Here is a 288,358-nt window from a genome sequence, read left to right on the forward strand (position 1 = left end):
TGCCCCACCACGACCATTATACTATTACCACTTAATAATACTGCCCCACCACGACCATTATACTATTACCATCCAGTAATACTGCCCCACTACGACCATTATACTATTACCATCCAGTAATACTGCCCCACCACGACCATTATACTATTACCACCTAATAATACTGCCCCACCACGACCATTATACTATTACCACCCAATAATACTGCCCCACCACGACCATTATACTATTACCACCTAATAATACTGCCCCACCACGACCATTATACTATTACCATTCAGTAATACTGCCCCACCACGACCATTATACTATTACCACTTAATAATACTGCCCCACCACGACCATTATACTATTACCATCCAGTAATACTGCCCCACTACGACCATTATACTATTACCATCCAGTAATACTGCCCCACCACGACCATTATACTATTACCACCTAATAATACTGCCCCACCACGACCATTATACTATTACCACCCAATAATACTGCCCCACCACGACCATTATACTATTACCACCTAATAATACTGCCCCACCACGACCATTATACTATTACCATCCAGTAATACTGCCCCACCACGACCATTATACCATTACCACCCAATAATACTGCCCCACCACGACCATTATACTATTACCATCCAGTAATACTGCCCTACCACGACCATTATACTATTACCACCCAATAATACTGCCCCACCACAACCACTATGCTATTACCATCCAGTAATACTGCCCCACCACGACCATTATACTATTACCACCTAATAATACTGCCCCACCACGACCATTATACTATTACCAATCAGTAATACTGCCCCACCACGACCATTATACTATTACCACCTAATAATACTGCCCCACCACGACCATTATACTATTACCATCCAGTAATACTGCCCCACCACGACCATTATACTATTACCATCCAGTAATACTGCCCCACCACAACCATTATACTATTACCACCTAATAATACTGCCCCTCCACGACCATTATACTATTACCATCCAGTAATACTGCCCCACCACGACCATTATACTATTACCACCTAATAATACTGCCCCACCACGACCATTATACTATTACCACCCAATAATACTGCCCCACCAAGACCATTATACTATTACCACCCAATAATACTGCCCCACCACGACCATTATACTATTACCACCCAGTAATACTGCCCCACCAAGACCATTATACTATTACCACCCAATAATACTGCCCCACCACGACCATTATACTATTACCACCCAGTAATACTGCCCCACCACGACCATTATACTATTACTACCTAATAATACTGCCCCACCACGACCATTATACTATTACCACCCAATAATACTGCCCCACCACGACCATTATACTATTACCACCCAATAATACTGCCCACCACGACCATTATACTATTACCACCTAATAATACTGCCCCACCACGACCATTATACTATTACCACCCAATAGTACTGCCCCACCACGACCATTATACTATTACCACCTAATAATACTGCCCCACCACGACCATTATACTATTACCATCCAGTAATAATGCCCCACCACGACCATTATACTATTACCACCCAGTAATACTGCCCCACCACGACCATTATACTATTACCACCCAATAGTACTGCCCCACCACGACCATTATACTATTACCACCTAATAATACTGCCCCACCACGACCATTATACTATTACCATCCAGTAATACTGCCCCACCACGACCATTATACTATTACCACCCAGTAATACTGCCCCACCACGACCATTATACTATTACCACCTAATAATACTGCCCCACCACGACCATTATACTATTACCATCCAGTAATACTGCCCCACCACGACCATTATACTATTACCACCTAATAATACTGCCCCACCACGACCATTATACTATTACCATCCAGTAATACTGCCCCACCACGACCATTATACTATTACCACCCAATAATACTGCCCCACCACGACCATTATACTATTACCACCTAATAATACTGCCCCACCACGACCATTATACTATTACCACCCAATAGTACTGCCCCACCACGACCATTATACTATTACCACCTAATAATACTGCCCCACCACGACCATTATACTATTACCATCCAGTAATACTGCCCCACCACGACCATCATACGATTACCACCCAATAATACTGCCCCACCACGACCATCATACGATTACCACCCAATAATACTGCCCCACCACGACCATTATACCATTACCACCCAATAATACTGCCCCACCACGACCATTATACTATTACCACCCAATAATACTGCCCCACCACGACCATTATACTATTACCACCTAATAATACTGCCCCACCACGACCATTATACTATTACCACCCAATAATACTGCCCCACCACGACCATTATACTATTACCACCCAATAATACTGCCCCACCACGACCATTATACTATTACCACCCAATAATACTGCCCCACCATGACCATTATACTATTACCACCTAATAATACTGCCCCACCATGACCATTATACTATTACCACCCAATAAAACTGCCCCACCACGACCATTATACTATTACCACCCAATAATACTGCCCCACCATTATACTATTACCACCCAATAATACTGCCCCACCACGACCATTATACTATTACCACCCAATAATGCTGCCCCACCATTATACTATTACCACCCAATAATACTGCCCCACCACGACCATTATACTATTACCATCCAGTAATACTGCCCCACCACGACCATTATACTATTACCACCTAATAATACTGCCCCACCACGACCATTATACTATTACCACACAATAATACTGCCCCACCACGACCATTATACTATTACCACACAATAATACTGCCCAACCACGACCATTATACTATTACCACCTAATAATACTGCCCCACCACGACCATTATACTATTACCACACAATAATACTGCCCCACCACGACCATTATACTATTACCACACAATAATACTGCCCAACCACGACCATTATACTATTACCACCTAATAATACTGCCCCACCATGACCATTATACTATTACCATCCAGTAATACTGCCCCACCACGACCATTATACTATTACCACACAATAATACTGCCCCACCACGACCATTATACTATTACCACACAATAATACTGCCCCACCACGACCATTATACTATTACCACCTAATAATACTGCCCCACCACGACCATTATACTATTACCACCCAATAATACCACCCCACCATGACCCTATTCTATTACAACCTAATAATACCGCCCTACCATGACCATTATACTATTACCACCTAATAATACTGCCCCACCACGACCATTATACTATTACCACCCAATAATACTGTCCAACCACGACCATTATACTATTACCACCCAATAATACTGCCCCACCACGACCATTATACTATTACCACCTAATAATACTGCTCCACCACGACCATTATACTATTACCACCCAATAATACTGTCCAACCACGACCATTATACTATTACCACCCAATAATACTGCCCCACCATGACCATTATACTATTACCACCCAATAATACTGTCCAACCACGACCATTATACTATTACCAAACAATAATACTGCCCCACCACGACCATTATACTATTACCACCTAATAATACTGCCCCACCACGACCATTATACTATTACCACCTAATAATACTGCCCCACCACGACCATTATACTATTACCACCTAATAATACTGCCCCACCACGACCATTATACTATTACCACCTAATAATACTGCCCCACCACAACCATTATGCTATTACCACCTAATAATACCGCCCTACCATGACCATTATACTATTACCACCTAATAATACTGCCCCACCACGACCATTATACTATTACCACCCAATAATACTGCCTCACCATGACCATTATACTATTACCACCCAATAATACTGCCCCACCACGACCATTATACTATTACCACCCAATAATACTGCCCCACCACGACCATTATACTATTACCACCCAATAATACTGCCCCACCACGACCATTATACTATTACCACCTAATAATACTGCCCCACCACGACCATTATACTATTACCACCTAATAATACTGCTCCACCACGACCATTATACTATTACCACCTAATAATACTGCCCCACCACGACCATTATACTATTACCATCCAGTAATACTGCCCCACCACGACCATTATACTATTACCACCTAATAATACTGCCCCACCACGACCATTATACTATTACCACCTAATAATACTGCTCCACCACGACCATTATACTATTACCACCTAATAATACCGCCCTACCATGACCATTATACTATTACCATCCAATAGTACTGCCCCACCACGACCATTATACTATTACCATCCAGTAATACTGCCCCACCACGACCATTATACTATTACCACCTAATAATACTGCCCCACCACGACCATTATACTATTACCACCTAATAATACTGCTTCACCATGACCATTATACTATTACCATCCAGTAATACTGCCCCACCACGACCATTATACTATTACCACCCAATAATACTGCTCCACCACGACCATTATACTATTACCATCCAGTAATACTGCCCCACCACGACCATTATACTATTACCATCCAGTAATACTGCCCCACCACGACCATTATACTATTACCACCTAATAATACTGCCCCACCACGACCATTATACTATTACCATCCAGTAATACTGCCCCACCACGACCATTATACTATTACCACCCAATAATACCACCCCACCATGACCCTATTCTATTACCACCTAATAATACCGCCCTACCATGACCATTATACTATTACCACCTAATAATACCGCCCTACCATGACCATTATACTATTACCACCTAATAATACCGCCCTACCATGACCACTGTAGTGTTATTGGATCGCAGCGTAACCACCTCTTTATTCGATCAGCTGACACAGGACCCCTGTTCTGGCGCTTATCAGATCCCCCAGACCCTGGCACCTAATGAGGAGGGGGCACATGACACCGATTTTCAACTCCCATTTGAGGCAGCAGAAGACACAACAGCCCCTCCGAGCCTGAACGACTACAAAGGTCCGGGGCTCCCCCCGTTGTCCCAGAGGGAGGGATCCCTCCGCCATTACTATCACTCAATCATTGTGCCAATACAGCGGAGGAAAGAAGTATTTGATGCTCTGCCGATTTTACAAGTTTTCCCCCCTACACGGAGGAGGTCTGTAATTTTTTCACCTGTGAGAGACAGGATCTAAAAATAAAATCCAGAAAATCACATTGTAGGATTGTTACATAATTAATTTGCATTTTATTGCATGAAATAAGTATTTGATCACCGACCAACCAGCAAGAATTCTGCCTTTCACAGACCTGTTAGTTTTTCTGTAACAAGCCTCCTACTCTGCACTCATTACCTGTATTAATTGCATCTCTCTGACCTTGTTACCTGTATAACAGACACTTGTCCACACAATCACACCCCATCCTCTCCACCATGGCCAAGACCAAAGAGCTGTCTAAGGTCACAGGGACAGAATTGTAGACATGCACAAGGATGGGATGGACCTCAGGACAATACACAAGCAGCTTAGTGAGAAGGCAACAACTGTTGGCACAATTATTACAAAATGGATGAAACACAAGCTGACTGTCAATCTTCCTCGGTCTGGGGCTCCATGCAAGATCTCACCTCGTGTGGTAAGGATGATTATGAGAAAGGTCAGGAATCAGCCCAGAACTACACGGGAGGACCTGGTCAATGACCTGGAGAGCGCTGGGACCACAGTCTCAAACATTACCTTTAGTAACACACCACACAGTCATCAATTAAAATCCTGCTGGGCACACAAGGTTCCCCTGCTCACACCAGCACTTGTCCAGGACCCGTCTGAAGTTCCCTAATGAGCATTTGAATGATCCAGAGGATTCATGGGAGAAGGTCATGTGGTCAGATGAGACCAAAATAGAACTTTTTGGTATCAATTCCACTCGTCATGTTTGGAGGAAGAAGAAGGATTTTTAAAACCCCAAGAACAACATCCCAACCATGAAGCATGGTGGGGGAACATCATACTTTTCAGGGTGGTTTTCTGCAAAGGGGACTTGACGACTGCACCATATTGAAGGGAGGATGGATGGTGTCATGTATCGGGAGATTTTGGCCAAAAACCTCCTTCCCTCAGTAAGAGCATTGAAGATGGGTCGTGTCTGGGTCTTCCAGCATGACAATGACCCGAAACACATAGCCAGGGCAACTAAGTATTTTCTCTGTAAGAAGCATTTCAAGGTCCTGAAGTGGCCTAGCCAGTCTCCAGACCTGAACTCAATAGAAAATCTTTGGAGGAGCTGAAAGTTCATGTTGTCCAGTGACAGCCCTGAAACATGAAAGATCTGGAGAAGATCTGTATGGAGGAGGGGGCCAAAATCCCTGCTGCAGAGTGTGCGAACCTGGTCAAGAACTACAGGAAACGTCTGACCTCTGTAACTGCAATCAAAGGTTTCTGCACCAAATATTAAGTTCTGTTTTTCTATTGTATCAAATACTTATTTCCTGCAATAAAATGTAAATTAATTATGTAACAATCCTACAATCTGATTTTCTAGATTTTATTTTTAGATCCTGTCTCTCACAGGTGAAGTGTACCCATGAGAAAAATTACAGACCTCTCCATTCTGTGTAGGGGGGAAAACAGAGCATCAAATACTTATTTTCCCCACTGTACACTGCACATAAATTACTAATAAGTAACAAAAAAAGTGATCTCCTAGCCAGCAAACTAGTGAAAACTTCCAGCTCAGTTGGGGTCCTCTGTCCCTCGTCTGAGAAAGTGCAGACGCTCGACCGCTGCGCCGTTCATTCTCTATGTACTTCTCTATCTTTGGCCGTCCCCCATAGTGAATGAATGGCGCCGTGGTCGAGCGCCTGCGCGGTCGCGCCATTCAAGAACGGAGAGAAGACGTCACTGCTATGGAAGCTTTCGATAATCCTGTGTATAGGGGCTACCTTTTTCTTTCAGGAATGCCCTCTTGAAGTTTAGGAACAATCTACTGTATGGCCACGATGGAGGTCACCCAGCCAAAGATGGCTACAAGTGGCTGCATGATGCAGGTGCCGCATTGTAACCAGCAAAAGTCCTGCAACAAGCAAGTCACAAAAAAAAAATGACTCCAACTTTTCGCACTTTGCTTGTCGTGGTCGAGGCACATCAGGGGCTGCACCGTCATCGCTATGCTGCGATGTAGCGATATGCGTTGCAGTCTTAGGCTAGTTTCCCATTTGCGTCTATGTGCGCAGCGCATCGTGCGCAGGTAGAAACGCATGCAAAAAAAACCCTGCATCGTGCATTTTTGCATGCGTTTGCGGTTTTTATGCGCATTCGTTCTCTAGGTAAAACGCATGCGTACGCAAACGCAGGCATACGCATGTCCATGCGCACACCTGTGTTCCCATAGACTTAATGCGTTGTTTTGGCGCAAGCGGACGCATGCGTTTATTTACGCCTTTGGTTGGACCCAAAAATGCAACAGGTTGCGTCTGGCGCGTCTAGACGCACACCTTGAAAAAACGCATGCGCACGAAAACGCATACGAACGCATGCAAAAGCAAAACCATGCGTACGCCATGTTAAACGTAGGTACGCATGACGCATGCGCACGGATGCGCTGCGCAAAAAAACGCTAATAGGAAACCAGCCTTAGATCCTGGCTTCTCGGGTAATGATGACGGGGTTCTTTAAAACTGTAAGATTGGCGCAAAAAGGCAAAGAGCCAGCACCTGAGAGCGCGGGGTACGGACACACGTAGATGGCTCCGCCGCCGTCTGCCCCTCTTCTAGACAGATGGAGACCCCCTGACAGCAGCTGGGAGTCCCTGGACCTCATTACAAGGTAATCAGGCTGAATGGGTCTCCAGGGGGCGCAGAATTCAGACGAGGGGACGTACAAAGCCGAAGACGAAAAATCAGATCTGTCGTATTTCTGAGCAGCTGCGAAGATTTTAATCCCAAAATGACTGGGAAGAGCGTCATTCCTTCCTGCGTGACATTTACAGACCGTCCCCAGACAATGAGGGAACACACAGAGGAGCGGCCGCTGAAACGGTGCACAGCAGACACGGGTTTGTCATCTAACGTTTTATGTGGCTGTCTGGGGCATGCTGGGAGCTGTAGTTCCATAAGTTGCAGACCACTGTATCATAGACTACACATGATAATGATGGATCCCTAGTGATCAAAAATTGTACATTGCGAAGTAGGAGATTAAACCTCCTAACACACGTGGCACGCGTGGCAGCCCCCCAGAGCCGGCATGTAAGCAAGCAAGATGTGGAGACAGCAGAACTGACCGCACGGCATCATCAGTTATGTGCAGGTTTTCATTCGCTCCCCAATGTACAAAATCTGACTGCCTCATGACATTACTGAGAAGTGGAAGGAACCGCAGCAACTCGGCCACGAAGTGGAGACCCCGTCACGTTACACAGCAGGGGGCCGAGTGCTGAGGAGGAGAGAGCAGAAAAGTCACCGCCGCTCTGCTGACCCCATAACTGCAGAGTCCAGACCTCCTCTGGTATCAGCACGAACACTGCACCCCCGCCGGGAGCTTCATGGCCGAGCAGCTGCACACAGCCGTACATCACCAAGCACAATGCCGAGCGTCGGATGGAGTGGTGTAAAGCCGCCACCACTGGACTCTGGGGGAGACGTGTTCTGTGCAGTGACGGATCGCACTTCTCTATCTGCGTCTGATGGAGGAGTCTGGGTTTGGTGATTCCAGGAGGACGTTACCCCCTGACTGCATTGTGCCCCCTGTACAGATGGTGGAGGAGGATAATGCTATGTGCTGTTATCAGGGGGCGGCCTCGGACCCTCAGCTCCAGTGATGGGAAATCTTCATCTTTATAAGAAGACATTGTGGACAATTGTAGCTTCAGCTTTATGGGAACAGTTTGGGGAAGACCCTTATCTGCCCCCCATGACTGTGCCCAGTGCACATGGGCCATCCAGACTGGAGGGGGCATGAGCGGCCGCACAGACCCCAGCCCTATCCAAGACTGCAGATTGTGAGCCCGGCCTCCCCCCAATATTAGGGTCTGACCCCACAACTGCTCTTCTGGATTAAAGAGCAAAAATTCCCACAGATCCTACAACATCTTGTAGAAATCCTCCCAGAAGCGCGGAGCCGTTATATCTGCAGAAGAGCGACTCCATATTAATGTCTATGGATGTAGATGAGGACAGAGAAGCCCCCGGAGGTGGATGTGGGGGGCACATACTTTCTCCATATTAATGTCTATGGATGTAGATGAGGACAGTGAAGCCCCCGGAGGAGGATGTGGGGGGCACATACTTTCTCCATATTAATGTCTATGGATGTAGATGAGGACAGAGAAGCCCCCGGAGGTGGATGTGGGGGGCACATACTTTCTCCATATTAATGTCTATAGATGTAGATGAGGACAGTGAAGCCCCCGGAGGTGGATGTGGGGGGCACATACTTTCTCCATATTAATGTCTATGGATGTAGATGAGGACAGAGAAGCCCCCGGAGGTGGATGTGGGGGGCACATACTTTCTCTATAGTAATGTCTATGGATGTAGATGAGGACAGTGAAGCCCCCGGAGGAGGATGTGGGGGGCACATACTTTCTCCATATTAATGTCTATGGATGTAGATGAGGACAGTGAAGCCCCCGGAGGTGGATGTGGGGGGCACATTCTTTCTCCATATTACTGTATATGGATGTAGATGAGGACAGTGAAGCCCCCGGAGGAGGATGTGGGGGGCACATACTTTCTCCATATTACTGTATATGGATGTAGATGAGGACAGTGAAGCCCCCGGAGGAGGATGTGGGGGGCACATACTTTCTCCATATTAATGTCTATGGATGTAGATGAGGACAGTGAAGCCCCCGGAGGTGGATGTGGGGGCACATACTTTCTCCATATTAATGTCTATGGATGTAGATGAGGAAAGTGAAGCCCCCGGAGGTGGATGTGGGGTGCACATACTTTCTCCATATTAATGTCTATGGATGTAGATGAGGGCAGTGAAGCCCCTGGAGGTGGATGTGGGGGGCACATTCTTTCTCCATATTACTGTATATGGATGTAGATGAGGACAGTGAAGCCCCCGGAGGAGGATGTGGGGGGCACATACTTTCTCCATATTACTGTATATGGATGTAGATGAGGACAGTGAAGCCCCCGGAGGAGGATGTGGGGGGCACATACTTTCTCCATATTAATGTCTATGGATGTAGATGAGGACAGTGAAGCCCCCGGAGGTGGATGTGGGGGGCACATACTTTCTCCATATTAATGTCTATGGATGTAGATGAGGAAAGTGAAGCCCCCGGAGGTGGATGTGGGGTGCACATACTTTCTCCATATTAATGTCTATGGATGTAGTTGAGGGCAGTGAAGCCCCTGGAGGTGGATGTGGGGGGCACATACTTTCTCCATATTATTGTCTATGGATGTAGATGAGGACAGTGAAGCCCCCGGAGGTGGATGTTGGGGGCACATACTTTCTCCATATTATTGTCTATGGATGTAGATGAGGACAGTGAAGCCCCCGGAGGTAGATGTGGGGGGCACATACTTTCTCCATATTAATGTCTATGGATGTAGATGAGGACAGTGAAGCCCCCGGAGGTGGATGTTGGGGGCACATACTTTCTCCATATTAATGTCTATGGATGTAGATGAGGACAGTGAAGCCCCCGGAGGTGGATGTGGGGGGCACATACTTTCTCCATATTAATGTCTATGGATGTAGATGAGGACAGTGAAGCCCCCGGAGGTGGATGTGGGGGGCACATACTTTCTCCATATTAATGTCTATGGATGTAGATGAGGACAGTGAAGCCCCCGGAGGTGGATGTTGGGGGCACATACTTTCTCCATATTAATGTCTATGGATGTAGATGAGGACAGTGAAGCCCCCGGAGGTGGATGTGGGGGGCACATACTTTCTCCATATTAATGTCTATGGATGTAGATGAGGACAGAGAAGCCCCCGGAGGTGGATGTGGGGGGCACATACTTTCTCTATAGTAATGTCTATGGATGTAGATGAGAACAGTGAAGCCCCCGGAGGAGGATGTGGGGGGCACATACTTTCCTCCATATTAATGTCTATGGATGTAGATGAGGACAGAGAAGCCCCCGGAGGTGGATGTGGGGGGCACATACTTTCCTCCATATTAATGTCTATGGATGTAGATGAGGACAGAGAAGCCCCCGGAGGTGGATGTGGGGGGGCACATACTTTCTCCATATTAATGTCTATGGATGTAGATGAGGACAGTGAAGCCCCCGGAGGTGGATGTGGGGGGCACATACTTTCTCCATATTAATGTCTATGGATGTAGATGAGGACAGAGAAGCCCCCGGAGGTGGATGTGGGGGGCACATACTTTCTCGATATTAATGTCTATGGATGTAGATGAGGACAGAGAAGCCCCCGGACGTGGATGTGGGGGGCACATACTTTCTCCATATTAATGTCTATGGATGTAGATGAGGACAGAGAAGCCCCCGGAGGTGGATGTGGGGGGCACATACTTTCTCCATATTAATGTCTATGGATGTAGATGAGGACAGAGAAGCCCCCGGAGGTGGATGTGGGGTGCACATACTTTCTCCATATTAATGTCTATGGATGTAGATGAGGACAGTGAAGCCCCCGGAGGTGGATGTGGGGGGCACATACTTTCTCCATATTAATGTCTATGGATGTAGATGAGAACAGTGAAGCCCCCGGAGGTGGATGTGGGGGGCACATACTTTCTCCATATTAATGTCTATGGATGTAGATGAGGACAGTGAAGCCCCCGGAGGTGGATGTGGGGGGCACATACTTTCTCCATATTAATGTCTATGGATGTAGATGAGAACAGTGAAGCCCCCGGACGTGGATGTGGGGGGCACATACTTTCTCTATATTAATGTCTATGGATGTAGATGAGAACAGTGAAGCCCCCGGAGGTGGATGTGGGGGGCACATACTTTCTCCATATTAATGTCTATGGATGTAGATGAGGACAGAGAAGCCCCCGGAGGTGGATGTGGGGGGCACATACTTTCTCTATATTAATGTCTATGGATGTAGATGAGAACAGTGAAGCCCCCGGACGTGGATGTGGGGGGCACATACTTTCTCCATATTAATGTCTATGGATGTAGATGAGAACAGTGAAGCCCCCGGAGGTGGATGTGGGGGGCACATACTTTCTCTATATTAATGTCTATGGATGTAGATGAGAACAGTGAAGCCCCCGGACGTGGATGTGGGGGGCACATACTTTCTCTATATTAATGTCTATGGATGTAGATGAGGACAGTGAAGCCCCCGGAGGTGGATGTGGGGGGCACATACTTTCTCTATATTAATGTCTATGGATGTAGATGAGGACAGAGAAGCCCCTGGAGGAGGATGTGGGGGGGCACATACTTTCTCTATATTAATGTCTATAGATGTAGATGAGGACAGTGAAGCCCCCGGAGGTGGATGTGGGGGGCACATACTTTCTCTATATTAATGTCTATGGATGTAGATGAGGACAGAGAAGCCCCTGGAGGAGGATGTGGGGGGGCACATACTTTTTCTATATTAATGTCTATGGATGTAGATGAGGACAGAGAAGCCCCGGAGGTGGATGTGGGGGGGCACATACTTTCTCCATATTAATGTCTATGGATGTAGATGAGGACAGTGAAGCCCCCGGAGGTGGATGTGGGGGGCACATACTTTCTCCATATTAATGTCTATGGATGTAGATGAGGACAGTGAAGCCCCCGGAGGTGGATGTGGGGGGCACATACTTTCTCCATATTAATGTCTATGGATGTAGATGAGGACAGTGAAGCCCCCGGAGGTGGATGTGGGGGGGCACATACTTTCTCCATATTAATGTCTATGGATGTAGATGAGGACAGAGAAGCCCCCGGAGGTGGATGTGGGGGGGCACATACTTTCTCCATATTAATGTCTATGGATGTAAATGAGGACAGAGAAGCCCCCGGAGGAGGATGTGGGGGGCACATACTTTCTCTATATTAATGTCTATGGATGTAGATGAGGACAGTGAAGCCCCCGGAGGTGGATGTGGGGGGCACATACTTTCTCCATATTAATGTCTATGGATGTAAATGAGGACAGAGAAGCCCCCGGAGGTGGATGTGGGGGGGCACATACTTTCTCCATATTAATGTCTATGGATGTAAATGAGGACAGAGAAGCCCCCGGAGGAGGATGTGGGGGGCACATACTTTCTCTATATTAATGTCTATGGATGTAGATGAGGACAGTGAAGCCCCCGGAGGTGGATGTGGGGGGGCACATACTTTCTCCATATTAATGTCTATGGATGTAAATGAGGACAGAGAAGCCCCCGGAGGTGGATGTGGGGGGGCACATACTTTCTCCATATTAATGTCTATGGATGTAAATGAGGACAGAGAAGCCCCCGGAGGAGGATGTGGGGGGGCACATACTTTCTCTATATTAATGTCTATGGATGTAGATGAGGACAGAGAAGCCCCCGGAGGTGGATGTGGGGGGCACATACTTTCTCTATATTAATGTCTATGGATGTAGATGAGGACAGTGAAGCCCCCGGAGGTGGATGTGGGGGGGCACATACTTTCTCGATATTAATGTCTATGGATGTAGATGAGGACAGTGAAGCCCCCGGAGGTGGATGTGGGGGGCACATACTTTCTCCATATTAATGTCTATGGATGTAGATGAGGACAGAGAAGCCCCCGGAGGTGGATGTGGGGGGCACATACTTTCTCCATATTAATGTCTATGGATGTAGATGAGGACAGTGAAGCCCCCGGAGGTGGATGTGGGGGGCACATACTTTCTCGATATTAATGTCTATGGATGTAGATGAGGACAGAGAAGCCCCCGGAGGTGGATGTTGGGGGCACATACTTTCTCTATATTAATGTCTATGGATGTAGATGAGGACAGAGAAGCCCCCGGAGGTGGATGTGGGGGGCACATACTTTCTCGATATTAATGTCTATGGATGTAGATGAGGACAGAGAAGCCCCCGGAGGTGGATGTTGGGGGCACATACTTTCTCTATATTAATGTCTATGGATGTAGATGAGGACAGAGAAGCCCCCGGAGGTGGATGTGGGGGGCACATACTTTCTCTATATTAATGTCTATGGATGTAAATGAGGACAGAGAAGCCCCCGGAGGTGGATGTGGGGGGCACATACTTTCTCCATATTAATGTCTATGGATGTAGATGAGGACAGAGAAGCCCCCGGAGGTGGATGTGGGGGGCACATACTTTCTCGATATTAATGTCTATGGATGTAGATGAGGACAGAGAAGCCCCCGGAGGTGGATGTTGGGGGCACATACTTTCTCTATATTAATGTCTATGGATGTAGATGAGGACAGAGAAGCCCCCGGAGGTGGATGTGGGGGGCACATACTTTCTCAATATTAATGTCTATGGATGTAGATGAGGACAGTGAAGCCCCCGGAGGTGGATGTGGGGGGCACATACTTTCTCTATATTAATGTCTATGGATGTAGATGAGGACAGTGAAGCCCCCGGAGGTGGATGTGGGGGGCACATACTTTCTCTATATTACTGTATATGGATGTAGATGAGGACAGTGAAGCCCCCGGAGGTGGATGTGGGGGGCACATACTTTCTCAATATTAATGTCTATGGATGTAGATGAGGACAGTGAAGCCCCCGGAGGTGGATGTGGGGGGCACATACTTTCTCTATATTAATGTCTATGGATGTAGATGAGGACAGAGAAGCCCCCGGAGGTGGATGTGGGGGGCACATACTTTCTCGATATTAATGTCTATGGATGTAGATGAGGACAGAGAAGCCCCCGGAGGTGGATGTGGGGGGCACATACTTTCTCTATATTAATGTCTATGGATGTAGATGAGGACAGAGAAGCCCCCGGAGGTGGATGTGGGGGGCACATACTTTCTCTATATTAATGTCTATGGATGTAGATGAGAACAGTGAAGCCCCCGGAGGAGGATGTGGGGGGGCACATACTTTCTCTATATTAATGTCTATGGATGTAGATGAGGACAGAGAAGCCCCCCGGAGGTGGATGTGGGGGGCACATACTTTCTCTATATTAATGTCTATGGATGTAGGTGAGGACAGAGAAGCCCCCGGAGGTGGATGTGGGGGGCACATACTTTCTCTATATTAATGTCTATGGATGTAGATGAGAACAGTGAAGCCCCCGGAGGAGGATGTGGGGGGGCACATACTTTCTCTATATTAATGTCTATGGATGTAGATGAGGACAGAGAAGCCCCCCGGAGGTGGATGTGGGGGGCACATACTTTCTCTATATTAATGTCTATGGATGTAGGTGAGGACAGAGAAGCCCCCCGGAGGTGGATGTGGGGGGGCACATACTTTCTCTATATTAATGTCTATGGATGTAGGTGAGGACAGAGAAGCCCCCGGAGGTGGATGTGGGGGGCACATACTTTCTCTATATTAATGTCTATGGATGTAGATGAGAACAGTGAAGCCCCCGGAGGTGGATGTGGGGGGGCACATACTTTCTCTATATTAATGTCTATGGATGTAGATGAGGACAGAGAAGCCCCCGGAGGTGGATGTGGGGGGCACATACTTTCTCTATATTAATGTCTATGGATGTAGATGAGAACAGTGAAGCCCCCGGAGGAGGATGTGGGGGGGCACATACTTTCTCTATATTAATGTCTATGGATGTAGATGAGGACAGAGAAGCCCCCGGAGGTGGATGTGGGGGGCACATACTTTCTCTATATTAATGTCTATGGATGTAGATGAGAACAGTGAAGCCCCCGGAGGAGGATGTGGGGGGGCACATACTTTCTCCATATTAATGTCTATGGATGTAGATGAGGACAGAGAAGCCCCCCGGAGGTGGATGTGGGGGGCACATACTTTCTCTATATTAATGTCTATGGATGTAGGTGAGGACAGAGAAGCCCCCCGGAGGTGGATGTGGGGGGGCACATACTTTCTCTATATTAATGTCTATGGATGTAGGTGAGGACAGAGAAGCCCCCGGAGGTGGATGTGGGGGGCACATACTTTCTCTATATTAATGTCTATGGATGTAGATGAGAACAGTGAAGCCCCCGGAGGTGGATGTGGGGGGGCACATACTTTCTCTATATTAATGTCTATGGATGTAGATGAGGACAGAGAAGCCCCCGGAGGTGGATGTGGGGGGCACATACTTTCTCTATATTAATGTCTATGGATGTAGATGAGAACAGTGAAGCCCCCGGAGGAGGATGTGGGGGGGCACATACTTTCTCTATATTAATGTCTATGGATGTAGATGAGGACAGAGAAGCCCCCGGAGGTGGATGTGGGGGGCACATACTTTCTCTATATTAATGTCTATGGATGTAGATGAGAACAGTGAAGCCCCCGGAGGTGGATGTGGGGGGGCACATACTTTCTCTATATTAATGTCTATGGATGTAGATGAGGACAGAGAAGCCCCCGGAGGTGGATGTGGGGGGCACATACTTTCTCTATATTAATGTCTATGGATGTAGATGAGAACAGTGAAGCCCCCGGAGGAGGATGTGGGGGGGCACATACTTTCTCTATATTAATGTCTATGGATGTAGATGAGGACAGAGAAGCCCCCGGAGGTGGATGTGGGGGGGCACATACTTTCTCCATATTAATGTCTATGGATGTAGATGAGGACAGAGACGCCCCCCGGAGGTGGATGTGGGGGGGCACATACTTTCTCCATATTAATGTCTATGGATGTAGATGAGGACAGAGAAGCCCCTGGAGGTGGATGTGGGGGGCACATACTTTCTCTATATTAATGTCTATAGATGTAGATGAGGACAGTGAAGCCCCCGGAGGTGGATGTGGGGGGGCACATACTTTCTCCATATTAATGTCTATGGATGTAGATGAGGACAGAGACGCCCCCCGGAGGTGGATGTGGGGGGGCACATACTTTCTCCATATTAATGTCTATGGATGTAGATGAGGACAGAGAAGCCCCTGGAGGTGGATGTGGGGGGCACATACTTTCTCCATATTAATGTCTATGGATGTAGATGAGGACAGAGAAGCCCCCGGAGGTGGATGTTCGGGGGGCACATACTTTCTCCATATTAATGTCTATGGATGTAGATGAGGAAAGAGAAGCCCCCGGAGGAGGATGTGGGGGGCACAGACTTTCTCTATATTAATGTCTATGGATGTAGATGAGGACAGAGAAGCCCCCGGAGGTGGATGTGGGGGGCACATACTTTATCCATATTAATGTCTATGGATGTAGATGAGGACAGTGAAGCCCCCGGAGGTGGATGTGGGGGGTACATACTTTCTCTATATTAATGTCTATGGATGTAGATGAGGACAGTGAAGCCCCCGGAGGTGGATGTGGGGGGCACATACTTTCTCTATATTACTGTCTATGGATGTAGATGAGGACAGAGAAGCCCCCGGACGTGGATGTGGGGGGGCACATACTTTCTCCATATTAATGTCTATGGATGTAGATGAGGAAAGAGAAGCCCCCGGAGGTGGATGTGGGGGGCACATACTTTCTCTATATTAATGTCTATGGATGTAGATGAGGACAGTGAAGCCCCCGGAGGTGGATGTGGGGGGCACATACTTTCTCGATATTAATGTCTATGGATGTAGATGAGGACAGAGAAGCCCCCGGAGGTGGATGTGGGGGGCACATACTTTCTCCATATTAATGTCTATGGATGTAGATGAGGAAAGAGAAGCCCCCGGAGGAGGATGTGGGGGGGCACATACTTTCTCTATATTAATGTCTATGGATGTAGATGAGGACAGAGAAGCCCCCGGAGGTGGATGTGGGGGGCACATACTTTCTCCATATTAATGTCTATGGATGTAGATGAGGAAAGAGAAGCCCCCGGAGGAGGATGTGGGGGGGCACATACTTTCTCTATATTAATGTCTATGGATGTAGATGAGGACAGTGAAGCCCCCGGAGGTGGATGTGGGGGGCACATACTTTCTCGATATTAATGTCTATGGATGTAGATGAGGACAGAGAAGCCCCCGGAGGTGGATGTGGGGGGCACATACTTTCTCCATATTAATGTCTATGGATGTAGATGAGGACAGAGAAGCCCCCGGAGGTGGATGTGGGGGGCACATACTTTCTCCATATTAATGTCTATGGATGTAGATGAGGAAAGAGAAGCCCCCGGAGGAGGATGTGGGGGGGCACATACTTTCTCCATATTAATGTCTATGGATGTAGATGAGGACAGTGAAGCCCCCGGAGGAGGATGTGGGGGGCACATACTTTCTCGATATTAATGTCTATGGATGTAGATGAGGACAGAGAAGCCCCCGGAGGTGGATGTTGGGGGCACATACTTTCTCTATATTAATGTCTATGGATGTAGATGAGGACAGTGAAGCCCCCGGAGGTGGATGTGGGGGGCACATACTTTCTCTATATTAATGTCTATGGATGTAGATGAGGACAGTGAAGCCCCCGGAGGTGGATGTGGGGGGGGCACATACTTTCTCTATATTAATGTATATGGATGTAGATGAGGACAGAGAAGCCCCCGGAGGTGGATGTGGGGGGCACATACTTTCTCTATATTAATGTCTATGGATGTAGATGAGGACAGTGAAGCCCCCGGAGGTGGATGTGGGGGGCACATACTTTCTCTATATTAATGTCTATGGATGTAGATGAGGAAAGAGAAGCCCCCGGAGGTGGATGTGGGGGGCACATACTTTCTCTATATTAATGTCTATGGATGTAGATGAGGAAAGAGAAGCCCCCGGAGGTGGATGTGGGGGGCACATACTTTCTCTATATTAATGTCTATGGATGTAGATGAGGACAGTGAAGCCCCCGGAGGTGGATGTGGGGGGGCACATACTTTCTCTATATTAATGTCTATGGATGTAGATGAGAACAGTGAAGCCCCCGGAGGTGGATGTGGGGGGGCACATACTTTCTCTATATTAATGTCTATGGATGTAGATGAGGACAGTGAAGCCCCCGGAGGTGGATGTGGGGGGGCACATACTTTCTCTATATTAATGTCTATGGATGTAGATGAGGAAAGAGAAGCCCCCGGAGGTGGATGTGGGGGGCACATACTTTCTCTATATTAATGTCTATGGATGTAGATGAGGACAGAGAAGCCCCCGGAGGTGGATGTGGGGGGGCACATACTTTCTCTATATTAATGTCTATGGATGTAGATGAGGACAGTGAAGCCCCCGGAGGTGGATGTGGGGGGCACATACTTTCTCTATATTAATGTCTATGGATGTAGATGAGAACAGTGAAGCCCCCGGAGGAGGATGTGGGGGGGCACATACTTTCTCTATATTAATGTCTATGGATGTAGATGAGGACAGAGAAGCCCCCGGAGGTGGATGTGGGGGGGCACATACTTTCTCCATATTAATGTCTATGGATGTAGATGAGGACAGAGACGCCCCCCGGAGGTGGATGTGGGGGGGCACATACTTTCTCCATATTAATGTCTATGGATGTAGATGAGGACAGAGAAGCCCCTGGAGGAGGATGTGGGGGGCACATACTTTCTCTATAATAATGTCTATAGATGTAGATGAGGACAGTGAAGCCCCCGGAGGTGGATGTGGGGGGCACATACTTTCTCCATATTAATGTCTATGGATGTAGATGAGGACAGAGAAGCCCCTGGAGGTGGATGTGGGGGGCACATACTTTCTCCATATTAATGTCTATGGATGTAGATGAGAACAGTGAAGCCCCTGGAGGTGGATGTGGGGGGCACATACTTTCTCCATATTAATGTCTATGGATGTAGATGAGGACAGAGAAGCCCCTGGAGGTGGATGTGGGGGGCACATACTTTCTCCATATTAATGTCTATGGATGTAGATGAGGACAGTGAAGCCCCCGGAGGTGGATGTGGGGGGGCACATACTTTCTCCATATTAATGTCTATGGATGTAGATGAGGACAGAGACGCCCCCCGGAGGTGGATGTGGGGGGGCACATACTTTCTCCATGTTAATGTCTATGGATGTAGATGAGGACAGAGAAGCCCCTGGAGGAGGATGTGGGGGGCACATACTTTCTCTATATTAATGTCTATAGATGTAGATGAGGACAGTGAAGCCCCCGGAGGTGGATGTGGGGGGGCACATACTTTCTCCATATTAATGTCTATGGATGTAGATGAGGACAGAGACGCCCCCCGGAGGTGGATGTGGGGGGGCACATACTTTCTCCATATTAATGTCTATGGATGTAGATGAGGACAGAGAAGCCCCTGGAGGAGGATGTGGGGGGCACATACTTTCTCTATATTAATGTCTATGGATGTAGATGAGGACAGTGAAGCCCCCGGAGGTGGATGTGGGGGGGCACATACTTTCTCCATATTAATGTCTATGGATGTAGATGAGGACAGAGACGCCCCCCGGAGGTGGATGTGGGGGGGCACATACTTTCTCCATATTAATGTCTATGGATGTAGATGAGGACAGAGAAGCCCCTGGAGGAGGATGTGGGGGGCACATACTTTCTCTATATTAATGTCTATGGATGTAGATGAGGACAGAGAAGCCCCCGGAGGTGGATGTGGGGGGCACATACTTTCTCCATATTAATGTCTATGGATGTAGATGAGGACAGAGAAGCCCCTGGAGGAGGATGTGGGGGGCACATACTTTCTCTATATTAATGTCTATAGATGTAGATGAGGACAGTGAAGCCCCCGGAGGTGGATGTGGGGGGGCACATACTTTCTCCATATTAATGTCTATGGATGTAGATGAGGACAGAGAAGCCCCTGGAGGAGGATGTGGGGGGCACATACTTTCTCTATATTAATGTCTATGGATGTAGATGAGGACAGAGAAGCCCCCGGAGGTGGATGTGGGGGGCACATACTTTCTCCATATTAATGTCTATAGATGTAAATGAGGACAGAGAAGCCCCCGGAGGTGGATGTGGGGGGGCACATACTTTCTCCATATTAATGTCTATGGATGTAGATGAGAACAGTGAAACCCCCGGAGGTGGATGTGGGGGGGCACATACTTTCTCCATATTAATTTCTATGGATGTAGATGAGGAAAGAGAAGCCCCCGGAGGTGGATGTGGGGGGCACATACTTTCTCCATATTAATGTCTATGGATGTAAATGAGGACAGAGAAGCCCCCGGAGGTGGATGTGGGGGGGCACATACTTTCTCCATATTAATGTCTATGGATGTAGATGAGAACAGTGAAGCCCCCGGAGGTGGATGTGGGGGGGCACATACTTTCTCCATATTAATTTCTATGGATGTAGATGAGGACAGAGAAGCCCCCGAAGGTGGATGTGGGGGGCACATACTTTCTCCATATTAATGTCTATGGATGTAGATGAGAACAGTGAAGCCCCCGGAGGTGGATGTGGGGGGGCACATACTTTCTCCATATTAATGTCTATGGATGTAAATGAGGACAGAGAAGCCCCCGGAGGTGGATGTGGGGGGGCACATACTTTCTCCATATTAATGTCTATGGATGTAGATGAGAACAGTGAAGCCCCCGGAGGTGGATGTGGGGGGGCACATACTTTCTCCATATTAATTTCTATGGATGTAGATGAGGAAAGAGAAGCCCCCGGAGGTGGATGTGGGGGGCACATACTTTCTCCATATTAATGTCTATGGATGTAAATGAGGACAGAGAAGCCCCCGGAGGTGGATGTGGGGGGGCACATACTTTCTCCATATTAATGTCTATGGATGTAGATGAGAACAGTGAAGCCCCCGGAGGTGGATGTGGGGGGGCACATACTTTCTCCATATTAATTTCTATGGATGTAGATGAGGACAGTGAAGCCCCTGGAGGTGGATGTGGGGGGCACATACTTTCTCCATATTAATGTCTATGGATGTAGATGAGGACAGAGAAGCCCCCGGACGTGGATGTGGGGGGGCACATACTTTCTCTATATTAATGTCTATGGATGTAGATGAGGACAGTGAAGCCCCCGGAGGTGGATGTGGGGGGGCACATACTTTCTCTATATTAATGTCTATGGATGTAGATGAGAACAGTGAAGCCCCCGGACGTGGATGTGGGGGGGCACATACTTTCTCTATATTAATGTCTATGGATGTAGATGAGGACAGTGAAGCCCCCGGAGGTGGATGTGGGGGGGCACATACTTTCTCCATATTAATGTCTATGGATGTAGATGAGGACAGAGAAGCCCCCGGACGTGGATGTGGGGGGGCACATACTTTCTCTATATTAATGTCTATGGATGTAGATGAGGACAGTGAAGCCCCCGGAGGTGGATATGGGGGGCACATACTTTCCTCCATATTAATGTCTATGGATGTAGATGAGGACAGTGAAGCCCCCGGACGTGGATGTGGGGGGGCACATACTTTCTCTATATTAATGTCTATGGATGTAGATGAGGACAGTGAAGCCCCCGGAGGTGGATGTGGGGGGGCACATACTTTCTCCATATTAATTTCTATGGATGTAGATGAGGACAGAGAAGCCCCCGAAGGTGGATGTGGGGGGCACATACTTTCTCCATATTAATGTCTATGGATGTAGATGAGGACAGAGAAGCCCCCGGACGTGGATGTGGGGGGGCACATACTTTCTCTATATTAATGTCTATAGATGTAGATGAGGAAAGAGAAGCCCCCGGACGTGGATGTGGGGGTGCACATACTTTCTCCATATTAATGTTTATGGATGTAGATGAGGACAGTGAAGCCCCCGGAGGTGGATGTGGGGGGCACATACTTTCTCCATATTAATGTTTATGGATGTAGATGAGGACAGTGAAGCCCCCGGAGGTGGATGTGGGGGGCACATACTTTCTCCATATTAATGTCTATGGATGTAGATGAGGAAAGAGAAGCCCCCGGACGTGGATGTGGGGGTGCACATACTTTCTCCATATTAATGTCTATGGATGTAGATGAGGACAGTGAAGCCCCCGGAGGTGGATGTGGGGGGCACATACTTTCTCCATATTAATGTCTATGGATGTAGATGAGGAAAGAGAAGCCCCCGGACGTGGATGTGGGGGTGCACATACTTTCTCCATATTAATGTTTATGGATGTAGATGAGGACAGTGAAGCCCCCGGAAGTGGATGTGGGGGGCACATACTTTCTCTATATTAATGTCTATGGATGTAGATGAGGACAGAGAAGCCCCCGGAGGTGGATGTTGGGGGCACATACTTTCTCCATATTAATGTCTATGGATGTAGATGAGGACAGAGAAGCCCCCGGAGGTGGATGTGGGGGGCACATACTTTCTCCATATTAATGTCTATGGATGTAGATGAGGACAGAGAAGCCCCCGGAGGTGGATGTGGGGGGCACATACTTTCTCCATATTAATGTCTATGGATGTAGATGAGGACAGTGAAGCCCCCGGAGGTGGATGTGGGGGGCACATACTTTCTCCATATTAATGTTTATGGATGTAGATGAGGACAGTGAAGCCCCCGGAGGTGGATGTGGGGGGCACATACTTTCTCCATATTAATGTCTATGGATGTAGATGAGGACAGAGAAGCCCCCGGAGGTGGATGTGGGGGGCACATACTTTCTCCATATTAATGTTTATGGATGTAGATGAGGACAGTGAAGCCCCCGGAGGTGGATGTGGGGGGCACATACTTTCTCCATATTAATGTCTATGGATGTAGATGAGGACAGAGAAGCCCCCGGAGGTGGATGTTGGGGGCACATACTTTCTCCATATTAATGTTTATGGATGTAGATGAGGACAGTGAAGCCCCCGGAGGTGGATGTGGGGGGCACATACTTTCTCTATATTAATGTCTATGGATGTAGATGAGGACAGAGAAGCCCCCGGAGGTGGATGTGGGGGGCACATACTTTCTCCATATTAATGTCTATGGATGTAGATGAGGACAGAGAAGCCCCCGGAGGTGGATGTGGGGGGCACATACTTTCTCCATATTAATGTCTATGGATGTAGATGAGGACAGTGAAGCCCCCGGAGGTGGATGTGGGGGGCACATACTTTCTCCATATTAATGTCTATGGATGTAGATGAGGACAGAGAAGCCCCCGGACGTGGATGTGGGGGTGCACATACTTTCTCCATATTAATGTTTATGGATGTAGATGAGGACAGTGAAGCCCCCGGAGGTGGATGTGGGGGGCACATACTTTCTCCATATTAATGTCTATGGATGTAGATGAGGACAGAGAAGCCCCCGGAGGTGGATGTGGGGGGCACATACTTTCTCCATATTAATGTCTATGGATGTAGATGAGGACAGTGAAGCCCCCGGAGGTGGATGTGGGGGGCACATACTTTCTCCATATTAATGTCTATGGATGTAGATGAGGACAGAGAAGCCCCCGGACGTGGATGTGGGGGTGCACATACTTTCTCCATATTAATGTCTATGGATGTAGATGAGGACAGAGAAGCCCCCGGAGGTGGATGTGGGGGGCACATACTTTCTCCATATTAATGTCTATGGATGTAGATGAGGACAGAGAAGCCCCCGGACGTGGATGTGGGGGTGCACATACTTTCTCCATATTAATGTTTATGGATGTAGATGAGGACAGTGAAGCCCCTGGAGGTGGTTGTGGGGGGGCACATACTTTCTCCATATTAATGTCTATGGATGTAGATGAGGACAGAGAAGCCCCCGGAGGTGGATGTGGGGGGCACATACTTTCTCCATATTAATGTCTATGGATGTAGATGAGGACAGAGAAGCCCCCGGAGGTGGATGTGGGGGGCACATACTTTCTCCATATTAATGTCTATGGATGTAGATGAGGACAGAGAAGCCCCCGGACGTGGATGTGGGGGGGCACATACTTTCTCCATATTAATGTCTATGGATGTAGATGAGGACAGAGAAGCCCCCGGACGTGGATGTGGGGGGGCACATACTTTCTCCATATTAATGTCTATGGATGTAGATGAGGACAGAGAAGCCCCCGGAGGTGGATGTGGGGGGCACATACTTTCTCCATATTAATGTCTATGGATGTAGATGAGGACAGAGAAGCCCCCGGACATGGATGTGGGGGGGCACATACTTTCTCCATATTAATGTCTATGGATGTAGATGAGGACAGAGAAGCCCCCGGACGTGGATGTGGGGGGGCGAATACTTTCTCCATATTAATGTCTATGGATGTAGATGAGGACAGAGAAGCCCCAGGAGGTGGATGTGGGGGGGCACATACTTTCTCCATATTAATGTCTATGGATGTAGATGAGGACAGAGAAGCCCCCGGACGTGGATGTGGGGGGGCACATACTTTCTCCATATTAATGTCTATGGATGTAGATGAGGACAGAGAAGCCCCCGGAGGTGGATGTGGGGGGGCACATACTTTCTCCATATTAATGTCTATGGATGTAGATGAGGACAGAGAAGCCCCAGGAGGTGGATGTGGGGGGCACATACTTTCTCGATATTAATGTCTATGGATGTAGATGAGGACAGAGAAGCCCCCGGAGGTGGATGTTGGGGGCACATACTTTCTCTATATTAATGTCTATGGATGTAGATGAGGACAGAGAAGCCCCCGGAGGTGGATGTGGGGGGCACATACTTTCTCTATATTAATGTCTATGGATGTAGATGAGGACAGTGAAGCCCCCGGAGGTGGATGTGGGGGGCACATACTTTCTCTATATTAATGTCTATGGATGTAGATGAGGACAGAGAAGCCCCCGGAGGTGGATGTGGGGGGCACATACTTTCTCGATATTAATGTCTATGGATGTTGATGAGGACAGAGAAGCCCCCGGAGGTGGATGTGGGGGGCACATACTTTCTCTATATTAATGTCTATGGATGTAGATGAGGAAAGAGAAGCCCCCGGAGGTGGATGTGGGGGGCACATACTTTCTCTATATTAATGTCTATGGATGTAGATGAGAACAGTGAAGCCCCCGGAGGTGGATGTGGGGGGGCACATACTTTCTCTATATTAATGTCTATGGATGTAGATGAGAACAGTGAAGCCCCCGGAGGAGGATGTGGGGGGGCACATACTTTCTCTATATTAATGTCTATGGATGTAGATGAGGACAGTGAAGCCCCCGGAGATGGATGTGGGGGGCACATACTTTCTCTATATTAATGTCTATGGATGTAGATGAGGACAGTGAAGCCCCCGGAGGTGGATGTGGGGGGGCACATACTTTCTCTATATTAATGTCTATGGATGTAGATGAGGACAGAGAAGCCCCCGGAGGTGGATGTGGGGGGGCACATACTTTCTCCATATTAATGTCTATGGATGTAGATGAGGACAGAGACGCCCCCCGGAGGTGGATGTGGGGGGGCACATACTTTCTCCATATTAATGTCTATGGATGTAGATGAGGACAGAGAAGCCCCCGGAGGTGGATGTGGGGGGCACATACTTTCTCTATATTAATGTCTATAGATGTAGATGAGGACAGTGAAGCCCCCGGAGGTGGATGTGGGGGGGCACATACTTTCTCCATATTAATGTCTATGGATGTAGATGAGGACAGAGAAGCCCCTGGAGGTGGATGTGGGGGGCACATACTTTCTCCATATTAATGTCTATGGATGTAGATGAGGAAAGAGAAGCCCCCGGAGGAGGATGTGGGGGGCACAGACTTTCTCTATATTAATGTCTATGGATGTAGATGAGGACAGAGAAGCCCCCGGAGGTGGATGTGGGGGGCACATACTTTATCCATATTAATGTCTATGGATGTAGATGAGGACAGTGAAGCCCCCGGAGGTGGATGTGGGGGGCACATACTTTCTCTATATTAATGTCTATGGATGTAGATGAGGACAGTGAAGCCCCCGGAGGTGGATGTGGGGGGCACATACTTTCTCGATATTAATGTCTATGGATGTAGATGAGGACAGTGAAGCCCCCGGAGGTGGATGTGGGGGGCACATACTTTCTCTATATTAATGTCTATGGATGTAGATGAGGACAGAGAAGCCCCCGGACGTGGATGTGGGGGGGCACATACTTTCTCCATATTAATGTCTATGGATGTAGATGAGGAAAGAGAAGCCCCCGGAGGTGGATGTGGGGGGCACATACTTTCTCTATATTAATGTCTATGGATGTAGATGAGGACAGTGAAGCCCCCGGAGGTGGATGTGGGGGGCACATACTTTCTCGATATTAATGTCTATGGATGTAGATGAGGACAGAGAAGCCCCCGGAGGTGGATGTGGGGGGCACATACTTTCTCCATATTAATGTCTATGGATGTAGATGAGGAAAGAGAAGCCCCCGGAGGAGGATGTGGGGGGGCACATACTTTCTCTATATTAATGTCTATCGATGTAGATGAGGACAGAGAAGCCCCCGGAGGTGGATGTGGGGGGCACAAACTTTCTCCATATTAATGTCTATGGATGTAGATGAGGAAAGAGAAGCCCCCGGAGGAGGATGTGGGGGGGCACATACTTTCTCTATATTAATGTCTATGGATGTAGATGAGGACAGTGAAGCCCCCGGAGGTGGATGTGGGGGGCACATACTTTCTCCATATTAATGTCTATGGATGTAGATGAGGAAAGAGAAGCCCCCGGAGGAGGATGTGGGGGGGCACATACTTTCTCTATATTAATGTCTATGGATGTAGATGAGGACAGTGAAGCCCCCGGAGGTGGATGTGGGGGGCACATACTTTCTCGATATTAATGTCTATGGATGTAGATGAGGACAGTGAAGCCCCCGGAGGTGGATGTGGGGGGGCACATACTTTCTCTATATTAATGTCTATGGATGTAGATGAGGACAGTGAAGCCCCCGGAGGTGGATGTGGGGGGCACATACTTTCTCGATATTAATGTCTATGGATGTAGATGAGGACAGAGAAGCCCCCGGAGGTGGATGTGGGGGGCACAAACTTCCTCCATATTAATGTCTATGGATGTAGATGAGGAAAGAGAAGCCCCCGGAGGAGGATGTGGGGGGCACATACTTTCTCGATATTAATGTCTATGGATGTAGATGAGGACAGTGAAGCCCCCGGAGGTGGATGTGGGGGGCACATACTTTCTCGATATTAATGTCTATGGATGTAGATGAGGACAGAGAAGCCCCCGGAGGTGGATGTTGGGGGCACATACTTCCTCCATATTAATGTCTATGGATGTAGATGAGGAAAGAGAAGCCCCCGGAGGAGGATGTGGGGGGCACATACTTTCTCGATATTAATGTCTATGGATGTAGATGAGGACAGTGAAGCCCCCGGAGGTGGATGTGGGGGGCACATACTTTCTCGATATTAATGTCTATGGATGTAGATGAGGACAGTGAAGCCCCCGGAGGTGGATGTGGGGGGGCACATACTTTCTCTATATTAATGTCTATGGATGTAGATGAGGACAGTGAAGCCCCCGGAGGTGGATGTGGGGGGCACATACTTTCTCTATATTAATGTCTATGGATGTAGATGAGGACAGAGAAGCCCCCGGAGGTGGATGTGGGGGGCACATACTTTCTCCATATTAATGTCTATGGATGTAGATGAGGAAAGAGAAGCCCCCGGAGGAGGATGTGGGGGGCACATACTTTCTCCATATTAATGTCTATGGATGTAGATGAGGACAGAGAAGCCCCCGGAGGTGGATGTGGGGGGCACATACTTTCTCTATATTAATGTCTATGGATGTAGATGAGGAAAGAGAAGCCCCCGGAGGAGGATGTGGGGGGCACATACTTTCTCCATATTAATGTCTATGGATGTAGATGAGGACAGAGAAGCCCCCGGAGGTGGATGTGGGGGGCACATACTTTCTCCATATTAATGTCTATGGATGTAGATGAGGAAAGAGAAGCCCCCGGAGGAGGATGTGGGGGGGCACATACTTTCTCCATATTAATGTCTATGGATGTAGATGAGGACAGTGAAGCCCCCGGAGGAGGATGTGGGGGGCACATACTTTCTCGATATTAATGTCTATGGATGTAGATGAGGACAGAGAAGCCCCCGGAGGTGGATGTTGGGGGCACATACTTTCTCTATATTAATGTCTATGGATGTAGATGAGGACAGAGAAGCCCCCGGAGGTGGATGTGGGGGGCACATACTTTCTCTATATTAATGTCTATGGATGTAGATGAGGACAGTGAAGCCCCCGGAGGTGGATGTGGGGGGCACATACTTTCTCTATATTAATGTCTATGGATGTAGATGAGGAAAGAGAAGCCCCCGGAGGTGGATGTGGGGGGCACATACTTTCTCTATATTAATGTCTATGGATGTAGATGAGGACAGAGAAGCCCCCGGAGGTGGATGTGGGGGGCACATACTTTCTCTATATTAATGTCTATGGATGTAGATGAGGACAGTGAAGCCCCCGGAGGTGGATGTGGGGGGCACATACTTTCTCCATATTAATGTCTATGGATGTAGATGAGGAAAGAGAAGCCCCCGGAGGTGGATGTGGGGGGCACATACTTTCTCTATATTAATGTCTATGGATGTAGATGAGGAAAGAGAAGCCCCCGGAGGTGGATGTGGGGGGCACATACTTTCTCTATATTAATGTCTATGGATGTAGATGAGGAAAGAGAAGCCCCCGGAGGTGGATGTGGGGGGGCACATACTTTCTCTATATTAATGTCTATGGATGTAGATGAGGACAGTGAAGCCCCCGGAGGTGGATGTGGGGGGGCACATACTTTCTCTATATTAATGTCTATGGATGTAGATGAGGACAGTGAAGCCCCCGGAGGTGGATGTGGGGGGGCACATACTTTCTCTATATTAATGTCTGTGGATGTAGATGAGGACAGTGAAGCCCCCGGAGGTGGATGTGGGGGGCACATACTTTCTCGATATTAATGTCTATGGATGTAGATGAGGACAGAGAAGCCCCCGGAGGTGGATGTGGGGGGCACATACTTTCTCCATATTAATGTCTATGGATGTAGATGAGGAAAGAGAAGCCCCCGGAGGAGGATGTGGGGGGCACATACTTTCTCCATATTAATGTCTATGGATGTAGATGAGGACAGAGAAGCCCCCGGAGGTGGATGTGGGGGGCACATACTTTCTCCATATTAATGTCTATGGATGTAGATGAGGAAAGAGAAGCCCCCGGAGGAGGATGTGGGGGGGCACATACTTTCTCCATATTAATGTCTATGGATGTAGATGAGGACAGTGAAGCCCCCGGAGGAGGATGTGGGGGGCACATACTTTCTCGATATTAATGTCTATGGATGTAGATGAGGACAGAGAAGCCCCCGGAGGTGGATGTTGGGGGCACATACTTTCTCTATATTAATGTCTATGGATGTAGATGAGGACAGAGAAGCCCGCGGAGGTGGATGTGGGGGGCACATACTTTCTCTATATTAATGTCTATGGATGTAGATGAGGACAGTGAATCCCCCGGAGGTGGATGTGGGGGGGCACATACTTTCTCTATATTAATGTCTATGGATGTAGATGAGGAAAGAGAAGCCCCCGGAGGTGGATGTGGGGGGCACATACTTTCTCTATATTAATGTCTATGGATGTAGATGAGGAAAGAGAAGCCCCCGGAGGTGGATGTGGGGGGCACATACTTTCTCTATATTAATGTCTATGGATGTAGATGAGGAAAGAGAAGCCCCCGGAGGTGGATGTGGGGGGGCACATACTTTCTCTATATTAATGTCTATGGATGTAGATGAGAACAGTGAAGCCCCTGGAGGAGGATGTGGGGGGCACATACTTTCTCTATATTAATGTCTATGGATGTAGATGAGGACAGTGAAGCCCCCGGAGGTGGATGTGGGGGGGCACATACTTTCTCCATATTAATGTCTATGGATGTAGATGAGGACAGAGACGCCCCCCGGAGGTGGATGTGGGGGGGCACATACTTTCTCCATATTAATGTCTATGGATGTAGATGAGGACAGAGAAGCCCCTGGAGGAGGATGTGGGGGGCACATACTTTCTCTATATTAATGTCTATGGATGTAGATGAGGACAGAGAAGCCCCCGGAGGTGGATGTGGGGGGCACATACTTTCTCCATATTAATGTCTATGGATGTAGATGAGAACAGTGAAGCCCCTGGAGGAGGATGTGGGGGGCACATACTTTCTCTATATTAATGTCTATAGATGTAGATGAGGACAGTGAAGCCCCCGGAGGTGGATGTGGGGGGGCACATACTTTCTCCATATTAATGTCTATGGATGTAGATGAGGACAGTGAAGCCCCCGGAGGTGGATGTGGGGGGGCACATACTTTCTCCATATTAATGTCTATGGATGTAGATGAGGACAGAGAAGCCCCTGGAGGTGGATGTTGGGGGCACATACTTTCTCCATATTAATTTCTATGGATGTAGATGAGGAAAGAGAAGCCCCCGGAGGTGGATGTGGGGGGCACATACTTTCTCCATATTAATGTCTATAGATGTAAATGAGGACAGAGAAGCCCCCGGAGGTGGATGTGGGGGGGCACATACTTTCTCCATATTAATTTCTATGGATGTAGATGAGGAAAGAGAAGCCCCCGGAGGTGGATGTGGGGGGCACATACTTTCTCCATATTAATGTCTATGGATGTAAATGAGGACAGAGAAGCCCCCGGAGGTGGATGTGGGGGGGCACATACTTTCTCCATATTAATGTCTATGGATGTAGATGAGAACAGTGAAGCCCCCGGAGGTGGATGTGGGGGTGCACATACTTTCTCCATATTAATTTCTATGGATGTAGATGAGGACAGAGAAGCCCCCGAAGGTGGATGTGGGGGGCACATACTTTCTCCATATTAATTTCTATGGATGTAGATGAGGAAAGAGAAGCCCCCGGAGGTGGATGTGGGGGGCACATACTTTCTCCATATTAATGTCTATGGATGTAGATGAGGACAGAGAAGCCCCCGGACGTGGATGTGGGGGGGCACATACTTTCTCTATATTAATGTCTATGGATGTAGATGAGGACAGTGAAGCCCCCGGAGGTGGATGTGGGGGGGCACATACTTTCTCTATATTAATGTCTATGGATGTAGATGAGAACAGTGAAGCCCCCGGACGTGGATGTGGGGGGGCACATACTTTCTCTATATTAATGTCTATGGATGTAGATGAGGACAGTGAAGCCCCCGGAGGTGGATGTGGGGGGGCACATACTTTCTCCATATTAATGTCTATGGATGTAGATGAGGACAGAGAAGCCCCCGGACGTGGATGTGGGGGGGCACATACTTTCTCTATATTAATGTCTATGGATGTAGATGAGGACAGTGAAGCCCCCGGAGGTGGATGTTGGGGGCACATACTTTCTCCATATTAATGTCTATGGATGTAGATGAGGACAGAGAAGCCCCCGGACGTGGATGTGGGGGGGCACATACTTTCTCTATATTAATGTCTATGGATGTAGATGAGGACAGTGAAGCCCCCGGACGTGGATGTGGGGGGGCACATACTTTCTCTATATTAATGTCTATGGATGTAGATGAGGACAGTGAAGCCCCCGGAGGTGGATGTGGGGGGGCACATACTTTCTCCATATTAATTTCTATGGATGTAGATGAGGACAGAGAAGCCCCCGAAGGTGGATGTGGAGGGCACATACTTTCTCCATATTAATGTCTATGGATGTAGATGAGGACAGAGAAGCCCCCGGACGTGGATGTGGGGGGGCACATACTTTCTCTATATTAATGTCTATGGATGTAGATGAGGAAAGAGAAGCCCCCGGACGTGGATGTGGGGGTGCACATACTTTCTCCATATTAATGTTTATGGATGTAGATGAGGACAGTGAAGCCCCCGGAGGTGGATGTGGGGGGCACATACTTTCTCCATATTAATGTTTATGGATGTAGATGAGGACAGTGAAGCCCCCGGAGGTGGATGTGGGGGGCACATACTTTCTCCATATTAATGTCTATGGATGTAGATGAGGAAAGAGAAGCCCCCAGAGGTGGATGTGGGGGTGCACATACTTTCTCCATATTAATGTCTATGGATGTAGATGAGGACAGTGAAGCCCCCGGAGGTGGATGTGGGGGGCACATACTTTCTCCATATTAATGTCTATGGATGTAGATGAGGAAAGAGAAGCCCCCGGACGTGGATGTGGGGGTGCACATACTTTCTCCATATTAATGTCTATGGATGTAGATGAGGACAGTGAAGCCCCCGGACGTGGATGTGGGGGGGCACATACTTTCTCTATATTAATGTCTATGGATGTAGATGAGGACAGTGAAGCCCCCGGAGGTGGATGTGGGGGGGCACATACTTTCTCCATATTAATGTCTATGGATGTAGATGAGGACAGAGAAGCCCCCGGACGTGGATGTGGGGGGGCACATACTTTCTCTATATTAATGTCTATGGATGTAGATGAGGAAAGAGAAGCCCCCGGACGTGGATGTGGGGGTGCACATACTTTCTCCATATTAATGTTTATGGATGTAGATGAGGACAGTGAAGCCCCCGGAGGTGGATGTGGGGGGCACATACTTTCTCCATATTAATGTTTATGGATGTAGATGAGGACAGTGAAGCCCCCGGAGGTGGATGTGGGGGGCACATACTTTCTCCATATTAATGTCTATGGATGTAGATGAGGAAAGAGAAGCCCCCGGAGGTGGATGTGGGGGTGCACATACTTTCTCCATATTAATGTCTATGGATGTAGATGAGGACAGTGAAGCCCCCGGAGGTGGATGTGGGGGGCACATACTTTCTCCATATTAATGTCTATGGATGTAGATGAGGAAAGAGAAGCCCCCGGACGTGGATGTGGGGGTGCACATACTTTCTCCATATTAATGTTTATGGATGTAGATGAGGACAGTGAAGCCCCCGGAGGTGGATGTGGGGGGCACATACTTTCTCTATATTAATGTCTATGGATGTAGATGAGGACAGAGAAGCCCCCGGAGGTGGATGTGGGGGGCACATACTTTCTCCATATTAATGTCTATGGATGTAGATGAGGACAGTGAAGCCCCCGGAGGTGGATGTGGGGGGCACATACTTTCTCCATATTAATGTCTATGGATGTAGATGAGGACAGAGAAGCCCCCGGAGGTGGATGTGGGGGGCACATACTTTCTCCATATTAATGTCTATGGATGTAGATGAGGACAGAGAAGCCCCCGGAGGTGGATGTGGGGGGCACATACTTTCTCCATATTAATGTCTATGGATGTAGATGAGGACAGTGAAGCCCCCGGAGGTGGATGTGGGGGGCACATACTTTCTCCATATTAATGTTTATGGATGTAGATGAGGACAGTGAAGCCCCCGGAGGTGGATGTGGGGGGCACATACTTTCTCCATATTAATGTCTATGGATGTAGATGAGGACAGAGAAGCCCCCGGAGGTGGATGTTGGGGGCACATACTTTCTCCATATTAATGTTTATGGATGTAGATGAGGACAGTGAAGCCCCCGGAGGTGGATGTGGGGGGCACATACTTTCTCTATATTAATGTCTATGGATGTAGATGAGGACAGAGAAGCCCCCGGAGGTGGATGTGGGGGGCACATACTTTCTCCATATTAATGTTTATGGATGTAGATGAGGACAGTGAAGCCCCCGGAGGTGGATGTGGGGGGCACATACTTTCTCTATATTAATGTCTATGGATGTAGATGAGGACAGTGAAGCCCCCGGAGGTGGATGTGGGGGGCACATACTTTCTCCATATTAATGTTTATGGATGTAGATGAGGACAGTGAAGCCCCCGGAGGTGGATGTGGGGGGCACATACTTTCTCTATAGTAATGTCTATGGATGTAGATGAGGACAGTGAAGCCCCCGGAGGTGGATGTGGGGGGCACATACTTTCTCCATATTAATGTTTATGGATGTAGATGAGGACAGTGAAGCCCCCGGAGGTGGATGTGGGGGGCACATACTTTCTCCATATTAATGTCTATGGATGTAGATGAGGACAGAGAAGCCCCCGGAGGTGGATGTGGGGGGCACATACTTTCTCCATATTAATGTTTATGGATGTAGATGAGGACAGTGAAGCCCCCGGAGGTGGATGTGGGGGGCACATACTTTCTCCATATTAATGTCTATGGATGTAGATGAGGACAGAGAAGCCCCCGGAGGTGGATGTTGGGGGCACATACTTTCTCCATATTAATGTTTATGGATGTAGATGAGGACAGTGAAGCCCCCGGAGGTGGATGTGGGGGGCACATACTTTCTCTATATTAATGTCTATGGATGTAGATGAGGACAGAGAAGCCCCCGGAGGTGGATGTGGGGGGCACATACTTTCTCCATATTAATGTCTATGGATGTAGATGAGGACAGAGAAGCCCCCGGAGGTGGATGTGGGGGGCACATACTTTCTCCATATTAATGTCTATGGATGTAGATGAGGACAGAGAAGCCCCCGGAGGTGGATGTGGGGGGCACATACTTTCTCCATATTAATGTCTATGGATGTAGATGAGGACAGAGAAGCCCCCGGACGTGGATGTGGGGGTGCACATACTTTCTCCATATTAATGTTTATGGATGTAGATGAGGACAGTGAAGCCCCCGGAGGTGGTTGTGGGGGGGCACATACTTTCTCCATATTAATGTCTATGGATGTAGATGAGGACAGAGAAGCCCCCGGAGGTGGATGTGGGGGGCACATACTTTCTCCATATTAATGTCTATGGATGTAGATGAGGACAGAGAAGCCCCCGGATGTGGATGTGGGGGGCACATACTTTCTCCATATTAATGTCTATGGATGTAGATGAGGACAGAGAAGCCCCCGGACGTGGATGTGGGGGGGCACATACTTTCTCCATATTAATGTCTATGGATGTAGATGAGGACAGTGAAGCCCCCTGGAGGTGCATGTGGGGGGCACATACTTTCTCCATATTAATGTCTATGGATGTAGATGAGGACAGAGAAGCCCCCGGACGTGGATGTGGGGGGCACATACTTTCTCCATATTAATGTCTATGGATGTAGATGAGGACAGTGAAGCCCCCTGGAGGTGCATGTGGGGGGCACATACTTTCTCCATATTAATGTCTATGGATGTAGATGAGGACAGAGAAGCCCCCGGACGTGGATGTGGGGGGCACATACTTTCTCCATATTAATGTCTATGGATGTAGATGAGGACAGAGAAGCCCCCGGAGGTGGATGTGGGGGGCACATACTTTCTCCATATTAATGTCTATGGATGTAGATGAGGACAGTGAAGCCCCCGGAGGTGGATGTGGGGGGCACATACTTTCTCCATATTAATGTCTATGGATGTAGATGAGGACAGAGAAGCCCCCGGACGTGGATGTGGGGGGGCACATACTTTCTCCATATTAATGTCTATGGATGTAGATGAGGACAGAGAAGCCCCCGGAGGTGGATGTGGGGGGGCACATACTTTCTCCATATTAATGTCTATGGATGTAGATGAGGACAGAGAAGCCCCCGGAGGTGGATGTGGGGGGCACATACTTTCTCCATATTAATGTCTATGGATGTAGATGAGGACAGAGAAGCCCCCGGAGGTGGATGTGGGGGGCACATACTTTCTCCATATTAATGTCTATGGATGTAGATGAGGACAGAGAAGCCCCCGGACGTGGATGTGGGGGGGCACATACTTTCTCCATATTAATGTCTATGGATGTAGATGAGGACAGAGAAGCCCCCGGACGTGGATGTGGGGGGGCACATACTTTCTCCATATTAATGTCTATGGATGTAGATGAGGACAGAGAAGCCCCCAGAGGTGGATGTGGGGGGCATATACTTTCTCCATATTAATGTCTATGGATGTAGATGAGGACAGAGAAGCCCCCGGACGTGGATGTGGGGGGGCACATACTTTCTCCATATTAATGTCTATGGATGTAGATGAGGACAGAGAAGCCCCCGGAGGTGGATGTGGGGGGCACATACTTTCTCCATATTAATGTCTATGGATGTAGATGAGGACAGTGAAGCCCCCTGGAGGTGCATGTGGGGGGCACATACTTTCTCCATATTAATGTCTATGGATGTAGATGAGGACAGTGAAGCCCCCGGAGGTGGATGTGGGGGGCACATACTTTCTCCATATTAATGTCTATGGATGTAGATGAGGACAGTGAAGCCCCCGGAGGTGGATGTGGGGGGCACATACTTTCTCCATATTAATGTCTATGGATGTAGATGAGGACAGAGAAGCCCCCGGAGGTGGATGTGGGGGGCACATACTTTCTCCATATTAATGTCTATGGATGTAGATGAGGACAGTGAAGCCCCTGGAGGTGGATGTGGGGGGCACATACTTTCTCCATATTAATGTCTATGGATGTAGATGAGGACAGAGAAGCCCCCGGAGGTGGATGTGGGGGGCACATATTTTCTCCATATTAATGTCTATGGATGTAGATGAGGACAGTGAAGCCCCCTGGAGGTGGATGTGGTGGGCACATACTTTCTCCATATTAATGTCTATGGATGTAGATGAGGACAGAGAAGCCCCCGGAGGTGGATGTGGGGGGCACATACTTTCTCCATATTAATGTCTATAGATGTAGATGAGGACAGAGAAGCCCCCGGAGGTGGATGTGGGGGGCACATACTTTCTCCATATTAATGTCTATGGATGTAGATGAGGACAGAGAAGCCCCCGGAGGTGGATGTGGGGGGCACATACTTTCTCCTTATTAATGTCTATTGATGTAGATGAGGACAGAGAAGCCCCCGGAGGTGGATGTGGGGGGCACATACTTTCTCCATATTAATGTCTATGGATGTAGATGAGGACAGAGAAGCCCCCGGAGGTGGATGTGGGGGGCACATACTTTCTCCATATTAATGTCTATGGATGTAGATGAGGACAGAGAAGCCCCCGGAGGTGGATGTGGGGGGCACATACTTTCTCCTTATTAATGTCTATTGATGTAGATGAGGACAGAGAAGCCCCCGGAGGTGGATGTGGGGGGCACATACTTTCTCCATATTAATGTCTATGGATGTAGATGAGGACAGAGAAGCCCCCGGAGGTGGATGTGGGGGGCACATACTTTCTCCATATTAATGTCTATGGATGTAGATGAGGACAGTGAAGCCCCCTGGAGGTGGATGTGGGGGGCACATACTTTCTCCATATTAATGTCTATGGATGTAGATGAGGACAGAGAAGCCCCCGGAGGTGGATGTGGGGGGCACATACTTTCTCCATATTAATGTCTATAGATGTAGATGAGGACAGAGAAGCCCCCGGAGGTGGATGTGGGGGGCACATACTTTCTCCATATTAATGTCTATGGATGTAGATGAGGACAGAGAAGCCCCCGGAGGTGGATGTGGGGGGCACATACTTTCTCCATATTAATGTCTATAGATGTAGATGAGGACAGAGAAGCCCCCGGAGGTGGATGTGGGGGGCACATACTTTCTCCATATTAATGTCTATGGATGTAGATGAGGACAGAGAAGCCCCCGGAGGTGGATGTGGGGGGCACATACTTTCTCCTTATTAATGTCTATTGATGTAGATGAGGACAGAGAAGCCCCCGGAGGTGGATGTGGGGGGCACATACTTTCTCCATATTAATGTCTATGGATGTAGATGAGGACAGAGAAGCCCCCGGAGGTGGATGTGGGGGGCACATACTTTCTCCATATTAATGTCTATAGATGTAGATGAGGACAGAGAAGCCCCCGGAGGTGGATGTGGGGGGCACATACTTTCTCCATATTAATGTCTATGGATGTAGATGAGGACAGAGAAGCCCCCGGAGGTGGATGTGGGGGGCACATACTTTCTCCTTATTAATGTCTATTGATGTAGATGAGGACAGAGAAGCCCCCGGAGGTGGATGTGGGGGGCACATACTTTCTCCATATTAATGTCTATGGATGTAGATGAGGACAGAGAAGCCCCCGGAGGTGGATGTGGGGGGCACATACTTTCTCCATATTAATGTCTATGGATGTAGATGAGGACAGAGAAGCCCCCGGAGGTGGATGTGGGGGGCACATACTTTCTCCATATTAATGTCTATGGATGTAGATGAGGACAGAGAAGCCCCCGGAGGTGGATGTGGGGGGCACATACTTTCTCCTTATTAATGTCTATTGATGTAGATGAGGACAGAGAAGCCCCCGGAGGTGGATGTGGGGGGCACATACTTTCTCCATATTAATGTCTATGGATGTAGATGAGGACAGAGAAGCCCCCGGAGGTGGATGTGGGGGGCACATACTTTCTCCTTATTAATGTCTATTGATGTAGATGAGGACAGAGAAGCCCCCGGAGGTGGATGTGGGGGGCACATACTTTCTCCATATTAATGTCTATGGATGTAGATGAGGACAGAGAAGCCCCCGGAGGTGGATGTGGGGGGCACATACTTTCTCCATATTAATGTCTATGGATGTAGATGAGGACAGAGAAGCCCCCGGAGGTGGATGTGGGGGGCACATACTTTCTCCATATTAATGTCTATGGATGTAGATGAGGACAGAGAAGCCCCCGGAGGTGGATGTGGGGGGCACATACTTTCTCCTTATTAATGTCTATTGATGTAGATGAGGACAGAGAAGCCCCCGGAGGTGGATGTGGGGGGCACATACTTTCTCCATATTAATGTCTATGGATGTAGATGAGGACAGAGAAGCCCCCGGAGGTGGATGTGGGGGGCACATACTTTCTCCATATTAATGTCTATGGATGTAGATGAGGACAGTGAAGCCCCCGGAGGTGGATGTGGGGGGCACATACTTTCTCCATATTAATGTCTATGGATGTAGATGAGGACAGAGAAGCCCCCGGAGGTGGATGTGGGGGGCACATACTTTCTCCTTATTAATGTCTATTGATGTAGATGAGGACAGAGAAGCCCCCGGAGGTGGATGTGGGGGGCACATACTTTCTCCATATTAATGTCTATGGATGTAGATGAGGACAGAGAAGCCCCCGGAGGTGGATGTGGGGGGCACATACTTTCTCCATATTAATGTCTATGGATGTAGATGAGGACAGAGAAGCCCCCGGAGGTGGATGTGGGGGGCACATACTTTCTCCATATTAATGTCTATAGATGTAGATGAGGACAGAGAAGCCCCCGGAGGTGGATGTGGGGGGCACATACTTTCTCCATATTAATGTCTATGGATGTAGATGAGGACAGAGAAGCCCCCGGAGGTGGATGTGGGGGGCACATACTTTCTCCTTATTAATGTCTATTGATGTAGATGAGGACAGAGAAGCCCCCGGAGGTGGATGTGGGGGGCACATACTTTCTCCATATTAATGTCTATGGATGTAGATGAGGACAGAGAAGCCCCCGGAGGTGGATGTGGGGGGCACATACTTTCTCCATATTAATGTCTATGGATGTAGATGAGGACAGAGAAGCCCCCGGAGGTGGATGTGGGGGGCACATACTTTCTCCATATTAATGTCTATGGATGTAGATGAGGACAGAGAAGCCCCCGGAGGTGGATGTGGGGGGCACATACTTTCTCCTTATTAATGTCTATTGATGTAGATGAGGACAGAGAAGCCCCCGGAGGTGGATGTGGGGGGCACATACTTTCTCCATATTAATGTCTATGGATGTAGATGAGGACAGAGAAGCCCCCGGAGGTGGATGTGGGGGGCACATACTTTCTCCATATTAATGTCTATGGATGTAGATGAGGACAGAGAAGCCCCCTGGAGGTGGATGTGGGGGGCACATACTTTCTCCATATTAATGTCTATGGATGTAGATGAGGACAGAGAAGCCCCCGGAGGTGGATGTGGGGGGCACATACTTTCTCCTTATTAATGTCTATTGATGTAGATGAGGACAGAGAAGCCCCCGGAGGTGGATGTGGGGGGCACATACTTTCTCCATATTAATGTCTATGGATGTAGATGAGGACAGAGAAGCCCCCGGAGGTGGATGTGGGGGGCACATACTTTCTCCATATTAATGTCTATGGATGTAGATGAGGACAGAGAAGCCCCCGGAGGTGGATGTGGGGGGCACATACTTTCTCCATATTAATGTCTATGGATGTAGATGAGGACAGAGAAGCCCCCTGGAGGTGGATGTGGGGGGCACATACTTTCTCCATATTAATGTCTATGGATGTAGATGAGGACAGAGAAGCCCCCGGAGGTGGATGTGGGGGGCACATACTTTCTCCTTATTAATGTCTATTGATGTAGATGAGGACAGAGAAGCCCCCGGAGGTGGATGTGGGGGGCACATACTTTCTCCATATTAATGTCTATGGATGTAGATGAGGACAGAGAAGCCCCCGGAGGTGGATGTGGGGGGCACATACTTTCTCCATATTAATGTCTATGGATGTAGATGAGGACAGAGAAGCCCCCGGAGGTGGATGTGGGGGGCACATACTTTCTCCATATTAATGTCTATGGATGTAGATGAGGACAGAGAAGCCCCCTGGAGGTGGATGTGGGGGGCACATACTTTCTCCATATTAATGTCTATGGATGTAGATGAGGACAGAGAAGCCCCCGGAGGTGGATGTGGGGGGCACATACTTTCTCCTTATTAATGTCTATTGATGTAGATGAGGACAGAGAAGCCCCCGGAGGTGGATGTGGGGGGCACATACTTTCTCCATATTAATGTCTATGGATGTAGATGAGGACAGAGAAGCCCCCGGAGGTGGATGTGGGGGGCACATACTTTCTCCATATTAATGTCTATGAATGTAGATGAGGACAGAGAAGCCCCCGGAGGTGGATATGGGGGGCACATACTTTCTCCATATTAATGTCTATGGATGTAGATGAGGACAGAGAAGCCCCCTGGAGGTGGATGTGGGGGGGCACATACTTTCTCCATATTAATGTCTATGGATGTAGATGAGGACAGTGAAGCCCCCAGAGGTGGATGTGGGGGGCACATACTTTCTCCATATTAATGTCTATGGATGTAGATGAGGACAGAGAAGCCCCCGGAGGTGGATGTGGGGGGCACATACTTTCTCCATATTAATGTCTATGGATGTAGATGAGGACAGTGAAGCCCCCTGGAGGTGGATGTGGGGGGCACATACTTTCTCCATATTAATGTCTATGGATGTAGATGAGGACAGAGAAGCCCCCGGAGGTGGATGTGGGGGGCACATACTTTCTCCATATTAATGTCTATGGATGTAGATGAGGACAGAGAAGCCCCCGGAGGTGGATGTGGGGGGCACATACTTTCTCCATATTAATGTCTATGGATGTAGATGAGGACAGAGAAGCCCCCTGGAGGTGGATGTGGGGGGCACATACTTTCTCCATATTAATGTCTATGGATGTAGATGAGGACAGAGAAGCCCCCGGAGGTGGATGTGGGGGGCACATACTTTCTCCATATTAATGTCTATGGATGTAGATGAGGACAGAGAAGCCCCCTGGAGGTGGATGTGGGGGGCACATACTTTCTCCATATTAATGTCTATGGATGTAGATGAGGACAGAGAAGCCCCCGGAGGTGGATGTGGGGGGCACATACTTTCTCCATATTAATGTCTATAGATGTAGATGAGGACAGAGAAGCCCCCGGAGGTGGATGTGGGGGGCACATACTTTCTCCCTATTAATGTCTATTGATGTAGATGAGGACAGAGAAGCCCCCGGAGGTGGATGTGGGGGGCACATACTTTCTCCATATTAATGTCTATGGATGTAGATGAGGACAGAGAAGCCCCCGGAGGTGGATGTGGGGGGCACATACTTTCTCCATATTAATGTCTATGGATGTAGATGAGGACAGAGAAGCCCCCGGAGGTGGATGTGGGGGGCACATACTTTCTCCATATTAATGTCTATGGATGTAGATGAGGACAGTGAAGCCCCGGGAGGTGGATGTGGGGGGCACATACTTTCTTCATATTAATGTCTATGGATGTAGATGAGGACAGAGAAGCCCCCAGAGGAGGATGTGGGGGGCACATACTTTCTCCATATTAATGTCTATGGATGTAGATGAGTACAGTGAAGCCCCCGGAGGTGGATGTGGGGGGCACATACTTTCTTCATATTAATGTCTATGGATGTAGATGAGGACAGAGAAGCCCCCGGAGGTGGATGTGGGGGGCACATACTTTCTCCATATTAATGTCTATGGATGTAGATGAGGACAGAGAAGCCCCCGGAGGTGGATGTGGGGGGCACATAATTTCTCCATATTAATGTCTATGGATGTAGATGAGGACAGAGAAGCCCCCGGAGGTGGATGTGGGGGGCACATACTTTCTCCATATTAATGTCTATGGATGTAGATGAGGACAGAGAAGCCCCCGGAGGTGGATGTGGGGGGCACATAATTTCTCCATATTAATGTCTATGGATGTAGATGAGGACAGTGAAGCCCCCGGAGGTGGATGTGGGGGGCACATACTTTCTCCATATTAATGTCTATGGATGTAGATGAGGACAGTGAAGCCCCCGGAGGTGGATGTTGGGGGCACATACTTTCTTCATATTAATGTCTATGGATGTAGATGAGGACAGAGAAGCCCCCGGAGGTGGATGTGGGGGGCACATAATTTCTCCATATTAATGTCTATGGATGTAGATGAGGACAGAGAAGCCCCCGGAGGTGGATGTGGGGGGCACATAATTTCTCCATATTAATGTCTATGGATGTAGATGAGGACAGTGAAGCCCCCGGAGGTGGATGTGGGGGGCACATAATTTCTCCATATTAATGTCTATGGATGTAGATGAGGACAGTGAAGCCCCCGGAGGTGGATGTGGGGGGCACATACTTTCTTCATATTAATGTCTATGGATGTAGATGAGGACAGAGAAGCCCCCAGAGGAGGATGTGGGGGGCACATACTTTCTCCATATTAATGTCTATGGATGTAGATGAGGACAGTGAAGCCCCCGGAGGTGGATGTGGGGGGCACATACTCTCTCCATATTAATGTCTATGGATGTAGATGAGGACAGAGAAGCCCCCAGAGGAGGATGTGGGGGGCACATACTTTCTCCATATTAATGTCTATGGATGTAGATGAGGACAGTGAAGCCCCCGGAGGTGGATGTTGGGGGCACATACTCTCTCCATATTAATGTCTATGGATGTAGATGAGGACAGAGAAGCCCCCAGAGGAGGATGTGGGGGGCACATACTTTCTCCATATTAATGTCTATGGATGTAGATGAGGACAGTGAAGCCCCCGGAGGTGGATGTGGGGGGCACATACTTTCTCCATATTAATGTCTATGGATGTAGATGAGGACAGTGAAGCCCCCGGAGGTGGATGTGGGGGGCACATACTTTCTCCATATTAATGTCTATGGATGTAGATGAGGACAGAGAAGCCCCCAGAGGAGGATGTGGGGGGCACATACTTTCTCCATATTAATGACTATGGATGTAGATGAGGACAGAGAAGCCCCCGGAGGTGAATGTGGGGGCACATACTTTCTCCATATTAATGTCTATGGATGTAGATGAGGACAGTGAAGCCCCCGGAGGTGGATGTGGGGGGCACATACTTTCTCCATATTAATGTCTATGGATGTAGATGAGGACAGTGAAGCCCCCGGAGGTGGATGTGGGGGGCACATACTTTCTCCATATTAATGTCTATGGATGTAGATGAGGACAGAGAAGCCCCCAGAGGAGGATGTGGGGGGCACATACTTTCTCCATATTAATGTCTATGGATGTAGATGAGGACAGAGAAGCCCCCAGAGGAGGATGTGGGGGGCACATACTTTCTCCATATTAATGTCTATGGATGTAGATAAGGACAGAGAAGCCCCCAGAGGAGGATGTGGGGGGCACATACTTTCTCCATATTAATGTCTATGGATGTAGATGAGGACAGAGAAGCCCCCAGAGGAGGATGTGGGGGGCACATACTTTCCTCCATATTAATGTCTATGGATATAGATGAGGACAGTGAAGCCCCTGGAGGTGGATATGGGGGGGCACATACTTTCTCCATATTAATGTCTATGGATGTAGATGTGGACAGAGAAGCCCCCAGAGGAGGATGTGGGGGGCACATACTTTCCTCCATATTAATGTCTATGGATATAGATGAGGACAGTGAAGCCCCTGGAGGTGGATATGGGGGGGCACATACTTTCTCCATATTAATGTCTATGGATATAGATGAGGACAGTGAAGCCCCTGGAGGTGGATATGGGGGGCACATACTTTCTCCATATTAATGTCTATGGATGTAGATGACGACAGTGAAGCCCCTGGAGGTGGATATGGGGGGGCACATACTTTCTCCATATTAATGTCTATGGATGTAGATGTGGACAGAGAAGCCCCCAGAGGAGGATGTGGGGGGCACATACTTTCCTCCATATTAATGTCTATGGATATAGATGAGGACAGTGAAGCCCCTGGAGGTGGATATGGGGGGGCACATACTTTCTCCATATTAATGTCTATGGATATAGATGAGGACAGTGAAGCCCCTGGAGGTGGATATGGGGGGCACATACTTTCTCCATATTAATGTCTATGGATGTAGATGACGACAGTGAAGCCCCTGGAGGTGGATATGGGGGGGCACATACTTTCTCCATATTAATGTCTATGGATGTAGATGAGGACAGAGAAGCCCCCAGAGGAGGATGTGGGGGGCACATACTTTCCTCCATATTAATGTCTATGGATATAGATGAGGACAGTGAAGCCCCTGGAGGTGGATATGGGGGGGCACATACTTTCTCCATATTAATGTCTATGGATATAGATGAGGACAGTGAAGCCCCTGGAGGTGGATATGGGGGGCACATACTTTCTCCATATTAATGTCTATGGATGTAGATGACGACAGTGAAGCCCCTGGAGGTGGATATGGGGGGGCACATACTTTCTCCATATTAATGTCTATGGATGTAGATGTGGACAGAGAAGCCCCCGGAGGTGGATGTGGGGGGCATATACTTTCTCCATATTGTCTATGGATGTAGATGAGGACAGAGAAGCCCCCGGAGGTGGATGTTGGGGGCACATACTTTCTCCATATTAATGACTATGGATGTAGATGAGGACAGAGAAGCCCCCGGAGGTGGATGTGGGGGGGCACATACTTTCTCCATATTAATGACTATGGATGTAGATGAGGACAGAGAAGCCCCCGGAGGTGGATGTGGGGGCACATACTTTCTCCATATTAATGTCTATGGATGTAGATGAGGACAGAGAAGCCCCCGGAGGTGGATGTGGGGGGCACATACTTTCTCCATATTAATGTCTATGGATGTAGATGAGGACAGAGAAGCCCTCGGAGGTGGATGTGGGGGGCACATACTTTCTCCATATTAATGTCTATGGATGTAGATGAGGACAGTGAAGCCTCCGGAGGTGGATGTGGGGTGCACATACTTTCTCCATATTAATGTCTATGGATGTAGATGAGGACAGTGAAGCCCCCGGAGGTGGATGTGGGGGGCACATACTTTCTCCATATTAATGTCTATGGATGTAGATGAGGACAGAGAAGCCCCCGGAGGTGGATGTGGGGGGCACATATTTTCTCCATATTAATGTCTATGGATGTAGATGAGGACAGTGAAGCCCCCGGAGGTGGATGTGGGGGGCACATACTTTCTCCATATTAATGTCTATGAATGTAGATGAGGACAGAGAAGCCCCCGGAGGTGGATGTGGGGGGCACATTCTTTCTCCATATTAATGTCTATGGATGTAGATGAGGACAGAGAAGCCCTCGGAGGTGGATGTGGGGGGCACATACTTTCTCCATATTAATGTCTATGGATGTAGATGAGGACAGTGAAGCCCCCGGAGGTGGATGTGGGGGGCACATACTTTCTCCATATTAATGTCTATGGATGTAGATGAGGACAGTGAAGCCCCTGGAGGTGGATGTGGGGGGCACATACTTTCTCCATATTAATGTCTATGAATGTAGATGAGGACAGAGAAGCCCCCGGAGGTGGATGTGGGGGGCACATACTTTCTCCATATTAATGTCTATGAATGTAGATGAGGACAGAGAAGCCCCCGGAGGTGGATGTGGGGGGCACATACTTTCCTCCATATTAATGTCTATGGATGTAGATGAGGACAGAGAAGCCCCCGGAGGAGGATGTGGGGGACACATACTTTCTCCATATTAATGTCTATGGATGTAGATGAGGACAGAGAAGCCCTCGGAGGTGGATGTGGGGGGGCACATACTTTCTCCATATTAATGTCTATGGATGTAGATGAGGACAGTGAAGCCCCCGGAGGTGGATGTGGGGGGCACATACTTTCTCCATATTAATGTCTATGAATGTAGATGAGGACAGAGAAGCCCCCGGAGGTGGATGTGGGGGGCACATACTTTCCTCCATATTAATGTCTATGGATGTAGATGAGGACAGAGAAGCCCCCGGAGGAGGATGTGGGGGACACATACTTTCTCCATATTAATGTCTATGGATGTAGATGAGGACAGAGAAGCCCTCGGAGGTGGATGTGGGGGGCACATACTTTCTCCATATTAATGTCTATGGATGTATATGAGGACAGAGAAGCCCCCGGAGGTGGATGTGGGGGGCACATACTTTCCTCCATTTTAATGTCTATGGATGTAGATGAGGACAGAGAAGCCCCCGGAGGAGGATGTGGGGGGCACATACTTTCTCCATATTAATGTCTATGGATGTAGATGAGGACAGTGAAGCCCCCCGGAGGTGGATGTGGGGGGCACATACTTTCTCCATATTAATGTCTATGGATGTAGATGAGGACAGTGAAGCTCCCGGAGGTGGATATGGGGGGCACATACTTTCTCCATATTAATGTCTATGGATGTAGATGAGGACAGAGAAGCCCCCGGAGGTGGATGTGGGGGGCACATACTTTCTCCATATTAATGTCTATGGATGTAGATGAGGACAGTGAAGCTCCCGGAGGTGGATGTGGGGGGCACATACTTTCTCCATATTAATGTCTATGGATGTAGATGAGGACAGAGAAGCCCTCGGAGGTGGATGTGGGGGGCACATACTTTCTCCATATTAATGTCTATGGATGTAGATGAGGACAGAGAAGCCCCCAGAGGTGGATGTGGGGGGCACATACTTTCTCCATATTAATGTCTATGGATGTAGATGAGGACAGAGAAGCCCCCAGAGGTGGATGTTGGGGGCACATACTTTCTCCATATTAATGTCTATGGATATAGATGAGGACAGAGAAGCCCCCGGAGGTGGATGTGGGGGGCACATACTTTCCTCCATATTAATGTCTATGGATGTAGATGAGGACAGTGAAGCCCCCCGGAGGAGGATGTGGGGGGCACATACTTCCTCCATATTAATGTCTATGGATGTAGATGAGGACAGAGAAGCCCCCGGAGGAGGATGTGGGGGGCACATACTTTCTCCATATTAATGTCTATGGATGTAGATGAGGACAGTGAAGCCCCCCGGAGGAGGATGTGGGGGGCACATACTTCCTCCATATTAATGTCTATGGATGTAGATGAGGACAGTGAAGCCCCCCGGAGGAGGATGTGGGGGGCACATACTTTCTCCATATTAATGTCTATGGATGTAGATGAGGACAGTGAAGCCCCCCGGAGGAGGATGTGGGGGCACATACTTTCTCCATATTAATGTCTATGGATGTAGATGAGGACAGTGAAGCCCCCCGGAGGTGGATGTGGGGGGCACATACTTCCTCCATATTAATGTCTATCGATGTAGATGAGGACAGAGAAGCCCCCGGAGGTGGATGTGGGGGGCATATACTTTCTCCATATTAATGTCTATGGATGTAGATGAGGACAGAGAAGCCCCCGGAGGTGGATGTGGGGGGCATATACTTTCTCCATATTAATGTCTATGGATGTAGATGAGGACAGTGAAGCCCCCGGAGGTGGATGTGGGGGGCACATACTTCCTCCATATTAATGTCTATGGATATAGATGAGGACAGAGAAGCCCCCGGAGGAGGATGTGGGGGGCACATACTTTCTCCATATTAATGTCTATGGATGTAGATGAGGACAGTGAAGCCCCCGGAGGTGGATGTGGGGGGCACATACTTTCTCCATATTAATGTCTATGGATGTAGATGAGGACAGAGAAGCCCCCGGAGGTGGATGTGGGGAGCACATACTTTCTCCATATTACTGTATATGGATGTAGATGAGGACAGTGAAGCCCCCGGAGGTGGATGTGGGGGGCACATACTTTCTCCATATTAATGTCTATGGATGTAGATGAGGACAGAGAAGCCCCCGGAGGTGGATGTGGGGGGCACATACTTTCTCCATATTACTGTATATGGATGTAGATGAGGACAGTGAAGCCCCCGGAGGTGGATGTGGGGGGCACATACTTTCTCCATATTAATGTCTATGGATGTAGATGAGGACAGTGAAGCCCCCGGAGGAGGATGTGGGGGGCACATACTTTCTCCATATTAATGTCTATGGATGTAGATGAGGACAGAGAAGCCCCCAGAGGTGGATGTGGGGGGGCACAAACTTTCTCCATATTAATGTCTATGGATGTAGATGAGGACAGTGAAGCCCCCGGAGAAGGATGTGGGGGGCACATACTTTCTCCATATTAATGTCTATGGATGTAGATGAGGACAGAGAAGCCCCCGGAGGTGGATGTGGGGGGGCACATACTTTCTCCATATTAATGTCTATGGATGTAGATGAGGACAGTGAAGCCCCCGGAGGAGGATGTGGGGGGCACATACTTTCTCCATATTAATGTCTATGGATGTAGATGAGGACAGAGAAGCCCCCGGAGGTGGATGTGGGGGGGCACATACTTTCTCCATATTAATGTCTATGGATGTAGATGAGGACAGTGAAGCCCCCGGAGGTGGATGTGGGGAGCACATACTTTCTCCATATTAATGTCTATGGATGTAGATGAGGACAGTGAAGCCCCCGGAGGTGGATGTGGGGGGCACATACTTTCTCCATATTAATGTCTATGGATGTAGATGAGGACAGAGAAGCCCCCGGAGGTGGATGTGGGGGGCACATACTTTCTCCATATTAATGTCTATGGATGTAGATGAGGACAGTGAAGCCCCCGGAGGTGGATGTGGGGGGCACATACTTCCTCCATATTAATGTCTATGGATGTAGATGAGGACAGAGAAGCCCCCGGAGGTGGATGTGGGGGGCACATACTTTCTCCATATTAATGTCTATGGATGTAGATGAGGACAGTGAAGCCCCTGGAGGTGGATGTGGGGGGCACATACTTTCTCCATATTAATGTCTATGGATGTAGATGAGGACAGTGAAGCCCCTGGAGGTGGATGTGGGGGGCACATACTTTCTCCATATTAATGTCTATGGATGTAGATGAGGACAGAGAAGCCCTCGGAGGTGGATGTGGGGGGCACATACTTTCTCCATATTAATGTCTATGGATGTAGATGAGGATAGTGAAGCCCCCGGAGGTGGATGTGGGGGGCACATACTTTCTCTATAGTAATGTCTATGGATGTAGATGAGGATAGAGAAGCCCTCGGAGGTGGATGTGGGGGGCACATACTTTCTCCATATTAATGTCTATGGATGTAGATGAGGATAGAGAAGCCCCCGGAGGTGGATGTGGGGGGGGGCACATACTTTCTCCATATTAATGTCTATGGATGTAGATGAGGATAGAGAAGCCCCCGGAGGTGGATGTGGGGGGGCACATACTTTCTCTATAGTAATGTCTATGGATGTAGATGAGGATAGAGAAGCCCCCGGAGGTGGATGTGGGGGGGCACATACTTTCTCTATAGTAATGTCTATGGATGTAGATGAGGACAGTGAAGCCCTCGGAGGTGGATGTGGGGGGCACATACTTTCTCCATATTAATGTCTATGGATGTAGATGAGGACAGAGAAGCCCTCGGAGGTGGATGTGGGGGGCACATACTTTCTCCATATTAATGTCTATGGATGTAGATGAGGATAGAGAAGCCCCCGGAGGTGGATGTGGGGGGGCACATACTTTCTCTATAGTAATGTCTATGGATGTAGATGAGGATAGAGAAGCCCTCGGAGGTGGATGTGGGGGGCACATACTTTCTCCATATTAATGTCTATGGATGTAGATGAGGACAGAGAAGCCCCCGGAGGTGGATGTGGGGGGCACATACTTTCTCCATATTAATGTCTATGGATGTAGATGAGGACAGAGAAGCCCCCGGAGGTGGATGTGGGGGGCACATACTTTCTCCATATTAATGTCTATGGATGTAGATGAGGACAGAGAAGCCCTCGGAGGTGGATGTGGGGGGCACATACTTTCTCCATATTAATGTCTATGGATGTAGATGAGGATAGAGAAGCCCCCGGAGGTGGATGTGGGGGGGCACATACTTTCTCTATAGTAATGTCTATGGATGTAGATGAGGATAGAGAAGCCCTCGGAGGTGGATGTGGGGGGCACATACTTTCTCCATATTAATGTCTATGGATGTAGATGAGGACAGAGAAGCCCCCGGAGGTGGATGTGGGGGGCACATACTTTCTCCATATTAATGTCTATGGATGTAGATGAGGACAGTGAAGCCCACGGAGGTGGATGTGGGGGGCACATACTTTCTCCATATTAATGTCTATGGATGTAGATGCGGACAGTGAAGCCCACGGAGGTGGATGTGGGGGGGGGCACATACTTTCTCCATATTAATGTCTATGGATGTAGATGAGGATAGAGAAGCCCCCGGAGGTGGATGTGGGGGGCACATACTTTCTCTATAGTAATGTCTATGGATGTAGATGAGGACAGAGAAGCCCCCGGAGGTGGATGTGGGGGGCACATACTTTCTCCATATTAATGTCTATGGATGTAGATGAGGACAGAGAAGCCCCCGGAGGTGGATGTGGGGGGCACATACTTTCTCCATATTAATGTCTATGGATGTAGATGAGGACAGAGAAGCCCCCAGAGGTGGATGTGGGGGGCACATACTTTCTCCATATTAATGTCTATGGATGTAGATGAGGACAGAGAAGCCCCCGGAGGTGGATGTGGGGGGCACATACTTTCTCCATATTAATGTCTATGGATGTAGATGAGGACAGTGAAGCCCACGGAGGTGGATGTGGGGGGCACATACTTTCTCCATATTAATGTCTATGGATGTAAATGAGGACAGAGAAGCCCCCGGAGGTGGATGTGGGGGGCACATACTTTCTCCATATTAATGTCTATGGATGTAGTGGGGGGCACATACTTTCTCCATATTAATGTCTATGGATGTAGATGAGGATAGAGAAGCCCCCGGAGGAGGTTGTGGGGGGCACATACTTTCTCCATATTAATGTCTATGGATGTAGATGAGGACAGTGAAGCCCCCGGAGGAGGATGTGGGGGGCACATACTTTCTCCATATTAATGTCTATGGATGTAGATGAGGATAGTGAAGCCCCCGGAGGAGGATGTGGGGGGGCACATACTTTCTCGATATTAATGTCTATGGATGTAGATGAGGACAGAGAAGCCCTCGGAGGTGGATGTGGGGGGCACATACTTTCTCCATATTAATGTCTATGGATGTAGATGAGGACAGTGAAGCCCACGGAGGTGGATGTGGGGGGCATATACTTTCTCCATATTAATGTCTATGGATGTAGATGAGGACAGAGGAGCCCTCGGAGGTGGATGTGGGGGGCACATACTTTCTCCATATTAATGTCTATGGATGTAGATGAGGATAGTGAAGCCCCCGGAGGAGGATGTGGGGGGCACATACTTTCTCCATATTAATGTCTATGGATGTAGATGAGGACAGTGAAGCCCCCGGAGGAGGATGTGGGGGGAACATACTTTCTCTATAGTAATGTCTATGGATGTAGATGAGGACAGAGAAGCCCTCGGAGGTGGATGTGGGGGGCACATACTTTCTCTATATTAATGTCTATGGATGTAGATGAGGACAGTGAAGCCCCCGAAGGAGGATGTGGGGGGGCACATACTTTCTCTATAGTAATGTCTATGGATGTAGATGAGGACAGAGAAGCCCCCCGGAGGAGGATGTGGGGGGGCACATACTTTCTCTATAGTAATGTCTGTGGATGTAGATGAGGACAGAGAAGCCCCCGGAGGTGGATGTGGGGGGCACATACTTTCTCCATATTAATGTCTATGGATGTAGATGAGGACAGTGAAGCCCCCGGAGGAGGATGTGGGGGGCACATACTTTCTATATAGTAATGTCTATGGATGTAGATGAGGACAGAGAAGCCCCCGGAGGAGGATGTGGGGGGCACATACTTTCTCCATATTAATGTCTATGGATGTAGATGAGGACAGTGAAGCCCCCGGAGGAGGATGTGGGGGGCACATACTTTCTCTATAGTAATGTCTATGGATGTAGATGAGGACAGAGAAGCCCTCGGAGGTGGATGTGGGGGGCACATACTTTCTCTATAGTAATGTCTATGGATGTAGATGAGGACAGAGAAGCCCCCGGAGGAGGATGTGGGGGGCACATACTTTCTCCATATTAATGTCTATGGATGTAGATGAGGACAGTGAAGCCCCCGGAGGAGGATGTGGGGGGCACATACTTTCTCCATATTAATGTCTATGGATGTAGATGAGGACAGAGAAGCCCCCGGAGGAGGATGTGGGGGGCACATACTTTCTCCATATTAATGTCTATGGATGTAGATGAGGACAGTGAAGCCCCCGGAGGAGGATGTGGGGGGGCACATACTTTCTCCATATTAATGTCTATGGATGTAGATGAGGACAGTGAAGCCCCCGGAGGAGGATGTGGGGGGGCACATACTTTCTCTATAGTAATGTCTATGGATGTAGATGAGGACAGAGAAGCCCCCGGAGGTGGATGTGGGGGGCACATACTTTCTCCATATTAATGTCTATGGATGTAGATGAGGACAGAGAAGCCCCCGGAGGAGGATGTGGGGGGCACATACTTTCTCCATATTAATGTCTATGGATGTAGATGAGGACAGTGAAGCCCCCGGAGGAGGATGTGGGGGGCACATACTTTCTCTATAGTAATGTCTATGGATGTAGATGAGGACAGTGAAGCCCCCGGAGGAGGATGTGGGGGGCACATACTTTCTCCATATTAATGTCTATGGATGTAGATGAGGACAGTGAAGCCCCCGGAGGAGGATGTGGGGGGCACATACTTTCTCCATATTAATGTCTATGGATGTAGATGAGGACAGTGAAGCCCCCGGAGGTGGATGTGGGGGGCACATACTTTCTCCATATTAATGTCTATGGATGTAGATGAGGACAGAGAAGCCCCCGGAGGTGGATGTGGGGGGCACATACTTTCTCCATATTAATGTCTATGGATGTAGATGAGGACAGTGAAGCCCCCGGAGGAGGATGTGGGGGGCACATACTTTCTCTATAGTAATGTCTATGGATGTAGATGAGGACAGAGAAGCCCTCGGAGGTGGATGTGGGGGGCACATACTTTCTCCATATTAATGTCTATGGATGTAGATGAGGACAGTGAAGCCCCCGGAGGAGGATGTGGGGGGCACATACTTTCTCCATATTAATGTCTATGGATGTAGATGAGGATAGTGAAGCCCCCGGAGGAGGATGTGGGGGGCACATACTTTCTCTATAGTAATGTCTATGGATGTAGATGAGGACAGAGAAGCCCCCCGGAGGTGGATATGGGGGGCACATACTTTCTCCATATTAATGTCTATGGATGTAGATGAGGATAGTGAAGCCCCCGGAGGAGGATGTGGGGGGCACATACTTTCTCTATAGTAATGTCTATGGATGTAGATGAGGACAGAGAAGCCCCCGGAGGTGGATGTGGGGGGCACATACTTTCTCCATATTAATGTCTATGGATGTAGATGAGGACAGTGAAGCCCCCAGAGGTGGATGTGGGGGGCACATACTTTCTCCATATTAATGTCTATGGATGTAGATGAGGATAGTGAAGCCCCCGGAGGAGGATGTGGGGGGCACATACTTTCTCTATAGTAATGTCTATGGATGTAGATGAGGACAGAGAAGCCCCCCGGAGGTGGATGTGGGGGGCACATACTTTCTCCATGTTAATGTCTATGGATGTAGATGAGGACAGAGAAGCCCCCGGAGGAGGATGTGGGGGGCACATACTTTCTCCATATTAATGTCTATGGATGTAGATGAGGATAGTGAAGCCCCCGGAGGAGGATGTGGGGGGCACATACTTTCTCTATAGTAATGTCTATGGATGTAGATGAGGACAGAGAAGCCCCCCGGAGGTGGATGTGGGGGGCACATACTTTCTCCATGTTAATGTCTATGGATGTAGATGAGGACAGAGAAGCCCCCGGAGGAGGATGTGGGGGGAACATACTTTCTCCATATTAATGTCTATGGATGTAGATGAGGACAGAGAAGCCCCCGGAGGAGGATGTGGGGGGCACATACTTTCTCCATATTAATGTCTATGGATGTAGATGAGGACAGAGAAGCCCCCGGAGGAGGATGTGGGGGGCACATACTTTCTCCATGTTAATGTCTATGGATGTAGATGAGGACAGAGAAGCCCCCGGAGGAGGATGTGGGGGGCACATACTTTCTCCATGTTAATGTCTATGGATGTAGATGAGGACAGAGAAGCCCCCGGAGGAGGATGTGGGGGGCACATACTTTCTCCATGTTAATGTCTATGGATGTAGATGAGGACAGAGAAGCCCCCGGAGGAGGATGTGGGGGGCACATACTTTCTCCATATTAATGTCTATGGATGTAGATGAGGACAGAGAAGCCCCCGGAGGAGGATGTGGGGGGCACATACTTTCTCCATATTAATGTCTATGGATGTAGAGGAGGACAGTGAAGCCCCCGGAGGTGGATGTGGGGGGCACATACTTTCTCCATATTAATGTCTATGGATGTAGATGAGGACAGTGAAGCCCCCGGAGGTGGATGTGGGGGGGCACATACTTTCTCCATATTAATGTCTATGGATGTAGATGAGGACAGTGAAGCCCCCGGAGGTGGATGTGGGGGGGCACATACTTTCTCCATATTAATGTCTATGGATGTAGATGAGGACAGAGAAGCCCCCGGAGGAGGATGTGGGGGGCACATACTTTCTCCATATTAATGTCTATGGATGTAGATGAGGACAGTGAAGCCCCAGGAGGTGGATGTGGGGGGCACATACTTTCTCCATATTAATGTCTATGGATGTAGATGAGGACAGTGAAGCCCCCGGAGGTGGATGTGGGGGGCACATACTTTCTCCATATTAATGTCTATGGATGTAGATGAGGACAGTGAAGCCCCCGGAGGTGGATGTGGGGGGGCACATACTTTCTCCATATTAATGTCTATGGATGTAGATGATGACAGTGAAGCCCCCGGAGGAGGATGTGGGGGGCACATACTTTCTCTATAGTAATGTCTATGGATGTAGATGAGGACAGTGAAGCCCACGGAGGTGGATGTGGGGGGGCACATACTTTCTCCATATTAATGTCTATGGATGTAGATGAGGACAGAGAAGCCCCCGGAGGTGGATGTGGGGGGCACATACTTTCTCCATATTAATGTCTATGGATGTAGATGAGGACAGAGAAGCCCCCGGAGGTGGATGTGGGGGGGCACATACTTTCTCCATATTAATGTCTATGGATGTAGATGAGGACAGAGAAGCCCCCGGAGGAGGATGTGGGGGGCACATACTTTCTCCATATTAATGTCTATAGATGTACATGAGGACAGAGAAGCCCCCGGAGGTGGATGTGGGGGGGCACATACTTTCTCCATATTAATGTCTATGGATGTAGATGAGGACAGTGAATCCCCCGGAGGTGGATGTGGGGGGAACATACTTTCTCCATATTAATGTCTATAGATGTACATGAGGACAGAGAAGCCCCCGGAGGTGGATGTGGGGGGGCACATACTTTCTCCATATTAATGTCTATGGATGTAGATGAGGACAGAGAAGCCCCCGGAGGTGGGTGTGGGGGGGCACATACTTTCTCCATATTAATGTCTATAGATGTACATGAGGACAGTGAATCCCCCGGAGGTGGATGTGGGGGGCACATACTTTCTCCATATTAATGTCTATGGATGTACATGAGGACAGTGAATCCCCCGGAGGTGGATGTGGGGGGCACATACTTTCTCCATATTAATGTCTATGGATGTACATGAGGACAGTGAATCCCCCGGAGGTGGATGTGGGGGGCACATACTTTCTCCATATTAATGTCTATGGATGTAGATGAGGACAGAGAAGCCCTCGGAGGTGGATGTGGGGGGGCACATACTTTCTCCATATTAATGTCTATGGATGTAGATAAGGACAGTGAAGCCCCCGGAGGTGGATGTGGGGGGCACATACTTTCTCCATATTAATGTCTATAGATGTACATGAGGACAGTGAATCCCCCGGAGGTGGATGTGGGGGGCACATACTTTCTCCATATTAATGTCTATGGATGTAGATGAGGACAGAGAAGCCCTCGGAGGTGGATGTGGGGGGGCACATACTTTCTCCATATTAATGTCTATGGATGTAGATAAGGACAGTGAAGCCCCCGGAGGTGGATGTGGGGGGCACATACTTTCTCCATATTAATGTCTATGGATGTAGATGAGGACAGAGAAGCCCTCGGAGGAGGATGTGGGGGGGCACATACTTTCTCCATATTAATGTCTATGGATGTAGATGAGGACAGAGAAGCCCTCGGAGGTGGATGTGGGGGGCACATACTTTCTCCATATTAATGTCTATGGATGTAGATGAGGACAGAGAAGCCCTCGGAGGTGGATGTGGGGGGCACATACTTTCTCCATATTAATGTCTATGGATGTAGATAAGGACAGAGAAGCCCCCGGAGGTGGATGTGGGGCGCACATACTTTCTCCATATTAATGTCTATGGATGTAGATGAGGACAGTGAAGCCCCCGGAGGTGGATGTGGGGCGCACATACTTTCTCCATATTAATGTCTATGGATGTAGATAAGGACAGAGAAGCCCTCGGAGGTGGATGTGGGGGGCACATACTTCCTCCATATTAATGTCTATGGATGTAGATGAGGACAGTGAAGCCCCCGGATGTGGATGTGGGGGGCACATACTTTCTCCATATTAATGTCTATGGATGTAGATGAGGACAGTGAAGCCCTCGGAGGTGGATGTGGGGGGCACATACTTTCTCCATATTAATGTCTATGGATGTAGATGAGGACAGTGAAGCCCTCGGAGGTGGATGTGGGGGGGCACATACTTTCTCCATATTAATGTCTATGGATGTAGATGCGGACAGTGAAGCCCACGGAGGTGGATGTGGGGGGCACATACTTTCTCCATATTAATGTCTATGGATGTAGATGAGGACAGTGAAGCCCACGGAGGTGGATGTGGGGGGGCACATACTTTCTCCATATTAATGTCTATGGATGTAGATGCGGACAGTGAAGCCCACGGAGGTGGATGTGGGGGGGCACATACTTTCTCCATATTAATGTCTATGGATGTAGATGAGGACAGAGAAGCCCTCGGAGGTGGATGTGGGGGGCACATACTTTCTCCATATTAATGTCTATGGATGTAGATGAGGACAGAGAAGCCCTCGGAGGTGGATGTGGGGGGGCACATACTTTCTCCATATTAATGTCTATGGATGTAGATGAGGACAGTGAAGCCCCCGGAGGTGGATGTGGGGGGGCACATACTTTCTCCATATTAATGTCTATGGATGTAGATGAGGACAGAGAAGCCCTCGGAGGTGGATGTGGGGGGCACATACTTTCTCCATATTAATGTCTATGGATGTAGATAAGGACAGTGAAGCCCCCGGAGGTGGATGTGGGGGGCACATACTTTCTCCATATTAATGTCTATGGATGTAGATGAGGACAGAGAAGTCCCCGGAGGTGGATGTGGGGGGGCACATACTTTCTCCATATTAATGTCTATGGATGTAGATGAGGACAGAGAAGTCCCCGGAGGTGGATGTGGGGGGCACATACTTTCTCCATATTAATGTCTATGGATGTAGATAAGGACAGTGAAGCCCCCGGAGGTGGATGTGGGGGGGCACATACTTTCTCCATATTAATGTCTATGGATGTAGATGAGGACAATGAAGCCCCCGGAGGTGGATGTGGGGGGGCACATACTTTCTCCATATTAATGTCTATGGATGTAGATGAGGACAGAGAAGCCCTCGGAGGTGGATGTGGGGGGCACATACTTTCTCCATATTAATGTCTATGGATGTAGATAAGGACAGAGAAGCCCCCCGGAGGTGGATGTGGGGGGCACATACTTTCTCCATATTAATGTCTATGGATGTAGATGAGGACAGAGAAGCCCTCGGAGGTGGATGTGGGGGGGCACATACTTTCTCCATATTAATGACTATGGATGTAGATGAGGACAGAGAAGCCCTCGGAGGTGGATGTGGGGGGCACATACTTTCTCCATATTAATGTCTATGGATGTAGATAAGGACAGAGAAGCCCCCCGGAGGTGGATGTGGGGGGCACATACTTTCTCCATATTAATGTCTATGGATGTAGATGAGGACAGAGAAGCCCTCGGAGGTGGATGTGGGGGGGCACATACTTTCTCCATATTAATGTCTATGGATGTAGATGAGGACAGAGAAGCCCTCGGAGGTGGATGTGGGGGGCACATACTTTCTCCATATTAATGTCTATGGATGTAGATAAGGACAGAGAAGCCCCCCGGAGGTGGATGTGGGGGGCACATACTTTCTCCATATTAATGTCTATGGATGTAGATGAGGACAGAGAAGCCCTCGGAGGTGGATGTGGGGGGGCACATACTTTCTCCATATTAATGACTATGGATGTAGATAAGGACAGAGAAGCCCCCCGGAGGTGGATGTGGGGGGCACATACTTTCTCCATATTAATGTCTATGGATGTAGATGAGGACAGAGAAGCCCTCGGAGGTGGATGTGGGGGGGCACATACTTTCTCCATATTAATGACTATGGATGTAGATGAGGACAGAGAAACCCCCGGAGGTGGATGTGGGGGGGCACATACTTTCTCCATATTAATGTCTATGGATGTAGATAAGGATAGTGAAGCCCCCGGAGGTGGATGTGGGGGGGGCACATACTTTCTCCATATTAATGTCTATGGATGTAGATGAGGACAGTGAAGCCCCCGGAGGTGGATGTGGGGGGGCACATACTTTCTCCATATTAATGTCTATGGATGTAGATGAGGACAGTGAAGCCCCCGGAGGTGGATGTGGGGGGGCACATACTTTCTCCATATTAATGTCTATGGATGTAGATAAGGACAGTGAAGCCCCCGGAGGTGGATGTGGGGGGGCACATACTTTCTCCATATTAATGTCTATGGATGTAGATGAGGACAGAGAAGCCCCCGGAGGTGGATGTGGGGGGCACATACTTTCTCCATATTAATGTCTATGGATGTAGATGAGGACAGAGAAGCCCTCGGAGGTGGATGTGGGGGGGCACATACTTTCTCCATATTAATGTCTATGGATGTAGATGAGGACAGAGAAGCCCTCGGAGGTGGATGTGGGGGGGCACATACTTTCTCCATATTAATGTCTATGGATGTAGATAAGGATAGTGAAGCCCCCGGAGGTGGATGTGGGGGGGCACATACTTTCTCCATATTAATGTCTATGGATGTAGATGAGGACAGAGAAGCCCCCGGAGGTGGATGTGGGGGGCACATACTTCCTCCATATTAATGTCTATGGATGTAGATGAGGACAGTGAAGCCCCCGGAGGTGGATGTGGGGGGCACATACTTTCTCCATATTAATGTCTATGGATGTAGATGCGGACAGTGAAGCCCACGGAGGTGGATGTGGGGGGGCACATACTTTCTCCATATTAATGTCTATGGATGTAGATAAGGACAGTGAAGCCCCCGGAGGTGGATGTGGGGGGGCACATGCTTTCTCCATATTAATGTCTATGGATGTAGATGAGGACAGAGAAGCCCTCGGAGGTGGATGTGGGGGGCACATACTTTCTCCATATTAATGTCTATGGATGTAGATAAGGACAGTGAAGCCCCCGGAGGTGGATGTGGGGGGGGCACATACTTTCTCCATATTAATGTCTATGGATGTAGATGAGGACAGTGAAGCCCCCGGAGGTGGATGTGGGGGGGGCACATACTTTCTCCATATTAATGTCTATGGATGTAGATGAGGACAGAGAAGCCCCCGGAGGTGGATGTGGGGGGGCACATACTTTCTCCATATTAATGTCTATGGATGTAGATGAGGACAGAGAAGCCCTCGGAGGTGGATGTGGGGGGGCACATACTTTCTCCATATTAATGTCTATGGATGTAGATGAGGACAGTGAAGCCCCCGGAGGTGGATGTGGGGGGGCACATACTTTCTCCATATTAATGTCTATGGATGTAGATGAGGACAGTGAAGCCCCCGGAGGTGGATGTGGGGGGGCACATACTTTCTCCATATTAATGTCTATGGATGTAGATAAGGACAGTGAAGCCCCCGGAGGTGGATGTGGGGGGAACATACTTTCTCCATATTAATGTCTATGGATGTAGATGAGGACAGAGAAGCCCTCGGAGGTGGATGTGGGGGGGCACATACTTTCTCCATATTAATGTCTATGGATGTAGATGAGGACAGAGAAGCCCTCGGAGGTGGATGTGGGGGGGCACATACTTTCTCCATATTAATGTCTATGGATGTAGATGAGGACAGTGAAGCCCCCGGAGGTGGATGTGGGGGGGCACATACTTTCTCCATATTAATGTCTATGGATGTAGATGAGGACAGAGAAGCCCTCGGAGGTGGATGTGGGGGGGCACATACTTTCTCCATATTAATGTCTATGGATGTAGATGAGGACAGAGAAGCCCCCGGAGGTGGATGTGGGGGGGCACATACTTTCTCCATATTAATGTCTATGGATGTAGATGAGGACAGAGAAGCCCCCGGAGGTGGATGTGGGGGGGCACATACTTTCTCCATATTAATGTCTATGGATGTAGATGAGGACAGAGAAGCCCCCGGAGGTGGATGTGGGGGGGCACATACTTTCTCCATATTAATGTCTATGGATGTAGATGAGGACAGTGAAGCCCCCGGAGGTGGATGTGGGGGGGCACATACTTTCTCCATATTAATGTCTATGGATGTAGATGAGGACAGAGAAGCCCTCGGAGGTGGATGTGGGGGGGCACATACTTTCTCCATATTAATGTCTATGGATGTAGATGAGGACAGAGAAGCCCCCGGAGGTGGATGTGGGGGGGCACATACTTTCTCCTTATTAATGTCTATGGATGTAGATGAGGACAGAGAAGCCCCCGGAGGTGGATGTGGGGGGGCACATACTTTCTCCATATTAATGTCTATGGATGTAGATGAGGACAGAGAAGCCCCCGGAGGTGGATGTGGGGGGGCACATACTTTCTCCATATTAATGTCTATGGATGTAGATGAGGACAGAGAAGCCCCCGGAGGTGGATGTGGGGGGGCACATACTTTCTCCATATTAATGTCTATGGATGTAGATGAGGACAGAGAAGCCCTCGGAGGTGGATGTGGGGGGGCACATACTTTCTCCATATTAATGTCTATGGATGTAGATGAGGACAGAGAAGCCCCCGGAGGTGGATGTGGGGGGGCACATACTTTCTCCATATTAATGTCTATGGATGTAGATGAGGACAGTGAAGCCCCCGGAGGTGGATGTGGGGGGGCACATACTTTCTCCATATTAATGTCTATGGATGTAGATGAGGACAGAGAAGCCCTCGGAGGTGGATGTTGGGGGGCACATACTTTCTCCATATTAATGTCTATGGATGTAGATAAGGACAGAGAAGCCCCCCGGAGGTGGATGTGGGGGGGCACATACTTTCTCCATATTAATGTCTATGGATGTAGATGAGGACAGAGAAGCCCTCGGAGGTGGATGTGGGGGGCACATACTTTCTCCATATTAATGTCTATGGATGTAGATGAGGACAGAGAAGCCCCCGGAGGTGGATGTGGGGGGGCACATACTTTCTCCATATTAATGTCTATGGATGTAGATGAGGACAGAGAAGCCCCCGGAGGTGGATGTGGGGGGGCACATACTTTCTCCATATTAATGTCTATGGATGTAGATGAGGACAGTGAAGCCCCCGGAGGTGGATGTGGGGGGGCACATACTTTCTCCATATTAATGTCTATGGATGTAGATGAGGACAGAGAAGCCCCCGGAGGTGGATGTGGGGGGCACATACTTTCTCCATATTAATGTCTATGGCTGTAGATGAGGACAGAGAAGCCCCCGGAGGTGGATGTGGGGCGCACATACTTTCTCCATATTAATGTCTATGGATGTAGATGAGGACAGAGAAGCCCTCGGAGGTGTATGTGGGGGGGCACATTCTTTCTCCATATTAATGTCTATGGATGTAGATGAGGACAGAGAAGCCCTCGGAGGTGGATGTGGGGGGGCACATACTTTCTCCATATTAATGTCTATGGATGTAGATGAGGACAGTGAAGCCCCCGGAGGTGGATGTGGGGGGGCACATACTTTCTCCATATTAATGTCTATGGATGTAGATGAGGACAGAGAAGCCCTCGGAGGTGGATGTTGGGGGGCACATACTTTCTCCATATTAATGTCTATGGATGTAGATGAGGACAGAGAAGCCCCCGGAGGTGGATGTGGGGCGCACATACTTTCTCCATATTAATGTCTATGGATGTAGATGAGGACAGAGAAGCCCTCGGAGGTGGATGTGGGGGGGCACATACTTTCTCCATATTAATGTCTATGGATGTAGATGAGGACAGTGAAGCCCCCGGAGGTGGATGTGGGGGGGCACATACTTTCTCCATATTAATGTCTATGGATGTAGATGAGGACAGAGAAGCCCCCGGAGGTGGATGTGGGGGGCACATACTTTCTCCATATTAATGTCTATGGATGTAGATGAGGACAGTGAAGCCCCCGGAGGTGGATGTGGGGGGGCACATACTTTCTCCATATTAATGTCTATGGATGTAGATGAGGACAGAGAAGCCCCCGGAGGTGGATGTGGGGGGGCACATACTTTCTCCATATTAATGTCTATGGATGTAGATGAGGACAGAGAAGCCCCCGGAGGTGGATGTGGGGGGCACATACTTTCTCCATATTAATGTCTATGGATGTAGATGAGGACAGTGAAGCCCCCGGAGGTGGATGTGGGGGGGCACATACTTTCTCCATATTAATGTCTATGGATGTAGATGAGGACAGTGAAGCCCCCGGAGGTGGATGTGGGGGGCACATACTTTCTCCATATTAATGTCTATGGATGTAGATGAGGACAGTGAAGCCCCCGGAGGTGGATGTGGGGGGGCACATACTTTCTCCATATTAATGTCTATGGATGTAGATGAGGACAGAGAAGCCCCCGGAGGTGGATGTGGGGGGCACATACTTTCTCCATATTAATGTCTATGGATGTAGATGAGGACAGTGAAGCCCCCGGAGGTGGATGTGGGGGGGCACATACTTTCTCCATATTAATGTCTATGGATGTAGATGAGGACAGAGAAGCCCCCGGAGGTGGATGTGGGGGGGCACATACTTTCTCCATATTAATGTCTATGGATGTAGATGAGGACAGTGAAGCCCCCGGAGGTGGATGTGGGGGGGCACATACTTTCTCCATATTAATGTCTATGGATGTAGATGAGGACAGAGAAGCCCCCGGAGGTGGATGTGGGGCGCACATACTTTCTCCATATTAATGTCTATGGATGTAGATGAGGACAGAGAAGCCCTCGGAGGTGGATGTGGGGGGGCACATACTTTCTCCATATTAATGTCTATGGATGTAGATGAGGACAGTGAAGCCCCCGGAGGTGGATGTGGGGGGGCACATACTTTCTCCATATTAATGTCTATGGATGTAGATGAGGACAGTGAAGCCCCCGGAGGTGGATGTGGGGGGCACATACTTTCTCCATATTAATGTCTATGGATGTAGATGAGGACAGAGAAGCCCTCGGAGGTGGATGTGGGGGGGCACATACTTTCTCCATATTAATGTCTATGGATGTAGATGAGGACAGTGAAGCCCCCGGAGGTGGATGTGGGGGGGCACATACTTTCTCCATATTAATGTCTATGGATGTAGATGAGGACAGAGAAGCCCTCGGAGGTGGATGTTGGGGGGCACATACTTTCTCCATATTAATGTCTATGGATGTAGATGAGGACAGAGAAGCCCTCGGAGGTGGATGTGGGGGGCACATACTTTCTCCATATTAATGTCTATGGATGTAGATGAGGACAGAGAAGCCCTCGGAGGTGGATGTGGGGGGCACATACTTTCTCCATATTAATGTCTATGGATGTAGATGAGGACAGAGAAGCCCCCGGAGGTGGATGTGGGGGGCACATACTTTCTCCATATTAATGTCTATGGATGTAGATGAGGACAGAGAACCCCTCGGAGGTGGATGTGGGGGGCACATACTTTCTCCATATTAATGTCTATGGATGTAGATGAGGACAGAGAAGCCCCCGGAGGTGGATGTGGGGGGGGCACATACTTCCTCCATATTAATGTCTATGGATGTAGATGAGGACAGTGAAGCCCCCGGAGGTGGATGTGGTGGGCACATACTTCCTCCATATTAATGTCTATGGATGTAGATGAGGACAGAGAAGCCCCCGGAGGTGGATGTGGGGGGCACATACTTTCTCTATATTAATGTCTATGGATGTAGATGAGGACAGAGAAGCCCCCGGAGGTGGATGTGGGGGAGGCACATACTTCCTCCATATTAATGTCTATGGATGTAGATGAGGACAGAGAAGCCCCCGGAGGTGGATGTGGGGGGCACATACTTTCTCTATATTAATGTCTATGGATGTAGATGAGGACAGAGAAGCCCCCGGAGGTGGATGTGGGGGGGGCACATACTTCCTCCATATTAATGTCTATGGATGTAGATGAGGACAGAGAAGCCCCCGGAGGTGGATGTGGGGGGCACATACTTTCTCGATATTAATGTCTATGGATGTAGATGAGGACAGAGAAGCCCCCGGAGGAGGATGTGGGGGGCACATACTTTCTCTATATTAATGTCTATGGATGTAGATGAGGACAGAGAAGCCCCCGGAGGTGGATGTGGGGGGGGCACATACTTCCTCCATATTAATGTCTATGGATGTAGATGAGGACAGAGAAGCCCCCGGAGGTGGATGTGGGGGGCACATACTTTCTCGATATTAATGTCTATGGATGTAGATGAGGACAGAGAAGCCCCCGGAGGTGGATGTGGGGGGCACATACTTCCTCCATATTAATGTCTATGGATGTAGATGAGGACAGTGAAGCCCCCGGAGGTGGATGTGGGGGGCACATACTTTCCTCCATATTAATGTCTATGGATGTAGATGAGGACAGAGAAGCCCTCGGAGGAGGATGTGGGGGGCACATACTTTCTGATGCGCTCGGAAAGGCTCTTACGCCGTGGAGATTTTCCGCCTTTTCTGCAGCGGCTGCTGATCTTCTTGCATTATGCTCAGGTTTTGCATTGTTTACACTAATTTGCATAGTTTTGGGGAACCTCTCATTGAACACATCACTTGTAGTAAATTCTTGGCCATGAAGTATTTCCGGCGCTGTCCCTCTGTTATTCCTCCTGGGAATGCCTAATTAAATTGATAATTGTGGTCAGCTCTTCCCCCTATGAGGGTGGTGGGATCACTGTCCTACGGTGTCCAATCATTGCGGATAACGGCAAATAATGGAGGTCTGCAACCTACCGACAAAGAGAGTAATTTACTTCTACATTTCCTGGAGGAATAACAGAATAATGGCATAATGCAAAAATTCTAAAACTCTACACTCTGGAATTATGGATTTCTTTGATTGAAGCGAGATGTCATTGGAAACTCCTCGTCCTCATATAAATCCTATTTATAAAAAGAGGAATTAAATTTTTGTCCTATCTTTTATTTTTCCGGATTCATATATTTTATTTCCTTTTTTGCATTTTTTTTTATTTAGAGTTTAGAAGTGCAACAAAAACTAATACTAGAAATAATAAACCTGTAGATGAAATAATATATCTATGATTAGAGTAATACTCACCTCGGCCTGCAGGTGTCACCGCTGCACTTGCTCCTTTTCGCCCCTCCGATTGCCGCCGGTGAACCTCGTCAGCCCCTTTAAGTTTTCGGGTTTTTTTGCTTTGAAATATATGATGGGTCTGATCTGTGGATTTTATGAAATCTTGGAGTAAAGGCATTAAAAGTGGATTATTTGTCATCAGGGACAGTGGGGATGAACACTATTACTGACGGACGGGGGGGGGCACATACATATGGATTTACACTGGAGGTAGAGAGTAAAGCTACAAATTATATATTAGTTATGCCCAGAGCCACTGTATGAGCCGGAATCATGGAGATAATAGATGCCTGCCTGCAGGAGGACGGCTCCAGCATAAATCTAGTGGAAAGAGACTTTTTTTTATTCAGTACCCGGGCTGGAGGAAAAGCGTAAAGTAATGAGCCAAAACTTCTCAGAGTAATATTATTGCACTATATGTCCATTGGCGGGGGCATGTAATGCCGCCATCAGACATATCCTCCCATGCGGGCATCACGGCCCCTGTTCTGCCCTTCACATCTAATCTCTGCCGAGTGTGTATTGGATGGGCTGATAGGAGTTTTCTGCAGCACAAAATATAATGTCCCTACAACACCCCTCCACACTACTCAACAGTGCCCCCCAACACACTATGGTGCCACTCTGAGCAGTATGATGCCCCCACACACGATGCCACAATAGTGCCCCACAGATCTAACCCACAGGATAATGCCCCAATTTACTACACCCACCAGTATGATGCCCCCACAATATGATGACCTCACAGGGCTAACCCTCACCACTACGATGCCACAACAGTATGGTGCCCCTTTAAAGAGAAGGAAAAATGAGAAGACACACACAGGTAATGTCTAACAGAGTGCCTACAAGCGAACAACAACATCTGCTGGTCAAAGAAAATAGAAAAAGAGAAAGTAGAGAGACTTGCATTAGCAGGAACTGGAGAGTGAAGTGCATGTTCCCTGGGAGAAGAGAATGGAGGAGACACCGGGTCAGGTAAAAGCTGTGTTGTAGTTAGGAATCATAAAAGGCCCAAGAGGGCAGAGAAGGGAAGGAGTTGGTGCCTTAACCTGTAGCAGGACAGACGTGTGGTGGTGCAGCAAGACAGGCTTATCGCCATCATTATGAATGACCGGAGAAGGACCTGAGCCGAAACAAGAACCGAGTGACCAGACTGGAACCTGAGCAGAGAGAAGAATCGAGTGACTGGACAGGAACTTGAGTTGAGAGAACCACCTGACTGACTAGACAGGGACCAAAACCGAGAGAAGAATCAAGTGACCAAACCGGGGACCAGAACCAACAGAAGAACCAAGTGACCAGACCGGGACCAAAACTGAGAAAAGAACCAAGTGAGCAAACCGGGGACCAGAACCAACAGAAGAACCGAGTGTCCAGACCGGGACCAAAACCGAGAGAAGAATCAAGTGACCAAACCGGGGACCAGAACCAACAGAAGAACCGAGTGACCAGACCGGGACCAAAACCGAGAGAAGAATCAAGTGACCAAACCGGGGACCAGAACCAACAGAAGAACCGAGTGACCAGACCGGGACCAAAACTGAGAAAAGAACCAAGTGACCAAACCGGGGACCAGAACCAACAGAAGAACCGAGTGTCCAGACCGGGACCAAAACCGAGAGAAGAATCAAGTGACCAAACCGGGGACCAGAACCAACAGAAGAACCGAGTGTCCAGACCGGGACCAAAACCGAGAGAAGAATCAAGTGACCAAACCGGGGACCAGAACCAACAGAAGAACCGAGTGACCAGACCGGGACCAAAACCGAGAGAAGAATCAAGTGACCAAACCGGGGACCAGAACCAACAGAAGAACCGAGTGACTAGACCGGGACCAAAACTGAGAAAAGAACCAAGTGAGCAAACCGGGGACCAGAACCAACAAAAGAACAGAATGACCAGAATGGGACCAAAGCTGAGAGAAGAACCAAGTGACCAGACCGGAAAAAAAAGCTGAGAGAAGAACCAAGTGACCAGAGCAGGGAGAAAAACAGAGTGACTAGACAGGCACCAGAGCTAAGAGAAAAACCGTACCAGGACTCTAACCCAGCACCTCTTTTGCACCAAGTGGCAGTTCCTTGCTAAACCAGATACTAGTACCTGTGCTTTTCCTGATTGTTTTCACCCTAAGTTCCTGATTTGCTCCACCCTGAATGAACATCCTACTTAAACCGAGTATTGCACTTACTTCCTTGTGAGATTATTGAGCGCCCAGCCTTTAGTCTAGCTTCCTTTTCATCTGCTACTTTTATTACAAGATTGTACTGCTGCTCTGTGGATCAATCCCTGGTTATTGCCTGACTGCGCAACTTGCTGATCCTTCAACTACATTGTTTCTCCGTGTACCGACACCTGGCTATTTCCTGACTACGCTACCTACTGCTGCTGCCCCTAATGGTTGCAATATCACTACTCCAACCCAGGCTAGTCCATAACAAACCGAGTGACCAGACCAGAGCCAGAACAGAGAGAAGAACCAAGTGACCAGAGTAGAGCCAGAACCGAGTGACCATAATGGAACTAGAGCCGAGAAAAGAACTGAGTGACCAGACTGGGATCAGAGCCGAGAGAAGAACCGGGTGGCAAGACTGAAACCGGAGCCAAGAGAAGAATCAAGTGACCAGACTAGAATCAGAACCGAACAAAGACCCGAGTGACCAGATCGGAATCCAAACCAAGTGAATAACCAAGTGACCAGATGGATCGTCAATGGCACATGATAGGCTACGTTTTCAATATTGGGGCTCAGCAGGAGGTTTAATCTATGCCCCAGTCACATATTTCATCCTCCCCGGTCTGTGTGACCACCTCCTATAGACGGTCACTGGTGCGATAGTGAGCGTGTGCGACCACCTCCTATAGACAGTGACTGGAGCGGTAGTGAGGGTGTGTGACCACCTCCTATAGACGGTGAATGGAGCGGTAGTGAGCGTGTGCGACCACCTCACAACCTCCTACATACAATGAACGGAGCAGGGGTCGCACCTGCCCACTAGTGATCCATTCACAATAGAGCCTTTGGGATCGGTGGGGGTCTTAGAAGCTGGATTCCTGACGATCATACATTTATTAATTATCCTGTGTTGGTTATGGAACAAGACTTTTAAGTATTCAGCCTGCAAAAAGCAAACATGGGCATTACAGCTATAGTTTCTAATATGGGATCTTTGACTTTTAAAGGGGCTATTCCAGCGATAAATGATATATTTGTTGGACTGCCAGGACCCCCGGGACACCATTGATTTCTAGTACTGGGGACACCACAAGACTGCTTCTTTGGCTTTGGTGAAAACAGCAGAGTGCATCAAAGCTTCGGCCTCTAACAACGAGCTGTAGGTGGAATCCTGGCAGCAAGAGTCCGTTTCCTCTACAGCGCCCCCGGAGGAGAGCTAAAGTATTACACCGGTCTCATTAAAATCAGATTATAATCTTGTAATGCACAGACATGCCGGCACCCTACTCTACATTGGCATTGTATGCAGCCGGCTGCCCCTCATCCCGGACTCGATGATGGCTGGTGCAATTCACAGAGCTGCTCCTCGTCCCTAAGTGACCCGCGTCTACGCAGTGATTTATCCCTTTAATACAGAAGATGTCAGAGCCTGTAGACAAGTCTGAAACAGAAGTTTATTATTAAGTGTTGTCAGCTTTTGTCCAGGCAGGATCCAGCACTGACATCGCTTATTATGGCTGATTTATCCGCACGCTCTAAATAATGCAAAAGCATCTCCATCTACAGCGGGAAAGTCGGACAGAAACCTGGCGGACGTCTATCACAGAGCCGGAGCCAGGAATCACGACGTACAATGAAGACTTTCTGCCAAGATGTCGGCTCGATCCCACATCTAATCCGAAATTAGTGTAAAATCCTACACGCCATAGTTATCGATAGCTGGCGCTATTCGGGGGGCACCACGGCAGTGTCAGAAAGGCCTCATCCTCACAACCCACTGGATGTAAAACATCGGGGTCCATCACCCATGGTGGATAACCTACAGCCTCATTGCCCCCAGTATATAACCTCCAGCCCCTCAACCCCATTGCCCGGGTATATAACCTCCGGCCCCCCCGACATGCCGTCTGCAGTTACTACCATGTAGCAGAGCTCACTGATCCCAGCGCAGTCCTGTAATAGGAGCCACCGGGGTAACAAGTCCGTCCATGACATTTCTTCCTCCTGAATCTTCCCCCATCACCTGTGAGTGATATTACTGAGAAATGGAAGGAACCGCAGCCACAAAGCAGAGACCCCATAACATTACACAGCCAGGGGCCGACTGCTGAGGAGCAGAGGGCAGAAAGTCACCGCCGCTCTGCTGACCCCATAACTGCGGAGTCCAGACCTCCTCTGGTATCAGCACAAACACTGCGCCCCCGCCGGGAGCTTCATGGCCGAGCAGCTGCACACAGCCATACATCACCAAGCACAATGCCGAGCGTCGGATAGAGTGATGTAAAGCCGCCACCACTGGACTCTGGAGGAGACGTGTTCTGTGCAGTGACGGATCGCACTTCTCTATCTGCATCTGATGGAGGAGTCTGGGTTTGGTGATTTCGGGAGGACGTTACCCCCTGACTGCATTGTGCCCCCTCTACAGATGGTGGAGGGGGATAATACTATGGGCTGTTATCAGGGGGCGGCCTCGGACCCTCAGCTCCAGGGATGGGAAATCTTCATCTTTATAAAAAGACACTGTGGACAGTTGTAGCTTTATGGGAACTGTTTGGGGAAGACCCTTATCTGTCCCACATGACTGTGCTCAGTGAACAAGGGCCATGCAGACTGGAGGGGGCATGAGCGGCCGCACAGAGCCCAGCTCTATCCAAGACTGTAGATTGTGAGCCTGGCCTCCCCCCAATATCAGGGTCTGACCCCACAAATGGGGGGCATATACTTTCTCCATATTAATGTCTATGGATGTAGATGAGGACAGAGAAGTCCCCGGAGGTAGATGTGGGGGGCACATACTTTCTCCATATTAATGTCTAAGGATGTAGATGAGGACAGAGAAGTCCCCGGAGGTAGATGTGGGGGGCACATACTTTCTCCATATTAATGTCTAAGGATGTAGATGAGGACAGAGAAGTCCCCGGAGGTAGATGTGGGGGGCACATACTTTCTCCATAATAATGTCTATGGATGTAGATGAGGACAGAGAAGTGTTATGAGTTCATTTTCCCCTTCACCATTGAGGTCTGATGAACTCCCTCTTCTGGTGAAGGAAGGTAGTGAGGCTGATTACCAAACACCTGAGCTGGGAGAGGATGACTGGGCGACGGGGATCTCTGACTGGATATAAGGCAGCCGACGCCCTTCCTCCTCACTGGTGATTTCTCTGTGGAATTCTAGGAGACCAGTCTGATTCCTGCTCCTCAAAAGCTAAGTTTTCTGCTTTGCTTTTTTGCATTTGTGTTTTGGTTTTAGTTTGCCTTGCTTTTCTGGATTCTGCCATTCCCTGCTGGGGTGAGCTGAATTCCTTTTTTGCCGGTTGCTCTGTCTTCAGAAAATACCTGAGTACTGACATAGTCTTTTTGAAGCCTAGCGTCTTCAGGGCCTTTTTCCCTGTCAGTCTGTTGGATCTTGTTTTGATAGGGTTTTTCGCGGATTGCAGACAGCAGCTTTCCTATCCTGTCCTATCTAGTTAGCTTGGGCCCCATCATTTGCTCAGCCTATCTTTCTATCTGTGTGAGTGTTTTTTCTTCTTGCTTCACCGTCATTATATGTTGGGGGCTGCCTATTGCTTTGGGGTCTGCTCTGGGGCAGTTTAGATTTCCCTTTCTGACTTTAAGCTATGTAGTTCTCCGGCTGTGATCGAGGGGTCTAGGGCACCGTAGGAACCCCCCACGGCTACTGCTAGTTGTTGTTGATAGGTTCAGGGGTCTGCAATCCGATAGCTGCCAACTTCTCTGGTTTTCTGGACTTAGCTAGCATTTTTGTTTTTGCCTCCAACGGTGACTCATTCATAACAGAATCACCAGCCATACCGCAGATCCTAGGGTACTCAATAGCAGGAAAGAATTTTAAAAAAAAAACAAAAAAAAGTGTGTATATTTTTTTCCTCAATATCTCAGAGGCCGTAGGGGGAATTTTTTTTTTCTCTCAATGGAGATAAAGCAATTGTCTGATCATGTGGAGCAGCTCGCTGCGGAAGTGCGGGGAATTTCCGCCTACCTTGCTCATTCACATGCTGCTGAATCAAAGATCCCTACTAATGATGTGTTTTTTGGGGATCGTTCTAAATTTTTGAATTTCAAAAATAATTGTAGATTATTTTTTGCCTTGAGGCCTAACTCGTCAGGGAGCTCCGCGCAGCAGGTTCAAATTGTCATCTCTTTGCTGCGTGGCGATCCCCAGGATTGAGCGTTTTCTTTGAAACCTGATGATCCTAGTCTGACTAATGTGAACGCATTTTTTCAAGCCTTGGGGTTGTTGTATGATGAACCTAATGCTATTGATCAGGCTGAAAAGACCCTGTTGGCATTGAGCCAGGGTCGAGATTCTGCAGAATTGTACTGTCAAAAATGCCGAAAGTGGGCGGTCCTTACTGCCTGGAATGATAATGCCTTGACAGCTCTCTTTCGGAAGGGTTTGTCAGAAGCCGTAAAAGATACTATGGTGGGATTTCCTGTTCCCTCTGGTCTGGACGATTCTATGTCATTAGCCATTCAGGTTGATCGGCGTTTGCGTGAACGCAGGACTGCACGAGAGGTGTTGCCACCTGTTGAACAAGTGTCTGAACCTATGCAATGTGATAGAGTTTTGTCCAGGGAGCAACGTCAGGAGTTCAGAAAGCGTAATAAGCTGTGTTTTTTTGTGTGGAGATGCCTCGCATATTATTTCTGTCTGTCCTAAACGAGAGAAACGTTTTGCACACACGTTTTCTGTGGGTGGTGTTCAACCTAAGTTTCTTCTGGCAATTACTCTGATCTGCTCCCTGTCCACATTTTCCGCCAAGGCTTTTGTGGATTCGGGAGCAGCCCTGAACCTAATGGACTTGGATTTTGCTAAACGTTGTGGATTTCCTATGACACCTCTGCGGACACCTATCCCTTTGAGGGGTATTGATGCTACTCCTTTGGTGAAAAATAAACCTCAGTTTTGGATCCAGGTGGTAATGCGGGTCGCCCCAAACCATCAAGAAAATTGCAGATTTTTGGTGTTGCATAATTTGCATGATACCATTGTTCTGGGGTTTCCCTGGTTGCAAATTCATAATCCAGTTTTGGATTGGAAATCTGTGTCTGTGGTGAGTTGGGGTTGTCGGTGTGCCTTTAGTGAGGCTCCGGTGTTTTCCACCTCTCCTCAGTCGCATGATGTTCCTGATTATTTGGCGGACTTTTATGATGTATTTAGTGAGAATGAGTCTGCGTCTTTGCCTCCTCATAGGAGTTATGACTGTGCAATTGATCTGAGCCCGGGGTGTAAATTTCCCAAGGGTTGGCTCTTCAATTTATCTGTACCCGAGCACGAGGCTATGCGATCCTATATTAAGGAGGCGTTGGAGAAGGGTCATATTAGACCATCCTCTACACCATTAAGTGCTGGGGTTTTTTTTCGTGGCCAAAAAGGATGGTTCATTAAGGCCTTGTATTGATTATTGTGCCCTCAACAAAATTACTATTAAATATCAGTATCCGTTACCCCTGATTTCGGATCTATTCTCCAGAGTTAAAGGTGCTTGCTGGTTTACCAAGCTTGACCTCAGGGGGCGTATAATCTTATCCGCATTAAGCATGGGGATGAATGGAAGACGGCGTTTAATACTCCAGAGGGACATTTTGAGTACCTGGTGATGCCTTTTGGGCTCACTAATGCCCCTTCTGTCTTCCAGTGCTTCATGAACGACATTTTCCGAGACTTTGTGGATAAATTTTTGATTATCTATCTGGATATTTTGATCTTCTCCAAGGATTGGGACTCTCATGTGGAACATATTCGGACTGTGTTCCGGATCTTGAGGGAGAATTCCCTGTATGTCAAAGGATCGAAATGCCTTTTTGGGGTACAGAGGATTTCATTTTTGGGATTTATTTTGTCTCCGTCAACTATTGAAATGGATCCGGCCAAGGTACAGGCCATTTATGATTGGGTTCAGCCCAATTCTTTGAAGGCCCTTCAGAAGTTTTTGGGTTTTGCTAATTTTTATCGGAAATTTATAGCAAAATTTTCTAGTATTGCCAAGCCATTGACTGATCTGACGAAGAAGGGTGCTGATGTGTTGAATTGGTCTCCGGAGGCTGTTTCTTACTTTCAGGAGCTGAAGCGAAGATTCACTTCTGCCCTGGTTTTGCGGCAACCTGATGTCTCACTCCCGTTTCAGGTAGAGGTGGACGCTTCTGAGATTGGTGCAGGAGCTGTTTTGTCCCAAAAGGATCCTGTAACATCTAAAATGAATCCCTGTGCTTTCTTTTCCCGAAAGTTCTCCCCATCTGAACGTAACTATGATGTGGGGAATCGGGAACTGTTGGCCATGAAATGGGCATTTGAGGAGTGGAGACATTGGTTGGAGGGAGCTAAACAACAAGTTGTGGTCCTCACTGACCACAAGAATTTGATTTACCTGGAGTCGGCCAAACGCTTGAATCCTAGACAGGCTAGGTGGGCCTTGTTTTTTACACGTTTTGATTTTGTGGTCTCTTTTCTTCCTGGCACTAAGAATGTCAAGGCTGACGCTCTTTCTAGGAGCTTCTTTGCTGATTCTCCTGTGGTGACCAAGCCTGCTACCATCTTAGGCGAAGGGGTAGTTCTTTCTGCCATCTCGCCCGATTTGAGACGTGCTCTGGAAGAGTTCCAGGAGGACAAACCTGAGCGTTGTCCCAGTGGAAAGTTGTATGTTCCTGACCAGTGGAAGAAGAGAGTGATGTCTGAAGTTCATTGCTCTGCATTGGCTGGTCATCCAGGTATTTTTAGTACTAGAGATCTGGTGAGTCAGTCTTTTTGGTGGCCCACCTTGTCTCGTGATGTCAGGAATTTTGTGCAGTCCTGTGGGACTTGCTCCCGGTCTAAACCTTGTTCTCGCTCTAGTGGGTTGATGATGCCTTTGCCGGTCCCCAGGAGGCCATGGACCCATATTTCAATGGATTTCATCTCTGATATGCCTGTCTCTAAGAGAATGACTGTTATTTGGGTGATTTGTGATAGGTTCTCTAAGATGGTTCATCTTGTACCACTCCCTAAGTTGCCATCTTCTTCTGAGATGGTGCCCCTGTTTTTGCAACAGGTGGTTCGCTTGCACGGGATTCCTGAGAACATTGTATCTGACAGAGGAGTTCAGTTTGTGTCTAGATTTTGGAGGACGTTCTGTTCCAAGCTGGGAATTCAGTTGTCCTTCTCCTCTGCGTTTCACCCTCAGACCAATGGGCAGACGGAGAGAACAAACCAGACATTGGAGTCGTATTTGAGATGTTTTATTTCCGCTGATCAGGATGATTGGGTTTCATTTTTGCCCTTGGCCAAATTTGCTTTAAATAATAGAGCTAGTTCTGCCACTCTGATGTCACCTTTTTTTTTGTAACTTTGGGTTTCATCCTTGATTTTCTTCAGGGCAGGTGGAGCCTTCTGCCTGCCCAGGTGTTGACACTGTGGTGGAGAGAATGCACCAGATCTGGGACCAAGTGGTGGATAAGTTCTCTCTCTCCCAGGAAAAGGCCCAGCGGTTTTCCAACCGACATAGGACCGTTGGTCCCCAGTTTAAGGTGGGTGATATAGTTTGGTTATCATCAAAAAATATCGCTATGAAGATAGCTTCTCCTAAGTTTAAGCCAAGATTTATTGGGCATTACAAGATTTTGGAGATCATTAATCCGGTCTCTTTTCGGTTGGCTCTTCCTGTCACATTTAAAATCCATAATGTGTTTCATAAGTCCTTGTTGAAGAGGTTTGTTGAACCAGTAGTTCCTGGGGTGGCACCTCCGAACCCTGTATTGGTTGAAGGTAACATGGAATATGAGGTAGAGAAGATACTGGATTCCCGTCTGGCTAGACAGAGACTCCAGTATTTGGTTAAGTGGAAGGGTTATGGTCAGGAGGATAGTTCCTGGGTCTCTGCCTCTGATATTCATGCCAAAAGATTGGTGCGTGCCTTTCATCGGGCTCACCCTCATCGCCCTGGTGGCGTGGATGAGGGTTCGGTGACCCCTCCTCAAGGGGGGAGGTACTGTTGTGAGTTCATTTTCCCCTTCACCATTGAGGTCTGATGAACTCCCTCTTCTGGTGAAGGAAGGTAGTGAGGCTGATTACCAAACACCTGAGCTGGGAGAGGATGACTGGGCGACGGGGATCTCTGACTGGATATAAGGCAGCCGACACCCTTCCTCCTCGCTGGTGATTTCTCTGTGGAATTCTAGGAGACCAGTCTGATTCCTGCTCCTCAAAAGCTAAGTTTTCTGCTTTGCCTTTTTGCATTTGTGTTTTGGTTTTAGTTTGCCTTCCTTTTCTGGATTCTGCCATTCCCTGCTGGGGTGAGCTGAATTTCTTTTTTGCCGGTTGCTCTGTCTTCAGAAAATACCTGAGTACTGACAGTCTTTTTGAAGCCTAGCGTCTTCAGGGCCTTTTTCCCTGTCAGTCGGTTGGCTCTTATTTTAATAGGGTTTTTCGCGGATTGTAGACAGCAGCTTTCCTATCCTGTCCTGTCTAGTTAGCTTGGGCCCCATCATTTTCTCAGTCTATCTTTCTATCTGTGTTAGTGTTTTTTCTTCTTGCTGCACCGTCATTATATGTTGGGGGCTGCCTATTGCTTTGGGGTCTGCTCTGGGGAAGTTTAGATTTCCCTTTCTGTCTTTAGGCTAGGCAGTTCTCCGGCTGTGATCGAGGGGTCTAGGGCATCGTAGGAACCCCCCACGGCTACTGCTAGTTGTTGTTGATAGGTTCAGGGGTCTGCAATCCGATAGCTGCCAACTTCTCTGGTTTTCTGGACTTAGCTAGCATTTCTGTTTTTGCCTCCTACGGTGACTCATTCATAACAGAGAAGCCCCCGGAGGTGGATGTGGGGGGCACATACTTTCCTCCATATTAATGCCTATGGATGTAGATGAGGACAGAGAAGCCCCCGGAGGTGGATGTGGGGGGCACATACTTTCCTCCATATTAATGCCTATGGATGTAGATGAGGACAGAGAAGCCCCCCGGAGGTGGATGTGGGGGGCACATACTTTCCTCCATATTAATGTCTATGGATGTAGATGAGGACAGAGAAGCCCCCGGAGGTGGATGTGGGGGGCACATACTTTCTCCATATTAATGTCTATGGATGTAGATGAGGACAGTGAAGCCCCCAGAGGTGGATGTGGGGGGCACATACTTTCTCCATATTAATGTCTATGGATGTAGATTAGGACAGAGAAGCCCCCGGAGATGGATGTGGGGGGCACATACTTTCCTCCATACACTGTATACATTCAGCGACAGCGCTTCCCTCCGCTGTTTGCTCAGTCCTCAGTCACAGTCCGTTTCGCTGACAAGGTGGTCCGCCCACAGTTACAAGGGTTCACATAAATATTATTGGGCTGCATTTGCCCATTTTGTGCCCCCCGTACCATCGTAATGAGGTCTGTGAGGCCGGTATTTTGCCTCCACAGCTGAAATGCTTGTGTAAATGATAAGAGTATTGGAAAATCAATCCTTGTGATGAGATCTGTAATGGGGACACTTAGGCCTCGGTGATCTGGAGGATGAGCAATTAATGCCATCGATCGGATCAATTCACAATTACACAAACACCGAGGCTAATGGTAAAAGTTACCACAAATCTAAACAAGCAAAAGACAAGTCTCGATGGTCACTGCGAAAGACATGAAAAGTGGAGCCGATAATGTGCCCCCCTACTGCAGGGACAGATGGATGGAGTATTGGGGTATCGTCTAGAGGGCCTAGGTCCTGACACCATAATAGACCCCAAGACAACCAGAATTTAAAATGGCTTTGGAGCCAATATCTTCGCATTTGGGTCTATTTCTTATGGCAGCGATTATTTCCTCAGGTCAGTCCAAGAATCATGGAATGTTAGGGTTGGAAGGGACCTCCAGGGTCTTCGTGTCCAACCCCCTGCTCAATGCAGGAGTCACTAATTCAACCCAGATAGATGTCTGTCCAGCCTGTTTGAAGACTTCCATTGAAGGAGAACTCACCACCTCTCGAGCAGCCTGTTCCACTCAATGATCACCCTCACTGTCAAAAAGTTTTTTCGGATATCTTATCGGTGTCTCCTCCCTTTCAGTTTCATCCCATTGCTTCTCGTGTTCCATGTGTAAATGAGAATAATGATGATCCATCTACAATGTGACAGCCCTTCAGACATTTGTAGACCGCTATTAAGTCTCTTTTTTTTTTTTACAAGCTAAACTTTCCCAGATGATTTAACCGTTCCTCGTAGGACATACTTTGCAATCCACTCACCATCCTGGACGCTCTTCTCTGAAATTGCTCCAGTTTTTCAATGTCTTTTTTTAAAATGTGGAGCAGATAACTGGACCCAGTATCCAGATGAGGGCTGACCAAGGAGGAATAGAGGGAGATAATGACTTCACGTGATCTAGACTGTATGCTTCTCTTAATACATCCTAGAACTGTGTTTGCCTTTTTTGCTGCTGCGTCACACTGTTGACTCATGTGCAGTCTGTGATCCATTAGTATACCCAAGTCTTTCTCACACGTGCTGTTGCTTAGTTCTATTTCTCCAATTGTATATACGTAGTTTTGTTTTTTCTTGCCCAGATTGCATTTCTTCCTGTTAAATAACATTCAATTAGTCGCTGGCCATTGTTCAAGCTTATCTAGATCCTTCTGAATCTTTTCTTTGTCTTCTCTGGTGTTAGCTATCCCTCTTAGCTTTGCAACATCTGCAAATTTGATTAGTTTACCTTCAGTTTACCTGGATGACATTGCCATCTACAGCGCGACATGGGAAGAGCATCTAAATCACCTAGAGACAGTATTGGACAGGATCCACAAGGCCGGAATCACCTTGAAACCCAACAAGTGTCACGTGTGCAAAGCAGAGGTTCAGTATTTAGGACATTGGCTGGGAAGTGGGAAAGAGCGACCAGAACCAGCCAAGATTGAGGCCATAGCCAAATGGCCCACCCCACGCACTAAAACCCAGGTCATGGCGTTTCTAGGGACAGCAGGGTATTATAGGAAATTTGTCCCCAATTACAGCAGCGTAGCCAAGCCCCTCACTGATCTGACCCGTAAGAACCTTCCCCGCCAGGTAACCTGGACCCCCGAGTGTGAGGAAGCCTTCCGCCAACTAAAGGCGCCCTCACCAATACCCCTGTATTGGCCGCACCCGATCCAACTAAACGTTTCCTGGTTCACACAGACGCTTCTATGTTTGGATTGGGGGCAGTGCTGAGCCGTCATGCCGGATGGTCAAGACCACCCGGTATCTTACCTGAGTCGGAAACTATTGCCCCGCGAAGTAAGCTATGCGGCCATCGAGGAGTGCCTGGCGGTAGTATGGGCACTCAAGAAGTTACAACCATATATGTATGGACGACAGTTTTCCCTCCTAACGGACCATAATCCCCTAGTCTGGCTTAATCGGGTCTCTGGAGACAACGCCAGATTATTGCGGTGGAGTTTAGCCCTACAACTTCTAGACTTCACCATCCACCACAGACCCGGCAAACAAAATGGTACCGCCAATGGACTAAGTTGACAAACGGAACTTGTACCAGCCCCATGGACTTCGGTCATCCCCAAACCGATCCGTTAAGGATCAGACTGTGTATGCCGATCGCGTCGCTGAAAAGGGGGAGCTGTGTTACAGAACCCCCCAGCACCCCGAATAGGAGATGCATGTATGATAGGTGTAATGTGAGATGTATGCCCTTAATGCAGCAACCGACCGGCTGCGACCCCCTGGGCAGAGGTACACGAGATATCCCATGGCTATTGTAATGTACGTCTGTCGTCTTAATTGGAGCCTGTTATCTACTGGCCCGACACACATTGATTGTCCTGCCCTCTGTATGTATGTATATTCTGAGACCGATGAGTAAAATGTTGTCACACTGGAAATACGTGGAGAAGCAGTGATCTTTTATATGTTCCCATGTTACAAAGCCTTTCGAGCCAGCGCCCTTCATTCAGAAGTGAGGAAAATCATAGTCGACCTCCTGAGAAACGGGGTGGTAATGTAAGAGGTATTACAGCACAGAAGACCCCGTTATAGCAGCATTAAAGGAAACTATTTAACCTGCACGGGAAATGACGTAAAACAAAAAAAAAAGTTTTGGTGACCGCATTTCACCAAAAGGTGCAATAAAAGTGTTCAAAACACTGTATGCAACCCCAAAATGGTACAATAAAAACATCACCTGGCCAAGCAAAAAACAAGTCCTCACGCGGTTCCATCAACAGAAAAAGAAACGTTACAGGGCTGAAAAAAAATGGCGACAATTGTGTTTCCAGGTCATATTTACCGCTAAATGAATGTCATAAAAACAACCCCTCCCCCCCCCCCCCCAAAAAAAAAAAAAAAATGGCGGCATTGCATTTTTTTCACTATTTTAATGCAGTTGGATTTTTTTTTTTCCATGTTTTCAGTACAATATATGGTAAAATGAACGGTGTCAAGCAAAACAGCAGCTAGTCCTGCCAAAAACTAAAACCTCATACGGCAATGGCGACAGATACCGTACATGGTTCTTAGGAGAAGGGGAGAAAAAAAAAAAAAAATCTAAAGCCCAAAAAGGAAAAACTGAGTGGTGTGAAGGGGTTAATGATGCGCCACAACTGTGAATCATCAACCTTTTCAGCCGTTTATCAGAATGAGCAGAAATGCAGCAAAGTCTCCACCATTGTCATCCACAGCTGCCAGGAAATATCTCCTGTCATACAGAGATGAGGCCCAGCTGCCATCTTCCTGACCCTGGCAGCCATGATTCCACACACTGACAATACAGAGCTCAGGCGCGGTCAGCCTCAGCCACACTCAACGTTGCTAAGCAACAGCCCGGGCCTACACGCAGCTAATGAAGCCTGTCTAATAGTTTGCATAATTTCTTAGTAATTAAAAGCTATTTGCAGTATATTAACTACTATAAAATACAAATCTGTTATGGGAGAAGCCTCAATTCTGTTTGTTAATGTCAAATATCTGTTAAAAAAAAAAAAAAAGAAATTTATTTATAGGCCCAAATATGCGTCATTGACTATAAAGGAAAAATAAGCCTAAAAGTCTCTGGCGGCTTCAGCACAGCGGAACGAGGTCCTTTTCAAAGCCGGCACGTAAAAATAAAACACCTCAAAATTGCTCCCCATAGGCGAGAAACACCGCCTGGTTATAAACGGCTAGTAGAAGCCGCGACTCCATGACTAAATACATCCATAAAGCAGCCGGCAAGTACGCCAACACGGAAATAACGGTCATTACATGGCCAGGGCCCGGGGTGAAAAATGAAATCTCTCCGCAGGGGAGGATAAATACAGGACTGGGATCCTTCACGGAGAAATTCATTCACAAAGCTAAAATAAATTACATTAGGGATAAAAAACACGAATTGTGTTGTACGCCGCACCCGTCCATGGCTTGCGTGTTGCAGCTTGGCCTTATTCACTTTTTAAGCAAGTTGTGATACCAGGTACAGCCTATACACAGGTGAGGCGCTGTTCCTTTAGGCAGGCTGCCATATGGTTCTGATCCAGGACAGGTTTTTACCTTTTTTTGTAACTTAAATGCTTGTATTTTGGGCTTAGAAACATTTTTGTTAATTTTTTTTTTAATTAAAAATGTTGGCTTTTTGTTTTTAAAGTTGACCTGTCATTTTATGAGACTCATAAGAATAAGCGGTTGTGTGTGTACATGAGTAGCAGAACCATTTCTGGCCATTAGGTGGCTTATATTTTGCATTTTTCACCAGTTTTCCCATGAGCTCTTACTCTAATATTCAGTTACCACGGAGCTCAATGGGCGAAGACTAGTTACTATGAGGTCTCCCATACGAAGCGCACCGATATGATAGATTCCTGCTCTCCTGTCAGTACATAGCAGCATGGAGGACATTATACAGCAGTATTGAGCTGTGTGACTGTAAATCCAGCACTGGGGTGATATAAACATTTATGAGAAAGCAGCATTACTAACCACTGGTTCTGAATTCACTAAATTGGTGAGATAAACAATTACTAGAAAGAATCAACATGGAGGCCATGATATAGCAGGGCTGAGAAAAGTAGATATGAATCCAACACTGGGATGAGAGAAACACTATCTAGAAGCAGCAGCATGGAGGACGTTATACAGAAGTGAGTTATACTGAGAAGTGTAGTTGTGAATCCAGTTCTGGGCTAAAATAAACCGTTACAGTAAAACGACAGCATAATTTTATACAGCAGTACTGAGAGGTGTAGCTGTGAATCCAGTTCCAAGTTATCTAGAAAACCGCTGCATGATGTGTGTGTGATTCTTCTTCTCAATACCCCCCCCTTGTTTGCTACGTATTGTCATACATAGGAGAAAAGAGATAAGCCTTATAATGAGTTCACTAATAAATCACTGGTAACTCAGTATGCATTTTGATATGTACAGAGATACACAGAGGATGGAGAAGAGAGGTAAGTGTTACAGAAGAGTACGAGCTCACTGACTGCTCACTGGTATCTCATTCCGCAGTCTATCTGCAATGACAAATAGAAGATGATGAAGAAAAACACTCCCAATTTTTTTTTTATTAATCCCGATTAAAAAGATAAATTATATTATTTTTGTTGCTGAAAATACATTTACATCAAAATTTGCCTCAAAGGTGTCTCCTCCGAAATCCTTTAAGACTATTTATTTCACAGGCCGGATTAGCAGGGGTTGCTGGATTAAAAGTCAAAACAAGATGAGAGACGAGACGTCTTTATCATGAATAAATAGAAAAGTTTTTATTATTATTTTAAGATCTCATGCAAAAGAATATAACAACTCTCTCCAGGTAAAGAAGAATGCAAAATTAGATCTATTCCAACTCTTGTAAAAACTGTCTCTCTATACACATATACACAGATCTATCACCGGGTTGTGACGGGGGGTCCGTCTCGTTCACTCCTTCATTGGGGTCTAACTTGGATTTGTCTTATGCACAATGCTCCATGTGACCGCCAAATAAAACATATGCGCAGATATACAGAAGTGAGTTATACTGAGAAGTGTAGTTGTGAATCCAGTTCTGGGTTAAAATAAACTCTTACAGTAAATTCTGAAAGCTCTTTTCTTCCTCTGTTATTCCTCCTGGAAATTTATGAATACATTACCAACCTGCTTGTGGATTCCACCCGTCCCTGAGTGGGGCGCTGTAAGTGCGCAGGAACATACTGCAAAAGGCAAACAGGACTTCCCAGATATCCAAGTATTTATAGATTACCAGGAAGAATATCAGAGGACTAACACTGCACAAGAATAAATGATCCAGAAGGCGCAAAGAGGATTTACAACAGAAACAGGTTCTTCAGGAGGTTTAAAGCATTCCTCAAAGCTGATCCGCTTTAAAAACCTGTGTGCACAGCGCCTTACGACACTCATACTCTGCGACCGCGCATCGGCCCATCCGGAAGTCTTTGTTCTTGGTGGCTACAAATAATCTCAAGGAAAGGCCCAGACGAGGCGAACAGATTTTCCATCCAAATTTACAGGTGGAAAATCCGCAGCGTATTGAAGTCTTATCAAACCTCATCCACGAGCCAAAAACACAAAAATATTCAGCAGAATTTGATCTTTGGCGCGGACCTTAAAATCTGAACGTGCCGATTTACTGCAGAGTTCACTTTTTGCCGTGCAAAATGAAACTCTTAGCAAATCGGTTTGTAACACTTGTGGATTTTGAAGGCGTTTTGCTGCAGATGCGCAGCAAAATCCACAGCGGAAAATTCACTCGAGAACAGAAATTTTTTAATAAGGAGGAAAACTTTAGCGTTGCTCATTACCACCAGTCTGCGATCTTACCCAATTAATAAGACGACAATAACCCCTTTTAGAGAATTTCACATTTTATCATCATGTCGGTTTCAGGTCCGGACTGCTATGAGGCTTCTAGTCTTAATATCGGACTGAGCTTTATTTTTCAAGGCACGAGAAGCATCTGCCGACCACTGCATACAATGCAGGCCTGCAATGGTTAAGTGCACCTCTTCATTCGGACTTTCGGGTACACTGCCCCTTCATACAGGAGACCCTCACAATCCCTCTTCCTAGCTCCCCTCAATAAGCTTTATTGCTACATGTGGTGCCATAATCTTTACTGGGATTTACTAGACCCATTTCTGTATGATAGGTATCTCTCTCTATATATATCTAGATACATTATATGCCACTGTTATAGATACTAATATCCCATATAAAACCTTGTAATATAGACTTGGTTTTACCAAGATTGGGGTGGTATATTTTTGCAAGCTCCTGAGCTCCCCGTCTGTACCAGAGCCGTTGAGGGTCACATATTTCTGCACATAACGTTGTGCACCGGTGCGATCTTCATAGCTGGATAGAAAATCGCTGCAACTTTTTCCAGTCCGGTGCTAGAAGTCCAGCGTCACAACCAGAAGTGAAGGAATGGAATGACTCCTGGAACCAATTTCTCGCCTGTATAACCCGGATGGCTGGGTGAGAGGTTTGCATTTAGCGCCAGGTCCATAATCCCTTCTCTGACTGCTGGAACCAGCGCTGGCCCATTCTTGGCTCCTAGATCTGTACTGGATACTTATATACACGGCCTTCAATATTCACGACATGCAGGGGCTCATTTTTCTTAAAAGTTGTTCAGAGCCCCTCATTTCTGGGCCGACGGTATTAGGACCCCCGCTCACAGATGTGTGCATGCGTCTCGGCAGGTGTGTGCAGTCATCACGTCATCGGTAATTGTTCAGAGCCCCTCTTTTCTGAGCCGACGGTATTAGGACCCCCGCTCACAGATGTGTGCATGCGTCTCGGCAGGTGCAGTCATCACGTCATCGGCACTTGTTCAGAGCCCCTCATTTCTGGGCCGACGGTATTAGGACCCCCGCTCACAGATGTGTGCATGCGTCTCGGCAGGTGCAGTGATCACATCATCGGCACTTGTTCAGAGCCCCTCACTTCTGGGCCGACGGTATTAGGACCCCCGCTCACAGATGTGTGCATGAGTCTCGGCAGGTGTGTGCAGTCATCACGTCATCGGTACTTGTTCAGAGCCCCTCATTTCTGGGCCGATGGTATTAGGACCCCCGCTCACAGATGTGTGCATGCGTCTCGGCAGGTGTGTGCAGTCATCACGTCATCGGCACTTGTTCAGAGCCCCTCATTTCTGGGCCGACGGTATTAGGACCCCCGCTCACAGATGTGTGCATGCGTCTCGGCAGGTGTGTGCCATCATCACGTCATCGGCACATCAGACGCGGAGGTGAGGGTGCTGGATGACGCTTTTAAATCCATGACTTTTGCAGGGGATTAGGAGCTTTGCATCAGTAAAATACAACTCTGATCCTTGTAAAAATATATTAAGAAAATAATCTGTGCAAAATTTTGGCCCTAAAAATGACAGAAGGATAAAAGGTGCAGGTCGGCTTCCTGCCTAGCACGGGATGCAATGCATTGGTAGATTTACACAGTTGCGAGCTGGCAGTCGCTCGCCTTATTAGAGGGTCTTCCTGCAGACACAAGACCCTCCTCTCTATATTCTTATTGCTTTAAAACTGTTAAAAAAAACACGTAAAACATCAGTGGTTCTGAAGCGTCAACGAAGAAAATCCGGGACAGTACCTTGGTGAGTGTGCGGACCGTGCACTCGGGCATTGTCCATATAACACTGTATAATAACATATCTCTGCACGGAGGAGGATCGGGTCGCCGGACCCTTTTTCAGTACCTGCAGATCTCGTCCAAATACACAGACCGTGGACACAAACACGAAAACGGAAAAGCTGGACACACAGGAACATGGATAAAGGCAGGAGTGTATGCAAACAGACAGAGGAAGCAGCGGGACACATGGAAGCTATAGGTGACACAGCATTGCACGGAGAGGACCACAAAATGAGGCACATGGCAAGGCCACGAATAAAGAATGTAACGAAACTCGGCACGGTCTCCTTCAGGCCGATGGTGACGTGTCCAGGGGAGGACGTCATGAATGATCGCACACGTGTCTGTGCTGGCAGGGACATTTCATGTGCGGATATCCCATGTCCGGTAGCGCAGGCTCGTCAGCTCTCAGAGGACACAACGCTGAGGTCACTCCACCGTTAAGGACAGGACTGTCATCACAGCGATCCCACAGCTAATCAGGAGGACTTGGATCAGGGAATTCCTGGGAGAGGATACAGAAAGCAAAGTCTGATACAAACACTGGACGGAAAGGTGGCACACAATGGAGAATTGTGCACGTGTATGAGAAGCCATAACTATATTAGGGCTGAGTGCTACGGTCTCGGACTATGCTCATCACACCCAGATATGAGGGAGCGTGGAAGGAAACTCAATGTCGGTCACAGCTGCAGGTAGAGATACAAAATCCGGGTAGGGCATTACCAGCGGCTATTATGTGAAGAGAGAACTTGTTAATCACGTAGTGTGATTACAGGAGCCTCGGCACAGATTGGGCATGCGGCTAGGGCTTGTAGAATCGGTGGGCCGCAGATCCACAGTACCCATAACAGGGCAGCTAATGACAACTTTGGAGAAGTTTTCAGCACAATCATCTGGGATTAAAAGCTCCACAAAGGTAGGGTGAATGTGGAGCAAAGAAGGTGTCAGCTGAACAAGAGCTAACATCCTGACTCTACACAAATATTGGAGAGGATGGGGCTGATGCACATCCACATGCCTGATCCTACTGTTCTCTGGGGACAAGAGCCGCTAACAGAGACGTCGGCATTTTCTCATCACCCTATTCAGCGTACATGGAAGAAAGCTATCACATAAGGAATTCCTGCAAAATCTCTGCAGTAGAAATCCTTCATCAAATTTGCAGCGGTAATATCCACACTAGTTTACAAGGATATCGTTATGGCTTACACAGCACAAATGCTGGAGATACCATGGACTTAAAGGGAACCTGCCTGGAGAGTCTCGCTGCCCAAACCACAGATAGGAAGAAGGAGAGCCCGGCTGTTCTCCTGCCGCCAGGAGACACGCTAGTCTCCAAAATGTTCCAAGAAAATACGCTGTATAGATCCGGGAACTGGGCTCGAACTGCACCTCCCCGGATGGTACAAGTCTACCACTGTGCAAGAGACCTGTCAATCACCTGCACTAGACTAGTCTCCTCCCCGGCTATGGAAAGTATTTGTGCAGCAGGCCCAGATTCTTCTTGCCCGTGGCTCAGGCAGCGTAAATCTGCTGACAGGTTCCTTTTAGCACTTTTCATGGCAAACGGTGAATAACGACAACACAACGCTGTGCCGCAGATATTGGGTCGGCAGCACGGGTCAGTAGTCGTTCCCGGCTTTCTCTTCAGTATTTCGTAATATCTCATCTACAACGTTTTTACTGTAAAGCGCAGTGGAAATTTCGTTAAGACCGCGTAATAAGTGAGCTGGCCTAAAAGTCTGCACCACGATCTTCCTAGAAGGGCGGACATGGATTTAACGGTTTTGTTGGTACCGATTTTGCCAGAGAATTTGCCACACATCCAATCCATGTGGACGCAGCCACAGACGCTCAGACGTGGACAGACTGTGGGATTAAAGTCAGATGGATAATCTTTATACAAGGCCACATCCCATTAACCCATTAGTGTCTGATCCTGATCTCAGATTAGAGGCCTTGTAATAATGGACACCCTGCTTCACAAATATTCCTATTCTCCAGCCATGAAAGCTCTGATGTAGAGGAGCCTGGAAACATCACATTAGTCTTTACCCTGGACCGTGCGTCACGTTACACGTGCACTTACCTTGTGCTTTTCTCTTCCAACAGGTCTGGCAGCACATTAACCAGCGCGATGTACAGGAACCCGCCCGACGTGAACGGTAAAATCCAGGCCACAGCTTCACCTGTGCGGAAATAAAGGCAATCAGTAATGTATAATGTCCGTCTGTCTGTATCATCCATGCACAGGAAAGACTCCGGCCACCAGATTAGGAAGGAGCGACAAGTGTGAGGAGGTGAGAGGAGAAGAGTGAGTGCCCCCCATTACCTGCCTTGTGCGCAGGATTTCAGCCATTCTGATTCTACAACGTTTATCATAACTTTAAAAAGAAAAAAGGCAAAAAAAAAAGGGCAAAAAAAAAACAAAAAACAAACTTTCCTTCCTCCGTGATCCATCACCGTTTTTTTTTTTGTTTTGAGGCGGCTGTCGAGGCTTCACACTGCACCACTGGCACATTAGCGCTCAGAGATGGAAGCCATGACTTTGGCGGTGAGGCATCTGACCCCAAAGTCACTGACAGGCTGCCAGACATCCTATACACACAAAGGACAAAAGGACGAGTGAAACGTCACCACTGGATCCGGCTGGAAAGAGGAGACCAGCTATTTGTTGCCTTAGAACTTTTGCAGTCATGGTTTGAAAAAAAAAAAAAAAAAACCCAAAACTTAAGAAAGTTGGACCCCTATTTTTCATTTTGCTTTAGAAGCGTTGTGTCTGATACAGAATGTCACAATCTCTCACAGACCCCATATGTGAGGTACACATGGCCACATATCAGGTGCCGTATACCGTATGTATATTACCCAGCTGACAACCATAACTGTGACCTTAGATGCCGCGGGGAAAAAATGTGGAAATGCAGGAATTTTTTTTTAACTAGAGCTTTTAAATCTGCAACTCATCCTATAAAAAACACAAGATCTCGTACGGCCGAGTCCACGTAAAGGCTCTTAGAAGGGAAGGAAAAAAATGGCTGCACTAGAAATGGATTGTCCAGGACAGAGGTTTGAGAACGTGGAGCTTTTAAACAGCACGTGACGGACACCTACGACACCGCCAGTGGCTGACGCTTTGTGCGGCGTGACACTGTATGCAGCGTGTAGGTGGACACCGTATGCAGCCCGCGGAGGACACCGTGCGCGGCGGACACATTATGCAGCGCAGGTGACCCAGAGTTCTTCCTTTTGGTGCTCACTTAACCCTTTGCTCACACAAACGCCATTCACAGTTACCAGCTCCCTTGGGTGACTGAGCGCAGACAGAGAATCCAGCTCCCAGGATTCCTCCCATCGCAGTCATTAGCTGCATCTTGGCCGCGCTCCAGCGATCAAACCCGGCACGTAGGAGAATAGCGAAATCCCCAACCTGTAAGAGGAGCAGAGTATTAGAGAGGTGAAGGAGGGGAGAGCATGGAGGATCGCCAGATCACAGCGCCGCACAGACCTCATGGGGAATCTCGTGTAACAGGATGGCCACCGTTGTCAGAATTCCCACCTGGAAGAAATAATACATCACATGAACACACAACTACGTTTCCAGGTAGAAGTACAGAGGAACAGCACAATGAAGAACTGAAGACGCCAAAGTCCAAAGACTCAGCAGTGAGTCCTACAGAAGCCCAGAAGGACCAACCCAACAATGCTTATTCGGACTTACCTTCCTACTGACCAGAAAGCTGCCGGCCACCGCCATGCCGTGGGTGAAGTTATCGATGGTGTTGGCCAGTAGGTTGAGGTAGCCACTGACCTGTAGCGAATAAGACAAAGATGATTGCACAAAAAGCTGTCAGAATACAGTATATACCAGGAGTATACAGCCGCTCCTGTCCGTAACATGCCACCAGTATACGCTATATAGCAGGGAGTGTACAGCCTCTCCTGTCCGTAACATGCTGCCAGTATACGCTATATAGCAGGGAGTGTACAGCCTCTCCTGTGTATAATGTGTTGTCAGTATACGCTATATATCAGGGAGTGTACAGCCTCTCCTGTCCGTAACATGCTGCCAGTATACGCTATATAGCAGGGAGTGTACAGCCTCTCCTGTGTATAATGTGTTGTCAGTATACGCTATATAGCAGGGAGTGTACAGCCTCTCCTGTCCGTAACATGCTGCCAGTATACGCTATATAGCAGGGAGTGTACAGCCTCTCCTGTCCGTAACATGCTGCCAGTATACGCTATATAGCAGGGAGTGTACAGCCTCTCCTGTGTATAATGTGTTGTCAGTATACGCTATATAGCAGGGAGTGTACAGCCTCTCCTGTCCGTAACATGCTGCCAGTATACGCTATATAGCAGGGAGTGTACAGCCTCTCCTGTGTATAATGTGTTGTCAGTATACGCTATATAGCAGGGAGTGTACAGCCTCTCCTGTCCGTAACATGCTGTCAGTATACGCTATATAGCAGGGAGTGTACAGCCTCTCCTGTCCGTAACATGCTGCCAGTATACGCTATATAGCAGGGAGTGTACAGCCTCTCCTGTCCGTAACATGCTGCCAGTATACGCTATATAGCAGGGAGTGTACAGCCTCTCCTGTGTATAATGTGTTGTCAGTATACGCTATATAGCAGGGAGTGTACAGCCTCTCCTGTCCGTAACATGCTGCCAGTATACGCTATATAGCAGGGAGTGTACAGCCTCTCCTGTGTATAATGTGTTGTCAGTATACGCTATATAGCAGGGAGTGTACAGCCTCTCCTGTCCGTAACATGCTGCCAGTATACGCTATATAGCAGGGAGTGTACAGCCTCTCCTGTGTATAATGTGTTGTCAGTATACGCTATATAGCAGGGAGTGTACAGCCTCTCCTGTCCGTAACATGCTGTCAGTATACGCTATATAGCAGGGAGTGTACAGCCTCTCCTGTCCGTAACATGCTGCCAGTATACGCTATATAGCAGGGAGTGTACAGCCTCTCCTGTCCGTAACATGCTGCCAGTATACGCTATATAGCAGGGAGTGTACAGCCTCTCCTGTCCGTAACATGCTGCCAGTATACGCTATATAGCAGGGAGTGTACAGCCTCTCCTGTGTATAATGTGTTGTCAGTATACGCTATATAGCAGGGAGTGTACAGCCTCTCCTGTCCGTAACATGCTGCCAGTATACGCTATATAGCAGGGAGTATACAGCCTCTCCTGTCCGTAACATGCCGCCAGTATACGCTATATACCAGGGAGTGTACAGCCACTCCTGTGTATAATGTGCCATCAGTATACGCTATATATCAGGGAGTGTACAGCTGCTCCTGTGTGTAACATGTCGTCAGTATACACTATATACCAGGGAGTGTACAGCCGCTCCTGTGTATAATGTGTTGTCAGTATACGCTATATATCAGGGAGTGTACAGCTGCTCCTGTGTATAATGTGCTGTCAGTATACACTATATATCAGGGAGTGTACAGCCACTCCTGTGTATAATGTGTTGTCAGTATACACTATATATCAGGGAGTGTACAGCTGCTCCTGTGTATAATGTGCTGTCAGTATACACTATATATCAGGGAGTGTACAGCTGCTCCTGTGTATAATGTGCAGTCAGTATACACTATATATCAGGGAGTGTACAGCTGCTCCTGTGTATAACGTGCTGTCAGTATACGCTATATATCAGGGAGTGTACAGCTGCTCCTGTGTATAATGTGCGGTCAGTATACACTATATATCAGGGAGTGTACAGCCGCTCCTGTGTATAACGTGCCATCAGTATACACTGTATATCAGGGAGTGTACAGCCGCTCCTGTGTATAACGTGCGGTCAGTATACACTGTATATCAGGGAGTATACAGCCGCTCCTGTGTATAATGTGTTGTCAGTATACACTATATATCAGGGAGTGTACAGCTGCTCCTGTGTATAATGTGCTGTCAGTATACACTGTATAGCAGGGAGTGTACAGCCGCTCCTGTGTATAATGTGCTGTCAGTATACACTATATATCAGGGAGTGTACAGTCGCTCCTGTGTATAATGTGCTGTCAGTATACACTGTATAGCAGGGAGTGTACAGCCGCTCCTGTGTATAATGTGCTGTCAGTATACACTATATATCAGGGAGTGTACAGTCGCTCCTGTGTATAATGTGCTGTCAGTATACACTGTATAGCAGGGAGTGTACAGCCGCTCCTGTGTATAATGTGCTGTCAGTATACACTATATATCAGGGAGTGTACAGTCGCTCCTGTGTATAATGTGCTGTCAGTATACACTGTATAGCAGGGAGTATACAGCCGCTCCTGTGTATAATGTGTTGTCAGTATACACTATATATCAGGGAGTGTACAGCTGCTCCTGTGTATAACGTGCGGTCAGTATACACTGTATATCAGGGAGTATACAGCCGCTCCTGTGTATAATGTGTTGTCAGTATACACTATATATCAGGGAGTGTACAGCTGCTCCTGTGTATAATGTGCTGTCAGTATACACTGTATAGCAGGGAGTGTACAGTCGCTCCTGTGTATAACGTGCGGTCAGTATACGCTATACATCAGGGACTATACAGCCGCTCCTGTGTATAATGTGCTGTCAGTATACACTATATATCAGGGAGTGTACAGTCGCTCCTGTGTATAACGTGCGGTCAGTATACGCTATACATCAGGGACTATACAGCCGCTCCTGTGTATAATGTGCAGTCAGTATACACTATATATCAGGTACTGACCTTAATACTGTCATTCTTGGGTCTCGGTTGCGATGCGCTCCCCTTTTTGCTTCCCCCATGTTTCCCATTCATGAGGTTGTCAGTGGGAAGATTCTGAAACAGAAAGAACACAATTATGCCATGTCATGATGTACTAATATAATGAGACTAGGAAACAAAAGAGCGCAATAGGGTCTTATCTGGTGATAAATGGAATAGATATGAAAAAAGTCTACTCACCCTTTCCAGGAGAGGTATAAGCATATAGACTCGCCGTCAGCTTGCTGCACGCCCGAAGGTCCACTGCGTGACCTCCAATGCAAATCCTTAAGGATATAAAGTTATTCTCGGGCTTACTGTGCGCTGCTTGACCGGAATGAATTCACCACAATGTGAGAAATTTGACCATTTAATTCCCTACGTGTTTCAAAGTGTGAACCACTTCTTCTTCAGGGGTTGACATATGTCAACCCCTGAAGAAGTGGTTCACACTTTGAAACGCGTAGGGAATTAAATGGTCAAATTTCTCACATTGTGGTGAATTCATTCCGGTCAAGCAGCGCACAGTAAGCCCGAGAATAACTTTATATCCTTAAGAACGTCATGATGTACAGGAGGGCGGATTTACTCCGCAGCATAATAGTGGACTAAGCGGTGTACAAAAACGACCGTTCTTGGTACTGCAGCACCTGCTGAAGTGAGTGGGAACAGATCTGCAGTACTGAGAACAGCAGCTAATGCGCGGGGGGGGCCGGGTGGTGGATCCCTACTGATCTGATGATGACGACCTATCAGTATATAATTAGTGACGAGTGAGCGTGCTGGGATATGGTGTTATCACGCTCCTGTGCTAACAGAGTATTTTCGGCGTGTTGGAATACTATGTTCCAGTCCCCGCGGCTGCATTTTTCGTGGCGTTTAGAGAGCCGCAAAACGTGCAGAGACTGTTTGTTAGACAATCCCTGCATGTGTTGCGGCTGTCGAACAGAGACATGCAGCCGCGGGGACTAGAACATATTGTTCGAGCGCGCTGAAAATAATCTGCCAGCACCTGAGCCTGATAACGCCTTATCCCAGCCTGCTCGCTCCTCACTATGTATAATTCCTGGACACCTCTCATAACCAAGTATTTCCCGTGGGACTCTCACCCGCACACCATCGGCTCCGGTCGTCGTCTGTTCTTCATTTTTTTCATCTGTAAATGTTTTCTCCAAAATGAGGAAAGTGAAGAATCCGATGATCACCCACAGGCCGAGGAGACGCTGCTGCTGGAGAGACTGAGCGCTGCCTGCCGGGAGGAGAAGTCAGATTATACATGGGAGCCGGCCCGAGGGGGCGCGGGAACCAGCCGGAAAGGGGGGGGGGGACGCGGGACACATGGACGAAGAGACCTCCCCATAAAAGCCAAGCCTCGAGCTCCATCAGGTCTGAACGAAGCATGAAATGGTCCTCACTTCTGACACTGCACAGATAAAGGGGTCTGGTGTCCACATAGGGTGAGCGGTCCGCAGATACCTGACAGTATCCCCATACGATTGGAGGAGTGCTGTGCAAGCAGCGGACTGACAGCAGCGGTGCGCCCCACTCCACTGAGAATGTCTAGGACTTTTACCCCCTTTTCGCTGCACTGGGGTAACACAAGCCTGTGCTTCATGTCCTGTGATATCCCCCACGTCCTGCACGTTCCCACATTCTCACCTGCCGGTCGGGTACTGACGTGCAGGTACAAGTCCGCAGTCACCAGACTTTATCGCATGAACTCTTCTGTCTGATATTGAGATTTGCAGGAATAAAAATGCTAACTATTTCCCCACTTACGCAATACCGTTCACTTCGATAGGGGAACGCTGCGGTACAGAAAGTTAAAACCTATTAACCCTTGCAGCATAATATTCTGAAATACACAGTATTACTCCCTAAGCAGCTTGGGTGGGCATCGCCGACTAGTGGTGGTCCTAGAGATGGCAGTGTAAACATCCCAGAGACGCCTGATAGAGGCTCCAATCATCTCTTACCCTAAAAAATACGGGTTGGGGGCGGCGTGTGACCGCTGCATCATGACTGTGGCCAGTGATGGACTGCAGCAATTACACACTATCCCCAAGTTGGACCATAAGGGACCCCGGGGCAGCAGTACAGGGATCGGTACGCAAGTATATGTTATTTTTTTTTTTTATATATTTCACACCAGGCTTTTCCCATTTTTACGAGAAAAAAAAGAAGGGGGATATCCTCTTATAATGCGAGTTAATAGCTCTGCCGGTGCTTTAAATATTCCCTTTACTGCCCCGTACAGACCGCAGCTTCCGCACAGACACGAGACGTGGCAGCGCCCCCGGGGGGCTCACATACCTGTGGTGGCGCTGCAGGTGTATGCCCAGGCCTCCGGCAGGAGATGAACAAACACGTCGCCCAATAAGCCACCAATGGCAAAACTCAGCAGCTGCTTCAGCCTCTTGGCGCCTTCTGGAAACGGAAACACCGAATAAATGTCCGTTACTGAGAATGAATGGAGGCAGTGATGAATGGCGGGTGCGGAGGTCATCACGGGGGGCGGATAAAGTGTGCAGCGGTCACACAAGGAGCGCTCACACGGGGGGGAAGCTCATACCGGGATTTCTTCTAGTCATCGCCGGGTCACAGTTTTGCACATTGCAGCCACATTTTGGGATTTACAGCAGAACCATCCACGTTAACCCCTTCCCTGCGCAGCCAATTTTCATCCATCTTAACGCTTCTGTTTCTTCCTCCCAAGACCTAGAACTTTTTTTCTTTTTTTTTTTTTTTTCCATCGGAGCTTGTATTTTTCAGGACGAATTGAGTTGTGGCATTAAATGACGCCATCCGCTTGTGTTTATGTCAAACTTTTTGTTTAAAAAAAAAAAAAAAGTTTAAAAAAAAAAAAAAAAAGTTGTTGTTGGCACTTTCCTAGCGCTACAGATATTTTTCGGTCAATAACATTGCACGGGGGATGGATTTTTTGCGGTGCGAGCTGTTGTTTTTATCATTACCGTTTTGGAAGTCCAATCTCTTTTTATTCCATTTTCTGCAGAATGCAAAATAACAAAAAAAAAAATGAAAAAAAAAAATCTGCAGTTCTGCAAATTTTTGGGTGTTTTTATCATCAGGAATAAATGTTATATTAATAGATGAGACCGTGATAAAATGTTAAATTTATTTACATTTTTATTTAGGTTCTAAGAATAAGGGGGATTTTTTTTTTTTTTAATATTTTCAATGTTATTATTGGGCCATGACGGGCGCTCAGTTGATCGCTTGTGCACTGCAGAAATTGCCGATTATTGTAAAAGCTGCCAGTCGTCTATGAAGCCCGGCCACAGGACGCGCTCTGTATCACACAGCCGGCACCCGCAGTGCACGCAGGGGGTTTATCCCCCGAGCCCACTCTGTACGTGTATGCGGGAAGTCGCCAAAAGGGTTAAAATGGTTTTGCAGAGTTAGAAAAACATGGCCGCTTTCTTTTAAAAACTTTCTCAAGATGCATTGGGACGGTGATCTGCTGACACTCTGCATTTAGCGATGTCTAAGTCGTACATTAGGGGTTTTCTCACCATACACAGTTTTTAGGGTCTAGTTTGACTGTTGTGGTAAATGAATGGACCCCACAAAATAATTCTGGAGCACTGTCTCTTGTAATTCCGCACAGTGCCTCTGTTGTTCTGCCTGGAAATAAACTACTAGATTGATTAGTTGGATGTTAAGATTTCCCCTACAAATTCTGACAGTGTCAGACTGAACGCACAGACTGCACTGACAAGAGGAATGGTAACAATCAGAGGTTTCCAGGAGGAATAACAGAGTAACAACACAACCGAGAGCTTCCATGATGGATGCTGAAAGTTTGCTGAACTTGTCACTCTGCTCGTACCTTCAGATCTGAGCGTGGTGCCCGCCTCAACTGGAATCACCAGTAACGGAAGCACCCCGCTGAGTCCCACCAGCAACGAGCCAATCAGAGAGCAGATCCAGGCGTCCAGAGCGGAGGTGTTGGCATTTTCACAGGCACGACTTCCTGGGGTGCAAGCAGAGCTGAGGTGGAGCCCCCCACATGCAAAGAGCAGCCAGGGCAGAATCCTGACCCACATCATCCTGCGGAAAGAGGAACAAGACCAGAAATAAAGATTAAAATAGCTTGAGACATGGTGGGCCGACACCGTGGGGCGCAACAACATGTGCCCTAAAACTGCATGGGAAGCAAGGGGAGCGCTCAGTAACATCAACCAGTCACCCAGCAGAGCGCAAGCTCCACTGCCGATCCACCATGCTGGCCAATGGGGCGCAAAACTGTCCCTCTGAAAAACCCCATGGGGCGAAACCTCAGGCGAAACAACCTCAGCTCTTGAGTAATGATCCCGTGCAGTGTTACCCCTGCCACCGAGGACCAGAGAGAGATCACAGGCAGCAAAAAACTCTGAAAACATGAAAAACTGCAGAAAAAAGACCCCACATAATCCCAGCTTAATCCTGGACATCACTTGTCACCTCACTCAGGAGAAGCCGAAAATAATCCCACCGACAAGACCACCAACCTCGGGTCACAAAAAACGAAAGATCACACAAACATAACCGGGAGAAGGTTCAATGAGAAGGAAGGACGTGAGGATGGCCGCCAATAACCGCGCGCACTACTCCCCATGCGCCTGTATCTTGTCCTTTGCGCCCTCCCCCCGCGCAACCCTAGACGTGTCCAAATCCCCCTGCACCCCCTCTCCACCATGTCCCCTCCGCGTCCACTCCTCCGCTGATCATCCTCTTCCCGCATCCTCCCCTCCAAGCTCTTATGTCCTATCCTCCTTGCACCATCTTCCCTGTGCCCCCTCTCCTGAGCAGCATCTCCCCCCGCGGACTCTCCCCATACTCGCACATCCTCTCCCCCACACCCGTGTGTCCTCTCCCCATACTCGCACATCCTCTCCCCCACACCCGTGTGTCCTCTCCCCATACTCACACATCCTCTCCCCCACACCCGTGTGTCCTCTCCCCATACTCACACATCCTCTCCCCCACACCCGTGTCTCCTCTCCCCATACTCGCACATCCTCTCCCCCACACCCGTGTGTCCTCTCCCCATACTCGCACATCCTCTCCCCCACACCCGTGTGTCCTCTCCCCATACTCGCACATCCTCTCCCCCACACCCGTGTGTCCTCTCCCCATACTCGCACATCCTCTCCCCAACACCCGTGTCTCCTCTCCCCATACTCACACATCCTCTCCCCCACACCCGTGTCTCCTCTCCCCATACTCACACATCCTCTCCCCAACACCCGTGTCTCCTCTCCCCATACTCGCACATCCTCTCCCCCACACCCGTGTCTCCTCTCCCCATACTCGCACATCCTCTCCCCCACACCCGTGTGTCCTCTCCCCATACTCGCACATCCTCTCCCCAACACCCGTGTCTCCTCTCCCCATACTCACACATCCTCTCCCCCACACCCGTGTCTCCTCTCCCCATACTCACACATCCTCTCCCCCACACCCGTGTGTCCTCTCACCATACTCGCACATCCTCTCCCCAACACCCGTGTCTCCTCTCCCCATACTCGCACATCCTCTCCCCCACACCCGTGTGTCCTTTCCTTCGTACCTGCACATCTGCTCTTCTAATAATCCTCTCCCCTATACCCGCACATCTCCCCCACGCCCGTGTGTCCTCTCCTTCATACCTGCACATCCTCTCCCCCACACCTGTGTGTCCTCTCCTTCATACCCGCACATCTCCCCCACGCCCGTGTGTCCTCTCCCCATACTCGCACATCCTCTCCCCCACGCCCGTGTGTCCTCTCCTTCATACCTGCACATCCTCTCCCCCACACCTGTGTGTCCTCTCCTTCATACCCGCACATCTCCCCCACGCCCGTGTGTCCTCTCCCCATACTCGCACATCCTCTCCCCCACGCCCGTGTGTCCTCTCCCCATACTCGCACATCCTCTCCCCCACGCCTGTGTGTCCTCTCCTTCATACCCGCACATCTCCCCCACGCCCGTGTGTCCTCTCCCCATACTCGCACATCCCCTCCCCCACGCCCGTGTGTCCTCTCCCCATACTTGCACATCCTCTCCCCCACGCCCGTGTGTCCTCTCCCCATACTCGCACATCCTCTCCCCATACTCGCACATCCTCTCCCCCACGCCCGTGTGTCCTCTCCCCATACTCGCACATCCTCTCCACCACGCCCGTGTGTCCTCTCCCCATACTCGCACATCCTCTCCCCCACGCCCGTGTGTCCTCTCCCCATACTCGCACATCCTCTCCCCCACGCCCGTGTGTCCTCTCCCCATACTCGCACATCCTCTCCCCCACGCCCATGTGTCCTCTCCTTCATACCCGCACATCTCCCCCACGCCCGTGTGTCCTCTCCCCATACTCGCACATCCTCTCCCCCACGCCCGTGTGTCCTCTCCCCCACGCCCGTGTGTCCTCTCCTTCGTACCTTCACATCCTCTCCCCCACGCCCGTGTGTCCTCTCCCCCACGCCCGTGTGTCCTCTCCCCCACGCCCGTGTGTCCTCTCCTTCGTACCTGCACATCCTCTCCCCCACGCCCGTGTGTCCTCTCCTTCGTACCTGCACATCCTCTCCCCCACGCCCGTGTGTCCTCTCCCCCACACCCGCACATCCTCTCCCTCACACCCGTGTGTCCTCTCCTTCATACCTGCACATCCTCTCCGTCACACCTGTGTGTCCTCTCCTTCATACCCGCACATCCTCTCCCCCATACCCACACCATCACTAATCCTCCTCCCATAACTTCTGCCACTAACGAGGCTCCGGGGATCACATTTCTTGCTGTCACCTTACATAACAGCTCACGACTTGCACCTCCAGGACATTATAAAACACGTCTGACGTCATATTTGCACACACCCAGCACCAGAATATCAGCACACAATAATCCAGGCCCGCAGGCATCAAATCCACAGTCATTCCAGGACAGGGCTACACGTCGGCGTTCTCCGCGGGAGACTTTCGGGATCTCAGTAAAACACAGAAGATTTTACACTTCATGTAGGAAATTTTGTACAACAGAAAATAAATATGAAATAAAGCAAAGTCAGAGACGAGACCTGAGCGCAGCGCACTGTGGTCCCATCAAGTAACCAGGACCACACAGCACACCCGCGATGGCGACACCTGCCCTCCCGGCTCACGCTGCGCCATTTATAAATCTATCGCCGAGTCACATGACTGGTAACGGATCGAGAACACAATATAACGAACGTATCATGCCCAGATGAGCTGACGGCCCCTCACACAGGGGGCGGCCCCCGGCGCACTCCAGCTGCTGGGAAACTACAACTCCCAGCATGTTATGAGAACCGGCGGATCCAGCGCACACCGACACCTGCTCTTATGTATAGAGCTACTTATAAACCCAACATGACACCCCCTACAGCGCTCACCATACCCCTATATCAGGGACCCTCAAGTGTGGCTCACACCAGGGGCATCAGCACTGTATATGGGGGAACTCAGGGCGTCATTACTGTATACGAGGGCAACTCGGGGCATCATTACTGTATACGAGGGCAACTCGGGGCATCATTACTGTATACGAGGGCAACTCGGGGCATCATTACTGTATACGAGGGCAACTCGGGGCATCATTACTGTATACGAGGGCAACTCGGGGCATCATTACTGTATACGAGGGCAACTCGGGGCATCATTACTGTATACGAGGGCAACTCGGGGCATCATTACTGTATACGAGGGCAACTCGGGGCATCATTACTGTATACGATGGCAACTCGAGGCATCATTACTGTATAAGGGGGCATTCGGGGCATCATTACTGTATACGAGGGCAACTCGGGGCATCATTACTGTATACGATGGCAACTCGGGGCATCATTACTGTATAAGGGGGCATTCGGGGCATCATTACTGTATACGGGGGCAACTCGGGGCATCATTACTGTATACGGGGGCGTTCGGGGGGCATCATTACTGTATACGGGGGCGTTCGGGGGGCATCATTACTGTATACGGGGGCGTTCGGGGGGCATCATTACTGTATACGGGGGCGTTCGGGGGGCATCATTACTGTATACGGGGGCATTCGGGGGGCATCATTACTGTATACGGGGGCATTCGGGGGGCATCATTACTGTATAAGGGGGCATTCGGGGGGCATCATTACTGTATAAGGGGGCATTCGGGGGGCATCATTACTGTATACGGGGGCATCATTACTGTATACGGGGGCATCATTACTGTATACGGGGGCATCATTACTGTATACGGGGGCATCATTACTGTATACGGGGGCATCATTACTGTATACGGGGGCATCATTACTGTATACGGGGGCATCATTACTGTATACGGGGGCATCATTACTGTATACGGGGGCATCATTACTGTATACGGGGGCATCATTACTGTATAAGGGGGCATCATTACTGTATAAGGGGGCATCATTACTGTATAAGGGGGCATCATTACTGTATAAGGGGGCATCATTACTGTATAAGGGGGCATTCGGGGGGCATCATTACTGTATAAGGGGGCATTCGGGGGGCATCATTACTGTATAAGGGGGCATTCGAGGGGCATCATTACTGTATAAGGGGGCATTCGGGGGGCATCATTACTGTATAAGGGGGCATTCGTGGGGCATCATTACTGTATAAGGAGGCATTCGGGGGGCATCATTACTGTATAAGGGGGCATTCGGGGGGCATCATTACTGTATAAGGTGGCATCATTACTGTATACGGGGGCATTCGGGGCATCATTACTGTACACGGGGGCATTCGGGGCATCATTACTGTATAAGGGTGCATTCAGGGCATCATTACTGTATACGGGGGCATAATTACTGTATAAGGGGGCATTCGGGGCATCATTACTGTATACGGGGGCATCATTACTGTATAAGGGGGCATTCGGGGCACCATTACTGTATACGGGGGCATTCGGGGCACCATTACTGTATACGGGGGCATTCGGGGCACCATTACTGTATAAGGGGGCATTCGGGGCACCATTACTGTATAAGGGGGCATTCGGGGCACCATTACTGTATAAGGGGGCATTCGGGGCACCATTACTGTATAAGGGGGCATTCGGGGCACCATTACTGTATAAGGGGGCATTCGGGGCACCATTACTGTATAAGGGGGCATTCGGGGCATCATTACTGTATAAGGGGGCATTCGGGGGCATCATTACTGTATACGGGGGCATCATTACTGTATACGGGGGCATCATTACTGTATACGGGGGCATCATTACTGTATACGGGGGCATCATTACTGTATACGGGGGCATCATTACTGTATACGGGGGCATCATTACTGTATAAGGGGGCATCATTACTGTATACGGGGGCATCATTACTGTATAAGGGGGCATTCGGGGGGCATCATTACTGTATAAGGGGGCATTCGGGGGGCATCATTACTGTATAAGGGGGCATTCGTGGGGCATCATTACTGTATAAGGGGGCATTCGGGGGGCATCATTACTGTATAAGGAGGCATTCGGGGGGCATCATTACTGTATAAGGAGGCATCATTACTGTATACGGGGGCATTCGGGGCATCATTACTGTACACGGGGGCATTCGGGGCATCATTACTGTATAAGGGTGCATTCAGGGCATCATTACTGTATAAGGGGGCATTCAGGGCATCATTACTGTATACGGGGGCATAATTACTGTATAAGGGGGCATTCGGGGCATCATTACTGTATACGGGGGCATCATTACTGTATACGGGGGCATTCGGGGCACCATTACTGTATACGGGGGCATTCGGGGCACCATTACTGTATACGGGGGCATTCGGGGCACCATTACTGTATAAGGGGGCATTCGGGGCACCATTACTGTATAAGGGGGCATTCGGGGCACCATTACTGTATAAGGGGGCATTCGGGGCACCATTACTGTATAAGGGGGCATTCGGGGCACCATTACTGTATAAGGGGGCATTCGGGGCATCATTACTGTATAAGGGGGCATTCGGGGCACCATTACTGTATAAGGGGGCATTCGGGGCACCATTACTGTATAAGGGGGCATTCGGGGCACCATTACTGTATAAGGGGGCATTCGGGGCACATTACTGTATAAGGGGGCATTCGGGGCATCATTACTGTATACGGGGGCATCATTACTGTATAAGGGGGCATTCGGGGCACATTACTGTATATGAGGGCATTCGGGGCATCATTAATGTATACAGGGTATCAATACTTATTCAGATAAGGGGGCATTTGGGGCACATTACTGTATACGAGGGCAACTCGGGGCCTCATTACTGTATACGGGGGCATTCGGAGGGCCTCATTACTGTATACGGGGGCATTCGGGGGGCCTCATTACTGTATACGGGGGCATTCGGGGGGCCTCATTACTGTATACGGGGGCCTCATTACTGTATACGGGGGCCTCATTACTGTACACGGGGGCCTCATTACTGTATAAGGGGGCATTCGGGGCACATTACTGTATATGAGGGCATTCGGGGCATCATTAATGTATACAGGGTATCAATACTTATTCAGATAAGGGGGCATTTGGGGCACATTACTGTATATGAGGGCAACTCGGGGCCTCATTACTGTATACGGGGCATTCGGAGGGCCTCATTACTGTATATGGGGGCATTCGGGGGGCCTCATTACTGTATACGGGGGCATTCGGGGGGCCTCATTACTGTATACGGGGGCATCATTACTGTATACGGGGGCATCATTACTGTATACGGGGGCATCATTACTGTATACGGGGGCATCATTACTGTATACGGGGGCATTCGGGGCATCATTACTGTATCCGGGGGCATTCGGGGCATCATTACTGTATACGGGGGCATTCGGGGCATCATTACTGTATGCGGGGGCATTCGGGGCATCATTACTGTATACGGGGCATTCGGGGCATCATTACTGTATAAGGGGGCATTCGGTGCATCATTACTGTATAAGGGGGCATTCGAGGCATCATTACTGTATAAGGGGGCATCATTACTGTATACGGGGGCATTCGGGGCATCATTACTGTATAAGGGGGCATTCGGGGCACATTACTGTATAAGGGGGCATTCGGGGCATCATTACTGTATACGAGGGGAACTCGGGGCATCATTACTGTATAAGGGGCCTTCAGGGCATCATTACTGTATACGGGGGCATTCGGGGCATCATTACTGTATAAGGGGGCATTCGGGGCACATTACTGTATACGGGGGCATTCGGGGCACATTACTGTATACGGGGGCATCATTACTGTATACGGGGGCATTCGGGGCATGATTACTGTATACGGGGGCATTCGGGGGGCATCATTACTGTATACGGGGGCATTCGGGGCATCATTACTGTATACGGGGGCATTCGGGGCATCATTACTGTATAAGGGGGCATTCGGGGCATCATTACTGTATAAGGGGGCATTCGGGGCATCATTACTGTATACGGGGGCATTCAAGGCATCATTACTGTATACGGGGGCATTCGGGGCATCATTACTGTATACGGGGGCATTCGGGGCATCATTACTGTATAAGGGGGCATTCGGGGCATCATTACTGTATACGGGGGCATTCGGGGCATCATTACTGTATAAGGGGGCATTCGGGGCACATTACTGTATATGAGGGCATTCGGGGCATCATTAATGTATACAGGGTATCAATACTTATTCAGATAAGGGGGCATTTGGGGCACATTACTGTATATGAGGGCAACTCGGGGCCTCATTACTGTATACGGGGGCATTCGGAGGGCCTCATTACTGTATACGGGGGCATTCGGGGGGCCTCATTACTGTATACGGGGGCATTCGGGGGGCATCATTACTGTATACGGGGGCATCATTACTGTATACGGGGGCATTTGGGGCATCATTACTGTATAAGGGGGCATTCGGGGCACATTACTGTATATGAGGGCATTCGGGGCATCATTAATGTATACAGGATATCAATACTTATTCAGATAAGGGGGCATTTGGGGCACATTACTGTATATGAGGGCAACTCGGGGCCTCATTACTGTATACGGGGGCATTCGGAGGGCCTCATTACTGTATACGGGGGCATTCGGGGGGCCTCATTACTGTATACGGGGGCATTCGGGGGGCCTCATTACTGTATACGGGGGCATCATTACTGTATACGGGGGCATCATTACTGTATACGGGGGCATCATTACTGTATACGGGGGCATTCGGGGCATCATTACTGTATACGGGGGCATTCGGGGCATCATTACTGTATACGGGGGCATTCGGGGCATCATTACTGTATAAGGGGGCATCATTACTGTATAAGGGGGCATCATTACTGTATACGGGGGCATTCGGGGCATCATTACTGTATAAGGGGGCATTCGGGGCACATTACTGTATAAGGGGGCATTCGGGGCATCATTACTGTATAAGGGGCCTTCAGGGCATCATTACTGTATACGGGGGCATTCGGGGCATCATTACTGTATAAGGGGGCATTCGGGGCACATTACTGTATACGGGGGCATTCGGGGCACATTACTGTATACGGGGGCATCATTACTGTATACGGGGGCATTCGGGGCATCATTACTGTATAAGGGGGCATTCGGGGGGCATCATTACTGTATACGGGGGCATTCGGGGCATCATTACTGTATACGGGGGCATTCGGGGCATCATTACTGTATACGGGGGCATTCGGGGCATCATTACTGTATAAGAGGGCATTCGGGGCACATTACTGTATACGGGGGCATTCAAGGCATCATTACTGTATACGGGGGCATTCGGGGCATCATTACTGTATACGGGGGCATTCGGGGCATCATTACTGTATACGGGGGCATTCGGGGCATCATTACTGTATACGGGGGCATTCGGGGCATCATTACTGTATACGGGGGCATTCGAGGCATTACTGTATACGGGGGCATTCGGTGCATCATTACTGTATACGGGGGCATTCAGGGCATCATTACTGTATACGGGGGCATCATTACTGTATACGGGGGCATTCGGGGCACATTACTGTATACGGGGGCATTCGGTGCATCATTACTGTATACGGGGGCATTCGGGGCATCATTACTGTATACGGGGGCATCATTACTGTATACGGGGGCATTCGAGGCATTACTGTATACGGGGGCATTCGGGGCATCATTACTGCATTTTTGCTACTCCAAAGTTGCTGAGACTTGTAGTTCTACAGCAACAAAAAGAAAAGTGAAGCAGAGTGAAGTTTGCAGGGTTGCCAGGTTTGCTGGGGCTTGTAGTCCCTCGTGCATCCTGGCCTAGGGATGTTATGTGAGGAATGGCAGGCATGCTGGAACTTGCAGTCCACCTCCAGCTTGCACTGTCCCCCAGACCCGCTCTGCAGCCACTTCTCAGCCCCAAACCCGCACAAATCCCCGCCATACATACCAGAATTAATCACGGTCCGGCTCTCGGTTCTCCTCTGGTTCCCGGCCATCCCCGGCGTCCTCCGCCCAACTCCCCGCCCCTCAGCCGGAGCCACGTGTCACCTCCCCCGGAACCATTACGTCATGCCTCCGGCGTGCGGCGGAAAGCATTCCACCGAGCACTTCCGGCTGCCTAAAAGGCCACGGGGAAATGTAAATAAAGTGGAACACAATCAGCCGCGGATCAGCAGGTGTGTTGTGCTGACATCTTGTGGACAGTATGGTAACTGCAGTGAGTGGAAATCGATTTTTAGTCAAGAAATCGTCCATTATTGAGGTGTTTTTCTTCTCTGTGTGAAGCAGGTAAAGAGGATGATGCTGCTGAGTCGCACGACCTTCACATGGCGTCTATAGGTCGCCATGTTTGACCACGTACCCTCACAGTGTGAGGGTCCACGCGTGTCCGTGGGCGGCGGCGGCCCGGTGGGCTCCTTCGTGCTTTCGCTTTTCCCCGTCTCCCCGGAGGTATAACATCTTTGTCAGCTGACGATGTATCGGGCTCGTTATTTACGCTATGACTCGTTTTCATCGTCGCCATTTTGGGACTCGGCTGCGATTTCCTGAGATATTTTTCTTTTTTGGAGGCAAAGTGAACACAAAGCAGAGGTTCTGACGTTTTGCTTTTTTTTTTTGTTTCGGCGTTCATCGTACAGGTTAAATATTCTGATATTTCCTCTGGTCAGACAATTCCGTATGCGGTGACACCAAATATGACAGGTTTTTTACATTCCAGGAAAAGTGGGTGATAGGAACTGTTCTATAGTATTAATATTTAATATACTGTATATATCTTACAATATGACTGCGTTGTCTGACTCGGAGACTTGAACCTGCGATCGCTTCTACACTGGGCTGTTGGGATTTTGTGATGTATTGTACAGTATAATGAGCCCCATATACAGTCATATGTAAAAGTTTGGGCACCCCTATTAATGTTAACCTTTTTTCTTTATAACAATTTTGGTTTTTGCAACAGCTATTTCAGTTTCATATATCTAATAACTGATGGACTCAGTTATATTTCTGGATTCAAATGAGGTTTATTGTACTAACAGAAAATGTGCAATCTGCATTTAAACAAAATTTGACCGGTGCAAAAGTATGGGCACCCTTATCATTTTCTTGATTTGAACACTCCTAACTACTTTTTACTGACTTCCTGAAGCACTAAATTGGTTTTGTAACCTCATTGAGCTTTGAACTTCACAGCCAGGTGTATCAGATCATGAGAAAAGGTATTTAAAGTGGCCACTTGCAAGTAGTTCTCCTATTTGATTCTCCTATGAAGAGTGGCATCATGGGCTCCTCAAAACAACTCTCAAATGATCTGAAAACAAAGATTATTCAACATAGCTTTTCAGGGGAAGGATACAAAAAGTTGTCTCAGAGATTTAACCTGTCAGTTTCCACTGTGAGGAACATAGTAAGGAAATGGAAGAACACAGGTACAGTTCTTGTTAAGCCCAGAAGTGGCAGGCCAAGAAAAAGATCAGAAAGGCAGAGAAGAAGAATGGTGAGAACAGTCAAGGACAATCCACAGACCACCTCCAAAGACCTGCAGCATCATCTTGCTGCAGATGGTGTCACTGTGCATCGGTCAACAATACAGCGCACTTTGCACAAGGAGAAGCTGTATGGGAGAGTGATGCGAAAGAAGCCGTTTCTGCAAGCACGCCAAAAACAGAGTCGCCTGAGGTCTGCAAAAGCACATGTGGACAAGCCAGTTACATTTTGGAAGAAGGTCCTGTGGACTGATGAAACAAAGATTGAGTTGTTTGGTCATACAAAAAGGCGTTATGCATGCGCTGTATTGTTGACCGATGCACAGTGACACCATCTGCAGCAAGATGATGCTGCCGGTCTTTGGAGGTGGTCTGTGGATTGTCCTTGACTGTTCTCACCATTCTTCTTCTCTGCCTTTCTGATCTTTTTCTTGGCCTGCCACTTCTGGGCTTAACAAGAGCTGTACCTGTGTTCTTCCATTTCCTTACTATGTTCCTCACAGTGGAAACTGACAGGTTAAATCTCTGAGACAACTTTTTGTATCCTTCCCCTGAAAAGCTATGTTGAATAATCTTGGTTTTCAGATCATTTGAGAGTTGTTTTGAGGAGCCCATGATGCCACTCTTCATAGGAGAATCAAATAGGAGAACTACTTGCAAGTGGCCACTTTAAATACCTTTTCTCATGATTTGATACACCTGGCTATGAAGTTCAAAGCTCAATAAGGTTACAAAACCAATTTAGTGCTTCAGGAAGTCAGTAAAAAGTAGTTAGGAGTGTTCAAATCAAGAAAATGATAAGGGTGCCCATACTTTTGCACCGGTCAAATTTTGTTTAAATGCAGATTGCACATTTTCTGTTAGTACAATAAACCTCATTTGAATCCAGAAATATAACTGAGTCCATCAGTTATTAGATATAAGAAACTGAAATACCTGTTGCAAAAAACAAAATTGTTATAAAGAAAAAAGGTTAACATTAATAGGGGTGCCCAAACTTTTACATATGACTGTAATGCTCCATACAGTATAATGAGCCCCATATAATGCTCCATACAGTATAATGAGCCCCATATAATGCTCCATACAGTATAATGAGCCCCATATAATGCTCCATACAGTATAATGAGCCCCATATAATGCTCCATACAGTATAATGAGCCCCATATAATGCTCCATACAGTATAATGAGCCCCATATAATGCTCCATACAGTATAATGAGCCCCATATATTGCTCCATACGGTATAATGAGCCCCATATATTGCTCCATACAGTATAATGAGCCCCATATAATGCTCCATACAGTATAATGGGCCCTACATAGTCCTCTATACAGAATGAGCCCCATATAATGCTCCATACAGTATAATGAGCCCCATATAATAATGCTCCATACAGTATAATGGGCCCTACATAGTCTTCTATACAGAATGAGCCCCATATAATGCTTCATACAGTATAATGAGCCCCATATAATGCTCCATACAGTATAACGAGCCCCATATAATGCTCCATACAGTATAATGAGCCCCATATATTGCTCCATACAGTATAATGAGCCCCATATAATGCTCCATACAGTATAATGGGCCCTACATAGTCCTCTATACAGAATGAGCCCCATATAATGCTCCATACAGTATAATGAGCCCCATATAATGCTCCATACAGTATAATGAGCCCCATATAATGCTCCATACAGTATAATGAGCCCCATATATTGCTCCATACAGTATAATGAGCCCCATATATTGCTCCATACAGTATAATGAGCCCCATATAATGCTCCATACAGTTTAATGAGCCCCATATAATGCTCCATACAGTAAAATGAGCCCCATGTATTGCTCCATACAGTATAATGAGCCCCATATAATGCTCCATACAGTATAATGGGCACTACATAGTCCTCTGTACAGAATGAGTCCCATATATTTCTCCACACAGTATAATGAGCTCCATATAATGCTCCATACAGTATAATGAGCCCCATATATTGCTCCATACAGTATAATGAGCCCCATATAATGCTCCATACAGTATAATGAGCCTCATATAATGCTCCATACAGTATAATGAGCCCCATGTATTACTCCATACAGTATAATGAGCCCCATATAATGCTTCATACAATATAATGGGCACTACATAGTCCTCTGTACAGAATGAGTCCCATATATTGCTCCACACAGTATAATGAGCCCCATATAATGCTCCATACAGTATAATGAGCCCCATATATTGCTCCATACAGTATAATGAGCCCCATATAATGCTCCATACAGTATAATGAGCCCCATATAATAATGCTCCATACAGTATAATGGGCCCTACATAGTCTTCTATACAGAATGAGCCCCATATAATGCTTCATACAGTATAATGAGCCCCATATAATGCTCCATACAGTATAATGAGCCCCATATAATGCTCCATACAGTATAATGAGCCCCATATATTGCTCCATACAGTATAATGAGCCCCATATAATGCTCCATACAGTATAATGGGCCCTACATAGTCCTCTATACAGAATGAGCCCCATATAATGCTCCATACAGTATAATGAGCCCCATATAATTCTCCATACAGTATAATGAGCCCCATATAATGCTCCATACAGTATAATGAGCCCCATATATTGCTCCATACAGTATAATGAGCCCCATATATTGCTCCATACAGTATAATGAGCCCCATATAATGCTCCATACAGTATAATGGGCACTACATAGTCCTCTGTACAGAATGAGTCCCATATATTTCTCCACACAGTATAATGAGCTCCATATAATGCTCCATACAGTATAATGAGCCCCATATATTGCTCCATACAGTATAATGAGCCCCATATAATGCTCCATACAGTATAATGAGCCTCATATAATGCTCCATACAGTATAATGAGCCCCATGTATTACTCCATACAGTATAATGAGCCCCATATAATGCTTCATACAATATAATGGGCACTACATAGTCCTCTGTACAGAATGAGTCCCATATATTGCTCCACACAGTATAATGAGCCCCATATAATGCTCCATACAGTATAATGAGCCCCATATATTGCTCCATACAGTATAATGAGCCCCATATAATGCTCCATACAGTATAATGAGCCCCATATAATGCTCCATACAGTATAATGAGCCCCATATAATGCTCCATACAGTATAATGAGCCCCATATAATGCTCCATACAGTATAATGAGCCCCATATAATGCTCCATACAGTATAATGAGCCCCATATAATGCTCCATACAGTATAATGAGCCCTACATAGTCCTCTATACAGAATGAGCCCCATATATTGCTCCACACAGTATAATGAGCCCCATATAATGCTACATACAGTATAATGAGCCCCATATAATGCTCCATACAGTATAATGGGCCCTACATAGTCCTCTATACAGAATGAGCCCCATATAATGCTCCATACAGTATCATGAGCCCCATATATTGTTCCACACAGTATAATGAGCCCCATATAATGCTCCATACAGTATAATGGGCCCCACATAGTCCTCCATACAGTATAATGAGCCCCATATAATGGGCCCTACATAGTCCTCTATACAGAATGAGCCCCATATAATGCTCCATACAGTATAATGAGCCCCATATAATGCTCCATACAGTATAATGAGCCCCATATAATGCTCCATACAGTATAATGAGCCCCATATAATGCTCCATACAGTATAATGAGCCCCATATAATGCTCCATACAGTATAATGGGCCCTACATAGTCCTCTATACAGAATGAGCCCCATATATTGCTCCACACAGTATAATGAGCCCCATATAATGCTCCATACAGTATAATGAGCCCCATATAATGCTCCATACAGTATAATGAGCCCCATATAATGCTCCATACAGTATAATGGGCCCCACATAGTCCTCCATACAGTATAATGAGACCCATATAATGGCCCCTACATAGTCCTCTATACAGAATGAGCCCCATATAATGCTCCATACAGTATCATGAGCCCCATATATTCCTCCATACAGTATAATGAGCCCCATATAATGCTCTATACAGTATAATGGGCCCCACATAGTCTTCCATACAGTATAATGAGCCCCATATAATGCTCCATACAGTATAATGAACCCCATATAATGCTCCATATGGTATAATGAGTAGAGATGAGCGAATTTGATTGGGCCAGGGCTTATTCGGCAAGCTATAGCATTTACCCTGTTATGAGTGGCGGAAGGCACTAAAAAAAATAAATAATTAAAGTGCCTTCGCCACTCGGGGTCCACCGTGCGGCAGATGGCAAAACCGCTGCTAAGGGAGGCAGTGGACTACAGCAGTAGTGTGCACAGGGTTCTAAATCACCCAAGTGCAAAAGAGGCAGTCTCTGTTATGGGACACAGAGCTGCACAGAAAAATAATAAAGAAAAGGTAACGCTGAGCCTGTTAAACGCACAGGGACACAGCGGCACACGTACGGTAGCCGAGCACAGGAGTAGTTAAAGTGGCACTACAACCAAACGGACTTACCGTGAATGAGCGTGTGCACGGCGTCGCAACTGCGAACGCCACAGAAGTCTGCAACCGCAATAACGCAAGCGCGATGCAGGACGCTTTGCTGCTGCGATGGCTGAAGCTTGAGCGCGCTGGCGCTGGCGCAGCTACTGGCTGACCCAATCACACACACTCGTAATAACCGAGGGAAGGGGTTTCATAATAAGTCATCCACCAGACCAAGCATCCATCAACAAACATACAGCAGCAAGTATCAGAAAATACTAGCACATGGCATAACGGCCATGCGCACTTTTTATAGTGACCGGGACCTTCCGGAAATCTCCAGAGACCTGAGCTGAACCAATGGAATCAGGAGCAGGACCTGAGCACCTGACTCCTGAACTCCAATGGGAGCTCACTCCAGGAGCATGCTCACAAGCTGGCAGAAAGGACCTAGCCTCTGGAGATGAATGTGAGGATCTGGATCTCTGCATTAGTATGGCAGGACACAGATTCCTAACATACCCAATAAGCTGCAGGGGGAACCCGGCTTCCTGGAACGCTCCTGATGATCAGCTGTTCGGCTCTGCAGCTGCATGTGTTGCGGCCGTGTGACAGTCATGACACATGCATGGAGAGCTTGTTTGTTGGGATCTCCATGCCATGAAACCTTCCAGAAACAACTATTTTTGTTTATGGTACCCATTAGATCGATCTATATAAAGTAAATTCCGATAATCAGATATTTTGTTGTGGATCATGGTAAATTCCAGATAATCTTGACATTATATTCAAATCTTTCCTTCTATAAAATAACATGAGCCTGGTGTCTCCATTATTGTATTTTGTCCATCCTTCTATATTAGTAAACTGCTAATAAAGCTTGAAAATTGCGTGGAATTGTTACATCACTCTGCTTGGTTCAGAGGTCAGAGTTGCCACAAGCCGCCATTTCCATCCTAAAGGCTCATTCCCACTTGCGATGAAATCGGACGAAAGCAATCCGATAACAAAATCGGATTGAGTTCGGACCAATGTTATTCTATCATTGTTCGTTCATCTGCGGTTTGTTTTTTTTCCAGCTCGGATCACAATCAGACTGGAAAAAAATTGCAGCATGCTGCGATTGTAATCAGAAATCGGATCGCATCCCATAATAGAAGTCAATAGGTGTGAGAAAAAAATCACACAGCATTTTTTTTGGGGGGATCCCCCATTTTAATAGCCAGTAAAGGCTAATTATACAGCTGTGAGCTGATATTAATAGCCTGGGAAGATCCATGGGTATTGCCCCTTCCCAGGCTATAAACATCTACTTTCCCTTTCCTGCTTAACAAAATTCCGTGGGAGCCCTTGCCATTTTTTTTCAGAAAAATAATTTTTTAGTAATTAAATGCATGTAAAGTAAGCAGCACACACACTGTACTAATTGTATTTGTCACAGACATTTGTATATCTACATATTCTATTTGTATTTACTGTATGTAAACCATCTCCTCTATCCTGTCGGCTACTGCAGTGATTTTACAGAACACGGCAGATGAATTGCCGGCTTTTCTTCTATCCATGTAATATACACTACCGTTCAAAAGTTTGGGGTCACCCAGACAATTTTTGAAAACTCATACTTTTATTAACCAAATGAGTTGCCAAATGAATTTAAAATCTCGTCCAGACATTGACAAGGTTCGAAAGAAAGACTTTTATTTCAAATAATAATTTTCTCCTTCACACTTTGCTTTCGTCACAGAATGCTCCTTTGCAGAAATTCCAGCATTGCAGACCTTTGGCATTCTAGCAGTTAATTTGCTGAGGTAATCTGGAGAAATTTCACCCCATGCTTCCAGAAGCCCCTCCCACAAGTCGGTTTGGCTTGATGGACACTCTTTGCGCACCATGCAGTCAAGCTGCCCCCGCAACAGCTCAATGGGGTTGAGATCTGGTGACTGCGCTGGCCACTCCATTACAGATAGAATACCAGCTGCCTGCTTCTTCCCTAAATAGTTCCTTCATAATTTGGAGGTGTGCTTTGGGTCATTGTCCTGTTGTGGGATGAAATTGGCTCCAATCAAGCGCTGTCCACAAGGTATGGCGTTGCAAAATGGAGTGATAGCCTTCCTTCTTATTATTATTATTATGCATTTATATAGCGCCATTTATTCCATGGTGCTTTACATATGAAAAGGGGAAATATAAACAATAAACATGTGTAAAACAAGGGACACACAAGTACATAAGGAGAGGGGACCCTCCCTGCCCGCGAGGGCTCTCAGTCTACAGGGGATGGGTGAGGATACAGTAGGAGAGGGTGGAGCTGGTCGTGCGGTGGTTCAGTAGACCGAGGACCATTGCAGGCTGTAGGCTTGTCGGAACAGGTGGGTCTTCAGGTTCTTTTTGAAGGTTTCCATGGTAGGCGAGAGTCTGATGTGTTGGGATAGAGTGTTCCAGAGTAGGGGGGAAGCACGGGAGAAGTCTTGTATGCGGTTGTGGGAAGAAGAGATAAGGGAGGAGTAGAGAAGGAGATCTTGACAGGATCGAAGGTTGCGTCGTGCAGGTAGGTACCGGGAGACCATGTCACAGATGTATGGAGGAGACAGGTTGTGGATGGCTTTGTATGTCATGGTTAGGGTTTTGAATTGGAGCCTCTGGGCAATAGGAAGCCAGTGAAGGGCCTGGCATAGCGGGGAGACAGGTGGATTAGTCGGGCAGCAGAGTGTAGGATGGACTGGAGCGCAGCCAGAGTGCTAGAGGGGAGCCCAGAGAGTAGGAGGTTGCAGTAGTCAAGACGGGAGATGATAAGGGCATGCACTAGTGTTTTTGTGGATTCATAGTTATTCAAAATCCCTTTTACTTTGTACAAATCTCCCACTTTACCAGTACCAAAGCACCCCCAGACCATCACATTACCTCCACCATGCTTGACAGATGGCGTCAGGCACTCTTCCAGCATCTTTTCAGTTGTTCTGCATCTCACAAATGTTCTTCTGTGTGATCCAAACACCTCACACTTGGATTCATCTGTCCATAACACTTTTTTCCAATCTTCCTCTGTCCAATGTCTGTGTTCTTTTGCTCATATTAATCTTTTCCTTTTATTAGCCAGTCTCACATATGGCTTTTTCTTTGCCACTCTGCCCTGAAGGCCAGCATCCCGGAGTCGCCTCTTCACTGTAGACGTTGACACTGGCGTTTTGCGTGTACTATTTAATGAAGCTGCCAGTTGAGGACCTGTGAGGCGTCGATGTCTCAAACTACAGACTATAATGTACTTGTCTTGTTGCTCAGTTGTGCAGCGGGGGCTCCCACTTCTCTTTCTACTCTGGTTAGAGCCTGTTTGTGCTCTCCTCTGAAGGGAGTAGTACACATCGTTGTAGGAAATCTTCAGTTTCTTGACAATGTTTCGCATGGAATAGCCTTCATTTCTAAGAACAAGAATAGACTGTCAAGTTTCACATGAAAGTTCTTTTTTTCTGGCCATTTTGAGAGTTTAATGGAACCAACAAATGTAATGCTCCAGATTGTCAACTAGCTCAAAGGAAGGTCAGGTTTATAGCTTCTCTAATCAGCCAAACTGTTTTCAGCTGTGCTAACATACTTGCACAATGGTTTTCAAGGGTATTCTAACCATCCATTAGCTTCTTACACAGTTAGCAAACACAAAGTACCATAAGAGCACTGGAGTGATGGTTGTTGGAAATGGGCCTCCATACATCTATGAAGATATTGCATTACAAAACTGTGCTTTTCTTTAAAAAGAAAAAGGAAATTTCTAAGTGACCTTAAACTTTTGAACGGTAGTGTACAGTTGTGGCCAAAAGTATTGACACCCCTGCAATTCTGTCAGATAATACTCAGTTTCTTCCTGAAAATGATTGCAAACACAAATTCTTTGATATTATTATCTTCATTTAATTTGTCTTAAATGAAAAAACACAAAAAGAATTGTCCTAAAGCCAAATTGGATATAATTCCACACCAAACATAAAAAAGAGGGTGGACAAAAGTATTGGCACTGTTCGAAAAATCATGTGATGCTTCTCTAATTTGTGTAATTAGCAGCACCTGTAACTTACCTGTGGCACCTAACAGGTGTTGGCAATAACTAAATCACACTTGCAGCCAGCTGACATGGATTAAAGTTGACTCAACCTCTGTCCTGTGTCCTTGTGTGTACCACATTGAGCATGGAGAAAAGAAAGAAGGCCAAAGAACTGTCTGAGGACTTGAGAAACCAAATTGTGAGGAAGCTTGAGCAATCTCAAGGCTACAAGTCCATCTCCAAAGACCTGAATGTTCCTGTGTCTACCGTGCGCAGTGTCATCAAGAAGTGTAAAGCCCATGGCACTGTGGCTAACCTCCCTAGGTGTGGACGGAAAAGAAAAATTGACAAGAGATTTCAACGCAAGATTGTGCGGATGTTGGATAAAGAACCTCGACTAACATCCAAACAAGTTCAAGCTGCGCTGCAGTCCGAGGGTACAACAATGTCAACCCGTACTATCCGTCAGCGTCTGAATGAAAAGGGACTGTATGGTAGGAGACCCAGGAAGACCCCACTTCTTACCCCGAGACATAAAAAAGCCAGGCTGGAGTTTGCCAAAACTTACCTGAAAAAGCCTAAAACGTTTTGGAAGAATGTTCTCTGGTCAGATGAGACAAAAGTAGAGCTTTTTGGGCAAAGGCATCAACAGAGTTTACAGGAGAAAAAAAAGGCATTCAAAGAAAAGAACACGGTCCCTACAGTCAAACATGGCGGAGGTTCCCTGATGTTTTGGGGTTGCTTTGCTGCCTCTGGCACTGGACTGCTTGACCGTGTGCATGGCATTATGAAGTCTGAAGACTGCCAACAAATTTTGCAGCATAATGTAGGGCCCAGTGGGAGAAAGCTGGGTCTCCCTCAGAGGTCATGGGTCTTCCGGCAGGACAATGACCCAAAACACACTTCAAAAAGCACTAGAAAATGGTTTGAGAGAAAGCACTGGAGACTTCTAAGGTGGCCAGCAATGAGTCCAGACCTGAATCCCATAGAACACCTGTGGAGAGATCTAAAAATGGCAGTTTGGAGAAGGCACCCTTCAAATATCAGGGACCTGGAGTAGTTTGCCAAAGAAGAATGGTCTAAAATTCCAGCAGAGCATTGTAAGAAACTCATTGATGGTTACCGGAAGCGGTTGGTCGCAGTTATTTTGGCTAAAGGTTGTGCAACCAAGTATTAGGCTGAGGGTGCCAATACTTTTGTCTGGCCCATTTTTGGAGTTTTGTGTGAAATGATCAATGTTTTGCTTTTTACTTCGTTCTCTTTTGTGTTTTTTCATTTAAGACAAATTAAATGAAGATAATACCAAAGAATTTGTGTTTGCAATCATTTTCAGGAAGAAACTGAGTATTATCTGACAGAATTGCAGGGGTGTCAATACTTTTGGCCACAACTGTATATACATACGGTATATATATGTGTGTGTGTCACTGACATATATATATCTATGTATTCTATGTGTATATATTTAATATCTAACTATCTATTAGAATCATAGAATGGTAGAGTTGGAAGGGACCTCCTGGGCCATCTGGTCCAACCCCCTGCTCAACGCAGTGGTCACTAAACCATCCCAGACAGATGTCTGTCCAGCCTCTGTTTGAAGACTTCCATTGAAGGAGAACTCACCACTTCTCGTGGCAGCCTGTTCCACTCATTGATCACTCTAACTGTCAAAAAGTTTTTTCTAATATCTAATCTGTGTCTCCTCCCATTCAGTTTCATCCCATTGCTTCTAGTCTTTCCTTGTGCAAATGAGAATAAAGTTGATCCTTCTACAATGTGACAGCCCTTTAGATATTTGTAGACAGCTATTAAAGGGAATCTGTCACCCTTTTTTTCGGCTTGCAGCTGCCGGCATAGACATCGGGGGCTTATCTACAGCATTCTATAATGCATTCTGTAATGCTGTAGATAAGCCTCTGAAGTAACCTGAAAGGTAAGAAAAACACTCCTCTCAGTCTTCTCTTCTGCAAGCTAAACATTCCCAAATCCTATAACTCCAGCCTAAATCTGGTCTTGATGTACGAGCACCAGCGATACGGCTGCAGCAGCTGTGTGTACACTAGAGGGCGGTGGCGTTGGACTGTAGTCGCAGTTCCGTATTCTGCGTTCTTCCAGTATTCTGCGTTCATATGGATTATCTTTAACCCTTAAAGACCAAGATACTTTTAGTCTATATCAAATTTTTTCGTATCAGTTTTTTATAACTAAAGTATATACTGTACTCTTTTTTTTTTTTTTTTTTTTGCATCTTCACAGCAAAATGTGGTCATAATTTTGGGCGATATATTATTTTTTATGTTTATTTTGTTTTCCTTTCTTGTCTTTTTGTACACTATAACATTTATATATAGAAGATGTTTATATAACACTAAGACCAAGAAAGTAACGAGATGGAGTGAAAAATACCCAAAAATTATCAAACATTTTGTAAAATACCCATAACGTGATAGGGCGATGCTCTACGGTGTAACGGCGTAATGCTCTGTGGCTTGCAGGGGCGATGCTCTACGGCGTGACGGGGCGATGCTCTGCGGCGTGCAGGGGCGAGGCTCTGCGGTGTGACGGGGCGATGCTCTGCGGCGTGCAGGGGCGAGGCTCTGCGGCGTGACGGGGCGAGGCTCTGCGGCGTGCAGGGGCGAGGCTCTGCGGTGTGACGGGGCGAGGCTCTGCGGCGTGCAGGGGCGAGGCTCTGCGTAGTGACGGGGCGATGTTCTACGGTGTGAAGGCGCGATGTTCTGCGGCGTGCAGGGGCGATGCTCTGCGGGCATCATGTGGCTGTGACACGTACCACTTGCCTTTACATTGCACAGCGCCCCATCATGGCAGCGCAGATAACAGCCGGTCAGAGGCGGTTGGAGGATCGGGGTGATGTGTCGTCTCCAGATCCCGGATCTCTGACGATCACCCTTGGAATGTGCTTGCGAAGCACGTCCGATCCATGGAGATCTCCTCCCCGTTATGGAGGCGTCAGAGATCCTCCACCAGTGACATCACATAATAGGTCCCCTGTATTACTTCATGGTGAATAAGGGGTTAAATCAGTAAAAAGTACCTGCCAGCCCCTCTCCTCTCTTCACACTTGCACTTCCTTTTTAGAGACTGGATCAGAAAACTCCTCAGTTTCTGTTCCCTCAGGGAGGAGTTGGCGATGGCCCGTTATTGACCGCTCCGAAAAGTCTGGTACTTTTCATGCCCGACCTCAAAGGAATTGATCAAAGTCACTTTCCTGACAACAGTGCCATCCACACTGCCTCCATAACAGTGCCATCCACACTGCCTCCATAACAGTGCCATCCACACTGCCTCCATAACAGTGCCATCCACGCTGCCTCCATAACAGTGCCATCCACACTGCCTCCATAACAGTGCCATCCACACTGCCTCCATAACAGTGCCATCCACGCTGCCTCCATAACAGTGCCATCCACGCTGCCTCTGTAACAGTGCCACAGTGTCATCCATGCCTCCGTAACAGTGCCATCCACGCTGCCTCCATAACAGTGCCACAGTGTCATCCATGCCTCCATAACAGTGCCATCCACGCTGCCTCTGTAACAGTGCCACAGTGTCATCCATGCCTCCGTAACAGTGCCATCCACGCTGCCTCCATAACAGTGCCACAGTGTCATCCATGCCTCCGTAACAGTGCCATCCACGCTGCCTCTGTAACAGTGCCATCCACACTGCCTCCATAACAGTGCCATCCACCCTGCCTCCATAACAGTGCCATCCACGCTGCCTCCATAACAGTGCCACAGTGTCATCCATGCCTCCGTAACAGTGCCATCCACGCTGCCTACATAACAGTGCCACAGTGTCATCCATGCCTCCGTAACAGTGCCATCCACACTGCCTCCATAACAGTGCCACAATGTCATCCACACTGCCTCCATAACAGTGCCATCCACGCTGCCTCCATAACAGTGCCACAGTGTCATCCATGCCTCCGTAACAGTGCCATCCACGCTGCCTCCATAACAGTGCCACAGTGTCATCCATGCCTCCGTAACAGTGCCATCCACGCTGCCTCCATAAAAGTGCCACAGTGTCATCCATGCCTCCGTAACAGTGCCATCCACGCTGCCTCCATAACAGTGCCACAGTGTCATCCATGCCTCCGTAACAGTGCCATCCATGCTGCCTCCATAACAGTGCCATCCACGCTGCCGCCATAACAGTGCCACAGTGTCATCCATGCCCTCCGTAACAGTGCCATCCACGCTGCCTCCATAACAGTGCCATCCACGCTGCCTCCATAACAGTGCCATCCACGCTGCCTCCAAAACAGTGCCACAGTGCCATCCATGCCTCCGTAACAGTGCCATCCATGCCTCCATAACAATGCCATCCACACTGCCTCCATAACAGTGCCATCCACGCTGCCTCTGTAACAGTGCCACAGTGTCATCCATGCCTCCGTAACAGTGCCATCCACGCTGCCTCCATAACAGTGCCACAGTGTCATCCATGCCTCCGTAACAGTGCCATCCACGCTGCCTCTGTAACAGTGCCATCCACACTGCCTCCATAACAGTGCCATCCACCCTGCCTCCATAACAGTGCCATCCACGCTGCCTCCATAACAGTGCCACAGTGTCATCCATGCCTCCGTAACAGTGCCATCCACGCTGCCTACATAACAGTGCCACAGTGTCATCCATGCCTCCGTAACAGTGCCATCCACACTGCCTCCATAACAGTGCCACAATGTCATCCACACTGCCTCCATAACAGTGCCATCCACGCTGCCTCCATAACAGTGCCACAGTGTCATCCATGCCTCCGTAACAGTGCCATCCACGCTGCCTCCATAACAGTGCCACAGTGTCATCCATGCCTCCGTAACAGTGCCATCCACGCTGCCTCCATAAAAGTGCCACAGTGTCATCCATGCCTCCGTAACAGTGCCATCCACGCTGCCTCCATAACAGTGCCACAGTGTCATCCATGCCTCCGTAACAGTGCCATCCATGCTGCCTCCATAACAGTGCCATCCACGCTGCCGCCATAACAGTGCCACAGTGTCATCCATGCCCTCCGTAACAGTGCCATCCACGCTGCCTCCATAACAGTGCCATCCACGCTGCCTCCATAACAGTGCCATCCACGCTGCCTCCAAAACAGTGCCACAGTGCCATCCATGCCTCCGTAACAGTGCCATCCATGCCTCCATAACAATGCCATCCACACTGCCTCCATAACAGTGCCATCCACGCTGCCTCTGTAACAGTGCCACAGTGCCATCCACGCTGCCTCCGTAACAGTGCCATCCACGCTGCCTCCGTAACAGTGCCATCCATGCTGCCTCCGTAACAGTGCCATCCACGCTGCCTCCATAACAGTGCCACAATGCCATCCACACTGCCTCCATAACAGTGCCATCCATGCTGCCTCCATAACAGTGCCATCCACTCTGCCTCCATAACAGTGCCACAATGTCATCCACACTGCCTCCATAACAGTGCCATCCACACTGCCTCCATAACAGTGCCATCCACCCTGCCTCCATAACAGTGCCACAATGTCATCCACACTGCCTCCATAACAGTGCCATCCACACTGCCTCCATAACAGTGCCACAGTGTCATCCATGCCTCCGTAACAGTGCCATCCACGCTGCCTCCATAACAGTGCCACAGTGTCATCCATGCCTCTGTAACAGTGCCATCCACACTGCCTCCATAACAGTGCCATCCACCCTGCCTCCATAACAGTGCCATCCACGCTGCCTCTGTAACAGTGCCATCCACACTGCCTCCATAACAGTGCCATCCACCCTGCCTCCATAACAGTGCCATCCACGCTGCCTCCATAACAGTGCCACAATGTCATCCACACTGCCTCCATAACAGTGCCATCCACACTGCCTCCATAACAGTGCCACAGTGTCATCCATGCCTCCGTAACAGTGCCATCCATGCTGCCTCCATAACAGTGCCACAGTGTCATCCATGCCTCCATAACAGTGCCATCCACGCTGCCTCCATAACAGTGCCACAGTGTCATCCATGCCTCCGTAACAGTGCCATCCACACTGCCTCCATAACAGTGCCATCCACCCTGCCTCCATAACAGTGCCATCCACGCTGCCTCCATAACAGTGCCACAATGTCATCCACACTGCCTCCATAACAGTGCCATCCACACTGCCTCCATAACAGTGCCATCCACACTGCCTCCATAACAGTGCCATCCACGCTGCCTCCATAACAGTGCCACAATGTCATCCACACTGCCTCCATAACAGTGCCATCCACACTGCCTCCATAACAGTGCCATCCATGCTGCCTCCGTAACAGTGCCATCCACGCTGCCTCCATAACAGTGCCACAGTGTCATCCATGCCTCCGTAACAGTGCCATCCACGCTGCCTCCATAACAGTGCCACAGTGTCATCCATGCCTCCGTAACAGTGCCATCCACACTGCCTCCATAACAGTGCCACAATGTCATCCACACTGCCTCCATAACAGTGCCATCCACGCTGCCTCCATAACAGTGCCACAGTGTCATCCATGCCTCCGTAACAGTGCCATCCACGCTGCCTCCATAACAGTGCCACAGTGTCATCCATGCCTCCGTAACAGTGCCATCCACGCTGCCTCCATAACAGTGCCATCCATGCTGCCTCCGTAACAATGCCATCCACGCTGCCTCCATAACAGTGCCATCCACGCTGCCTCCATAACAGTGCCATCCACGCTGCCTCCGTAACTGTGCCATCCTCGCTGCCTCCATAACTGTGCCATCCACACTGCCTCCATAACAGTGCCATCCACACTGCCTCCATAACAGTGCCACAATGTCATCCACACTGCCTCCATAACAGTGCCATCCACGCTGCCTCCATAACAGTGCCACAGTGTCATCCATGCCTCCGTAACAATGCCATCCACGCTGCCTCCATAACAGTGCCAAAGTGTCATCCATGCCTCCGTAAAAGTGCCATCCACACTGCCTCCATAACAGTGCCACAATGTCTTCCACACTGCCTCCATAACAGTGCCATCCACACTGCCTCCATAACAGTGCCACAATGTCATCCACACTGCCTCCATAACAGTGCCATCCACACTGCCTCCATAACAGTGCCATCCACACTGCCTCCATAACAGTGCCACAATGTCATCCACACTGCCTCCATAACAGTGCCATCCACACTGCCTCCATAACAGTGCCATCCACACTGCCTCCATAACAGTGCCACAATGTCATCCACACTGCCTCCATAACAGTGCCATCCACGCTGCCTCCATAACAGTGCCACAGTGTCATCCATGCCTCCATAACAGTGCCATCCACGCTGCCTCCATAACAGTGCCATCCACCCTGCCTCCATAACAGTGCCATCCACGCTGCCTCCATAACAGTGCCACAATGTCATCCAAACTGCCTCCATAACAGTGCCATCCACGCTGCCTCCGTAACAGTGCCATCCACGCTGCCTCCGTAACAGTGCCATCCACGCTGCCTCCATAACAGTGCCATCCACCCTGCCTCCGTAACAGTGCCATCCACGCTGCCTCCATAACAGTGCCACAGTGTCATCCATGCCTCCGTAACAGTGCCATCCACGCTGCCTCCATAACAGTGCCACAGTGTCATCCATGCCTCCGTAACAGTGCCATCCACACTGCCTCCATAACAGTGCCATCCACCCTGCCTCCATAACAGTGCCACAATGTCATCCACACTGCCTCCATAACAGTGCCATCCATCCTGCCTCCATAACAGTGCCACAGTGTCATCCACACTGCCTTCATAACAGTGCCATCCACACTGCCTCCATAACAGTGCCACAATGTCATCCACACTGCCTCCATAACAGTGCCATCCACACTGCCTCCATAACAGTGCCGCAGTGTCATCCATGCCTCCGTAACAGTGCCATCCACGCTGCCTCCATAACAGTGCCACAGTGTCATCCATGCCTCCGTAACAGTGCCATCCACGCTGCCTCCATAAAAGTGCCACAGTGTCATCCATGCCTCCGTAACAGTGCCATCCACGCTGCCTCCATAACAGTGCCACAGTGTCATCCATGCCTCCATAACAGTGCCATCCACGCTGCCTCCATAACAGTGCCACAGTGTCATCCATGCCTCCGTAACAGTGCCATCCACGCTGCCTCCGTAACAGTGCCATCCACACTGCCTCCATAACAGTGCCATCCACCCTGCCTCCATAACAGTGCCATCCACGCTGCCTCCATAACAGTGCCACAATGTCATCCATGCCTCCGTAACAGTGCCATCCACGCTGCCTACATAACAGTGCCACAGTGTCATCCATGCCTCCGTAACAGTGCCATCCACACTGCCTCCATAACAGTGCCACAATGTCATCCACACTGCCTCCATAACAGTGCCATCCACGCTGCCTCCATAACAGTGCCACAGTGTCATCCATGCCTCCGTAACAGTGCCATCCACGCTGCCTCCATAACAGTGCCACAGTGTCATCCATGCCTCCGTAACAGTGCCATCCACGCTGCCTCCATGAAAGTGCCACAGTGTCATCCATGCCTCCGTAACAGTGCCATCCACGCTGCCTCCATAACAGTGCCACAGTGTCATCCATGCCTCCGTAACAGTGCCATTCACGCTGCCTCCATAACAGTGCCATCCACGCTGCCGCCATAACAGTGCCATCCACGCTGCCTCCATAACAGTGCCACAGTGTCATCCATGCCTCCGTAACAGTGCCATCCACGCTGCCTCCATAACAGTGCCACAGTGTCATCCATGCCTCCGTAACAGTGCCATCCACGCTGCCTCCATAACAGTGCCATCCACGCTGCCTCCATAACAGTGCCATCCACGCTGCCTCCATAACAGTGCCATCCATGCTGCCTCCAAAACAGTGCCACAGTGCCATCCATGCCTCCGTAACAGTGCCATCCATGCCTCCATAACAGTGCCATCCACACTGCCTCCATAACAGTGCCATCCACGCTGCCTCTGTAACAGTGCCACAGTGTCATCCATGCCTCCGTAACAGTGCCATCCACGCTGCCTCCGTAACAGTGCCATCCATGCTGCCTCCGTAACAGTGCCATCCACTGTGCCATTCAGGGAACTGAAGGTAACTGGACACAGTCACTGTAAACAATGTTTCTGTTTGTTTTCACTTTCACCCGAATAATCCTTCACTTTCTGCTAATTCCCCTAATCCCTACTCCTAGTAAGGAACTGTTCATCTCTTCTTCAATCCTCCCCATCCACCTCACCTCCGCCTCAAAACTGTTCCTTAACATACAATCCTCTGTCTCCAAACACAGACAGCCCCCTCATGCCCTCTCCTGCTCCCACCTGGTAACACTTTCTCTGCTCCTTCTCACTGCTGGTGATATCTCTCCAAATCCTGGTCCTCCTCACCACATTCCCACAGTCATTTCTACCTCCCATCCACGCTCTATCACAACCTTCCGTAACCTCTCCAACCTTATACCCATTCACCCAGCCCCCGCTTCCCCAGTCCCACTAACAGGAGCTCTGTGGAACGCTCGCTCTGTCTGCAACAAGCTTTCCTACATCCATGATCTTTTTGTTACTACCAAACTCTCCTTCCTCACCATCACCGAAACCTGGCTCACCCCTTCTGACACAGCCTCTCCTGCTGCACTTTCGTATGGCGGCTTCCACCTTTCTCACACCCCCCGCCCCAGCAGCAAACATGGTGGAGGAGTTGGTTTTCTCCTGTCAGATACCTGCTCCTTCACCCCAATCCCACTGCCACCCTCTGTTACCCTCCCTTCCTTTGAGGTGCACTCTGTGCGCATCTACTCCCCCTCCAACCTCCAACTGGCTGTCATCTACCGCCCCCCAGGGCCAGCCACCACCTTCTTTGACCACTTCACCACCTGGTTACTTCATTTCCTTTCCGCGGACATCCCTACTATCATCATGGGCGACTTCAACATCCCCATTGACACTTCCCTCTCAGCTGCCACTAAACTTCTATCTCTCACTTCCTCCTTCGGCCTCACTCAATGGTCTTCTACAGCCACCCACAAAGATGGCCACACACTGGACCTCATCTTCACCCGCCTCTGCTCCCTATCTAACCTCTCTAACTCACCTCTTCCTCTCTCTGACCACAACCTGCTCACATTCTCTTCCCTCTTCACTCCATGTCTACAATCCCCACCCCACAAACTTTCACATCCTCGCAGGAATCTTAAACACCTTGACCTACACTCATTCTCCGAATCCCTCCTCCCTCTTACAGATATAAGTTCCTTACACAATGCGGATGACGCTGCCGCTCTATATAACACCACAATAGCTGTAGCTTTGGAATCCGCTGCCCCACTTACACATACCAAAACTCGCAAAATCAACAGACAGCCCTGGCACACCAGCCTGACCAAAGAGCTGAGGCGAGCTTCCAGGGCTGCTGAGCGCAGATGGAAAAGATCCCACTCCAACGAGCATTTCATCGCATTCAAACAGTCCCTCACTACTTTCAAGACCACACTCGCCACAGCTAAACAAACCTACTTCTCATCTCTCATATCCTCCCTGTCTCACAACCCTAAACAGTTATTCAACACCTTCAATTCTCTCCTCCGCCCCCCAGCACCTCCTCCCTCCCCACTCATCTCAGCTGAAGACTTTGCCTCATTTTTCAAGCAGAAAATTGATAACATCAGGGACAGTTTTGGTCAACAACCCCCAGAGCCCTTCCTCCCGACTTCCCAGCCCTCCACCTTCAAAACCAACTTCTCCACCATTACAGAAGATCGACTCTCCACTCTACTCTCAAGATCACATCTCACCACCTGTGCACTCGACCCGATCCCATCCCACTTCATCCCAAACCTCACCACAGTCTTCATCCCAACCCTAACCCATCTCTTCAACCTGTCACTAACAACTGGTGTTTTCCCCTCAAGCTTTAAACATGCCTCCATCACACCTATCCTCAAAAAGCCCTCTCTTGACCCATCCTCTGTATCTAGCTATCGCCCTATATCACTTCTCCCATACGCCTCCAAGCTACTGGAACAACACGTCTACCTTGAACTGTCCTCCCATCTCTCTTCTTGCTCCCTCTTCGACCGCTTACAATCTGGCTTCCGGTCACACCACTCCACTGAAACTGCCCTTACTAAGGTCACCAATGACCTCTTAACTGCCAAGAGCAAGCGACACTACTCTGTCCTCCTCCTCCTGGACCTGTCGGCTGCCTTTGACACAGTGGACCATTCCCTATTATTACAGACCCTCTCATCCCTCGGCATCACAGACTTGGCCCTCTCCTGGATCTCATCATACCTAACAGACAGGACATTCAGCGTCTCCCACTCACACACCACCTCCTCACCTCGCCCCCTATCTGTCGGAGTCCCACAAGGTTCAGTCCTAGGGCCCCTGCTGTTCTCTATTTACACCTTTGGCCTGGGACAGCTCATAGAATCTCATGGCTTTCAGTATCATCTCCATGCTGATGACACACAGATCTACATCTCTGGACCAGATATCACCTCCCTACTAACCAGAATCCCTCAATGTCTGTCCACTATTTCATCCTTCTTCTCCACTAGATATCTGAAACTCAACATGGACAAAACAGAATTCATCATCTTTCCCCCATCTCACGTGACCCCCCCTACGAACCTATCAATTACAGTAAATGACTGCCCACTCTCCCCAGTCCCACAAGCTCGCTGCCTCGGAGTAATCCTTGATGCTGATCTCTCCTTCAAACCACATATTCAAACCCTTTCCACTTCCTGCCGACTTCAACTCAAAAATATTTCACGCATCCGTTCATTCCTCACCCAAGAATCTGCAAAAACCCTAGTCCATGCCCTCATCATCTCTCGCCTTGACTACTGCAACCTCATGCTCTGCGGCCTCCCCTCAAACACTCTCGCACCCCTCCAATCTATTCTAAACTCTGCTGCCCGACTAATCCACCTGTCCCCCCGCTATTCCCCAGCTTCTCCCCTCTGTCAATCCCTTCACTGGCTCCCAATTGCCCAGAGACTCCATTACAAAACCCTAACCATGACATACAAAGCCATCCACAACTTGTCTCCTCCATACATCTGTGACCTCGTCTCCCGGTACTTTCCTGCACGCAACCTCCGATCCTCACAAGATCTCCTTCTCTACTCCCCTCTTATCTCCTCTTCCCACAATCGCATACAAGATTTCTCTCGCGCATCACCCCTACTCTGGAACTCTCTACCACAACATATCAGACTCTCACCTACCATCGAAACCTTCAAAAAGAGCCTGAAGACCCACCTCTTCCGACAAGCCTATAACCTGCAGTAACCACCGATCGACCAAACCGCTGCACGACCAGCTCTACCCTCGCCTACTGTATTATCACCCATCCCTTGAAGATTGTGAGCCCTCGCGGGCAGGGTCCTCTCTCCTCCTGTACCAGTTATGACTTGTATTGTTTAAGATTATTGTACTTGTTTTTATGTATACCCCCCTCACATGTAAAGCGCCATGGAATAAATGGCGCTATAACAATAAATAATAATAATAATAATAATAATCCACGCTGCCTCCATAACAGTGCCACAATGCCATCCACACTGCCTCCATAACAGTGCCAACCATGCTGCCTCCATAACAGTGCCAGAATGTCATTCACACTGCCTCCATAACAGTGCCATCCACGCTGCCTCCATAACAGTGCCACAGTGTCATCCATGCCTCCATAACAGTGCCATCCACGCTGCCTCCATAACAGTGCCACAGTGTCATCCATGCCTCCGTAAAGTGCCATCCACGCTGCCTCCATAACAGTGCCATCCACCCTGCCTCCATAACAGTGCCATCCACGCTGCCTCCATAACAGTGCCACAATGTCATCCACACTGCCTCCATAACAGTGCCATCCACACTGCCTCCATAACAGTGCCACAGTGTCATCCATGCCTCCGTAACAGTGCCATCCACACTGCCTCCATAACAGTGCCACAGTGTCATCCATGCCTCTGTAACAGTGCCATCCACACTGCCTCCATAACAGTGCCATCCACCCTGCCTCCATAACAGTGCCATCCACGCTGCCTCCATAACAGTGCCACAATGTCATCCACACTGCCTCCATAACAGTGCCATCCACACTGCCTCCATAACAGTGCCACAGTGTCATCCATGCCTCCGTAACAGTGCCATCCACGCTGCCTCCATAACAGTGCCACAGTGTCATCCATGCCTCCATAACAGTGCCATCCACGCTGCCTCCATAACAGTGCCACAGTGTCATCCATGCCTCCGTAACAGTGCCATCCACACTGCCTCCATAACAGTGCCATCCACCCTGCCTCCATAACAGTGCCATCCACGCTGCCTCCATAACAGTGCCACAATGTCATCCACACTGCCTCCATAACAGTGCCATCCACACTGCCTCCATAACAGTGCCATCCACCCTGCCTCCATAACAGTGCCATCCACGCTGCCTCCATAACAGTGCCACAATGTCATCCACACTGCCTCCATAACAGTGCCATCCACACTGCCTCCATAACAGTGCCATCCATGCTGCCTCCGTAACAGTGCCATCCACGCTGCCTCCATAACAGTGCCACAGTGTCATCCATGCCTCCGTAACAGTGCCATCCACGCTGCCTCCATAACAGTGCCACAGTGTCATCCATGCCTCCGTAACAGTGCCATCCACACTGCCTCCATAACAGTGCCACAATGTCATCCACACTGCCTCCATAACAGTGCCATCCACACTGCCTCCATAACAGTGCCATCCATGCTGCCTCCGTAACAGTGCCATCCACGCTGCCTCCATAACAGTGCCACAGTGTCATCCATGCCTCCGTAACAGTGCCATCCACGCTGCCTCCATAACAGTGCCACAGTGTCATCCATGCCTCCGTAACAGTGCCATCCACGCTGCCTCCATAAAAGTGCCACAGTGTCATCCATGCCTCCGTAACAGTGCCATCCACGCTGCCTCCATAACAGTGCCACAGTGTCATCCATGCCTCCGTAACAGTGCCATCCACGCTGCCTCCATAACAGTGCCATCCACGCTGCCGCCATAACAGTGCCACAGTGTCATCCATGCCTCCGTAACAGTGCCATCCACGCTGCCTCCATAACAGTGCCATCCACGCTGCCGCCATAACAGTGCCAAAGTGTCATCCATGCCTCCGTAAAAGTGCCATCCACACTGCCTCCATAACAGTGCCACAATGTCTTCCACACTGCCTCCATAACAGTGCCATCCACACTGCCTCCATAACAGTGCCACAATGTCATCCACACTGCCTCCATAACAGTGCCATCCACACTGCCTCCATAACAGTGCCATCCACACTGCCTCCATAACAGTGCCACAATGTCATCCACACTGCCTCCATAACAGTGCCATCCACACTGCCTCCATAACAGTGCCATCCACACTGCCTCCATAACAGTGCCACAATGTCATCCACACTGCCTCCATAACAGTGCCATCCACACTGCCTCCATAACAGTGCCATCCACACTGCCTCCATAACAGTGCCACAATGTCATCCACACTGCCTCCATAACAGTGCCATCCACGCTGCCTCCATAACAGTGCCACAGTGTCATCCATGCCTCCATAACAGTGCCATCCACGCTGCCTCCATAACAGTGCCACAGTGTCATCCATGCCTCCGTAACAGTGCCATCCACGCTGCCTCCGTAACAGTGCCATCCACGCTGCCTCCATAACAGTGCCATCCACCCTGCCTCCATAACAGTGCCATCCACGCTGCCTCCATAACAGTGCCACAATGTCATCCAAACTGCCTCCATAACAGTGCCATCCACACTGCCTCCGTAACAGTGCCATCCACGCTGCCTCCGTAACAGTGCCATCCACGCTGCCTCCATAACAGTGCCATCCACCCTGCCTCCGTAACAGTGCCATCCACGCTGCCTCCATAACAGTGCCACAGTGTCATCCATGCCTCCGTAACAGTGCCATCCACGCTGCCTCCATAACAGTGCCACAGTGTCATCCATGCCTCCGTAACAGTGCCATCCACACTGCCTCCATAACAGTGCCATCCACCCTGCCTCCATAACAGTGCCACAATGTCATCCACACTGCCTCCATAACAGTGCCATCCACCCTGCCTCCATAACAGTGCCACAGTGTCATCCACACTGCCTCCATAACAGTGCCATCCACACTGCCTCCATAACAGTGCCACAATGTCATCCACACTGCCTCCATAACAGTGCCATCCACGCTGCCTCCATAACAGTGCCGCAGTGTCATCCATGCCTCCGTAACAGTGCCATCCACGCTGCCTCCATAACAGTGCCACAGTGTCATCCATGCCTCCGTAACAGTGCCATCCACGCTGCCTCCATAAAAGTGCCACAGTGTCATCCATGCCTCCGTAACAGTGCCATCCACGCTGCCTCCATAAAAGTGCCACAGTGTCATCCATGCCTCCGTAACAGTGCCATCCACGCTGCCTCCATAACAGTGCCACAGTGTCATCCATGCCTCCGTAACAGTGCCATCCACGCTGCCTCCATAACAGTGCCATCCACGCTGCCTCCATAACAGTGCCATCCACGCTGCCTCCATAACAGTGCCATCCACGCTGCCTCCATAACAGTGCCATCCATGCTGCCTCCATAACAGTGCCACAGTGCCATCCATGCCTCCGTAACAGTGCCATCCACGCTGCCTCCATAACAGTGCCATCCACGCTGCCTCCATAACAGTGCCATCCACGCTGCCTCCATAACAGTGCCATCCACGCTGCCTCCATAACAGTGCCATCCACACTGCCTCCATAACAGTGCCATCCACGCTGCCTCCATAACAGTGCCACAGTGTCATCCATGCCTCCATAACAGTGCCATCCACACTGCCTCCATAACAGTGCCATCCACACTGCCTCCATAACAGTGCCACAATGTCATCCACACTGCCTCCATAACAGTGCCATCCACACTGCCTCCATAACAGTGCCATCCACACTGCCTCCATAACAGTGTCACAATGTCATCCACACTGCCTCCATAACAGTGCCATCTACACTGCCTCCATAACAGTGCCATCCACACTGCCTCCATAACAGTGCCACAATGTCATCCACACTGCCTCCATAACAGTGCCATCCACGCTGCCTCCATAACAGTGCCACAGTGTCATCCATGCCTCCATAACAGTGCCATCCACGCTGCCTCCATAACAGTGCCACAGTGTCATCCATGCCTCCGTAACAGTGCCATCCACGCTGCCTCTGTAACAGTGCCATCCACCCTGCCTCCATAACAGTGCCATCCACGCTGCCTCCATAACAGTGCCACAATGTCATCCAAACTGCCTCCATAACAGTGCCATCCACGCTGCCTCCGTAACAGTGCCATCCACGCTGCCTCCATAACAGAGCCATCCACCCTGCCTCCGTAACAGTGCCATCCACGCTGCCTCCATAACAGTGCCACAGTGTCATCCATGCCTCCGTAACAGTGCCATCCACGCTGCCTCCATAACAGTGCCACAGTGTCATCCATGCCTCCGTAACAGTGCCATCCACACTGCCTCCATAACAGTGCCACAATGTCATCCACACTGCCTCCATAACAGTGCCATCCACCCTGCCTCCATAACAGTGCCACAGTGTCATCCACACTGCCTCCATAACAGTGCCACAATGTCATCCACACTGCCTCCATAACAGTGCCATCCACGCTGCCTCCATAACAGTGCCACAGTGTCATCCATGCCTCCATAACAGTGCCATCCACACTGCCTCCATAACAGTGCCATCCACACTGCCTCCATAACAGTGCCACAATGTCATCCACACTGCCTCCATAACAGTGCCATCCACACTGCCTCCATAACAGTGCCATCCACACTGCCTCCATAACAGTGCCACAATGTCATCCACACTGCCTCCATAACAGTGCCATCTACACTGCCTCCATAACAGTGCCATCCACACTGCCTCCATAACAGTGCCACAATGTCATCCACACTGCCTCCATAACAGTGCCATCCACGCTGCCTCCATAACAGTGCCACAGTGTCATCCATGCCTCCATAACAGTGCCATCCACGCTGCCTCCATAACAGTGCCACAGTGTCATCCATGCCTCCGTAACAGTGCCATCCACGCTGCCTCTGTAACAGTGCCATCCACCCTGCCTCCATAACAGTGCCATCCACGCTGCCTCCATAACAGTGCCACAATGTCATCCAAACTGCCTCCATAACAGAGCCATCCACGCTGCCTCCGTAACAGTGCCATCCACGCTGCCTCCATAACAGTGCCATCCACCCTGCCTCCGTAACAGTGCCATCCACGCTGCCTCCATAACAGTGCCACAGTGTCATCCATGCCTCCGTAACAGTGCCATCCACGCTGCCTCCATAACAGTGCCACAGTGTCATCCATGCCTCCGTAACAGTGCCATCCACACTGCCTCCATAACAGTGCCATCCACCCTGCCTCCATAACAGTGCCACAATGTCATCCACACTGCCTCCATAACAGTGCCATCCACCCTGCCTCCATAACAGTGCCACAGTGTCATCCACACTGCCTCCATAACAGTGCCACAATGTCATCCACACTGCCTCCATAACAGTGCCATCCACGCTGCCTCCATAACAGTGCCACAGTGTCATCCATGCCTCCGTAACAGTGCCATCCACGCTGCCTCCATAACAGTGCCACAGTGTCATCCATGCCTCCGTAACAGTGCCATCCACGCTGCCTCCATAAAAGTGCCACAGTGTCATCCATGCCTCTGTAACAGTGCCATCCACGCTGCCTCCATAAAAGTGCCACAGTGTCATCCATGCCTCCGTAACAGTGCCATCCACGCTGCCTCCATAACAGTGCCACAGTGTCATCCATGCCTCCGTAACAGTGCCATCCACGCTGCCTCCATAACAGTGCCATCCACGCTGCCTCCATAACAGTGCCATCCACGCTGCCTCCATAACAGTGCCATCCACGCTGCCTCCATAACAGTGCCATCCATGCTGCCTCCATAACAGTGCCACAGTGCCATCCATGCCTCCGTAACAGTGCCATCCACGCTGCCTCCATAACAGTGCCACAGTGTCATCCATGCCTCCATAACAGTGCCATCCACACTGCCTCCATAACAGTGCCATCCACGCTTCCTCTGTAACAGTGCCACAATGTCATCCATGCCTCTGTAACAGTGCCATCCACGCTGCCTCCGTAGCAGTGCCATCCTCGCTGCCTCCGTAACAGTGCCATCCACGCTGCCTCCGTAACAGTGCCATCCATGCTGCCTCCGTAACAGAGCCATCCACGCTGCCTCCATAACAGTGCCATCCTCGCTGCCTCTGTAACAGTGCCATCCACGCTGCCTCCGTAACAGTGCCATCCACGCTGCCTCCGTAACAGTGCCATCCACGCTGCCTCCATAACTGTGCCATCCACGCTGCCTCCATAACAGTGCCATCCACGTTGCCTCCGTAACAGTGCCATCCACGCTGCCTCCGTAACAGTGCCATCCACGCTGCCTCCGTAACAGTGCCATCCACGTTGCCTCCATAACTGTGCCATCCACGCTGCCTCCATAACAGAGCCATCCACGCTGCCTCCATAACAGTGCCATCCACGTTGCCTCCGTAACAGTGCCATCCTCGCTGCCTCGGTAACAGTGCCCGCCACTGGACAATCCCTTTACGAGCAGATTTGGCTGAACTGCCCATCTTCAGCATATCAGCAATGGCCCAGCTGCCTCCAGTGCCAGCCACAGTAGCCAACGTGCCCTCATGGCCGATCAAACCACTCTGTCCACACACTGAGAACTTGCTGCAGATTTTTCTTCTGGATTTGGACAGTCTGCAGTGGATTTCAGTATCAGTAAATTATGTGCGGCTGATTGTGGAGCAGAAAATGAGCCGCGTTTTGCATTTTATGGTGTCAATTCTGTGCGTGATTTCTAACAATGGACTTTACTCTTTCCACGGCAATATCTAAGACAGCTTTTTGCAGCCACGTGTGAACATACCTTTACCTTGTGCCAGAAATACTTACTTTTATTTAGATCTGGGGGAGAAGAAAGATTTCACAGCAAGCAGCTTCCGTCACAATGTATCATGGCATTTTATACATGTATATGGATTGGACGTGGCACAAATACTGGACACGAGAAGCCTTGGCCACCACTGACAGCAGCGTAGACCTTCTAGTCCCGTGCAGCTGGGGGTACGTCCTGAGCTGGGACACGTCCTGACCTGGGACACGTCCTGACCTGGGACACGTCCTGACCTGGGACACGTCCTGACCTGGGACACGTCCTGAGCTGGGGTACGTCCTGAGTTGGGGTACGTCCTGACCTGGGACACGTCCTGACCTGGGACACATCCTGAGCTGGGGTACGTCCTGACCTGGGACACGTCCTGAGCTGGGGTACGTCCTGAGCTGGGGTACGTCCTGAGCTGGGGTACGTCCTGACCTGGGACACGTCCTGACCTGGGACACGTCCTGAGCTGGGGTACGTCCTGACCTGGGACACGTCCTGAGCTGGGGTACGTCCTGACCTGGGACACGTCCTGAGCTGGGGTACGTCCTGACCTGGGACACGTCCTGACCTGGGACACGTCCTGACCTGGGGTACGTCCTGACCTGGGACACGTCCTGAGCTTGGGGGCACGTCCTGACCTGGGACACGTCCTGAGCTTGGGGGCACGTCCTGAACTGGGCTACGTCCTGAGCTGGGGTACGTCCTGAGCTGGGGGCACATCCTGAGCTGGGGGCACGTCCTGAGCTGGGGGCACGTCCTGAGCTGGGGTACGTCCTGAGCTGGGGTACGTCCTGAGCTGGGGGCACGTCCTGAGCTGGGGGCACGTCTTGACCTGGGGCATGTCCTGACCTGGGGGCACGTCCTGACCTGGGGGCACTTCCTGACCTGGGACACATCATGACCAAGGCACGTCTTGAGTTTGAGCACATGCCTAGTTTGGGCACGTCCTGACCTGGGGCCACGTCCTGACCTGGGGCATGTCCTGACCTGGGGGCATGTCCTGACCTGGGGGCACGTCCTGACCTGGGGGCACGTCCTGAGCTGGGGGCACGTCTTGAGTTTGGGCACATGCCGATTTTGGGCACGTCCTGACCTGGGGGCACGTTCTGACCTGGGGCATGTCCTGACCTGGGGGCATGTCCTGACCTGGGGGCATGTCCTGACCTGGGGGCACGTCCTGACCTGGGGGCACGTCCTGAGCTGGGGGCACGTCTTGAGTTTGGGCACATGCCGATTTTGGGCACGTCCTGACCTGGGGGCACGTTCTGACCTGGGGGCACGTCCTGACCTGGGGGCACGTCCTGAGCTGGGGCACATCATGACCAAGGCACGTCTTGAGTTTGGGCACATGCCGAGTTTGGGCACGTCCTGACCTGGGGCCACGTTCTGACCTGGAGGCACGTCCTGACCTGGGGGCACGTCCTGACCTGGGGACACGTCCTGAGCTGGGGGCACGTCTTGAGTTTGGGCACATGCCGAATTTGGGCACGTCCTGACCTGGGGCCACGTCCTGACCTGGGGCATGTCTCAACTGTAGCATGGTACAACCAATAAAGGACACAGTAGTCCCAGAATTTGGCGCGGCGTCCATGTGCTATTCTTGTAAGAGGGCACCTTAACCTTTTTACAGACACACCCTGTGAACATGGAGAGAACCGCAATTTCCAGACTGTTCAGGGGGTCTATAGACCCTCACTAGATGACATACATCAATGAGGCTGTTAGTTTTGGTCAGGAGACTACCAGTCCGTCCAGAAATGGGGGTCCGTGCCCAGGCCGTCAAATGCGGACACGTGAGGCCCAAATACGCTCAGTTCTCAATGAATTCATTCATTTTCAGGAGGAACAACAGAGGCGCAGTACAATGTAGTTTTATTAAAGTGTTAGGTTTCATTAATGAATTTTTATTTTTGCTTTACATCATAATATTTTTTTTCTCTAAATATTTACTAGAAGAGACGTCAGATCTGATCTTCTTCCTCTTTGTTGTCTTCATCGCTGCTTGATCTTGATGAAATGTTTCAGAAACTGTATTTTGGGCTGATTCTGACTTTCCCCTATTACTACATACATTACAGACCTTCACTCCATCGTTGCGTTTCCTATCATAATGCATTCAAAGAACAGCAGTAATTTATACACGGACTGAGCCGTCCCCGAGGATGACGGCTGTCCTATTCCTCTACATACTGACCTTGAAAAAGGGAAATAAAAACCCTCCTGACCTAGTCCTGCTGGGGGCCCTGGGCATTTGCCCACTTACATGCCCCCTCAGCGGCCCTGCCTGTCACACAGCTGATGGGCTTGTTACAGTGTATCGATGCAGGATAGTCACTGCAAGCAGCTGCAGGAAAATCTCTCCTGCCCTGTTTGTTACAATGTATCAATGTGAAGTCCAGACTGGATACAATTGAAACCAATGCTCAGCCCTGAAACAAGAATGTTTGCATTCATTAAAGCAAGCAGAGATATTGATGATGTGAAGAATTCTAAAACAAAGGGCCCAATTCATTATCTGTATTAGCGTACGCTTTTTTTTCCCTAGTATTTGGATTTTTTTTTTGTTTTTGATTTCCTCCAAATTCTTTCTTTCATTTGCTACTTTCTTCAGTCGGTATTATGTTGGTTTTTTTTTCATGTTCACAATCATTTTTAATATCTTTTCTGCTGATTGTTCCATTGAAGCTTTTTAAAAAGTTGCCAAAAATTTTGTGCAAATCTACTCCAGTCCCCCCGTGGAGTGATTTTTCGTACGCCTGTGACTTTTTTGCTCAAATTTGGTGACTTCTAGGGGAATTTTGTTACTTTTTTTTTTGTTCCAAAAAGGGTCAAACAGGTAAAATAAAAATAAAGAGCTGTTTTCATTTTGCACAAAATTCTTAAATCCTTGTGCAACATATTGAAGAATTTGGCGCAAAAAGCAGCAATAAATACCAAAATATACAAAAGAAAAGTGATTAAAAAACACCAAGTGCTGACAGTGCTACATGTCGGGGTGGCACACACTGGAGATGTATTTCCACTATTACTAGCCTACAAATGCATCCACTATGCACTGTGCTCCATCGCTTCACCTTTAAGACCACTGCTACCCATTAGTAACTGTGACTGTCACCTGTCCCTGAGAGTTGCTCCAGATGTAGTAGTTTTTCTGGAGGTTTTTCCGTTTCATATAAACAGGAATAGCAGGGGACATGTGCTACAACTGCTGGATGCTAGGGGGCGCCACAAGTCACTGCCATACCCGGGGTACTGCAGACAGGAATAGGTCAGCGGGCTGCGGGGAAGCGCAGGATTTTATGATTCACAAAATGTTCCACAGTACAGTCCGTATCCATGACTGGTAAAGCTACAGTGTTATTTTCCAGAGATGTGTCTGACTGTATTATAATTTCCATTACTTGTTTTTTCTCTTTTCTTTTGTTGCATGTTTTCCCCTTGTTATATACATTTTACTTCACTGTGGACCTCTATGTTCCGTATATATGTAATGAGTCTGACCTGTTACATAGGCTAGGCTTGACAGCAACTCTGTACATTACATTACTTGTTTTCTTATCATCTGAGTTACATCCTGTATTACTGTATACTCCAGAGCTGCACTCACTATTCTGCTGGTGCAGTCACTGTGTACATACATTACTGATCCTGAGTTACATCTTGTATTATACTCCAGAGCTGCACTCACTATTCTGCTGGTGCAGTCACTGTGTACATACATTGCATTACTGATCCTGAGTTACTTCCTGTATTATACCCCAGAGCTGCACTCACTATTCTGCTGGTGCAGTCACTGTGTACATACATTACATTACTGATCCTGAGTTACATCCTGTATTATACTCCAGAGCTGCACTCACTATTCTGCTGGTGCAGTCACTGTGTACATAGATTACATTACTGATCCTCAGTTACATCCTGTATTATACCCCAGAGCTGTGCTCACTATTCTGCTGGTGCAGTCACTGTGTACATACATTACATTACTGATACTGAGTTACATCCTGTATTATACTCCAGAGCTGCACTCACTATTCTGCTGGTGCAGTCACTGTGTACATATATTACATTACTGATCCTGAGTTACATCCTGTATTATACTCCAGAGCTGCACTCACTATTCTGCTGGTGCAGTCACTGTGTACATATATTACATTACTGATACTGAGTTACATCCTGTATTATACTCCAGAGCTGCACTCACTATTCTGCTGGTGCAGTCACTGTGTACATACATTACATTACATTACTGATCCTGAGTTACATCCTGTATTATACTCCAGAGCTGCACTCACTATTCTGCTGGTGCAGTCACTGTGTACATATATTACATTACTGATACTGAGTTACCTCCTGTATTATACTCCAGCGCTGCACTCACTATTCTGCTGGTGCAGTCACTGTGTACATACATTACATTACTGATCCTGAGTTACCTCCTGTATTATACTCCAGAGCTGCACTCATTATTCTGCTGGTGCAGTAACTGTGTACATACATTACATTACTGATCCTGAGTTACATCCTGTATTATACCCCAGAGCTGCACTCACTATTCTGCTGGTGCAGTCACTGTATACATACATTACATTACTGATCCTGAGTTACATCCTGTATTATACTTCAGAGCTGCACTCACTATTCTGCTGGTGCAGTCACTGTGTACATACATTACATTACTGATCCTGAGTTACATCCTGTATTATACCCCAGAGCTGCACTCACTATTCTGCTGGTGCAGTCACTGTGTACATACATTACATTACTGATCCTGAGTTACATCCTGTATTATACTCCAGAGCTGCACTCACTATTCTGCTGGTGCAGTCACTGTGTACATACATTACATTACTGATCCTGAGTTACATCCTGTATTATTCTCCAGAGCTGCACTCACTATTCTGCTGGTGCAGTCACTGTGTACATACATTACATTACTGATCCTGAGTTACATCCTGTATTATACTCCAGAGCTGCACTCACTATTCTGCTGGTGCAGTCACTGTGTACATACATTACATTACTGATCCTGAGTTACATCCTGTATTATACTCCAGAGCTGCACTCACTATTCTGCTGGTGCAGTCACTGTGTACATACATTACATTACTGATCCTGAGTTACATCCTGTATTATACTCCAGAGCTGCACTCACTATTCTGCTGGTGCAGTCACTGTGTACATACATTACATTACTGATCCTGAGTTACATCCTGTATTATTCTCCAGAGCTGCACTCACTATTCTGCTGGTGCAGTCACTGTGTACATACATTACATTACTGATCCTGAGTTACCTCCTGTATTATACTCCAGAGCTGCACTCACTATTCTGCTGGTACAGTCACTGTGTACATACATTACATTACTGATCCTGAGTTACATCCTGTATTATACCCCAGAGCTGCACTCACTATTCTGCTGGTGCAGTCACTGTGTACATACATTACATTACTGATCCTGAGTTACATCCTGTATTATACTCCAGAGCTGCACTCACTATTCTGCTGGTGCAGTCACTGTGTACATACATTACTGATCCTGAGTTACATCCTGTATTATACCCCAGAGCTGCACTCACTATTCTGCTGGTGCAGTCACTGTGTACATACATTACATTACTGATCCTGAGTTACCTCCTGTATTATACTCCAGAGCTGCACTCACTATTCTGCTGGTGCAGTCACTGTGTACATACATTACATTACTGATCCTGAGTTACCTCCTGTATTATACTCCAGAGCTGCACTCACTATTCTGCTGGTGCAGTCACTGTCTACATACATTACTGATCCTGAGTTACATCCTGTATTCTACCCCAGAGCTGCACTCACTATTCTGCTGGTGCAGTCACTGTGTACATACATTACATTACTGATCCTGAGTTACCTCCTGTATTATACTCCAGAGCTGCACTCACTATTCTGCTGGTGCAGTCACTGTGTACATACATTACATTACTGATCCTGAGTTACCTCCTGTATTATACTCCAGAGCTGCACTCACTATTCTGCTAGTGCAGTCACTGTGTACATACATTACTGATCCTGAGTTACATCCTGTATTCTACCCCAGAGCTGCACTCACTATTCTGCTGGTGCAGTCACTGTGTACATACATTACATTACTGATCCTGAGTTACCTCCTGTATTATACTCCAGAGCTGCACTCACTATTCTGCTGGTGCAGTCACTGTGTACATACATTACATTACTGATCCTGAGTTACCTCCTGTATTATACTCCAGAGCTGCACTCACTATTCTGCTGATGCAGTCACTGTGTACATACATTACATTACTGATCCTGAGTTACCTCCTGTATTATACCCCAGAGCTGCACTCACTATTCTGCTGGTGCAGTCACTGTGTACATACATTACATTACTGATCCTGAGTTACCTCCTGTATTATACTCCAGAGCTGCACTCACTATTCTGCTGGTGCAGTCACTGTGTACATACATTACATTACTGATCCTGAGTTACATCCTGTATTATACTCCAGAGCTGCACTCACTATTCTGCTGGTGCAGTCACTGTGTACATACATTACATTACTGATCCTGAGTTACCTCCTGTGTTATACCCCAGAGCTGCACTCACTATTCTGCTGGTGCAGTCACTGTGTACATACATTACATTATTGATCCTGAGTTACCTCCTGTATTATACTCCAGAGCTGCACTCACTATTCTGCGATGTAGTGTGATGTAGTTGCTGTATATGGAGTATACAGAGTTTCCTTTATTCCTGCACAGACCTCAGATAGCAGCAGGATGATGAATCCTTTTGGTGCTACATCAGCCTGACCACAACTGGGGAGGATGTCAGTAAGATGGGGGGGCTGTGTCGCTCTCCCCTCTGTATACCCCTGTAGGCGCGTGATGTTAGCTCAGCTCCGATGTTCTCACTGTGCAATATAACCAAGGACTTGAGTAAAATCCATCTTGTGTAACAGGACTGACTGAAAATCTGCTTCCTGTTTGGCAACTACATAACGGCCTGTTCGCAAGAACACAAGCCCCGGGGTGAAGCGATATCTCTGCACGATAGACACAAAGCAAACAGCTCCTTGTCACCATATGCATGCTATAACGAGGGGCTGTATCACTAGAAAATAAACTACCGTTTAGTGCATGCAGCACACATGCATGCCTATGTGTTGGCATGGTGATCTGGGGCTCCTCTTCATTATCCACAGTGGAAATGCACCAGCATGTATTACGGGGTGGCTCATGTATTCGCATTGTCTCCTTGTACTCAGGTCTGTAATTGGGTCCATTCAGTGGCTCCTAATAAGGGGTTTAGTCGCCAAGGTCGGATATAACGCTATTTCTCCTAGCAATTCCAGGGGATTGTCCAGCAAATGGGCATAAAAAGGGCAGAAAAAGGGCATTTGGTGGCATTCCTGGGTGGAATGGAGATAGATTTCTGACAAACCTAGCTCTGTTAAGTTTATTTTGCTATTCTGCTCTTGCAGCTCGGCATGAGGACATTATAACAAACTCAGCTCTGCTACCGGTTGATTCTGCCATACCATTGTGCTTGGACTCTGACTAACTCAGCTCTGCCTATTACGATTACAGATTTTCTGACAAACTTGGCTCTGCTGTCGGGTTTGCCTTGCTCTTCTGCTCTGCTAGCTCTGCATAAGGATGTTATGACAAACACAGCTCTGCCGCCGAGAGACTCCTCTGTACTGTTGTGCCTGTGTTAGGTTGAACAATAAATAATGTTCAATAATTGCCTGCTCCTGGCCCATGGATATTGATCAGTGGCCACTAAAAGAATCACACCACACACAGTCGGGTGTAATCTCTCTTTGATCAATCTTTGGAACAGCTCCAAGAGAGAGCAAGAGAGACTTTATTGATTCACACATAGGTTTTATGACCCTTGTAAGGGGGCTCGGTTAACTCTAAAATGGGAGTGTTCGGATGTATTCCATTGGTTAGTGGGTTGGGCAGTGAGCTATTCCTGGTGGATCCATGAGGTCATCAGGCTGGGTTCGTCTATGAGGTCATCACAGTGGGTGTTGTCGTGGGTGGATCCATGGAGCACATGGTGGTTTGGCCAAATAGGAAATTCCAGTTCCATGAGCACATGGCATGAGGCAAGCAGGAAATGGCAGCCATCTTTAGTGTCTCACTTTGATCTGAAAAAGCTCATGTAAGGTGAAATAATACACTTGAGGTTAATTAAGTATTTGAATTTAAGGCTCTCCTCAACACCCTCAGTCGGTGACCAAGTCACTGCACGGATGTTTGGATCTATGGAGTGGCTGCTGGCCGACGGAGCGAGCTGGCAGAGGATGGTTAGAAAGCCCTGCCATTACCAGGAGGTCAATAATAGACACTGAATCATAAGACGGAAACAGGATGAACAAAGACTGAATAATCGGCATGAACCAGAGCAAGTGTAAACTAACTGGCAGCTCACAGCAGTAAGCTGGGAGCTTAGAAGGTTCTGGTGCTGTCCTTTTGGCCATAGCGGGGAGCTGATGAGTCCTGCTATACAGCAGACTTACCCATACGGTCAGACTGTCTTATTAGAGGGGATCCCCGTCTATATGAGAAAGATACTGTCAGCTGTCCTTGCTTCGGCAATCTCGGGCCATCCATGTACTGCACAAACGGCCATATAGCTTAATGATCACCGTGTGATACCACATATTGCTCAGTCGCTACCATACAAAGTATATGTAAAGAAACAGTGTGTAGAATAAAATAAAGATACATTAGGTTTAAATAAATCCATCTCCTTGTGTCCATATATATATATATTGCACACAATCTATAGAATGACGCGACGTAACGTGTGACTGTAAAGTTCCGTGTTGGGAGACGGGGATCGGTTGCCCGCTGAGCGTACCGTACCGGAGTTCCCCTGTGCAGCCGCTCTTCACGTGGTAATTATAAATGGTTACTGTCTGAAGACTCAACCACAGCTCCAGGTTCACTTCTCCACACCAGTAACACAGAAACCGAGATATATTTATATCTAATCTATAAGCTGAAAGACAAGTGTTGGGCGTAGTGAGAGCTGCGTGGAAATCCAGCCTCGGCTCCGGCGCAGCAGCACTTAACGATTCCCTGTTGCAATGCTCCTAATCTTGTGACTATGTGAGCTGGATGATTTATTTTGGTGACTACATGGCCATGTTTTGTATGGATGTGGCAGAGGGAAAACTTAACCCTGTAAGCAGAGTGTGGCATTGCATGACGGCAATTTATACAAATGCGCAACTACGTCACTACACAACACATTGGATGTGATTTCAGGAAAACCCGTGTCCATCGTGCGTTTAAAGACGCTGCTGAATTGTGCATTTTATGGCGCTTTTTTTTCCCCCAATAGACTTCCATGGGGACAAGGAAAAGAAATCGATTGCGTCTTTTAGTGCCGAATCACAGCTTTTCTAAGAAAAGCATAAAATGCCTCAAATCTTCACTAAAAGGCGCAAAAAAAGCAACAAAAAATGCAATAAAAAGAGCAGATTTTCTTTTGCATATATTGGCGTGGACACCTACAGAAAAAAACGCAGCAGAAAACAAGTAATTCTGCATGTGGTCTGTAAGCTTGAGAAGCTTAGTAGGGAGTTTGTGTTCAGCAGGAGCTTCTCTCATTTTTGGCACTTTCAGAGGGAAGGCAATAACCTTGACAATAGCGGCTACTTCTCGGAGATATAGTCCTCTTACTGCACTGTGTGTACAATAGCGGCTATTCCTGGGAGATGTAGTCATCTTACTGGACTGCGTATACAATAGCGGCTATTCCTGGGAGATGTAGTCATCTTACTGGACTGCGTATACAATAGCGGCTATTCCTGGGAGATGTAGTCCTCTTACTGGACTGCGTATACAATAGCGGCTATTCCTGGGAGATATAGTCCTCTTACTACACTGTGTGTACAATAGCGGCTATTCCTGGGAGATGTAGTCATCTTACTGGACTGCGTATACAATAGCGGCTATTCCTGGGAGATGTAGTCATCTTACTGGACTGCGTATACAATAGCGGCTATTCCTGGGAGATGTAGTCCTCTTACTGGACTGCGTATACAATAGCGGCTATTCCTGGGAGATGTAGTCCTCTTACTGCACTGCGTATACAATAGCGGCTATTCCTGGGAGATATAGTCCTCTTACTGGACTGCGTATACAATAGCGGCTATTCCTGGGAGATGTAGTCCTCTTACTGGACTGCGTATACAATAGCGGCTATTCCTGGGAGATGTAGTCCTCTTACTCGACTGCGTATACAATAGCGGCTATTCCTGGGAGATGTAGTCCTCTTACTGGACTGCGTATACAATAGCGGCTATTCCTGGGAGATGTAGTCCTCTTACTGCACTGCGTATACAATAGCGGCTATTCCTGGGAGATATAGTCCTCTTACTGGACTGCGTATACAATAGCGGCTATTCCTGGGAGATGTAGTCCTCTTACTGGACTGCGTATACAATAGCGGCTATTCCTGGGAGATGTAGTCCTCTTACTCGACTGCGTATACAATAGCGGCTATTCCTGGGAGATGTAGTCCTCTTACTGGACTGCGTATACAATAGCGGCTATTCCTGGGAGATGTAGTCCTCTTACTGGACTGCGTATACAATAGCGGCTATTCCTGGGAGATGTAGTCCTCTTACTCGACTGCGTATACAATAGCGGCTATTCCTGGGAGATGTAGTCCTCTTACTGCACTGCGTATACAATAGCGGCTATTCCTGGGACATGTAGTCCTCTTACTCGACTGCGTATACAATAGCGGCTATTCCTGGGAGATGTAGTCCTCTTACTGCACTGCGTATACAATAGCTGCTATTCCTGGGAGATATAGTCCTCTTACTGCACTGCATGTACAATAGCAGCTATTCCTGGGAGATGTAGTCCTCTTACTGCACTGCGTATACAATAGCTGCTATTCCTGGGAGATATAGTCCTCTTACTGCACTGCATGTACAATAGCAGCTATTCCTGGGAGATGTAGTCCTCTTACTGCACTGCGTATACAATAGCTGCTATTCCTGGGAGATATAGTCCTCTTACTGCACTGTATGTACAATAGCGGCTATTCCTGGGAGATATAGTCCTCTTACTGCACTGTATGTACAATAGCGGCTATTCCTGGGAGATATAGTCCTCTTACTGCACTGCATGTACAATACCGGCTACTCCTGGGAGATATAGTCCTCTTACTGCACTGTATGTACAATAGCGGCTATTCCTGGGAGATATAGTCCTCTTACTGCACTGCATGTACAATACCGGCTATTCCTGGGAGATGTAGTCCTCTTACTGCACTGCGTGTACAATAGCGGCTATTCCTGGGAGATATAGTCCTCTTACTGCACTGCATGTACAATACCGGCTACTCCTGGGAGATATAGTCCTCTTACTGCACTGCATGTACAATAGCGGCTATTCCTGGGAGATGTAGTCCTCTTACTGCACTGCGTGTACAATAGCGGCTATTCCTGGGAGATGTAGTCCTCTTACTGCACTGCATGTACAATACCGGCTATTCCTGGGAGATATAGTCCTCTTACTGCACTGTATGTACAATAGCGGCTATTCCTGGGAGATATAGTCCTCTTACTGCACTGCATGTACAATACCGGCTACTCCTGGGAGATATAGTCCTCTTACTGCACTGCATGTACAATACCGGCTACTCCTGGGAGATATAGTCCTCTTACTGCACTGTATGTACAATAGCGGCTATTCCTGGGAGATGTAGTCCTCTTACTGCACTGTGTGTACAATACCGGCTACTCCTGGGAGATATAGTCCTCTTACTGGACTGCGTATACAATAGCGGCTGTTCCTGGGAGATGTAGTCCTCTTACTGCACTGCGTATACAATAGCCGCTATTCCTGGGAGATGTAGTCCTCTTACTCGACTGCGTATACAATAGCTGCTATTCCTGGGAGATGTAGTCCTCTTACTGCACTGCGTGTACAATAGCTGCTATTCCTGGGAGATATAGTCCTCTTACTGCACTGCATGTACAATAGCAGCTATTCCTGGGAGATATAGTCCTCTTACTGCACTGCATGTACAATAGCGGCTATTCCTGGGAGATGTAGTCCTCTTACTGGACTGCGTATACAATAGCGGCTATTCCTGGGAGATGTAGTCCTCTTACTGCACTGCGTGTACAATAGCGGCTATTCCTGGGAGATATAGTCCTCTTACTGCACTGTATGTACAATAGCGGCTATTCCTGGGAGATATAGTCCTCTTACTGCACTGCATGTACAATAGCGGCTATTCCTGGGAGATGTAGTCCTCTTACTGCACTGCATGTACAATACCGGCTATTCCTGGGAGATGTAGTCCTCTTACTGCACTGCGTGTACAATAGCGGCTACTCCTGGGAGATATAGTCCTCTTACTGCACTGTATGTACAATAGCGGCTATTCCTGGGAGATATAGTCCTCTTACTGCACTGCATGTACAATACCGGCTATTCCTGGGAGATGTAGTCCTCTTACTGCACTGCGTGTACAATAGCGGCTATTCCTGGGAGATATAGTCCTCTTACTGCACTGTATGTACAATAGCGGCTATTCCTGGGAGATGTAGTCCTCTTACTGCACTGCATGTACAATAGCAGCTATTCCTGGGAGATATAGTCCTCTTACTGCACTGCATGTACAATACCGGCTACTCCTGGGAGATATAGTCCTCTTACTGCACTGCATGTACAATAGCGGCTATTCCTGGGAGATGTAGTCCTCTTACTGCACTGCATGTACAATACCGGCTATTCCTGGGAGATGTAGTCCTCTTACTGCACTGCATGTACAATAGCAGCTATTCCTGGGAGATATAGTCCTCTTACTGCACTGCATGTACAATACCGGCTACTCCTGGGAGATATAGTCCTCTTACTGCACTGCATGTACAATAGCGGCTATTCCTGGGAGATGTAGTCCTCTTACTGCACTGCATGTACAATAGCGGCTATTCCTGGGAGATGTAGTCCTCTTACTGCACTGTATGTACAATACCGGCTATTCCTGGGAGATGTAGTCATCTTACTGCACTGTGTGTACAATACCGGCTACTCCTGGGAGATATAGTCCTCTTACTGGACTGCGTATACAATAGCGGCTATTCCTGGGAGATGTAGTCCTCTTACTCGACTGCGTATACAATAGCGGCTATTCCTGGGAGATGTAGTCCTCTTACTGCACTGCGTATACAATAGCCGCTATTCCTGGAAGATGTAGTCCTCTTACTCGACTGCGTATACAATAGCTGCTATTCCTGGGAGATGTAGTACTCTTACTGCACTGCATGTACAATAGCAGCTATTCCTGGTAGATATAGTCCTCTTACTGCACTGCGTATACAATAGCGGCTATTCCTGGGAGATGTAGTCCTCTTACTGGACTGCGTATACAATAGCGGCTATTCCTGGGAGATGTAGTCCTCTTACTGCACTGCGTGTACAATAGCAGCTATTCCTGGGAGATGTAGTCCTCTTACTGCACTGCATGTACAATACCGGCTATTCCTGGGAGATGTAGTCCTCTTACTGCACTGCGTGTACAATAGCGGCTATTCCTATCAGATGTAGTCCTCTTACTGCACTGCGTGTACAATAGCGGCTATTCCTGGGAGATGTAGTCGTCTTACTGCACTGTGTGTATAATAGCGGCTATTCCTGGGAGATATAGTCCTCTTACTGCACTGCGTGTCCAATAGCGGCTATTCCTGGGAGATGTAGTCGTCTTACTGCACTGTATGTACAATACCGGCTACTCCTGGGAGATATAGTCCTCTTACTGCACTGCATGTACAATAACGGCTATTCCTGGGAGATGTAGTCCTCTTACTGCACTGCATGTACAATAGCAACTATTCCTGGGAGATGTAGTCCTCTTACTGCACTGCATGTACAATACCGGCTACTCCTGGGAGATATAGTCCTCTTACTACACTGCATGTACAATACCGGCTATTCCTGGGAGATGTAGTCCTCTTACTGCACTGCGTGTACAATAGCGGCTATTCCTGGGAGATGTAGTCGTCTTACTGCACTGTATGTACAATACCGGCTACTCCTGGGAGATATAGTCCTCTTACTGCACTGCATGTACAATAACGGCTATTCCTGGGAGATGTAGTCCTCTTACTGCACTGCATGTACAATAGCAACTATTCCTGGGAGATGTAGTCCTCTTACTGCACTGCGTGTCCAATAGCGGCTATTCCTGGGAGATATAGTCCTCTTACTGCACTGCATGTACAATACCGGCTACTCCTGGGAGATATAGTCCTCTTACTGCACTGCATGTACAATACCGGCTATTCCTGGGAGATGTAGTCCTCTTACTGCACTGCGTGTACAATAGCGGCTATTCCTGGGAGATGTAGTCCTCTTACTGCACTGCGTGTACAATAGCGGCTATTCCTGGGAGATGTAGTCCTCTTACTGCACTGCATGTACAATACCGGCTATTCCTGGGAGATGTAGTCCTGTTACTGGACTGCGTATACAATAGCGGCTATTCCTGGGAGATGTAGTCCTCTTACTGGACTGCGTATACAATAGCGGCTATTCCAGGGAGATGTAGCCCTCTTACTGCACTGCATGTACAATACCGGCTATTCCTGGGAGATGTAGTCCTCTTACTGCACTGCGTGTACAATAGCGGCTATTCCTGGGAGATGTAGTCCTCTTACTGCACTTCATGTACAATAGCAGCTATTCCTGGGAGATATAGTCCTCTTACTGCACTGCATGTACAATACCGGCTATTCCTGGGAGATGTAGTCCTCTTACTGCACTGCATGTACAATAGCAGCTATTCCTGGGAGATATAGTCCTCTTACTGCACTGCATGTACAATACCGGCTACTCCCGGGAGATATAGTCCTCTTACTGCACTGCATGTACAATAGCGGCTATTCCTGGGAGATGTAGTCCTCTTACTGCACTGCATGTACAATAGCGGCTACTCCTGGGAGATATAGTCCTCTTACTGCACTGCGTGTACAATAGCGGCTATTCCTGGGAGATATAGTCCTCTTACTGCACTGCATGTACAATACCGGCTATTCCTGGGAGATGTAGTCCTCTTACTGCACTGCGTGTACAATAGCGGCTATTCCTGGGAGATATAGTCCTCTTACTGCACTGTATGTACAATAGCGGCTATTCCTGGGAGATATAGTCCTCTTACTGCACTGCATGTACAATACCGGCTATTCCTGGGAGATATAGTCCTCTTACTGCACTGCATGTACAATACCGGCTATTCCTGGGAGATGTAGTCCTGTTACTGGACTGCGTATACAATAGCGGCTATTCCTGGGAGATGTAGTCCTCTTACTGGACTGCGTATACAATAGCGGCTATTCCTGGGAGATGTAGCCCTCTTACTGCACTGCATGTACAATACCGGCTATTCCTGGGAGATGTAGTCCTCTTACTGCACTGCGTGTACAATAGCGGCTATTCCTGGGAGATGTAGTCCTCTTACTGCACTGCATGTACAATAGCAGCTATTCCTGGGAGATATAGTCCTCTTACTGCACTGCATGTACAATACCGGCTACTCCTGGGAGATATAGTCCTCTTACTGCACTGCATGTACAATAGCGGCTATTCCTGGGAGATGTAGTCCTCTTACTGCACTGCATGTACAATAGCGGCTACTCCTGGGAGATATAGTCCTCTTACTGCACTGCGTGTACAATAGCGGCTATTCCTGGGAGATATAGTCCTCTTACTGCACTGCATGTACAATAGCAGCTATTCCTGGGAGATATAGTCCTCTTACTGCACTGCATGTACAATACCGGCTATTCCTGGGAGATGTAGTCCTCTTACTGCACTGCGTGTACAATAGCGGCTATTCCTGGGAGATATAGTCCTCTTACTGCACTGTATGTACAATAGCGGCTATTCCTGGGAGATATAGTCCTCTTACTGCACTGCATGTACAATACCGGCTATTCCTGAGAGATATAGTCCTCTTACTGCACTGCATGTACAATAGCGGCTATTCCTGGGAGATGTAGTCCTCTTACTGCACTGTATGTACAATACCGGCTATTCCTGGGAGATGTAGTCCTCTTACTGCACTGCGTGTACAATAGCGGCTATTCCTATCAGATGTAGTCCTCTTACTGCACTGCGTGTACAATAGCGGCTATTCCTGGGAGATGTAGTCGTCTTACTGCACTGTGTGTATAATAGCGGCTATTCCTGGGAGATATAGTCCTCTTACTGCACTGCGTGTCCAATAGCGGCTATTCCTGGGAGATGTAGTCGTCTTACTGCACTGTATGTACAATACCGGCTACTCCTGGGAGATATAGTCCTCTTACTGCACTGCATGTACAATAACGGCTATTCCTGGGAGATGTAGTCCTCTTACTGCACTGCATGTACAATAGCAACTATTCCTGGGAGATGTAGTCCTCTTACTGCACTGCATGTACAATACCGGCTACTCCTGGGAGATATAGTCCTCTTACTGCACTGCATGTACAATACCGGCTATTCCTGGGAGATGTAGTCCTCTTACTGCACTGCGTGTACAATAGCGGCTATTCCTGGGAGATGTAGTCGTCTTACTGCACTGTATGTACAATACCGGCTACTCCTGGGAGATATAGTCCTCTTACTGCACTGCATGTACAATAACGGCTATTCCTGGGAGATGTAGTCCTCTTACTGCACTGCATGTACAATAGCAACTATTCCTGGGAGATGTAGTCCTCTTACTGCACTGCGTGTCCAATAGCGGCTATTCCTGGGAGATATAGTCCTCTTACTGCACTGCATGTACAATACCGGCTACTCCTGGGAGATATAGTCCTCTTACTGCACTGCATGTACAATACCGGCTATTCCTGGGAGATGTAGTCCTCTTACTGCACTGCGTGTACAATAGCGGCTATTCCTGGGAGATGTAGTCCTCTTACTGCACTGCGTGTACAATAGCGGCTATTCCTGGGAGATGTAGTCCTCTTACTGCACTGCATGTACAATACCGGCTATTCCTGGGAGATGTAGTCCTGTTACTGGACTGCGTATACAATAGCGGCTATTCCTGGGAGATGTAGTCCTCTTACTGGACTGCGTATACAATAGCGGCTATTCCTGGGAGATGTAGCCCTCTTACTGCACTGCATGTACAATACCGGCTATTCCTGGGAGATGTAGTCCTCTTACTGCACTGCGTGTACAATAGCGGCTATTCCTGGGAGATGTAGTCCTCTTACTGCACTGCATGTACAATAGCAGCTATTCCTGGGAGATATAGTCCTCTTACTGCACTGCATGTACAATACCGGCTATTCCTGGGAGATGTAGTCCTCTTACTGCACTGCATGTACAATAGCAGCTATTCCTGGGAGATATAGTCCTCTTACTGCACTGCATGTACAATACCGGCTACTCCTGGGAGATATAGTCCTCTTACTGCACTGCATGTACAATAGCGGCTATTCCTGGGAGATGTAGTCCTCTTACTGCACTGCATGTACAATAGCGGCTACTCCTGGGAGATATAGTCCTCTTACTGCACTGCGTGTACAATAGCGGCTATTCCTGGGAGATATAGTCCTCTTACTGCACTGCATGTACAATAGCAGCTATTCCTGGGAGATATAGTCCTCTTACTGCACTGCATGTACAATACCGGCTATTCCTGGGAGATGTAGTCCTCTTACTGCACTGCGTGTACAATAGCGGCTATTCCTGGGAGATATAGTCCTCTTACTGCACTGTATGTACAATAGCGGCTATTCCTGGGAGATATAGTCCTCTTACTGCACTGCATGTACAATACCGGCTATTCCTGGGAGATATAGTCCTCTTACTGCACTGCATGTACAATAGCGGCTATTCCTGGGAGATGTAGTCCTCTTACTGCACTGTATGTACAATACCGGCTATTCCTGGGAGATGTAGTCCTCTTACTGCACTGCGTGTACAATAGCGGCTATTCCTGGGAGATATAGTCCTCTTACTGCACTGCATGTACAATACCGGCTATTCCTGGGAGATATAGTCCTCTTACTGCACTGTATGTACAATAGCGGCTATTCCTGGGAGATATAGTCCTCTTACTGCACTGCATGTACAATACCGGCTACTCCTGGGAGATATAGTCCTCTTACTGCACTGCATGTACAATAGCGGCTATTCCTGGGAGATGTAGTCCTCTTACTGCACTGCATGTACAATAGCGGCTATTCCTGGGAGATGTAGTCCTCTTACTGCACTGTATGTACAATACCGGCTATTCCTGGGAGATGTAGTCATCTTACTGCACTGTGTGTACAATACCGGCTATTCCTGGGAGATATAGTCCTCTTACTGCACTGTATGTACAATAGCGGCTATTCCTGGGAGATATAGTCCTCTTACTGCACTGTATGTACAATACCGGCTACTCCTGGGAGATATAGTCCTCTTACTGCACTGCATGTACAATAGCGGCTATTCCTGGGAGATGTAGTCCTCTTACTGCACTGCATGTACAATAGCGGCTATTCCTGGGAGATGTAGTCCTCTTACTGCACTGTATGTACAATACCGGCTATTCCTGGGAGATGTAGTCATCTTACTGCACTGTGTGTACAATACCGGCTATTCCTGGGAGATATAGTCCTCTTACTGCACTGTGTGTACAATACCGGCTACTCCTGGGAGATGTAGTCCTCTTACTGCACTGTATGTACAATACCGGCTATTCCTGGGAGATATAGTCCTCTTACTGCACTGTGTGTACAATACCGGCTACTCCTGGGAGATATAGTCCTCTTACTGCACTGTATGTACAATACCGGCTATTCCTGGGAGATATAGTCCTCTTACTGCACTGTGTGTACAATACCGGCTACTCCTGGGAGATGTAGTCCTCTTACTGGACTGCGTATACAATAGCGGCTATTCCTGGGAGATGTAGTCCTCTTACTCGACTGCGTATACAATAGCGGCTATTCCTGGGAGATGTAGTCCTCTTACTGCACTGCGTATACAATAGCCGCTATTCCTGGAAGATGTAGTCCTCTTACTCAACTGCGTATACAATAGCTGCTATTCCTGGGAGATGTAGTCCTCTTACTGCACTGCATGTACAATAGCAGCTATTCCTGGTAGATATAGTCCTCTTACTGCACTGCGTATACAATAGCGGCTATTCCTGGGAGATGTAGTCCTCTTACTGGACTGCGTATACAATAGCGGCTATTCCTGGGAGATGTAGTCCTCTTACTGCACTGCGTATACAATAGCCGCTATTCCTGGAAGATGTAGTCCTCTTACTCGACTGCGTATACAATAGCTGCTATTCCTGGGAGATGTAGTCCTCTTACTGCACTGCATGTACAATAGCAGCTATTCCTGGTAGATATAGTCCTCTTACTGCACTGCATGTACAATAGCAGCTATTCCTGGTAGATATAGTCCTCTTACTGCACTGTGTGTACAATACCGGCTACTCCTGGGAGATGTAGTCCTCTTACTGGACTGCGTATACAATAGCGGCTATTCCTGGGAGATGTAGTCCTCTTACTGCACTGCATGTACAATAGCGGCTACTCCTGGGAGATGTAGTCCTCTTACTGGACTGCGTATACAATAGCTGCTATTCCTGGGAGATGTAGTCCTCTTACTGCACTGCATGTACAATAGCAGCTATTCCTGGTAGATATAGTCCTCTTACTGCACTGTGTGTACAATACCGGCTACTCCTGGGAGATGTAGTCCTCTTACTGGACTGCGTATACAATAGCGGCTATTCCTGGGAGATGTAGTCCTCTTACTGCACTGCATGTACAATAGCAGCTATTCCTGGGAGATGTAGTCATCTTACTGCACTGTGTGTACAATACCGGCTACTCCTGGGAGATGTAGTCCTCTTACTGGACTGCGTATACAATAGCGGCTATTCCTGGGAGATGTAGTCCTCTTACTCGACTGCGTATACAATAGCGGCTATTCCTGGGAGATGTAGTCCTCTTACTGCACTGCGTATACAATAGCCGCTATTCCTGGAAGATGTAGTCCTCTTACTCGACTGCGTATACAATAGCTGCTATTCCTGGGAGATGTAGTCCTCTTACTGCACTGCATGTACAATAGCAGCTATTCCTGGTAGATATAGTCCTCTTACTGCACTGCGTATACAATAGCGGCTATTCCTGGGAGATGTAGTCCTCTTACTGGACTGCGTATACAATAGCGGCTATTCCTGGGAGATGTAGTCCTCTTACTGCACTGCGTGTACAATAGCAGCTATTCCTGGGAGATGTAGTCCTCTTACTGCACTGCATGTACAATACCGGCTATTCCTGGGAGATGTAGTCCTCTTACTGCACTGCATGTACAATACCGGCTATTCCTGGGAGATGTAGTCCTCTTACTGCACTGCGTGTACAATACCGGCTACTCCTATCAGATGTCCTCTTACTGCACTGCGTGTACAATAGCGGCTATTCCTGGGAGATGTAGTCGTCTTACTGCACTGTGTGTATAATAGCGGCTATTCCTGGGAGATATAGTCCTCTTACTGCACTGCGTGTCCAATAGCGGCTATTCCTGGGAGATGTAGTCGTCTTACTGCACTGTATGTACAATACCGGCTACTCCTGGGAGATATAGTCCTCTTACTGCACTGCATGTACAATAACGGCTATTCCTGGGAGATGTAGTCCTCTTACTGCACTGCATGTACAATAGCAACTATTCCTGGGAGATGTAGTCCTCTTACTGCACTGCATGTACAATACCGGCTACTCCTGGGAGATATAGTCCTCTTACTGCACTGCATGTACAATACCGGCTATTCCTGGGAGATGTAGTCGTCTTACTGCACTGTATGTACAATACCGGCTACTCCTGGGAGATATAGTCCTCTTACTGCACTGCATGTACAATAACGGCTATTCCTGGGAGATGTAGTCCTCTTACTGCACTGCATGTACAATAGCAACTATTCCTGGGAGATGTAGTCCTCTTACTGCACTGCGTGTCCAATAGCGGCTATTCCTGGGAGATATAGTCCTCTTACTGCACTGCATGTACAATACCGGCTACTCCTGGGAGATATAGTCCTCTTACTGCACTGCATGTACAATACCGGCTATTCCTGGGAGATGTAGTCCTCTTACTGCACTGCGTGTACAATAGCGGCTATTCCTGGGAGATATAGTCCTCTTACTGCACTGCATGTACAATAGCGGCTATTCCTGGGAGATGTAGTCCTGTTACTGGACTGCGTATACAATAGCGGCTATTCCTGGGAGATGTAGTCCTCTTACTGGACTGCGTATACAATAGCGGCTATTCCTGGGAGATGTAGCCCTCTTACTGCACTGCATGTACAATACCGGCTATTCCTGGGAGATGTAGTCCTCTTACTGCACTGCGTGTACAATAGCGGCTATTCCTGGGAGATGTAGTCCTCTTACTGCACTGCATGTACAATAGCAGCTATTCCTGGGAGATATAGTCCTCTTACTGCACTGCATGTACAATACCGGCTATTCCTGGGAGATGTAGTCTTCTTACTGCACTGCATGTACAATAGCAGCTATTCCTGGGAGATATAGTCCTCTTACTGCACTGCATGTACAAAACCGGCTACTCCTGGGAGATATAGTCCTCTTACTGCACTGCATGTACAATAGCGGCTATTCCTGGGAGATGTAGTCCTCTTACTGCACTGCATGTACAATAGCGGCTACTCCTGGGAGATATAGTCCTCTTACTGCACTGCGTGTACAATAGCGGCTATTCCTGGGAGATATAGTCCTCTTACTGCACTGCATGTACAATAGCAGCTATTCCTGGGAGATATAGTCCTCTTACTGCACTGCATGTACAATACCGGCTATTCCTGGGAGATGTAGTCCTCTTACTGCACTGCGTGTACAATAGCGGCTATTCCTGGGAGATATAGTCCTCTTACTGCACTGTATGTACAATAGCGGCTATTCCTGGGAGATATAGTCCTCTTACTGCACTGCATGTACAATACCGGCTATTCCTGGGAGATATAGTCCTCTTACTGCACTGCATGTACAATAGCGGCTATTCCTGGGAGATGTAGTCCTCTTACTGCACTGTATGTACAATACCGGCTATTCCTGGGAGATGTAGTCCTCTTACTGCACTGCGTGTACAATAGCGGCTATTCCTGGGAGATATAGTCCTCTTACTGCACTGCATGTACAATACCGGCTATTCCTGGGAGATATAGTCCTCTTACTGCACTGTATGTACAATAGCGGCTATTCCTGGGAGATATAGTCCTCTTACTGCACTGCATGTACAATACCGGCTACTCCTGGGAGATATAGTCCTCTTACTGCACTGCATGTACAATAGCGGCTATTCCTGGGAGATGTAGTCCTCTTACTGCACTGCATGTACAATAGCGGCTATTCCTGGGAGATGTAGTCCTCTTACTGCACTGTATGTACAATACCGGCTATTCCTGGGAGATGTAGTCATCTTACTGCACTGTGTGTACAATACCGGCTATTCCTGGGAGATATAGTCCTCTTACTGCACTGTGTGTACAATACCGGCTACTCCTGGGAGATGTAGTCCTCTTACTGCACTGTATGTACAATACCGGCTATTCCTGGGAGATATAGTCCTCTTACTGCACTGTGTGTACAATACCGGCTACTCCTGGGAGATATAGTCCTCTTACTGCACTGTATGTACAATACCGGCTATTCCTGGGAGATATAGTCCTCTTACTGCACTGTGTGTACAATACCGGCTACTCCTGGGAGATGTAGTCCTCTTACTGGACTGCGTATACAATAGCGGCTATTCCTGGGAGATGTAGTCCTCTTACTCGACTGCGTATACAATAGCGGCTATTCCTGGGAGATGTAGTCCTCTTACTGCACTGCGTATACAATAGCCGCTATTCCTGGAAGATGTAGTCCTCTTACTCGACTGCGTATACAATAGCTGCTATTCCTGGGAGATGTAGTCCTCTTACTGCACTGCATGTACAATAGCAGCTATTCCTGGTAGATATAGTCCTCTTACTGCACTGCGTATACAATAGCGGCTATTCCTGGGAGATGTAGTCCTCTTACTGGACTGCGTATACAATAGCGGCTATTCCTGGGAGATGTAGTCCTCTTACTGCACTGCGTATACAATAGCCGCTATTCCTGGAAGATGTAGTCCTCTTACTCGACTGCGTATACAATAGCTGCTATTCCTGGGAGATGTAGTCCTCTTACTGCACTGCATGTACAATAGCAGCTATTCCTGGTAGATATAGTCCTCTTACTGCACTGTGTGTACAATACCGGCTACTCCTGGGAGATGTAGTCCTCTTACTGGACTGCGTATACAATAGCGGCTATTCCTGGGAGATGTAGTCCTCTTACTGCACTGCATGTACAATAGCAACTATTCCTGGGAGATATAGTCATCTTACTGCACTGTGTGTACAATACCGGCTACTCCTGGGAGATGTAGTCCTCTTACTGGACTGCGTATACAATAGCTGCTATTCCTGGGAGATGTAGTCCTCTTACTGCACTGCATGTACAATAGCAGCTATTCCTGGTAGATATAGTCCTCTTACTGCACTGTGTGTACAATACCGGCTACTCCTGGGAGATGTAGTCCTCTTACTGGACTGCGTATACAATAGCGGCTATTCCTGGGAGATGTAGTCCTCTTACTGCACTGCATGTACAATAGCAGCTATTCCTGGGAGATGTAGTCATCTTACTGCACTGTGTGTACAATACCGGCTACTCCTGGGAGATGTAGTCCTCTTACTGGACTGCGTATACAATAGCGGCTATTCCTGGGAGATGTAGTCCTCTTACTCGACTGCGTATACAATAGCGGCTATTCCTGGGAGATGTAGTCCTCTTACTGCACTGCGTATACAATAGCCGCTATTCCTGGAAGATGTAGTCCTCTTACTCGACTGCGTATACAATAGCTGCTATTCCTGGGAGATGTAGTCCTCTTACTGCACTGCATGTACAATAGCAGCTATTCCTGGTAGATATAGTCCTCTTACTGCACTGCGTATACAATAGCGGCTATTCCTGGGAGATGTAGTCCTCTTACTGGACTGCGTATACAATAGCGGCTATTCCTGGGAGATGTAGTCCTCTTACTGCACTGCGTGTACAATAGCAGCTATTCCTGGGAGATGTAGTCCTCTTACTGCACTGCATGTACAATACCGGCTATTCCTGGGAGATGTAGTCCTCTTACTGCACTGCATGTACAATACCGGCTATTCCTGGGAGATGTAGTCCTCTTACTGCACTGCGTGTACAATACCGGCTACTCCTATCAGATGTCCTCTTACTGCACTGCGTGTACAATACCGGCTATTCCTGGGAGATGTAGTCGTCTTACTGCACTGTGTGTATAATAGCGGCTATTCCTGGGAGATATAGTCCTCTTACTGCACTGCGTGTCCAATAGCGGCTATTCCTGGGAGATGTAGTCGTCTTACTGCACTGTATGTACAATACCGGCTACTCCTGGGAGATATAGTCCTCTTACTGCACTGCATGTACAATAACGGCTATTCCTGGGAGATGTAGTCCTCTTACTGCACTGCATGTACAATAGCAACTATTCCTGGGAGATGTAGTCCTCTTACTGCACTGCATGTACAATACCGGCTACTCCTGGGAGATATAGTCCTCTTACTGCACTGCATGTACAATACCGGCTATTCCTGGGAGATGTAGTCGTCTTACTGCACTGTATGTACAATACCGGCTACTCCTGGGAGATATAGTCCTCTTACTGCACTGCATGTACAATAACGGCTATTCCTGGGAGATGTAGTCCTCTTACTGCACTGCATGTACAATAGCAACTATTCCTGGGAGATGTAGTCCTCTTACTGCACTGCGTGTCCAATAGCGGCTATTCCTGGGAGATATAGTCCTCTTACTGCACTGCATGTACAATACCGGCTACTCCTGGGAGATATAGTCCTCTTACTGCACTGCATGTACAATACCGGCTATTCCTGGGAGATGTAGTCCTCTTACTGCACTGCGTGTACAATAGCGGCTATTCCTGGGAGATATAGTCCTCTTACTGCACTGCATGTACAATAGCGGCTATTCCTGGGAGATGTAGTCCTGTTACTGGACTGCGTATACAATAGCGGCTATTCCTGGGAGATGTAGTCCTCTTACTGGACTGCGTATACAATAGCGGCTATTCCTGGGAGATGTAGCCCTCTTACTGCACTGCATGTACAATACCGGCTATTCCTGGGAGATGTAGTCCTCTTACTGCACTGCGTGTACAATAGCGGCTATTCCTGGGAGATGTAGTCCTCTTACTGCACTGCATGTACAATAGCAGCTATTCCTGGGAGATATAGTCCTCTTACTGCACTGCATGTACAATACCGGCTACTCCTGGGAGATATAGTCCTCTTACTGCACTGCATGTACAATAGCGGCTATTCCTGGGAGATGTAGTCCTCTTACTGCACTGCATGTACAATAGCGGCTACTCCTGGGAGATATAGTCCTCTTACTGCACTGCGTGTACAATAGCGGCTATTCCTGGGAGATATAGTCCTCTTACTGCACTGCATGTACAATAGCAGCTATTCCTGGGAGATATAGTCCTCTTACTGCACTGCATGTACAATACCGGCTATTCCTGGGAGATGTAGTCCTCTTACTGCACTGCGTGTACAATAGCGGCTATTCCTGGGAGATATAGTCCTCTTACTGCACTGTATGTACAATAGCGGCTATTCCTGGGAGATATAGTCCTCTTACTGCACTGCATGTACAATACCGGCTATTCCTGGGATATGTAGTCCTCTTACTGCACTGCATGTACAATAGCAGCTATTCCTGGGAGATATAGTCCTCTTACTGCACTGCATGTACAATACCGGCTACTCCTGGGAGATATAGTCCTCTTACTGCACTGCATGTACAATAGCAGCTATTCCTGGGAGATATAGTCCTCTTCCTGCACTGCATGTACAATAGCGGCTATTCCTGGGAGATGTAGTCCTCTTACTGCACTGTATGTACAATACCGGCTATTCCTGGGAGATGTAGTCATCTTACTGCACTGTGTGTACAATACCGGCTACTCCTGGGAGATATAGTCCTCTTACTGCACTGTGTGTACAATACCGGCTACTCCTGGGAGATGTAGTCCTCTTACTGCACTGTATGTACAATACCGGCTATTCCTGGGAGATATAGTCCTCTTACTGCACTGTGTGTACAATACCGGCTACTCCTGGGAGATATAGTCCTCTTACTGGACTGCGTATACAATAGCGGCTATTCCTGGGAGATGTAGTCCTCTTACTCGACTGCGTATACAATAGCGGCTATTCCTGGGAGATGTAGTCCTCTTACTGCACAGCGTATACAATAGCCGCTATTCCTGGAAGATGTAGTCCTCTTACTCGACTGCGTATACAATAGCTGCTATTCCTGGGAGATGTAGTCCTCTTACTGCACTGCATGTACAATAGCAGCTATTCCTGGTAGATATAGTCCTCTTACTGCACTGCGTATACAATAGCGGCTATTCCTGGGAGATGTAGTCCTCTTACTGGACTGCGTATACAATAGCGGTTATTCCTGGGAGATGTAGTCCTCTTACTGCACTGCGTATACAATAGCCGCTATTCCTGGAAGATGTAGTCCTCTTACTCGACTGCGTATACAATAGCTGCTATTCCTGGGAGATGTAGTCCTCTTACTGCACTGCATGTACAATAGCAGCTATTCCTGGTAGATATAGTCCTCTTACTGCACTGCGTATACAATAGCGGCTATTCCTGGGAGATGTAGTCCTCTTACTGGACTGCGTATACAATAGCAGCTATTCCTGGGAGATGTAGTCCTCTTACTGCACTGCATGTACAATACCGGCTATTCCTGGGAGATGTAGTCCTCTTACTGCACTGCATGTACAATACCGGCTATTCCTGGGAGATGTAGTCCTCTTACTGCACTGCGTGTACAATAGCGGCTATTCCTATCAGATGTAGTCCTCTTACTGCACTGCGTGTACAATAGCGGCTATTCCTGGGAGATGTAGTCGTCTTACTGCACTGTGTGTATAATAGCGGCTATTCCTGGGAGATATAGTCCTCTTACTGCACTGCGTGTCCAATAGCGGCTATTCCTGGGAGATGTAGTCGTCTTACTGCACTGTATGTACAATACCGGCTACTCCTGGGAGATATAGTCCTCTTACTGCACTGCATGTACAATAACGGCTATTCCTGGGAGATGTAGTCCTCTTACTGCACTGCATGTACAATAGCAACTATTCCTGGGAGATGTAGTCCTCTTACTGCACTGCATGTACAATACCGGCTACTCCTGGGAGATATAGTCCTCTTACTGCACTGCATGTACAATACCGGCTATTCCTGGGAGATGTAGTCCTCTTACTGCACTGCGTGTACAATAGCGGCTATTCCTGGGAGATGTAGTCGTCTTTCTTCACTGCATGTACAATACCGGCTACTCCTGGGAGATATAGTCCTCTTACTGCACTGCATGTACAATACCGGCTACTCCTGGGAGATATAGTCCTCTTACTGCACTGCATGTACAATAGCGGCTATTCCTGGGAGATGTAGTCCTCTTACTGCACTGCGTATACAATAGCTGCTATTCCTGGGAGATATAGTCCTCTTACTGCACTGCATGTACAATAGCAACTATTCCTGGGAGATGTAGTCCTCTTACTGCACTGCATGTACAATACCGGCTACTCCTGGGAGATATAGTCCTCTTACTGCACTGCATGTACAATACCGGCTATTCCTGGGAGATGTAGTCCTCTTACTGCACTGCGTGTACAATAGCGGCTATTCCTGGGAGATGTAGTCGTCTTTCTTCACTGCATGTACAATACCGGCTACTCCTGGGAGATATAGTCCTCTTACTGCACTGCATGTACAATACCGGCTACTCCTGGGAGATATAGTCCTCTTACTGCACTGCATGTACAATAGCGGCTATTCCTGGGAGATGTAGTCCTCTTACTGCACTGCATGTACAATAGCGGCTATTCCTGGGAGATGTAGTCCTCTTACTGCACTGTATGTACAATACCGGCTATTCCTGGGAGATGTAGTCATCTTACTCCACTGTGTGTACAATACCGGCTATTCCTGGGAGATATAGTCCTCTTACTGGACTGCGTATACAATAGCGGCTATTCCTGGGAGATGTAGTCCTCTTACTGCACTGCGTATACAATAGCGGCTATTCCTGGGAGATATAGTCCTCTTACTCGACTGCGTATACAATAGCGGCTATTCCTAGGAGATGTAGTCCTCTTACTGCACTGCGTATACAATAGCCGCTATTCCTGGAAGATGTAGTCCTCTTACTCGACTGCGTATACAATAGCTGCTATTCCTGGGAGATGTAGTCCTCTTACTGCACTGCATGTACAATAGCAGCTATTCCTGGTAGATATAGTCCTCTTACTGCATTGCGTATACAATAGCGGCTATTCCTGGGAGATGTAGTCCTCTTACTGGACTGCGTATACAATAGCGGCTATTCCTGGGAGATGTAGTCCTCTTACTGCACTGCGTGTACAATAGCAGCTATTCCTGGGAGATGTAGTCCTCTTACTGCACTGCATGTACAATACCAGCTATTCCTGGGAGATGTAGTCCTCTTACTGCACTGCATGTACAATACCGGCTATTCCTGGGAGATGTAGTCCTCTTACTGCACTGCGTGTACAATAGCGGCTATTCCTATCAGATGTAGTCCTCTTACTGCACTGCGTGTACAATAGCGGCTATTCCTGGGAGATGTAGTCGTCTTACTGCACTGTGTGTATAATAGCGGCTATTCCTGGGAGATATAGTCCTCTTACTGCACTGCGTGTCCAATAGCGGCTATTCCTGGGAGATGTAGTCCTCTTACTGCACTGCATGTACAATAGCGGCTATTCCTGGGAGATGTAGTCCTCTTACTGCACTGTATGTACAATACCGGCTATTCCTGGGAGATGTAGTCATCTTACTCCACTGTGTGTACAATACCGGCTATTCCTGGGAGATATAGTCCTCTTACTGGACTGCGTATACAATAGCGGCTATTCCTGGGAGATGTAGTCCTCTTACTGCACTGCGTATACAATAGCGGCTATTCCTGGGAGATATAGTCCTCTTACTCGACTGCGTATACAATAGCGGCTATTCCTGGGAGATGTAGTCCTCTTACTGCACTGCGTATACAATAGCCGCTATTCCTGGAAGATGTAGTCCTCTTACTCGACTGCGTATACAATAGCTGCTATTCCTGGGAGATGTAGTCCTCTTACTGCACTGCATGTACAATAGCAGCTATTCCTGGTAGATATAGTCCTCTTACTGCATTGCGTATACAATAGCGGCTATTCCTGGGAGATGTAGTCCTCTTACTGGACTGCGTATACAATAGCGGCTATTCCTGGGAGATGTAGTCCTCTTACTGCACTGCGTGTACAATAGCAGCTATTCCTGGGAGATGTAGTCCTCTTACTGCACTGCATGTACAATACCAGCTATTCCTGGGAGATGTAGTCCTCTTACTGCACTGCATGTACAATACCGGCTATTCCTGGGAGATGTAGTCCTCTTACTGCACTGCGTGTACAATAGCGGCTATTCCTATCAGATGTAGTCCTCTTACTGCACTGCGTGTACAATAGCGGCTATTCCTGGGAGATGTAGTCGTCTTACTGCACTGTGTGTATAATAGCGGCTATTCCTGGGAGATATAGTCCTCTTACTGCACTGCGTGTCCAATAGCGGCTATTCCTGGGAGATGTAGTCGTCTTACTGCACTGTATGTACAATACCGGCTATTCCTGGGAGATGTAGTCCTCTTACTGCACTGCATGTACAATAGCAACTATTCCTGGGAGATGTAGTCCTCTTACTGCACTGCATGTACAATACCGGCTACTCCTGGGAGATATAGTCCTCTTACTGCACTGCATGTACAATACCGGCTATTCCTGGGAGATGTAGTCCTCTTACTGCACTGCGTGTACAATAGCGGCTATTCCTGGGAGATGTAGTCGTCTTTCTGCACTGCATGTACAATAGCAGCTATTCCTGGGAGATATAGTCCTCTTACTGCACTGCATGTACAATAGCGGCTATTCCTGGGAGATGTAGTCCTCTTACTGCACTGTATGTACAATACCGGCTATTCCTGGGAGATGTAGTCCTCTTACTGCACTGTATGTACAATACCGGCTACTCCTGGGAGATATAGTCCTCTTACTGCACTGCATGTACAATACCGGCTATTCCTGGGAGATATAGTCCTCTTACTGCACTGCATGTACAATACCGGCTACTCCTGGGAGATATAGTCCTCTTACTGCACTGCATGTACAATACCGGCTATTCCTGGGAGATGTAGTCCTCTTACTGCACTGCGTGTACAATAGCGGCTATTCCTGGGAGATGTAGTCGTCTTACTGCACTGTATGTACAATACCGGCTACTCCTGGGAGATATAGTCCTCTTACTGCACTGCATGTACAATAACGGCTATTCCTGGGAGATGTAGTCCTCTTACTGCACTGCATGTACAATAGCAACTATTCCTGGGAGATGTAGTCCTCTTACTGCACTGCGTGTCCAATAGCGGCTATTCCTGGGAGATGTAGTCCTCTTACTGCACTGCATGTACAATAGCAACTATTCCTGGGAGATGTAGTCCTCTTACTGCACTGCGTGTCCAATAGCGGCTATTCCTGGGAGATGTAGTCCTCTTACTGCACTGCGTGTACAATAGCGGCTATTCCTGGGAGATGTAGTCGTCTTACTGCACTGTATGTACAATACCGGCTACTCCTGGGAGATATAGTCCTCTTACTGCACTGCATGTACAATAACGGCTATTCCTGGGAGATGTAGTCCTCTTACTGCACTGCATGTACAATAGCAACTATTCCTGGGAGATGTAGTCCTCTTACTGCACTGCGTGTCCAATAGCGGCTATTCCTGGGAGATGTAGTCCTCTTACTGCACTGCATGTACAATAGCAACTATTCCTGGGAGATGTAGTCCTCTTACTGCACTGCGTGTCCAATAGCGGCTATTCCTGGGAGATGTAGTCCTCTTACTGCACTGCATGTACAATAGCAACTATTCCTGGGAGATGTAGTCCTCTTACTGCACTGCGTGTCCAATAGCTGCTATTCCTGGGAGATATAGTCCTCTTACTGCACTGCATGTACAATAACGGCTACTCCTGGGAGATATAGTCCTCTTACTGCACTGCATGTACAATAGCAACTATTCCTGGGAGATGTAGTCCTCTTACTGCACTGCATGTACAATAGCCGCTATTCCTGGGAGATGTAGTCCTCTTACTGCACTGCATGTACAATACCGGCTATTCCTGGGAGATATAGTCCTCTTACTGCACTGCGTGTCCAATGGCGGCTATTCCTGGGAGATATAGTCCTCTTACTGCACTGCATGTACAATACCGGCTACTCCTGGGAGATATAGTCCTCTTACTGCACTGCGTGTACAATAGCGGCTATTCCTGGGAGATATAGTCCTCTTACTGCACTGCATGTACAATAGCGGCTATTCCTGGGAGATGTAGTCCTCTTACTGCACTGCATGTACAATAGCGGCTATTCCTGGGAGATATAGTCCTCTTACTGCACTGCGTGTCCAATAGCGGCTATTCCTGGGAGATGTAGTCGTCTTACTGCACTGTGTGTATAATAGCGGCTATTCCTGGGAGATATAGTCCTCTTACTGCACTGCATGTACAATAGCGGCTATTCCTGGGAGATATAGTCCTCTTACTGCACTGCATGTACAATACCGGCTACTCCTGGGAGATATAGTCCTCTTACTGCACTGCGTGTACAATAGCGGCTATTCCTGGGAGATATAGTCCTCTTACTGCACTGCATGTACAATAGCGGCTATTCCTGGGAGATGTAGTCGTCTTACTGCACTGTGCGTATAATAGCGGCTATTCCTGGGAGATATAGTCCTCTTACTGCACTGCATGTACAATAGCGGCTATTCCTGGGAGATATAGTCCTCTTACTGCACTGCGTGTCCAATAGCGGCTATTCCTGGGAGATGTAGTCGTCTTACTGCACTGTGTGTATAATAGCGGCTATTCCTGGAAGATATAGTCCTCTTACTGCACTGCGTGTCCAATAGCGGCTATTCCTGGGAGATGTAGTCGTCTTACTGCACTGTATGTACAATACCGGCTACTCCTGGGAGATGTAGTCCTCTTACTGCACTGCATGTACAATAGCGGCTATTCCTGGGAGATGTAGTCGTCTTACTGCACGGCGTGTACTATAGTGGCTATTCCTGGGAGATGTAGTCTTAAGCACGCTAGGTCCCTCCCCCTGTGTCAGAGGGTGGGCTAATAATCTCCACCCTTTAGCTCCCTGCAGAACTTATTCCCAATATCTAAGAAAGGGGGTAACTTTCAACAGCATGATCAGGACATGAGAGGTACCAGTGAATGCGGTTTGTTTTGCCTGTCGTGTGGAGAGCAAACATGGCCCCATTGGGTCGCTGTGGAGGGCCAATCTATGTATCTCAGGTCCCAGAACCCTCACCGCCTCAGGAGTCACACTGCCAGATGCGCGATTTCCTCAGGGTCACTCGGATATTTTTCATAAGTCCATAACTCGAAAGATGTGCTCATAATCCATGATCCTAGGATGGAGTCGGGGCGGCTGGGAGAGACAATGGATGTGTATTTCAGTGTCTAGCAGACAGGTATATTGTAATTGAAGCCCCCAGGCGCCTCCCTGCCCCATGCTGACGTGGCTCCTATTCAAGCTTTGAAGTTCTGTTTTGGGCCATACTAAAAGGCCTTGCTATTCAACACTGGAGCCCTAAATCCTGCTTTGTTCATCACACATGGTGTTGGAGATATTTCTCTAAAGATGCAGGCAATGCCCTTCAACGTCTTCACCTTGCCACGTTTTCCACCAGTATGTGTGTTTAACGCTGGTTCTACATCAATGATGGACCATCAGGGCATTGTGCACAAGAAACCTTCCACTGTGGTGGCTTTGGCGTGCAGAGTAGAGATTTGTCATCTCTTCTAAGGATGTCTCACTTCTCCCATTAGACTGCTGCACATTTCAGGAGAGTCAAGATGTATGGGGTACAGTGAAATGCCCAATTTGTGCTGCAGTTTTACTAACCATGACCCTTTTGTTTCCTTGGTTGGGAAGGGCAGGCTACATCAAGGCCCCTGGTGACCATCATCACTGTGAATCCCATATGGACTGTGTCTGGTTTTGAGTTTCTGGGTCTCGTAGTGATCGGTACTCAGGGTATTTAGTGGCCGGACGGTTGGGGATTTCTCTTTTTGCTGCTGTATATGAAGATAGCAAAGTTGGCCAAGACGGGTTTGAGTCTACTTTCTGCATGTAGCATTCAGTTCATTCAATTTTCGGCATAAATTCGCCCAATTTGCTGATTTACATGAAATCCATTTCTTTTTTTCTTGGTGTCAGTGCATCCAAAATAAAAGTTGTGTATATTCTGAGGATATTAGAGGAGGGGGACTCGTGGGGGAGGACAGAGGCTTTCTGACTCATCTTGCTACCCAGTTATGCAATCAGGCCTTTGCCGAAAGAGGAAGAGACGTTTGGTCACAACGCAGAGAGGTTGGAAGGATTGAAGCCATGGAATTTTATTCTTACTCATCACATAAACAGTTTAAAAAAAACAAAGTACATATATATTTATATGAGTCATAGGATAATGGCCTGAGGTGTCAAACACCGTAATGCTAAACATTGTGGAGCAAAACTCAGTCTGGAGCTGGTGTTGGGAGATCCATAAATTTGGCACATTTTTCCATTCGCTAGGAAATGAAGCTTGCACCAACTCCGAACTGGCGAAGATTTTAGCTACTGTGTGCTACATTATAGAAAATTTGCTGCTCAGTGGTTCTGTAAACCAACTTTTACTGACGGTGCAAAAAAAAGTCAAAAAGTCACGAATCTTTGTGAAACTATCCTTTGCGCTGCATTTTGCAACTTTTTGCCAACAGTTGGTGTGGAGACGTTCCTCCAAGTATGTTTTGGTTTTCAGCGGTGATTATTAGGTCAGAGATATTTTATTCCAAAAGTGGTATGGTCTGGGAATAATGTTTTCTGGAATGTTTTATTTCTCTTTTCCAAAAGCTTCTATATTAGGCTTGAAAAAGCCAAAAACAAACATGGAGGACCCACTGCAGGGACTTGCATCTATCTCCCGGATGGGGTCCGATCCTAAGCATTGATCAATGACCGCACATTTTCGTCCCTTCCTCAAAGCAGCAGATAGACTTATTAAGGCCATGCGTTTGCGGAGAGTTGCACATCTGTCGCCACGCTCGCTGCGTGCAGAGCCCGGCCTGGCCGCAGGTGGATTACACACTATTACCCACACATGTGAGGCTGACAATGGTTGTGGTTGTGGTCAGGTTAGCTAAGGAAGCTGCTAAATAAGATAAGATATGTAGGGATCTGCTCCAACTCCATCGTCTGTACAGAGAACCAGAAAGCTTGGAATTTACCCCATTTCACCGCACGGTAGAGAACAGACACATAAGTGACCTTATACAATCATTGTGTACATAGAAAAATGGAGGAATGAAATAACAAGTGCTCTGTAATTTTAAAATCTTATCGCTCTTATTTTTGGGAGTCTTTAACTTCTTTATGCTGACATATCGGGATCCAAAAATTATATCAAATCAGCAATAGTGAAGACTGAAGGGCGAATTTACATCAAACAAGAGCCGTGCCCAACTTAATCATGGCCTAAACTAACACCAGAAAGGGCTACTGGTTTAATTTTGACTATGGTGGTACCCTTTCTATGTAGTTGCCTTTCTGCTTTGTGTCTGCCCGAAAACTCTACAAGGCGTTGTATCAGATTTCCAGGACAGTACCACTCTTGTCCATGGTCTGTGTCTGGTTGTGCACCTGTGTATACTTGCATGTTGGGGCCACTAACCAACCCATTGCCTATTTCATACCATCCATCTATTTGAGGGGAGCCAGAGAGGTTCACTATCACTATGAGGCGATCTTGACATCAAGATCTGTGAGTATTCTGTCACTTACCAATCTACTGCATTTCCCTGATCCACCCAGTCAGTAATTCCATCGTAGAAATAAATTAGATTAGTCTGGCATGTCTTGTTTGCTGGCTCTGGTTAATTACTGTAGTCTTATCCAAGTACATACATACATGTTTAATAATTTGGTCATAATCTATATCAAGTCACCAATGCTAAAATCTGACTTTTACATAGTCTATGTATTGTTCATCCCTGAGCTCCCCCTTCCCTAGAGATCCCAGACTTTGCATAGAGTTGGTGATGAGTTCCCTGTGTATTAGCATAGTTTAGCAGAACTAACAGCATGGAGAAGTGAATAAATTCCTGCCGTTGTACGGTATAAAGGAAGTCCACACACTTCCCCCTTTAAATCAAATGAAAGAGTTTATCGCTCATCCCCGTCATGTAGCCGGACGGGGCCCATTCATCATTGCATTGTGGTGGTCGAAGTGAACTCGAGTGTGGATGTATGGTCTTCTACCAGGTGCCGGTGGTGGTAGGATGAATGCCCCCTGGAACATTGTGTCCTGCAAGGTAAGCTCATGAGATCTGACTTTTTTTTGTCTATGCTAGAAAACATAGTCCAAGGGTGTAACTGTAGGACTTGCTGTCATCCCCCCGGTACCTGGAGCCTAGGGGGACCCATATGAGAAGACCAATACTAATAAAGAGCCGTGATATTTGGGCTCAGTTGGAGATTTTGCATTGGGGCCCAAAAGTGTCACGTTTCACCACTGAAGTAGTCAGTCTACAAATGGCTTCCACCTTCAGAATATGATGGTGTGAACCTTGTAAGGGTGTACGGGGTGGACGAAATTACCCTGGAGGAGTAGAGCACCCACAGGGTCCCTATAGCATGGTTACACCAGTGTAATAGATGTCGGCCCTGTTGTGGATTTTGCACGGAGCTAAAGTTACCCCTCTGGAGTGGTTTCTTGTACAGAAGTCTCAGTATGGACTAATTGTCTTCTCGATTGACTCTGCTCTTGATCATCCCCAGTGTCCGTTCTTGGTGTGTACCATCCCCCACCATCCTGAGGTCAGCGCATAGTCATGGTCATTGTATGTGTGTGTCACGATGTGACCATGTCCTGTGTCATCACTCTGGGCCATTTTCTGCACTCATCTGTGTGTTGTCAAACGTCAAATTTCATCTTGCGAAATCTGAAATATTCTTTTGTTGGTGACTTTGCAAATCTACGAATAAAGGGTTGCACTAATTTTAGAATAATTGCTGGTCACGGTGTCACGTTATGTGTCTAGTTTCTCTGTTAGCGCCCATACACCTCCATACACAGGCACAGAAACAAGTGGCCACTAGATTCCCCCAATAACAAAAAAGGTTGGGTGATTAACATCGACATTTACACGTATTATGGTCGGGCAGCATCACCGACATCAGGTCATCGGTCCATTTGTCCTATTGCTTGTTTGCTATTTAGCCATTTATCAGCCTCCATTCTGCACTTTGTCTCCTTAGCAGGTGATGATGGCTTCCTATCGTTAAACCCCTTTAGACCCTGTGGTTTATCCTAACTGCGGCATCCAAGGGGGTCCGATGGCAGCCAGGAGGGCTTATGAGTAAATTATATGGCTATGTAAAGCTTTGAAGCACCCTGCAAAAAAAAGTAATGATTAGGATGAAAGAAAGTTATAGATCTCGGCTACCAAAAAATTATTTTTTCCCATAATACAGCAAAGAACCCCCCCCCCCCTAAAAACAAAAAAAAAAACAAATGATTTGGGGACAGCTTAACAAGTGCTGAATGGGCAGCAGGTGATCACACTGCATCATTGTGACATCTGCAACTTGACTGCGGGGTATCACCGGCATTATCAAGGCTGAAGCCCCCCGCGTCTGCCATGCCTGTGTACCTGTGAAGCCCAGCCTGTAATATTACAATTTTTGCAATTTATTGTACAAGTGATCGAAGGTTCAAGTAGAGGACGAATACAAAAAAAAAAAAGGAAGATATTAAAAAAAAAAAAAAAAAAAAAAAAAGAATGTAAATTAAATCTAAAAAAAAATATAAAAACATATTTGGTCTCGCAGCGTAACTGCCCGAACCAATACAATATCATAGTATTTGAAATGAGAAATAAAAAAAATTCTAAATGTCAGAATTGCTGTTTTCCTGTCACGTCGCCACCCCATAAAATGGGACATAAAGAGGTCAGAAAGTCAAACGGACCCCAAAATGGTAATGATAAAAGCCACAGTTTGTACCGCAGAAAAACTAGCTCTATCAGCTGAAGAATAAAAAAGTTATGGGAAAAGCAAAAGTTGGAAGTGAAGAGGGTCACAATGGGACTCTGTCACCCAAGGGCGAGAATAGATCTGGATCCGTCCAGGGGGAAACGCCTAATGGGGGTTTTATCTGTATAATTCTGATGGTTTCCTGCAGTGGTCGCCCTTCTGATTAGTGACTCCAAGCCAAGTTGTGTCCATGCCTCCAGCACAGAATAGGAAGGAACCAGAACCTGGTGGATAAGACGTCTACGTGTAAGCTGGAGTCTGAAGAAGGTGGGAAAGTCAAGGAGTCCTTGGTTCCACCAAAAATGTGAAACGTTGATCTGTCCGTACAGCCTGAGAGACAAAGAGAAGAGGAGACTGACGTTTTTTTGGAGATCGATATTATGGAAATCTATCTGACAGAGCTGCCGAGTGCCTGGAATGGCCCCCAAATCACATATTATACGGGGGGTGTCCATATAATAAAAGGCGCATGGTCATAATATAATGGATGAGGGTTTTACATTTTCACGACTGGGAAAACTCGGTGTGGAACGTATCCGTCAGCTGCCCGTGAACGCAATGCAGATATTGACCACATAAACCTTATGACTTTCTGGATAAATCAAGTTTATAAGAGAACCTTCCTGGTGGTGATTTACAGACAAACTCCATCATTGCAATTATCCCTGTCTCACCCTGAAACAAAAGGTAACCGTTCTTCATTGCTGTGCTATAACACAATATCTGTACAGTTTCTTCAGTGATTTATGTTTTTATTTTCTTATCTCTCTTGTTGAGCAGTGCCCACTGACTTCCTATTAATGCCCTATCCAGATTCACCACAATATGGCTGCTGCATTCCTTACCTCAGCTTTTATAGTGGCTATGATAGTCTCTCCTGACTGGCTGTTCTATACCATATGATGGTTGCAAAGCAATATGGGGAAACCTATGCATTCACACCTGACGTCATGTGAGCCTTCTCTGACTGATGCAAGTCACACTAATCAATTGGTTGTCTCTCAATATAACATTAGCAGAAAGAGATGGGGTTAAACCGTAGCTAAAATCTTGAGCTTTGAAAGGATTTTTGGACTCTGGGAATCAATTCACTTTTTGCAAATTATTTGTAACTGACCCATGATAAAAGTGGTCATACTTTTTTCATAGCTCTCTGGACTGCTCTTTGTCCCGACTATACACCATATACATGCACGCTCGGTTCTGCTGAGCTTGCATGCGCTTACAACTGGAAAACACCCCGGTGCTCCCCTTAATTTTCTCTGTCTCATTACAGACTCCTCTGTCCCTTTACAGACACGTCTATCCCTCCAGACTCCTCTAGCCCCTATAGACTTCAGTGTCCACTTCATGACACTTATGTCCCCCTTCAGACTCACCTTTCCTTCTCTTCCAGACTCACAACAAATTTCTGTCCTCCAGACCCCTCTGTCCTCCTCCTACCTCCACTCTCATGTGTCCTGTTTTTCCTTCCAGACTCATCGGTCCTCCTTATGCAAACCTTTCTGTCTCCTCCAGATTTACTTGTCCTTCTCCAGACCTCTTTTTCTTCTTCCTCTTCCAGACTCCTCTATCCCTTACAGACACCTATGTCCTCCTCTTCTAGACTACTCTATCCCTTACAGACCCCTCTGTCTTACTCCAGACTTCTCTATCCCCTACAGTTTTCTCTATCCACATCAAAACTCCTCTGTCCTTCTCCTCCAGACTCCTAACCCCTACAGACCCCTCTGTCCTTCTCCTCCAGACTCCTGTGGTCCTCCTCCTCCAGACTCTATCCCCTACAGTTTTCTCTGTCCATGTCAAGTCTCCACTGTCCTCTTCCAGACTCCTTTATACCATACAGACTCCCTGTCCTCCTCCTCCAGACCCCTCTGTTAGGCCCTTCCTTGTCTCATCTGTGTTTCTCCTCCCTCCAGTCTCCTTTGTCCTCCTCCAGACCCTTCTATCCCCTCCAGAGCCCTCTGTCCTCCTCCAGACTCATCTGGCCTCTTCTTCCCTCCAGACCCCTCTATCACCTGAAGACTCCACCCCTTTGACTGTAGCGGGATCGTGGATCTTGTTGGTAGCTATATGGATCATCAACAAGATCTAATAGGTTATTTGTGATCACGGGTGAGTGCTCTGAGGTCACCGCCAAATGCGGTTGACTTCTGCTGGACCTTTGCCGCCGCTGGCACAATGATCGGCCAGGCTGACCCTGGGAAGCATTAGGACCAAATGGCAGCCAATATTAAGATCGGAGGAAATCTCGTATGTCATGCACCTGTTCTGTAGGTCGTATCGGTCACGCCGTCAATAGCGTTTATCCGCCTGTGGGTCCTGACCTCAGTGAAGGGTTAAGGTCTGGAGAAGCATCTGCTTCCACATAACAGGTCGCTGTTCCTATAACTAGTCTTGCTCTGTGTCATAGGGGAAGTGTGAAGAAGTCGGGGTGCTACCTGCGTTCCCTCTTCTGATTCCACCAAAGGTGAGAAATGGAAAATGAGAAGTTGAGGCCACAAAATGATACAAAAATAAGGAACTGCTGCGGCCGAGCTGCAGCGTCCGCCCTGTGCAGCGTCCATGTGTTACTGTGCCTTTAAACCCTTCATTGATGCGTATTCGCCTTTTACATTTTTCCGTGGACTTGTTTTTTGTGGGACAAGAACGCCATAAAAATGTACAGAAATTCTAAGCGCGGCAAAACCAAATGTGCTTATTTTATTAGTTTTATTTTGTGATTTATCGGACATTATATTTAATTATTTTAATTTGGTATTAAACTTTTTTTTTTTTTTTTTTGCATATTTTCATACTACCCCTCAGGAAATTGAATCTACGATCACTTGATTGTATGCAGAATATGATCTAACACACAGTCATGGCCAAAAGTGTTGGCTCCCTTGAAATTTTTCCAGAAAATGAAGTATTTCACCCAGAAAATTATTGCAATTACACATTTTTATTTCCTTTGTGTGTATTGGAAAAACACACAAAAAACAGAGAATAAAATGCAAATTGGACATAATTTCACACAAAACCCCAAAAATGGGCTGGTCAAAATTGATGGCACCTTTCCAAAATTGTGGGTAAACAACTTTGTATCAAGCATGTGATGCTTGTTCAAACTCACCTGTGGCAAATAACAGGTATGGGCAATATGGAAATCACACCTGCAACCAGACAAAAAGGGGAGAAGTTGACTCCACCTTTGCATTGTTTGTGTGTCACACTAAGCATGGAGAACAGAAAGAGGAGACGAGAACTGTCTGAGGACTTGAGAAGCAAAATTGGTGAACAATGCCAACAATCTCAAAAGTTTACAAGTCCATGTCCAGAGATCTTGATGTTCCTTTGTCCAAAGTGTGTAACATAATGAAGAAGTTTACGACCCATGACATTGTGGCTCGTGGACGGCAGTGAAAAATTGATGACAGGTTGCAATACTGGAGAGTCAGAATGGTGGATCAGCGCCACAATGGACCACAATCAAGGTCCATAAAAATTCAATCTGTCCTGCAAGCCCAGGGGGCATCAGTGTCAGCGCAAACTGTCCATTCACATACTGTATGAATGAAATGAAACACTGGTGGGAGACCCTGGAGGACCACACTACTGATAAAGAGACATCAAAAAGCTAGACTGCAGTTTGCCAAAATGTACATGAGTAAGCCAAAATCCTTCTGGGAAAACATCTTGTGGACAGATGAGACTAATATGGATCTTTTTGGTAAAGCACATCATTCTACTGTTTACCAAAAATGGAGTGAGGCCTGCAAAGCAAAGAACACAGTACCTACAGTCAAATATGGTGGAATGTCACAGATATTTTGTGGTTGTTTTGCTTCCTCTGGCACTGGGTGCTTTGACTGTGTGCAAGACATCATGAAATCTGAAGATTACCAAAGTATTTTGGGTGGCTACGTAGTTCCCGTGTGATCAGAAAGCAGGGTTTTCGTTCCAGATCATGGGTCTTCCTGCAAGATAATGGCCCCAAACATCCTTCAAGAAGCCCCCAGACATGGATGGAAACAAAGTGCTGGAGAGTTCTGAAATGTCAGCAATGAGTCCGGATCTAAATCCCATAGATCGCCTGTCTGTGAAGAGATCTTAAAATTGGGAGAAGGAGCCTTCACATATGAGAGACCGGGAGCAGTTTACAGAAGAGCCGTCCAAGATTCCAGCTATAGGAAGCGATTGATTGTAGTTTTTTATTCTATAGGGTGCAACCAAATACTAAGAAGGGCGCCAACAATTTTGTCTGGCCCATTTTTGGGGTTTTGTGTGAAATTATGTCCAATTTGTGGGGGGGGGTTTTCTCTTTTTTTTATGTTGTACTAATCCACACAAAGGAACTAAACCTATTGTGACAGTCACTGGTAAGGTAATAGAGGGGAGATATGTGTCACTGCGCTTAATGGCATCAGTGATATGAAACCGGAGTATTTTCCTCCAGCACACTATGTGTTGTGAGGGTTAAGTTAAAGTTGCATAATGGTCTGGTTTCATGTGGACCTTCATAGAGTGGGTGGGAGGAGGTCCACTTTATCTCCTCCTGCAGAGCTGCCAGGACCTGTGTGATGTCATGATCATGTGGTCAGTCACATGATGGAGTCACAGGGTCTGGGGTTTAAATATATGGCCTCTACAGACAGTCTGAGGTCAGCAGGGCTGGAGAGAGGAGCTTTCAGGGGTTTTATGTCGTGTCGAGGACAGACTGAACCCGTGTTGCTCCAGAGCGGGGTGCCACCCACAACGTATGGACTTTGTTGCAGCGTTTTTGTTTTTCTTTGTTGTTTTCCTGTTTTAGCCGGAAGAGCTGAGTTTATTTTCCCTCGTGTTGGTTTAGGCCGTTTAATAATAAACCGACCCAGGATTTAAAGAGACGGTGTTCCTATTTTTCCTACCTCCGTATACCACCATGTGAATTGAACTGCCGCATTGTGTATAACAAATCGTGGGGAATTGTAATAATGTTCTGGGAGAAATGCTTCATTTTCTGGAACAATTTCAAGGGTGCCGACACTTTCGGCCATTACTGTGTTAGCACAGAACTACGTATATTATGAAACTGTGCTTCACAGGAAAACCAACATGGCGCCAACGCCGGCCAACAATAGCGGAGGCCGATCTCTGCTTGGTTTGTACTAGGAATGCATCCATCTTGCAGCTTCTGAGTGACCCCAAGGTGCTGTGACAACAATCCCTGTCTGTTCTAGCCGCCGACTCCCCTCCTCTAGGCGGCACCTGCTATTTTTCCTTCTGGAGAGATCTAATTTGCATGTTTTCCATACTGCATTGCAAATAGGATTCCTTGTGGCTCTCGGCGGACATTGGGGTGGCAATTGGGGGCAAAATAGGTTCTCCCTAAGCTTAGGGAAAAAGAGGATGGCTACCTCTAAGCTTTGTGGTGGTCTTCCAGTGCAGATGGATGGGGGACATGTCTCCTTCCATGTCCACCTCACTTTGTGATTTTCCGAGTGATGAACTGAAAGTGCGTGAAGTCGTCATCGTACGAGACCTTAATTATAACCACGATGCTTTAGAATATCGCTACGGTCATTTAATGAAAGAAAACTGACGGACCAAAGTTCTGCATCTACTAGTTACTGATCACAACGTGGAGAGTGATTCATTGTTACAGTGCCGTAACTTAGGATTTTGTAACAGAACCTCTCGCTTTATTACCGCATCGATGGGGCATTGAAGCCACGCAGGTGTTCAGGACAACACGAGGGATCTCCATTTGCAAATCTGCAAATAATTCATCTTTATTGCTCTGAGTCCGGGCCCCAACTCATCCCCAAGGTGCTCATCCCTGCCTACTTTGGTTTTACCATGTGGCAGCATTAGATTCTCCAGTATATCCTTGTACATGATAGCATCCATATTTCCATCAATGTGCAGAGGGCCAATGACAAATGCATAAAAGCAGCCCCAAACCATGACATTGCCTCCACCATGCTTCACTGTAGGCGCTTGGTACCTTACATCATAACGTTTTCCCTTTGGGCAGTATATACTGTATAGGGCTTGCTGTCACTACTAAACAGATTGAACTTGGATTCATCCGACCACAACACCTTAGACCAATCTGTCTCTTTCCATTGTCTATGTTCTTTGGTAATTTCAAGTGGGACCTTCCGATTCTTTCCAGACGTGAAAGGCCTCTTGACTGGACCTCGTGCATTCAGCCACAGTTTGGCAAATCACTTTGACCCCATATTCTTTGTTTATTTCTTGTGACCTCTGTACAGCATTTTATGGACATCAGATTCTGACATATTAATAATGTGTTCACCTTTGGAGGAAGTTTTCCGTGGTTGTCCACTTCTAGGTGTCAGCTGTTCCATAACTTTCTTTGTTATGCGTGACACTTGTCAGGGCCTGTCACACTAAGCGATATCACTAGCAATATCATTATAACGTCACTGGTTTTGTGACGCAGCAGCGTATATCGCTATGTCTGATACTTACCTCCGACCGGCTCCCCCGCTGGTTATTGCTGATCGCGCGAGAACGTCCTGGACCGTTTCTCATCGTCAGCTTCCTGTGGCGCCGACGAGTGACGCGTGAACGAGGGTGGGAGGACGTCAGGATCGCCTCGTCTGACAGGTAAGTAGCGACCCCCGCGATGTCGCTGGTGAGATCTGCCTGTGTGGCAGCTCACTAGCGACCACTTAGCGATGTACCAGCGATCCTGACCGCGTCACATCGCTGGTCGGGATCGCTGGTGCATCGCTAAGTGTGACAGTACCTTTAGTGAAGCGAGCTGTCACATCGCCATATCATAGATAACACCACTTACAGATATTCCAGATAACCGTTTCATCACTGGGGCAGAATTTTGTGTAAATGTGTTTCCTGATAATAAAGCCGCATTTATTGAGTCAGAATAACACAAAACGTCCAGTGTTCACCTTGGTGTCTGCAGGGACAAGGACAGACGTGGTGGAGCCGAGCAGAAGGTCCGCGGTTCTCCACAGGGCGACATTATCTTATCATGGTGGACACAAGGAAGCTATAATTGATACATTCATCTCTTATTTATTATACCTGCCCCCCCGTAGTACCAGTGTATCCTCTAATTTCACAGCAGACCCTACTCCCCAGTAATCACATCGTTCCCCATCTCCCCAATAATCACATCGTTCCCCATCTCCCCAGTAATCACATCGCTCCCCATCTCCCCAATAATCACATCGTTCCCCATCTCCCCAGTAATCACATCGCTCCCCATCTCCCCAGTAATCACATCGTTCCCCATCTCCCCAGTAATCACAACATTCCCCATCTCCCCAATAATCACACCATTCCCCATCTCCCCAGTAATCACATCGTTCCCCTTCTCCCCAGTAATCACATCGTTCCCCATCTCCCCAGTAATCACATCGTTCCCCATCTCCCCAGTAATCACATCGTTCCCCTTCTCCCCAGTAATCACATCATTCCCCATCTCCCCAATAATCACACCATTCCCCATCTCCCCAGTAATCACATCGTTCCCCTTCTCCCCAGTAATCACATCGTTCCCCATCTCCCCAATAATCACATCGTTCCCCATCTCCCCAGTAATCACAACATTCCCCATCTCCCCAATAATCACACCATTCCCCATCTCCCCAGTAATCACATCGTTCCCCTTCTCCCCAGTAATCACATCGTTCCCCTTCTCCCCAGTAATCACATCGTTCCCCATCTCCCCAGTAATCACATCGTTCCCCTTCTCCCCAGTAATCACATCGTTACCCATCTCCCCAGTAATCACATCATTCCCCATCTCCCCAGTAATCACATCATTCCCCATCTCCCCAGTAATCACATCGTTCCCCATCTCCCCAATAATCACATCATTCCCCATCTCCCCAGTAATCACACCGTTCCCCTTCTCCCCAGTAATCACATCATTCCCCATCTCCCCAGTAATCACATCGTTCCCCATCTCCCCAATAATCACACCATTCCCCATCTCCCCAGTAATCACATCATTCCCCTTCTCCCCAGTAATCACACCGTTCCCCTTCTCCCCAGTAATCACATCGTTCCCCATCTCCCCAATAATCACACCATTCCCCATCTCCCCAGTAATCACATCATTCCCCATCTCCCCAGTAATCACATCATTCCCCATCTCCCCAGTAATCACACCGTTCCCCTTCTCCCCAGTAATCACATCATTCCCCATCTCCCCAGTAATCACATCGTTCCCCATCTCCCCAATAATCACACCATTCCCCATCTCCCCAGTAATCACACCATTCCCCATCTCCCCAGTAATCACATCATTCCCCATCTCCCCAGTAATCACACCGTTCCCCATCTCCCCAGTAATCACATCGTTCCCCATCTCCCCAGTAATCACACCATTCCCCATCTCCCCAGTAATCACATCGTTCCCCATCTCCCCAGTAATCACACCATTTCCCATCTCCCCAGTAACCACACATTACCCATCTCCCCAATAATCACATGATTCACCAATATCCACAGCAGACAATTATCTGACTAGCCCCCCCACCTCCCCAGTTGTCATATCAGACCCCAATCTCCAAAGTAATCACAGCCTCCACAATCTGCCTTGTACTCATAACCTCCTCCAGCTAATTAGTCATCAACAAAGTGCCACATCTCCCCAATAATCACTACTGCCCCTATCTATCCATCAGGCAGAACCACATTAGTCACAAATGCCCCTGGCTATCACAGCAAGACCCCGACTTAGTAGTCAAGCAGGCACCATCCCCAGTAATACTGTAAGTGCAGTCCCTTTGCTTCCCCAGGAGTCCTGGCAGTCCATGCTCCACAGCACAGGGAGGTAGGAATCCGTGTTAGGGCAGGTGTGAGGTATCCAGGCTCTCTGTACAGTGTATATACTCATATACAGTATGTGTGAGACCCGGTGTGATGTGTGGATTTCCTAATTCCGAGCGCTGCGTTCCTATAACATCATATTTGGTTCCGGTAATTCTTACTTCTCAGTGTAATAATGTGCAGACGTTCACGTCATCTGCTGAAAACATAAGAAAAACTTTGGTCTTTACAAAACTTAATATTTGTGAAACCCTTAAAGGAGATGAAGAGTCACGGTGACCGTATTTTTACTAATTTACCATTTTTTAATTACATAGCAGTTACTTATTAGCAATATTGTGCATGAATAGAAAAGTGATAATTTGTCAAATGAAGAAGCAAATTTCTCCTTGTGCCATAGGTATCTTGGTTCAGACATGTCCTGGATAAGGTCACTGTGGATCCTGTGTTATCAGCTGTATATAGAAGTGTTATCATTGTATAGGAGGGGGAGGAGGTGAGCTGTGACAACACCTATTGTGAATGGTGGATCCTGCGTTATCAGCTGTATATAAAGGGGTTATCAGTCATTGTACAGGAGAGGAGATGAGCTGTGACATCACCTGTTGTGAGGGTGAATCCTTTGTTATCTACTCTATATAGAGGTTATCAGTCATTGTACAGGAGGGGGAGGAGGTGAGCTGTGACACCACATGGTGCATAGTGATACGTGGTACATAGTGTAGTGCAGCGAGTTTAGTGCAGTGCGACAGATAGGCAGGGACCACAGAAAGTTCAACATAAATGGTGTCTTTATTTTCAAAACTCACACATAGGATTGCTTTCCTCCGGATCACAGCCAGGTTTCTATAAACACTGTACAGAACCCAAAACCTGTTGCTGTGGACAATGGCACTGCCGTATCTTTTGGGTGCGTCAGCCGCCTGGAAGTCCCTGGCTCCGTGTTGGCTCCACCCAGACCTGGGTTGTACAGATCCTCCTGCTCTGCAGCTTGCAGACTCCAAACTGACACACCGAAAGAAAAACTGACAGATTTAAATGGAATCATGGTCATAGAGCTACTTCCAAAACTTGGAGTGGAGAGAGGGAATCGCCCCACTATCAAACCTGCAAATCCCTATAAAAATAAAAGCCTTTAACGGGTTTTCCTAAAAATCTGACTGAGTCACTACTTGGACCCAATCCCTTCTTTCTTTTATTTTTTGCCTTGTGACTCACAGGCATCCTGCTGTGAACATAAGGCGCTCCAGCAGGTTTAATAGGACTCTGTCCGCATCCTAAGTGATACATAGTGACCCTCGCACATGACCCCTCTCACTGCCTCACATATCCCCTCACTGTTTAAACTTGTGGGCTTGAACACTTGTCACCTTACAAGGACCCCGTGACAAGGCATCCGCGTTCCCTTTTGCCTTCCCTGCCCGATGTTCCATGGTGAAATTGAAATTTTGCAAAGACAAGAACCATCGGGTGACCCAAACATTCCTCTCCTTGGTATTTCTCATCCAGACCAATGAAGAATGATCTGTCACCAAGCAAAACGGTCGACCGAGCAAATAATAGCGTAGGGACTCTAAGGCCTACTTAATGGCGAGGCACTCCTTCTCTACTACCCTATAATTTTTCTCGGCTGTGGTGAGATTCCTACTTAGGTAGGAGACTGGATGTTCCTCTCCGTTCACCTCCTGCAACAGGATCGCTCCTAAGCCGATGTTAGAGGCGTCCGTCTGCATGTCAAAATCTCTCTTGAAATTGGGGATAATGAGGACGGACTGTCCGCACAGCGCCATCTTCATAGACAGGTATGCTTCCTCCACTTGAGGGTTCCACCGCACCATGACCGACTTCTTTCCCTTGAGGAAATCGGTTAGGGGTGTTGTTCTCCCAGAGAAATTAGGTATGAGCCTTCGGTAATACTCAATGATGCTGAGGAACGCTCTCACCTGTTTGGTGGTAACAGGTCGGGGCCAGTTCTATATGGCCTCAATTTTATTTATTTGGGGTTTGATAACCCCACGGCCGATCACATATCCTAAGTACTGGGCTTCCTCAAGCCCTATCGCACATTTCTTGTAATTCGCTGTCAAGCCCGCGGCTCTGAGCGAATCTACCACCGCTTGTACCTGGGACAAGTCGGTACTAAAAATGATGATGACATCTACAGTAAGTACACGGATGCATACTTCCGATGGGGTTCTAGCACCACGTCCATCAGCCTCTGGAACGTGGCTGGGGCCCCATGTAGTCCAAAGGGCAAGACTATATAGTGGTACAGACCCTCCGGTGTTATGAAGGCGGTCTTCTCTTTTGCTGACTCTGTAAGAGGCACCGGCCAGTAACCCTTGGTCACCAAAACTAAAACTCGATCTCCTGCTTTAAAGGAGCGGACTGTGGCCTTTTTGATATATACACGGCCTTGTGCTGCCTGAGCATCCACCAAATGCTCGTTTACAATAGGCATGACTGGTGCAATTCAGTCCTGCATGTTGTCCACTTGCTCAATGACACTCTTATGGGGTGTAGGTTCCTGCTCCCATGTCTCTTTGGCTACATCCAGCAAACCCCTAGGATGCCTGCCATACAGTAGCTCAAAGGGTGAAAATCCCATGGAAGCCTGCAGTACCTCCCGAATGGCGAACATCAAGTAGGGCAACGTGTCCCAATCCCTTCCATTCTTGGAGACTACCTTCTTCAACATGGATTTGAGGGTTTTGTTGAAACGCTCGACTAGTCCATCGGTCTGAGGGTGGTACACCGACGTGCGCAACTGCTTTACTTTGAGTAGCCTGTACAGTTCCTTCATCAACTTGGACTTGAAAGGGTCCCCTGATCAGTGAGCATCTTCTTTGTTAGCCCAAGGCGACAGAACATGGCAAACAGCTCCTGGGCGATAAGCTTAGCTGAGGTGCGCCGAAGCAGAATGGCCTCTGGGTACTGGGTGGTGTAATTTACGACCACCAATATGTGATGGTGGCCCCGGGCGCATTTTAATATCAGCCCTACCAGATCCATCGCAATCCGCTCAAAAGGTACCTCTATAATGGGCAGAGACACCAATGGATTCCGGTAGTTTGCGGCGGGTGAGGTTAGTTGGCACGCAGGAAACGTTTCGCAGAACCTCTGGACCTCCGCACAGACCCCAGGCCGGTTGACCGTTATGCATGGGAACACCGACTCCGCAACCAGTTGCTAAGCCACCCCATTTACATCGATTACTCTTAGCTGTGCCTGGGTCAGGGTGGGATCCTGTAGCTGGGCTGTCCAAAAAGTTCCCCGGGGCACTTCCAGCTCAGGAATTATCGGGGTCTCCTTGACTTCTCCTGCCATGACCTCTAGAGGAAACCTATCTGGTTCACACTCTTTCCATATGGGGGTGACCCCTACGGCAGGAATCCCTGTGTTCAGATTTTCGAGCTCTGCATCTGGAGCAATATTTTCCCGGGGAGGGTTAATTTTATTTTTCCACAGAGACCAGAAGAGGGGCAAATCCCTTCCCTGGACGGCCCCGTAAGGAAGGGTCTTCACTACCCTCCCCACATGTTGTCTCCCCGCATGGCGTTACAATGAGACCTCCACTGTCGGGTACTCATGGAGTTCATCATGTATGCACACAACACCCACATTTTTCCCCGTGGGATCTAAGCCCGAGATTATTGTCCCATGCACAAGTGTCACTAGGCTCCCTGAGTCCAGGAGGCCTCATCCTGGTATCCACTGATGCGCACCTGGTACAGATGCGGTTCCCCCGGCAGGACAAGCGGATCCGCGGAAAAGACAGCCTGAGCGTACATTGACACAGGCCGGGTAAACCCTCAGTCCATGGATTCAGCTGTCAGGGTCAGTTGGCAGCCACATATCCTGGCCCTTGGCACCGCCAACACCTAATGGCTACGGCACAATTGGACCCCGGGAACAGTTTAGGCGAAGCGGGTCTCTCTCACTTCGGGGTACCCCCTCAGTACGGGCTCGGTCCTGATTGGCCCCAGCAGAGGGTCGTGGCCTTTGCCCTGGCTCCTGGGATGGCGGGGCCCGGCGTGATAATAGTAATGGAGCAGAGTCCCGTATAAAGTCCTGAGTGGCCGCATACCGCTCAGTCAGGCTGACCATCTGGTCTATGGTGCCAAGATCCCCTTGGCCTACCCAACGCTGAATAGCGGCTGGCAGAGTTTTTACTAGCAGATCGACGACCACCCTCTATGCCATCTGGAAAGGGGTTAAGGTCTCAGGCTGAAGCCATTTCTTTACTAGCTGCAGCAAGTCATATGCCTGAGACCTGGCGAGGTGAGTTTCCCCAAAGGCATAGCTCCCAACCGTCCCGATTCTCACGGAACAGTCCCGTTTTTGACACCCACATCCGTGTCCCGCCCAGGCCGCTATTTTTCCCGCATTCCACTGAGCCGCCACGCCCCCCCCATGCACCGACCCCATCCTCGCCCTCCCAGAGAGCCACCGCAGCCTGTAATGATGTGGCTCGGTTGTTCTGTGGCTGTGCGCACAGGACCTGTAATGAGGTCACAGGAGGGGAGGAGTCAGGGGTCATGATCAGGGGCCTCCGTGTCTGCAGGACTCTGCTGTGCTGGTTGTCATGGTGTTGGATGGGGTGAAGTTTCTGTGTGGGGTCAGGAGGGGTTTACAGGGTGGATGTAGCAGAGCCGTGTGTTTATGGAGTGGAGTCGTGTGTGTATGGAGCGGAGCCGTATGTGTACGAGGTGTATGGAGCGGAGCCATATGTGTACGAGGTGTGCGGAGCCGTGCGTGTACGAGGTTTACGGAGCGGAGCCGCGTGTGTATGAGGTGTGCAGAGCCGCACGTGTACGGGGCATACGGAGCGGAGCCGAGTGTGTATGGAGCCACGCGTGTATGAGGTGTATGGAGTGGAGCCACGTGTGTATGAGGTGTACAGAGCGGAGCCGCGTGTGTACAAGGTGTACGGAGCCACGTGTGTATGAGGTTATTGAGCGGAGCCGCATGTGTACGGGAGGTACGGAGCAGAGCCATGTGTGTACAGGATGTATGGAGCGGAGCCAAGTGTGTACGAGGCATACAAAGCGGGCTTTTCCCACGGACACAGGAGTACACGGCGGAGCCCCGAGGAGCACTTTAAAACTCGCACATGACGGTCCACCAGAAGTGATGTGCTGGAAGCTGACCGGAAATGAGGTAATTTCATGAGGAGATTGTGAAGGAACCATGGAGGGACTTCAGGGAATGCTTCAGATCCATTACCGTGTCCTCCGACAGTGGGATCACCTTGGAATCAGGGATGCAGGCCATGTGAGCAGATTATGATATGTCCTGCATCGGGAGGCTCAGGTGGGCATTACAATGGGAGCTGGGCTGCTATAGTATCTTTATAGAATCTTTATTTCTCTCTCTCTGTTTCTTTCTCATTCTCTGTTCTGTCTTTCCCTCTCTTTTTCTTTCTCTCTCTAATCTTTCTTTCCCCTCCTCCTTTCTTTCTTTTTCTTTCCTCTCTTTCTCTCTGTTCTTTTTCTTTCTTTACTTCTTTCTGTCTCTCTCTGTTCTTTCTTTCTTTCCCCACTTTCTTTCTCTTTATCTCTGTTCTTTCTTTCCCCTCTTTATTTCTCTCTCTGTTCTTTCTTTCGCTCTCTGTTCTTTCTTTCCTCTCTCTCTTTGTCTCTCTCTCTGTTCTTTCTTTCCCCTCTTTCTTTCTCTCTCTGTTCTTTCTTTCACTCTCGCTCTCCTTTCATTCTTTCTCTCTGTTTTCTTTTTTCTCTCTGTTTTCTTTCTTTCTTTTCCTCAGTACCAGTCAGTGTGCCCATAATGCCAGCCACTGTGCCCTCAGTACCAGTTAGTGTGATCAGCAGTGCTAAATGGGTGTGGTTGGGCGTGGGCCTGGGTGTGACTAGTTGTGAAATGGGTGTGGTCAGGGGCATGGCCTAAAATTTGCAGCGGCGCGCTGGGCGCGTCCCTGCCTTTGTCCCTCTTTCCCTTCTTCAAAAGTTGGGAGGTATGCTAAAGGACCACTGGAATACCTGTTGGGCTCATATATACGTGTTAACCACCAGTCAGGCAAAGGAGCTCGCCTTTCACTTTCTCATAGTCCAGGGCATTGCCCCCACTGAGGTCAAAGTAGGGCTTCTAGGCATCTCCCGTCAGGAAGGGGGCCACCACTTCAGCCCACTGGGAAAGCGGCAAGCTTCCTGCTCTGCTGTGCACTCAAACACCAGCACGGTCCGGACTTTGTACCAGGCCTCAGAACAGATCATAGTCGCTGATGAGGGTGCCTCTCGCAGGGCCGCAATTTGTTGCAGGATCAATTTGATGGTCTGCTGCTGCTGGTACAACTCCTGCTGCTGCGACTGACTAAGGACCAACTGCTTCTGCTTCAACATCTCCTCCATTTTGTCGACATGCTTGGGCTGCAGCGTTGCAGGCCTAGTAACCAACATGCAGCTGGCTTTTGGTATGCCTCAGTTCACACTGCCCGAATTCTCCAACCATAAGTAGTGCAGCGGGGTTCGTGCAGTGCGACAGTTAGGCAGGGACCACAGAAAGTTCAACATAGTGTCTTTATTTTCAGAACTCACACATGGAAGTGATGTCCTCTGGATCACAGCCGAGTTTTCATAAACACAGTCCAGAACTCAAGAGTCGTTGCCATAGACAATGGCACCGCCTTGTCTTTTGGGTGCGTCAGCCACCTTGAGTTCCCTGTCTCTGAATTAGCTCCACACAGACCTGGGTTGCACAGAGCCTCCTGCTCTGCAGCTTGCAAACTCCAAACTGACATACCCAAGGTAAAACTGACAGATTGAAATGGAATCGTGGCCATAGAGCCACTTCCAAAACCCGGAGTAGAGAGAGGGATTCACCCCACTACCAAACCTGCAAATCCCTCTAAAAATAAAAGCCCTCAAAAGGTTTTCCTAAAAATCTGACTGAGTCACTACTTGGACCCAATCCTTCTTTCTTTTACTTTCCCTTGGGATTCACAGGCATTTTGCTGTGAACATAAGGCGCTCCAGTGGGTTTAATAGGACTCCGTCCACATATCGACCCGTGCATAAAGTGGTGCATAGGCTGGTGAACATGGCAGACAATCACTGCCATACATCTAAACATAAACATAGTAGCCAAAAACTGGCTGTTAGTTTAAGGGAATGACTGTATGGTGCTAGCACTGTGCAATTACTACTCTCCTTTGCACCAGCATTAATGGGACGTTGAACCTGCTTGACTTCAAGTTTTCATGAATTATTGGAATGTCTTGATTTTGTATGGGAGCTTTCATAATGAAATGAAAAATAAATGCAAATGGAGGCTTCACCTTTAAATGATCACTGGTTTGGCACGCTAAACCTCATGGATGGCTGGTCCAGGCATTAGGGTAGATGCTTTTGGCTAGTAGGAGCCCACAGTCATCTGCAACTTTAAGTGATACATGAGACAGTCAATGAGCTAACCAAACTCTGGGGTATTATCACTATGATGGTTTGGAACAGACCAAGGGACCTTGACCATTATTGCCCAGACCAACTACAGTGCTCCCCTGGCCTGATGAAATTTCAGGTCCATGTTATAAGTATTTTGGCTTTAGGAGATTACAGTGTGTGAAGTTCTATGGTGTTACTGATAGATAAAACATTGCTCATCCTTTACATGTATACGGCCTGTGCCTGTGGCGGCAAACATAACACATGGACATCTATAAAAGCTCTTCCTTTCTGATGTTAGAGGTGATAAAGGTCATGTATTGCAATGATATGTGAAGGCATATTCATAGGATATATCCCCTGCCCCATCACATCTATAGTGGAGTACTGGACCTCCAATCTCCAATGTAAACTGCCCCTGAATATCTGATTGTCTGGTACTATGCAGGATCTACAGAAGTGAGGTTTACCTTGAAGGATTTCTTCTTTTTATAGCCAGGATCTGGAGGAAGGATTGGTTGGCCACAATCAGACAGGACACATTTCCTGTGACGTCCCCATAAGATTTATGCAGTGAAGTGTTACGCATATATGACCGACTCCCTAAACTTCAAATCAGGAACTTGTATTGAGAAAGAAAGAAAAAAACTTCATTGTCAGTGGTAGTGTATGATCTCCGCTGGTCACACTCTTACGGGGGGTCAGCACCATTGCACTTCTCCTTTGTCCACCGTGTGGCTCTCAGGGTTGTCGAGAGTCAATTTAAAGGGCAATTGAGTGTGGAGGAAGGTCCTGGCCCCCAGATCGGTGGATGGTGCCGTCTAGCAGGATGGATGCGTATACCCTAATCGCGGTGAGTTGGCTATTCCTTCTAGACATCTTGGTGGCCCGCTCTCGGGCTTGGTTCTCAAGAAGATACCGGAACGAGATGAAGGATGTAACATGGAAGCCCCCAAAACAGATAATGGTTGGCTTTTATGGTCTTAGTCAGTAGACCTGAGGGGCTTCCAGACCATTGCTAAACTAATTGTCCTGGTCTTAATCATCTAAAATGATTATTTTGGGGGGACTTTATAAGTATAAAAGTTGATTTTTCTTAATTTTTGGCATATTCTGTTACAATGGATACTCTACTAGTACTAATTATAAAGTCAGAAAACTTTAGGAAGATGTAATAATAATGAGGAAGCGATGAGATCTATTAAGCTGGTAACAAAATACTTTGCTAAAACTGTTCTTTTAGGTAAAATATCAAAACTATCAGTAGTGAATGATCAGAGTAATATCCCCCTTTGTTCCACTGGTCTAAAAATGTATAAATTATGGTATCATGACCGAAATGTTTTATATAAGGTCAATGGATGGAGGAAATGATAAAGCGAATGAGAATATGCTCATCACTTCGGTGGTGGGATTTATAGGGGACTCGTAGATTGATAATCTGAGGACACATGGGGAATATATAATAGCGCAAGATATGTACAAAAATAATGAAGATTCAATCAAGGAATGAAATTCTGCTCACAGAAGCAAATATCTAGAGATACAAAGTGTCCTAGAAAGTGTCAGAAATGTATCGATTTCACCAATCTAAACCTATAAAACTCTGATGATCCCAAGAGTGGACAGTAACAAAAAAGTGCAACAATTGTAGAAATGAAAATAATAAACAAATAGAAGCTGTAGAACAGAGAATGGGGTCCCTGAACGTATCAGAAATCCCTCTAACAGTTCTCTAAAAATGTAATATAGATATTTTAGTTAAAATCTCACAAAATGATGGATAAGCTCCTCGCCTGCAGAGGATAAGTGGTGAGGGATCAGGGTAGTGTATTCACCGTCCATGCAGGATCCATAGACCCCTCTGCCCGAAAACACAGGATATAAAAGGCACATGGTGGATGAGGGGACGCGTCTGCCTCCAAGAACAAGGGCTAGGACTTTTTTGAACTTTAAGGAATTTTTTTGTCTTTATGTTTTAGCAAGATTATCTATCTATCTATTATCTATCTCTCTATTATCACTGGTCTACAAAAAAAAAAAAAAAAAAATTTCTGACATGGACTTTAAGAACAGTTTTAGACTAACTTGAGGGTGCTGAATTCAAATCTGATCTTATGATTTCTCTCTCACATCACGTTTTTGCGCTATAGGTATATAGCCCATTTTCATGAATTCCATGAAAAATATAAGTAGTGTATGAAAAGCGCCGGTTTATACAGTTCACTAAGGCATCTGGCGACAAGAATGGCATCCATGATCCTCTAGTGGATAGGAAGAACATTGTCTTTCCTCCCTTGCACATAAAACTTGGATTGATGAAGATATATATATATATATATATATATATATATATATATATATATGTGTGCAACTTTTCCTGGTCTTAGCGAAGAGAAGAAAAAGGCTGGAATTTTTGATGGACCTCAAATAAGAACGCTTATGAGAGACCCAAATGTTATCACATCAATGAACGAGACAGAAGAAAGAGCTTGGAATGCAATTTGGAATGTGGTGCAGACAACTATGAAGAGATTGTGGAAGAGCTACTAATGAGTCTGCGACATCTTGGATGTAGAATGAGTATCAAGATTCACTATTTACACAGCCATTTGGACTTTTTTCCAGAGAACCTTGGGGATGTGAGCGAGGAACAAGGGAAGCGTTTTCATCAGGACATTAAAACAATGGAAGAACGGTATCAAGGCTGGTGGGACTCTCATATGATGGCTGACTAGTGCTGGAGGTTGATGAAAGACAACCCAGAAGCTGGACATCTCAGATCAGCCAAGAAAAGAACGTTCACATAACTGCCATTTGCCATTCATCTGTGTGCCGTATAGATTTGTGTTTGTATATTTTGTAGTTTAATTCTGTAAGTATATTTGATTTGCTGTACATAGACTTTGTAATCTTTGTTATTCCTGGATTAAAAATATACAAAATGTAGTACCGAAAATCATGTGTTTTTATCATTAAAAAAAATTTCGATAGGAGTAATTTTCATCAAAAATTGAAAATATCTCGAAATCCTGATGTGATAGCCAAAAACAGAGTTCATATTCGTAATCAGCAGCCAAAATTGACTTAAAATATGGTTTAAAACCTTTTGCCAGAAAAATTGCGTTGACTATCTTATCTATCTATCTATCTATCTATCTATCTATCTATCTATCTATCTATCTATCTATCTATCTATCTATCCATCCATCCATCCATCCATCCATCCATCCATCCATCTATCTATTTATCTATCTAATTATCTATCCATCTATCCATCCAATTATCTATCTATCGGCTTGATAAAGGCTCTGCATGAGCCAAAACGTCGCCACCCATGTGGGTCTGAAATAAAACCACATTTTTTCTCTTTGAACAGGAGAGCTGCCTTCAGTTTTTCATATGTGAATTTTGGCTTTTGGGATAATTGCTTGGGAGGCCTGTGCACCTGAAGATTTTGGATTGTGCTTTTCCATTTTCTCTTGTTATATTATCTATCTATAATAATAAAAATAATAATAATCTTTATTTTTATATAGCGCTAACATATTCCGCAGCGCTTTATCATCACTGTTCCCAATGGGAATCACAATCTAAATTCCCTATCAGTATGTCTTTGGAATGTGGGAGGAAACCGGAGAACACCCACGCAAACACGGGGAGAACATACAAACTCCTGGCAGATGTCCTTGGTGGGATTCGAACCCAGGACTCCAGTGCTGCAAGGCTGCAGTGCTAACCACTGAGCCACCGTGCTGTCCTCTATCTATTATTTATTATCTATCTATGTATCTATCCATTATCTATCTATTATCTATCTATCATCTATTATCTATTTATTATCTATCTGTTATCTACAGTATAATCTATGTATTATCTATCTATAATCTATCTATTAGATAGGAAATAAAAAGGGAAACAGCACAAAAATATAAAAAAAATGTGAACTTTAACGCCCAATGGTGTGGCGACTTTTCAGACATAAAATCCTTTCTCAAGCCATTCTATCTATTATCTACAGCATAGATTATCTATTATCTATCTATCTATTCTACAGTATCTATTTTCTATCTATTATCTACAGCATAGATTATCTATTATCTATCTATCTATCTATCTATTCTACAGTATCTATTTTCTATCTATTATCTACAGTATAGATTATCTATCTATCTAATCCAGCTGAATATTATCGGACACATTCCTATATTGTATTAGAAGTTATTTTATTTTGTGACGCATATTAAATAAATTGTCCAGTACTAAACAAATGTGACACTTCTCTTACATAACAGCGCCCCCCCCGCTTGCAGGTTGTGTTTGACATTGCAGCTACACTGAGGGCAATGACTGATCTGTAATACCACACACAGCCTGTAGACAGGGGTGGCACTGCTTTTGAAAGAAATATGTAATCTTTTTACACTCCTGGATAATTCTTGTAAAGATTTTCCTCAGGGCTGCCACCTGTAGTTATGGGGTCGTCAGTACGGTCACTACAAGGAATCCCGATGACAGCACAGAGCCCGGCCGGTCATATCTGCAGATGGCCGACATAATTATCTGCCGCATCCTGGCATCGAGTGTTAATAAGTGATATTAATCTGGTGTAATACGGGCACATGTAATAAATCATGTCCGGCCCTCGAGGTGTCTGTGTGTCAGGATGACAAGTCACTAAGTCACATCATCCTCAACATCCTTAGGGTGTGTGCACACATTGCAGATTCCGCTGCAGATCCGCAAGCAATGTACAGTACAATGTTAGCCAATGGGATTTCCAAACCGCAGTGCACATGCGTTTTTTTCCACGCGGATTTGCTGCAGCTTTAAATCCGCAGCATATCCATTCTTTCTGCGGATTCCGCAGCGGTTTGACACCTGTTCCATTGTCCAGGTGTCAAACCGCAGGGGAAAACCGCTGGTAAATCCACAGGAAAACCGCAGGTCACTTTACCTGCAAATCCGCACGGAAACATCCGCAGCTCAATCCGCACTGTGTGCACTCACCCTTAATGTGAATGTAAAGCAATGATGCCCGGGTCATTATCATCCAATATATAGGAGACCGTATGTAACATACTGTATAGGAGACTGTTATACCGTATGTAATATACCGTATGTAACATATAGGGGACTATTATACCGTATGTAACATATAGGGGACTATTATACCGTATGTAACATATAGGGGACTATTATACAGTATGTAACATATAGGGGACTATTATACCGTATGTAACACATAGGGGACTATTATACCGTATGTAACATATAGGAGACTGTTATACCGTGTGTAACATATAGGGGACTATTATACCGTATGTAACATATAGGAGACTGTTATACCGTATGTAACATATAGGGGACTATTATACCGTATGTAACATATAGGGGACTATTATACCGTATGTAACATATAGGGGACTATTATACCGTATGTAACATATAGGGGACTATTATACCGTATGTAACATATAGGAGACTGTTATACCGTGTGTAACATATAGGGGACTATTATACCGTATGTAACATATAGGAGACTATTATACCGTATGTAACATATAGGGGACTATTATACCGTATGTAACATATAGGGGACTATTATACCGTATGTAACATATAGGGGACTATTATACCGTATGTAACATATAGGGGACTATTATACCGTATGTAACATATAGGAGACTGTTATACCGTGTGTAACATATAGGGGACTATTATACCGTATGTAACATATAGGAGACTGTTATACCGTATGTAACATATAGGGGACTATTATACCGTATGTAACATATAGGAGACTGTTATACCGTTTGTAACATATAGGAGACTGTTATACCGTGTGTAACATATAGGAGACTGTTATACCGTATGTAACATATAGGGGACTATTATACCGTATGTAACATATATAGGAGACTGTTATACCGTATGTAACATAGAGGGGTCTGTTATACCGTATGTAACATAGGAGACTGTTATACCGTGTGTAACATACTGTATAGGAGACTATTATACCGTGTGTAACATATAGGGGACTGTTATACCGTGTGTAACATACTGTATAGGAGACTATTATACCGTATGTAACATACAGGGGACTGTTATACTGTATGTAACATATAGGAGACTGTTATACAGTATGTAACATATAGGAGACTGTTATACAGTATGTAACATATAGGAGACTGTTATACAGTATGTATTCATATAGGGGACTGTTATACAGCATGTAACATATAGGAGACTGTTATACCGTGTGTAACATACTATATAGGAGACTATTATACCGTATGTAACATATATAGGAGACTGTTATACCGTATGTAACATAGAGGGGTCTGTTATACCGTATGTAACATAGGAGACTGTTATACCGTGTGTAACATACTGTATAGGAGACTATTATACCGTGTGTAACATATAGGGGACTGTTATACCGTGTGTAACATACTGTATAGGAGACTATTATACCGTATGTAACATACAGGGGACTGTTATACTGTATGTAACATATAGGAGACTGTTATACAGTATGTAACATATAGGAGACTGTTATACAGTATGTATTCATATAGGGGACTGTTATACAGCATGTATCATATAGGAGACTGTTATACCGTGTGTAACATACTATATAGGAGACTATTATACCGTATGTAACATATATAGGAGACTGTTATACCGTATGTAACATAGAGGGGTCTGTTATACCGTATGTAACATAGAGGGGTCTGTTATACCGTGTGTAACATATAGGGGACTGTTATACCGTGTGTAACATACTGTATAGGAGACTATTATACCATGTGTAACATATAGGGGACTGTTATACGTGTGTAACATACTGTATAGGAGACTATTATACCGTATGTAACATACAGGGGACTGTTATACTGTATGTAACATATAGGAGACTGTTATACAGTATGTAACATATAGGGGACTATTATACTGCATGTAACATATAGGAGACTGTTATACAGTATGTATTCATATAGGAGACTGTTATACAGCATGTAACATATAGGGGACTGTTATACAGTATGTATTCATATAGGGGACTGTTATACAGCATGTAACATATAGGGGACTATTATACTGCATGTAACATATAGGAGACTGTTATACAGTATGTATTCATATAGGAGACTGTTATACAGCATGTAACATATAGGGGACTGTTATACAGCATGTATTCATATAGGAGACTGTTATACAGTATGTAACATATAGGAGACTGTTATACAGTATGTATTCATATAGGGGACTGTTATACAGCATGTAACATATAGGGGACTGTTATACCGTATGTAACATATAGGGGACTGTTATACCGTATGTAACATATAGGAGACTATTATACCGTATGTAACATATAGGAGACTGTTATACATTATGTAACATATAGGAGACTGTTATACTGCATGTAACATATAGGAGACTGTTATACAGTATGTATTCATATAGGAGACTGTTATACAGTATGTAACATATAGGAGACTGTTATACAGTATGTATTCATATAGGGGATTGTTATACAGCATGTAACATATAGGGGACTGTTATACCGTATGTAACATATAGGGGACTGTTATACCGTATGTAACATATAGGAGACTATTATACCGTATGTAACATAGAGGGGACTATTATAGCATTACACTATTATTACAGGACTTGCTGACAGGGCATGCTGAGAGTTGTAGTTGTGTAGCAGCAGGAGACCCTGCTCTCATCTCCTGGAGGGCACATCTATTCTCCATCTGTCTCGCATTCAGAATATTCTGTAGAAGGAAACCATCAGCATGGCATCCTGACACATTGTGGCTGGCATTGGAGGGCATTGTGGCTGGTATCGGAAGGCATTGTGGCTGGCATTGGAGGGCATTGTGGCTGGTATCGGAGGGCATTGTGGCTGGCATCGGAGGGCATTGTGGCTGGCATCGGAGGGCATTGTGGCTGGTATCGGAGGGCATTGTGTCATGATCCCAGTGCAGGTTTTTGACCTGCACGTCAGGGGTTAATGTCTTGAGCTCAGTGCAGGCTTTGACCTGCACGCCTGGGGTTAATTATTGTGGCCTCTCTTTTTTTCAGTTTCAGCTTTTTATAACCCTGAGATACTCCAATCCCTTTCAGTTATACTTTTGCCTTTGGCCGAGTGTGGTGACCCCTGTGTGCCTGTTCGTTGTCTTATTGCTTGCTTCTATGGTTCTGATCCAGTTCTGTCCCCCGTTGTGAGTTTGCCTGTTGATTCTGTACTGTATATCTGCTTCTCTGGTTTCTGACTTCTTGACTACGTCTTGACTATCTGTTCCGTCTAGCCCTTTGGTAATTGTCGTGCTATCTCGTGCTTTGACCCCGGCCTGATCTGGTTTATGTCCCTGGTTTATGCCAATTAGTAACTTTGTTCCGTAGTTACCATTCTAGGAGTTATCTTGCAGCTCCTAGCTCTCTGGAGTTTAGGCCACGCCCCCAGCAGTCACGTGCTTCAGGTCCTGCAGGTCTGAAGCACGCATCTTCTCTGCTGCTGCCCGCTCCACAGGTATCTCTGAACACAGTTTGCTTTACTCAAGACACGTGCACTGGCTCAGTGAGCAAGTGCAATGCGGTGTTCCTGCCATTATAACTGACCGTGAACTTTTTTTGTTTCTCTCCTCACTTCTGCAGCATGGACCCAATGCATGCCTTATCTGAGCAGTTGAAATGCTTGAATCAGTCGCTGCAGAAGCTTAGTTTGGAACACCAAGCTCTGGCCCAGTCCCAATGGCGGGTTGAGGACTCGGTTCAGGGGGTGCTTTCTGCAGGGTTTCAGCAGGTGGGGAATAGAGATGTCATTTTAGTCCCACCCGAATCCCCGGTTAAGTTACCAGATACGTTTGCTGGTGACAAAAATGAATTTAGAGCGTTTAAAGAGGGCTGTAAGCTCTTTTTCTCCTTGAGACCCCGTTCCTCTGGGGATGAGAAACAGAGGGTGGTGATGTCCCTGCTTAGGGGGGGCCCACAAGCCTAGGCATTTTCTCTTTCCTCTTCTGCCCCGGAGAGAATGACTGTGGACGCGTTTTTTGAGGCCTTAAGGTTTATTTACGATGAGCCGGATAGGGTGCGTTTGGCTGAGGACAAGGTGATGAGTGTCTGTCAGGGGGAGCACTCGCCCGAGTGGTTCTGTTCTGAATTTAGACATTGGGCAGCTGAGATTTCTTGGAGTGATGCCGCCCTTCGGGGGCTGTTCCGTAGAGGCCTGTGTGAACGTCTGAAGGATGTCCTGGCACTCCATCCTCCACCTGACTCCCTGGAGGATGCCATGACCCAAGCGGTTCGCATGGATCGCAGACTGCGGGCAAGAGGTGTTATGCAACTTGAAACATCATTATTCTCCAGTGGAGTTGTGACCCGGACTCCTCCAGTGGTTATGGAGGTGAGCGCTGTCACCTGTGATGAGAAGGAAAGAAGACGCCGCCAGGAGAAGCAGTTGTGCTTCTATTGTGGGGAATCTGGACATTGGAAGAAGGACTGCCCCTCCTGTCCGTCATCCTCCAAGGTGGCGGGAAACGACTAGGTCTGGGTAGTAGTCGAGGAGGCTACCCAGACCTTCAGATACCTTTTTCCTCACTTGCAAAAATTTGCCTCTGGTGGAACTGGAACTTGGTGATGGTCCTGTTCAGACTACCGCCTTTGTTGAATGTGGCTCTGCTGTTAACCTGATTGATGCCCGGATTATGACTCTTAATACGATAGGGACAGTCAGGCTTCAGGATCCTGTTAAACTTGTGGCAATTGACTCATCCCCTCTTACCCGGGACGGTATCTGTTTCAGGTCTGAACTTTTTTCTCTGAAAGTGGGTCCCACCCATGTGGAAAAATTAACTTGTCTTGTGTTAGATAACTTGCCTGCAGGACTGGTACTGGGGATGCCTTGGCTTCAACGCCATAATCCTACCATTGATTGGGTGATGGGGGAGATCACTCAATGGGGATGCAAATATAAATGTTGTAACCTGGGGCCTCTTGTTAACTCTGTTAAAGCCGTATCTGTGTCGTCTGTCAGTCTGAAAGGTATTCCGGAGTACCTGAAGGATTTCGAAGACGTATTTTCCGAAAGTGAAGCTGAGGCGCTGCCACCACATAGACCCTATGATTGTGCCATTGATTTAGTACCCGGAGCCAAGTTACCTAAGGCTCGATTGTTCAATTTGTCCGGGCCTGAGCGCCAAGCCATGAAGGAGTACATAGCTGATAGTCTCTGCAAAGGGCATATCAGGCCTTCTGTGTCTCCCGTGGCAGCAGGATTCTTCTTTGTGAAGAAGAAAGATGGTGGTTTGCGGCCGTGTCTCGACTTTCAGGAACTTAAGATAATGGTTAGGAACACTTATCCACTTCCCCTCATCCCAGACCTATGTAACCAGTTATCTGGGGCCCAATGGTTCTCCAAATTAGATCTCCGGGGGGCCTACAACCTGATAAGGGTTCGGTAAGGGGACGAGTGGAAAACTGCGTTCCTCACATCAGAGGGACTTTTTGAAAACCTGGTTATGCCCTTTGGGTTAACTAATGCCCCCCGCTATTTTCCAGAACTTTATCAATGTTGTGTTTTCTGACCTGATATGTGTTTTCTGACCTGATAGGCTGTTTTGTTGTCATTTATTTGGATGACATTTTGGTGTATTTCCCAGACAGTCAGTCTCACTTACAACATCTACAGACAGTTCTCCAGAGACTCAGGGAGAACCACTGGTTTGCTAAATTGGAAAAATGTTCGTTTTTCGTACAGGAACTGTCTTTTTTGGGGCTGATTGTATCTTGTGAGAGGTTTCGTATGGACCCTAAGAAGGTGCTGGCGATCGCAGACTGGGTTCAGCCTCGTTATCTCAAGGGGCTCCAGCGCTTTTGGGGATTTGCAAACTATTACCGGAGATTCATTAAAGGTTTCTCTCAAGTGGTTAAACCACTCACAGATCTTACCCAGAAGGGGGCTGATGTAAAAAATTGGTCGGAACTCGCTAAGGAGTCCTTCTCAGCTCTTAAGAAATGTTTCATGTCTGCCCCGGTGTTGGTCCAGCCAGACCCGTCCAAACCATTTATTGTGGAGGTGGATGCTTCTGAAGTAGGGGTGGGGGCAGTGTTGTCCCAGGGTCCGGCCACCCTTACTAATCTCAAACCCTGTGCTTTCTTCTCCAAGAAGTTCTCATCCGCCGAGAGAAACTATGATGTAGGCAATAGAGAACTTCTTGCAGTCAAGCTGGCATTCGAAGAATGGAGGCACTTTTTGGAAGGGGCAGCTCACCCTATCACTGTTATCACTGATCACAAAAATTTGGCATACCTTGAATCTGCTAAGAGGCTTACTCCTAGACAAGCCCGTTGGTCACTTTTTTTTTCACGCTTTCAGTTCTCCATTACTCTTCGACCAGGGACCAAAAATGTTAAAGCGGATGCCCTGTCCAGAAGTTTTGACCCGGTGTCTCCCCCTGAGCCGCCCTCCTCCATTCTTCTCCCAGAGGTGGTAATGGCGGGGGTCTCATTAGAGTTGGAACAAGAAATTTTGAGGGCCCAGTTCTTAGCTCCGGCGGCCAGGCCAGGGGATAAATTGTTTGTTCCAGATTTATTGCGGCCTAGACTTCTGCAGGAGTTTCATGAGTCTAGGCTGAGTGCTCATCCAGGTATCACGGCCACTAGAGAGGCAGTAGCCAGGGTTTTTTGGTGGCCTTCAATGGGGTCCGATGTCAAGAAATTCATTGCTGCTTGTGGAGTTTGTGCCCGTTCTAAAAGCTCGCATAACCGGCCGGCTGGGGAACTCATACCTTTACCGGTTCCTGATAGGCCATGGACTCATCTCTCCATGGATTTTATTACCAGTCTTCCACCTTCCAGGGGCAATACCATGATCTGGGTGGTGGTGGATAGGTTTTCAAAACAGGCCCATTTCATTCCCTTGGCAGCACTACCCTCAGCAGAAACATTGTCAAGGTTGTTTGTGCAGCATGTGGTCCGATTGCATGGGGTACCCCTGAATGTGGTGTCTGACAGAGGTGTGCAGTTTGTGGCCAAATTTTGGACGGCATTCTGTATGAAATTGGGCATCTCACTCTCCTTCTCGTCAGCATATCACCCGGAGAGTAATGGTCAGACGGAACGCACCAATCAATCCCTGGAACAAATTCTCAGGTGTCTGACCTCCGCAAGACAGGAGGATTGGTGTGATGCGTTACCGTTGGAGGAATTCGCTTTTAACAACCCGGTGAGTCAGTCCACCAACATGTCCCCATTCCTAATCAATTATGGGTTTAATCCTCATTTTGGGGAGTTTTCACGGGTGGATTCCGGTTGTCCAGGGGCAGAGGGGTCCGTCCAGCGGTTAAAAAAAACAAACCTCTGGGCTGAAGTCCAGCGTAATATCTCTCGGGCCCAGGGGAGGTATAAATATTTTGCTGACAAAAAGAGGGCCCCGGGACACATGTTTCAGGTGGGGGAGAAGGTTTGGCTTTCCACACGTAACATCAACTTGAAGGTACCGTCAGCTAAATTGGGACCAAAGTTCATTGGTCCGTACGAGATTGTGGAGATAGTCAACCCGGTGGCATATAGGTTGCGTCTCCCCGCCTCCGTAAAGATATCCAATGTGTTCCATAAATCTCTGTTGAAACCTGTGGGGTCTGTCTCCGAGTCTGTTGTTCCTCCAATGTTGGTGGAGGGTCACTTGGAGTATGAGGTCGGACATATTGTGGACTCTCGCCGGGTGCGCCGCTCTTTACAGTACCTGGTCCACTGGAAGGGATATGGACCAGAGGAGCGCTCATGGGTTCCTGCTCGCTCTGTACATGCAGATCGCCTGGTTCGGGCTTTCCATGCCAAGTATCCGGGGAAGCCTGGGGGTCCAGAGGCCCCCCATTGAGAGGGGGTACTGTCATGATCCCAGTGCAGGTTTTTGACCTGCACGTCAGGGGTTAATGTCTTGAGCTCAGTGCAGGTCTTGACCTGCACGCCTGGGGTTAATTATTATGGCATCTCTTTGGTTCAGGGAGAGCTTTTTATAGAGTTATACTTTTGCATTTGGCCGAATGTTTTGACCCCTGTGTGCCTGTTCGTTGTCCTATAGCTTGCTTATATGGTTCTGATCCGATTCTGTCCCCCGGTGTGAGTTTGCCTGTTGATTTTGTACTGTATATCTGCTTCTCTGGTTTCTGACTTCTTGGCTACGTCTTGACTATCTGTTCCGTCTAGCCCTTTGGTAATTGTCATGCTATCTCGTGCTTTGACCCCGGCCTGATCTGGTTTATGTCCCTGTCTATGCCAATTAGTAACTTTGTTCCGTAGTTACCATTCTAGGAGTTTTCCTGCAGCTCCTAGCTCTCTGGAGTTTAGACCACGCCCCCAGCAGTCACGTGCTTCAGGTCCTGCGGGTCTGAAGCACGCATCTTCTCTGCTGCTGCCCGCTCCACAGGTATCTCTGAGCACAGTTTGTCTTACTCAGGACACGCACACTGGCTCAGTGAGCAAGTGCAGTGCGGTGTTCCTGACACATTGTGGCTAGCATTGGAGCGCATTGTGGCTGGCATTGGAGGGCATTGTGGCTGGCATTGGAGGGCATTGTGGCTGGTATCGGAGGGCACGTGGCTGGTATCGGAGGGTATTGTGACTGGTATCGGAGCGCATTGTGGCTGGCATTGGAGGGCATTGTGGCTGGCATTGGAGGGCATTGTGGCTGGCATTGGAGGGCATTGTGGCTGGTATCGGAGGGCACGTGGCTGGTATCGGAGGGTATTGTGACTGGTATCGGAGCGCATTGTGGCTGGCATTGGAGCGCATTGTGGCTGGCATTGGAGGGCATTGTGGCTGGCATTGGAGGGCTTTGTGGCTGGTATCGGAGGGCACGTGGCTGGTATCGGAGGGTATTGTGACTGGTATCGGAGCGCATTGTGGCTGGCATTGGAGGGCATTGTGGCTGGTATCGGAGCGCATTGTGGCTGGCATCGGAGGGCATTGTGGCTGGTATCGGAAGGCATTGTGGCTGATATCGGAGCGCATTGTGGCTGGTATCGGAGGGCATTGTGGCTGGCATCGGAGGGCATTGTGGCTGGCATCGGAGGGCATTGTGGCTGGCATTGGAGGGCATTGTGGCTGGCATTGGAGGGCTTTGTGGCTGGTATCGGAGGGCATTGTGGCTGGTATCGGAGGGCATTGTGACTGGTATCGGAGGGCATTGTGACTGGTATCGGAGGGCATTGTGGATGGCATCGGAGGGCATTGTGGATGGTATCGGAGGGCATTGTGGATGGTATCGGAGGGCATTGTGGCTGGCATTGGAGGGCATTGTAGCTGGCATTGGAGGGCATTGTGGCTGGCATTGGAGGGCATTGTGGCTGGTATTGGAGGACATTGTGGATGGTATTGGAGGGCATTGTGGATGGCATTGGAGGGCATTGTGGATGGTATTGGAGGGCATTGTGGATGGCATTGGAGGGCATTGTGGATGGTATTGGAGGGCATTGTGGATGGCATTGGAGGGCATTGTGGCTGGCATTGGAGGACATTGTGGATGGTATTGGAGGGCATTGTGGATGGTATTGGAGGGCATTGTGGATGGTATTGGAGGGCATTGTGGATGGCATTGGAGGGCATTGTTGATGGCATTGGAGGGCATTGTGGATGGCATTGGAGGGCATTGTGGATGGCATTGGAGGGCATTGTGGATGGCATTGGAGGGCATTGTGGATGGTATTGGAGGGCATTGTGGATGGCATTGGAGGGCATTGTGGATGGCGTTGGAGGGCATTGTGGATGGTATTGGAGGGCATTGTGGATGACATTGGAGGGCATTGTGGATGACATTGGAGGGCATTGTGGATGACATTGGAGGGCATTGTGGATGGCATTGGAGGGCATTGTGGATGGCATTGGAGGGCATTGTGGATGGCATTGGAGGGCATTGTGGATGGTATTGGAGAGCATTGTGGATGGTATTGGAGGGCATTGTGGATGGTATTGGAGAGCATTGTGGATGGTATTGGAGAGCATTGTGGATGGTATTGGAGAGCATTGTGGATGGCATTGGAGGGCATTGTGGATGGCATTGGAGGGCATTGTGGATGGCATTGGAGGGCATTGTGGATGGCATTGGAGGGCATTGTGGATGGCATTGGAGGGCATTGTGGATGGCATTGGAGAGCATTGTGGATGGTATTGGAGGGCATTGTGGATGGTATTGGAGGGCATTGTGGATGGTATTGGAGAGCATTGTGGATGGCATTGGAGGGCATTGTGGATGGTATTGGAGAGCATTGTGGATGGTATTGGAGAGCATTGATGATGGTATTGGAGAGCATTGTGGATGGCATTGGAGGGCATTGTGGATGACATTGGAGAGCATTGTGGATGGTATTGGAGAGCATTGTGGATGGTATTGGAGAGCATTGTGGATGGCATTGGAGGGCATTGTGGATGGTATTGGAGAGCATTGTGGATGGTATTGGAGAGCATTGTGGATGGTATTGGAGAGCATTGTGGATGGCATTGGAGGGCATTGTGGATGGTATTGGAGGGCATTGTGGATGGTATTGGAGAGCATTGTGGATGGTATTGGAGAGCATTGTGGATGGCATTGGAGGGCATTGTGGATGGTATTGGAGAGCATTGTGGATGGCATTGGAGGGCATTGTGGATGACATTGGAGGGCATTGTGGATGGCATTGGAGGGCATTGTGGATGGCATTGGAGGGCATTGTGGATGGCATTGGAGGGCATTGTGGATGGTATTGGAGAGCATTGTGGATGGTATTGGAGGGCATTGTGGATGGCATTGGAGGGCATTGTGGATGGCATTGGAGGGCATTGTGGATGGTATTGGAGAGCATTGTGGATGGTATTGGAGAGCATTGTGGATGGTATTGGAGAGCATTGTGGCATCGGTCACTGTTATTAGCATTGTGTGCCCAATATGTGTAATTATTGTGAATGCTATTCCCTAGCTTGTGACCGGCCCAATGTGTTAATAAATTATTAAGATTTAGTATTTTTACTGAAAATGTGAGACATAAGAAATATCTGGAAATCAGTCGTAAGGCTGGTTTCACATTAGCGCTTTTTAAGCGCACGCACGGCCGGGGGTAGCTCCGCCCCCGAGCCGGCTCTCTGCCCGGCGTGCCCGCCCCTTCCTTGTAGCGCCGCCTCCTAGCGCACAGCGGTGCCTGCGATCGGCGCACCCTATCTTTAGCATAGGGTGCGCAGATCGTGCGCAGGCCGTGCGCTAGTTGCGCTTTGACCTGCGCTGCGCACTTTTGACGGTGCGCCGTGCGCGCCAAAATCAAACTTTTCGGATTTTGGCGCGCACGGCGCACCGTCAACAGTGCGCAGCGCAGGTCAAAGCGCAACTAGCGCACGGCCTGCGCACGATCTGCGCACCCTATGCTAAAGATAGGGTGCGCCGATCACAGGCGCCGCTGTGCGCTAGGAGGCGGCGCTACAAGCAAGGGGCGGGCACGCCGGGCAGAGAGCCGGCTCGGGGGCGGAGCTACCCCAGGCCGTGCGTGCGCTTAAAAAGCGCTAATGTGAAACCAGCCTTAGTCATCACAAACTCAGAAACTATTCCACGTACAAACCGAAATGTCCCAGAGGTTTCGCAACGATGGATCCGATAGGCGTCTGTAAAAACTGTGTTCTGTTTTAGACAGATAAATATGAGATATAGATACATCTATAGGAATATAAGTATGAGATAGATAATAGATAATAGGTAGATGATGTCATGTATTACCAAATACATTTTTAGTCTTTTATTATTATTTATCGCATTTTGCACCATATTTACAAAGTGTCACACATTTGATACATTTCATCCAAGTAGAATAATAATAATAATAATAATAATAATAATCTTTATTTATATAGCGCCAACATATTCCGCAGCGCTTTACAGTTTAACAGTTTCAAAACACAAGTCATAAGTAACAACGCTAACAATACAGTAATTAAAGCACAATAAGACGAAATAAGCCGCCCCTGCTGGTGAGAGCTTACAATCTACAATGAGGTGGGGGAGATACAAAGTACAGGTGTGTATTTACAATGATGTATTTACAATGGAGGTCCAGCCATCTTGAGGGAGTGAAGGATGGATGGAGATAGTGAATGGGCTACACACGCACACTTACACACAGAATGACTTTGATTAGTGAACGTGATAGGCCGCTCTGAACAAATGTGTTTTGAGGGAGCGCCTAAAACTATGCAGATTGTGGTTAGTCCTAATTTCTTGGGGTAGAGCATTCCAGAGGATAGGAGCAGCACGGGAGAAGTCTTGGAGTCGGGAGTGGGAGGTGCGGATTAGTGCAGAGGTTAGTCGAAAGTCATTTGCAGAGCGCAGCGATCGGCTAGGCCAATGGACAGAAATGAGGGAGGAGATGTAGGGGGTGCCGCACTGTAGAGAGCTTTGTGGGTGAGAACAAGTACTTTGAATTGGATCCTATAATGAATGGGCAGCCAGTGTAATGACTGACGAAGAGCGGACACGTCCGAGTACCGATTAGCCAGATGGACAACCCTGGCTGCTGCATTAAGTAGAAACAAAATGCTTTTGTGCAATTTTTGATGTTGCTGATTTTCTGTACCTAGTAGACAAATTCAAGTTATTTTTATTTTCTGTGGGGGTGCTGTTGGGAAATTGAACACTTGCAAAACCAAGAGCTGGAATCTACAAGTGATGCACTAATTTGCATCAAGGTGACTTCTATGGCAGCTGCCTGCAAATCTCTCCTGCAGCGGCCACTGCAGGGGAAATGTGGTATTACATGCTGAAAATTAAAATCAATGGTTGACCATGTAATATAAAATGGTCAGGGTTCACCAAAGAGATAATGCTCTTTGTCGTTAGCTCTCCAATCCGGCTTGTTGAATTTAGGAGACCCTCCTCTGTAATGTACACCTGCCCTCATTCTGGCCGTACGTGTAGTGTAGTATCGCCATTTGCAATATTACATTAGTCCGTTCAGTAGTTCTAGATTGCCTTGTGATGTTCTAGTTAGTATAGTTAGATTCTTCATTCTTGGTTAGTTGGTCATTCCGTAGAGTATTGATAGTTTCTGGTTGGTGATGTCATAGATTGAGTGCAGTGATGTCACACAGACTCTGTAGCAGGTTAGTTTCTGATTGGTTGGTGATGTCATAGAGTGAGTGCAGTGATGTCACACACTCTGCAGCAGGTTAGTTTCTGATTGGTGATGTCATAGAGTGAGTGCAGTGATGTCACACACTCTGCAGCAGGTTAGTTTCTGATTGGTTGGTGATGTCATAGAATGAGTGCAGTGATGTCACACACTCTGCAGCAGGTTAGTTTCTGATTGGTTGGTGATGTCAGAGTGAGTGCAGTGATGTAACACTCTGCAGCTGGTTAGTTTCTGATTGGTTGGTGATGTCATAGAGTGAGTGCAGTGATGTCACAGTCGATGTGGCCCTTAAGGTTATGATTGGTTGGTGATGTCATAGAGTGAGTGCAGTGATGTCACACACTCTGCAGCAGGTTAGTTTCTGATTGGTTGGTGATGTCATAGAATGAGTGCAGTGATGTCACACACTCTGCAGCAGGTTAGTTTCTGATTGGTTGGTGATGTCAGAGTGAGTGCAGTGATGTCAGTCGATGTGGCCCTTAAGGTTATGATTGGTTGGTGATGTCACAGGTGGCGCAGAATATGTGAAATTACTTCCCTTCCAATCTTTTGTAATCCTAGAATAACAGGAACTCTAGAATTACATCAATCTATATTCTTTCCTTATTGACTTCTGAAATCTAAATATAATTTTATCTTTCGCCATTTAGGGCTCATTAATGGAGGACTCCAGTGATTTATTTCACCCTTATCCCCCCAGATTATTGTCTCTTACACTCTGCACTTCTTTTACATATACAAACCAGACCGGCCTAAATGCATCTGCACCAATACAGGGGGCAGCGGACCCAAGTAAAATGGCAGCTGCACAGGTGCAATAATACCTAATGAAACAGCCAGCCTACAACCAGGGATTGGCCGTGTGGCACACCAGTGCAGATAATCCGCATGTGGCAGTATTCACACAGGGAATGCAGGGCTTCTGGCTCACAGCCTCTTAGTAACACCATATAGGGGGCTGCCCAGTGCCAACTAGAAGGCATCGCGTGTGAACAGAGGCCACAAGTCTGCAGAACCATTGGTCCCAACTGCACCCTGGAAAAAATATAAAAAGTGCACAAAAAAACATGCGGATTATTTCTTCTGCACTGGTGTACCACACGGCCAATCCCTGATTGTAGGCTGGCTGTCTCATTAGGTATTATTGCACCTGTGCAGCTGCCATTTTACTTGGGTCCGCTGCTCCCTGTATTAGTGCAGATGCATTTAGGCCTGTCTGGTTTGTATCTGAATTTTTTGGAGGTTTTTTTCCTCTTTTTGAGGACTTCTTTCACATATTTTGTATTTTTCCACATGCAGTTTAGTATTTTCTGATCCGACTCCATCTTGGATTTCGGAGTTGGCTTTGCTTTCTTTCCCTCTGTGCTATCAGTGCTGGGTTTATGCGTCGAGCTAAGCCCGGTCCTCTATAGGGTTGTTTATGTAAGAAACACTATTTTCATGCATCCTACAGAGCAGAGAGTTGTCACATTGTGCTCCTTTTGCTCCGGAGAACTTGTCCTGCATTACTCAGACATCTCATTGATATGATCAACACTGTGTAATACTTTATTCCCCCTGCGGGGGCGCTGCAGGGAAATTAAACACTTTTACTACCAGGTTCTCACATGGATTACAGCTGATCGCTGAGGGTCCCAGCAGGAGGAGACTTGTAGATCAGCCTATTATTACAAGGTGTTCTTGACAAGTAGGGATCACTCAAAGCAGAGAACCCCTGTAATGTTAATCACCAAGTTTAGGATAAAAGGAGGACACTCCGTAGGTCTAGATGGAATGAAAGAGTTATTATGGAGTGTCAAAATGGAAAGCTCGTATATGGGACTGCTACTCCACACAAGACAAAGATATTGACTACTGTCAGGTACGACTGGCTCACATTTGAGATGGACGCCGATGAACTAGAAGTTGTAAAGGACTTCAAGCTACAAGGATCGATGATCACTCGAGACGCAGCGACAACACCAGAAGTCAATAGAAGAATCACTATGGGCAAGTCAACAATGAAGTCACTGGACAAGGTCTTCAAATCCAGGAAGATTTCACTGGTGAGGAAGACCCGGATCGTACATAGTCTGGTGTTTTCTGTGGTAGCATATGGATGCGACACCTGGATGATGAAGAAACAAGACAGAAGAAGGATCAACACCTTCAAAATGTGGTGCTGGAGAAGGATGGTGTCAATACCATGGATGGCGAGAAGAACATACAAATCAATCTTGGAACAAACGAAGACTGACATATCACTGGAAGCAAGGATCACCAAACTACGACTTATGATTTTGGACACATCATACGAAGAGAGTGATCAATTGAGAGGGACATGATGGTCAGAAGAATGGAGGGAACAAGGCGAAGTGGAAGACCAGCAACCCGATGGCTGGATAATATCAAGATAACAGTGGAGAAGACCCTGGTGGACCTATCTAGGCTGCACAAGGTTGATCTTGGTCGTTCAACCATCAAGTCGCCATGGCTCGAGATTATGCCGAAGGTCATTAAAACCCTCCCCAAAAATCTGTAACTCTAGGATAAAGATGTGACGAGATTTCATGAGACAAAGGAGTCAGAGTTCTGGCCCACGTTGTAGTGAAACGGGGCCTGCGCCCGCTATATAATGTGCTTTAGGAAAGTTTTATGACATTTATAAAGTGTCCAGAAAAGAGAACATGGCTAAAAGGAATAAAACATATCCCCCCTTTATTCATGGTACATGCATGAGAGCTTTAGGAAAGTGTTGAGAAACGCTACTAAATAGATAAGTCCAACAAGATAAGGATACATGTCGTCGAGACAGCTGAGGATGGAACGGGGACAATCAGATAGCGGAAAAGTTGGACTTTGAGACTTTACTACGGTAGAAAGCCTCACATACCAGAATTATAGGAGCAATGGCCGATCTGAGGGCATCTGAAGCCTTTGTCATTCATTTATGACCTTTATTGACTCTTTTTCATCCTTCTCTTTCAGACTCATCCGGAAGAGCTGGTTCCCTATGAGCCGGAGGTGTACCGTCCACCCCCTGAATATTACCAGTACATCAGTGACAGCGAAAGCCATGGTAATTATTGCATAAGTTGTGAAAATGAAGGCGTGGATCAGGATATATCAAAGTCCTCCCAATAATACAGGCTGGAAGTGAGGTCTGCGTGTCCTCCCAGTAATACAGGCTGTATGTGAGGCCTGCGTGTCCTCCCAGTAATACAAGCTGGATGTGAGCTCTGCGTGTCCTCCCAGTAATACAAGCTGGATGTGAGCTCTGCGTGTCCTCCCAGTAATACAAGCTGGATGTGAGGTCTGCGTGTCCTCCCAGTAATACAGGCTGGATGTGAGCTCTGCGTGTCCTCCCAGCAATACAAGCTGGATGTGAGCTCTGCGTGTCCTCCCAGTAATACAGGCTGGATGTGAGCTCTGCGTGTCCTCCCAGTAATACAAGCTGGATGTGAGCTCTGCGTGTCCTCCCAGTAATACAAGCTGGATGTGAGCTCTGCGTGTCCTCCCAGTAATACAAGCTGGATGTGAGCTCTGCGTGTCCTCCCAGTAATACAAGCTGGATGTGAGCTCTGCGTGTCCTCCCAGTAATACAAGCTGGATGTGAGGTCTGCGTGTCCTCCCAGTAATACAAGCTGGATGTGAGGTCTGCGTGTCCTCCCAGTAATACAGGCTGGATGTGAAATCTGGGTGTCTCTCCCAGTAATACAGGCTGGATGTGAGATCTGGGTGTCTCTCCCATTAATACAGGCTGGATGTGAGGTCTTTGAGTGCAGGTTGCTGCTGTCTTCAGTGGCATCATGTGTCCTTTGTGTTTTCTCTGCCCTCCCTGAGAATATAAATGCTTTCGCTCTCTACTCTCTAAACACTCTAATATGCCAGGTACAAACTGTCTGTTGCTTCTAGGAAAAAGGTGTTTATAGTCTTTAAATATCATTCATTTTTTTAAAAAATAGCATGAAAATAGGAAGAAAGAGCAAGAAAACAACATATGAAATAACTGATGACTAATCCTGCCTTAGCTTCCATCCTAGAACATTACTGGGAGTACCCACCGCACCTACATGGAGATCTTGATGGATTCCCCGATTCACAGCTCACAGAGCTGCAAAGTGTTCAACCCCCCCAGCTGCAACAATTGTACCGACACATGGAGATCGAACAAATGCACGTCCTGGATCCTGCAATGACGGCAGCGCACTTACCACTGACTCATCAGGTATGCAATCGCGACCATACTACAAAACTATTGGCCAGCTTCGGTTATATCAACTTCTAGGAGGCTCCAGGAAAAACTGGAATTTCATTTTTTGCTTAATTGTTCCTGTAGTACTTTTCCAGGAGAACTTCCTAAAATGTAAAACTTACCCTTGCAAATATATCACAGGGACTGTATATTTTTGTTCTCTTCAAGGTGTCCTATGTGCCTGTCCCTCGTATTTGTCTGCCGTACCCATCATCTGCGCCCCCCAGCTCAGAAGAAGATGACCATGAAAGGCAAAGCCCTCCTTTGGAAGTGTCCGATGGAGAGATGGATCCACGAGACACTAGTTATGGGATGCTTCTTGGAGAATCAGGTCACTAGTGGTTTGGTGTCATAAATGTGTTGTCCTCTTCTATAGGCTTCCAACATTGAAAAGTTCTCAAAGTCCAACCTATACGGGTTATCAACATTTATCACCCAACTACAGCATAGATGATAAAGTGTGACTGGTGTGTGTATGACTGCTGGGACCTCCTAAGGTTACGTCAATGGGGTTCTTGTATGCCCCGGGTGACTGGAGGGACGTGACCACTACTCTTGTCACAGTCTACAGGAACAATGGTCAGAAATGTGTGGGAGGAACGGCCCCCATCGAGTGGCCGGGCCGGAACCAAGGGAGCCGTCATCTGGGTTCCGGGGGAAACTGTCCCCGGGGGGCAGAATTCAGAGACGGGCGACCCTGACAGACAGGTGGACTAGGGGAGGGACGAATATAAAGGGGGCGGGGAATTCCCCGGGCAATGAGTCAGCAGAGAGACGCAGAGGCAGCAGGAGACGGAGGGAGCAGCTGAGAGCGAGAACGACTCACCAGTGCTGGGGGGGACGTTCACGGGAGACTCCAGGAGGACGGTACCGAAGCAGATACCCAGGACTTGCTGCCCCGCCCCAGTCCACGGCCCCTGCGGCCTCAGTTCAGCCCGTGGCCGCTGCCGCCTCTCCTCAGTCCTCGGCTGCGGCCTGCCCGCAGACGCTGCCTTCCCACCCCAGTCCGTGGCTGCGGCCCGTCTCCCGCCTTCCGCAGCCGCCCTGTACTCACCAGTGGCCGCGGCAAGAGCAACACCGCCGGCGGCCTCCACTGTCCCGCTCCGGCCCGCAGTGGAGGCTGGGCCTCCACTGGAAGAGGGCCCCCCGGCGCAGTCGTCAGCTGTGCAGGTGGCCAGCCCTTCGCCATCACTCATCGGTGCTGCGTGCCTCAGGCCAGGGGCTGCGGTCCAACCGTCCAAGGACCCCATCGGAGCCTGTGGGACTCCAGCGGCATCAGCGCGCCGGAGCGCGCAAAGACCTCATCACCGTCTCACTAACTGGGCCCAGCAACTCCTACGCCGAGAGACTGCCAACCCGAACGGCGAGGGACATCTGAACGGCTAAGTTGACTTTATAGTTTAAGGACCCGGTGTAACAGGGTCTACCCAAGCTGGGGTACCATTTTCAGTACCACCCCGTGTTTTCGGAGGTCCGCTCTGCGTTGGCTGGAGTCTGAATGAATGACGCTGGCTGGAATTCCTTGGTTACATGGGCGCATTTAAAAGATCACTGCTTCTCCACGTATTTCCAGTCTCACAACACTTTACTCACAGGACACAGAATATATCACACAGATACAGAGGGCAGGCCAATAGAAAAGCGGCAGGCCAGACATGCATTACAAAAGCCGCAGGTGGCGGGAGCATGCCGATGTTTACTGTGGGAATTACAAAGGTGGGGGGAGGGCGGACAAAGGGAGAATATCGTGTCCCCTCTGCCTAGGGGCGCAGCCTGTGGGCTGATGCATTAGGGACATGCATCTCACATAGAACCTATTATACATACGTATAACTGCACAACATATTCTGGGTGCTGAGTGGTTCTGTAGCACGTAACACCCGTAGTCGGCCATTCCGCGGCCCTATAGTGACCGGCCGTTGCCGGCAGTAGTCGTGTTCTAACGGTGGTGTGTGCCTGTATAGAGCCCCTGCGAGGCAACCACTGTTACCCCTTCTGTTTGCTGATCAGGCCGGGGCTGAGGAAAGCTCCCTCTAGCCCTATAAAGGTTAATACAGAAAACATCTACCGTTTCGCGACTCGTCACTGCATCCTGCACAACTGCGAGTACCACACATGCACACTATGGCCCCTATAGACTCATGAACATGAACAGATCGGCACAAGTGCACTACCACTCCATTCACATCGCACATTGAGACCTCGTTCTTGGGATTGGTGTAGATCCCAGTGGTAAAACCCCAGAAGATCATACATTTATCATTTATCTTCTTTGTGAGACAATCCCATTGCTGTTTTCTTACATCCTTTTTTTCTTCTACTTACAGGCAGTAAGAAGAAGATCCGTCTATACCAGTTCCTTCTCGAGCTACTCCACAATGGAGACATGAAAGATAGCATTTGGTGGGTAGATAAAGACAAAGGAACCTTTCAATTTTCCTCCAAGCACAAAGAAGCTCTTGCCCATCGTTGGGGTATTCAAAAAGGCAACCGCAAGAAGATGACGTACCAGAAAATGGCCAGGGCATTGCGCAACTACGGCAAGACGGGAGAAGTCCGGAAGGTCAAGAAGAAGTTGACGTATCAGTTTAGTGGCGAGGTTCTGCACAAGATGTACAACGGGAGGAAGCACTTCCATCATTAAGATTCATACGTCTCCTCCATCCACAACGCGGAGAGGTTCTTCACCAATCCTTTGGTACGAAAGACTCTATGTGTAAACGTAACATTCCTTTGTAAATATTAATATTATAGTAATTATTTTTTTATTTGGCTGGCGAGTGTTACCCCGCCATAGAAAAAAGGATGCAAGATCGGAGAAGGTGACAACGTTCCGAATATCAGAAGATCCAGATTTCAGCATTATTACAAAAAAAAATATTACCATGTACAATATCTCACCCGAGAAACCAAAAATATCAGAGCAACTTTTTTTTTTTCTCAGTGTTAATAAAATATTTCCAATTGCTCGAAAGAGAAAGTTTCAGTCTGGTGTGCTCCTGCACTAAGATTATTGGTGTTAGTATTTTATGTATCTTTATCACAAAAATCGTGATATTTTGGGGGACATAATAGAAATATTTCAGGTCTATCTGGATCTTCATTTGCAATTCTTTCACATATGTCAGCAAGACCATTGACAGAACTATTATTAGTTTCTAGGGTCTGTCAGACAATATTGGTGAGTGACATTAGATCCATCTTGTTCTGTTATTTGTGGTGCACTAAAATCTGCCATAGTTTATGATCATCTTTCCATTGAAACCTTAAACTCCAGCTTGGATGATGGCTGGAGGCCACTTAGTGGGTTGCGTTAGATCCATCTTGTTCTGTTCGTTGAGGTCACCTCAAATCTGCCACAGTTTATGGTCATCTGTCCTAGTGATATCTTTCCATTGAAACCTTAGGCTCCAGCTTGGATGATGGCTGTAGGCCACTTAGTGGGTTGTGTTGGATCCATCTTGTTCTGTTCCTTGAGGTGATCTTAAATCTGCCACAGTTTATGGTCATCTGTCCTAGTGATATCTTTCCATTGAAACCTTAGGCTCCAGCTTGGATGATGGCTGGAGGCCACTTAGTGGGTTGCGTTAGATCCATCTTGTTCTGTTCCTTGAGGTCACCTCAAATCTGCCACAGTTTATGGTAATCTGCCCAAGTGATATCTTTCCATTGAAACCCTAGGCTCCAGCTTGGATGATGGCTGGAGGCCACTTAGTGGGTTGCGTTAGATCCATCTTGTTCTGTTCCTTGAGGTCACCTAAAATCTGCCACAGTTTATGGTCATCTGTCCTAGTGATATCTTTCCTTTGAAACCTTAGGCTCCAGGTTGGATGATGGCTGTAGGCCACTTAGTGAGTTGCGTTAGATCCATCTTGTTTTGCTCCTTAAGGTCTCCTCAAATCTGGCACAGTTTATGGTCATCTGTTCTAGTGATATCTTTCCATTGAAACCCTAGGCTCCAGCTTGGATGATAGCTGGAGGCCACTTAGTGGGTTGCGTTAGATTCATCTTGTTCTGTTCCTTGAGGTGATATCTTTCCCTTGAGGCTATATAACCCTAAGCTCCAGCTTTTTGGGGGTGAACGATGTTATAAAAACATCTTAACAGGTAGTGTTATTTCTAACTAGTCGTGTACTTGAGGTCCTCTGAAATATACCATAGTTCATGGCCACCTGTCATGGTGACATAGTCCTGTTAATGTAATTTTTAGGCTCCTGCTCTAATTTGGATGATGGTAGGAGAGGATTTAATCTATTGAGTTAGCTCCTGCAGTTCTGATCTTTGGGGTCTTCTGAAATATGGATTAATTTATCCCAACCTGACACGTTCCCATGGAGCTTCCTTGGGCTTTGACTCCAGGCACCAGCTGTATAAGGGTACCATTACACTTAGCGATGCACCAGCGATCCCGACAACGATATGGATCGCTGGTGCATCGCTAAGTGGTCGCTAGTGAGCTGCCACACAGGCAAATCTCACCAGCGACATAGCAGCGGTCGGGGGTCGCTACTTACCTGTCAGACGCGGCGATCCTGACGTTCTCCCGCCCGCGTCCACGCGTCGCTCGTCGGCGCCACAGGAAGCCCAGCACGAAGCGCCCGACAAGAAATGATCCAGGACCTTCTCACGCGATCAGCGATAATCAGCGGGGGAGCCGGTCGGGGGTAAGTATCACATGTAGCGATATCGCTAGCAATATCGCTGCTGCGTCACAAAATCGGTGACATTAGAGCGATATTGCTAGCGATATCGCTATGTGTAACGGGCCCTTTACTGTGGCCATTTTTTACTTCCAAGATAAGATAACCGATGTTAAAATGTCATTGCTGTAGACGCTGTTCTTAAACATTGCTTCTATCTCTCTCGTAACATCGCTTGCCATAACAATAATTACTTCACCATTCTGAAAAAGCCAAAGGAAGTTACAACACATGTGTTCACTTTTTGAGCCGCTGACGTGTCGTGGTTTCATGGACAGGTCTTCTGGATGTACAAAGAGGACCAGAAGCTCCAATGTCTCTATGGGGTTAGATGATTGGATTTTATAATTTATATGAGAGTCAAGAAAAATAATTCTCAGGACCCATGTCAGTAGTTTGTGGCCTCCCAATTAATCTTCTCCTACCTTCTGGCATCTCTTGCTTTTCTTTTGATCAGGAGGTATGGTGCCATCACATGTAAACGTTGTGGCATAAAGCATGCTTGAAATATCGCCAGGGTTACTAATCAGAAAAATAGTAGTTAGGAGGAGGTTTGCAGGGTTCTGGTCTGGCACCCTTTGGACTACCAACATGACCACTGAACCAGAGTCATAGAATCCTAGAATCTTAGAGTTGGAAGTGACCTCCAGGGTCATCATGTCCAACCCCCTGCTCAGTGCAGGAGTCACTAAACCATCTCAGACAGATGTCTGTCCAGCCTTTGTTTGAAAACTTCCATTGAAGTAGAACTCACCACCTCTCATGGCTGCCTGTTCCACACTTTGATTACCTTCACTGTCAAAAAGTTGTTTCTAATATCTAATCTGTATCTTCTCCTTCAGTTTCATTCCATTGCTTCTCGTGTTTCCATGTGTAAATGAGAATAATGATGATCCCTCTACGCTGTGACAGCCCTTCAGATATTTGTAGACTGCTACTAAGTCTCCTCTTAGCCTTCTTTTTCACAAGTTAAACACTACCAGACCCTTTAACCGTTCCTCGTAGGACATACTTTGCAGTTCGCTCACCATCCTGGTCGCTCTACTCTGAACTTGCTCCAGTTTCTCAATATTTTTTATATAATGTGGTGCCCAGAACTGGACACAGTACCCAGATGAGGCCTAACCAAGGAGGAGTAGAGGGGGAGAATTACTTAACATGATCTAGACTCTATGCTTTTCTTAGTACAGTCCTGGGAATCACTTTGCTCATTTGTAAATCTAGCCCTATAGTGTAACGTGAGGACTTTACTAGAAGTCTCACCTGCATCACAAGTCGTTGATCAGAGAAGCCAATAAATTAGAATGCTACGAAAAATTGTCATTCTTCTTCCTACACAAATAATTAGTAAAAACACCTTGCTGACATTTTGGCATTTTTCTAAAACCACTGACCACTGGTGAAGGTGCCCTATCACTAGCATCCATAGGCTACCAACCACATGGTCTTCTTGTAGTTTTTCTTCCATATGTACAGCAAGAGTCAAGACCGTTTCAGATTCCCAACTAACCTCGGAGGCTTCTCATCTCTGTATACTCAATCTCCAGCTACAAATGGAAGACTCGATTTTGGCTGGTTTGTAAGGCTGGGATTGTGGGTCCGTCCAGTCCCTGCAGATATTAATGGTCACTTCTAGGATGGGTACCACGTTGACCTCTCCTGCAGTTTTGCCTTTTCACTCTGATCTACTTTGCAAGAAGGTTGGAAATGATTATGGTTTCCAACTCTGGAAGCCATTGGTAGATAGCAATGATGGACAATAAAGGACTTCTAGATTTATAGACTATCCTATTCATATTGCTCCTTTACGTCACATCCTAAAAGCTCCTCCTTTTATCAAATGGGAGCATCCTATCAGCAGATCGCATTGTGAAATTCCCTAGCAGGACTAAATTCAATAATTTTAATTATATTTGATAAAGTTTACTTAAGAAAAAAAAAATGTTCACTGTTAAATTAAAAAAAAAAGTCTTTCTATAAGAAGTGGTTTTACTTTGCAAAAGTGTTAAAAAAAAATAAAATTTAATTTCCTCGTGATCTATTTAAAACCATAAAGTGAAGGACATTAAAAAAAGAAAAGAACTAAATTGCAGAATTACTAATTTTTTTTTCTACCCTGCTAAAAGTTGAAAAATAAGTGATAGGAGACGTCCCACAAAAAAAGAAACAAAAGAAAAGAAAAACAAAATATAGAAAAGTTCTGGCTCTCCCAAAAATTAAAATTTTTCTATAACTTGCTATTATTTAGAAAAGTAGCAAATAAAATGAAAACTGCACATATCTGGTATCACCGAAATTGGACTGACCCGAAGAGTAACTGTAGCAAGTTATTTATCACACACGGCGCATGGCGTGAAATTAGAAAACAAAAAAAGGAGCAAGCACTGCACAAAAAGTTAATGAAAAGTTTATCAATAAGTTACACGGTATGTACCCCAATATGGTGCAAAGAAAAAATGACCAGTTCTCCAAATAGGATGGTGCAAAATTAGAAATATTCCTTTTTTTTTTTTTTTTGTACATTCAAACTGGGGTCAATCCTTAAGGGGTTAATGCTTATACAATTCCGGCTCACGATGTATAGAATATGGGGGGTGCTGTAGCTGCATACGAGGCAGTATGTTCCGCAGACGTGACGGCTTGAGGTTGCGATGTTTGCACAGGATCTGGATCTTTCACAATCCTTCTTGAGACATCTGGAAATTTTGAGCACATTAAGCAATTTCCCCACCACCCACATGTCATTATTATTCTCCGACATGGCAACGGTGAGCGGGGGTCAGTCTGTGATTCACCGAGAAGTTTTTAAGTATCACCCATAGATCTATATAAACCACTGTGACAATTTTCCGACATTTTTCCCGGGGTCGAGTGCAGGGTCCAACTGGCAAGATCTGTCGTCTGAAATGGAAATGGATGGCAAAAATGTCCTAAATATTAAAAAATAATAGTTTCCAGTTTTGAGCTTTTCTCTTTTTGCAAAGAGCTGTTTCTGGTACTGTAGCATATCATCATACAAGTGAATAGGACTGATTTACAATACCAGACACAGCCTGTATGCCTGTGTGGCGCTGTTTCTGGTAAAATCTTGTTTAGTCCATGTTCATAAGGATAAGTGGACATAAGAGCAGCTTTAACCCCAACTTTGGCTTTGCTAAGTCTGAGATTGCACTATTCCAAGATGTATAGCTACCATGGAAGCAAATATAGCATCTGCTCGGGGCTTAGCAACTGACAGGGGGGCCCATTTTCATCGTTAGAGCCCCTCACCCCTTCATGTTCTTTAAGTAAACAATATGAGATTGATTCATAAAACATTTTAAGTCAGAAAATAAAATTAAAAAGCCCTGGCATAGTTGTACAGTTTTTATTTATTTATTTTTTTTACTTTTTTCAGTTTTACAAAAAGTTGTCGTAAAGTGGTCAGAGCTTACCGGAAGGGGCATTGTCTAGCACAGTCAAGCACATTTACTATAACTTTTACCGCAGCAAAAGTGGTATAAATTATAGCAGAAATGTTGTCCAGTTTGACAGGGTGTACATTTCTATTTCCCCTCAGAGATGATTTGAAGGCCTATCTCCAGCAGCATTTTTTGCAGATTGTTCTATTATAGTGCCGTTTCGGACATATTATTAATTGAAGACTTACAGAACGCTTTTGACTTTTGCCCTCAAAGAGGGTTGTCCATAGCTGGAAAACATATGCTCAGTGGGTCCTGCGATGGGCTCAGCTGCGGTGCCCATTGCGGGACCCTGATGTACTCCGATGGGTCATTGTGACTCATGGTGTAAAGGCAGAGGGCAGCTGAAAGCAACAGCTCATGAGTTATATTGTCTGCACTACACATCGGGAATGAAGGTGATCATCTGCTAATCTACAATATAATGGTGGGATTGAATATTCAGTCCTAGGTCAGATTCCGTATCATGACCCCAGATCTGGGTTCACCATTCTGTACGGCCTTGTTTTAGTGTCCATCTGTAGCATCATCAAAACCCCCTGCAATTCTACTGAGCTGAAGTTAAAGGGGTTTTCCAATATTTTGAGGCTTTTGGAAAATACTCTGATTGCTTTGCCCTTCACTCTTAAAAGCCTTTTTTCAATTTTCCAGTCTGTTCTTGAATATTTTAGGGTCTCCTGGTGGCCACCTGTTTTTTATTCTTTTGCCACACTTCCAGCTCTCAGATTTTTGCTGTCGTCAGTTCCTATATTTGCATTTGTAATTTAGGAGGCTCCTGTTTTTCCCTCTACAACTATCTACCAGATGGTACGTCCGCCTCACCCTCCTCTATGCACATGTGGCCTTTGTACATGATATAAAGCATGGAGATCCTAGAAGGAAGCCGTGCAGAAGAATCAATGGACATCACAATGTGGCTGAAGAGATGCATTGCCGAGGACAACCGATGTCTGGATAAGAGGAAAGTGCCGTTCAGCCTTGTTTTTTACATCATCATGGCATCTCTTGTAGTACAAAAAGTCTCTTCTTGGGCACATGGTTAATGCAGCTAAGGCCTTATTTCCCCTTGTGGAGCATTCTGTGAGCCACCATGTGCGTTGAGGACCTCATGCTATCCTCCTCTGGCCGCTCCGAGCTGTCCCAATATACTAATCTAGCTTCTGCTAGGGGGTACCGATGAGAAACTGGCAAAAGGATGCAGTAGTGGAGGGACAGAGTAATGGTTACATTTGGGTAATCCAATATTAAAGGAGAACAAGGAGTAAGACAGTCAGCATGGAAGTCTGCAGGAGAGCCAAAGACGTGTCGGCAAAGAGATTAGGTCAGCAACCGGAGCACCGACAGTACGAGTCACAAAGACTGAGCTGTCCCAACTTTCCTAAGACCAGATCTGACCTGTGACTGTGTCAATGAGGTAGCAAGCTCAGATCCTTTCTGCGGAGGTCCACCAGGTGTGGCACCTGTGACCACGCTCAAGTCATCCTCAAAACCATGTAAGGTATAAAATAGAGATCATATGGGCTGTATGCATTGGGACTAATTACCATCATAGCAGGACCTTATAGTACTTCTCTAGCATGGTCTTGACAGGCCTTCTGCCCTTACTTTCCCAAAATTTACTCCACTGCGTGGCAGTATAAGTAGAACCCAAGTGTCCGAGCGGGTGGTAAAAGCTGTAGGGGTCAGATGTTAACAGGAGTAAAGAGCAAAAACAGACCAGGTACTAGGGGTCAATTTTGTTCCTCTTCTCAAAACTGGTAAGGGTCAAGGGTTGGGTTGTCTTTTACGATTATGATAGTCATAAAGAACTCTGTAGAGATGGTCATAATAGAAGAAAAACTCTTTAATTGCACTAATGGAGATGTAGACATCGGATCGCTTTCTGTGATCTGCATGCCCATATAGATGACTTAGAAGGATGAATCCTAGTGACAGAAGAGGTATGAAGACCAGAAGATTGGAGGCCAAAAGGGCAGTGAAAGTGGAACGTGAGATGAAATGAAATTTTACAACATGCGGATACAATTTCGTTCACCATTCCAAACATTTTGCTGAATCGGGGACATCTCCATGGTCTGGAGTAACACATGAGGACATTTTTCCTTTACGTGCACTAAATGTCCTCCAATATACAAATGTGAAACTAGGGGTCATTTTTCAAAGTGGAGATTTCTTACTTTGCACTTAACGTGTCCATGCAATGGAGCCTCCTTTTTTGCCTGCCCCTTGATGAACCCTCCGTGCCTAGAAGACTTCATGTTGTGACCGCCTGCCTAAGAACAATAAAAATAGACCCCCCCAACCATCACTTGCACACAGTTTCTAACTCATTCTATGGTAGTCATTTATTTACAAGACAGGAATACATAAAAGGCCGGCATTTTCTTCACGACCCCATTCATCATAGGGCAGGGACCACTCTACCATTCTCATTGTTACAGATAGTAATTCTATATGATCGCTATCGTTTCAGGAAACTTTGCATAAATGAAAAGAGCATGAAAACATAAGAAACTTTATAATATATCTTATCAGACAAATCTGCTTATTTCTCCATATACGAGTTAATTCTCCTCCCCCACCCTCCTGCCGCCTGAACTCATCATTCACTCCGAAATACTGCTAAAATCTCATCCACTTAAGACAAGAGGGACTGCACGTTCACTTAGGGGTCATATTATCTCTGCCTATGGAGAGGAACGCAGGGAGAAAGTGGGAGGAACAGAATGGAATTGGCAGAGAAACAAATTGTGTTGTAGATTTTAGTAACTGTTTTAGTGCACTCAGAGCTGGATTCACATCTACACTGCTTAGTATTGCTGTATAATGCCAATCATTCTCCTGCTTTCTAGTAAGCGTTTTGGTTTTTTTTCTCACCTTAGTGCAGGATTCACAACTAAACTGCCCAGCACTGCTGTATAACGACCTCCATGCTGTTGGAGAGATCAGTCTGTGCTGTTAGACATCCGTTCAATGTTATTAACCACAGGCCAATGGCATCAGCTTAATGGACACTTTATCGTGCCATCCTTGTGGGAACGAAGCCATATGTGCACAAATCCACTGCAGCACCTCCACAGGACAAATGGAGGATTGCATTTTATCAATGCGCTATTTTTTTGATGCAGGAATACACTTCAATACTTCATCTTTCGAAAGACTCTGATAGTAGTCACTCTCCACTTAGGCCAATTCATGGAGACGATGAACAAGGCATACTGATTATATTTCACTACTAAATCCCATACAAAACCTTAATTTCAAGCAGAATTACCCTTTACAATTCACTTATCAAATAATACTATTAACAATATGGTCTCGGCTATTTTCCCAGGACACCGGTAGTCAACCCTCCTGTTCTGGAGTTCTCATGTAAGCTTTTTATTGTGAAGTTTCTATGGTATAAAGTTAAAGCTATATATTAAAAAAAAATCATAGAAAAAAATTACATAGATTACGCAGTGCTCAAAAAAATAAGAGGGGTCATAGGAGGGCAACAACCCAGCAACAGGACTGCTACCAAGGAGGAACAGGAGGAGCAGTGCCAGAGGTAAAATGACAAAAGCAGGCCACTAAAATCCAAGTCTCTGCTCAGACTGTCAGAAACAGACTCCATGAGGGTGGTATGAGGGCCAGATGTCCACAAGTAGGTGTTTTGCTTACAGCCCAACACCATGCAGGGCGATTGGCATTTGCCAGAGAACACCAAGATTGGCGGATTCAACATTGGTGCCCTGTTCAATTCACGGATGAGAGCAGGTTCATACTGAGTACATGTGACAGACGTGACAGAGTCTGGAGATGCAGTGGAGAACGTTCTGCTGCCTGCAACATCTCCTGGTTTGGCAGTGAGTCAGTATTGGTGTGGGGAGGCATTTCTTTGGTGGGCCGCACAGCCCTCCATGTGCTCGCCAGAGGTAGCCTGACTGCCATTAGGTCCCGGGATGAGATCCTCAGACCCATTGTGAGACCATATTCAGGTGCACTGGGCCCTGGGTTCCTTCTGATGCATGACAATGCCAGACCTCATGTGGCTGGAGTGTGTCAGCAGTTCCCACATAATGAAGGCATTGATGCTATGGACTGGCCTGTCCGTTCCTCAGACCTGAATCCAATCATGCACATCTGGGACATCATGTCTCGCTCCATCCACCAACGCCACGTTGCACCACAGACTATCCTGATCCTGGTGACTGATGCTTTAGTCTAGGTGTGGGAGGAGATCCCTCAGGAGAACATCCACAACCTCATCAGGACCATGCCCAGGCATTGTAGGCATGTGGAGGCCACACACACTACTGAGCATCATTTCCTTATCTTGAGGCATTTCCACTGAAGTTAGATCAGACCAGCCTGTAATTTGATTTTCCTTTTTTTTATTTTGAGTCTCATTCCAAATCCAGACCTCTATGGGATATTAATTTTAATTTACATTTATAATTTTTATATTTTATTGTTCTCAACACATTCCACATTTAATGAATAAAGATTGGCGCATATATATATATTGCTCAAAAAATAAAGGGAACACTATAACATAGGATGTGGTATTTTAGTGTTCCCTTTATTTTTTTGAACAGTATATACTGTATATATATATGCCCCCTATGCAAACACAGCCAACTTTCTATATGAGGAAGCGGGATAGTGTGTCGTGGGAGCTATGGTCAGTTTATTTTACAGAATCCAGGATTGCAGCTTAGATCCCACCACCATTCTCGTGTCATCACATGTCTCAGGGAGGGGACGTACTTGGCAAGCTGAAAATATTCCAGGCCGCAGTTGGCGCTGTAAGCGGAGGCCTAAATATAGAGGCCATAACTCAGTCCTTAGGGAGCTGCCCGCTGCCACTGAAAGATGGCCGTTCGTGCCGAGGATGCCAGTGTCAGGTGCTTCTTGATTCTCATCTGATGCCACATTAATCCTGATGCATAACTCATTAACCGCAGGATAACTCCAGCTGCTCGAAACACTTGTGCATGGAGTCTGTCCAAGGCTGACTTCCGCTTCACAAAGAATGAAGCCGCAGATTATATACTGCAGGGAATAGGAATACATGTGTTTATACAAGTAAACCAGGAATTAGGGGCCCGGAGCTTCAGATTGCACATATACAGCCGGGGAATGGAGGCTGGGAAATTCATTATACTCCTATAGAGAAGATGTGCATTCACCTACCAACCATATCTATACAACCATTGAAGGGAAGGAGATGGGAAGAACAGGGATTATCTGGTGACCCTACCACCCATCAGGGAAAAATGGGACGGAGGAGGGAGAAAATCAGCAGCCAGTTCTTAAGTAGATGAATTGGAAGCCGGAAAGTGGGAAACAGTAATGATGTCAGCGACTTTGAGAATGGCCAACTTGTGATGTCTAGAAGTCTGGTCCAGGGCATCTCCAAAATGTCTGGTCTTGAGATCATGCTGTTGGTATATTGAGCATCTTAGGTGGTGTTCCAGGTATTCGGATGATCTTCGTGGGTGTTCTCAGTATATGACAGGCCTTGTGGAGTGTTCCTATTATACAGCTGGTCTTGTGGGGTATTCCCAGTATTTGGCAGATCTTGTAGGGTGTTTTCTGTATATGGCAGGTCTTGTGGGGTGTTCCCAGTATACAGCAGGTCTTGTGGGGTGTTCCCAGTATACAGCAGGTCTTGTGGGGTGTTCCCAGTATACCGCAGGTCTTGTGGGTTGTTCCCAGTATATGGCAGGTCTGTGGGGTGGTCCCGGTATATGACAGGACCTTGTGGAGTGTTCCTATTAAACAGCAGGTCTTGTGGGGTGTTCCCAGTATATGGCTGGTCTTGGGGGTGGTCCCGGTATATGGCAAGTCTCGTGGCGTGTTCCCAGTATATGACTGGTCTGGGGGTGTTCTCAGTATATGGCAGTTCACGTGGTGTGTTCCCAGTATATGGCTGGTCTTGGGGGTGGTCTCGGTATATGGCAGTTCTCGTGGCGTGTTCCCAGTATATGACGGGTCTTGGGGATGGTCTCGGTATATGGCAAGTCTCGTGGCGTGTTCCCAGTATATGGCTGGTCTGGGGGTGGTCTCCGTATATGGCAGTTCTCGTGGTGTGTTCCCGCTATATGGCAGTTCTCGTGGTGTGTTCCCAGTATATGGCTAGTCTTGGGGGTGGTCTCGGTATATGGCAGTTATCGTGGCATGTTCCCAGTATATAGCTGGTCTTGGGGATGGTCTCGGTATATGGCAGGTCTCGTGGAGTGTTCCCAGTATATGACAGGTCTTGTGGAGTGTTCCTTGTATACGGCAGGTCTTGTGGGGTGTTCTCAGTAAATGGCAGTTCTTGTGGTGTGTTCCCAGTATACCTTCAGGTCTTGTGCGGTGTTCCTGGTGTACGGCAAGTCTTATGTGGTGTTCCCAGTATACGGCAGGTTTTGTGGAGTGTTCCCAGTATACGGCAGGTCTTGTGGTGTGTTTCCTGTATACGGCAGGTCTTGTGGGATGTTCCAAGTATACGGCAGGTCTTGTGGAGTGTTCCCAGTATACGTCCCGGTATACGGCAGGTCTTGTGGGATGTTCCCAGTATACGGCAGGTATTGTGGTGTGTTCCTATTATACAGCTGGTCTTCTGGGTGGTCCCGTTATAAGGCAGGCCTTGGGGGGGGTCCCAGTATACAGCAGGTCTTCTGGCTTGTCCCGGCATACTGCAGGTCTTGTAGAGTGTTCCCACTATACGGCAGGTCTTGGGGGTGGTCCCAGTATACGGCAGGTCTTGTAGAGTGTTCCCACTATACGGCAGGTCTTGGGGGTGGTCCCAGTATACGGCAGGTCTTGTGGAGTGTTCCCAGTATACGTCCCGGTATACGGCAGGTCTTGTGGAGTGTTCCCAGTATACGGCGGGTCTTTTGGGGTACTCCAAATATACAATGGTTAGCCCCTACCAAATTATTCTAAAAGAAAGGAACATGGTAGTTTGCTGTGTAGTCACACACCAGTCACCTTGCTCATGCTCCAACTATCCACAATGGGCATATGAGCATCAGAACTGGACTATGGAGCAATGGAATAAGGGGGCCTGTTCTGATGAATTACGTTTTCCACCATGTGTATGGCCAGCTCCATGTGGCTTGTCTGAAAATTTCCCCGACCTCTGTCAGATAGATCGATAATGAGAGATGTGCTGGAAAAACAAGTCCGATCCATGAAGGCTATCAAGTATCTTCCAGAATGTGCTGCTAATGTCTTGGTTCCGGTGGTTTTGTTGAGTCCACCTCCACACGCACATGTAACATCTTCCTCAGCAGGCACAATGACGCGCGACAGGAGCCAGTAATAGCGCTTAGATCTCAGATACCATTCATGGCCTGCGTGAGCCACAATGAGAAGACACTGACATGTTAATGAACTTCAGGTCCAACACATATTACAATATGAAGACAGAGCACCACATGGAAAACCTGCGTGCTGATATAGGTTATCTGACCTTGGCCGACTGCTGCGCTGCAATGAGAAGGCGATGCCTTTAGATCTCTCACAAGTAGATGCCATCTGCACCACTTTAATCCACACTTGCTAACTTTCAGGAATGCCGATCTGGGAAGAAACCTTTCTCCACCACTAGAGACCATATTTTCAGGCCAGGTGTGTTCCACTCCTCTTCCATGCCACCTGAATGTGCATTTGTACCCTCCGACCTCCACTGTCACAGGGCGCACCCCTTCTGCATGTCCCGGACACCAACTAGAAGCAGAAGGAGTCGGGACATTTCGGGAAGATTCTATAGCGCACCAGAGATTTTCCAACTCTTCCAGGAGTTTGTGAGGTTTCAACTTTTTTTTTTCTAGAAGTTTGCCAGACGTTCTGGAAGAGTTGCAGTTTTATTCATGAGGCATATAGGGGCACTATCTCTTTCACAGGGACAAGGAAGAACAACTTTCCACCTTTTTTCAAACCAAAAGTACTGGTGGGCTGGTGCCATCTTCCCACTTTCTCCTCTATATTTTCGAAGTCCCAAAAAGGGATTTATGAGACTAGAACAACACAGCTGCTTTCTCCCAGACACAGTTGCATTCTTGTCCGTGGGTTGTGTGGTCCGGTATTGTTTTTACTCCAATGGGGCTGAATTGCAATATCTGGCAGTCCATGTAGAGGTGGTGGTCTTTCTGTTCTGTTTTTAAGAAAAACAATCCGCCGTACGCTTCCAGAAATATGTGCCGCTTCATTCAGTGATAATTATTATGGTCTTTACGAGGAGGCGTGGCTCACAGGATCCTCTGGGGCGTGTCTTCTACTCTGTGAGCACCACCCCCTTGCCTACATCTCTGGGGGGAAAAACACTGAGGGGAGCAACGGGAGTAAAATAAGAGCAAAAACTGGCCATTTTTGACCTAGTGAAATATTCTCTTTAAAGGGGTGGCCTTCCACCTTTTTTACTGGGCCTAATATTCTTTAAAAATAAATATATCTCTGCAGCAGTGACCAAAATGACCACTGATCGCCTGGAGCGGGCAAGTGGTGTCCCCCCCAGAGGAAGAAGCAGAAGTAGACCGGTGGCATTACTAGATGAGTATAACTTGTATTCCTTAGTTTTATAGCTAGCTGGGACTATTTAGAAGGGGATTTGGATGTTTTGCCCCCAGAATGATGGGGGTGAACTGCTGGGGATGAAACCTCCTATAACCATTTAGAAGAAAGCGGAGGACAACCCCTTTAATATGGAGTCTCAATCTAGGACATCTCAACATCTGGAGAAGATTTTCTAAAAGTAACTCAGAGCCACAATTACTGCTCAGTCCATTTTTTTTTGCTCCAACTCTCTCTTTACTTTATGGGCTTGGCCTCTAGAATTTCCTGTCTGTTGTCAAAACTTTTCTATTTTTAGGTTGAAGACCTTTTAAAGTTTCTCCTATTCCACTTTTACTTACCATGTCCCAGAGTTACGATTCTCTGCGCGACTTCAGACGCCACCTGTTTTACGTACGACACCAGAAGAAGAAAACGAGCAGATAATTATCGCTACAGACGAAGTGCGATATTAGGTGCGACATCCGCCTGATATAATAAACTTAAAGGGGTTGTCCTGTATACTCTATCCACAGGATAGGCGATAAATGTATGATCGCTGGGGATCTGGCTGCTGAGAACCCCCCACCGATACTGAGAATGGAGCTTCAGTGTCCCTTGTGTGAGTGCCGTGGTAGTGAGCACGTGCATCCACTCTCCTAACAGACAGTGAATGGAACAGTGGCTGCACATGCGCACTACTTTCTCATTCAGTGTTGGTCGCACATGCGCACTACTTTCTCATTCAGTGATGGTCGCACATGCTCACTACTTTCTCATTAAGCGTCGGTCGCACATGCTCGCTACTTTCTCATTCAGCGTCGGTCGCACATGCTCACTACTTTCTCATTCAGTGCTGGTTGCACATGCTCACTACTTTCTCATTCAGTGTTGGTCGCACATGCTCACTACATTCTCATTCAGTGTCGGTCGCACATGCTCACTACTTTCTCATTCAGTGTCGGTCGCACATGCTCACTATTTTCCCCATTCAGCGTCGGTCGCACATGCTCACTACTTTCTCATTCAGTGTCGGTCGCACATGCTCACTACTTTCTCATTCAGCGTCGGTCGCACATGCTCACTATTTTCCCCATTCAGCGTCGGTCGCACATGCTCACTACTTTCTCATTCAGTGTCGGTCGCACATGCTCACTACTTTCTCATTCAGTGTCGGTCGCACATGCTCACTACTTTCTCATTCAGTGTCGGTCGCACATGCTCACTATTTTCCCCATTCAGTGTCGGTCGCACATGCTCACTACTTTCTCATTCAGTGTCGGTCGCACATGCTCACTACTTTCTCATTCAGCGTCGGTCGCACATGCTCACTATTTTCCCCATTCAGCGTCGGTCGCACATGCTCACTTCACTACTTTCTCATTCAATGCTGGTCGCACATGCTCACTACTTTCTCATTCAGTGTTGGGCGCACACGCTCACTACTTTCTCATTCAATGCTGGTCGCACATGCTCACTACTTTCTCATTCAGTGTTGGTCGCACATGCTCACTACTTTCTCATTCAGTGTTGGTCGCACATGCTCACTACTTTCTCATTCAGTGTCGGTCGCAAATGCTCACTACTTTCTCATTCAGCGTCGGTCGCACATGCGCACTACTTTCTCATTCAGTGATGGTCGCACATGCTCACTACTTTCTCATTAAGCGTCGGTCGCACATGCTCACTACTTTCTCATTAAGCGTCGGTCGCACATGCTCACTACTTTCTCATTAAGCGTCGGTCGCACATGCTCACTACTTTCTCATTCAGTGTTGGTCGCACATGCTCACTACATTCTCATTCAGTGTCGGTCGCACATGCTCACTACTTTCTCATTCAGTGTCGGTCGCACATGCTCACTACTTTCTCATTCAGCGTCGGTCGCACATGCTCACTATTTTCCCCATTCAGCGTCGGTCGCACATGCTCACTTCACTACTTTCTCATTCAATGCTGGTCGCACATGCTCACTACTTTCTCATTCAGTGTTGGGCGCACACGCTCACTACTTTCTCATTCAATGCTGGTCGCACATGCTCACTACTTTCTCATTCAGTGTTGGTCGCACATGCTCACTACTTTCTCATTCAGTGTCGGTCGCAAATGCTCACTACTTTCTCATTCAGCGTCGGTCGCACATGCGCACTACTTTCTCATTCAGTGATGGTCGCACATGCTCACTACTTTCTCATTAAGCGTCGGTCGCACATGCTCACTACTTTCTCATTAAGCGTCGGTCGCACATGCTCACTACTTTCTCATTCAGTGCTGGTCGCACATGCTCACTACTTTCTCATTCAGTGTTGGTCGCACATGCTCACTACATTCTCATTCAGTGTCGGTCGCACATGCTCACTACATTCTCATTCAGTGTCGGTCGCACATGCTCACTACTTTCTCATTCAGTGTCGGTCGCACATGCTCACTACTTTCTCATTCAGCGTCGGTCGCACATGCTCACTACTTTTTCATTCAGCGTCAGTCGCACATGCTCACTATTTTCCCCATTCAGCGTCGGTCGCACATGCTCATTTCACTACTTTCTCATTCAATGCTGGTCGCACATGCTCACTACTTTCTCATTCAGTGTTGGTCGCACATGCTCACTACTTTCTCATTCAGTGTCGGTCGCAAATGCTCACTACTTTCTCATTCAGCGTCGGTCGCACATGCGCACTACTTTCTCATTCAGTGATGGTCGCACATGCTCACTACTTTCTCATTAAGCGTCGGTCGCACATGCTCACTACTTTCTCATTCAGTGCTGGTCGCACATGCTCACTACTTTCTCATTCAGTGTTGGTCGCACATGCTCACTACATTCTCATTCAGTGTCGGTCGCACATGCTCACTACATTCTCATTCAGTGTCGGTCGCACATGCTCACTACTTTCTCATTCAGTGTCGGTCGCACATGCTCACTACTTTCTCATTCAGCGTCGGTCGCACATGCTCACTACTTTTTCATTCAGTGTCAGTCGCACATGCTCACTATTTTCCCCATTCAGCGTCGGTCGCACATGCTCATTTCACTACTTTCTCATTCAATGCTGGTCGCACATGCTCACTACTTTCTCATTCAGTGTTGGTCGCACATGCTCACTACTTTCTCATTCAGTGTCGGTCGCAAATGCTCACTACTTTCTCATTCAGCGTCGGTCGCACATGCGCACTACTTTCTCATTCAGTGATGGTCGCACATGCTCACTACTTTCTCATTAAGCGTCGGTCGCACATGCTCACTACTTTCTCATTAAGCGTCGGTCGCACATGCTCACTACTTTCTCATTCAGTGTTGGTCGCACACGCTCACTACATTCTCATTCAGTGTCGGTCGCAAATGCTCACTACTTTCTCATTCAGTGTCGGTCGCACATGCTCACTACTTTCTCATTCAGTGTCGGTCGCACATGCTCACTACTTTCTCATTCAGCATCGGTCGCACATGCTCACTACTTTCTCATTCAGCGTCGGTCGCACATGCTCACTATTTTCCCCATTCAGCGTCGGTCGCACATGCTCACTTCACTACTTTCTCATTCAATGCTGGTCGCACATGCTCACTACTTTCTCATTCAGTGTTGGGCGCACACGCTCAGTACTTTCTCATTCAATGCTGGTCGCACATGCTCACTACTTTCTCATTCAGTGTTGGTCCCACATGCTCACTACTTTCTCATTCAGTGTCGGTCGCAAATGCTCACTACTTTCTCATTCACTGTTGGTCGCACATGCTCACTCCTTTCTCATTCAGCATTGGTCGCACATGCTCACTACTGCTCCATTTGCACAGGGGACGTTGAGACCCCAATGGTCTTATCCACAATGGTCTCATAAATCGGAAATGTATGTTATTTATTGGACATATGTCTCAGCGCATAGGTGCAGAATTGTGCACTGGGTAACAATCATTACTGCTCTATATAAGGTAAGTCAGACAGTTTCTAAACAATTCTACTACACAGAATCCACATAATATTGCCAAATATTGGTCACTAATACAACCGTTTAATGCTCATATTCCACTATGATTCAGTATCAAATTAAAAATATCAAACAATGCATAAATTTTACCGCCACATAGTATCCAAAAAATATTACTGCAATGATGGTAAGTTCAGGTTGCTCTTGGGGTCTCCCAGGAAACAGTGGCCTTAAACAATTGCGCAGTTTGACAACTCCTAAAACTTGGCCCCATCCTAGAAAAATCGATAAATCTATATCTGCAAGTCCCGGAAGGCAATGAATGGAGCGAGCTCATGCATGAACGACTGGAGTGCCAATTAAATGAATGACACAGGACTCCATTCTTAAGACTAGTGGGGTCTTAGCAATCAGACACTTACCCTTTGAATAGGCTGTAATTGTTGGAGTACCCCTTTAAGTCACACTTATAAACTATCTATATATAGCCCCTTTAAGTCACACTTGTCAACTATCCCTGGAATGTCCAGAAGAGTCACCGACTCCTAGAACAGAGGACAGATCGCCCGGGAATTATGTCCTCACTCCTCACCTCTGCAGGAAACGCATGGACAGAAAAGGGGGCTTCGCTATTGAAATGAGCAGTTAGCCAGCCCCCTTCACATACAGATCCGGTCATATGTCGACAAAGAGAACCTGTCCACCAGGAGAGGACCTCTCAGGATGGCAGCTCGCAGATAATGATCAGGACATCTTTGAGACATGAATTATATCAGCAGTTTGTATAATTTACTGATTTATGAAGATTTAAGGATATTTTATAAGTGGAAAAACCCCTTTAAGTCCTCAAAAATTCAAAGGAATATAAAAGTGCAAAAGGATATAAATGATGTGAACATGGAGAAGCTGACTGAGTAGGCCATGGTGGGTCTGACCCGAAGGTGACATCCCATCAGCTGTGAACATTAGCTCGTGGCATGTATCACCGCAGGCTCATTTTCAATCGACAGCAGAGGAACGTGTTTGAAGTCTTCTGAAGACTCGCTGGGTTCCCCAGAAATATGGTCGCAAGGAGAACATTCCTCATTACTGAGCTGTCAGGCAGGGGAACATCTGAGGAACAACACCATTGATTAGCTTTCATTCTTATCACACAACTTTCTGTGACATCACATCATCGGTGGACTTTCTCTTCGTTTATTTGAGATTGAAAACATTTAAAGGGGTCTTCAAGTTTCCAAAATCCTTTTTAGGTTCTTCACCTGTTGGCTACTAAAATGAGCGTCTCTCCCTCTGGAGGACCCGTCCTGTCCTCCATTACATACAACCCAGTGATATAAATGTCCACTGTGTAATGCTTCATTTACCCTGTGGGGGCACTGCAGGGAAATGTAACACTTGCAGGTCTAATGGTAAAAACTCCCTCTGCTTGCTGTCTTCTGCAACATATTCAAATGGTACAACTTCCCACCTCTGATTGCTGTCTCATCTGCTGCAATAGACTCTAATGGTAAAAACTCCCACCTCTGCTTGCTGTCTGCCATGTCATCTGCTGCTTTACCATCAAGAAACATATTTTAATGTGTCTGCTAATTCATTGTTATAAATCATTTGGTGCATTGTACTTAAAACTCACTGTTGCATTTCCATGACTGGGATCAGTGTAGATCTTATCTGGTGGAGGTGTTAAAATAGATGTTGCCAGGCTGAATGTCTTTGATCATCCCAAAAAAAACCCTGGTGTGCTGACCCCAGCTGCCAAATTATCCTCAACCAGTTCCCACAATCCATCTCTTCTGACCCTGCAGTCTGGACTATAAATTTAGAACCATCCATAGGGGTGCACGCATGTGGGGGTGCACACATCACAGAAGCAAAGCGTCACGAAGATAAGTGTCGGGATACAGCAGTTATTACATGGCAGTTAGATAAGCGTCGGGATACAGCAGTTATTACATGGCAGTTAGTCAGCGCAGGAGTCAGGTAACCCACACTCTGCTGTCCCTTTTATCCATGTGCTTTATTCCTATCCTCCTATGTTCTCTTGCAATCCACTTTCACCGACCAATCCCCCCTCCATCACAACTCATATACATCAGCTCCTCTCTCTTTCCTTCTCCCATGTACAGCTCTCATGCACTTCTCACCTTCTTAAAAACCTCAGCCCATCTTGCCCAAACACACTGCACAAAAAATCTTCATACAATTCCAAAAACTACTTGCTCTTTATCTTCCTGCTCCTACTGATTTCAAGGGACATCTCCCCCAGCCCCGGTCCACCATCCCCCAACCTCAACCCCTACCCTACCTCACATCGAAACCTTAATCTTACTAATATTATTTGCACTCCTTCATCTCCTTCTTTCAATTGTGCCCTTTGGAATCCACGGTCTGTATGCAACAAGCTTCCTTTCCTACACAATTACTTTCTGAAAAACTCTCTGAATCTGTTGGCCCTCACGGAAACTTGGATTCAGGATTCTGACACTGTCTCTCCTGCTGCCATTTCCCATGGTGGCTTACAATTCTCCCATTCCCCGAGACCGACAAACAGACACGGTGGTGGAGTCGGCATACTCCTGTCCCCACAATGCACTTTCCAGGTCATCCCCCCAGTTCCATCACTCTCATTCCCTTCTTTTGAAGTCCACACCATCAGGCTCTTTCGTCCCCTCTCCCTCAGAGTAGCGGTCATATACCGGCCCCCAGACTCACCCACCCACTTCCTGGACCATTTCTCTGCCTGGCTGCCGCACTTCATGTCCTCAGAACTACCAACCCTTATCCTGGGAGACTTCAACATCCCCATTAACAGCCCCACTTCCACATCTGCATCCCAGCTTCTATCACTAACCACTTCTCTAGGCCTCTCTCAGCTCTCAACCTCTGAAACACACAAAGACGGTAACACCCTGGACCTGGTTTTCGCCCGGCTCTGCTCAATCTCCTAGATAACTCACCGCTTCCCCTCTCTGACCACAACATTCTCTCCTTTACACTCACAAATCCTCGCTCACCCCAGCACCCTCCTACCTACCATTCAGTCAGAAATCTACAAGCCATTAACCCTCATACACTTTCAGACTCCCTACACTCATCATTGTCCCCAATCTCTTCTTTGTCCTGTCCTGATCTGGCTGTACATCACTTCAATTACACTCTTAGAAGCACCCTTGACCAAGTAGCTCCCCTCACCCTCAGAACCTCCAAACACAGAGTGAAACAGCCCTGGCTCACATCGCAAACCCGATTTCTCCAGCGATGCTCTAGGTGTGCTGAACGCTTATGGAGGAAAACACGCACACCAGAAGACTTCATACACTTCAAATTTATGTTAAGGACATATAACTCTGCCCTTCACCTCGCCAAACAGACCTACTTCACCACCCTGATCTCCTCACTATCCAACAACCCCAAGAAACTTTTTGACACCTTTCACTCCCTCCTCAGGCCAAAAGCACAAGCCCCTATCACAGACATTTGCGCTGATGACCTTGCCTCCCACTTTATAGAGAAAATAGACAATATCCGTCAGGAAATCCACTCCCAATCACCAAATTCAGTGACTCCCATCCCTCCCTGCATTTCCCCTGGCTCACTCTCCACATTCGATCCCATCACAGAAGAAGAAGTCTCCAGGCTCCTCTCCTCTTCTCGTCCAACTACATGCACAACCGACCCCATTCCCTCACATCTCCTCCAGTCTCTCTCTCCATTCGTCACAACTCACCTAACTACAATCTTTAATCTCTCCCTCTCCTCTGGCATCTTCCCCTCCTCCTTCAAACACTCTATCATTACTCCATTACTAAAGAAACCCACCCTCGACCCATCCTGCACAAACAACTGCAGATCAGTCTCCAATCTCCCCTTCATCTCTAAACTCTTGGAGCGCCTGATATACTCCCGCCTTACCCGTTACCTCTCCACTCACTCCCTCCTAGACCCTTCACAGTCCGGTTTCCGCCCCCTACATTCAACAGAAACTGCACTCATCAAAGTGACCAATGACCTTCTGACAGCAAAACGTAATGGTGACCACTCTCTGCTCATTCTTCTCGACCTTTCTGCAGCTTTTGACACTGTTGACCATCCTCTTCTACTCTCTAGGCTCCAGTCACTAGGCATTAAGGACACTGCTCTTTCCTGGTTCTCTTCCTATCTCTCTGACCGCTCCTTCAGTGTTCTGTTTTCTGGCTCCACTTCATCTCCTCTTCCTCTCGCTGTTGGGGTACCTCAGGGCTCAGTCCTTGGCCCCCTTCTCTTCTCTCTCTACACGGCCCCAATTGGACAGACCATCAGCAGATTTGGCTTTCAGTACCATCTTTATGCTGATGACACACAACTGTACACCTCATCCCCTGACCTTACCTCCGCTGTACTACAGAACGCCACTGACTGTCTGTCTGCAGTCTCCAACATCATGTCTGCTCTCTATCTGAAACTCAACCTCTCCAAAACTGAACTTCTTCTGCTCCCACCATCTACCAACCTCCCTAAATCTGACATTTCCCTCTCTGTGGGTGGCACCATAATAACACCCCAACAGCAGGCGCGCTGTCTGGGTGTTATGTTTGACTCCGATCTCTCCTTCACCTCCCATATACAATATCTTGCCCGCTCGTGCCGCTTACACCTAAAGAACATCTCTAGAATCCGCCCTTTTCTCACCATGGAAACAACAAAAACTCTCACTGTCGCCCTGATCCACTCCCGCCTGGACTACTGTAATGCTCTATTAATTGGCCTCCCTCTCACTCGACTCTCCCCTCTCCAGTCTATCCTTAATGCAGCAGCCAGGGTTGTCCATCTGGCTAATCGTTACTCAGACGCGTCCGCTCTTCGCCAGTCGTTACACTGGCTGCCAATTCATTACAGGGTACAATTCAAAGTACTTGTTCTCACCCACAAAGCTCTCCACAGTGCGGCACCCACTTACATCTCCTCCCTCATTTCTGTCTATCGGCCTAACCGACTGCTGCGCTCTGCAAATGACTTTCGACTAACCTCTGCCCTAATCCGTACCTCCCACTCCCGACTCCAAGACTTCTCCCGTGCTGCGCCAATTCTCTGGAATGCTCTACCCCAAGATATTAGGACCATCCACAATTTGCATAGTTTTAGGCGCTCGCTCAAAACACATTTGTTCAGAGCGGCCTATCACATTCAGTAATCAAAGTCATGTTTGTGTGTGTGTAGCCCATTCACTATCTCCATCTAACCCCCACCCCCTGAAGATGGCTGGACCATCATTGTAAATACATCATTGTAAATACAAACCTGTGCTTTGTATCTCCCCTACCTCATTGTAGATTGTAAGCTCCCACGAGCAGGGTCGTCTTATTTCGCTTTAATTATTGTATTGTTAACGTTGTTACTTATGACTGTTGTGATTGAAACTGTTCAACTGTAAAGCGCTGCGGAATATGTTGGCGCTATATAAATAAAGATTATTATTATTATTATTAGTTTCCCCACAGATTATTGCTGATGTCTGAGGGTCCCGGCAGGAGGACACTTTGTGACCACATTTCTTTTTTTTTTCCAAGTTGCCTTTCCAACTAGTAGGGATTGTCTCAAAGAGGAGCATTACACGCAGTGCTTAAGTAGTCAACATTTTTGGCTATTAACAACTAGGAGCCCAGATATTTGCTTCCATCAGTACCGAGGATATGGGTTTTCTTCCCATAATGAATGGTGATTGCAGGTCAAATGCTGTAGCTAAAGTGAAGAGTAAGGCTCGCAAAACTGGTGCAAAACCCCAGGGTAAAGTAGTGAAGAAAACGTAGAAGTGCAGGGACCTAATGTCCAGAGAGACTTGACTTGCCTCATTAAGAAATGTCAATGTGGTGGCAGAAGGCAATGATAGTGTCCAGGGTGTGTAGAAAGCAATGATGAGAGACAGACTAGCGTCCAACTGACATGCCTGCCATGAGAGATAGAGACAAAAGGCAAAGTACTGTTTCTTCTGATAGTATCTCCATGACGGGAGTGAGGCAAGAGTTGTGCTGTCACATCATTGCTATTTGTAGCCAACCATGAATTGTGCATTTAAAGAGAAAAGTAGCCAACTATTCAAAGTATCGGCCAGAACAGGATCATGCCGAGTGAGTGTGAGGGTCAAAACTGTCTGCCACCTCAGTGATAACTGTAAAGTCTATGTCCACTGCGAGGGATTACTGTTATTGCCATGTCTGGTACCTCTTGTAATAACACTGTAACTATCATGCTTGTTGCCTCTTGTAATACCATTGTAACCATCATGCTCATTGCCTCTTGTAATAACACTGTAACTATCATGCTTGTTGCCTCTTGTAATAACACTGTAACCATCATGCTCATTGCCTCTTGTAATAACACTGTAACCATCATGCTAGTTGCCTCTTGTAATACCATTGTTACTATCATGCTCATTGCCTCTTGTAATAACACTGTAACCATCATGCTTGTTGCCTCTTGTAATACCATTGTAACTATCATGCTTGTTGCCTCTTGTAATAACACTGTAACCATCATGCTCATTGCCTCTTGTAATAACACTGTAACCATCATGCTTGTTGCCTCTTGTAGTAACACAGTAACTATCATGCTCATTGCCTCTTGTAATAACACTGTAACCATCATGCTCATTGCCTCTTGTAATAACACTGTAACCATCATGCTTGTTGCCTCTTGTAATAACACTGTAACCATCATGCTCATTGCCTCTTGTAATAACACTGTAACCATCATGCTTGTTGCCTCTTGTAATATCATTGTAACTATCATGCTCATTGACTCTTGTAATAACACTGTAACTATTATGCTCATTGCCTCTTGTAATAACACTGTAACCATCATGCTTGTTGCCTCTTGTAATACCATTGTAACTATCATGCTCATTGCCTCTTGTAATAACACAGTAACCATCATGCTTGCTGCCTCTTGTAATAACACAGTAACTATCATGCTTGTTGCCTCTTGTAATAACACTGTAACTATCATGCTTGTTGCCTCTTGTAATAACACAGTAACTATCATGCTTGTTGCCTCTTGTAATAACACAGTAACCATCATGCTCATTGCCTCTTGTAATAACACAGTAACCATCATGCTCATTGCCTCTTGTAATAACACAGTAACTATCATGCTCATTGCCTCTTGTAATAACACAGTAACCATCATGCTCATTGCCTTTTGAAATACCATTGTAACCATCATGCTCATTGCCTCTTGTAATAACACTGTAACCATCATGCTTGTTGCCTCTTTTAATACCATTATAAGCATCATACCTACTGCATCTTGTAATAACACAGTAACTATCATGCTTGTTGCCTCTTGTAATAACACTGTAACTATCATGCTTGTTGCCTCTTGTAATAACACAGTAACTATCATGCTCATTGCCTCTTGTAATAACACAGTAACCATCATGCTCATTGCCTCTTGTAATAACACAGTAACCATCATGCTCATTGCCTCTTGTAATAACACAGTAACTATCATGCTCATTGCCTCTTGTAATAACACAGTAATCATCATGCTCATTGCCTCTTGTAATAACACTGTAACCATCATGCTCATTGCCTCTTGTAATAACACAGTAACCATCATGCTTGTTGCCTCTTGTAATAACACTGTAACTATCATGCTTGTTGCCTCTTGTAATAACACAGTAACTATCATGCTCATTGCCTCTTGTAATAACACAGTAACCATCATGCTTGCTGCCTCTTGTAATAACACAGTAACTATCATGCTTGTTGCCTCTTGTAATAACACAGTAACTATCATGCTCATTGCCTCTTGTAATAACACAGTAACCATCATGCTCATTGCCTCTTGTAATAACACTGTAACCATCATGCTTGTTGCCTCTTTTAATACCATTATAAGCATCATACCTATTGCCTCCTGTAATACTATAATAACCATCATGGCTGCAGATTGCTCACAGGGTCAATCAATTATCGTAAGACCTGACTCCATCACAAGGTCTCAGATGCGTACTTCTAACTAAAATTCGGACATGGTCGTATTTTGTGGCTTTCATAAGATTTTGTCTGTCAAAAGTGAAAATTACCCATGAGCTAGAAATCATATGACACGAGTATAAATAGCATTGGTAGGAACACATTGGGCACATAAACACATCAACACCAGAAATGATTAATAAGGCGCCAAAAATATATCAGCTGTTGTTATACATCATCGCAAGATATATGAAAATGCGTCCAATTACTGTGCCAAGTACAAGGTCACAAACTAACATTTTTGGTGACGCTCGTAACTAGCGCTCGTGCTACAAACCCTGGAGCTTTTAAAGAGGTTCATAAAAGAGATATAGAATGATATGCCCCCTTTAAATATATTAGGGCACAGTAGGCGAACTTTACTCACAAGGAGGCATTGAGCTTGATGGTTTCAATATTCTTACGCGAGGAAGTAATTTATCTAGAACAGATGTCGATAACTACCGATTGGGGCAATTTGCTTAAACTTTACTCCTATTTCTGCCCTGGATACACAGTTTGCAGATGATCAATTTCCTTTACAGACCGAATCTGATCGCAAAAAAAAAAGTTTCTTCCGTGTGTCAGACGTAACTCGCCCTCTCAAGTAATGAAACCTACGAGTCCACACAGAGACACGAGGCAGCAGTATTTTTTACCGATACATTGCAGTTCTTTAACGGAGGAAACTGTATTTGTCTTGTATGAAACAGATTTGCATTCAAATGACAATTGAGGAAAATCGGACGGTTGTTTTATTCGCTTGTGTGAACGTAAGCTTAGGATGATGTGTAACATTGGGGCATCTTATTTCCCAAGAGTTGCGTTGATTTGCTATAGGCGCAGTGTGTCCCTATCAATGCTATTTACACAGTATATCCATGTTTTAGACATGTATCTGCCCCAGGAATATCATGCATTAACTGTGCACACGATTAATCAATGTCTCCTTTTTATGGCACTTGAGGTTGTTGTAGAAAGTGCCCAGACCACATATAACCGCCATACACAGGCTTTGTGGCCCCGGTGGCTCGCCCCGCTTTCCCTTTGGGTTCCTTTTGGTCATCATCACCGTTTTTCGAGCGGTCGGGCTTCATTAACCGTTCTGTTTGTCTTCGAGTTTAGCAAAGTATCTACTTACAAAGAGACTGGATTAGTGACACACACTGGATAATTAATTAAGCCGAGGAGACAGGAAGGAATCCAACATGTGTCTCATTGACAGCAGCGGCATTAGACGGTGTCAAAAACGTAAAACCATGGTAGAGCCTAATTTTATGAGCGTCCTGTAAAGGGGTCGCCCAGTTTGGAGGACCCATTTTTATTCATCCTATTAGGGCACTGTCCACTGCTCAGACATGACGACCCCTTCTCAATTACTATATACTACAGTATATATACAGATGGGTCTGGAGGACCCATCCTGACCTGAACTGCACAGATTAACCATTGATATGAATGGACACAATGTAATGCCTCATTTAACCAGTGGGGGCACTGCAGAGAAATTGCTGTCAGTGATCGGTGATCGCTGAGGATCTCAAGAAGAGAAAACCTTTGATTACCGTTAGCATATCCATCTAACAAGATCGGACCGTCCAATGTGGAGAACTCCTTTAGTTTATGGAATTGTTAAAGGAATTTAGTGACATTCTAGTTTTACAATTGAGAAATATATTATTTTAAAGGAACTGTTTAGCTCTTGTGGTTTGACTGCTTTAGTATATATTACTGAACAGTTCTAGAAGATTTCTTCCTTGCACCATTCTTATCCTCATGGACAGGGGCAGACATACTGTACTATATGTGCAGCTAACAGGACACATGGGGGAAAGGGCTGATATTTGCTGATATCTAAACTATATAGTATCCCAAAGTAATCACAGTCCACTGTCCTCTCTGCTATGTCTTCTCCGATAGCTCAGTACATAGGGGGCCACTCCTAGTCTTCTGACTGCTCACTAGATGCCACTATGTATTTATATGCTTTTTCCTTTAAGCTGGTATCACCCAGGATGCAAACTCAGGGCTTGTAGCATGAAAGGCAGAAACATCAACATTGAGCCACAGGCTGCAGTGCTATGCATTGCCATATACCAGTACATCTCTATACATTATAGGTAAAAAATAAAGATGAAATGTCAAATCCAGAGATTTTTTTTCTCATAAAATTACTAAAAAAAAACCATGTTAAATGTATTCCAAAGCGCTTAAAAAATAATAACAGGCATTGAAACTTAGTATTTTATACATAATACATGGCCCAAAGGCAGGATCACATAAGTGCAAGATAATCCCCCTAAAAAAATCTTTATTCAAAAAATTTTTCCAAACATTTTGTAAGTCAAATACTGAATAAAAGGGAACCCGGCGGTTGTCATCCTATAATAATAGTACTAGGACAGATGGCAGTGGTATCCAATACAACACACAATCTTCATGCTTTAATTATAGAACTAAGTAACAAGGTCACAATCATCAAGAAATTCCATTAGTGTCTCATGATGAATTACAGGGTTATCCCCACAATGCCAATATTTTTTTTTACTCACCACAGGCTCTGCATGACTATTGTTAATCAAGAAGTTTCATTCTTGTGTAGTTGTGTCTTTTTTTTTTCATCTGTTTCTTCTTCTTCTACCCCTCTGTGGAGCCAGCGGCACACAACTAATTGGGTAATTATTTTTTTCAGCAGCACCCTGCTCCTCCTCAGTGCTGCAGCCCCCTCTCTCTCTCCTCTCTTGTTTGCTTCTTAATAGAGATAGATAGATTCCAAATGGGATTTTTTTTTTATTGATATGAATGTGGTGCCTGTGATATACTATTTGACCAATATTCATTACTATTATTGATTTATTGGGGATCTTCAGAGCATGTTTATGGCCACAGAGAGAGAGAGATACAGGAAAAGGTAAATAGGATCTAAGTGGATCAAAGAAGATCTTGCACCCTTTACAAATAGCTACTGTGACAGTACAATGAGAGCAGACAGTATGGCTCCAGGAGAAATTATGGAATATTGGATTTTCTATGTATCCAATATTAATGAGACGTACACTGTTGGCACTGGGATAACTAGCCCAAAAGTACACATATTTTCTCTTAATTATAGCCCCCACCAAAAGGCCCCAAAGCCGTAGGGGCCGTATAACATCCAGCAGCTAGGACATGTTTGGTCTCTAAGGCCGGGATCACACACAGCGAGATACGGCTGAGTCTCGCAGGTTAAAACCAAGCTCTGGCGCTGGCATTCCAGAGCGGAGCGTGCAGCCGCACAGCAATACATGGAGCTGCACGCTGCGCTCCGGAGTGCCGGTGCCAGAGCTTGGTTTTAACCTGCGAGACTCAGCCGTATCTCGCTGTAGTGTGACTTCGGCCTTAGCGTAGCTAAAATCCCGATACAAAAGATGACACCAGTCTCAAACTTCTGCAGTCATCTTATGAGGAGATATTGCATAAATTAAGATTTCCGAAAATTATGTTATGAAGGGCTGAGTCCGGCCCACAACCGGGACCTTGTGAGGTCATCGAAGAGGGGTGTGTGGGTGGCACTCAGGGTCTGATAAAAGATCGATCCAAATTATGATCAATGTTCGTACAAGAGAGTTACATTTCCTGTGCATGTAGGGACCCCGTCTTGAAGGCCAAATCGAAGCGCTCTCCTCCGGCTAAACTGAATCGTCTCTGCGATCGGTGTACAGGGAGGGCCATTTATATGAATAAACCTAAATTTAATGGGAATGGTTGGTGATATCAACTTCCTGTTTGTGGCACATTATTATATGGGAGGGGGAAACTTTTCAAGATGGGTGGTGACCATGGCGGCCATTTTGAAGTTGGCCATTTTGGATTGCAGCGTTATAAATGGCCCACCCTGTAGTATGTTCTTCTGTTAATCCCTTTTATTTTTTGTAACTGTTTATGCTGTATTGTTTTGTCCCCTTTGTAAAATCTTTTGTATGTTTTTCATAAAAGCTGCCTCCCTTTGGATAGAATATAAAATTTAATAGTTCTGTTCCTTCTGTTCTGTAAACTATGTCTCGAAGAGATAGCTACTGTTAACGGTGTCTAATCGACCGAAACAGAGTGATGGTGGCGGCGAGTAGTCTGGGGTCATTGGAGACTTAGCTGTGAACGTACCGGGGTGTGTATACATATTCCATGTGTTGGGATTCGGAGGTGTACTGTATATGCTGTACGCTCAGTGCTATTTTTACGATAGCCGGCCTAGTGGTGCGATCAGGCTGTGGCCTTCTCCGTTGATCGTCGGTCCATCGTGTAATTGCCTGGACGATAGGGGGCAGCACAGTGCTGGGCGCTCCAAAGATCACAGCGGGTGGTACTCATGACCTTCCCAGCCTGTGACATCAGGGATTTGGGGGATTAAGAAAGTCCTTACAAATATTCGGATCGCTGACACATCTGTTTTTCTTTAATTAGAAAAGGTGATTAGGTGCATCTGAGCATGCTTGCCTGGCAGCATTAGAACTGTTGGAGGATGGATCCAGTTGCAATGGAGGGTAAAAGCGCTTAAGGGGGCAATCATTAGGGGAAGGCAATAGGATAAAACCAGTGCAGGTTTAAAAATGAGCACACATGTTTAATTCTGTATGTGCAGACCACATTATGATATTGGGAATAACCCAAGTACAAACCATCAAGTACCAAACTAGTATACATTCACATACAAAGGCTGGACGGATGTGCATGCCTGCACCACGACGCGCGTTTCACCCTGCTTTCTCTCCAACATTGTCCCTTCAACTCTCCACAGAAGCTTGTATACAAGTCCTTGTGGAGTAAGAGGCACTAAACTGAATCCCCCCCAGGGATAAAGTAGGATGGTGACTTTAGAAAGAGATGGCAGAAATCTCTTTGTATTGGTATGTGCTCGAAATTACAGAGCAATAGCTCTGAAGTACAAACAGCTGCTCTATGAAGAGAAACAGACTAAGGCTAGGTGCACACGCTGCGGATTCACCCGCGGATTTGTATCTTCGGATCCGCAGGTAAAACCGCAGGTAAAGTGACCTGCGGTTTTGCTGCGGTTTGGCCTGCGGTTTTCCCCTGCGGTTTGACACCTGGACAATGTAATAGGTGGCAAACCGCAGCAGAATCCGCAGAAAAAATTGACATGTGAATTCTTTCTGCGGATTCAAAACCGCAGCTTTTCCGCAGTTGAAAATCCGCAGCGTGTGCACAGCAGAATGTAAATCCCATAGACTTACATTGTACTGTACACTGTCTGCAGAACTGCTGCGGATCCGCAGCGGGCAAATCCGCAACGTGTGCACATAGCCTATGAAGAGTTGAACAGTCACAAGTAAGTGCCCAGATCCTGTTGTGGGATACTCTAGCATTTGACTACATGCTGCGGATGTCATAGATTTGGATGGTTGCATATCATGATCTGATATCTTCTACCACTACATAACTAACGAGTGGCTGCTCTGCGAGTACCGCATACTTCTATCATGTTCCTATGCAATCATGGTGCACACGGGAGAACATGTAATGGTCTCTGAATGCCTCTGACCTAACACCGACAATTCCTTGCATCTTTCATGAGATAGTAATTCTGCTTCTTGTAAATCTTTTATTAATTTACAGATCAAAGCAAAAGATAATTGACAAATTCTAAAATCTCCAGAGCTTGCAATGCTTCCGAGCGTCGCAAATGTGCCTGGCAGCTCAATGTAACGTGCCACCAGCGTAAACTACCTAATCCGCCTAAGTATCAGGACATTTAGAAATCTAGGCTGGCATGATCACTAATCACTCTGTGTAATCTGGGTGATCCTGTGACAGCCCTCTCAATCATTTACAGTTCTCGTCTGTCATGTATAAAGACCAGGCTGGCTTCATATAGTTAGAAGGAAAATCCAAAAACAAAGTCATAAAATACGAGGAGAGCGGAGCTTTAATCCGTCAATGACCGTCACTCCAGCTTCTTCGTTATGTTTGGGATCAGTTCAGTCTCAGATCTCAAAGTTATGAAGGTCACGAAGGACACGGAGAGAATGTGAGCCTAGATAAGCTTCAAGAGTTCTCGGGAGTTGGACTTCTGATTGGTGCCCGGTTTTCTGACTTAGACTGTGTGGAATGCAACGTTAAAGGGATTCTACATGAACAAGTAATTAAGATAATTGGTTTGGGGCCCAGGAAGTACTGATGGTGTGCACCATTGAAAATGTTTACCCATGACCATGACATCAGGGCTCCATCTTCTTAAAGAGCATCCCAACATCACAAAAAAATCCCTGACCGAAGCAATTGATGATATTTTAATCATCTGGACGGAGTCTGAGCAACAGCTAAAGACGTTTCACGAACAGTTTAATCAATTTCATTCCACCATCAACTTAACACTGAACTATTCCAGCACTGAAATTAACTTTTTAGACACCATCATTAAGCTAAAGAACAATGAAATAGAGACATCCCTGTATCAGAAGGCAATCGACCGTCCAACATGCCTTAAATGGGACAGTTTCCATCCAAAACACATAAAGAACTCTATTATCTACAGCCAAGCCATCAGATACAATCGTATATGTTCCAACCCCATGGATAGAGATGAACACCTTGGTCGCCTCAGAAAGACCTTTCTGAATCAGGGCTACCATTCAAGAACAATTGAAAACCAGACTACAAGAGCCACCAGAATATCAAGGAATCACCTGCCACATTACAAAGCTAAAGAAGAAAATAACCGGGTGGCTCTAGTGGTCACCTACAATCCAAATCTGGAGGGGCTAAGAGGAGCTCCACGGAAATTACAACCTTTACTGCAAAAAGATGCCCGATTACAATCCATATTTCCAGACCCCCCACCACTGTGCTTTAGGCAGCCCCCAAATCTAAGAAGCATCATTGTCAGAAGCTCCCTCTCCAACAGCTGCAGGAACCTTTCCTTGCAACCAGAAAAAATGTAAAACCTGTCCATTTATAATGACCACGGACAAGATAAAGATCCCCAACTCACATCAGGACTACAAGATCCCAGGTACTTTCAGCTGCATCACATCTAATGGGGTGTACTTAATTATTTGTACTAAATGTCCAACTGGGGGTCTGTATGTGGAGGAGACCGGGCAAAAACTGAGAACAAGGATGAATTCTCATCGCCACACAATAAGAGAAAAAAGAATGGATCTACCTGTGGCAAAACATTTTTGTATCCCTGGTCATAGCATGATGGACATTAAATTACTTGTATTAAAAGGTAACTTCAAGTCTCAGAGAGAGAGACGAGTCTCCGAGTACAAATTTATGACAACTTTTGACACATTCAGTGCAGGAATGAATGTGTCGCATGGATTTGTCTTTTTACATCAATAAAGGAATTTGCTCTTCAGACCTTGTGGGGTCATCACATAACAGAACCAGACCCCAATCAGAGAGCAATAAAACTTTCACACTCCTTATCTATGAACTGCTCCAATATTTATGTTTATGCCTCTCCCATAATGACAATTCTGCTTCACGTCACTTGTCTTATCTATTGCGTTATTTCTGTGCTGTCTTGTGTATAAATATGTGATTCTTCAGATGTTGTATTAGTCTATGCCTGATGAAGAGACCCAAGTAGTCTCGAAAGCTGCAATATGTTACCATCTTTTCAGTTAGCCATTAAAAGGTATCAACCACTGAGGACTCTCAATTCTAAATATTCTTCTGACCGAAGCAATGGATTCCTGAAGGTTTCGGTACGCATTGGCTTTGCCAACTGGTCCAGAAGGTTTCCCTTTTTACCAGGATTCTCCGGAATGTTCCTGGAGAGTTGGTACATATGGATGAACCACAACTTGCTGAACTGAAACTCCCATTCGTTATAACTTGGAAAGGAGCGTTCAGTTCAGTAACATTCCCTACTCCTAACTTTCTCCCAAGAACTGTAGGGCAGGAAATGGCATGCCCAGGTGGGTCACCACAGAGGCTGCCACGGGGTTGCGATGGTGTCCCATTGAATTTTCTCCATATCGTGTAGATATGGAGAAAATCCAATCTACATGAAGATTTCATCCATTATAAGTTCATGCTTAGAACATACAACACTGCCCTTCACCTCTCCAAACAAACCTATTTCAACACCCTCATCACCTCACTGTCCAATAACCCGAAACATCTCTTTGACACTTTTCATTCCCTGCTCAAACAAGAGTACAGGCCCCAACCACGGAGTTCCGAGCTGACGATCTGGCCAATTACTTCAAAGAAAAATTGATCATATCCAACAGGAAATTATCTCCCAATCCCCTCATACCATGCACTGTCCTCCCTCCCCCACTGCATCTAGCTCACTCTCTGAGTTTGAACCAGTCACAGAAGAAGAAGTAAGCAGGCTCCTTGCATCTTCTCGCCCAACCACTTGCACCAGTGACCCATTTCCGTCACATCTCCTCCAGTCCCTGTCCCCTGCTGTCACCCCTCACCTAACTAAGATATTTAATCTCTCTCTCTCTCTTCTGGTATCTTTCCCTCCTCATTTAAGCATGCCATCATACATCCACTACTTAAAAAACCATCCCTCGACCAAAACTGTGCCGCTAACTATAGACCTGTCTCTAATCTTCCCTTCATCTCTAAACTCCTGGAACGCCTGGTCCACTCCCGTCTGATCCGCTATCTCTCTGATAACTCTCTTCTCGACCCTCTCCAATCCGGTTTCCGCTCTTTACACTCTACTGAAACTGCCCTCACTAAAGTCTCTAATGATCTACTAACAGCTAAATCTAATGGTCATTACTCCATGCTAATTCTCTTGGATCTCTCTGCAGCATTCGACACTGTGGATCATCAGCTCCTCCTAACTATGCTCCGTTCCATTGGCCTCAAGGACACCGTTCTCTCCTGGTTCTCCTCCTATCTCTCTGACCGCTCCTTTACTGTATCTTTTGCTGGTTCCTCCTCCTCTCACCTCCCCCTTACTGTTGGGGTCCCCCAAGGATCAGTCCTAGGCCCCCTCCTCTTCTCTTTGTACACTGCCCCTATTGGTCAAACAATCAGTAGATTTGGTTTCCAGTACCATCTCTATGCTGATGTCACCCAATTATACGCTTCTTCTCCTGACATCACGCCAGACTTTCTAGAAAACACCGGCGATTGTCTAAACGCTGTGTCTAATATCATGTCCTCACTATATCTGAAACTGAACCTGTCAAAGACTGAACTCCTGGTGTTTCCTCCCGCTACTAATGTACCTATACCCGACATTGCCATTTCTGTGTGTGGTTCCACTAGTACTCTCCAGCAACATGCCCGCTGTCTTGGGGTCATACTTGATTCCGAGCTTTCCTTTGCCCCCCACATTCGATCACTGGCTCGCTCTTGATATCTGCATCTCAAAAACATTTCTAGAAATCGACCTTTTCTTACCTTTGACTCTGCAAAAACTCTTACTGTTTCTCTTATTCATTCTCGTCTCGACTATTGTAACTCTCTTTTAATCGGTCTCCCTCTTACCAAACTCTCCCCTCTCCAATCTGTCCTGGATGCTGCAGCCAGGATCATATTCCTCACCAATCGTTACACCGATGCCTCTACCTTGTGCCAGTCATTACACTGGCTACCCATCCACTCCAGAATCCAGTACAAACTTATTACCCTCACCCACAAAGCCCTCCATGGCTCAGCACCATCCTACATCTCCTCCCTTGTTTCAGTATACCATCCTACCCGTGCCCTCCGTTCTGCTGATGACCTGAGGTTAGCATCCTTGATAATCAGAACCTCCTACTCCCGTCTCCAAGACTATACACGTGCTGCGCCAATTCTTTGGAATGCACTTCCCAGGTCAATGCGATTAGTCCCCAATCCCTACAATTTTAAGAGTGCCCTGAAAACACATTTATTCAGACTGGCCTATCGCATCAACACATTAACCTAACTATCCCTGTGTGGCAGAGCCAAAAGTTTTACCATAACCAGGTTCCCCGCATCATGTTCCCACATGCTTTATGCATCCATTAGCCCTCTGTGTCTGTACTGATACACACTTAACATTATGGCTGGTCCATACAATCAGGGCAACTGTTACCACCCACCTTTCGTGTCTCCCTCTTTCCTCATAGACTGTAAGCTTGCGAGCAGGGCCCTCATTCCTCTTGGTATCTGTTATGATCTATGTGATTATTGTTATGCTGTAATGTCTATCGTCTGTACAAGTCCCCTCTGAAATGTATAGTGCTGCGGAATATGTCGGCGCTATAGAAATAAAATGTATTATTATTATTGAATGAGACTTGTTCCAGATCAATTTTTGTCCCTACACCTTCACCACAAGACAAGCAGGCTAATAAAGGGTGTAGGACCAACATTGCCACCCAGCAAGATTGGGACCCACTTGGTTACCCACTTCTGATCTCTGCTGTACATTCATTGTCCTGGGAACTGATTCTTCACCAGAGCAGAAGCAGAAGCTACACAGGACACCGCTGTATCCCTAGATCCTCCTACATAGAGAAAGGAAGCCTCCTCTTAATACATTAGCAGGAATGTTTTTTCAGCCTTTTATTTTGCTAGGTCTTTGCAGGGATTCAAACTCAGGGCCTGCAGCATGGGAGTAGGAAGCACTAGTGATCCTCAGGCTGCTAAATACTATTGCAGTTACAATGTGCTGTGTATGCAGGCATATCTCTATGTGTCAGTACATTGTGGGGGAAAAGTGAAAAGTCATGACTTTGTACAGAATATGTTTTGTTTTGTTTTTTTTTTACCAGAAACTTAACAAAAAATTACAGCTGGAAACCAGTTGACTATAAAAGTCCCGAACAACCTCATTATACATATTGTGGTATGGAGCTGCCTCGTCCACTCTTACTTTCTTACTATATTACCAAAGTAGTAGATTTTCTTTTGTCCTCAACTAATATATACTGAGGGGCACAGTGTGGCTACTTATACTGTATACTGAGGGGGCACAGTGTGAGTACTTATACTGTATACTGAGGGGGCACAGTGTGAGTACTTATACTGTATAATGAGGGGCACAGTGTGAGTACTTATACTGTATACTGAGGTGGCACAGTGTGACTACTTATACTGTATACTGAGGGGACACAGTGTGACTACTTATACTGTATACTGAGGGGCACAGTGTGAGTACTTATACTGTATACTGAGGGGGCACAGTGTGACTACTTATACTGTATACTGATGGGGCACAGTATGGCCAGTTATACTGTATAATGAGGGGCACAGTGTGAGTACTTATACTGTATACTGAGGGGACACAGTGTGACTACTTATACTGTATACTGAGGGGCACAGTGTGAGTACTTATACTGTGTACTGAGGGGCACAGTGTGAGTACTTATACTGTATACTGAGGGGGCACAGTGTGAGTACTTATACTGTATAATGAGGGGCACAGTGTGAGTACTTATACTGTATACTGAGGTGGCACAGTGTGAGTACTTATACTATATACTGAGGGGCACAGTGTGAGTACTTATACTGTATACTGAGGGGCACAGTGTGACTACTTATACTGTATACTGAGGGGGCACAGTGTGAGTACTTATACTGTATACTGAGGGGCACAGTGTGACTACTTATACTGTATACTGAGGGGCACAGTGTGAGTACTTATACTTTATACTGAGGGGGCACAGTGTGACTACTTATACTGTATACTGAGGGGGCACAGTGTGAGTACTTATACTGTATACTGAGGGGCACAGTGTGAGTACTTATACTGTATACTGAGGGGGCACAGTATGGCCAGTTATACTGTATAATGAGGGGCACAGTGTGAGTACTTATACTGTATACTGAGGTGGCACAGTGTGAGTACTTATACTATATACTGAGGGGCACAGTGTGAGTACTTATACTGTATACTGAGGGGCACAGTGTGACTACTTATACTGTATACTGAGGGGGCACAGTGTGAGTACTTATACTGTATACTGAGGGGCACAGTGTGACTACTTATACTGTATACTGAGGGGCACAGTGTGAGTACTTATACTTTATACTGAGGGGGCACAGTGTGACTACTTATACTGTATACTGAGGGGGCACAGTGTGAGTACTTATACTGTATACTGAGGGGCACAGTGTGAGTACTTATACTGTATACTGAGGGGCACAGTGTGAGTACTTATACTGTATACTGAGGGGCACAGTGTGAGTACTTATACTGTATACTGAGGGGGCACAGTGTGACTACTTATACTGTATACTGATGGGGCACATTGTGAGTACTTATACTGTATACTGATGGGCACAGTGTGAGTACTTATACTGTATACTGAGGGGCACAGTGTGGCTACTTATACTGTATACTGAGGGGCACAGTGTGAGTACTTATACTGTATACTGAGGGGCACAGTGTGAGTACTTATACTGTATACTGAGGGGGCACAGTGTGACTACTTATACTGTATACTGAGGGGCACAGTGTGACTACTTATACTGTATACTGAGGGGCACAGTGTGAGTACTTATACTGTATACTGAGGGGCACAGTGTGAGTACTTATACTGTATACTGAGGGGGCACAGTGTGACTACTTATACTGTATACTGAGGGGGCACAGTGTGAGTACTTATACTGTATACTGAGGGGCACAGTGTGAGTACTTATACTGTATACTGAGGGGGCACAGGGTGACTACTTATACTGTATACTGAGGGGCACAGTGTGAGTACTTATACTGTATACTGAGGGGGCACAGTGTGACTACTTATACTGTATACTGAGGGGCACAGTGTGAGTACTTATACTGTATACTGAGGGGGCACAGTGTGACTACTTATACTGTATACTGAGGGGGCACAGTATGGCCAGTTATACTGTATAATGAGGGGCACAGTGTGAGTACTTATACTGTATACTGAGGGGGCACAGTGTGACTACTTATACTGTATACTGAGGGGCACAGTGTGAGTACTTATACTGTATACTGAGGGGGCACAGTGTGACTACTTATACTGTATACTGAGGGGCACAGTGTGAGTACTTATACTGTATACTGAGGGGGCACAGTGTGACTACTTATACTGTATACTGAGGGGCACAGTGTGAGTACTTATACTGTATACTGAGGGGGCACAGGGTGACTACTTATACTGTATACTGAGGGGCACAGTGTGAGTACTTATACTGTATACTGAGGGGGCACAGTGTGACTACTTATACTGTATACTGAGGGGCACAGTGTGAGTACTTATACTGTATACTGAGGGGGCACAGAGTGACTACTTATACTGTATACTGAGGGGCACAGTGTGAGTACTTATACTGTATACTGAGGGGGCACAGTGTGACTACTTATACTGTATACTGAGGGGCACAGTGTGAGTACTTATACTGTATACTGAGGGGGCACAGTGTGACTACTTATACTGTATACTGAGGGGCACAGTGTGAGTACTTATACTGTATACTGAGGGGGCACAGGGTGACTACTTATACTTTATACTGAGGGGGCACAGTGTGAGTAATTATACTGTATACTGAGGGGCACAGTGTGAGTACTTATACTGTATACTGAGGGGCCACAGGGTGACTACTTATACTTTATACTGAGGGGGCACAGTGTGAGTAATTATACTGTATACTGAGGGGCACAGTGTGAGTACTTATACTGTATACTGATGGGGAACAGTGTGAGTATTTATACTGTATACTGAGGGGGCACAGTGTGAGTACTTATACTGTATACTGAGGGGGCACAGTGTGAGTACTTATACTGTATACTGATGGGGAACAGTGTGAGTATTTATACTGTATACTGAGGGGGCACAGTGTGAGTAATTATACTGTATACTGAGGGGCACAGTGTGAGTACTTATACTGTATACTGAGGGTCCACAGTGTGGCTACTTATACTGTATACTGATGGGGCACAGTGTGAGTACTTATACTGTATACTGAGGGGGCACAGTGTGAGTACTTATACTGTATACTGAGGGGGCACAGTGTGAGTACTTATACTGTATACTGATGGGGAACAGTGTGAGTATTTATACTGTATACTGATGGGGCACAGTGTGAGTACTTATACTGTATACTGAGGGGCACAGTGTGAGTACTTATACTGTATACTGAGGGGGCACAGTGTGAGTACTTATACTGTATACTGAGGGGGCACAGTGTGAGTACTTATACTGTATACTGAGGGGGCACAGTGTGACTACTTATACTGTATACTGAGGGGCACAGTGTGACTACTTATACTGTATACTGAGGGGCACAGTGTGAGTACTTATACTGTATACTGAGGGGCACAGTGTGAGTACTTATACTGTATACTGAGGGGGCACAGTGTGAGTACTTATACTGTATACTGAGGGGGCACAGTGTGAGTACTTATACTGTATACTGAGGGGGCACAGTGTGACTACTTATACTGTATACTGAGGGGGCACAGTGTGAGTACTTATACTGTATACTGAGGGGGCACAGTGTGACTACTTATACTGTATACTGAGGGGGCACAGTATGGCCAGTTATACTGTATAATGAGGGGCACAGTGTGAGTACTTATACTGTATACTGAGGGGGCACAGTGTGACTACTTATACTGTATACTGAGGGGCACAGTGTGAGTACTTATACTGTATACTGAGGGGGCACAGGGTGACTACTTATACTTTATACTGAGGGGGCACAGTGTGAGTAATTATACTGTATACTGAGGGGCACAGTGTGAGTACTTATACTGAATACTGAGGGGGCACAGTGTGAGTACTTATACTGTATACTGATGGGGAACAGTGTGAGTATTTATACTGTATACTGATGGGGCACAGTGTGAGTACTTATACTGTATACTGAGGGGGCACAGTGTGAGTACTTATACTGTATACTGAGGGGGCACAGTGTGAGTACTTATACTGTATACTGAGGGGGCACAGTGTGAGTACTTATACTGTATACTGATGGGGAACAGTGTGAGTATTTATACTGTATACTGATGGGGCACAGTGTGAGTACTTATACTGTATACTGAGGGGCACAGTGTGAGTACTTATACTGTATACTGAGGGGGCACAGTGTGAGTACTTATACTGTATACTGATGGGGGACAGTGTGAGTACTTATACTGTATACTGAGGGGGCACAGTGTGAGTACTTATACTGTATACTGAGGGGGCACAGTGTGAGTACTTATACTGTATACTGATGGGGAACAGTGTGAGTATTTATACTGTATACTGATGGGGCACAGTGTGAGTACTTATACTGTATACTGAGGGGGCACAGTGTGAGTACTTATACTGTATACTGAGGGGGCACAGTGTGAGTACTTATACTGTGGGACACGGTGTGGCTACTTATACTGTATACTGAGGGGCACAGTGTGAGTACTTATACTGTATACTGAGGGGGCACAGTGTGACTACTTATACTGTATACTGAGGGACACAGTGTGAGTACTTATACTGTATACTGAGGGGCACAGTGTGAGTACTTATACTGTATACTGATGGGGAACAGTGTGAGTATTTATACTGTATACTGATGGGGCACAGTGTGAGTACTTATACTGTATACTGAGGGGCACAGTGTGAGTACTTATACTGTATACTGATGGGGCACAGTGTGAGTACTTATACTGTGGGACACGGTGTGGCTACTTATACTGTATACTGAGGGGCACAGTGTGAGTACTTATACTGTATACTGAGGGGGCACAGTGTGACTACTTATACTGTATACTGAGGGACACAGTGTGAGTACTTATACTGTATACTGAGGGGCACAGTGTGAGTACTTATACTGTGGGACACGGTGTGGCTATTTATACTGTATACTGAGGGGCACAGTGTGAGTACTTATACTGTGGGACACGGTGTGGCTATTTATACTGTATACTGAGGGGCACAGTGTGAGTACTTATACTGTGGGACACGGTGTGGCTATTTATACTGTATACTGAGGGGCACAGTGTGAGTACTTATACTGTATACTGAGGTGGCACAGTGTGAGTACTTATACTGTATACTGATGGGGCACAGTGTGAATACTTATACTGTATACTGAGGGGGCACAGTGTGAGTACTTATACTGTATACTGATGGGGAACAGTGTGAGTATTTATACTGTATATTGATGGGGCACAGTGTGAGTACTTATACTGTATACTGAGGGGGCACAGTGTGAGTACTAATACTGTATACTGAGGGGGCACAGTGTGGCTACTTATACTGTATACTGAGGGGCACAGTGTGAGTACTTATACTGTATACTGATGGGGAACAGTGTGAGTATTTATACTGTATACTGATGGGGCACAGTGTGAGTACTTATACTGTATACTGAGGGACACAGTGTGACTACTTATACTGTATACTGAGAGGCACAGTGTGAGTACTTATACTGTATACTGATGGGGAAAAGTGTGAGTATTTATACTGTATACTGATGGGGCACAGTGTGAGTACTTATACTGTATACTGAGAGGCACAGTGTGAGTACTTATACTGTATACTGATGGGGAAAAGTGTGAGTACTTATACTGTATACTGAGGGGCACAGTGTGACTACTTATACTGTATACTGAGGGGCACAGTGTGAGTACTTATACTGTATACTGAGGGGGCACAGTGTGACTACTTATACTGTATACTGAGGGGCACAGTGTGAGTACTTATACTGTATACTGATGGGGAACAGTGTGAGTATTTATACTGTATACTGATGGGGCACACTGTGAGTACTTATACTGTATACTGAGGGACACAGTTTGAGTACTTATACTGTATACTGAGAGACACAGTGTGAGTACTTATACTATATGCTGAGGGGGCACAGAGTGAGTACTTATACTGTATACTGATGGGGAACAGTGTGAGTATTTATACTGTATACTGATGGGGCACAGTGTGAGTACTTATACTGTATACTGAGGGGCACAGTGTGAGTACTTATACTGTATACTGAGGGGGCACAGTGTGAGTACTTATACTGTATACTGATGGGGAACAGTGTGAGTATTTATACTGTATACTGAGAGGCACAGTGTGAGCACTTATACTGTATACTGAGGGACACAGTGTGAGTACTTATACTATATGCTGAGGGGGCACAGAGTGAGTACTTATACTGTATACTGAGGGGGCACAGTGTGAGTATTTATACTGTATACTGATGGGGCACAGTGTGAGTACTTATACTGTATACTGAGGGGCACAGTGTGAGTACTTATACTGTATACTGAGGGGGCACAGTGTGAGTACTTATACTGTATACTGATGGGGAACAGTGTGAGTATTTATAATGTATACTGAGGGGCACAGCGTGAGTACTTATACTGTATACTGAGGGGGCACAGTGTGAGTACTTATACTGTATACTGATGGGGCACAGTGTGAGTACTTATACTGTATACTGAGGGGGCACAGTGTGAGTACTTATACTATATGCTGAGGGGGCACAGTGTGAGTACTTATACTATATGCTGAGGGGGCACAGTGTGAGTACTTATACTGTATACTGAGGGGCACAGTGTGAGTACTTATACTATATGCTGAGGGGGCACAGTGTGAGTACTTATACTGTATACTGAGGGGGCACAGTGTGAGCACTTATACTGTATTGCGAGGTGGCACAGTGTGAGTAATTATACTATATGCAGAGGGGGCACAGTGTGAGTACTTATACTGTATACTGTGGGACATAGTGTGGCTACTTATACTGTATACTGAGGGGGCACAGTGTGAGTACTTATGCTGTATACTGAGGGGGCACAGTGTGAGTAATTATACTATATGCTGAGGGGGCACAGTGTGAGTACTTATACTGTATACTGTGGGACATAGTGTGGCTACTTATACTGTATACTGAGGGGGCACAGTGTGAGTACTTATGCTGTATACTGAGGGGGCACAGTGTGAGTACTTATACTGTATACTGTGGGACATAGTGTGGCTACTTATACTGTATACTGAGGGGGCACAGTGTGAGTACTTACACTGTATACTGATGGGGCACAGTGTGAGTACTTATACTGTATACTGTGGGACATAGTGTGGCTACTTATACTGTATACTGAGGGGCACAGTGTGAGTACTTATACTGTATACTGATGGGGCACAGTGTGAGTACTTATACTGTATACTGTGGGACATAGTGTGGCTACTTATACTGTATACTGAGGGGGCACAGTGTGAGTACTTACACTGTATACTGATGGGGCACAGTGTGGCTACTTATACTGTATACTGAGGGGCACAGTGTGGCTACTTATACTGTATACTGAGGGGGCACAGTGTGAGTACTTATGCTGTATACTGAGGGGGCACAGTGTGAGTACTTATGCTGTATACTGAGGGGGCACAGTGTGAGTACTTATACTGTATACTGTGGGACATAGTGTGGCTACTTATAATGTATACTGAGGGGGCACAGTGTGAGTACTTACACTGTATACTGATGGGGCACAGTGTGAGTACTTATACTGTATACTGTGGGACATAGTGTGGCTACTTATACTGTATACTGAGGGGCACAGTGTGAGTACTTATACTGTATACTGATGGGGCACAGTGTGAGTACTTATACTGTATACTGTGGGACATAGTGTGGCTACTTATACTGTATACTGAGGGGGCACAGTGTGAGTACTTACACTGTATACTGATGGGGCACAGTGTGGCTACTTATACTGTATACTGTGGGACATAGTGTGGCTACTTATACTGTATACTGAGGGGGCACAGTGTGAGTACTTACACTGTATACTGATGGGGCACAGTGTGAGTACTTATACTGTATACTGTGGGACATAGTGTGGCTACTTATACTGTATACTGAGGGGCACAGTGTGAGTACTTATACTGTATACTGATGGGGCACAGTGTGAGTACTTATACTGTATACTGAGGGGCCACAGTGTGAGTACTTATACTGTATACTGAGGGGGCACAGTGTGAGTATTTATACTGTATACTGATGGGCACTGTGTGAGTACTTATACTGTATACTGAGGGGGCACAGTGTGAGTATTTATACTGTATACCGAGGGGGCACAGTGTGAGTACTTATACTGTATACTGAGGGGGCACAGTGTGAGTATTTATACTGTATACTGAGGGGGCACAGTGTGAATACTTATACTGTATACTGAGGGGGCACAGTTTGAGTACTTATACTGTATACTGAGGGGGCAAAGTGTGAGCAATTATACTGTATTGTGAGGAGGCACAGTGTGAGTACTTATACTGTGGGACACGGTGTGGCTATTTATACTGTATACTGAGGGGCACAGTGTGAGTACTTATACTGTATACTGAGGGGGCACAGTGTGAGTACTTATACTGTATACTGATGGGGCACAGTGTAAATACTTATACTGTATACTGAGGGGGCACAGTGTGAGTACTTATACTGTATACTAAGGGGGCACAGTGTGAGTACTTATACTGTATACAGAGGGGCACAGTGTGAGTACTTATACTATATACTGAAGGGGCACAGTGTGAGTTCTTATACTGTATACTGAGGGGGCACAGTGTGAGTACTTATACTGTATACTGAGGGGGCACAGTGTGAGCACTTATACTGTATTATGAGGTGGTACAGTGTGAGTACTTATACTATATGCTGAGGGGGCACAGTTTGAGTACTAATACTGTATACTGAGGGGGCACAGTGTGAGTACTTATACTGTATACTGAGGGGGCACAGTGTGAGCACTTATACTGTATTATGAGGTGGTACAGTGTGAGTACTTATACTATATGCTGAGGGGGCACAGTTTGAGTACTAATACTGTATACTGAGGGGGCACAGTGTGAGTATTTATACTGTGTACTGAGGGGGCACAGTGTGAGTACTTATACTGTATACTGTGGAACATAGTGTGAGTACTTATACTGTATACTGAGGTGGCACAGTGTGGGTACTTATACTGTATACTGAGGTGGCACAGTGTGGCTACTTATACTTTATACTGTGGGGCACAGTGTGGCTACTTATACTGTATACTGATGGGGCACAGTGTGGCTACTTATACTGTATACTGAGGGCGCACAGTGTGAGTACTTATACTGTATACTGAGGGGCACAGTGTGAGTACTTATACTGTATACTGAGGGGGCACAGTGTGAGTACTTATACTGTATACTGAGGGGCACAGTGTGAGTACCTATACTGTATACTGAGGTGGCACAGTGTGAGTACTTATACTGTATACTGAGGGGGCACAGTGTGGCTACTTATACTGTATACTGAGGGGCACAGTGTGAGTACTTATACTGTATACTGAGGGGGCACAGTGTGAGTACTTATACTGTATACTGAGGGGCACAGTGTGAGTACCTATACTGTATACTGAGGTGGCACAGTGTGAGTACTTATACTATATGCTGAGGGGACACAGTGTGAGTACTTATACTGTATACTGAGGGGGCACAGTGTGACTACTTATACTGTATACTGAGGTGGCACAGTGTGGCTACTTATACTGTATACTGAGGGGCACAGTGTGGCTACTTAAACTGTATACTGAGGGGGCACAGTGTGAGTACTTATACTATATGCTGAGGGGGTACAGTGTGAGTACTTATACTGTATACTGAGGGGGCACAGTGTGAGTACTTATACTATATGCTGAGGGGACAGTGTGAGTACTTATACTGTATACTGAGGGGGCACAGTGCGAGTACTTATACTGTATACTGAGGGGGCACAGTGTGAGTATTTATACTGTATACTGAGGGGCTCAGTGTGGCTACTTATACTGTATACTGTTGGGCACAGTGTGGCTACTTATACTGTATACTGATGGGGCACAGTGTGGCTACTTATACTGTATACTGAGGGGGCACAGTGTGGCTACTTATACTGTATACTGATGGGGCACAGTGTGGCTACTTATACTGTATACTGATGGGGCACAGTGTGGCTACTTATACTGTATACTGAGGGGCACAGTGTGAGTACTTATACTGTATACTGAGGGGGCACGGTGTGGCTACTTATACTGTATACTGAGGGGGCACAGTGTGAGTACTTATACTATATGCTGAGGGGGCACAGTGTGAGTACTAATACTGTATACTGAGGGGGCACAGTGTGAGTACTTATACTGTATACTGAGAGGGTACAGTGTGAGTATTTATACTGTGTACTGAGGGGGCACAGTGTGAGAACTTATACTGTATACTGTGGAACATAGTGTGAGTACTTATACTGTATACTGATGGGGCACAGTGTGGCTACTTATACTGTATACTGAGGGGCACAGTGTGAGTACTTATACTGTATACTGAGGGGGCACAGTGTGAGTACTTATACTGTATACTGAGGGGCACAGTGTGAGTACCTATACTGTATACTGAGGTGGCACAGTGTGAGTACTTATACTATATGCTGAGGGGACACAGTGTGAGTACTTATACTGTATACTGAGGGGGCACAGTGTGAGTACTTATACTGTATACTGAGGGGCACAGTGTGACTACTTATACTGTATACTGAGGTGGCACAGTGTGGCTACTTATACTGTATACTGAGGGGCACAGTGTGGCTACTTAAACTGTATACTGAGGGGGCACAGTGTGAGTACTTATACTGTATACTGAGGGGGCACAGTGTGACTACTTATACTGTATACTGAGGTGGCACAGTGTGAGTACTTATACTGTATACTGAGGGGCACAGTGTGGCTACTTAAACTGTATACTGAGGGGGCACAGTGTGAGTACTTATACTATATGCTGAGGGGGCACAGTGTGAGTACTTATACTGTATACTGAGGGGGCACAGTGTGAGTACTTATACTATATGCTGAAAGGACAGTGTGAGTACTTATACTGTATACTGAGGGGGCACAGTGCGAGTACTTATACTGTATACTGAGGGGGCACAGTGTGAGTATTTATACTGTATACTGAGGGGCTCAGTGTGGCTACTTATACTGTATACTGATGGGGCACAGTGTGGCTACTTATACTGTATACTGATGGGGCACAGTGTGGCTACTTATACTGTATACTGAGGGGCACAGTGTGAGCACTTATACTGTATACTGAGGGGGCACAGTGTGAGTACTTATACTGTATACTGAGGGGCACAGTGTGAGTACTTATACTGTATACTGAGGTGGCACGGTGTGGCTACTTATACTGTATACAGAGGGGGCACAGTGTGAGTACTTATACTATTTGCTGAGGGGGCACAGTGTGAGTACTTATACTGTATACTGAGGGGGCACAGTGTGAGAACTTATACTTTATACTGAGGGGGCACAGTGTGAGCACTTATACAGTATTGTGAGGTGGCACAGTGTGAGTACTTATACTATATGCTGAGGGGGCACAGTGTGAGTACTTATACTGTATACTGAGGGGGCACAGTGTGAGTACTTATACTGTATACTGATGGGCACAGTGTGAGTACTTATACTATATACTGAGGGGGTGCAGTGTGAGTACTTATACTGTATACTGATGGGCACAGTGTGAGTACTTATACTGTATACTGAGGGGGCACAGTGTGAGTATTTATACTGTATACTGAGGGCGCACAGTGTGAGTACTTATACTATATACTGAGGGGGCACAGTGTGAGTATTTATACTGTATACTGAGGGCGCACAGTGTGAGTACTTATACTGTATACTGAGGGGGCACAGTGTGCGTATTTATACTGTATACTGAGGGGGCACAGTGTGAGTACTTATACTGTATACTGAGGGGGCACAGTTTGAGCACTTATACTGTATTGTGAGGTGGTACAGTGTGAGTACTTATACTATATGCTGAGGGGGCACAGTGTGAGTACTTATACTGTATACTGAGGGGGCACAGTGTGAGTACTGATACTGCATACTGAGGTGGCGCAGTGTGAGTATTTATACTGTATACTGAGGGGGCACAGTGTGAGTACTTATACTGTATACTGAGGTGGCACAGTGTGGCTACTTATACTGTATACTGAGGGGCACAGTGTGAGTACTTATACTGTACACTGAGGGGCACAGTGTGAGTACTTATACTATATGCTGAGGGGGCACAGTGTGAGTACTTATACTGTATACTGAGGGGGCACAGTATGAGTACTTATACTGTATACTGAGGGGGCACAGTATGAGTACTTATACTGTATACTGAGGGGCACAGTGTGGCTACTTATACTGTATACTGATGGGGCACAGTGTGGCTACTTATACTGTACACTGAGGGGCACAGTGTGAGTACTTATACTATATGCTGAGGGGGCAGAGTGTGAGTACTTATACTGTATACCGAGGGGGCACAGTGTGAGTATTTATACTGTATAATGAGGGGCACAGTGTGAGTACTTATACTGTATACTGAGGGGGCACAGTGTGAGTACTTATACTGTATACTGAGGTGGAACAGTGTGAGTACTTATACTGTATACTGAGGTGGCACAGTGTGGCTACTTATACTGTATACTGAGGGGCACAGTGTGAGTACTTATACTGTATACTGAGGGGGCACAGTGTGAGTACTTATACTGTATACTGAGGGGCGCAGTGTGAGTATTTCTACTGTATACTGAGGGGGCACAGTGTGAGTACTTATACTGTATACTGAGGGGCACAGTGTGAGTACTTATACTGTATACTGAGGGGGCACAGTGTGAGTACTTATACTGTATACTGAGGGGCACAGTGTGAGTACTTATACTGTATACTGAGGTGGCACAGTGTGGCTACTTATACTGTATACTGAGGGGCACAGTGTGAGTACTTATACTGTATACTGAGGGGGCACAGTGTGGCTACTTATACTGTATACTGAGGGGCACAGTGTGAGTACTTATACTGTATACTGAGGGGCACAGTGCGAGTACTTATACTGTATACTGAGAGGGCACAGTGTGGCTACTTATACTGTATACTGATGGGGCACAGTGCGAGTACTGATACTGTATACTGAGGGGCACAGTGTGAGGACTTATACTGTATAGTGAGGGGGCACAGTGTGACTACTTATACTGTATACTGAGGGGGCACAGTGTGGCTACTTATACTGTATACTGATGGGGCACAGTGTGAGTACTTATACAGTATACTGTGGGACATAGTGTGGGTACTTATACTGTATACTGAGGTGGCACAGTGTGAGTACTTATACTGTATACTGAGGGGCACAGTGTGAGTACTTATACTGTATACTGAGGGGGCACAGTGTGAGTACTTATACTGTATACTGAGGTTGCACAGTGTGAGTACTTATACTGTATACTGAGTGGCACAGTGTGAGTACTTATACTGTATACTGTGGGGCACAGTGTGGCTACTTATACTGTATACTGAGGTTGCACAGTGTGAGTACTTATACTGTATACTGAGTGGCACAGTATGAGTACTTATACTGTATTCTGAGGGGGCACAGTGTGACTACTTATACTGTATACTGAGGGGGCACAGTGTGAGTACTTATACTGTATACTGAGGGGCACAGTGTGAGTACTTATACTGTATACTGAGGGGGCACAGTGTAAGTACAGTACTTATACTGTATACTGAGGGGCACAGTGTGAATACTTATACTGTATACTGAGGGGCACAGTGTGGCTACTTATACTGTATACTGAGGTTGCACAGTGTAAGTACATATACTGTATACTTAGTGGCACAGTGTAAGTACTTATACTGTATACTGAGGGGCACAGTGTGACTACTTATACTGTATACTGATGAGGCACAGTGTGAGTACTTATACTGTATACTGAGGGGACACAGTGTGAGTACTTATACTGTATACTGAGGGGCACAGTGTGAGTACTTATACTGTATACTGAGGGGGCACAGTGTGAGTACTTATTCTGTATACTGAGGGGCACAGTGTGGCTACTTATACTGTATACTGATGGGGCACAGTGTGGCTTCTTATACTGTATACTGAGGTTGCACAGTGTGAGTACTTATACTATATACTTAGGGGGCACAGTGTGGCTACTTATATACTGTGGGACACAGTGTGGCTTCTTATACTGTATACTGAGGTTGCACAGTGTGAGTACTTATACTGTATACTGAGGGGCACAGTGTGGCTACTTATACTGTATACTGAGGGGGCACAGTGTGACTACTTATACTGTGGGGCACAGTGTGGCTACTTATACTGTATACTGATGGGGCACAGTGTGAGTAATTATACTGTATACTGAGGGGCACAGTGTGAGTACTTATACTGTATACTGAGGGGCACAGTGTGAGTATTTATACTGTATACTGAGGGGGCACAGTGTGGCTACTTATACTGTATACTGAGGGGCACAGTGTGAGTACTTATACTGTATACTGAGGGGGCACAGTGTGAGTACTTATACTATATGCTGAGGGGGCACAATGTGGCTACTTATACTGTATACTGAGGGGCACAGTGTGAGTACTTATACTGTATACTGAGGGGCACAGTGTGACTACTTATACTGTATACTGAGGGGGCACAGTGTGAGTACTTATACTGTATACTGAGGGGCACAGTGTGAGTACTTATACTGTATACTGAGGGGGCACAGTGTGAGTACTTATACTGTATTCTGAGGGGGCACAGTGTGAGTACTTATACTGTATACTGTGGGACATAGTGTGAGTACTTATACTGTATACTGAGGGGCACAGTGTGAGGACTTATACTGTATACTGAGGGGCACAGTGTGGCTACTTATACTGTGTACTGAGGGGCACAGTGTGAGTAATTATACTGTATACTGAGGGGGCACAGTGTGAGTACTTATACTTTATACTGAGGGGGCACAGTGTGGCTACTTATACTGTATACTGAGGGGGCACAGTGTGAGTACTTATACTGTATACTGAGGGGCACAGTGTGAGTACTTATACTGTATACTGAGGGGCACAGTGTGGCTACTTATCCTGTATACTGAGGGGCACAGTGCGAGTACTTATATTGAATACTGAGGGGGCACAGTTTGGCTACTTATACTGTATACTGATGGGGCACAGTGCGAGTACTTATACTGTATACTGAGGGGCACAGTGTGAGTACTTATACTGTATACTGAGGGGGCACAGTGTGGCTACTTATACTGTATACTGAGGGGCACAGTGCGAGTACTTATACTGTATACTGAGGGGGCACAGTGTGGCCACTTATACTGTATACTGATGGGGCACAGTGCGAGTACTTATACTGTATACTGAGGGGCACAGTGTGAGTACTTATACTGTATACTGAGGGGGCACAGTGTGGCTACTTATACTGTATACTGAGGGGGCACAGTGTGGGTACTTATATTGTATACTGAGGGGGCACAGTGTGAGTACTTATATTGTATACTGAGGGGGCACAGTGTGAGTACTTATACTGTATACTGAGGGGGCACAGTGTGAGTACTTATATTGTATACTGAGGGGGCACAGTGTGAGTACTTATATTGTATACTGAGGGGCATAGTGTGAGTACTTATACTACTGAGGGGGCACAGTGTGGCTACTTATACTGTATACTGAGGGGGCACAGTGTGAGTACTTATATTGTATACTGAGGGGGCACAGTGTGAGTACTTATACTGTATACTGAGGGGGCACAGTGTGAGTACTTATATTGTATACTGAGGGGGCACAGTGTGAGTACTTATACTGTATACTGAGGGGCACAGTGTGAGTACTTATACTACTGAGGGGGCACAGTGTGGCTACTTATACTGTATACTGAGGGGGCACAGTGTGAGTACTTATATTGTATACTGAGGGGGCACAGTGTGAGTACTTATATTGTATACTGAGGGGGCACAGTGTGAGTACTTATATTGTATACTGAGGGGGCACAGTGTGAGTACTTATATTGTATACTGAGGGGGCACAGTGTGGCTACTTATACTGTATACTGATGGGGCACAGTGCGAGTACTTATACTGTATACTGAGGGGCACAGTGTGAGTACTTATACTGTATACTGAGGGGGCACAGTGTGAGTACTTATACTGTACAATGAGGGGGCACAGTGTGGCTACTTATACTGTATACTGATGGGGCACAGTGCGAGTACTTATACTGTATACTGAGGGGCACAGTGTGAGTACTTATACTGTATACTGTGGGGCACAGTGTGAGTACTTACACTGTATACTGAGGGGCACAGTGTGAGTACTTACAGTCATATGTAAAAGTTTGGGCACCCCTATTAATGTTAACCTTTTTTCTTTATAACAATTTTGGTTTTTGCAACAGCTATTTCAGTTTTATATATCTAATAACTGATGGACTCAGTTATATTTCTGGATTCAAATGAGGTTTATTGTACTAACAGAAAATGTGCAATCTGCATTTAAACAAAATTTGACCGGTGCAAAAGTATGGGCACCCTTATCATTTTCTTGATTTGAACACTCCTAACTACTTTTTACTGACTTCCTGAAGCACTAAATTGGTTTTGTAACCTTATTGAGCTTTGAACTTCATAGTCAGGTGTATCAAATCATGAGAAAAGGTATTTAAAGTGGCCACTTGCAAGTAGTTCTCCTATTTGATTCTCCTATGAAGAGTGGCATCATGGGCTCCTCAAAACAACTCTCAAATTATCTGAAAACAAAGATTATTCAACATAGCTTTTCAGGGGAAGGATACAAAAAGTTGTCTCAGAGATTTAACCTGTCAGTTTCCACTGTGAGGAACATAGTAAAGAAATGGAAGAACACAGGTACAGTTCTTGTTAAGCCCAGAAGTGGCAGGCCAAGAAAAATATCAGAAAGGCAGAGAAGAAGAATGGTGAGAACAGTCAAGGACAATCCACAGACCACCTCCAAAGACCTGCAGCATCATCTTGCTGCAGATGGTGTCACTGTGCATCGGTCAACAATACAGCGCATGCATAACGCCTTTTTGTATTACCAAACAACTCAATCTTTGTTTCATCAGTCCACAGGACCTTCTTCCAAAATGTAACTGGCTTGTCCAAATGTGTTTTTGCATACCTCAGGTGACTCTGTTTGTGGCGTGCTTGCAGAAACGGCTTCTTTCGCATCACTCTCCGATACAGCTTCTCCTTGTGCAAAGTGCGCTGTATTGTTGACCGATGCACAGTGACACCATCTGCAGCAAGATGATGCTGCCGGTCTTTGGAGGTGGTCTGTGGATTGTCCTTGACTGTTCTCACCATTCTTCTTCTCTGTATTTCTGATATTTTTCTTGGCCTGCCACTTCTGGGCTTAACAAGAACTGTACCTGTGTTCTTCCATTTCCTTACTATGTTCCTCACAGTGGAAACTGACAGGTTAAATCTCTGAGACAACTTTTTGTATCCTTCCCCTGAAAAGCTATGTTGAATAATCTTTGTTTTCAGATAATTTGAGAGTTGTTTTGAGGAGCCCATGATGCCACTCTTCATAGGAGAATCAAATAGGAGAACTACTTGCAAGTGGCCACCTTAAATACCTTTTCTCATGATTTGATACACCTGGCTATGAAGATCAAAGCTCAATGAGGTTACAAAACCAATTTAGTGCTTCAGGAAGTCAGTAAAAAGTAGTTAGGAGTGTTCAAATCAAGAAAATGATAAGGGTGCCCATACTTTTGCACCGGTGAAATTTTGTTTAAATGCAGATTACACATTTTCTGTTAGCACAATAAACCTCATTTGAATCCAGAAATATAACTGAGTCCATCAGTTATTAGATATATGAAACGGAAATAGCTGTTGCAAAAACCAAAATTGTTATAAAGAAAAAAGGTTAACATTAATAGGGGTGCCCAAACTTTTACATATGACTGTATACTGTATACTGATGGGGCACAGTGTGAGTACTTATACTGTATACTGATGGGGCACAGTGTGGCTACTTATACTGTATACTGATGGGGCACAGTGTGGCTACTTATACTGTATACTGAGGGGGCACATTGTGAGTACTTATACTGTGTACTGAGGGGCACAGTGTGAGTACTTATACTGTGTACTGAGGGGCACAGTGTGAGTACTTATACTGTATACTGAGGTGGCATAGTGTGAGTACTTATACTGTATACTGAGGGGCACAGTGTGAGTACTTATACTGTATACTGAGGTGGCACAGTGTGAGTACTTATACTGTATACTGAGGTGGCACAGTGTGAGTACTTATACTGTATACTGAGGGGCACAGTGTGAGTACTTATACTGTATACTGAGGTGGCATAGTGTGAGTACTTATACTGTATACTGAGGGGCACAGTGTGAGTACTTATACTGTATACTGAGGTGGCACAGTGTGAGTACTTATACTGTGTACTGAGGGGCACAGTGTGGCTACTTATACTGTATACTGAGGGGCACAGTGTGAGTACTTATACTGTATACTGTGGGACATAGTGTCAGTACTTATACTGTATACTGAGGGGCACAGTGTGAGTACTTATACTGTATACTGTGGGACATAGTGTCAGTACTTATACTGTATACTGAGGGGCACGGTGTGAGTACTTATACTGTATACTGAGGGGCACAGTGTGAGTACTTATACTGTATACTGAGGGGCACAGTGTGAGTACTTATACTGTATACTGAGGGGCACAGTGTGGCTACTTATACTGTGTACTGAGGGGCACAGTGTGAGTACTTATACTTTATACTGAGGGGGCACAGTGTGGCTACTTATACTGTATACTGAGGGGGCACAGTGTGAGTACTTATACTGTATACTGAGGGGCACAGTGTGAGTACTTATACTGTATACTGAGGGGCACAGTGTGGCTACTTATACTGTATACTGAGGGGCACAGTGCAAGTACTTATATTGAATACTGAGGGGGCACAGTGTGAGTACTTATACTGTATACTGATGGGGCACAGTGCGAGTACTTATACTGTATACTGAGGGGCACAGTGTGAGTACTTATACTGTATACTGAGAGGGCACAGTGTGGCTACTTATACTGTATACTGAGGGGGCACAGTGTGGCTACTTATACTGTATACTGAGGGGGCACAGTGTGAGTACTTATACTGTGTACTGAGGGGCACAGTGTGAGTACTTATACTGTATACTGAGGGGCACAGTGTGGCTACTTATACTGTATACTGAGGGGCACAGTGCAAGTACTTATATTGAATACTGAGGGGGCACAGTGTGGCTACTTATACTTTATACTGAGGGGGCACAGTGTGGCTACTTATACTGTATACTGAGGGGGCACAGTGTGAGTACTTATACTGTATACTGAGGGGCACAGTGTGAGTACTTATACTGTATACTGAGGGGCACAGTGTGGCTACTTATACTGTATACTGAGGGGCACAGTGCAAGTACTTATATTGAATACTGAGGGGGCACAGTGTGGCTACTTATACTGTATACTGATGAGGCACAGTGCGAGTACTTATACTGTATACTGAGGGGGCACAGTGTGGCTACTTATACTGTATACTGAGGGGCACAGTGCGAGTACTTATACTGTATACTGAGGGGCACAGTGTGAGTACTTATACTGTATACTGAGGGGGCACAGTGTGGCTACTTATACTGTATACTGAGGGGGCACAGTGTGGGTACTTATATTGTATACTGAGGGGGCACAGTGTGAGTACTTATATTGTATACTGAGGGGGCACAGTGTGAGTACTTATACTGTATACTGAGGGGGCACAGTGTGAGTACTTATATTGTATACTGAGGGGGCACAGTGTGAGTACTTATATTGTATACTGAGGGGCATAGTGTGAGTACTTATACTACTGAGGGGGCACAGTGTGGCTACTTATACTGTATACTGAGGGGGCACAGTGTGAGTACTTATATTGTATACTGAGGGGGCACAGTGTGAGTACTTATACTGTATACTGAGGGGGCACAGTCTGAGTACTTATATTGTATACTGAGGGGGCACAGTGTGAGTACTTATACTGTATACTGAGGGGCACAGTGTGAGTACTTATACTGTATACTGAGGGGCACAGTGTGGCTACTTATACTGTGTACTGAGGGGCACAGTGTGAGTACTTATACTTTATACTGAGGGGGCACAGTGTGGCTACTTATACTGTATACTGAGGGGGCACAGTGTGAGTACTTATACTGTATACTGAGGGGCACAGTGTGAGTACTTATACTGTATACTGAGGGGCACAGTGTGGCTACTTATACTGTATACTGAGGGGCACAGTGCAAGTACTTATATTGAATACTGAGGGGGCACAGTGTGAGTACTTATACTGTATACTGATGGGGCACAGTGCGAGTACTTATACTGTATACTGAGGGGCACAGTGTGAGTGCTTATACTGTATACTGAGAGGGCACAGTGTGGCTACTTATACTGTATACTGAGGGGGCACAGTGTGGCTACTTATACTGTATACTGAGGGGGCACAGTGTGAGTACTTATACTGTGTACTGAGGGGCACAGTGTGAGTACTTATACTGTATACTGAGGGGCACAGTGTGGCTACTTATACTGTATACTGAGGGGCACAGTGCAAGTACTTATATTGAATACTGAGGGGGCACAGTGTGGCTACTTATACTTTATACTGAGGGGGCACAGTGTGGCTACTTATACTGTATACTGAGGGGGCACAGTGTGAGTACTTATACTGTATACTGAGGGGCACAGTGTGAGTACTTATACTGTATACTGAGGGGCACAGTGTGGCTACTTATACTGTATACTGAGGGGCACAGTGCAAGTACTTATATTGAATACTGAGGGGGCACAGTGTGGCTACTTATACTGTATACTGATGAGGCACAGTGCGAGTACTTATACTGTATACTGAGGGGCACAGTGTGAGTACTTATACTGTATACTGAGGGGGCACAGTGTGGCTACTTATACTGTATACTGAGGGGCACAGTGCGAGTACTTATACTGTATACTGAGGGGGCACAGTGTGGCCACTTATACTGTATACTGATGGGGCACAGTGCGAGTACTTATACTGTATACTGAGGGGCACAGTGTGAGTACTTATACTGTATACTGAGGGGGCACAGTGTGGCTACTTATACTGTATACTGAGGGGGCACAGTGTGGGTACTTATATTGTATACTGAGGGGGCACAGTGTGAGTACTTATATTGTATACTGAGGGGGCACAGTGTGAGTACTTATACTGTATACTGAGGGGGCACAGTGTGAGTACTTATATTGTATACTGAGGGGGCACAGTGTGAGTACTTATATTGTATACTGAGGGGCATAGTGTGAGTACTTATACTACTGAGGGGGCACAGTGTGGCTACTTATACTGTATACTGAGGGGGCACAGTGTGAGTACTTATATTGTATACTGAGGGGGCACAGTGTGAGTACTTATACTGTATACTGAGGGGGCACAGTCTGAGTACTTATATTGTATACTGAGGGGGCACAGTGTGAGTACTTATACTGTATACTGAGGGGCACAGTGTGAGTACTTATACTACTGAGGGGGCACAGTGTGGCTACTTATACTGTATACTGAGGGGGCACAGTGTGAGTACTTATATTGTATACTGAGGGGGCACAGTGTGAGTACTTATATTGTATACTGAGGGGGCACAGTGTGGCTACTTATACTGTATACTGAGGGGGCACAGTGTGAATACTTATATTGTATACTGAGGGGGCACAGTGTGAGTACTTATATTGTATACTGAGGGGGCACAGTGTGAGTACTTATATTGTATACTGAGGGGGCACAGTGTGAGTACTTATATTGTATACTGAGGGGGCACAGTGTGGCTACTTATACTGTATACTGATGGGGCACAGTGCGAGTACTTATACTGTATACTGAGGGGCACAGTGTGAGTACTTATACTGTATAATGAGGGGGCACAGTGTGGCTACTTATACTGTATACTGATGGGGCACAGTGCGAGTACTTATACTGTATACTGAGGGGCACAGTGTGAGTACTTATACTGTATACTGTGGGGCACAGTGTGAGTACTTACACTGTATACTGAGGGGCACAGTGTGAGTACTTATACTGTATACTGATGGGGCACAGTGTGAGTACTTATACTGTATACTGATGGGGCACAGTGTGGCTACTTATACTGAATACTGAGGGGGCACAGTGTGAGTACTTATACTGTATACTGAGGGACACAGTGTGGCTACTTATACTGTATACTGAGGGGGCACATTGTGACTACTTATACTGTATACTGAGGGGCACATTGTGGCTACTTATACTGTATATTGATGGGGCACAGTGTGAGTAATTATACTGTATACTGAGGGGCACAGTGTGAGTATTTATACTGTATACTGAGGGGCACAGTGTGAGTATTTATACTGTATACTGAGGTGGCACAGTGTGAGTATTTATACTGTATACTGAGGTTGCACAGTGTGAGTACTTATACTGTATACTGAGGGGCACAGTGTGAGTACTTATACTGTATACTGAGGTGGCACAGTGTGAGTACTTATACTGTATACTGAGGGGCACAGTGTGAGTACTTATACTGTATACTGAGGTGGCACAGTGTGAGTACTTATACTGTGTACTGAGGGGCACAGTGTGAGTACTTATACTGTGTACTGAGGGGCACAGTGTGAGTACTTATACTGTATACTGAGGGGCACAGTGTGAGTACTTATACTGTATACTGAGGTGGCACAGTGTGAGTACTTATACTGTATACTGAGGGGCACAGTGTGAGTACTTATACTGTATACTGAGGTGGCACAGTGTGAGTACTTATACTGTGTACTGAGGGGCACAGTGTGAGTACTTATACTGTATACTGAGGTGGCACAGTGTGAGTACTTATACTGTGTACTGAGGGGCACAGTGTGAGTACTTATACTGTATACTGAGGGGCACAGTGTGAGTATTTATACTGTATACTGAGGGGCACAATGTGAGTACTTATACTGTATACTGAGGTGGCACAGTGTGAGTACTTATACTGTATACTGAGGGGCACAGTGTGAGTACTTATACTGTATACTGAGGTGGCACAGTGTGAGTACTTATACTGTATACTGAGGGGGCACAGTGTGAGTACTTATACTGTATATTGTGGGACATAGTGTCAGTACTTATACTGTATACTGAGGGGCACGGTGTGAGTACTTATACTGTATACTGAGGGGCACAGTGTGAGTACTTATACTGTGTACTGAGGGGCACAGTGTGAATACTTATACTGTGTACTGTGGGACATAGTGCGAGTACTTATACTGTATACTGAGGTGGCACAGTGTGAGTACTTATACTGTATACTGAGGTGGCACAGTGTGAGTACTTATACTGTATACTGAGGGGGCACAGTGTGAGTACTTATACTGTATATTGTGGGACATAGTGTCAGTACTTATACTGTATACTGAGGGGCACGGTGTGAGTACTTATACTGTATACTGAGGGGCACAGTGTGAGTACTTATACTGTGTACTGAGGGGCACAGTGTGAATACTTATACTGTATACTGTGGGACATAGTGCGAGTACTTATACTGTATACTGAGGTGGCACAGTGTGGGTACTTGTACCGTATACTGAGGTGGCACTGTGTCAGTACTTATACTGTATACTAAGGGGCACAGTGTGAGTACTTATCCTTTATACTGAGGTGGCACAGTGTGAGTACTTATACTGTATACTGAGGTGGCACAGTGTGGGTACTTGTACTGTATACTGAGGTGGCACAGTGTGAGTATTTATACTGTATACTAAGGGGCACAGTGTGAGTACTTATCCTGTATACTGAGAGGGCACAGTGTGAGTACTTATACTGTATACTGTGGGACATAGTGTGAGTACTACCATCTTCCTGATTCCGACTTTTGTCAGGTTGTTGTGATTGGTGTTCTGGTCAGGTTGGGTTTGGGTGAGCTGTTCCGAGGCTCCTGGTTTTTCTGTTTCCCCTACATGTGTCAGTGCTTTATGGTGATGGGAGCTTGGATTGCTCCTACGTAGGTGAGCCCGGAATGACAGTGCCCTCTTTAGAACCGTTAGGTGTAGAGGGAATCTGCCCAGCTCGGCCCGGCAAGCACTGTTGGAGGTGCTCCGATGGACTTGGAGAAGGTGCTTGCAGAATTCCAGGTGGAATATTTCTGTTGGGCTGGAATCCCACCTTGACCAGTCTGGGTAGGTGTGAGGACCCCAGACTTTGCTGCCATACAGGAGGATTGGGGCAATGATAGAGTCAAAGATTTTTAACCAGACCCTCACTGGTGGCTTCAGATGGTAGAGTTTCCTTCGGATGGCATAGAAGGTTTTGCTGGCCTTGTCTTTCAGGGTCTCTATGGCTTATTTGAAGCTCCCTGACCGGTGAATCTCTAGGCCCAGGTAGGTATATTTGTCCGTTCCTGTAAGGGCACAGTTGCTGAGGACAAATGAAGGGTGCTGGTCTGATTTTCTCTTTCTCTTCTGGAACACCATGATGTTGGTTTACTTTAGGTTGACCGGAAGTGCCCAGGTGGAGCTAAGTTTCTCTAAGATTTTCAGGTTTTCTTGGAGTCCTTTCTCGGTTGGTGACAGAAGCAGCAGGTCATCTGCGTACAGCAGGAATTTCACCTGTGTGTCGTGGAGGGTGAGACCTGGTGCTGTGGAAGATTCCAGAGCGGTAGCCAGCTCGTTGATGTAAATGTTGAAGAGCGTTGGGCTTAGGCTGCAGCCTTGTCTGACTCCCCGGCTCTGCTGGAAATAAGCCGTTCTTTTACCATTCACACTCACGCTGCAGAGGTTCTCGGTGTAGGAGCTTTTGATAACATCATAGGTCTTTCCCCCTATTCCGCTCTCCAGCAGTTTCAGTTATACTGTATACTGATGGGACACAGTGTGGCTACTTATATACTGAGGGGGCACACTGTGGCTACTTATACTGTATACTAAGGGGGCACAGTGTGGCTACTTATATACTGAGGGGACACAGTGTGAATATTTATATACTGAGGGTGAACAGTGTGGCTACTTATATAGTGAGGGTGCACAGTGTGGCTACTTATATACTGAGGGGACACAGTGTGACTACTTATATAGTGAGGGTGCACAGTGTGGCTACTTATATACTGAGGGGACACAGTGTGGATATTTATATACTGAGGGTGAACAGTGTGTCTATTTATATACTGAGGGTGCACAGTGTGGCTATTTATATACTGAGGGGGCACAGTGTGGCTAATTATATACTGAGGGGGCACAGTGTGGCTATTTATATACTGAGGGTGCACAGTGTGGCTTCTTATATACTGAGGGGACACAGTGTGACTACTTATATAGTGAGGGTGCACAGTGTGGCTACTTATATACTGAGGGGACACAGTGTGGATATTTATATACTGAGGGTGCACAGTGTGTCTATTTATATACTGAGGGTGCACAGTGTGGCTATTTATATACTGAGGGGGCACAGTGTGGCTAATTATATACTGAGGGGTTACAGTGTGGCTATTTATATACTGAGGGTGCACAGTGTGGCTTCTTATATACTGAGGGGACACAGTGTGACTACTTATATAGTGAGGGTGCACAGTGTGGCTACTTATATACTGAGGGGACACAGTGTGGATATTTATATACTGAGGGTGAACAGTGTGTCTATTTATATACTGAGGGTGCACAGTGTGGCTATTTATATACTGAGGGGGCACAGTGTGGCTAATTATATACTGAGGGGGCACAGTGTGGCTATTTATATACTGAGGGTGCACAGTGTGGCTTCTTATATACTGAGAGTGCACAGTGTGGCTATTTATATACTGAGGGGGCAGAGTGTGGCTATTTATATACTGAGGGTGCACAGTGTGGCTATTTATATACTGAGGGGACACAGTGTGGATATTTATATACTGAGGGTGAACAGTGTGGCTACTTATATACTGAGGGGGCACAGTGTGGCTACTTATATACTGAGGGTGCACAGTGTGGCTACTTATATACTGAGGGGACACAGTGTAGAAATGTATATACTGTGGGGCACATTGTGACTAATTATATACTGAGGGGGAACAGTGTGGCCACTTATATACTGAGGGTGCAGTGTGGCTATTTATATGCTGAGGGGGCACAGTGTGGCTATTTATATACTGAGGGTGCACAGTGTGGCCACTTATATACTGAGGGTGCACAGTGTGGCTATTTATATACTGAGGGGGCACAGTGTGGCTATTTATATACTGAGGGTGCACAGTGTGGCTATTTATATACTGAGGGGGCACAGTGTGGCTAATTATATACTGAGGGGGCACAGTGTGGCTATTTATATACTGAGGGTGCACAGTGTGGCTTCTTATATACTGAGAGTGCACAGTGTGGCTATTTATATACTGAGGGGCAGAGTGTGGCTATTTATATACTGAGGGTGCACAGTGTGGCTATTTATATACTGAGGGGGCACAGTGTGGCTATTTATATACTGAGGGTGCACAGTGTGGCTATTTATATACTGAGGGAGCACAGTGTGGATATTTATATACTGAGGGGGCAGAGTGTGGCTATTTATATACTGAGGGTGCACAGTGTGGCTTTTTATATACTGAGAGTGCACAGTGTGGCTATTTATATACTGAGGGTGCACAGTGTGGCTTTTTATATACTGAGAGTGCACAGTGTGGCTATTTATATACTGAGGGTGCACAGTGTGGCTATTTATATACTGAGGGTGCACAGTGTGGCTATTTATATACTGAGGGTGAACAGTGTGTCTATTTATATACTGAGGGTGCACAGTGTGGCTATTTATATACTGAGGGGGCACAGTGTGGCTAATTATATACTGAGGGGGCACAGTGTGGCTATTTATATACTGAGGGTGCACAGTGTGGCTTCTTATATACTGAGAGTGCACAGTGTGGCTATTTATATACTGAGGGGGCAGAGTGTGGCTATTTATATACTGAGGGTGCACAGTGTGGCTATTTATATACTGAGGGGACACAGTGTGGATATTTATATACTGAGGGTGAACAGTGTGGCTACTTATATACTGAGGGGGCACAGTGTGGCTACTTATATACTGAGGGTGCACAGTGTGGCTACTTATATACTGAGGGGACACAGTGTAGAAATGTATATACTGTGGGGCACATTGTGACTAATTATATACTGAGGGGGAACAGTGTGGCCACTTATATACTGAGGGTGCAGTGTGGCTATTTATATGCTGAGGGGGCACAGTGTGGCTATTTATATACTGAGGGTGCACAGTGTGGCCACTTATATACTGAGGGTGCACAGTGTGGCTATTTATATACTGAGGGGGCACAGTGTGGCTATTTATATACTGAGGGTGCACAGTGTGGCTATTTATATACTGAGGGGGCACAGTGTGGCTAATTATATACTGAGGGGGCACAGTGTGGCTATTTATATACTGAGGGTGCACAGTGTGGCTTCTTATATACTGAGAGTGCACAGTGTGGCTATTTATATACTGAGGGGCAGAGTGTGGCTATTTATATACTGAGGGTGCACAGTGTGGCTATTTATATACTGAGGGGGCACAGTGTGGCTATTTATATACTGAGGGTGCACAGTGTGGCTATTTATATACTGAGGGAGCACAGTGTGGATATTTATATACTGAGGGGGCAGAGTGTGGCTATTTATATACTGAGGGTGCACAGTGTGGCTTTTTATATACTGAGAGTGCACAGTGTGGCTATTTATATACTGAGGGTGCACAGTGTGGCTTTTTATATACTGAGAGTGCACAGTGTGGCTATTTATATACTGAGGGTGCACAGTGTGGCTATTTATATACTGAGGGTGCACAGTGTGGCTATTTATATACTGAGGGTGCACAGTGTGGCTATTTATATACTGAGGGGGCAGAGTGTGGCTGCTTATATACTGAGGGGGCAGAGTGTGGCTATTTATATACTGAGGGGGCACAGTGTGGCTATTTATATACTGAGGGTGCACAGTGTGGCTATTTATATACTGAGGGAGCACAGTGTGGCTATTTATATACTGAGGGGGCACAGTGTGGCTATTTATATACTGAGGGTGCACAGTGTGGCTTTTTATATACTGAGAGTGCACAGTGTGGCTATTTATATACTGAGGGTGCACAGTGTGGCTTTTTATATACTGAGAGTGCACAGTGTGGCTATTTATATACTGAGGGTGCACAGTGTGGCTATTTATATACTGAGGGTGCACAGTGTGGCTATTTATATACTGAGGGTGCACAGTGTGGCTATTTATATACTGAGGGGGCAGAGTGTGGCTGCTTATATACTGAGGGGGCAGAGTGTGGCTATTTATATACTGAGGGGGCACAGTGTGGCTATTTATATACTGAGGGTGCACAGTGTGGCTATTTATATAGTGAGGGTGCACAGTGTGGCTATTTATATACTGAGGGGGCAGAGTGTGGCTATTTATATACTGAGGGGGCACAGTGTGGCTATTTATATACTGAGGGGGCACAGTGTGGCTATTTATATACTGAGGGGGCACAGTGTGGCTATTTATATACTGAGGGACATAGTGTGGCTACTTATATACTGAGGGGGCAGAGTGTGGCTATTTATATACTGAGGGTGCACAGTGTGGCTATTTATATAGTGAGGGTGCACAGTGTGGCTATTTATATACTGAGGGGGCAGAGTGTGGCTATTTATATACTGAGGGGGCACAGTGTGGCTATTTATATAGTGAGGGTGCACAGTGTGGCTATTTATATACTGAGGGGGCAGAGTGTGGCTATTTATATACTGAGGGTGCACAGTGTGGCTATTTATATACTGAGGGTGCACAGTGTGGCTATTTATATAGTGAGGGTGCACAGTGTGGCTATTTATATACTGAGGGTGCACAGTGTGGCTATTTATATACTGAGGGTGCACAGTGTGGCTATTTATATAGTGAGGGGGCAGAGTGTGGCTATTTATATACTGAGGGGGCACAGTGTGGCTATTTATATACTGAGGGGGCACAGTGTGGCTATTTATATACTGAGGGGGCACAGTGTGGCTATTTATATACTGAGGGGGCACAGTGTGGCTATTTATATAGTGAGGGTGCACAGTGTGGCTATTTATATAGTGAGGGTGCACAGTGTGGCTATTTATATACTGAGGGGGCAGAGTGTGGCTATTTATATACTGAGGGGGCACAGTGTGGCTATTTATATACTGAGGGTGCACAGTGTGGCTATTTATATAGTGAGGGGGCACAGTGTGGCTATTTATATACTGAGGGTGCACAGTGTGGCTATTTATATACTGAGGGTGCACAGTGTGGCTTTTTATATACTGAGAGTGCACAGTGTGGCTATTTATATACTGAGGGTGCACAGTGTGGCTTTTTATATACTGAGAGTGCACAGTGTGGCTATTTATATACTGAGGGTGCACAGTGTGGCTATTTATATACTGAGGGTGCACAGTGTGGCTATTTATATACTGAGGGTGCACAGTGTGGCTATTTATATACTGAGGGGGCAGAGTGTGGCTGCTTATATACTGAGGGGGCAGAGTGTGGCTATTTATATACTGAGGGGGCACAGTGTGGCTATTTATATACTGAGGGTGCACAGTGTGGCTATTTATATAGTGAGGGTGCACAGTGTGGCTATTTATATACTGAGGGGGCAGAGTGTGGCTATTTATATACTGAGGGGGCACAGTGTGGCTATTTATATACTGAGGGGGCACAGTGTGGCTATTTATATACTGAGGGACATAGTGTGGCTACTTATATACTGAGGGGGCAGAGTGTGGCTATTTATATACTGAGGGTGCACAGTGTGGCTATTTATATAGTGAGGGTGCACAGTGTGGCTATTTATATACTGAGGGGGCAGAGTGTGGCTATTTATATAGTGAGGGTGCACAGTGTGGCTATTTATATAGTGAGGGTGCACAGTGTGGCTATTTATATAGTGAGGGGGCACAGTGTGGCTATTTATATACTGAGGGTGCACAGTGTGGCTATTTATATACTGAGGGTGCACAGTGTGGCTATTTATATAGTGAGGGTGCACAGTGTGGCTATTTATATAGTGAGGGTGCACAGTGTGGCTATTTATATACTGAGGGTGCACAGTGTGGCTATTTATATAGTGAGGGGGCAGAGTGTGGCTATTTATATACTGAGGGGGCACAGTGTGGCTATTTATATACTGAGGGGGCACAGTGTGGCTATTTATATACTGAGGGTGCACAGTGTGGCTATTTATATACTGAGGGGGCACAGTGTGGCTACTTATATACTGAGGGGGCAGAGTGTGGCTATTTATATACTGAGGGTGCACAGTGTGGCTATTTATATAGTGAGGGTGCACAGTGTGGCTATTTATATAGTGAGGGTGCACAGTGTGGCTATTTATATACTGAGGGGGCAGAGTGTGGCTATTTATATACTGAGGGTGCACAGTGTGGCTATTTATATACTGAGGGTGCACAGTGTGGCTATTTATATAGTGAGGGTGCACAGTGTGGCTATTTATATACTGAGGGGGCAGAGTGTGGCTATTTATATACTGAGGGGGCACAGTGTGGCTATTTATATACTGAGGGGGCACAGTGTGGCTATTTATATACTGAGGGTGCACAGTGTGGCTATTTATATAGTGAGGGGGCACAGTGTGGCTATTTATATACTGAGGGTGCACAGTGTGGCTATTTATATACTGAGGGACATAGTGTGGCTACTTATATAGTTATATAGAAAAAGGACAACACAGCAGCACTAGGCATAAGTTTAGGCCATGTAAAAACACTGAAAAACATTGAATATAGAATTTACTGCTCAAAAAGATGTACTTGCAGAAATGAATAAAAATGAAGGTTCTGACAAAATGTCTCCGAATTTCCCAGCAATAAATTTTGTATTTTTTTTCTGACAAAGAAAAATGGTCAAAATAAAAAAAAAAAAACAATCAAAGAAAAAATTGCAGTGCTTTCAGACCTCAAGTAATGCTAAGAAAGCAAGTTACTAATCATTTGCAAGCAACAATACTGATGTTTTACCTCAGGAAGAGTTCAGAAATCAGTATTGTGTGGAATCCCCATGATTGTTAACCCCAGCTTTCCTGCGTCTTGGCTGCTTTCCTCCAGTCTCTCACACGGCTTTTGGGTGACCTTATGCCGCTCCTGGTACACATATGTCAGCAGTTCTTCTTTGTGTGATGGCTTGTGACTCTCCATCTTCCTCTTGATTGCATTCCAGAGGTTTTCTATGGGGTTCAGGTCTGGAGAATGGGCTGGTCATGACACGGATTGGATGTGGTGGTCTTTTGCTAATACTGTAGGCCTCATTTTTTCAAAATAATCCAAAAGGAAAGCCAAGTACGTTGCCCGTAGCGACCAATCAGAGAACAGCTTTCATTTTATCAGCGCTTTTTAAAATATGAAAGCTGAGCTCTGATTGGTCGCTATGGGCAACAAAGCCAGTTTTGATAAATGAGGCCTATACGTCGTTCCCAGCCTGGACTTTGTTATCGGTCACATCAATTATTGACGTTTGTTACATTTTTAAACTGTTCACATTACATTGTACATGTATAACTAGAAGGGAACATGGTGGCACATGGGCCTTTTGCTATTTCTGTGTCTGGCCCAGCTGATCTTGAAATGTTTCTATAGGCCGTGTATGTATACAAGATCAGCTGCAAATGACAGGAGCTTTCAGCGAGGCCACCTCAATCAGCAAGTCCACCGGTGATACCGCTAATATATAGGGCAGCGATAGCGCTCATAGTGCCATGGGGAAATATGTGCTATCTGCTCAACCTGGCGAGAGGCTCGCCTGGCATAGACTTCAAAACTGTACGAGAACCCCAGGACCATAGGGCAAACAACAAGGCACTGGCAGCTCATCTATATATATCGCAGCTGATATGTCCTGTCAAGTGAGGTCTGCTGCCTGGAAGGTGACAGCACTGTGTGACAACAGGACTGAGTGTGGAGGGGTGGAGACGTTTTCTCCTTATCTTACTGTTTTAAGGGGGTCTCTATAATCCAGCAGCTTCATACCAGTCGTGACCGCAGACTGGATAAGTTCTGCTGCAGCTTCCAAAACTTCTTGAGGGACTTTAGTTTTTTCCCAGGTTGAGTCGGGATGCCTGAGCCTGTTAAGAAAACAGGTACATGGGACTCGCGGTGGGGGTGACCATGCGACAATGGAGGGGGACGCATGTAGATGCAATGCATGGGATATAATGCATGGGAAGTCAGCGCATCTTGGCTTTTGAGGATGCAGATTGAATTGGACATATGAGTCCAGACTGTGGTGGGATGAGTGACCTTGATATGACTTTCTATGTTAACAGGAATGCCATGCTTGGGCTCCTCTCATTCATCTCGCACATTTATATAATTATATATATATATATATATGGACTAACTATATTGTAATTAGCATGTTATTCCAAGCAATCAGTCATTTAAACTCTGCAATGGTTGAATTCTAAGATTTGGAATGGTATGAGGACCACTGAAAGAAAATAAGATCTAAGCACAATTTTTTTGCAGAAATGTTTACAGTTGTCCAAGAAATAGAATAGATTTGTAAAAATGTGGTTACTGGGACAAAGAGGTGGTGTAGTGAAAACTTGGATCAGAACCTTTATGTTCCAAAACTTGGTGGTTTGATCCTATGGACTTTGGAAAGAAAGCCTTCAAAGCAGTCAGTGGTGGGAATCCTTGGTTGTTGCTAGGTTATGGATTGTAAGTATGGCACATTTACAACCATTCATGCTTCTTTAACACAGCCATGATGGATACAACATGAATTTATATTGATATCTGTCAGTGCTAACTTTCTTCTGATTGACTTTTGGAATGACTTTCTCGATAACGTTAGCATTTTTTACATTTCCATCAGGTGTTCTGTATTTTTGGTGACAAGACAAGTGGTACCGCGATGGGCTACTGATAGACCCCATAGTTTACAGTTTCCATCATAATTCATTAGATACATCACTGATTATCTTAGAAGTCCTGATTATGAGCAGAAGTCATGAAACTGGTGTAAATGGCTTGTTTCCGAATTTTGGGAGGCATTTTTTTACTGTTTTTATTTAGTTATAATTTGCCGTCTAATTTTTGCCCTTTAAGATTGGAAATTTATTTCTCTAGTCCCTGTTAATTGTCAACTAAAGAACTATTTTTTTTTGTGCTGGTAGTTTGCTGGTTAGATTCTTCATGTGTAATTGACTCAGGTCGTATTGGTTATGGGACAGGTTGTATTTTAATTATGTCAGTCAAATATGGATTATTTTTGGTTGATTTTGGAAGCAGGAACCAAATGTGAAAAATTATGATTTTAATATATTTTTGCTAGATGTGTACATTGGCCTTTGCGTACATGACAATATTACAATTCGATGCTGGAGCCGTATATTTAGGACAGGTTGGAATCCAATCAGTCATTGGGAAAAGCTTTCACGATGTTCTAGGACGAGGATCTGATTTTGTCCTTGTCACTAAATGTACAGCTCGTGCACTGAGCTGTAATATGTCCATATGCACTGAGACGCCATTTCAAGGTTTACTCCCAGCATTGGGCCAAGGGGCAAACACAAATCTGAGCCCCTGAGCTTTAAAGATCAAATTTATGCTACAGATGTAACAATCAATGAATGTCATCTATGGTATGATCATTAGGGGGTAATGTCCCCCAAAAATGAAATGATCCCTTATCCATATATTAGGGGATAATATGCTGACTGCTGGGGCTTGGACAATCTCAGGATAGTGGCTCTGGAACCCTGAGAACAAGGCTCTGCAGCTCTATTCTGAATGAAGCGGAGGTGCGCATGCTCGGCCATTGTCTATGGGACTCAGCAATGTTCACATACAATGAACCGGAGCTCAAGCATGGCACCTCTGCTCCATTCAGGATACAGTGTAAGAGCCCCATTGTCCAGGTTCCAGAGCCCCTATCCATGGATGGCTCAGGTTCCAAAGCTCAGACCCCTAGCGACAAAGCGAGTCATACCCGATTATTTTGAGTAATTCTTTAATGAATGTAAGTCTTATGGGAATTTTTGATCAATTTTAAACTTTAATGAACGCCACATTTGACTGATGAGATCTACAGACCCATTTTGACTGTGGCTCCTTGGTCATTTCTTTAATGCATATATGGCCAGTCCACCCTTGACTTAGCTCATAGACATCAAGAACCCTCTATTTTTACTTCTAATTTGGGGAATTGATAATGTCGCTTTAGTGTTCACCTTTCGGCTTTGTACATAAGGTAACTGTAGATTGATTTAGGGGAGTATATGGTGCCCCACTGAAGCATCATATTAAGGCAGATGAGGTGTTGACAGGTCATTAATACACACCCTTACAGATTCCATGTGTAGCCATGCTGGGTTTTCACATGTGGCAGTGCCGTATGCATGGACCTATAATTGGAAGTTAGGCCAGTAGACAAGATCATATGGCAGGACAATGATGGGGTGGCATTGTGACAACCTTTTAGTTTTCTCCAATTAAGAGAGGTTGTCATGCAATGTTGGTGGTTCGTATCACAAAAGTCTCATGAAAAGTTAACAGTTGCAACCACAAACTAAAAGCAGAACTATGTATTTTGGATAAAACATTTACTTTTTGTTACAATAGTCACAATGCAGAAAAAAAAAAAATCAAAGTCTCTACTGAACAGATGTTCCATACAGACACATACAGCTGGGAAAAGTCTGAACCCTGTGGAAAGTTCTGGATAATTCTCTCTCATCTTCATCAAATACTGCAACAAACTATCCAGGCCAGTGGTTAAAAAAATTGTGAACCCTTACATTTAGAAAATTAGGAATTTCCTTTTCGGCCATAACCTTCTCTAAAATCTTACTGTGAAAATCTTTAAAAAAAAATGTCAGATACAATACTGCAAACTGATCAATGGAGGGAAAGGGAGAGTGATGAACACCGTCTTAAAGGGTGCTTCCAGGATTTGCAAAAATTCAAGGGAATGCCTTAAAAAAAAAAGAAACAAAAGCAACAACAACACCACTATATTCACCTATTAAATCCCCCACCTAGCAACACCACTCCAGCGGTTATCCCACGTCTCTGCGCCAAACATCGCAATGGGACTGCTGCAGCCAATCAGCGGCCTCAGAGGTCACATGCTGCACATACAAGCAGGCCTGCTTAAGGCCACTGATTGTCTGCACTGGTGACGTGACTGATTAATTAATGGCAGCAGAAACCAGCGGGGACCTCTGGAGCTATAAGAGCATTGCTTTTGACAGTCTTTCCTTGGGTCAAGCAGATGAAAGTCAGACCTCAGATACGCACTGCACACACCTCAGATACGCACTGCACACACCTCAGATACACGCACTGCACACACCTGATACACACTGCACACACCTCAGATACACGCACTGCACACACCTGATACACACTGCACACACCTGATACACACTGCACACACCTCAGATACACGCACTGCACACACCTCAGATACACGCACTGCACACACCTCAGATACACGCACTGCACACACCTGATACACACTGCACACACCTCAGATACACGCACTGCACACACCTGATACACACTGCACACACCTCAGATACGCACTGCACACACCTCAGATACGCACTGCACACACCTCAGATACACGCACTGCACACACCTGATACACACTGCACACACCTCAGATACACGCACTGCACACACCTCAGATACACGCACTGCACACACCTCAGATACACGCACTGCACACACCTCAGATACACGCACTGCACACACCTGATACACACTGCACACACCTCAGATACGCACTGCACACACCTCAGATACGCACTGCACACACCTCAGATACACGCACTGCACACACCTGATACACACTGCACACACCTCAGATACACGCACTGCACACACCTCAGATACACGCACTGCACACACCTGATACACACTGCACACACCTCAGATACGCACTGCACACACCTCAGATACACGCACTGCACACACCTGATACACACTGCACACACCTCAGATACACGCACTGCACACACCTGATACACACTGCACACACCTCAGATACACACTGCACACACCTCAGATACACGCTGCACACACCTCAGATACGCACTGCACACACCTCAGATACACGCACTGCACACACCTGATACACACTGCACACACCTCAGATACACGCACTGCACACACCTCAGATACACACTGCACACACCTGATACACACTGCACACACCTCAGATACACGCACTGCACACACCTAAGATACACGCACCGCACACACCTCAGATACATGCACTGCACACACCTGATACACACTGCACACATCATAGATACACGCACTGCACATACCTCAGATACACACTGCACACACCTCAGATACACGCACTGCACACACCTGATACACACTGCACACACATGATACACGCACTGCACACACCTCAGATACACGCACTGCACACACCTCAGATACATGCACTGCACACAACTCAGATACACGCACTGCACACAACTGATACACACTGCACACACCTCAGATACACACACTGCACACACCTGATACACACTGCACACATCATAGATACACGCACTGCACACACCTGATACACACTGCACACACCTCAGATACACGCACTGCACACACCTAAGATACACACTGCACACACCTGATACACACTGCACACATCATAGATACACGCACTACACACACCTCAGATACATGCACTGCACACACCTCAGATACACGCACTGCACACACCTGATACACACTGCACACACCTCAGATACACACTGCACACACCTCAGATACACGCACTGCACACACCTCAGATACACACTGCACACACCTCAGATACACGCACTGCACACACCTCAGATACATGCACTGCACACACCTGATACACACTGCACA

The 288,358-nt window shown here is 46.9% G+C and overlaps 2 protein-coding genes across 7 annotated transcripts; one reads left to right on the plus strand and one right to left on the minus strand.

The window, feature by feature from the left end:
- Positions 1–83,977: 83,977 nt before the first annotated feature.
- On the minus strand, positions 83,978–107,178 carry SLC39A13 (solute carrier family 39 member 13). The gene is made up of 10 exons (XM_073541591.1): positions 107,027–107,178; positions 97,503–97,723; positions 95,966–96,079; positions 94,762–94,901; positions 93,635–93,727; positions 90,618–90,707; positions 90,405–90,455; positions 90,194–90,326; positions 88,986–89,085; positions 83,978–87,398 (listed from the first exon to the last, which is right to left on the minus strand). The coding sequence occupies exons 2-10, from the start codon at positions 97,720–97,722 to the stop codon at positions 87,323–87,325; spliced, it is 1,017 nt and encodes a 338-aa protein (XP_073397692.1). The 5' UTR covers position 97,723; positions 107,027–107,178; the 3' UTR covers positions 83,978–87,322.
- A 17-nt stretch (positions 107,179–107,195) lies between these two features.
- SPI1 (Spi-1 proto-oncogene) lies at positions 107,196–215,060 on the plus strand. 6 transcript variants are annotated; one of them, XM_073541597.1, is made up of 5 exons: positions 107,196–107,296; positions 210,814–210,904; positions 211,857–212,053; positions 212,249–212,411; positions 214,408–215,060. In XM_073541597.1, the coding sequence occupies exons 1-5, from the start codon at positions 107,285–107,287 to the stop codon at positions 214,722–214,724; spliced, it is 780 nt and encodes a 259-aa protein (XP_073397698.1). In that variant the 5' UTR covers positions 107,196–107,284; the 3' UTR covers positions 214,725–215,060. The 6 variants fall into 6 exon arrangements, with proteins under 6 accessions (XP_073397698.1, XP_073397699.1, XP_073397694.1 ...); XM_073541598.1 differs by having other exon boundaries at positions 211,869–212,053; XM_073541593.1 differs by lacking the exon at positions 107,196–107,296 and adding an exon at positions 171,605–171,772 and having other exon boundaries at positions 211,869–212,053.
- Positions 215,061–288,358: the final 73,298 nt, after the last annotated feature.

The sequence above is a fragment of the Dendrobates tinctorius genome, unplaced genomic scaffold (genome assembly GCF_039654945.1).
Source record: "Dendrobates tinctorius isolate UK_male_01 unplaced genomic scaffold, ASM3965494v1 ptg000124l, whole genome shotgun sequence".
In the NCBI taxonomy this organism is placed as follows: Eukaryota; Metazoa; Chordata; class Amphibia; order Anura; family Dendrobatidae; genus Dendrobates; species Dendrobates tinctorius.

Coding starts and splice junctions, on each gene's coding strand:
- SPI1 (XM_073541592.1), top strand. CDS start 171,704: ATGTATGGTCTTCTACCAGGTGCCGGTGGTGGTAGGATGAATGCCCCC. Junction 171,773..210,813: donor GGAACATTGTGTCCTGCAAG/GTAAGCTCATGA, acceptor CTTCTCTTTCAG/ACTCATCCGGAAGAGCTGGT. Junction 212,054..212,248: donor ACTTACCACTGACTCATCAG/GTATGCAATCGC, acceptor GTTCTCTTCAAG/GTGTCCTATGTGCCTGTCCC.
- SLC39A13 (XM_073541591.1), bottom strand. CDS start 97,722: ATGATGTGGGTCAGGATTCTGCCCTGGCTGCTCTTTGCATGTGGGGGG. Junction 93,728..94,761: donor CCGGAGCCGATGGTGTGCGG/GTGAGAGTCCCA, acceptor TTTCTGTTTCAG/AATCTTCCCACTGACAACCT. Junction 89,086..90,193: donor TCAGTCACCCAAGGGAGCTG/GTAACTGTGAAT, acceptor ATTTCCGCACAG/GTGAAGCTGTGGCCTGGATT.